The sequence below is a fragment of the Tachypleus tridentatus genome, chromosome 10 (genome assembly GCF_004210375.1).
Source record: "Tachypleus tridentatus isolate NWPU-2018 chromosome 10, ASM421037v1, whole genome shotgun sequence".
NCBI lineage: Eukaryota > Metazoa > Arthropoda > Merostomata > Xiphosura > Limulidae > Tachypleus > Tachypleus tridentatus.
The window spans coordinates 76,137,362-76,414,933 of record NC_134834.1 but is presented as its reverse complement, the minus strand read 5'-3'; the positions used below and the strand labels follow the sequence as shown (position 1 = coordinate 76,414,933).

The window sequence follows — 277,572 nt, the reverse complement described above, 5'->3', positions numbered from 1 at the left end:
TGTTCCTTTGGTTTTGGTTTTCACATCCATTCTTGGTTACCCAGTTTCTCGTGCATTGGGTTTTCACGTGACTTTCTTTTTTTTGCTTCAGTTCAGTTGTTTGTGAAAACTGCAGTGATTATTGTGGACAGTTTGTTCGTTCAAATTGAAATCGCAACAACAGTTATTTGCGTACTAACATACTTCGAAAGAAGTAAACTGCTCAATATTTGTGATTTTCTACTTTTACAGGCTGTGTCACTAAATAAGTAAAATGTTTTGGTGTTGTAACTAGCTTGACATTATTTTCTAAGTCATGAACAGCCTAAACATTGAATTTAGAGTATGTCTAAGAAAGATTCTTTCCTTCTATACACCAAACATGCTCGCCCTTTCAGCCGTGGGGGCGTCACAATGTAACAGTCAATCCCACTATTCGTTGGTAAAAGAGTAGCCCAAGAGTTAGCGGTGGGTAGTGATGACTAGCTGCCTTCCCTCTAGTCTTACACTACTAAATTAGGGACGGCTAGTGCAGATAGCCCTCGTGTAGCTTTGCGCGAAAATTCAAAAAACAAACCTTCTCCACACATTCCATACGTGCAGCTTATATTAACTTTTGTGCTCATTGTCTTATCAGTTTGCATGCACCAAATAAACGCACCATTTAAAAAGATCCAGTTTTGTCACAGGAAGCAGCAGACATTTTATTTAGGATTTAGCACATTACAACGAAGAAAGTTTAAGTACAATTGTTTATGCACCTCAGATGCGTCATTTCAGAAAAGGCTTGGATAGAGGGATGGATGGAAAATAGGAGGGCAAAGAAGAGTGACCTCACGTGGGCCCCAGATTCAGTTGGGAGCCCTATGCTAGAACATAAATTGCATATATATATGTTAATCCATCCTGAACAGAAATATTTAATGTTTCGCAAAAATTGCATTTTGAGGTCCCCTTCCAAGCTTTGTGGGTGCGATCCGTTCCCTGTTGGTCCCTTCAAGTGACCCTCTTATGCAACTGTAATGGTATTTTCTTACTCAAATATTAAAATCCTGAGGTAAAGGTATTGGCAATAAGAAAAGCGTATAACAACAGGGCAAATATAATTTTATTCCTGAAGTATCTATGTGCTGAAATTAATATATTTTCTACTTTTATCATAATAAAACTAAAATAGACTATAACATTTGTAACAAATATAGTTTCTCAAATAAAATAAAAATTACCCATACAAACCATAGTCAAAACAAAAGTATAAATGTTAGCGATAACTAAGTGCAGTTTGAACGCCCTAAATTGGAATTAATTATGAATATCTATGTTGTTAAGTGTATTTGGTGTGTTAATTATTCGTTACAATACATTTAACTATTAAATATTAACTGAAGCTCGAACAAACTGTTTTATTTTATTCTTTCCATATTTCGAGGCCCAACACGGCCAAGTGGGTTAAGGCGTTCAACTCGTAATCCGAGGGTTGCGGGTTCGAATCCTCGTCGTGCCAAACATGCTTGCCCTTTCAGCCGTGGGGGGTGTTATAATGTAATAATCAATCCCACTATTTATTGGTAAAAGAATAGCCCAGGATTTGGCGGTGGGCGGTGATGATTAGCTGCCTTCCCTCTAGTCTCACACTACAAAATTAGAGACGGTTAGCGCAGATAGCCCCCGAGTAGCTTTGCGCGAAATTCCAAAAAACAAACAAACATCCATTGACAAATACTGTGAGATTGGAATCACTTGATCAACCGTAACCTGGAAAATATTTGTACTTTAAAAAATGATATTATTCTATTAAAGTTACTTCGCAACCAACTTAAGTACTAGAGTAACAATATCTTTTTAAAAACTATTCGATGATTTTTTCACTTAAATATTCATAGAAAAACTTAACACAATATTGTATACAAAAGCATGACAACAACTAAAACACTTTGATTTTGACTAATTATCTCATAACAATGCAATTAAAATAATCGAAATCCACAGTAATTAATATAAATTATGTTTCAAACTAGATTCTCCTCCATTGAAAAAAATGTAGTAGCATTTTTCTGTCCTTGTGAAAGCCTTGTCGACTATAAAATAAATTATAAACTGAAAACCATTCATATATAAAGATTACTTGTTTGAGAAGTTTGCCCGTATTTGGAAAAAGTTTGAAGTGTACGGGTCAGAAGTATCTTACTTTACATATTTTTAAGTTGCATAATAAATGTTACTTAAAATAATGTTACTATATTGAAAACTGATTTCCTTCGATAATAAGAATGTGACATTTAACAGAATATCATTATAAACATTTTTAAATGTCTATAGAACTTCTCACACATAATTTGTTTTTTCAGAATAAAATGACACAAGTACTTATTGTATTAGACATGTATGCACCTTTTGCACCTCGTAATGACAAACTTATTTACAGTGTTACTGCTAATTTTGTTGTTTTTTATATTTCTTTGTCGACCGGCCTTTTGACTGTCCCTTGTGACCCGGGTCACCAGCTGAAGTGCCCTGTGATAAAGAGCAAACTTCATAGAATATTTTACCATTGTTTCAAATATCAGATGCGTGAAACTCGCTCAAATATCTGCTGTAATAAGTTAAAGTTGCAGTTATTACAAATATACCTTCTGTATTTATAAAATATATGAAAATTGTGACTATCGAGAAAATGGATAGAATGTTCTATAATGCAAAAAACACATTGATCTTTGAATAAAATAGATATCAGTTTTATTAAAAGCCCAAAATTACCCAAATAAAAACACGAGTTTACATATAAAAGCTAATGTTATGGATACAAAATACAAAAGGTCTTAGTAATTATGAACTTTGACTTAAGATTTCTAGTTTCTAACATACTTGTTATCCATTATTTAGTGTTCATTTTAGTTTTGCACAGAAAGTGTGAAGTAATTCAGTTTGAGTTCGAATGTTGTTTTTTTTGGTAAAGCCTTATGTATATAGATATACACGATATCAGTTCTTGGTATAACTTTCTAGTCACAATTTTTTTTCTTATCTTCATTTCATTACTCAATTTCTATGATTTTGAAGTTGATTTTCCAATATTTTTATTCACTTTTCGAATATAGCAAACACACCTCCTGGTTGAAATACAGGGCATTTTTAAATATTTCTTAGTATGTAAGAAGTTTCAATCAAAATAAAATCGCTATGTGTGAAAATAACTGGAACTGCGTCTTTTTTATACCTCGACCAAGCGTGACCTAGGCTATGGATCCAAGAGTCAATGGTTTAAGTCTCGTCATCGAAAGAAAAATCGTAAGGCTATGTGTGTGCTATCAGTGATGGTCAGATCCCACTTATCGATTAGTCAAAGAATTGGCGGTGGTTGCTGTTTAGTTTCTGCCTTCTCTCTAATCTATAACTTAAAATTAAAGATAGCTAGAGCAGATAATAGTGATTGTGTGGCTTTGCACACATATGTAAAACAAATGCTATATTGTTCTTCCTGTCCCATTGTGTAAAAATATTTTGCATAATTTATATTAAAATATTTTTAATATACAAATCATTAGTAATTATTTGAAGACAAAAATATCAATAGGCGAATTAGTTGGATAGTGCCATAAGGAAACTAAATACTTTCAAATAGACCGGATAAAAGACATCACTAGCTTAAAACACTGAACAGTTATTTCCCATTTGGCCCGTCATGGCCAAGCGTGTTAAGGCGTGCAACTCCTAATCTGAGGGTCGCGGGTTCGCATCCCCCTCCCACCAAACATGCTCGCCCTTTCAGCCGCGGGGGCGTTGTAATGTCACGGTCAAAGACGTTGGTAAAAGAGTAGCCCAAGAGTTGGCGGTGGGTGGTGATGACTAGCTGCCTTCCCTGTCTTACACTGCTAAATTAGGGACGGGTAACGCAGATAGCCCTCGTGTAGCTTTGTGTGAAATTCAAAACAAACGAACTATTTCCCATTTTATAGCTCGAGGCAGAATATTTTTCTCGAAACTATGAATTAATGACTCAGACATGTTTCAATACAATATTATCTTGATACCAACTTTATTAAATTAGAGTAATTCAAAGTATGTTCACTGCGTGGAGAGTTCATTGAAAGATTCTGAAGTTTGAAACTAGTAACCGTTTCTATAATTCCTAAATGGTGTTTACTTCAAGTTGAATGCAGGTTTTAAGTCACCCTAACAGAACAGGATTCTCATATTCCTTTAGCTGATAATAGGTAAGATCTGCAATGTTTCTGTTTTAAGAAACAATGAGCCCAGAAGCCAGTGACGTTAACTAACATCACGTGCAGTCCTCTACCACAAGGATATATACATTTGTGAGTATCATGTCATTTACTTGTGTATGTATTTAGGCATACTAGAAGCCATAAGTTTCCGAAAAAACACGGGAAGAGTTATATAAATAACAAGTCGGACACAAACAGCAAAGGAAAAACAAGTAAACAAGAGTGAACAAGTGCATATACATTTTTTTTCATTAAACTGTAGTATCATTCACTTACTTGCTTTCTTATTACTTTTCTGTCGTAACTACATTGACTACCAAGGTGCTAGAAGGATTTCCTGAATGTGTTTATGAGATAGAGAGACAGGAAGGATAATGTTGTAATGTAATTTCAAATTACACAAAGGGTTCTAGTGCAGTATCCAACAATCCATAGATTAACTAAGTCGATGAGTATTCTAAATTACATAATCAAGCAAGAAAGTACCAATACCTCTTATCAACTGGTGCAAGTGCTCGTGTCACTCTCTGAGATGAACTTACCCCAATCCAGGGAATAGGCACAGAGAGAGTCTGAATGGTATAAGCTTCTATGCGATAGTCATTGTTATACGTAATCTTTATCTAAGCAAAAGGATATCATTAATTACGTATTGAACATCAATAGAATAATTTGTAAGAAAAATCCCAAATGTAATATCCTGCAGGTATGAAATGGTGGTATTAATATTTATTTCAATTGCGGTACCATCATCTCTGCAACTAACTTTTTCAGGAAATTCTCTCACTTGTAAATTACTTTCCATAAATTTAAGCTCATTTGTACATCAGTTTGTTAAAGTTAGAAGTTTTACTTACATTCTCTTTAAAATTCATGGATACAAAACTACACAGATTGACATATATAAACTTATAAGGTTGTTGTTGTTAATTAAGCACAAAGCTACACAATGGGCTATCTGTGCTCTGCCCACCACAGGTATCGAAACCCGGTTTTTAGCGTTATAAGTCCGCAGACATACCGCTGAGCCACTGAGAGACAAACTTATAAGGAAAACATTACCTTTAGTGTAAACCAACGAGTTTAGGAAGAGTAGCCGACTACCACCTGATGGTTAACGTCAAGCTTCGATTTAACAACAATAGCCCAACATTTGGTAGTGAATCGAAAGCCAATAAATAAACAATGAAACACACTCAAGTCTTATGTTGTTGTTTTTAATTGGTCTATTTTGTTTCTGTAAAACCTTGTACAGATGTTTTATATGCCTGTAATCTAAGTGCTCAGGATAGTGTCTCGACCAGTTTCTGTTTCCATGCTGACACAAAAATTGTCCATTATATGCGTGTAGGGAAGAAAGCGCCTGCAGCAGGTGCAGTCGAACCTGCTAAATTATATCCACACACGAATGAGTCTCCTACTGCAATTAATTTATGCAAGTAAAAATTTAGTTGAAAAATTTTACCTACAAATGCATCACTTCTATTTCTACAATTTTGGCCACTGCGACCGTTATTTTTTTATCATAAAAATATCATTAAACTAAATACGTGACAAAATCCGGTGAAACATCACATGAAATGTATAAGGCGTTATCAGCATGTTGATATGATAAATTATTGTCTGATATAATCGATTATAAGTAATTTCTGATCCATCAAACTACTAATTCTGAATACAAGAACATAAATCAATGTCAACTTTAGCTCTTACTCTGCCTTATTTATAGATAAATATTTTTATCGTGCCAGGTTTATTTTAAAATTCACAACAAAAATTAATTAAAAAGACACTGTGTAGTTAGTTATTTGAAAGGTGAACCTGATAAACCTTGAGAAACTTTAAGAGTAATACTTTCTAAGAAGACCAGACCATATAGAAGGTGAAAGTTTACGTTACTTGCTGACCAAAGGGAGCTTTTATGATGCGTGATTTTGTCCCCGATTCACATGTAATAAGTGGAAAAAGCCAATATGCAACTAATATAACTAAGGATGGTAACTCAAAGAGTTATGACTATCATAAAGTTGGATGACGTTTTCGTTCTTTGCACAGGTAGAGAAAAATGTGGATTTAAATACTTCATGAATGATGGTATATGGAAACAAGCAGCACTTCTCTGTGTTTTATCAGCTGGCTACAATAATAAATAGTCTTTTGTCATCATTCTGATTCAAGTGATTCATGAATGATGGTGTATGGAACAAGCAGCACTAATATGTTTTATCAGCTGGCTACAATAATAAATAGTACTTTATCACCATTATGAGTTAAGTGTTTTGCTATCAGTTAATGGAAGAAGCACATTATGTAAGTATCTGTATTAAGATTTTCAGATATATGTTTGAAAACCGATTTTATTGTGAAAGTGTTTATGCTGCTTGAATGCTGTCATTGCCGAGAAGCTGAGTTTCTCCCTGGCAAGGAATGGTTAGATAAATGTGTAGAAACAGGACCAGTAAAAAGATGAGTTGATATAAACTTTACTTGTTATTAAACAAACAAGTATACAAGTACCAAAACGTCTGATGGATTATAGAAACTAAAGTTAACTCTGTGTGATTTAAGGTACAGTATTGTTTTTTCAGCTCTGTTGCAAATAAACTGAGAGGTTTATCTGACGACGGTTGTACTTTCAATAGTCAGGATAAAGAGTGGATAGTAGTGTGTGAAAATGCTGATACGGACTGCGCTCAGTGTAGGTGGTACAGTATAATCCCTAAGATAACTGCTATACCAGGCTAAATTACCTAGAAGTCGTAAAACTGTAGAAGAATGGATCATACTGAAGTGAATGTGAATGGCTTATGCCTTTCCTCTAAAGCTTAAGTCATATCGTTAGAGTGATGTAACAAGGCATTCAATTGAGTTACTTCTTTTCCTTTTATTTTTTGTAGTTACCATGTTTTTGTTACACCACGCCTGGCCAACGCCCTATATAGAAACTTGACATCTTGACCTATCTTTGTGGTAGTGACTGGTGCTTGCTCGTCATTTACTTAACATATTTAAAGTTAGTGCAAATAGCATTTGACTGTCTTATTTTCTAACGTGTGCCGCCTTTGCGTAAAAACAGAGACAACTAGAATAACAGAGTATATCTTAGTCCTACCAACAGACATGTGACCATAACCATTAGTGAAGTTGCACAACTACCATCTGGTGCTGTCCAGCAATAAGACCATAAAAGAATTGGTAAGTGACGCAACTGTGGACATTAGTCTGCTCTAATCCTTTTATTCGTGTTATACTAAACCTATAAATATTGGTCACTTCACAAGTAATCGTGATCATTTAACAAATTATATTTAAAGTAGTGAGTGTCTGTTTAACTTTCATTGAATTATTTTACCATAATTTAACATTATGTACACGTTCAATGTCTATTAGGTTCATTCTAAAGATAAGCTTATGCTTCAGCTGATTTTAATTAGTTTATCTTTTATCTAATAAAATTCTCCAGTGTTATTTAGTTTCCAGTGGATTTCATTCATAGTAGTTTGATTAATGCCATGTATGAATAAAACAGTGTCAGATTGCGAAATAAAGGTAATCGTAGATTCATAACTTCAACGTTCTACCCTGTGTTTAACACTTATTTATTGAGGTAACTTCAATCTGTTTTTGTACACAGTTTTTGCTCGTGTTATTCAAATCACCATTGCTTTGATCCTATCGTTTCTTGTTTCGTCATTACCTATTGACTCACACTTTGACAACTTTGAAGGTTGTTGATTTACTTACATTAAAATATTTGTGAACAAATAATACATACTTGAGATACTTTGAGACTTCTCGTGGTTTTATTGTGTTTGATGCTATCATCTTGATGTAATTCGATGAAGGCCTACTGGTATTGGCGCTCTAAGTCCAGCTGTGTCACCATAAGTCATGTTCGTACAAGTCAGAAAAAGACGTTGTAGTCGTAAGTACTGTGCTGTTTATGTGATTTATTCGTATGCCTGCTGTACATTAAATGCGTGAGCCCTAAGTCTGGTATTTTGTTTGAGTATAATTAATCGTGTTTTATTTTCATTTAGAGATGAGAGTAGGAGTAATTCAAACTGAATACAAGCTCAAGAAAAAAAAAAAAGAGATAGAGAAAAGGAAATTGTGGAATTTTTTCTTCCAATGCTTTACTCTCCTATAACTAGTGGATTTAAAAAAGAAAGATTTTCATTCCTATATTTGGTGTGGGAAGAGATTCTGGCCATTAACTGATAAAACATAGTCATAGAAAAGCAACCTGTAAAGCAAAGGCCGCTGCTTAGGGTAGTTGGATTTTTTTTCCTGCTTATGATTGGATATGGATTATTGACTCTCGGAAGAAAGCTTTCTAGATTATGTTTTTCACAACTCATTGTTGTAGCTGAATTTGCAAGTTATCACACAGAATGCTGTATTTGATCTTTTTTAACCACTCAGCCAGTTTTCCGTTTTCAATTCTATGCTTCTTTTATTCTATTATTCTTCAATAATATGCTTCTTTTCTGGTGGTTCATTCAGTTATATAATTTCTTATTTCATTCAGTTTAGTTGCTTGATTTTAAATCATTTGCAGTTTAGTTTACTGTATTTTTTTTGTAAGACTAGTTTAGTTTCATTTATTAATTTGTAAGTAACGTTCAGCTCATTTAATGTCAACAAAGCTTGCGCATGTTATGTAGTTCTTCAATATTAATCCTTCTGAAATGTGTGGTAACAGAAGGGTTAAATATACAGCATTTACATTAATATTCATAACACTTCTGTCCCTTCTCCTCTTCTTCTCACAACAAATTTTTATCCCTCCTTCAGTAGATAATTTTCCAACTATGCTCTATTCTATACATGTTGAGTATGTCAAAGCAAAACGATTTTGGAGCCGTATCATTCCATTTCAATCCATCTTACCAAATTCATTGATGCTCCACCTGACGGTAGACATCTTAACAATGGCTTTGCAGCGTAGTTTCCATTGTAAGAGGCTACATCGTAATAATGTAATGTACAATGGCACTACTACTTCAATACTTTTCACAGTTCATCAAGCGTACGTAAATAATAATCTTCCAGCATACATTTCAACAGTCGGATAACACGGATATCCACAGATATAGAGTCTGAGATCTTGAAATGTATATCTTCATGTGGAATAACACAAGAATACCTGTTTCATCCACCAGCTGCTTGAGGCATGAGATGGTTGAACAAATGCATGATGTAAACAACTTCTGTAAATGTTATTTATATCATTTTTCAAGATAGAGGTCTTATTGTGATTATATTGCTTTTATTACCAGTGGTACGTGATGTTACATTTCCTTACCACAGATGTTGGGCGACTTGTTGTATATCTCTTTCTTGAAGGTTCTTATCTCCCAGTGTCTTTAACTATTTCATGATCTGAGCATATGAATATTTTGCATCACAAAGGACTGTTACGAACCCTTCTCAATAGCTACCAGTTTCTGATGATGCCACAGTACCTACGAAACACCAATGCTGAAATGCAATTTTGATTCACGGTATAAAACAATAACTTTATGCTGCCTGGGTAAAAAAATTTCTTTTTTTTTTAGAAGGGACGTTTTAGATAACATATTCTTTGTCATCATTTAATTACTCATCACGTCACTTGCAGTTTCTAAGTAAGCACGTTGTACATTTGAGAAAATAATAAATGTGTTAATGTTCTTTGTTTCTCACTGACTAATACATCAGACTTACACAAATTACGAGAGGTTACTTGGGCGTAGGGTAGTAAACATGTGAAATAAACAGTCACAATTGTTCTTACATGTTCACAACCGTTCGTTTATTATCTGAGCATTTAAGGAAAACAAAAATAGGAGGTTAGAGCCTTATCTTGTGGTTAATAAGCCTTATTGCATGTATAAAACACACACACACATAAATTTTGCATTGCCTTTGTAGGAATGTATTCCTTTAGAATGATGGAAAATACTATCAGGAACAATATTTACATTGTTTAACCTTAGCATGAAGCACTTACCATCAGATGAAGAAACAATACTAAAAATCAGAACATTATCCTGTATGTACTGACTGCTTTATTTCTTTTACTTTTCGTGACTTTCCGTGTTCCTCCTGATCATTAACATGTACCGTACCATTTATACTCTGCAGGTGCTTTAGCAGGTACTTGTCTATTTTAATAGCTCTTCACACTATGCTCCTATAATATCTGTCATGGACTCAAGGTGTTAACATGGTAAATAAGAATTATAGGATGTGGAAAACAAAATGAAAAAAGCGCAACAATAAAAGTCTGAATTTCACCATAAATGAAACGAAATGCATGAAAAACATGGAAATTTTTGGATTACCCGAGCTAGACCACTACCTCGTCAAATTACAGATTATAGTAGGCCAGATGAACAGTATCGCCCAACCTAAAAACCAACAGCCTATAATGAAATTAATAAATCTTCCAATAGAAAGAAGTAACACATACCTGACATTTATGGTTGTCCTACCAGAGTTGGAGTGATACACCAGATGGAAATTTCTAAAGCAAAGTTTAAGAGCATCAGCTGACCACGTGAAAAGATTTGACTCATGATCTTATCAACAAATTCAATGTGAAACGATTGATTCGACGGAATGCAACAAATTCACAGATACTATAGTGAATGTGGAAATAAGGTGGAAACAACGTAGGTACACATATTTTGTAAAAGCTGGAACTTAAACTAATTAACGGTGCCGATAACTAAAGACGTCTTTCAGGAACTATAGAACTTTCAGGTCATATAATGTAGAAGCAGTAACTCCCTCTGACGAAGATCTAGGAAAAATACAAGAATCAATTAAGAAAGTGTTAGCTAAAAATGTAAAAAAATAATAATAAGAGTACAGTAGGTGTTCCAATTACAACTGGATGTAGTGTATTACCAGAAACTGTTGACAATGGGTAAAATAGACATTAAGACTGTGAAAAATCTACTGACTTAAGAAGCAAAATTCAGCCAAGGATATTCCACCTGTTGAGATAATACGTTCAAAGCAGTACACAAGTAGACTCATTAAAATATAGAACTTGACCTGGCAATGAGACTGGAAACTTATGTCCAGGATGAAACAAAAAGATAAGTGGTGAAAATACCAAATAATCATAACTGCTCACTACTATGGATAAGATTATGATGCAAAATTTGTGTTTGCATCCTCTTTTCTCTCTCTCCCATTCAAAGGAGCATAATTTTCTGTAGGAGAATATTACTATGGTTTGATTTTTAAATATGCATATCAATGAATTTGGAAGTAATGTCAGTGCATACATTTTTCTGTTTTCCAACGGTAACCTAACATAAAAGTATTAAAGCTAGGAATTACACCAAGCATCTAAAAAAGTTTCCTTCATCATTATTTTCTTCTTATTACAGTACCGTTAAACTCTGAGAATTAACTAAAATACTTCTAAATATAATTATCAACATTATAAGATACCTAAACCAACATGAATATTTATCGAAATGGTGTATATTTAAATATAAGCATACATGGTCTAGTTTATTTAGATTTAAGCACAAAGCTACACAATGGCTATCTGTGCTCTGCTCACCATGGGTATCAAAACCCAGTTTCTAGAAGTATGGGTATGGAGACATACTGCTGTGCCACTGAGGAACCACACAGTTTAGACCTTCAACATAATTTTATTTTTGAACAAGCATACCTTTTCAGAGTAAAAATTTATGTAGCTTTAACCATCTGTTCCTTTCATACCCTTAAAAATTACATTACAAATAACCAGGGGCGTATATTTTTTGCACCCGATTGGGGGGGGGGGATAATTTTTGCAACCACTTATGTGGACTGTTCAATTTGCAAATTGGTAATCTCTGATTACGTGAACCAGAAAACTGTAAACATGCAGTCCCAGAGTAATGTTGTTGCATGTATACTTAGGCCTACGGACTGATACACACAAACTATCGCTTAGATCGAAAAGCTTAGAAACACGTCTATATTAAAGATGTACATTTCAGTTACTGAAAAAGCCTACATCTAGGCCTAATTATGTAATTCGATTGGTAAGAACACGAGAATCACAAGAACAAACACACAATTTGTAGGCCTGTGATGCAATAAAACAATTCAACAGACCAAATTGTTGTATACCCTCCATCCCCCCAGGATGTACGCCCCTGCAAATAATTGAAAGTGTGATTTTTCTGCAAGTCAAGCGCCCTAACCAGCTGGCCATGCTGGGACTTACTGATTGTACCAAGTGGTTTTTGTAAAACGACTAACATTCTAACACAATTTATTGCAGTTTTTTTTGTTTTGTAATGTAATATATAAATTATAAACCCTTCCATTTTAACTGACTTGTTTCTAAGAGATATATCTGTGATTTATAACATCCAGAATTGTTGGTTTTGTTTCACATTTTGAGAGCAAATATTATAAAGTTTTTTAACAGTTTCTTTCACAAAACAAATCTACAATCACACGTTTCTTTGTAAAATCTAAATTCTCAGTTTGTCAAAAGAAGTGAATGTGAAAGTTGTCCAAAGCTCTCTTCTGAACAAAATATCAGACTTTTTAAAATCTCATACTAAATTTGTGTTTGCACATACACAAGTATTGTTTGAACTATGTATATAAAAGAAAACGTTAACAATTATGTACAAGAAATTGTGTGCAAGATAGTAAACCATTACTCTATATAAACCTGTTTCAACACAGTACCTAACATATATATATTTTGTTTTCATAAAATGAATACTATGGATGAAGTGACTGTAATTGAAAAATAGTGTCATATGTATAAGATGTGAAACTTAATGTGTAGGATTGAATTAGCAGTACTTTAATAAAATTTTAAACTATTTGTTACTTTTGTTAATAATGCCACTCACCAATGAATTTTAGTGTCATAAATGACAGAAATTAACATAATACTTTTCATTGAACAAGAAATAATAATTGGTAACATTATAAAATTCTGAAAATTTAGGATAAAAAAAATCAAATTTATAACGAATGAACTCAAATGGAGAAATAATTAAAAGGTCTATTAACAAACATCAATTCTTAAAAAAATGTAAATATATCTTAAACTGCAAGATGTGAAGTATTATATACCTAAACCTTACAAAGAAATGTACTTCAAATAGACAGATTTTGTAGTTAAAATATTAAATTACTGCAACACACATATATATATTCATGTTTATAATGGCGTTTAGTCTAATCATACTGGTAATCTTTTTCACTGTTATAGGAAACTAAAAATTTAAATGGTTTACTTCCCCATAAAAGTTATTAAGTCTATATGTACAAACTAATTACTTCTGAACAATGAGAAACTATATTGTATGTTTAAACTAATTAGAGTTTTCTTAATTTATCACACAGTTTATTCTGTAAGAGAGATACAAATTGAAAAAAACAAAAGTGGTATTTGCAGTGGAAATTGGTCAAAGTATTCATTTCATACACAATTCAACAGAATTTATACGAAAATGACTGACTGTGGTTAAAAACCTGTTCAAACAGTAAATAGAAAATTTACTAAAATAAATACTTGAACTGACCTTTAATATACTTTTAACACAAAAAATTTAACATATTTAAAACTATACTGATTTTTCTTTCCTTTAAAACATTTTCTTATTTCTTTAGTTTTAAATGTTTCTGTACATATGAACATGAAAGACATAGATGCAGTTTCTACAGTTCTTCTACACATAAAATTACCTTCTGTTATACATATCAGAGGTGTTTCTGTTAATTCACAATTTGTCTACACAATACTATAAGAGAATTTCATATCTTATGTTATATTTTAACCACATTTTTAATGCTTATTTGACTTTGATGATGTGTAAGTCATCAGATCATGGCACTTCAAATAAAAAACACAGCCTTTGAAATAAAATAATTCTATATAAAACAGAAGCTACAATCAATATTCTGATAAAATGTATCCACAATAATTCTAAGGTTTCATTCAGTATGTTTGACATAACATGTAGTAGTTTTGACAAAATATCTGAAATGAAAGCTTTACTTAGAGAATGCAATACAGTATACTTGCTTACACCAGTATCATAATTTCATTTCTACAACTCTACTTACTTAACTTCATGTACCTTTGAATCTCTCTCAGAATTAAAAATCAAATAAGAAATATACAAATTTCTAAAATTCTTAGTTTTACAACACAACTCAATAAAACTGTTAATAAATTATTCTCACCAAATGTATAACAATTACCTACAAGATGATACTGTAAGAATTTCTAGTAGATATCATGTCTTACAAAGTTTAGTAAACCAAACCATGCATATAAAAATAATCAAAAGTCTTTGCTTATGCTATCCAAAGAATGTTATTCACTGCACATGGCACAAAATTTGTTAAGTTTTCCATAATACCACATAAGAAAATGGAAATGCAACATAAATACGTTAGGTTTATTGTACTTAAATAATGTCTACACAAATTGGTTATTTTATCATCAACAAATACAAGCGAGTATTATTCCTCAAAATATAAATTTAAAGTTTTGGTGAAATCCATTACAAGAGATTGATTTCTCATATCTTGTAGTTTTAATATAAAATCATGAGTTTCAGGATTAAATTTGAAAATTTTTGTTAAGTGAAACAAGTATGTTAAATATTATAAGGCTTGTTATGATTTAATTCAAAATATACAAGTTTGTAATTTTATTAACTTTATATTTTAGTTAATCTTAAAATAAGAAAATAAAGCTACAACAATATTATATAGCACATCAACATATTCTGTTGCATAATAAAAACCAGCAAAGCTTAAATTATTAGCAAACAAACTTGTATGAAAAAAAACTAGAAATTTTTTCCGAAATATCCACATGCCAAGAATTATAACTAAAATAGAGAAAATCTCAAGTTCTAGTTTATCTTGTTTTATTTAGCAACTTTTAAATTAATTGTTCTGAAGATATTTCCCTCTCTAATGGTAGGGAAATTTATTAGTCAAAATTGTTAATTGGAGAAGAAATATAAGGATAGAGATCTGAAAACAGAATTAAAATATATTTAAAAAATAGACTAACTACCAAAGGAAGAAAAATTCAGTCTCTCTCACTAGACTTAATGCCTTATTTATTGTTTAATATAAAATTTATAAATTAAAATTAATATCATGTATAATGGCCAAAAAATAAATTCAAGGGCATTTGTGCGAGTTTGTACTCGGAAAACATTCATTTTATTTCAATGACACAAAAAGGCCACTTCTCAGAATATTGTTTTATACAAAAAACAAAATTTTTATAATTTATCCATTATAGTAACAGCTTCAGAAGAAATAGATATATTAATATGACACTTCATACTTTTGATGTAACTAATGATGTATAACTGTAATAAAAACATATCTTACACTTGATATCAGTTTATTCTTGAGCAATATAATGTTTTGGCTAACAGAACAGCACTACTGTTTCACAAGAATGCAGTAATTTATGTATCTTTCTTTATTTTGTACAAAATCCAAAGTTAATACACACTTAAAAAGTTTAATAGGTGTAAACAGTGAGCACCCCTTCAAGATAAGAACAGGACAGAGTTAGAAAGGTGAAGTCTTTTAAAACCAATCAAACTATTATTAAAGCTTATAATTTGTCTATCAGCATCATTCAAACACACGGTCAACAGTCAAGTCATCCAGATGGTCGTTTAGTGTTGTAGGAAAACCTGGAATGCTTTTATGGTTATGATTCAATACTTCTGTGAAATCATTCATTCATAAAGTATATCATAGTGCCCTGGTCTGTATAAGAGATGGATTCTAGGAGCTACGTCTTCAGGAAAGTTGTGGGCATTGACTTTCTCACTTTCACCCCTGTCCATATATTGAATTTTAACTCCAACCCCAAGGGAAAGGGTCAGGGCTATTACATGAATGTGGTCACTCTCCTTGTACATAGGTTCCACTTCCTTAAAAAGAAAAAAATAAGATTAAAGCTTCATAAATATTAGATAACTTCAATTCATCCTAACATAGTACTTATATAACATATGCTAGAGTTAGCTTCCTAATGCACCTACTCTACAAAGACTAGACTCCATCAAACACACACAACTGCACAACTTTTGGTAATTTCATTTAAATCACATGGGCACTGCAACTTAATTACATGCATTTGTTTCACTATTTTAAATGTACCTAGAACACATAGGCTTGTCTCACTTCTTCATGCACACTTCAAAACCACTTTTTATATATATATATATATATATATATATACACTCTTAGCCAAAACACCTACAGTACTCAAGTCAATCTCACTTCAAACCAATTTAAATCTTAGGTGACATATATTGGTTTAATTTCACCAAACAAAGTGCACACACACACACACACACACACACACACACACACACTGCTTCTCTTTATTAAACATAGTTTCTACATCACCCAAAGCTTTATTATATTTCATTACAGATACAACACCCATTATTCTCTACATATGGTGGTTTCACTTCATTCAAAACACAGCACATACATGATATATAGTTCATTTTATATCATAAACATACAATATGTACATTAAACATACTGATATTACTTTGTTACATCACATATGACTTCAATGTATTACAGACACAACACTTACATAACATATAAGTTGATTTTTTCACAGACACAATCAAAACAACCTTATATATAGTTTCACTCCATCTCAAACATAGCCCCCACTATTTATAGCTTAATTTCATTTGTTTGAGGAACATGGTGTCTAATACACATGGTGATTTTACTCTTGTATTCTATTTTACATACATCTACAATAGAATGAGTTTCATGAGACATGTAACATATTCAGATGCTTATTTTACTTTGTCACAACCACAGTAACTATATGCGAGACAATAACCATAAATACACAACAAAAATACCAGAAATGTGAGTAATCAGACATTTATTTACATAATAACAACAAACGTAATGTATCATTGTGTGAACTTCAGCATAATAACTTAGTAAAATGCAGGTAAGCTGTGTGATGATGTTTTCCATACTGTCTATTCTTGAAAGGACCAACGTAATAAAAGTAACGGGTATTAGGTTATGGCCACACGTGGGATAGTGAAGGGCAGCCAATATGAACTTTAACTTCTGCACTGCAAAACATGCAATATGAAACTTGCAATTATGATGCTTCAGAAAATTATCTTCCATTTTTATGATGGGATATACTGATGGTATCACTGAATAGCAAGCAGTCAATGAATACAGAATCCCAGTTATCATACCTTCATCAACAACTCGTCATGATCAGTTTCCTGCAGTCAATGAATACAGAATCCCAGTTATCATACCTTCATCAACAACTCTTCATGATCAGTTTCCTGCAGTCAATAAATACAGAATCCCAGTTATCATACCTTCATCAACAACTCTTCATGATCAGTTTCCTGCAGTCAATAAATACAGAATCCCAGTTATCATACCTTCATCAACAACTCTTCATGATCAGTTTCCTGCAGTCAATAAATACAGAATCCCAGTTATCATACCTTCATCAACAACTCATGATCAGTTTCCTGCAGTCAATGAATACAGAATCCCAGTTATCATACCTTCATCAATAACATGATTTCAGCACATTGCTCAAACCAACACTATTTATAGTTTCCACTTCGTTTTTTGCATTGAATGTCACCAATCATGAAAACATGACATTACTAACAGTAGATGGATATTGAGCTATTACCATAAGTTACTCATAGCCAGTATATTGGGAAGAGTTCCATTTCATTCTAAACACTTCTATACACACTGATTACATTTGTTTGATTCAGTACATTCTTATTTAATAGGTACATATGTGTTGGAATCAGTAGCCCAGATGTTAAAAAAAAAACAACAACACCTGGATGAATTCAGAAATATTTGAAGGTTCTGAGAAATATGATGATTTCATTTGAGTTTGAAAAAGACAGAAAAAAATCTGTTGATATAGAAATGAAATTTAATTACTAATATTGTTCTTACAGAAGAAAATTGAATCAAACTTTTTGTTTCTATTAACATAAGAGCACCATAACAAAAAGTGAGAAACAATACCTGTCAGCCACATTATGATTCAAGATTATATATATATAAAATGAACAAGATGCTTGAGAATTCTGACATTATTTATCATGATAAATTGGATGTAAAGGGTTAGCATGGTAAATTTATAGAAGTTTATTGTAGTTCAGTTGAAAATTTATTTATTGGTTGATATCAACTTCACTGACTTCCAAAATAATCTTTATCAACTTCATAATGTATACCTACCTGTACATAATAATAAAATTAAGGTTGATAAATCATGACAAATTGGTTTTTATTAGGAGAAAAAAAGCAAAATGTAATATATACAAAACATTTGATATAAAATTGTAAAAACTTACAGTTTAACTTAATATTTCAAGTTTGTTTGTTTTTTTGAAACTTCTAAGACCATTTTAACTATATAACTGCACATTACCTGGTGACAGAATTCCACTACTGTCCTGTCACCTTCAATAAAATTGGAAAAGAAAGCTTCTTCCTTGCGTAAATAGCCAGAGGTTAGAAGCCTGTTTAAAGAAGTAACTCAGATGAACAACTTGTGTAATTTACAAATTAATAATGTATACCAATATATTCATTTCAACTATCAAAATAACTGAACAGGAAACCAAAAAATGGTAAGATTACAATTACAATAATTTTAAATAAAATCATTGTACCATAAAAATTAGTTTTCCCACAATCAGTTTCCAAAGTTAAACTACTGGAATGTTCACTGATCCCAACAATATTTTACATACTGGCACACAGCTTATTCAATCCACAAATGTTGTAACATATTGTTGGAAAGGAGAGAAATACTGAAATTGAAACAAATGCTAATTTGTAAGATAAGCAATAATTTAGGTATGTAGTGTAATATAGTTTTGAAACACCTTGTATCATATCCAAACTTTCTTGAGTAAAACCTGCACTTATAAGTGTGTCTTTGTTGTAATGTCTTTCCCTTAGAACAAGAAGTTGTTAATATATAAGATATATATTGTTAAATTAAATTATTATATGCTACATTGATACAACAATCTAATTTTCAATAATTTCTATAATAAAAACAAAATAACGATATAAAATAAGTGTTTTGTCAATGAAATGTTAGAACTTTATTTCATCTTATAAAAAGCATTAGTAATTCACTTTTTTTTTTATCTAACAAATCAAATCAAAGAATGTTATTACACTAACTGAATATGCACATGTATATGTAACAAAGTGAAAATAATAACTACAATCACATATATTTTACAATGCAGAAAGACTGAAAATTTAGCATTACAAACTTTATAACTGCTTCTCACTTACCTCATATAAACCACAATGTAATCTGAATAACCTTGGTCATTTAATATACTCAGTAGTTCTTCTTCTGACATCTGGGACTCAATTTTATTTAGAACTTCCATGAACTGAGGGATTAAATAAATTTATTATTAAATCACAAGTGGTCAAATTCACTGCATTTTGTGATATCAGATGGTTAATCTAAATTATCAGCTTTAAAGATTTTACTGATCTGAAGAAAAAATATATATAAATCTTGAAGACAGACTGAATACAACAAAAGCAGAGTAAAGCATGATTATATCTGTTTACACAACCTTCTTGAGTCAAAACTTTTCGCAGTATCAAATGTTTAGACTTTTAACAATAATACTGGCAAGCATGAAAATCCCAAAAATAATTAAAGAGTGGTTTTCAAACCTTAATTTGTACTGTAAACTTGAATCATACTAATTAAAAAACAATGCATAATTGGAAACAACAGCATTGTTGTATTGTTGCTTTAACTAAAATTCCAACTTAACATTTGTTCAAGTTCAAATCTTTGTCAGTTATAGAATTCATATACATTTTTACTCACAATAAATATCTGAATTTCCTTAATTACACACTAATACTCACTACATGTATGTTAGAAAGCATTTAGTTTTTTCAATTGCTACAGCATACCAGTACTTCACCAATATAAAAATATAGCCATATGACTGGAAATTATTTATATTATGCCTTCACAGTGATTTAAAAAAATATTACTTTCAAAACAAATGAGCCTTAATGAGGTAAAATCCACTTCCTTTTCAACTCCTTATGTTTATCTCTTAGATTATGATTAATGTTGTAAAACTTTGACTAAAGATTAAATTTATGTGAACAAAATGTACCTAAAAACATAGATAGATGTCTTGGTGGTCTAAAGTTTTGGCTCTAAATACTTGTATAAACCTCCAAATTCTACTTTGAGATGCAACATTATTTACTGTACATAATCTGCCCCTTGGCCCCCCCTCAAAAAATGAAATGAAACTAAATATAATTATTTCTGCTTATTTTCCATGTGGACATTTTTTTAAGTTTATGATCTTAAATAAGAAAGTACTTCAAAATTGGATTATTATATTTCCATTTGTATATGTTTTGCAAATATGTTGACTGTTCTTGATTCTTTATAAGCCTAAATATAACAGCTTTTCATTTATACATGACTCTCATATCTTCATGTTCCATTATAAACTAGTAGGTAATAGTGACAATCACAAAAAACTTGTTCTTACTCTTAATCATAGCATCTAAATTACATATGAATACCATACACAAAGATCTTTACAAATTTGCTAAGAAACCATTTTCACAAGCTTAAAAGCACCAATATTTTAAACTGATGTATAACCCATCACAGTTTTCTCAGATCTAAGTAATCATTGTAAATGATGCAATATCTAGTAAGCTAATATTCTGATGCCAAGTTTTTTTGTTCTGTTTTTACAAATATTCAAGAATGCAATAAATTCCACAAAGAAAATTAATTTTTGTAAACACATTTCTTTCAGTAGTTGAAGGAAAGAAACTTGTTGTTTTAACATAAAAAAAGTTTTATATCAACCCTTTCGCAATGGGACAGAGTTCAAAGACCATGTCTTCACATTTATTAACTTGTATTTACATTTTATTGAACTACTATTTTATGAATTTATTTCAGTAGGTTTGGAATCAAATTGTAGTTATTTATGATTTTTTGGTCATTCAACTGTATTTTTTTATAAAACCTTAAAAAATTTTTTTGATATCCTCCATGTGCAAAATTTTAAAAGGCTTAGCAATCTTTGTCCACCACTAACTGAGTATAAAGGTTATAGCAAAAAAAAAAAAGAGATAATTGTTTACTTTACTTCTTGACTTATTGTTGTATATTTTAAGAAAAATAAGTTTAATAATTCATTCTAAACAGTGATAATCTACATACATATATATAACGTATAATAATTGAAATGTGCCTGTATATTACAAAATAACAGTCCATTAAAACACAGCCAAGACAGGGAAGACTAAAGGTCAGTTTAATATTACTGGATACATGACCTGAGTGCATGAAAGCTCCCCAAAATACCCTTTGATACTCACATGGATAATCATACTTGAGTTTGAAACTTTTGGTAAGATAAAATATTAAATCTTTTAATACTAAAACTAAACATGTCTACATCTTAATTTGAATAACCAGTTACAAATTCATGAAAATTTTTGACTAATGAGATCTCCCAAAAACACCCTTTGATACTGCACATGGATTATCATATTTTAAAATTTCCAAAATCCTAAAATATATTATTATTTTGAACATATATTGTTTAGATACCACATTTCAAATAAATCACTTTATCCAAACCAGAGGGCAAAATACCTTGTCTGTGAGTATCTGTTAAAATTTAGTTCATTTATGACAATAGTTTTCTTTTTAAATGTAATAATTTTGAACAAGTTGTTTCTTTATAATCACCCTAATATCTATGCTGTTTTTTTTAAAAAACACAATGTAAATTCAATTTTTTTAATCACAAGTACTAAATAAACATTTTTAAACCTACTTACAGTATCATGAAAGTCTTTTATTGTAAACTGGGGAAATCCTAAGGCAACTAAATCTTCTTTACTTCTGAAAGCAACACTTTTGAACCTGGCAAGCATAAAAAAAAACTTAAAAATTCTTTGACAGGTTCAAATCATAATTTATTCAGTGTTTATAACTATGCAATTTAAATACCTGGAAATATTACTAATTCACAGTACAATATAAAAATCCAGTTAACTCAATTTTTATTTTCACCTTATACTTCATGCATAGGATGTTAACTGTCACTTGTATACACTGCATAGGAACACTAATATACAGAAGTAAATAATTTTGCTACTACCAAGAAACTGTTATACAAATCTTTTTTTAATACTAAAATACTCTTTCCAAACTAAGCCCTATAAAGTAGATTCAGTATGATACACAATAATAAAAAGAAACAGTATTCTGAAGTTTCTTTCTACATTTACAAACAGTAACAATCTCTGAAGAAAATATCAGAAAACTACTTTCCAATAAAATGATTAGCTAAAAAATTGAGCTTCATCAACATAACTTACTGTCAAAATTTCATAGAAGTTCCAACTCTTTACATATATATAAAATCTATTACGTTTTAATCAAAAGACAAGAAAGCAAATTCACCACTTTCATAACTACCTGAGATATTCTTGTTTATCACGTCGTAGACTTTCTAAATAAGCAAAGCTGAAGGCTCTGTAAAAACAGTTACCATCTGGCCTCGTCCTCCTCATGAACTGGTATTTGTTTCTTAAATCCTACAAAAATGAGCTAATATTTACTTAAAGAAAGATCATATTTGTCAAAATCTCAAACATTATATATGTAAAAATGGCTGGTATGGGTAGAGTAAGCACTATGTAAAAAAGCGAACGTTTCAACCTTCTTCGGTCAACATCACGTTCACAAAGAAAGAAAAGGTTACTGACCGATAACTAACCACATGTTCAAAGACATTTGTGTAATTGAGTGTAGGAATGCAGAGGGCATGCCTTGATGTTAAATATATTTATTGATATAAAGAAACAAATATACACAAACACAAAATTAAAGAAGCCTTACTTATACAACAACTCAAGCCCAAAATAAAGCAATACAAAAGAACACCTTTATACCTATATTAATAAATATATCCAACATCTAAGCATGCCCTCTGTATTCCTACACTTAATTACACAACCACCTTCAAACATGTTATCAGCTATCGGTCAGTAACCCTTTCTTTCTTTGTGAACCTGACAATGACCGAAGAAGGTCGAAACATTGTTCGCTCCTCTACATAATGCTTTCTCTATCCATACCAGCTGTTTTACATATATAATTTTTTTCTACAAGTGGGTTTTATCATCATCACAAAATCTCAAACAATGTTGCACTAAAGGTTGTGATCAGAGTACAAAGTAAATATTTTCCTTACTTGAAAGTGTATTACAGAAAAATACTTTTGTGCACCACAAAAAAGGTATTATCTTGCCCATGTAATTTCTAAGCATGCCATAAGCCTTGAACAAAGTTCCCACCCTTACATGTGTCAACATGTACTGCATCAGCCTATAATGTAATAATTATTAACCCTTCACTATCAGGAGAGTGAAACATCTTCCATAGGCAGCGAATCCCTTTAATGCACTAACATAGAGCAACCTAAGTACAACAGAAATGAGAAGAAAGAATGGGAAGTGTTGCACAAACATATGTATCAACCTCAAATACAGTTTCAAGTCGGAAAATGAAAAATACAGAAACCCTACTCACCTCTCTGCACCACAAAGAGTTAGAATACCATTCTAAAAATGATAGAAGATCCAGTGCACTGAAATAAAAAAATAAAAAGGGGGTTACATTGGGCAGTATGTGATGAAAGACTACATACATCCCAAGTAGGGAATATCCTTTGCCTAACAGAAGTAGTAAAGCCAAACATATTATAAGAATTTGTTGCTGGGTGCTAATGCATTGCTAAGATAAACAAAATGGTAGATTGCTCAACTATTTCATTATTTCACAGGTACACAGCTGATAATAAGTATGATGTGTAGCTGCAGTTATGAGCCAGAACATTCCCTACACCATTCTAGAGAAATACTTCCATGAAATATTCACCAAAAAAATCAGGTGCAGCAAGCAGCTATCCAGACTTGTCTTGAGGTGAACCAAAGATCCATTTAGCTGAATCTAAGTACTAGAAATGGTTTGGTTCATGGTGAGATGTCCTGTGTTATACTACCAGCTCTAATTCTCAAATGAATGATCTTTCCAGTTGGACCCATAACAGTGGAATTGCACTTCCTTACAAACAACTCTCCATACCATTTTCCCCAGCAACTTGGAATTAGAGAACCAATGATTCTGCCAAGTTTCATTAGAAGAAGGTGGAAGAATGCACATGGGGAAGACATGCATGGACTATTATTATCAGGCACAATCATCCAGAATTAAGTCCCACATTAAAAGGAAGTGCAATGGGTTAACACTACTAACAAAATCAGGTTTCAAGGAATACACACACCTGGTCTCTTTTTCTTCTTCTTCTCTTTATGTTGCAAAAACTCCATCTCAACAGCAGGAACTGAGCATAGAAGAATTGCTTTAACTCTTTCCATATTTCCATGCTTGCTGTGGATTACAGGTAAGTATTCCCTATGAAGCAACATTGGCTACTCAGAGGGAAGACATGACAAAAAAGAAGAAAATTAAATAACTCCTATCAGAGCCATTGTGAAAAATGGAAAATGCCAAATAGAGAGAGAGGAAAGCTGAGGTATGTGAAATCTCCCTCTGGTGCAAGTAATGGGACACTTATGTGTCACGGGTCATCGACATCCCTACCTGCAAGATGTAAGATGTCATACAGAATATGTCAATGGCTACAGGAAGAGAAGCAATGAGATGACAAACATGATAAGAGGAGGCATGAAAAATAAGAGAAGTCATCACTCATAAAAGAATAAACTAGGTGGAAGAGGTGTATAATCTAAACAAAAAAGTGGAAGGAGACAAGTGACTAGCAGAAGAGGAATACCACAGCAAGAAATGCATTGGCAGATGTCCTAAAAAGGGACAACCCAAGACAAATAATAATAACTAGACCATGCAGAGCAAAGAAGACAAGCTGGAACAGAATGACTGTATAGAGAAAACTGGCAAGGGGAAAATATCCAAACACCCTACTAAGCTATCCAAAATTTGAGGAAGTCAGGGAAGAAAATGAACCTGTTTCTGTGGCAAATATAGCAGGAGAAAGCCAGTACAATACCATGAGTGGAAGTGAGGAGAGGTAGAAAGGCAATGATAATATGACATCCATTGTGGGAACCAATCCACTGAAAAAAATAACCATTCAGTTGGAAGTATTCAAGCCTTCATATGAAAGTGAATTCACCACCAAGACCTGAGCATTTGAGGCATGACAGATAAACAAGTGAATATGATGGTTATGGATACAAAAGAAAAAGTGCAAATCAAAGAAAACAGAGTGATTCCCTGCCAGGAGTAGGAAGAAACAAAGGTATCTGAATGGATCATGATAAAAAGGATAAGACAGAAGATGATGCAAGCCTTTGGAGTAGCCACTAGCTCAAAGATATGGAAACAGAGAAACTTCACCCATGGAGACTAGATACTGTAAATAATTCAAGCATCTGGAACTGCAACCAACTGGAACAGAGATGATAAAAAAAAAAGTGTGGTTTTAGGAATGGTTGACAATGAGCACAAAGCCAAAACAAATTTCCACCTGTGCTATGCTCACCATGGATAGGAAAATCCACAAGTAGAAGTGGAAGGAGCCTGCAGATTGACTTCAAAGTGTTGAATGGATCCAAACAGATGCAAGTCTGGGTAAGGTCAAATAAGAGGAACATCCAGGGTTATGCAAGATTGAGTTAGCCACCACAATCATATATCTCTGGAAATACCAGCATTGACAAGCCAGAAACAAATGAAAGGTCACATGTGGACACATCCAAGACAAATGAGAGACTCAAAGAGAAACATACCCCAAATGAAACTCCTGCAGGAAATGCAGAAGAAACAAGTGCCCTGGTAACAAAAACTCCAAGGCATATTAAACAGATCACTTGAAGAGTAAAAATACAGGAAGAACTCCAGTAAAAGGACCACAGAAATTAATTTGCGGTCCTGTGAAAGCTAAAGAATAGCTTCAGTAACAAATCACCTCCAAGATCAATGAGAGCCAGCCCTCAAAAAATGGGAGGGGGAATAGATAGTAACAAGAGAACAAGAAATAGAAAAGAGGATGAACACATGAGGTTGTGGACACAATGGCAAGAAATCAAAATGAGATGACTGTTGAAGAGCTGCATCAACTCAAGATGCTGTTTTGTAAGAAATACCCCCCTCCCTAAGAAAAAAAAAATGAAAAGATACAACACAAAGGTCCTGGAAAAGATACTGGGAAAGATGAAAATCAGAAAGTAAGACAACCTGACAAGTTATACCCCAAAAACAAAGACATCAATGTAACAGTCATTAAATATTAAAACAATAAATGTAAAAATTCCAGTAACTCTTATGAAAAAAAAAGCACGTCTGAAAACATGAAGTGCTGAGAAAATAATAAGCCTTTGTTCATGTGCTAATGCTTATAGGAATTATTATGCAATAAACACTGAAACATAAGGTGGAAACTTTATTCACAGCTTGTTCCATGTGCAAAATATTACACAGCCATGCACGAGATCTTCTTTGTGATGCAGAGGTAAGTAGCATTTCTGAATAAATAATTCCATGTTAAACATTATATTTTCTTAATACCATTTTAGTAGAAATCTTTTGCTGAAAAGCTAAAGGATATATATCATTTCTACTTAGCATGAATAATTCCCCAGACTTTCATGCAAACTTTCCAGGCAAGATCTTTTCATGTAAATCACTTAATATGCTTAATATCAACATTTATATAAAATCTTTTGTTCTCCCTATCTAATAGTTTAACATAATTTATCTCAGTATCAATATTGTCTTGTTCAAACTCCTTAATCCATAAATAATCCTCACTTTTAAAAAACAACCTAAATTTAAAAACATGATGAAAACATAGCAAATATATCAATACTTCAAGTAATGGATATATCAACAGCAACAAGTCAAATGCAACTCATTTGTAAATGGGCAACTAGCCAAGTACTGTCACTTTCTATTTACAACCAAATGATGAGGAGGTGTTTACTCAAACATCACATTTTAAGAAACCCTACAATCATGACACTCACATATTTCACATTTCAAAATGGGAAATTATGAAATTTTTTAAAAAATTAAATGCAAATAAAATAATCAATATATGAATGATATTGAAAAAATTCCTGTATGACTGGTCTAAAATGTCTATCAGATTGGTAATAGTAATCCTAACATAACTTATGGACAACAAGGAAACTTTTGCCATTTGGCCTTTCACATCCACCAGCTGAAAATAAGGGAGTAAAGATTTAAACCAACCCTCCATTTTTCAGGAATTACTGTAAAACACTGGTCTCCACAGTTGCTGACAGCAATTTATTCTGTAAGTTAATCACCATGTTAGAAGTAACATAAAACTGTCTTAGCTGGAATCTAGTCTGTCTTTTCTAAATCTGTTGTCTGCAAAATACAGCATACAGAAATCAAAGGCCTTTATCATACCAGTGCTCAGATAATCTTGAAAGATCACTTCTTAACCTTCTTTTTTTCCCCTCAAGAGAAAATATGTTCAGAGATAAGAAGACCCTTCCACTCCTGAAATATCCTGTCCTTTCCTCTGAGCCTATTTCAAAATGTCAACATCCTTTTACAGGTAAGGAGATCAGAACTGTATATAACATTCCAAGTGAGACCTAACTAGTGATTTGTACACAGACAAATCTGTATTTTAGCTTATAATGAATACCATCTATACTTCTTAAAATGTCATAACCTTAACTACTAGTAACAATACACTGCCCTGATGGCTAAGTGATTTATCTTACAACATACCAAGATTTTTTCTTTATAATGATATTACTGAGTACATTCCCATCTACATTAAACATGTGAAACAAATTAGAAACTATAGCTTTGTGATCACTAATGGAGTTTGTGTCTTCATAGTTCTTTTATACCTTTGGACAACATGGACTCTTCTATCTTGCTTCTTATAAAAAAAAAAAGAATAATACACTTACAAATACTGAAAACAATTCCTGCCATAAACTGTTTCAGATTTAATTTCTTTCAATTCAATTCTCAACAGTCTCAGGCATTTATACTCTGAATTATTTTCTTGAAAAACTGATAGATTTTTATCATTGCACCACTTCAAAATTGTTAACAAATAAAATACAAGTGAAACTGAAGTAATGATATTCAATACCAAAGATCATCTGGAAGAATATTAATGTTTTTGCTTACTGAGAAAAATAAAATTGAATTTCAACATAAACAAGAAAACCTGACTTTTTCAATAAAATTCCAACATACATCTATAAAACCATAATAAAATACATAATGCATTCTATAAGCATAATTTAAACAAAAATCAATTCACTGTAACAACTGTAACATAAATTTCCTAATGATTTAAAATCTTAAAGTAAAGTTTAAATCACATTTGAAAATCCTGTATTACCTTTATTTTATGGAGGTATACCTTATCATCCTCAGCATACTCATTCTGAAGACATGATAAATCACAAAGAGGTCCAATCAGAGGGACTGCATCTGCAATCTGAGTAAACATACTTGTAACTTAGCCCGATTTGTAAAATGTACATAAACTACAGAAGTGTTTGATGTAAAATTAACATTAACATTGAATCAAATCAAACTATCTACTTAGATCAAAACAAAAAACCAACATGATATTATATTCTTTAAAATCATCCTGAACTTAGCCACAGAAATGTTTTAAACTAACAACACTTATATGCTATAGGACTAATTGAACAAAATGTTTTAAACTAACAACACTTATATGCTATAGGACTAATTGAACAAAATGTTTCAACACTAACCCCACAACTAAATATAGGCCTAACTTCAAATATTTTAATATACACTTCAAAATCTATGCCTAAGTCTTTTAATTTAAAAAAACATCTTAATCAAATTATTTTCCTAACAGTAAAAATGTGTCACTGCAAAAAGAATGCAGTAATTTTCATATCAAGATAAATGCAGTGCTTTAAAAAATGTGTTTACAGCTTATAAAAAGAAAACACCATATAACAATTCTAGCTGAATTAAAAAGTGCATGTATGTTACTTCTACTATTTTTATTATTATAGTAGTTTAACACTTCAGTGCTACCAAATAATGAAAAAAATGTATTAAGAAACATGTTCACAAATTTTCAACATACTAATTTCTTCTGACTTTTGTTTATTAATATTATTATGACAGCTTACCTCTCTTTCAATTTCTTTTTCTTGTGCAAGAATAGCTTCATCTTGGTTATTATCAGAGTCTACAAATCCCAAGTGATAAAATAAAATCAAAATTTATCATATATGTAACTAATTTTGTTTTAAACAGTATCAACTGGCAAAAAATTCTTTAATAGTCAGAGATTCAAAAAGCCTTTAAAGAGTTGCAGGGGACACTCTTTGCTGCAACTTGCAGGCCACTATTAATTGTTAATTAAAGTTTACACCCTCACATATTATAATCAAGAGGTCTGCTTCTCTGATACTATAAAAGAAATGAGATCATTTTGAAAATATTGTTGTATAATGTACTATCACTAAGCAGGTGTTTTGGATTATTTCATGAAAATAATACAACGTCCAGTACAAATTTGCTTATTTATTATTTTTCAATGATGTTTCTACAGCCACATACACATGTATGCTATAGGCCTAAATGAACAAAATCTTTCAACACTAGCCCCACAACTAAATATAGGCCTAACTTCCAATATTTTAATATGCACTTCAAAATCTATGCTTAATTTAACTTGTTTGTTTGTTGTTTCAAATTTCACTCAAAGTTACACAAGAGCTATTTGTGCCAGCTCTTCCAAATTTAGTAGTGTAAGACAAGAGAGAAAGCAGCTAGTCATCACCACCCATAACCAATTCTTGGGATACTCTTTTACCAACAAATAGTAGGATTGACCTTCACATAATAATGTCCCCATGACTGAAAGGTCAAGGATGTGTGATGTGACAGATTTAAACCCACAAATTGCAAGTTTAGCACCTTAACCACATGTCCATCTCAAGCTTAATTTAATTTAATAATTAGTTTTGTCAGATAATCAGATACTGAATTCATCAACTAATTTAATAACAGAATAATTATAGTGATTCTCACTGAATACTCATTCACTGTTTACTATCTGAACTGTCTACCCATATTTATATCTGAATCCTTGTTTCTAGACATTCTGCACTTTCTTAATCATTATGTCATTATTACAAGCAGCACTTCCTCCTAACAAATAAATTACAACATTGAAAGTACAGCTTATGGTAATATCATCCTGAAAAATACTGTGAAAATTCCAAAAATACCAGAGAAAACTTGTTTTAATGTATTTTCTCCCATTTCAACTTCACAGTATGAAAGAGATACACTTGACTTAGAAGTTATTTTTTGATAAAAATTTGAATTACATAGACTGCCATAATAAACACTTAACATTATATCCTGATTTTTTTTTTGCTTCTGAAATTTCAAGTTTGGGTGTTTAATGTGTACTAACTTAATTTTTAACTACTAAATTTTCACTTGACTCTGCAATAACATACTTAATGAAATAAAACTTGTTTAAGACTATCCCAAATTATTTAAGAGTGGTTTTATGATAACATGAAAAATCACCACATAATCTTATTTCAAACTGCATATAAAAAAAATCATTCAATTTTATATTAACTTTATCTTATAACACAGGTCCACTTTATTGCCTTATAACTAAATAATAAATTGTAATGAACTAAGAACGCTTTAACAGAATGAGTTTTAAACTGTATATGAGATAAATAAAATGTATCAGTAATATAAACATATATATTGAAATACAGGTATTATGGATGATTTGCCTAACCTGTTTTATTATCAACAGATGTTCCTACTAATTTATCACACATACTACACTTTTTCAAAGTTAACCATTTCTCCAGGTGGACCTAAATTAAAGTGGTTAACCTATAGAAATATAGGTTATATGATAATCATGCCAGTAACGTTGGAAGCCATCTGGACCTTCCAGGTTAAATTTTTTCTCATCAGAGAACGAAACCTTCGTCCACTTTTCTATGTTCCATGTTTGGTGCTTCTCAGCAAAGTTTAACCGAGCTGTTTCATGGTGTGGAAGGAAGCATAGCCTTTGAAGACATTTACGGTTTTTAAAGCCTTTCTCTCGTAGATGCCGTCTTATTGTTCTTGAGCTGCATTCTGCATCTGTAAGGGCTTTAATCTGGTTTGACGATCGACTGGTATCTTGCCAGACAATCCATCAAATCCTCCTGCTCAACACCAGCAAAATTTTCTTGGGCCAACCACTTGAAATTCTCATTTCATATCCCTCAGGGTCTTTTAAGAAATTTGCAATAGCAGTTTTACTATACCAAATCTCACCAGCAATGGCACGTTGAGAGAGACCTTGCTTTTGCAGCTGGACAATTCTACCACGTTCAAACTCTGTCACCCTTTTAGCTTTTGCCCAATGTAACATAGGAGATATCAGTGGGAGATGTTGACAATGCCAATGCTTGAACACAAATGACTAAATTTTGTTATGTGTTTACCAATAGCACACTTCATTTCAGTGTGGTCTTAAACTTCTGACAAGCTAGTATTTAGGCTAATTTCATAGTGTTCATATTTTCCCTATTAAATGCTAAAAAAGGTTTTACTTTCATTTTCCCTTTTCCTATTTTCATCTTTCAAAGCTCTATTCAAATAAGTGGTTGAGTCTAACAACACAAAATGCATATTTTTTCTTTATGTTCATTGGCCTTATGATTTTGGCCAGCAGTGTATATGCACTAATATTTATTTTACACATTTGTTATTGACTTTTGCACAAAGCAACTCAAAGGATATCTGTGCTAGCTTGCTCCTCACTCTTCTCCAACATAAGGAAAATTTGACTGCCATTCTTATAACTCACCATGACCCCAAATTATGGAATACAATTTTTGTCAGTGGTCACAAGATGTAGACCATGGAACCTTGGATTCCTAGTTCAACACAAACTACTGGGGCAAATTCTGTTCTATTATGTGTGTATCTTTATATATGTGTGTGTGCGTGTGTGTGGCAAGATTTCTAGCAAGCAGACTTATTGATTCTATTACACTAGACTTTTATCTTTCAAAAATAAGTCTCCAGGAGACTGAAGATGGTGGTGTCATGTTAAATAATTTTAAGAGTTTTTGTTTTTTTTACCTTCAATTTCTGACTACAAGTTAAATTTAGAAAAATCATATGTTTGAACACACCAGAAAGTAGAATACATTAAAACACAAACACACAATTACTTTATTCAGTTTCTGTTCTATATCTTGTGAAAGTTACATTAAATAAGAATAAGATGTTCAAATTCAAGCACATAAATAATTTTTAGCAATGAAGTAAAACTGCTTTTCATTATTTGTCCCTAAAAGTAAAAGACTTTGTTTGTAATTAAGCATATAGCTACACAATGGGCTATCTATGCTCCACCCACCATAAGTATTAAACCCAGTTTCTAGTGGTGTAAATCTGCAAACATACCACTGAAGGACACAAAATATGAAATTTGAGTCATTTGCACACTGATATTTCAGTGCCATGAACCAGTTTGTTTCTTATCTTGTGTATATGGTAACACGGTAAATATAACATTGTCTTCATTTCATAACAGTAATAGTAACAATTTGGAATAATTGTTTCCTGAAAATGAAATTCTGTTTTTGAGTCTTACACAAATACAAATTTAATTGTTTGGAAATAAAACTTTGAACTTGAAAGTTGAAGTTTTGAGTTTTTCGTAACAGTTTGGTAACACACCAAACTGTTAGTCATATTACAAATATTTAAATTTAATTCCAGTTCATATAATATTGAAGTTTATAATTAACTACTTACATTTTTCATTCCAAGATCTTTTTTCATTTATTCTATTTTTCATTGCATTCTGTTCATCACTACTCTTAACAGTATCGTCTGCCATTTTCAATATCAAAAAGAATGCCCTCTGACAAGAAAATCAAAATGTATCTCCTTATATTTCTTTCATACGTTGTATGATTCTAAGCTTTGATTGTTTATCAGAACTCTAATAGTATAATTAAATTTAAATTTTAAATATTCAATGTTTTAGTATTAGTAAGATAATTTATGAATTTATGAACGCTTATCTAAAAAAAGAATGAACATTTTCCGATTCATATTGATCCATCTGTTACAAGACGGGTAAGGCCAGGTGGTTAAGGCACTCGACTCGTAATCCGAGGGTCGCGGGTTCGAATCCCCATCACACCAAACATGCTCGCCCTTTCAGCCGTGGGAGCGTTATAATGTTACGATCAACCCCACTATTCGTTGGTAAAAGAGTAGTCCAAGAATTGGAGGTGGGTGGTGATGAGAACTAGCTGCCTTCCCTCTTGTCTTACACTGCTTAATTAGGGACGGCTAGCGCAGATAGCCCTCGTGTAACTTTGCGCAAAATTCAAAACAAACCATTGCCTTTAACTACTGTAGTGGTTTCTATTGTTATGCTGGTTATTTTGGATTATTCGATTTAAAAATAACAGTAATTCAGAGTCAAGTTGAACTAAAGATAACAATAAAAAGCAGTTTACTTCTTCAATTTTAAATTCTCTTTTTATATTAATTAATCTTCACTGATGGACGTAATTTCACAAATAAAACACTTCTAACAGAAAATTCTCTTATTCGATAATTTTTTATATCTGTTTCTGCAAACAAATATGAAATCATTCCAGTGGGTATGATACATTATCAAGATCATGCAAGATACATTCTTGTGGTATGTAATATTTGTCTAAGTCAGAAAATTAGCACAAAATCATAAACTTTGTCGATCCTATTTACAAAAAAAAAAAAAAATCAATTACATGCAGGAAGCTGCTGAAATATTTGAAATCTTTAGTAGAAGACGCATGAATAAACATAGATATTATCAACTTGTTATCAAAAGGTGAAATATTTAAGACTATTTAACAGCGACAACATAAAAAAAACAAAGTGAACTGATATGATTAAAACTCCAACAGATATTAAATCACTGAAATTTACTGAACTATCATATCTATTAAAAATCACAATGAAGATGAAAGTAAGCTAAACTAGATTTGATTAAATATTAATTTAGTAAAGTATATTATGAATCAAAACCAACGTAAATGTTGAATAGTCCGATTAAATTAACGCAAAACTTGATTTAAATGTATATCGAAAGTTAATTGCAAGTAATCACGAACAGTATTCAGTGTCCCAAGACAAAAAAATAAGATTAAATTAAAACGACTATACGAAAAATATTTCGATTCCGCCAAAGTTGAAAACAAACTCGCTGAAAGGTCCAAAACTGCTTTAATAATTAACATATTATCTGTAGTTGATCAAGCATGAATAAAACAGTCGCATACAAAGAGTGATGTCACCTACGATACAGCCATCTCATAAGATGGTGCTTGTCATTTGTCACCGACTCCTGCCCAACTAAAGAATAACAACTATAGCTAATTTCGTACATGACTTAAAGAGCTCTCCCAGGCAGTTGAATTATAACTCAATCACAAATGTAGGCTTTTTAATTTTTAATATAAATATATATATATAGTAAAGTATAAAAGTGATTATTTAAATTCTCTAGTGCATATTGGTGTATAGAAGACAAATTAACACTAGAAATAAACGATTTTATGACATCAAAATGCTGTTTTTATTCACTTAGACACTCAACGTTTCGCTTTACAGCTTTTTCAGGGGAGTTTACTACAGTACAAACCAAAACTGATAGTATTAAGCTAAAAAAAGAAGAAGTTGTAAAGTGAAACGTTTACTGTATTAAAAACAACAATTTGGTGTAAGAAGGTCGTGTATCTCTATTGTTAAAATATAAAAGTGGTCACAATATGTGACAGCTTACCACCCAAATTCTACCAAATGAACCTGGTTATCCAGTTGGCAAGTTTTCCCCTGTTACAAATACTATCCGTTCTTGAAACCACCTAATAAATTATGTATCTTTCTTCTTCTTTTTTTAAGATGGTGATATTTTTCGCATCGTTCAAAGAGGTCACAATGCCTGCACCTTCAGATATTCGATAAATGGTTGTTATAATAAATTAAACAAAAACTGGAGCGAAAATTAAGAAAAAATAAAACTTCAACTTTGTGCTTTTCTTATAGCAAAGCCACATCGGGATATCTGCTGTGTCCACCGGGAGAATCGAACGGGGGTAAATCCGAAGACTTACCACTGTCGCAGTTGCGTACCTTCAACTTTGATAGAATCTAGAATAACCATTAACCATGAGTTGCGAAGAACGTTTGTTTGTTTTGTAGTAAACCCACATTAGTCTTACTACTGTGTCTACCTCAGGGAATCGAACTCCGGATTGTAACGTAAACTTTATATTGTCCTACCGAGGGACAGAAAAGAACGTATTAGTTGAGTAATTTCAGTAACTAAAGAGTTTCTTACTGGAAACACTTAATTAATTAAATTTAATTAAACTTTTAGTTAATTTAATAAGAATGTTCCTTCTTCGTTCCTTAGTTGTAAAAAAGAATGATTCGAAGAAGATGCAGGTGTTGGATTGGTTTGTTTTGAATTTCACGCAAAGCTACACGAGGGCTATCTGCACTAGCTGTCTCTAATTACGCAGTGTGAGACTAGAGAAAAAGCAGCTAGCCATCACCACCCACCGCCAATTCTTGGGCTACTCTTTTACCAACGAATAGTGGGATGGACTGCCACATTATAACTCCCCCAGGGCTGAAAGGGCGAACATATTTGGTGTGACGGGGATTCGAACCTTAACCAGGTGTTGGCATACTATATGCATATAACTTAACAATTATTTTATTTTTTTCTTTTGTAATATTTTCAAAGTTCAATATATCACAATGCTTCTTTTCTAATTCTGAAAATATTTAAGCATGTTTAAATATTAACATTGTCACATTATTGAGATTTGGATCAGAACGGAAATTCATTGTGATCACTGACTGAATTCATGATTATTACTATTCATTAATATAGGTAGAATAATGAAAATCAAGAAAACCACAGTCACACCAAACATGCTTGCTCTTTCATCCGTGGGGGTGTAATAATGTTACGATCAATTCATCTATTCGTTGATAAAAGAGTAACCCAAGAGTTGGCGGTGAGTGGTAACGACTAGTTGCTTTCCACTTTGTCTTACCTGGCTTAATTAAAGACGGCTAGCGCAGTTAGCCCTCGTGTAGCTTTGCGCTAAATTCAAAATAAACAAGAAAACCTGGAAAATTTTCTTCCATTTCTTTGCAAATGGGATTGTAAAACGATGCAACCACACGGTTCTATTGGAGATTAAAAAGACTCTATCGAAATATGAAGCAGTTGATGAACCTTGTTATACTATAAAAATTCAAGAGAGGAAGTTCCAAAATATCGATTGCAAAATCAGTAGTGCAACAGTTCTACATTAAGTCCAAATCATAAAACTTTCCAGAAATGTTTAACTCTAAACTTAAAAAGCTTCGTATTATGACTAACCAAAGAGTAATAAAAACCGACAGCAAGTTTATTATCTTTTACATTGGTAAAATCTCTTCGCTGCAGAATTACAAACAATTATCTAAAAATATACTACCTCCGGATAAGAGTTGTTCAAAAACCAGGTCACACCTTAAAACAGACTCTAACAAATTTTCTTTACAGCTCCAAAAGATGTAACAAAGAAACGTTGTCTAACTAACTCTGCTGGTACTGAAGGTCAATGTGTTCTTTTTAAAAGAGTTTATGATATATAGTATTAATTTTGTTGTTTGTTTTTCTTTAAGCAGGCGGTCAATTACACGCTCTTGTTGCAGAACATATTTATATAATCTACAAATTGTAGCAATACTGAAGAATCACCTCAACGCTTCTGTGATTGATAAACACGTTTTTGTTTTGTCTCAACCAATACGAATCTTTTCTCCCCAGTCAAATACTTGCCAAAACAATGGCTATCCTTTATCACAAGCACAAATAGAAGCTTGGTTAGTTTCTTTACTTCAGTTTACGATCAAAATAAAGAGAAATATTAGCATCTGTACTGCAATAAATATCCAATGTTTATTTTTAAACCTTTACAAATTCTTTTATTATCGATATGTATTAAGTGGAAGATGGTATGAAACAACTGTGCAATATGTGATAAAAGCATGAAGTCTGGCAGAATACTCGATGAACATGTTCAGAGAAGGAGCAAATGTGAATTAACAATAATATGGCAGTCATCTTGGATTTAAAAATAATCACCATTGTTAACCAGTACGTTTAGTATCAGGAAGTTGATTTCAATGGTAATTAATGCCCATATATTTGGTACCAAAAGAGCTTGGATATGACACTTTTAATGGATCAGTTACCTTGTATTTAAAGTTGGTTGTCACCTAAGCAAGATGACCGTCAATTTTAACTAGTATTGACCATTTCAAACTTTGTTGTGTATATCTTCTAAGCAAATAAAAATACACGTTTGTTTTCTTTCAGTTGCTGAAAGCGTTGCTTGAGGTGGGCCTTTAGCTTTTAACTGATAGACTGAAGCACGTCTTATAAAAGTGCATGTTATCATATCAGCAGTCTCAAAATAACAGTCTTCACCTTGACCTAAAGATTAGAGTGTGTGTATGATATTCCAAGAAAATAATCCAAGTGATGCACAACAAAGCTTTGCTGAGGAATGATAAGGCTTTTATAAATTATTGCCCAAGAACCTTATTCATTTTAATTGCTTAGGTTGTTTGCCTTTCAGTATAACTAGATTAAGAATATGGTGTTGTATAAATTTTCATACAGAGGAATGTTCAATATACAAGGCGTGTAAATTGAACTACAGTAAATACAGATTTCAGAGTGCACAGAAGCGAATATCTACAATGGAGAATCGTACCAGCTTGAGAGTGCATAAGAAAATATTCGCAAGAATGGCCCATTCGCCAAAAAATTAGACACTGAAATATAATGTTTCTTTTTTTTTTCATCAAAACCGACACATTCGTTGCCATGAAATTTGTGATTTTTGCGTGAAAAATCATATTTTCAAGTATGCTCTCGTTTAAGCGCCAGACTTGTAACTATTGTTTTATCATACAAGTAGTGAAGAGAATGTTGGTGTGTTTAGGAAGCATCTGTCTAATATAAAGGAAAAAGGTTTAAGATAATTCCTCTAGCACATGAAGGACTGCTGCAACACATAAAACGAAATTTCTACCAGGCCAGTCACATCTGGGATCAGTCATTCATCCGCATTCCCAAAGAAGCATATCTCAGTGAGTGGTGATAGGAAAGTAACAACAAAAGTAAATGGTAATCATTATGTTCTCTGCTTCTAGAAGACAGTAGTTCTTGTAAGGAACTGCTAAAAAGTAACTCTAAGAAGAGGGTTGTCAGGTTCTCATTGTGTCAGATTCTTTACAGTAGGTGGCTGTGATTTTTATCGATAAATTTTAATAATAAAAGGAACAACATACAATCCCCTTGTTTTAAATCAACATATTCAAAATAAGTCAAACTTATGTATACAAATTCGTTTCACCATTGATTACCACAGTTATATCTAGCGCTTTAGATAATTGTCTCTATTTTGTCAAAGTTCACACAGGCGGGTTCATTTACTTTAGAAGACCTTCTGACAAGACAACTTACTCTCTTCTGTTATTTTATCACTTTGTGTTCTTATTCTCTCTACTTGCACTCTCTCCTCTCTTTCTCTTTGTTTCTAGCCTTTCCTTTTCTTTTAGCACTTATTCCTTTCTTCTCTGCCTGTGCTCTTCCCTCTATAGATCTTATTGTTGTTTAACAAACTCTCATAGATTACCATCTTTTGCTTAAGTCACTCACCTCTTTCTATCCAGTTATCAAAATCAGTAGACACAGTTATACAGTATGAATGTAATCTCCACACTATTTTCATCACCATTATAATTGCGTATATATAGGCGCACTTCCCCATTTTTTACCATTGACCACCATTTTAGTATCCTAGCTCATTCATCAAATGTTGGGTTTTTACTGGGTTGATTTATTTGCAGAAGATGTGTATGATTTGTTGCTGATAAATTTCATCAATAAACAAACAGCACATAATCATTTGTTTTAAAATTATATATTCAAAACAAGTCAAATGTACCTTCAAAATTTCGTTTCGCTTTTGGTTAACACAGAGCTTTAAATAAATGTATCTTTTTCGTCAAAGTCCACATAGACGTATTCAATTACTTTAGAACGCCTTTGAGAGAACAATTTATTCTTCTGTACTTTGTTATCATAAGACAATCAGTAACGAATTCAATTACGTTAGCCCAGGAGTTAGCACAGTTGTATCCAGAGCTTTAAATAATACATCTTACGTCAGAAGTCTACATAGACTGGTTCAGTTACCTTCGAACGCAACTGAAAAGTTGAAATATTCTTTGATCTGCTATTACAATGCAACCTACAAGTCACCACTATACACACTTTATAAATAAACTCATGATCACCAGTCTAACATCACTTTTGCTTTCACTAACTTGATCGCATATATATATATATATCAGGTCATCTAATAAGTAATGTTTAAAAATTAAATACAAAAAGTGCATCATCATTTCTGTCTTGTAGAAGGCTTCAATGACTAAAATATGTTGTAGGACATGTATAAAATGTTCAGACAAATAAAAAAAACTAACTCAACTCCACTTTTTCAAATCATTAATCAAATAAACCCTTATGAAGATGAATGTGTCTGAGGAGCACATTTGGTATATTATGCTTCATGAGTTTAAAGACGGCAACAGTGCAGCAGAAACTACACAAAACATTCAAAGTGTTTACGGTGCGGAGTCTCTTAATGAAAGAAAATGTCGAAGGTGGTTTCAGAAGTTCAGATCAGGTGACTGCAGCTTGAGTGATGCTCCACGTTCAGGTCGTCTTACTGAGTTTAATGATGACTTGCTGTTGGCTGCACTTGATGAAGATTATGCTAAAACAGTTAAAGAACTAGTACAGAAGCTTAATTTAACCCATTCAACAGTTCGCCGTCATCTGCAACAGCTTGGAAAGGTGTCAAAACTTGGAAAGGGGTTCCCCATGATTTGACAGAAGCCAACCTTAGAGCAAGAGTGGACATTTGCAGTTCTCTGCACTCTCGTGAACGTAACTCACCTTTTTTTTGGACAAGTTAGTGACTGGAGATGAAAAATGGATATTTTATAAAAAAATTTAAGCGGCGCAGACGATGGCTCAGTGCAGGTAACCTGGCTAAAACACAGCCCAAAATGGACCTCCATCTTAAGAAAGTCTTGTTAGGCATTTGGTTGGATATTGTTGGTGTGATCCCATTTGTGTTGCTGCTACTCAATGTAACGATTACATCAAATAATAGTCAACAGTTAGAACACTTGAATGTTGAACTGCAAGAAAAGAGGCCTGCTTTGAACAATCGTAAAGGTGTTGTATTACACCAGGATAATGCACGGCCCCATACAGCAAGGATCACATCTGCAAAGATTGAAGAGCTAGACTGGAAAAAAACTTCCACATCCTCCTTATTCTCCAAACCTTACCCCATCTGATTATCATGTATTCCGAAGTTTGCAGAACTATCTTGATGGAAAAGAGCTTGAAACACAAGAAGATGTCAAAACTACCCTCTCTACTTTATTTTCCTACAAACCCCAAGAATTTTATAGAAGGGGCATTCAGAAGATTGTGAATCGTTGGAAGAAAGTAATTAATAATAATGGAACATACATTATTGATTAAATAATATTAAAAGCGTTTGAAACCCTTTCTGTTTTGCTGAACCTAAAATCGGACATTACTTAAGGGATGACCTGATATATATATATATTCTCCGACTGAGATCTAAAACTTTCTACAAACTATACGACGTTTTAATATAGCACAACACACTTAGAGCAATGAAAAAGTTCCGAAGGTTCGAGTAACATGATGTTAATTCACAATAATTAAACAACAAAGAAAATTATTTGTAACCAGTTTCATAAAGCAAACCTGCGATAATTATCGTTTCTAAAAACACTAAATCATAACTCTCGAATTTAATTTGAAGGAAACAGCCGTGTGTGTCTAACAGGATGCCAACGCAGCTGCAAATGCAGTAAAACTGGCGTGAAGTACAAGATGCTCTGTAATCCATACGATTATTAATCATGACAATGACATCGTATATGAATGTCAAGCACCACCTACTTCAAAGGAAAATAACTACAATCATACAGTCAATTATATAATATACATTGAAAGTATACCATTTCATTTGATAAATCCTTGCTCTTAACAACATTGGCACAGTATCTCAAGTTTAATACTGCGCTTCAGTTTATGAAAAAGTTTAGTTGTCGTCAAAAGTTATTATGATCACCAGATATGTTTATAAGTCACATACTGACTACACTGATAGTGCATTTTCCCTCAATAAGCAGGTTTAATCGTTGGTTTTGTGTTTCTGTTAGCCTATAAATCAAATATGGTCAAAATCAATTCCATTTCGCGTCCATTTTAAAGTCCAAAATGACTGACACATAACGAATACTCTAATCAAAATTACTGCATACAAAAATGTGGGAATTGGGCATAACTACTTATATGTGCCTCAGAAATACAGATTTTAGTTATATTGATTGCCAATTGTGGCCATTTTGAAATTCAAGATGGGGTCATGATAAGGCAGTTTCAGGCTGTATTCCTCTCTGAAAGGGTTTAGTGTGAATTTGTCTAGCATTTCACATTTTTGTCACAAGATGCATAATCATTTTATAAATTTGTCCTACTAATATTTATTTTATTGATAATATTTTGTAAGTATGGTTTTATAACAATGTTGTTTCTAAAATTTCTAGGATCATGTTTTGGCTAACATAAAGTTCAAAACAACGTTTTATCGGTAATTTAATTTAATTTTTATCATATTTTATAAAAACCTTGAAGAAGCTATAATGGTGAAACATATGTTGTTCGATTTGTTTGTTTGTTTGTTTTGGAATTTCGCACAAAGCTACTCGAGGGCTATCTGTGCTAGCCGTCCCTAATTTAGCAGTGTAAGACTAGAGGGAAGGCAGCTAGTCATCACCACCCACCGCCAACTCTTGGGCTACTCTTTTACCAACGAATAGTGGGATTGACCGTCACATTATAACGCCCCCACGGCTGGGAGGGCGAGCATGTTTGGCGCGACTCGGGCGTGTTGTTCGATTAAATAGATTTTGTTGTAATATTATGGCCGTTTGTTTCTAATGTTGCTCTAGTTATAGCTTATTGTGATAAATTTTATGAAATATTTAATCATAGTGTTTGATAAAATGTGTAAAATCTTCAATACAGATAAAAACAAATAGAAAACTTTTCTCCACTTTTTTCTTAATATAACGTTAAAGCGATATCAACCAGGTAGCGCTGTTGAAGCCTTTTATCATCTATGCTTTTCACGCAACTGTTGTAGGGATGAAAATCAAAACAAAACTAATTATTCGCTACGGATTATGTGTCGTACCGGTAATAACCAGTGCGGAGAAACCGCATCGATCTGTGTAGTTGTATGTAATAAAGGTAAAAATCGCCGTTATTTTTATTCTGTGGGAGGTCACTGATGCTGTTTTAACTTAGGGTAGTGATAATTACTTAATAAAAATAACCAAAGCATATTGTTTTATACATGTAATTAACACACGCCCTTACGATTGTTTTATAAGAGGAATAAATAACAAAGTTTTCGAAACATTGAGAATTTAATGATATAGTTCGGCTCCTTTATATTTAAGAGTTTAAAGTGAAATATTAGTTTTTGAATCAAACGAGCTTGTAAGTTGTAGTTGTATCACCATTTGTAGAGATCGAATAAGTAACGCGTTAGAGGATTTCACGAGAATTCTTACCTGAAGTCATAGGGGACCTACGTTTTCCACTTGTAAAGTGGTTGTGTTGAATTTTATAGGTTTTGCATAAGTCTGCTTGTCCTTCGGTTTATAGCGTGTGCTGTTGCAAATTTAGACGAATTGTTTTTCCGTTGAAAAGGTAAGCCTGAGTAATCCTAGTAGTGAGTTTGAGTACTTGCTGTTATCCCCTAGTAGCAAATTACAATTTACTTTTTACCAGTGGAACAACAATGACTAAGAGCTTAAATTTACTTGATAAATACAACTGTTACAGCCTAAAAGATTATTCTCACTCTCATCCATTTTGTATTTTAATTTATAAGTTGCAACATTGTCATTATCATCGGTCTTCTAGTCAACGTTGATACTGCCTTATGGATGTAAAGTTCAATGCACGAAATTTATATTAAAAATAAAAAAGTAGAGATGAAAGTTTATAAATATATTTCAACTTCAGTATCACTCGGTATTTAAATAATTACTTAATGTTTACGTAGCTCAACATTCAGCAAAAATTTCAGACTATCATTATTAGTATTAAGTAGGCACTTCTACTAAGTAGTTTCCTGTTTCTTTATTCCAAGTACATCTTAAATTTTGTAATAATAGAGTTCCAAAGTTTTTGTCCTATCACACTCAGTATTACTATTACTAGTAAAACTATATAAGCAAGTGTGATCAGGTTAAGATTAATCATCAACAGTTTTAGCAATACCCATTATTTTACTTGTGTAATAAGTTGATTTTGTCACTACATTTGGTTAGTGTTGTACAAGTAAGTTTCCAAATCATTTATTTTTGTAAGTTGTAAATATACATAACAACAGTTTATAAACATTTAACAAGTCTTTGACTCCATGAGGTACTCCACCTCATTATTAGACTTTTTGTTTAATAATCTGAAACATGCTTGTTTATACACAGTTGGAAAAATAAGTGTATTGCTTGCTGTTCAATTGTTTGTTATTATGAAACCAATTTGAGACTTTTTTTTTCAAACTATTTTACCAATTTTCTGAAAATATAGCTTTATAGTTGTTTTTTTGTGCATGTGTTTGGTCTTATAAAATGTTTATAAAACTCTACAATAACCTGCAAATTGAGGACTGGACCATTTTCTGATACAATGAATTGTGTGTACATACAGAGGAAATGCCAAACTTAAATGTTTGTTGCTGTTCCATGTAAAGGTTGAAAATGTATCTGTTATTTTTCTTTATCTTCAGTAACCTTACAGCCTCATTACTAACTAAGAGTGTCTTTTTCAAAACAAATGTGGCAACCAAAAACAACAAGAATACCATAGTACAAAAGCAGCCTCATTATACTTTGTCACTTCTTTTTTTCCCTCTTAAATTTGTAGTATTAAGGTACATTGATTTCTAACAGAAAAGTATCAAGTCTCTAAAATACAGCACATCCTGGAAGTTTTAAACAAAGTATGAAATAAACATAGATAGCAAAGGAATAACAAGCAAACATGGCAAAATCAAATCTTCATTCACAGTAAGAATATGCTCAGGTCTTTATTTGTACTGGCCAGCTTCTACATTCTGTACTGAACTCTGGTTGCTGTATCTTTGAATGATACCTATAGAAAAAAGTTGACAAAAACCAAGAATATTGATAGTATCACACTTCTAAATGTGATAACCTACAATCCTAAGTTACTTATATCAATCATTCCCATTATACATATTCATGGAAAATGACCCCCAACCTTTACTTACTTGAACCACCCTTTAAAATGCACATGGTCTCTTTATAGGAGATCATGGCACAGAAACAGGATCAAGTAAGTGTAATTTTTTATGGTGCACAACCATTGTCTGAACTTGACGGTTATTGTAAGTTTCTGATCCTTGCACATTTGTTTTACAAGGCTGTCATTAACTACATGGAGGACATTTGTATTGAAATTTACCTGAATGTATCTGGGTAAAGATGTATTCTTTACAAGGTGTGGATAGGTAAAATATTTTCCAAAATAATTACCATCTACTGACACTAAAGCTGTTCTTTGACATCAGTTTTGTTTATATAAGCATCAATCTTGCATGCTCCAATCTTTTATACCACATGTCAATGCTCTTGGCAATGTCTAATTTGCAAATTTCTCCACCCTCATCAGTGTTCCCTATATCCTGATATTATATATAGGTACCTCACTTAGATAATGTAATCACTTTTTTTTTTGACAGAGCTTTGACTATGGTATTCTCTGATGAAATGTTATGCATCTTCCCATTGTGGATTGTGATTTACATGCTGCCTTGTAGATTTCAGTATAATTATAATTTTCTTGAAAAAAACTAATATGGATGTGGCATGTGAGGATGAATTCTTTTATCACTGTTGTAAGCAAGTGGCTGATCCAACCTCCCCTTCTCCTTTGTTAGTTTGTGTCTCTACATTGTTGTGGGAGGATCACTTTCAGTTGAGGCTGCTTCTGTTTAGGTCAGTTGAGAAATGGAGATATTCATTTTACCTGGGATATTTTCTCCTAGGGTTTCTGAAGTTTTTTTATTTGTTTTTTCCTGGTGGGATTGGGACACAGTTTTCTGACACCTTTTTTATTAAATCAGATTTTCACAAGTCTGATTTGGATCAAACACCTACTCCTTTTCTTTAATTAATCATTTGGTTTTGTGTGCTTTGGGGCTTTACTTTGTCCACTTGAGTCTACTCCTCCTTTATTGTTTGAAAGATTGGGGTACTGTTTGATTTTTTTTCCTTCTTCACCTGACAATTCTGCTTCATACCAGAAGATTTATTGTTTTATTATGTGACCAGATAGATAGGCCTTGTACTTTTTTTTTTGTGAGCATGTTTTGGTTTTCTACATTCTAATGGAAGTATATTTTTGCTTGCTAACTTGTTGGTGTTATAAGTTGGAGGTGTCATATTTATCATTTTTTCTCTTTTTCCTTAGGTCCAACTAATACCTGATAGGCTCTTTCCCAGTCTTGGACAACTAGGAAATGGAGTACATTGATCTCCAGTTTTTGTTTTTTAAATTTCTGCAGTCAATTATAACCTTATCATTTGCTTTGGCCTGTCAGGCCTGGAAGTGTTAAGTGACTCATTTTACCTCCTTGTGGTGAATATCTTTACTTTGTATTCACTGGGGTCCTTCAATTTTTGTAATGTTTCCCATTTCCTTAGAAGTGGATACATAAATATCAATTTTGCATATTTTGCTTTTTACAGATGGAGTATCTTCTGAGTTACATCTTGTCAGACTCAGCACATTTGTTCTTTGATGCCTATTTCATTTATCCAGTGAGGGACTTTTTTGGGCCAGTATTTAGAGTTTTTTTAATAATTTTCTCTCACATTCTTTATGTGATCTGGCATCCTTCTTCTGGGAATTTCCCCTACGTAACCCCATGGTACTATTAACAACATATGCTAGATGATGAGGACGAGGGATACTTTTGTTGCCATCATGCAGCTCTCTCTTTTGCAGGGTCCTTTATATCTTGCTTTCGCTGAATCCCGCTTTGTGGCAAATGTTGCCCAGACAGGTGTGCTTTTGATAATCGAGATCCACACTGGCAACAAGTTGAGTATTCTTTCTACTAGTCATAACAGGCTCTGGTTTACAAGGCTGTCATTAACTATGTGCAGAAAATTTGTTCTGAAATTTACCTGAATACATCTTAAAATGTATTCTGCACAAGGTACGAACAGGTAAAATTGTATTTGTTTTTAATCATCACACTCCCTATTTCCCTATCTTAGAATTAAATTTTAAAAAGTTAAAGCTGTGATTTAACTGGCATGATTGTAAGACCCAGTCATAATCTCACACCACACACACAATCCCATGATAATCACTTAAATATAACATAGGATAACTTTGTTCAAATAGATAGGTTTTAACAACCTGATAATCTCAATCAGGTTTAAATGAAAAACTAAAAAGATAAAAATACAGATACCTACATATATTTATTGTACTAAGGAAAATGTTAAACTAAATAATAAGATAAAATTGGTTATAAAATTAAAGAGGATTGAAATAAATTATAAAATTGATAAAATTGAAACTTACAGAATATTTTAATCTACATAAATAAAATCATTAAATTGAAAGTTAATGTTAAATTGCATGAAACTAAAATAAAACTTCATATACTATTTAAATCAAAGTATGAAGAAATACCAAATTAGGGTGATGAAAGTAAATGAGAAACAATTTAAATAAAATTTAAAACATGTAATAACATGAAGAATAAAACTGAAAATACAAAAGTTTTTATCAATTATTCACCTAAAAACAAGTTTAAACATAATAGGAATGAAATTAAACCTTTGAAACAAAGTTGAACTCAAACACATGGAAATTATGAGTCATTTACTGAAGTTCTTGAACAAACTCAAAAAATTTAAAGTAGGGAGTAAATAATTTGATACAAAACTAAGCAAGATAACATAAAATGAATGAAAAAAGAAAAAGTATAGTCAATTAGTATTGTAAAAAAATACACCAAAAATGTGACAGTTACTTGAAATTAGATGCAAAATAAAACAAACAAAATATGAACTTAAATTTCAAATTAAATTAAGTTTGGCCCAGTCTAAACAACAACTAAAAAATTAAATAAGGAACACAACAAAATGCAGATCTGTTTATCCATACAAAATGTGCCAGTTCTTTTGCATCTACTAGTGTTCATCACTGGGAGTCTCTTTCATTGGTTAAGTTCATCCTGGCAGAGAGTTCATGTCTTAGTCCAACCTATACTATAGCCAAAAACTGGCTGTGGATTTACAATAACTTTTCTTTCTGTTTGCACTGAGTCTGATTGATCTGGACTAGCAAGTAATATGCTTCTCAAGGGTTGCTGGTTGGTTGAGACTGATGTGTGATGTTGATTGGATTGGATCAAGATATCTCTAATAGACTTCCTGGACTTAGAAGGGTACTGTATATTTGGAAACAAACTTTTAGATCCCAGATTGTGTAGACTTAGAGTTAGTTAATGGTAGAAATTGATCCAACATGCCATAGTGATTTAGCACCTTTATACCTCACATGGAGAACCAATGTTGTCTCTTTGGAGCAGTATCCATCATTGTGGTTGGCAACATCAGATTGTAGGTGGTAGTCACATCTTGGTACCAGGTTGCCAAGTCAGACTAGGCTCAGGTTGGGTTTTGCCACTGAATTTTGCAACATTCATGTCCAATCTGTATGTTAGTATAAGGAGCAGGCACTTGTGGTCCATTGCAGCAGTATGGCTATTTATTATGCTGTCTTGCTGGTAATGAAGTGATTTAACTAGTTGTGAAGAATCATGACTTTATATTGCAAATTAGACTTGAAATTCCTAGTCAAATCAACCTGGGGTAAATCAAAATATTAGCAAGCAATGGAAGGTTAAACATTATGATTGGACATTTTCTAGGAAAATTTTCCAAGCAGGATGAGATATGCATTATAATAGCCAGCAGCAAATTAGTTGATAAACTAGTTTTCAACATTTGGATCTTAATTAATTAAATTAACATATCAAAACTAAAAAGTATACTAGTTTTTAACAAGTTATTTAACTGATGGATAAGGTCATGATATTTTCCACTTTCACATTTAGCTTTTTAAATTAGCAGAGTGTTAAGTGGTATTTTTCCTTTTATCTATTACATAAGGAATATGTTTGTTGGCAAACACTATGGTGATGCTTTTTTGTATAAGTGTGAACTTTCAGAAGTTGACATAATAATATTTGAGCCCTTTTCTACACATTACTTGTATATTTTTTTTAGTTCTCTCACTGTTCCCTACCTAAACTCAGCCTCTGTATCACCTTCAGACAGCCCTATCTTATTAATGTTGCACATCAGATTTGTTGGAGTTTGGATAAAACTTGAAGTAAAAATGTAGCAATCACGTGACAATTTTTATTGTAATAAGGGTGGTAGAAAATAGGTACCTACCATGAAGTAATGAAAAACACTAGATGATGGTCAGATTTCTATGGAAAAAAATTATTGCATGAAATCTAGTAGAAAGTGCAAAAGAAACAGACAAGAAATGACATAGATATGTGATTCATCACAATAAGAAGAAACATAGAACTTGTAGTTTTAATAAAAATCAATGACTTGTCAAATCTTGTGTGCATGCATGTTACTCGTTATTAGTATTATTCATCCTTTGGTTTAATATTTTTAGTAATCGTGTACTTATTTTTACTGTAAGTTTAATTTAACTGAGTTAATGAACCTCCAAGTTACAAATTAAACATCTTTCATGATGTATTATGGGGTATGAATAATTCACACAAAATTAAAACTATTTCTAATGTTATAGCCATGGCACTAGTTTTAAAAAAAATTGATGAGAAATGGACTTGGTTATAGAAGGTGTGGATAATTGTAGGAAAAAAAATTCAAATTTGAGGGTAATAATAGTATTTTTCTAGGACTATTTGCTGCACAATGTGTTTTAATACTAATGTGTTTTTTTTTCAGTTAGGAAAAAAGTCCTAAGACATATCAGAAACTAATTACTATGTCTGTGCTACACAATGGTGCTGCTGGACCAAATGAACTAGAACAGCTTCAAATGAAAGCTAATAAGATCACGGATGAAGTAAGTTATAAGTTTATAACACACCTGCTACTCATTGCTGAATTTTGCAGATACCAGTCATCTACTGCATCTAGCCCTTTTGCTACCCTAGCCTGGCCTCATGGTGTATTCTGTGGCCTGATATCTGTGCCACAAATTGTGATACCCCATGACCTGTTGTACCTCAGTTTGGATGTAGCCCTCCTGAAACAGTGTGAATGGCTCTGCAAATTTCAGTTTCAGTTAGTTTCTAACAGATTGCACACTCTTTGAAAAAGTCAGTTCCAGTAAAAAAAAAATCTATAAACCAAGCATTGTTTCAACAGTAGATATCTTTCTAAAATTGAGTTTTTTTCCTTTACAGAATTTGTGTCCTTTCTCATAAAGATCTATTACATGAGAAATCACTGGTGCATACATTTAGAAATCCTAGATAGAATTCATATTCTACAGTAAGCATGCTGAATTTTTTAAAAATGATAATTTAAAAATATGCAAGTTTGAACAAGCCTCATTGTTTTCTAATTGTTGTCAGTGCATATTATCTGTAGGAAACAAAAAAGTTCTGGACATATCTTATATTTTCTACATTTTCCAGTTGTTACTCATCTCACTCCATGACCATCACAATTCAAGAGTCTGTCATTATATTTAAAAATTTGTTGTATAATCTAGAAACAAAATTGCAGGGGAAACTGTTTAACATTTTTAGTAGCACTTAATTGATAGCAACACATTCCATACTATTTGTACACTAAATGACATGAATAAAATTATTGTTATCAGAAGAAGCAATATTTATTTATTTTTGCTGCCCATTCATTAAAATATACCAGTATGTTGTTCTAGCACATTCTACCAGAAGAAAAGCACTGAATTTTATGAGTAGTGTAGTTTATTAAATTGAAGAGAATGAGTGTAGTGAAACATGTACAAAATGCATAAATATCAATATGTTAATGTGTAATGAAATGAAAAAAATATTGTTACACCTGTTTTTTGTTGTTTGTTTTTGGATATTACTGTCCTTGTTTTCAAAATGTATAGCTTTTATGGTAAAATCGGCTCTTCTTTGAAAACAAACCTGGATAATATTACAGCTAGGGTAGTTTTATAAGGTAAGTTTGGCACACTGACATGGTAATAGCTGTAAATTTATAATACATATATATGAAATTTTGTGGGAAACACCATTTGCAAAATGTTATTATTTAGAAATAAATAAACATTTTGTTATAATAAGTGGTCAGATGTGTAAGTGAATTATGGTTATTGTAAATGTCCCAGCGTACATATACAGTTTGATTAGTGTGTAAATCAATACTATTATCCCACAATATTTCTTACAGTATTACCAATTATTATTATTTATATCAAGCACACTTGTCATGAGCTAAGATAGATGCTATATAATTATCTTTAAATTTGATCTCGAATGTATTTGTAAATAATGTGTCACAGACAAAGGATGTTGCTTTTGTTGACCTTCTTGTATAATATGCAGCATCACAGGAATAATATCCTATGTAGGTCTTGGAACTGAACTATCTCTAAAGAACAGAGGCAGCTAGAAGGAAGCTTACTTAATGGTTTTCTCTAAAAAGTGCTTAAATTGAGAATAAACAAAAACTATGAAAAAATTCTTCATGAAAATAAGAAAATAGAAAAATATGATTACATACCATATCAGAAATTAGGACTGGGTTGTGTGAAGACTCATCAAAAATCACCAACAAACACATTTTAGATATAACAAACATAAAGATGATAAAAAATAAAGAAAATCATTCAATAGATGGCACTAGCATTCAACTAGACAACTGAAGGAAAATAAGTTGAGTTTTGTTCACCATAATAGTGTTATCTGTCTCTGATTTCATCTTTTCTTAATTATAAACTTTATTTTGAATTAGTTAAGGCTTACTTCTAAATCCAACATTGACTATTTTTTGAACTACAAAGCAGTGTTGCACATGTCTTCACTCTTCTTTCTGAAAACACATTGAATTCACCATCACCAGTATTGTTCCTTGACACTTAAACCAATAAACTAATGATGAACATGAAGCTTATTTAAGAGCTTTTTGCAATGTCCAACATTACAGTAACCTTTTCTGAGGAAGCATGCATGTGGTATTCAGGTACACAAATATCCTACAGCTAATCACAGGTTCTCACAAAAATGTAGTTTCAGAAAATGTTATGTAGATAATCAATTTATTATGAACAGCAAAGAAAACACAAAAACAAGTGAAGGAACTAAACAAGTCTTTAATCTTAATAGTTATTGGTTACCAACTGATTAACTTCTACTTGTTTCAGTTGTGATTGGGTGCTAAATTATGAAAAGCTTTCCAGATGCATCTCCATAGGGCAAACATGAGGAGAATAATGTTATACCACACTTTCAAGTCAGACAAAAGAGTCTTAATGTGGTTGGTATCCTCTAACTGTTAGATTATAATTATCTATGTTGCCAACAATTCAAAATGGAGAGTGTGATCAACTTATACAATTATCTGTGCCTCATGAAGTAGAAACAGGCACAAGGTCGAACTGTAATGATGTTCTATAGATTTAAAATATATGTATAAACTTTTAATGTCCATAACTAAAACAGAAAAGTTACCCAAATATATCTAAATGCAGATATGTGTTCCAAACTATATATATATAGAAGAATGATAAATTATTTCAACTGTCATAATTTTCTTTCTTTATCTTAGGATCTCCCAAGACCTGAATATTAAAATTAAACTTTAATGGATGAATACCAAGCTAATTATCACAATTGTTTCCCTCAGGTGACATGCAAGACATCATGACACATTCATGAAGACAAAGAATTCCCTATAAAGTCAAATAACCATTTAAAGCAAATAAATACAAAAACAAAAATAGAACTTCCCTCCAGTGGTATAGTTATAAGTCTGTGGACTTTTAATGATAGAAACCAGTTTCAAGTATCCATGGTGGGCACAGCATAGATAGCCCATTGTGTATCTTTGTACTTAAGTACAAACAAACAGAAAAATATCATCACAATGAAATTGAAGGCTTAGATAAATACAATGATTTTGCAGTATATTTTAATGTGAGGGAATAATCCAGACTTAATTATGAGCATTACCAGCACTTACATGCTAAAATGTGTCGTTAATGTGAGGGAATAATCCAGACTTAATTATGAGCATTACCAGCACTTACATGCTAAAATGTGTCGTTAATGTGAGGGAATAATCCAGACTTAATTATGAGCATTACCAGCACTTACATGCTAAAATGTGTCGTTAATGTGAGGGAATAATCCAGACTTAATTATGAGCATTACGGCACTTACATGCTAAAATGTGTCGTTAATGTGAGGGAATAATCCAGACTTAATTATGAGCATTACCAGCACTTACATGCTAAAATGTGTCATTAATGTGAGGGAATAATCCAGACTTAATTATGAGCATTACCAGCACTTACATGCTAAAATGTGTCGTTAATGTGAGGGAATAATCCAGACTTAATTATGAGCATTACCAGCACTTACATGCTAAAATGTGTCGTTAATGTGAGGGAATAATCCAGACTTAATTATGAGCATTACCAGCACTTACATGCTAAAATGTGTCGTTAATGTGAGGGAATAATCCAGACTTAATTATGAGCATTACCAGCACTTACATGCTAAAATGTGTCATCACACACAAAGTCATGGTTAACTCATTTGGAATATGCTTGAAGTTTGCAACATTCTTTTAAGCAAACGATCAGGCTTAGAACAATAGGGTGAATTGTGTATTTTCACCAAACCTACTGCTCAACACGCTTTGGCAAATAATTGGTAGTTGAAGTTATGTATTGTGCCTTTGGTCTGTTGGGATTTCTTCCAGGCATGTCAATATGTGATATCCATTATTGAGCCAGTGTATCTGCCAACATGTTAGGAATTGGATAAGCTAGAGCCCATTTCTTGAAGTATTTGGTACTGACCAGCACATATCAATTACTTCTTTCACTTTGGAGCAGAGGACCAGCAGCATCTAGGACCACTCTCTCCAGAGGGTATGCTATACCCAACAGAGCTTTCTTTGAGACAGCTAATTTTTCTTTGGAAAACTTCATGTGATACATTATCTGTGCCATCACTAAATATCTTGATAAATATGCAGCTAGAAAAACTACTCTTGCACATTTGCAATAGTTATTGGCACTCCCTAGTTCATCTTGTTCTTGCATTATACAAAGTCTGAAAAATTTCCTACCTTATAGATAGTGGGATCACTATCTGTATCACAGATTGCCTGTTATCTATTGGTGATTAAAAATTATGGTACAACACACCATCCTGCATGCATCAGTAATAATCTTGTCAGTTTGGACACACACATGAGGTACCTTGATACTTGACAAGTAACATCCATGCTGGGTCTGGGTTCAACAGTTGATCTTCCTGGGTGCCCACCCAAACACATTGCCATTGATCATACAGTTTGTTGACACTGCTGTTGCAGTAGCTTTAAAAGTTGCTTGGTGTCTAGGATCTGAGTATTCAGTGAATGAAAATTATTGTTGACTATCAAAATAATCTCTTGGCATTCCTGTGGGTCTGGCCTAGAATGTCAAGGATCTTAAGGACAAATAATTTGTGTTGGAATGTTTGGAAGGTTGGAGATATGACTCAGAAAAAAATCAGATATGTATGTATAGTCTATTTTGATATGATGAAAAGGTATCTGTGGGTCATTTTATCTGAAATAGGGAACTTTCAGGATCATCTTCATCTGTTGCAGCAACCAACTGATATTTCATTATGTAAAGTATATACTCTAGAAGGCACTTTTGTGCTCAATATTAAATAACTATTGAAAAATTGGTAGAAGTAAATACACCTGGAATACATTTTTCAGTATCCAATCCATTTTTGTGTATTGTGTCTACCAAATATTTCTTTAATGAGTGTTTTACATGAAATATAATTAAACAATGACTCTTAAAACCATTCTATTAATGAGCTTTGAACCTTGATTAATTTTATTTTAAGGAAAAGGGTGCATAAAACATAATTAAGAATGCATAAAGCATAATTTTCATACATATTAAGATCTCTGAAACATGTTATTATTCATTTATTTTTGTGATATCTAAATAATATTTACATGATGTGAAAATTTATCTTTTAACCATAATTAATATAACAGATAATATGCAGTTTGTTTAATAAAGGCACCATGATTCAAATTGTAAGGCTAAATAAAGTATATAAGTACATAAATAAGTTGATACTGTTCACATTATATGTTGTTTATGATAAGCAAAACCAATCATTTTATTTTTTAGGAGAATCAAGACAAATGTTACTGCATTGCCTTCTCGTTTCTTGTATTTATTTGTAATATTTTTTACATTTGCTGGGTATAATTTTGTTCTTGTTTTAAGAGTTTTGGAAGTTCTGCCATCTGTTGATTATTAGTTATAACTCTTCCTTACTATTTTAATAAAGCATGTTTTGTAATTAAGCTTTTTGTAATCAGATAGTTAAAGATCAATTAGAAAAAACTGAAAGGTATACAGAAGTTGAAGTGGAATAACCTTTTTTAATATTGGTGAATTGCATTTGAGTTTGCTTGGTAAAACAGTTTGTGAAGTGGGTAAGAAATCTGAGTATGTGTCGGGAAAATTTCTTTTGTAAATATGTTTTTATTAATCGTGCATACATACCGCCTCAAAGGAAATCCTTAGATATGCAGTTCTAATCTGCTTCTTATTCAAAACTTCAGAATTTCTTGGAAACACTTTTCATATTGAAACCAATCAACTTAATCTTTGTTGCATCTGCAGTTGCTTATCGATTTACCTTAGGTATTCATGTATAATGCTTTGTTTTAATAAAACCCATGAACAGTTAATTTTTTTTTTAACTGGTGCTTCCTTATAGTAATTTGTTTACTCGGCTTGTGTGTTTGGTTATAAAATTTAAAATGATGCAACGTGATAATACACAAGAAAATTATACATAAATACAAGTCAGGTTGTTTGTTATCTGAAACTTTCATTTAATTTCTCGTATGCTTAGAAACATTTTAATAATTTTGAAACTACCAGGATATATCTTTATGAAAAAAAAAACATTCATACACTTTAATAATTTTGAAACTACCAGGATATATCTTTATTAAAAAACATTCATATGTAAAACACTTACAGCATAATTCATGACACAATTTATGAGTTTCAAAGCTGGTATGTGAAGTATAAGTTAATTTGACCCTTTAATAACCAGATAAAATTTTATAATGTTTGTTATTGCACATATACTTCCTGTATTTTAATTTCTCAATATTACACTGTTGTTAACATATTTTTTTTTCATTTGTTTCAGAAATAAATTGAATGTTTTTCTGTCTGACTTTATGTGCTGTCTACAATACATTGCAAGCAAGAAGGAATGTATATTGAGAGCTAATCAAACGTTATATATATTACTTTAATCTATGGCCCATTCTGCCCGTTCTCATTGTTTTAACATTGTAACATGTTTCTTAAAAGATGGAGAGGACAGACGTGCTACAGACCCTCCATTATATGTGACTATCAGCTTCTAATGCTATGTCTAAGTAGACTAATGGTATACGTCTGGGACCTGCATCCAGAAACGTGATAACTATATAAACAGTTAAGATTTCTGTGATTCATCTTTCTTTGCTTCTCTTCCTCGTTAAAAGAGCTGTTGCTTTTTAGATGTGACTGAAAGGTTATGAGCCTCCCTTATCTTCAAATCCTTGTGTATTATCCTGCAGGCACCAAGTGATACACAACATTTTATCGAAATGGCCCTGTAGTTAAAAGATGACTTCTATAACTACAATTTCTTTCTTTGCGGTTGAGGACATTAGCCCTGATTGACTTGTGGTGTGATTTCCGAGCTGATTGACTTCTCACATGTCTTTGCTGTGCGAGTTTTTCTTCGTTCATTGACAATATTGAAACTTCCTGCTTAGATGTGTTTTATCATGTGGTTCTGCATCGTTTAACTGTCGTGCTTTACGAACCTCCTTTCTCGGAAATGGTTGTAACATTTTCTTCTAACCGTTCGTTGTTATTGCAAGTCGAGAGGTACGAATCGCCGTAAATCAAAAAGTAGATACCAAACACCCCGCGTGTGGCGCCACAATTTAGGTATGCAAATCGTTTTTATAAATCGTGTTGTGAAGGAAAACAGGAATTGCAAAATTATGATTTTTTTTTCCCCTGTTTAGACCGTATTTAAAAAAAAAAAATTTTGCATCCCATACTCCTTGGAGTTTGTTCCCTCTGCGTTATGTGAATGCCTACTAATTGAAAATGTCTGTTTTATTAGGTTTCTGTAATTGTAGCCTTACTACTACTGTGAAATCAAGGATGATTAAAACTTGGATGTTTTTTTAGTACAGATGCTAAATCGATTCATTGGAGTAAAAATATTTTGTGTTAAAGTTTGAATAACAATGTGGAAATCGTATATAAAAGCAATGAAATTCAATCACATGGTGCAACACGAGAAAACCCACGACACAGTTATTCAGTAATAAGTAATGTTTTTACTGGAAAATTTTACAGCAGTTGAAGTAAAAGGTGTAAGTTATAAGATTTAACTTGCTTCTTAAGTTTAAAAGATTACGTGGCTTTTTCACTATAAGTTCCCATTTGCCATTCTCTCATAATCCTATTATTTTTAAGTAACTTTTTCACAGTTAGAACTCCAAATATTTGTTCGTCTGATTTCGATCACATTTATATGCAAACAAGTTTCCCATCGTATTACAGTTTTAAGAGTTGCTAACGTTGTTATCAAGTAAACGCACAACAGCTCAGCTGCTTCGAATTCAGTTGACGCATTGAATTTAAAAGAACTCGTGCATATTAAGCATTTTGAGCTCGAGACCTCTTCAGCGTTATTGTGTTTGGTAAGAATATGTCAAAACTGTATATAATGGTGTGGTGGAGAGAAAAGCGAATGACAAAACTCTTGTCAACAGAACAAACTTAAGTTCCTTTATACCTTAACCTTTTAGCGCTTTAAGCTTTTTCCCTCAGATTATTTGTTGTCTTTGACGAACATGGGTAGCTTCCAATCAGATTTTGTTTCGGCTCGGCACGGCATCCAGTCGGAAAGACAGTCTTTTATTGATTGTTTTCATACATATATCAAGTACGTTCAAGACATTTTCGGGTTTTGTTTTTTGTAGTTTCTTTCAAGAATAAAGGACAACAGTGTCCATTAATTGAAGTATATTCGCAGTGATGGTAGTTATATTTATTCGTAAGTGTAATGTATGCACGTATCTTATACAAACAACCGTAGTTTGGCTTCCAGATAATATTATTTCGTTCATTTATTTTCCCTTATACGAAAGTTTTTTCCTTTTGATTGCAAAATATGTTTTTTTATATAAATTTAAGAGTTTTGTCATGCCTCTTTAAAGACGTGTTACATACACACACTTTATTACTTAGTACACAACTGTAACACATTGGCTGTAAACTATGTAATGTGCACGCCAAAAAGCATTTTCGCACTTGTCCTAAATATTCATGAAGAAAGTTTACTTTAGGTTTAGTTCGTGTGTTTGTTTTATGTTCAGCACAAAAGTACACAATACGCCTTCTGTGCTCTGTCCACTACGGGTATCGAAACCCGATTTCTAGCGTTATAAATCTGCAGACGTGCCAGTGGGGGCTGGTATAGTTCAAATGCGTTATGCGAACCTTTTGATGTCATTCTTAAACGGGGTTCACACTTCAGCAATTAAGGCGTTTGGTCAGTTTTATATATTCAATATTTTTAAACTTGTCATACTTTCTAAGAGATACACATTTTCACATTCGCATTCTTTTTCATGTGTGTTAAAGTGTAATAATTATACGTTGCTGCAAATTCTATGACAACTTTACAAAAATAAAAGTGTTAACAGCCATACCAGTCGTTCTGAGATACATTTTTATTTCAAGTTTCCTGTCATCAAACCCTTTCGACGCTTGCGCAAACTGAATACTATCTGATAACCTTTGAAAAACCCCTCTTAGTTAATGCAGTAGTTACTACAATTATCGTTCTTAGAGCACCACATACATTGCTACACGCTGCTACTGAGCGTTATTTGTAAATAAGGGGCATTGTTTCAAGAGCATCAGATATCTCTGCGAGAATTGTAGTTACATTAGAGATTGCAATTGCTAAATTAATTACGTCGACATTTGAGTTGATCTAATTAGCTACAACTAGACCCATGCACTATGTTATTAGTTTAAAATGTGTTCTGTATTTTGAATTGCTTTAAAATTACGAGGGAATCTAAACATTGACACGTAATAATATATGAACTCAATTAAAGAGCAGTCCAGTACAATGTATAAAAAAAAACACAAAACTTTCAGCCGTTGTTGTGCAGTACTAATTGGCTAACCCTTACATTCGTGACAAGCAAGGAGCTTCTTGAATCTCGCACGAGTGGTTCATAATTCTGGAACAATTAATTATTCTTTTATAAGTTCTTTAGTGTTCTTGATAGAATATTCAAAATCATTTTCATTGCACTGAGAAAGGGTGCACCGTATGTGTCAGTGTAAATTGTTTATAATTAAGGTTACATTTTTTGTTGGCCAGACGTTTTTATGTATAAGAACTAGTAAAGAAACTAGAAATGCAGATAATGTTAGCTCATCTACTTCAGAATATGCTGCACTATTCATTATAGTTTTCTTTCATTCTGTCAAAATACCTTTTGTTAGGCATGTTATTGCATATAAAATTTCTACTTTACATATCCGTTTAGTGTTGAAAATAGGCTAGAAATTGAACCTGGCAGTGGACTTCAAAATGGCCCATCTGCCAGTTGACACTTCAAAAACACTATACATATAAATCATTGTAAGAAAACCAAAATAAAAAAGTTTTGACAAGTAACATGAATTTTCAATATCACAAAGAATGGCAGACAGCCACAAGAAATGAAAAATGTCATTTTCTTTCATTTTAACAACCTAGATTACACATGTTGGCCTCATATTTTTTTTCGTTTATTGTACCCCTAACTCTAGCAATCTTCAAATATTCTATTTGGTAAGTCCTCAAGAAGTTCCTCCAATTGGTGGTGATATCTAGACTTAAATGGAGGGGGGGAGGCTATCATACATTGATTAGTATACTCAAACTGTGAATGCAAGGGTTCATGATTCTCATCCTCTTATGGCAAAACTTTTGTGAACTTTGGGGCTGTGGGTATGTTGTAAGCATAATGGCTAACCCTGCCATTGAATCAGATAAGAATAGCCCAAGAGTTGGTGATGGATTAGCTGCTTTCCTTCTTGTCTATCAGTTGAAAATTCAGAACACTACTCAGACAACTCTTCTGTAGTTTTGCACAAGAAGCATTAAAGAATTAAATTTTGCAATCACTTTTGTTTGATTCAATGAAAACAAATAATTTCAGGTGTGATTTATTAATTAAACACTGCTGTTTAATTTCATTACATTTTAAGATATGTCATCAACTGTATAATTCGTTTTTAACTTGAGTTATAATTCCTTCTGTGTCACATGCAAACTGCTTTTTTGTGAGATTCTGAAGATTTTTGATGCATCTTTTTCTTATCATCAAATAAATTACAAGAAAAACTAAATACTGACGATAATGTTGTAGATATTTTATATTGAATTCACCATATTTTTCATCTTAAATAAAACAATTGGAAATAATTGACAATAATGAAGTGCCCATTGTGCTCTGATGACCTGAGACACTTTCAAAGATTTGAGTTGTGTGCAGCCAAGTGTGTAGGAGTAGTGAAGATGTTCTTTATTAACAAAGGTTACTTGAGTGATGAAAAAAATAGAAACACTTTTAACTTGCTGAGTAAAGCTGTTCTGATCCTCTTCAGTTAATTTCAGTAAGGACGATAACCTGTATCAAAGTGTTTATTGTGTGCATATTTGTATGTTTGTTTCAAGTGCAGCCTTGTTCATCCATCCTGGACAGTAAATGCTATATAGTGGTGCATCTAATGCTAACCAAGCTACTGTATATTGTACAAGTATAATAAATTTGATAAAAGCAAGTAAGAATTACTATATAATTAAGCTAGTTGTAGTAATATAAAAATGCTACAAAATGTTAAACAAGCCAGGATTTGAACTTTATACGATAAATGGAACATTCTCAGTGCATTTCAGTGTTATGACTACAGAAATTACTTGTCATGACTTAGTGTTGATTGTTAGGGCTGATAATTGGGAAAAAATGTTTAATTTTAATTCTGTTGTAATGTTTATATATATTTGCTGGTATCCTTTTTGGTACAAAAAAGAAAAATAGTTGAAAACCCAGAGAGTTTTGTGAAAGAATTAGAGCACTAGGAGTAGTTATTTTTTTCTGTAAGTTTCTTAAGAAAATTCACTTATTTACTAACTTAGATGAAAATTCATTGAATAAACAAATATTACTAAACTCCATAAACACATATATAGTGATTTAGGTGGATTTATAAATACAATAATCTTTAATTTCGTTCAGCCAGTACTGTAAAATAGTCATTGCCAATACTGAGACATTTTAAATATAGTTATATATAGGTAGGTATATTTACATGCATCTAGCAGGTTTCCTTACACTTCTGTAATTGTGTATAGGTATATTTAAATACATGTGGCAGATTTGCAACTTATTCATTCGACGGAAATCGAAGTTGTTTGATGAACAACAGAACGACGACAGCAACAACGAACAAATGACGCGTGCTTGTGAACGTTAATAAACATAATAGTTGAACGTTTCGGTTTTTGGTTTGGTTTGTTTTGAATTTCACGCAAAGCTACAGGAAGGCTATCTACGCTAGCTGCCCCTAATTTTGCAGTGTAAGACTAGAGAGAAGGCAGCTAGTCATCACCACCCCCCGCCAACTCTTGGGCTACTCTTTTACCAACGATTAACCGTAACTTTATAACGCCCCACTATTGAAAGGGCTAGCATGCTTGGTATGACGGGAATTCGAACACTTGACCCTCAGATTACGTGTCGAATAACTTAACCACCTGACCATGTGAGGCCGGAACGTTTTGGAATATAAATATTCCATCTTTGATAAAAGGACTTAAAGTGCAGAATAAAAAAAAAAATTAAAGTAAATTCAAAGACCAAATAAACAAAGGATGGGAAAGTGGAACAATATTAAACAAGTATTCAGAACAGACTTTAATTGTAGTGAAGTTGAAGTATTATATAAAGTTGGGAGTTTATTTATTATGGATAAACTTTCTTTAATTAAAAGTTCAATGTTGGATGATCCACATTAGATTGCTTTGAAATTGGTAATCAAGACGGGGTAGTTTTCACTGTGTGTGGGAATCCTGGACTGTTGGATTTGATAGGTTTTACCAGGTCTGCTTGATATCAACTCTCACGTGCTCGAGAGCTTGCGAGTGTAATTGGCGTATGGCCTTTCTCAATGTTTGTGGCATCACAGTCACCACATGTATTTATATATCATCGTGGAACGTATAGGGTTAGGTAATACGTCTTTAGATCTGAATATGTTTTGTATTTTCATTGTTGATTTAAATCTCATGTGAAGTTGAACTTAGGGATAAAACGTTTCGATTATTTTTAAAATGTATTATTTCAGTATAAGGCTTTACTTACATGAGAAAGGAACGATCAGTCATAATGGGTATTTATCAGCAATGTGTGGTCTCTTTGGTGGCTCAAGCATATGAGAAAGGAACTTGGGTGTTAGGGGTTAAATAAAGTGCAGGAGATAGCTTTTATTACAAAATGTTCGTACCCTGCTGGTACAGCGGTAAGTCTACGAATTTACAACGCTATTATCAAGGGGGTTCGATTCGGTGGACTCAGCAGATAGCCCGATGTGGCTTTGCTATACGAAAATCGCACATATAAAATGTTCTATAAGTTGGTGATTTCGGTATGAAGAGAGAGGTAGTTAGAACAGATATTATACGTTGTATTGAGGAGACTAAATATAAGGTTGCGTTTAAACGAATTCGGAATAATTAGTGCTTATATTGTCCGAAAAAAATGTTTAATTGAAAATACAAGAAATGTATGAGACTCGGGTAAAGTATCTGCTATAGTCATAAGCAAGACAAATATTTTTACCCTCCGAAGTCTTTTGCTGGAATCGTACTAGAAGGTTTTATTATTTGTATATAGCTCTTATATACAGGCATTATAGTTATTTTTATTCTTTCAACAACAGTGATAAAAGTCCCGATATATTTATAAGTATAATTTTAAATCTACAGAGCGTAGATTAGCGTATTTGTAAATGTTATCAAAATTCATCCACGCCCGCTAATTCATTATTAACGACGGAATTTTTGTTTACTGGCGCGGCAGATACGTGAATATTTTACCGGTTTCAAATAACGTCGTGAAATTCCAGATGAACACAACATCCGACATGGCCAAGTGTGTTAAGGCATTCGACTCCTAATCCGAGGGTCGCGGGTTCGAATCCCAGTCGCACCAAATATGCTCGCCCTTTCAACCGTGAGAGCGTTATAATGTGACAGTCAATCCCACTAGTCGTTGGTAAAAGAGTAGCCCAAGAGTTGGCGGTGGGTGGTTATGACTAGCTGCCTTCCCTCTAGTCTTACGCTGCTAAATTAAGGACGGCTAGCGCAGATAGCCCTCGAGTAGCTTTGCACGAAATTCAAAAACAAACAATAGCCGACTTTTGTGATATGTTTTAATTCCCGGAGGGAGTGCATGTGCCCTTTTGAATTTTTGAACATTTTATAACTTTTTGTTTCCACCAAATTGCCTGCGTTCTTTATGATTTAGGTTACAGGATTCCTATTAACATACGAGACACGCGAAAAAAGTTAAAATAAGTGACAGTTAATCCCCTACATGCATGTTCCCCACCCCACACGTAATGTTTCTGTGGAATCTTCCAGTAGTGATGGTATTGTAACTAGTCAATAACTGTAAAGCAACTGAGGTTTCGATATGGTTACAAGGTTAACGATGTCGTACGAAAACCCCTGGTGATTCAACGGGAAAGCTTCAAAGGCTTACAATACGAAAATTCATGGTTTGATTTCTGCGGTTAGCACCATACAAGTAATTAGTTATGCACGTAACTTGTTTCTAGTTGCTTAATAGACACCATGTGGTCAGGACGTGGTGTTTTCTTTCAACGTGACGCGTTTCAATAGGCCTATCATATTCAGCCTAACCTTTGTCTGAATTTTTAAGTATAGTGTTTCTTGGAAAAGTAAAATTACATGTTGACACTGAAACCGCACAAAGCTGAGATGCAACATTTAGAGAAGTGTAGAACTGTTATTGTGTTTTAAGCTTTGCCAAAGACGTGTTTCTTCCCAGCAAGGTTAGAAGACACTGAATACTAAGTCACACCAGTACACCCTTGGGCAAATTAATTGAAGCAAATGGTCATTTTACAATATTTTCAGCATGGCGGCCGGTGTAAACTCGCTGGACCCGCTGATTTCCTTTAATAGTCATTTTGTCACACAGACGGCGTCATTAGCTGTGTTTTGCAGTACGGTCGATCTATTTTTTGGGATATGTAATTTTGAGAAATGTTATGTCATTCGAAATTGCGTTAGAAGGGCAAGGAGACCAGTCAAAAACAACTTCTTACCAACTCAATGAAGAAAAAAACGGTATCAATGGGGTCTGAAATACAAGAACTGGACGCAAGAACAATGGAGGAAGGTGTTATTCAGTGACGATACTCATTTCTTCGTACAGGGTAAAAGACGTCTGCGTGTTCGCAGATCTCCAGGTGAGAAACTTCGAGAATCTCACATCAATCAGTTCGTAAAACATCCCTTGAAGAAGATGTTTTGGGGCTTTTTCAGCTACTATGGCGTCGGAGGCTTACATATCGTAGAAGGTATGATGCGAGGACCACAGTACATCGAAGTTTTGCAGAGAATAGTCAATCCAGAATTGAAAAGGAGATTTCCAGATGGATCTGGCATTTTTCAGCAAGATCTGGCTTCGTGCCACACATCGAAACTTGTGAAGAATTTTATGACTACAACGCGAATAAAGGTGCTGGATTGGCCTGGAAACTCTCCGGACTTAAATCCTATTTGAAAAGAAAGACTTCGGGGAAAAGACTGTACTACGAAAGATAAGCTAATTGGGGCCATGATTGAGGTGTGGTACTGCGATCCAAAAAATTAATAAAGATTGCAGTCAACTCGTGGATTCGATGCTAAAGCGAATTAATGATTTTCTGAATAATAAAGTCGGTCATATCATATTAATTTGTGAGTAATTTTTGGATTCTCAGAAATAAAACCCAAAAAATTGAAAAGAATCGTAATTTTCCGTCTTGTTTCAATTAATTTGCGAAAGGGTGTATCTTAGTATTGTTGGTAATACGGTTGGTTGGTTGATTTGGTGTTTTCTGGCACAAAGCAGGTAGGCTATCTGTGCCATATACGGAATTCGATAATTGTCGCAAATTACATGTCTTGTTCATGTTTGTTTTTTCAGTAAAAAAGATCAAAAATATACATTTGAAGTTGGTGTGAAACATGAATAGTATTTATCACTTTGGAGATATGATCTGTAACGACAGATGTGCGTTGGAAAGAAATGTATGTTAATAATCGTAGTTACCAGTGAATATTTTGGCTAGTTGTAGCTATGAATTCAAGGTTTCATAATATGCAGCCATTGCCACAGTAAACATTGTCTGCACTTTGGAGCCGAGAGTACATTACAAGAATGAGATTCAAATCTCTTTTTGGATCAGAGAAGAGTAGTTCAAGTGTTAACAATGGGCTCATTTAGCTAGCTGCCTTCCGTCTGTAATACTTCAGTTCAAAATTGGAAACAGCTATGTGTTTGTAAACCTGTTGTAGTCTGCACAGAATTATACATCAAAACGAGCAGATAGTGTGTAATGACCCAAGCATCGACAGTTTATTGCTTGTGTGCTTCAGGGTATTACGTATTGGTGTAACAGGTTCGAAGGAGGCGTTAAGGCCAAGTCATGCCATGGTCTGACCACTTTTTCATGGCATTTACAGCTACAATATATGTAATAAAACTTGATTATTCTAATTCAATAAATTACGTTAGGTATATGCAGTATTTGTAGTTAAAATGGCTCAAGATTTAATCTCAGAGCATAAATTTTCCAAAAATTTCTATGAATTGGCCCATAAAACCCCTTTAGAAATAACATTGGCATGACTATCCTAAGATTGCTTCTTACGGCAGTATATAATTAATCTATTTTAATTTTATAAATGTCCGAAGCTCTGTTACTAAGTCATGTCTGATCAGTTGCATAGTTAAATGCTATGTGTACGTATGTGTGTGTTTTTGTTTTCAGTATAATTTTTTTTTTTACAAAGACCAAATTACGGATTTATATGGTCATATAAACCAACTTATAAGCCCGGCATGGCTAGATGGGCTAAGGCGTTCGACTCGTAATCCGAGGGTCGCGGGTTGGCAGTGGATGGTGATGACTAGCTGCCTTTCATCTAGTCTTACACTGCTAAATTAGAGACGGCTAGCGCAGATAGCCTTCGTGTAGCTTTGCGCGAAATTCAAAAACAAACTTGTAGCTGTATAATGTGAGAGTGGCGACCGACGAAGCAGAGGTTTGTGCGCATCTTTATAATGCAGTGTTAAAATCAATAGATACGTGTTGCTTTACTGTTAGATAGTACTATGTGCTTTTTCATTTCGACCTAAAATAGTTACTTGCAGTTGTGGTTCCAAATGAGGAAATACCTCGTACAGTGTTGCGCAAAGCAAGATTGGATAACGCCTTAGTGATCCGTATCTAGGAAATTTTTAGACTGTTTTATTCACCAGAGGCTTTGTCAGTCTACACCAAATACTATGTATATATGTCTGTGTGTTGGACAAACACAGATATTCCCGAGGTCATTGATAAAGGATTGCACTCATAACTTACATTTTAATACTGCATACTCATGCATAATCACTGTAAGAATAGTGAAAAAGTGTTTACCAAATTATTACCATTGATTTACTGTTTAGAGAAAGGTATTAGTGATAATTTAGGACGGAGTTTCTAAAGTGAAAATAACTCGAATAACATGAGGCGCGAAGACTGGGCGAATGTGATCAAAATATAGATTTATTACCTGTTATGATAATACGATTGTTTGTTTTATAATGTTCGCTCAAGATCTATTTGCATATATCATCCCTAATTTTTAGTTTGTAAACCATAAAGAAAGGTCAACATCACCCAACAGTTAACCCTTGGCCTACTCTGTCTGATCTAATAATGGAATTATAGAGGACCAAAAATGCGAAGAGTGAGTTAATGCGAAAATGAATTGCGATCCATAAATCCTTTGATTCACGGTCTGAGCAAAACTTACTTAAAATAATACGTGATTTTCAACATGCATTAATGTTGATAAACAACCTTTGTTTTTAGAGTAATTTATGAGAAGGTTAAAGGTGAACAATACTGCTAGTTAATACAGTATTTTCTCTTAAGTATTATATTGCTTTATTTTTGTATACAAATTAGACTTTCCTAAATGTTTGTGTTTATACTTAACAGGAAGAAAATAAGCCATTTATCATGTTTTTTACCGTCATAAGTAATAGCAATACTAATAGATCACTATGTATAAATCTTTAAGTTTCGCATGATGTAGTAACTATTGCTTAATTTTGAATGAAAGTTGTTTTTTTATTTTGTTTTAAGTTTCTGAGTGCGTAAACACACGTTGGTGCACCTATTTCTTTTATCTATTATTAGCTCAGATAACGTAGGCTGTCGTCGCATTGCTGCTTGTCATTGATTGGCTAGTTGCGTGAGATGACGTCGTTACTAAAAGTCTAAGAGGAGGATTTGTGCTACATGAGAAACATTTTATTCTGGATTTTTCTTGGTTTTTTTTTTTGCTCTCTATATATTTCTGTCTGCGTGTCGGAGAAGAACACCGACACTGACAAGTTCAGCTACTAGGAGCAGGTGGGAACCAGTTTAAGGAATTTTCTCCGCTTTGCTGATAACTTTGGGTTTGGTACTTCCTAACTGCTTAACATTTCGTGGCCTTCGCCGACTGTCTTCAAATAACTATTTTTTAAAAATAGTTTTAAATATCAAAGTTATTGCTGTGAATTTTATTTTATTATTACCTTGTCTTCAGGTAGTTTGTATTATCTCATAACCACACGGTAAGATTTGTAGTAAAGTTTCTTTCTTGACAGTACCTTTCATTGTATCCGCTACATTTATATCCTGATAAAATATAATTATGAGCGAGTCAAAACTGATACCTACTGCTAGCAGCACGGCAATTTATAACTACGTTCAACTTCCTGAAGACAGAGTGGCCACTCTTCACTCAAGGATTAATAACATGACTGCAGAGGTAAGTAGACATAATAGTGTTTTTAATAACGTTCTTGGAGCTTTTAAAAAATACTTGTCAGACTAGCGCAGTAAGTCAACAAAGATACTAATACGGTTATAACTCGGAGATTACAGACAAAAAAATTACTTGTTCATTCGGCTTTCAGTGAGGAAAATGATTTAATGCATATTGACGTATAGAAGGCAATACCAGAAACAACCAACCTTATAACACCACTCTGTTGTTTTTCTTTAATTGGATGCCCAGTGTTTCGCTTTACAACTCTGAAGTTTTGTATGCCAGTTACGGTTTGTGTTTTAGTGAAACATTGAAATAACATTTGTCTAGTGTGATAAGCAGAAACCCGCCGTTCAATACATGAACATTCTAAATAACACTTTCCAAAGAAACGTGGTACAGTAGATGAACCACGATTTTACGTTAAGTCTCGCTCTTGATTCAGTCATATAAACCTGAACTAAACAGAAATAATTCATGACTTTTGAGATTACTTTGTGCATGTATTCGATAATTTGTGAGTTTCTGTTGCCATAACATAGAACTTTACTACTGTCATGTCAGTTTTTCATTATTGTATGCATTATTTTCGGTTATCGGTTTTTATCTGTCGGGTTTGAATAAAATCATTTTTACTGGAATATGATTAATTGTTTTGTTTGTTTTTGCAACCATGATTTCAGTCCTCCATTCTGCTCTATCAAATTAAAGACTAAATATATGAACATATAATTTTAAGATTAATATTTGTTAACTTCAACTCTACGATTAATATTGTTTCTTGTTTTCTTAATGTAGGGCTATGCAATGGGGTGTCTGCACCCTGTACACACACATCGAGTCCCGGATATTTGCGTTTTAAGTCTATATATGTACCGCAGACCGTTTGGAGGTTGATAAAATATACTACGTGTTATAAGTGACAGTTTAAAACTTTAGTTTCAGTAATTGTTTTGTGATAGAGTGGAATCAGGTTTTTAGCATACCAAATACATCACGATGTCACAATGACGAAAAGTCAGCAAATAAAAACTAGATAATATCGTTCAAGATATTTATTATTATTGTTGTTATTATTATGGACTTGCGTTCGACCTACAAATATAATTTTGAATACAAAAGTATGTAGCGTTTATTAGATGTTGTACGTGTTTGTTTTCTTATAATATTTAATTTTCATTATGTGATATAACTCGTACAATTGGTTAACAAGTACAATAGTTACTTTATACACTCTAAAATTGTAGTTTTTAATAAAGAGAATTGAAAGCACCCGGAAACTAAAATTGAAGATATCCCCGGTATTTCGTCTGAATTTAATCATGCTATGAAAATAGATCCATCTCGGGATATTTTAATTATAAGTATGATGATATTATGATGCAATTATAAATTTTCTGAAGCATATTAATATTGGATATTAAAAATAAGATATTTTAACGAAAGTATTTCAAATTAGTAAGGCACTATTTATTTTTGATGAATATTAAATTCATAGATAGGTCCAAGACTACTTTGGTAGCTGCAAATTTTCAACATATGACCCTTACGTATTTTATTCTTAGGCGTAACTCAGGAATAAAAGTAGATAGATAATAAAATAAAGAACCCTATAACAGTATTTTTCTAAGGGATAATTATTACTATCCAGTAGCCTCCCAATAGCACTGTTATTTCTACAGACTTATAACGCTGGAAACTGGGTTTCGATACCCATGCTGAGCAGAGCATAAATAACCTTTTGTGCAGCTTTGTGCTTAACTTCAAATAAACAAACCACCTGGTCAAGCACTTCAATCGTAATCTGAGGGTCGCGGGTTCGAATCCCCGTCATACCAAACATGCCCACCCTTTTAGCCGTGAGAGCGTTATAAAGTTACGGTCAATCCCACTCTTCGTTGGTAAAAGAGTAGCCCAGGAGTTGGCGATAGATGGTGAGGACTAGCTGCATTCCCTCTAGTCTTACACTTCTAAATTAGGGATAACTCTCGTGTAGCCTTGCGCTAAATTCAGAAACAAACAAACACGTGGTGAACATATGAAGGTTATCGGGTTTCACGTACGTGTGTAACTATCAGTGATTGTCTGTGTTTCGGATGTGACCTAGTGGCTTGTATGTGGCTTGTGGAACGGGTGGTCCAGGAGTTGAACCTTGATATGGTTCTGACACACTTCCTAACTTCAGCTCTGTGTGTGCGTTGAAGGCATTTTAACAGTAATAGTTAATCCCTATACATTGACTGCTGTTGCTCTGGTCAGGAGTGTTTAAATGGCTGCACTTGAATTTTGGGGTATTTTACTAGACCGTTCCTTTTTAGTGTCACAAGAAGTACCTGCCATTCAAGTTGAAAATACACACCTACCCGTATTAAATTTACACTTGCTGGGTTCAGTAATAAATTCCCGAGTTTTTAATCAAGCTAGCCACAAGAAAGCCAGTTGGAATATCTACATTATAGTGTAAGCTGATGAAATGGTGTTGAGACAAACGCTGAATAATCTCACAGATACTGTTGAAGCATTTTGTGCTACTGAACTCTCTGAAAATGTATAACTGCTTATAAGAAAAGGTTTGCAAGATGATTAATGAGAAGCTATCTTCGATAGACACAGCTATCAAAACAAAACTGATTCGAAATTAAGTATATGGTAGTCCAAAAGTATCTTTCCTTTTTTAAAAACATAATCATTAAATAACTACGAAAATAGAATCATGCAATTTGCTAAAAGCCACTAATGGTGCGCATATAGAAGTCTACTGACATGTCAGTAAAAACTGTTTAAGTTGGAACAACAAGATGTTGAAACTCATGGTATTAGCTGACGAATCAGTTCAACGTCTCTCTCGAGGTGAATTCCTGTAATTTTACTACTCTCTTGGAACTTTTCCAGCCAAGGCATTTCTGTAGTGCATCAAATTTTCACTCACAAAGACAGAATTATGCTGCCTATTAATGTTCCGAGTTTAATGTTTACATCACCACGTTCACCTGCCACAATCAAGGCAGGTTATCTGAACTATAAGGTCCCCAACCCGCTCAGATGTTTCTAGTGTCAATAGTTCAGGTCACTTGAAGACATCATGTCGTAGTTTCTTTAACATGTGCTCACTGATTATGGTGGCAAAAGTCACGACTCCAATAAGTGCGAATTGGAAGTACATACTCTCTTTCTTGACTTAAGTGGGTGGAGGAGAAAGAGGTGTAATGTTTGAAGGCTGTGAACAAAATCTCCTACCTAGAGGTCTGGAGGATATTGTCCCCCACTCCATCTTGGACACATGCTGATGCACTTCTTTCCACTGCTACTACAGTGGGAGTTTAGAAAGATCTCTCCATGCCTCCATCATAGTCATTTGCGAAGCTTCTGAAGAGTCTTTTGCCTTCTGTGGTTAAAAGAGTTGACGAGTCTACATCTACTCTCATCTCTGTCTTCACCACTCCTTTTAGTGGCTTCTCAGAACCACTTCCTTTGGCTCTGTATTTGGGCATTTCTTTGAGTCCCTCTTCTCTGGCCTCGAGATGCATATCGGTTATTCATTCATACACCCAGTCACTGGAAGTTTCGTCGACAGACAGAGATCTGACCACCCGACAAAGGATAGGATCCATGGAGGTCAATAGACCTCCTTCCAGTGAAGAAAAAATGTCAAAAACAGAAGGGCTCTCTGCCCAATTTTCTTCCACTTAAATAAAAATGGCTACTGGTGGAACTGTCGATGGTTTTGTTCCAATATAGACAATGAAAGTTGTTAATGGTTTAATTGATTCTTATCATCGTGTATCTCCCCTTACAGGAAACGTTTCTGAAACTGGCCAATGAAGTCACCTTTTTGCAGTTTTCTTTGTAAAGAAATGACAGATTGGGTGATGAACGAGTACTGTATAGAGGGATGGCACTGCTGGTCGATCAGCATGTTTCTACCCTGTGTTTGCCATTCAATACACCTTGGAGGCCATAGCCATCCGTGTTTCCCTGGGTCATATGATCACTGTTTGTTCTCTCTACCTGTCTCCTGGAGAGACACCTGATCAATCAGACCTTGATTCCATCACTGAACAGTTGCTGTCTCCCTTTTTAATCCCGGGGGATTTTAATGAACATAATTCCCTTTGGGGTGATGCTCATATTGGTGAGAGGTCGTTCCATAGAGATTATGATCTCGGATCGCAACTTTTTTCTCTTCAGTACTGGTTCATATACTTATTTTTGTGCACTTTGTATTTTACTGCTATTGATCTCTGTGTGCTCCTCTTCACTTTTCTGCTACTTTTCTTGTAGGGTTGACAGTGATCATTTTCCTATCATTTTTAAAGAAACTAGCTGTGGTCAATGCCACCTGACCCTCGTGCCTCAATGAAAGTTGGACCAGGCCAATTGGCCATCTTTCACTATTCTCTTGGAACTTGATCTTGTCGTCGTCTGTTATGGCATCGATAGATGACTATATTGTCCAGGCAGCTGCTCAATGTATTCCTAAAACCTCGACACGTTTCACGCAGTGTCCTCGTCTATGGAGGAATCCTGCCAACCATATGGCATGGAAGATTCAAAAACGGGCCTTGGATACCTTTCATAGGTATGTCACACTATTACACTGGATAGCTTTTCATATGCTTGGCAGGTAAGACGTTAAAACCAGAAGGAATCTTGTAGTACGTACAGAACTAGCATCTTTTCTATCACCAATTTCAAAATCATATGGGACGAGATTCGGAAGGTCAGTGGGCAGTATACTTCTACCCCTTTTGATCTTGATCTTTGATGGCCAGGAAATTGCTGACGCCCAGAGCGTCATCGATACTCTTGGTAAAATTTTTCCCATGCATCTGGTATTTCTACTTCATTCCCACCTTCTTAGCCATCAAGACTCGGGAAGAACAATTGCCTTTTTCTTTTTGGGCTAATTATCTCTATGACTATAATCTCCCCTTGCTCTTCATTAATCTGGCAGTACAGCAGTTGGACCTAATGATATTCATTACGAGATGCTGTACCATCTCTCTCCTGCCTCTCTTGCTATTCTTCTGACTGTTTTAACCAGATCTGAGAAAGCTTATGATGCTTTGTGGGGGTGTAGCATTTTGCAAGACCTCTGCTCTTATGGGTTGTGTGACTATTTGTCTATTTTGATCAAAAATGTATAATGGACCAGCGATTCCAAGTCGTGTGGGTTCGACACTTTCCCGTTCTTTCCCACAGAAATTTAGAATCTCTCGAGGCTGTCTTGAGTGTGACACTTTTCATAAAAAAAATAATGCCATTACTAGACAACTCTCTCCTATTGTTGCAAGTGGACTCGATGTTGGTGGCTTTCACATTTCGGGTCATTCGTCGAGCATGAGGTTCATTGAGTGGCAGCTACAGACTGCCCTTAATTTCTACTGAAGTGGACCACACCAAAACGTTTTACCTTTTTCCTCTTAAAACCGTTAACTAGCACGTTTTTTACCAGTATTCACATCAATACCGAGCTCCATCTCGGTGAATTTGTGTTTCCTGTGATCCCCAAGGCAAAGTTCTTGGGGGTTATATTTCACCGTGAGTTGACTTTGATTCGACACATCAAGCAGCCACAGGTCAAATGTAAAAGGGCACTGAACATCTTCTGGGCCCTGTCGTCCACCTCTTGGAGAGTAGATCAATGTTCTGTGCTAAAGATCTATCGTTTCCCCATTTAATCGAAACTTGACTATAGGTCTCTGGTCTATGGCTTTGCCAGGACGACTGTTTTGAAGATGTTGGACCCTGTTCAGCATCTGGAGCTTTGGCTCTGCAAGGGGGTTTTCTGCAGTTCAGAGTTTGAGACTCGTGAACCTGCTCCACATCTCTTTAATTTGTTTTTACTGTATACTTCAAAACTTCCATTTTTACCACAACATCCCATCTGAGTTGTGTTTTCCTTTCTCAGTAGGCCGTATTTTTTTCGGAATAAATGATTTGTCACTGTTCCTTTTGGTCTTCATATTCTAGTGCAGCTGGCTGAATTGGGTCTATCTTTTGATGACGTGGCTACCTCCACTTGTCAGCCCATCCTACCATGAATTATTACTCTTCCCATGTGTGACCTTTCTTTGAATCGTCTGAAGAATGCAGATACTCCAGAATGGAAGTACAGTCCTCTATTTGCTGAACATCTTTCAAATCATCCTTCCATTCCTATTTATACAAAATCAGCTGACTCTTTGGGCTCTTCCACGGTTTGTCGTGATTCAGTGGTTGAACACAGGATCCCCTCTACAGTTTTTGTGTTCACTGCCTAATTGTACGCCATTTCTCTTGCCCTGGATCACTTAGTGGCTACATGAACTGTACTATTTATACCGACTCGTTTAAACAGTTCTCTACTGGACTTGGAATCGCTTCACGCTAGTTCTCATTAACTTATCTCGTGCGTTACTGAATAGCAAGAGTGAATTAATAAATATTTATAACTAGGATAAACGATTCAGAAATGAAAAAAGGGCTCATGCACATGTTTTATTTATTGAAAATAAAATATAAAAGGAGATTACAAATTAACGAACGTTTTTGAATAAATTTAAGATATCTGCTAACAAAGACGAGAATAATTCCTTTAACTACCTGTAGTTGTAGCTAAGCTTTTAATTGCGTCTAATATTCATACAACGATGTTTCACTTGAAATGAATAATTTCATTTCGGCCGTCCATAACTATTTTTAGACTATATTTGTAATAAGACGCATTCAGGTAATTTTTTCCAAATTTTTCTGTAGGTGTTATGCACGGATATATTAGCATCATCGTAAAGATGCATTAATCCGTTTGCTCAGGCTAAAAATTACATGAGCATTCCATCACGACCATTCAGTATAAGATTGTTCCAGTATGATATTGTATCTATTACGTGAGGTAGGGAAATCCAGTGTGAATAAATGAAACAAATTGATATGAGCTGACAACGCTGTCTCTTGTATTTGTTAAAATGTGACAAAGTCATTGAAAAGGTAAGATAATCTAAGGATTGTGGACTACTGCACTATAGAACCATTTTATCATCTTGAAGTTTAGTGTTATTCTTTTGCAAATGATTATTCTCAGCACACGTTATCGGAACCAGCTGTTAAGTTTTAATTCAAATAGGTGATAAACTAGCAGAGAGAAATAAACACTATGTTAAAACTGTGTTATTTGTTCACTTTTGCTTGCGTGCTTTCCTATGCTATCAAAATAACATTTACGGAATCTGCTATTTAAGAAACTTGTCTTTTAAGACATCGGTGTACCTGACAACTATAAGTACAAAGTTTAGCCTTAAGTGTGTGTGCCTGTTATTCCTTGTCACATATGTGAGGACATGACAGATAATAAGTTATCTTTCATTTAACATATATTTAACTAAACGTATCAGAATTCTGTGCTCTTAGTATTTTGATATTTCAGATATAAAATTTATCAATTTTTCATAATAAACTCTGTATCAGTTTACTGTATTACAGTAAAGAAACTGTAATTCATAATACTAACGCTTTTTATTGTATAGTGTAAATACACTTTAAGTTATTCCCAATATAGTGTTACACAAATCCGTATGTATTTAAAAGGGCAGTGCAAAATTTAGTATCATAACAATCTTTTTTCTTCATTCTTCCTAACCTCACAAAACACCTGTCAGTGACACAGCCGCATGTCTGCGAACTTAAACGCTAGAAATCTGGTTTCGATGCCCGTAGTGTGCAGAGCACAAATGGCTCCTTGTATAGCTTTGTGCTTAATCACAAACAAAGAAATAAGTCTTTCTCTTCATCAAACAAAAATATTTGTTTTCAGACACTTCATTATTTCATCATGGACGAACAATGATTGAATCGCTTATCTTGTTTCGGCTTATAAACAAAGTCCCTGGTAGGGCAACGGTAAGTCCACAAATTAAACTTCAGATTTGATCCCCGCGGTAGATAAAGGACAGACAGCCCACTATGTAACGGATTTAATCCCCGCAGTAGATAAAGGACAAACAGCCCACTATGTAACGTTTGGCTAAAAGCAAACATGTTATAAAAAAGTAGACTCAGTTACCTGTACAAAACAGTTCGAATTATTGTTACTAATCACTTAATACGAGCTGAAATTAATACCTTTGGTTTGTTTACGGTTCCTTAGTGCACGGGATTTGGTAAAGTGTTGCCATAAATACCCTAAATATAAATTTGTTGAATTTTTTTTTGTACCTTTGGTTTCTTTAAAGTTATATCAAACTAGTTTTCCTTATTTCCATGAGGTTTACCTAACATTATGCTTCTAATTATTTATTTTTTCTATTATAGAAGGTCTAGTATGAAAAGGCAAAAGTATCTTACCCAAATTGCTGTCAGGTTTATCAAATGACAGAAACTGTTAAACTAATCAACGTATTTATCAGAAATTGATGTGTTATGGCCACCAAGTTGCATTATATTGTTTTTACTATTTCACTCTTCCTTCATTTCGAGTTGTCTTTCTCTAACAGCAGTATTTTTTTAGCTTTTCTCTAACATCATTCTCCATTTTGTGTCAAATGTGGAGAATCGTGATCAACTGAAATATGTTTATTTTGTAGTTTGTTTTAGGATGATATGATAATAGGTCCATAAAGGTCCAGATCTGTTCAGTTTTGTTTTCTTGTTTAATAACATTAGTTATATCTTATGAATTTGAATGTCATTATAAACATAATACTAAAATACAACAGGTATGTAAATTAAGCCTTTGAAGCTATGTATTTATTATTGCAAACTTACAATTGTTCCATAAAAAGTGCTGGTACTTTGTAATTTCATGTGTTTGAATTTAATGTAATTGTAAACACCATGATAATGATAAACATTTTAGTAGATGAACTGTTTTAGGAATATGCATGTGTAACAGTTACTGAAAAGTCGAGGTGAAAATACAATAAATTATACTATCATATACAGTTTATCAGCATTACCACCAACTAGTTACTGTTGTAATGGGATGTTGTCCCATGGTGGACTTCCTGCTGGCCAATAGATGAAGCCGCAGTGAAGAAATTACGAGGAATGTGGAAAGAAAAACAGCTACGGTTAACTTGTTTTTGTAATAATTTTAGGCCTATTGGTTTTCTAATATTTTAATTTTCAAGGTGTGTACAGATTTGGCAACGTTAAAGGAAAGAGAATGGTTTATTTTTTGTTCGAACTTCAATTAAGGAACAGTTATTATGACGATTCTGTCCCAGTAAACATCAGTAAATAACTGACGAAATTGTTGGTATAATGTTTTCCCTTTCGTATTAAGTATAGCTATAATGAGCTTTATTCTTTTATTTCAGTCTCTGGAATCTACGAGGCGAATGTTAACGTTATGTGAGGAAGTAAGTTTTTCATTTTTTTAAATGTAAAATATATTTTCATCTCTTGTTGCAGAAATTTTAAAAGTTAATCTTTTTTAATGTACTTGTTTAATAATTTTATTGTGATGAAATGTCCGTGATAACTTTCCATTTTAACTGTATTACAGTGTTTCATTTTCAAAATATTAAAAGCTTAATGTTTCAAATATATTCCATGAAGCTAAGATTTTGTGTGTGTGGTTATATTGTGTGGTGATCAGTAATCGTAAAAATAAGTTATATGTATTAGTAACTGTTGTTAGCTGTATTTTTAATTTATTAATTTATGTATTAGCTAGATAGTGCATAATTTTAAAATCGAGTACGTTTATGAAAATATACCTAGTACTTTTGTGAATATCACTGATCGAGAGATTTTCAAAGTGTCTCGAAACATATCTACATTATAAATACGAGAATCGGTGAATTATCGAGTCAATTACATTTGGTAGAGTACCAGTCATTAAGCGAAGTAATTGGATTCAGTGTGAATTATCGCGTGTATTCAGTTATTTGACTGATTATTCGTAAAAATTTGTTTTACTTCTGCTGAAAGTGAAAACATTATTTGTGAACTTAGGCCTACAGTTGTGTACAAGTGGTACCGATAGAAGCCTGTAGCAAACATGAAGGAAGAAATAAACTAATCTGTTGTCGTTACGTGAACTGAATTTCACATTATTTTAATGCAATACTTTAAAAGAATCTGTTCCACCAAAGAACAACGTTATCACAATAATACTTTAGTTACTTCTAAGCTGACAGATTACGTATGACTATAGTTAACTTGTAAACGTACGGAGTTTTGAATCCGTTTTGCTTCACCATATGTTAACCTAAATTAGTTTGTTATGAGTAATTATGATTTTTCGTCGAATTTATTTTTCGACATTATACAGCGGATCAAACGTTTAACGATTCTGTGTCTGTTAAAAGTTTCTTTTATGTTTCACCAGAGGTGAAATTGAAAAAAGAATCTGTAATGTAGAGGCCTAATACATTCTTTAATTGGCCATACATATCCTCTGCTGTGGCTGCAGTTTCACCTATTCACAGCCTGGGTCAGAAAACCAAAGAAATACAGCTATGCCTCTTATGATGGTGAAATGTATATAATATCTATGGGATTTTGAGTCTATTTTACTTTATCATATAGGAACCTAAATTAACCTAGGTATGTAAATAATGTTATGCAATTTGGTCTAATTCATTATTCGACATCATACAGTAGACAAACTGTTTATGATTGTATAAGAGAACCTATTGTGCTGTTTAAAATGAAAGTATCGTTTCAGTAATATTTTCTTCATTGTTAAACATACTTGTATATTTGTACTTACTGCAACAGGAATATTTCTTTATTTTATTTCTTAGATAATTAGATATCGGGTTACAGAATATTTTTGAACTCGTGAACAAACCATAAACTTAATTAAAACTAGAAGCAAATGGTATTCAAGAATTGTTCCTTGGCCCTGCCTTTTTCACCATCTGTGATAGACCATAACCCTGCAAATAAACATGGGAGATTACGTTAACTTGAAGTATTAATATAATTGTCGAAGAACTCTCATGTTGGAGAAAATTTGCTTAAACTTTCTAATGCGTAAGTGACCAAAAAAAAAAAAAAAAACTAAATAGATAAGTAAATTTAGTAAAGAAAATATTTATCATTCCCTTTATGTAATAAAAATGCCTGTCAATTATATACACGATCAGGCCTAAAATTTGTAATAGAAATCACTTAAACTGTATGAGTTCCCTCTGTCGTCCTCGTTTGTCCATGTTGGATTCAGAATCAGAGGCGAAAGACACTTCTGATTTTGACTTCGAAACGGACAGTTGCGAATAACGTGTTGGGATTTACAGTTAAAGCTATTTGTAACATAAAATTTAGGTCTATTTGTTTCTAGTATACAAGAATAAAACATACCAATGTTCTATCGAAACATGTTGTATGTTCCACCATCAATAAAAGCATTTCTTTTGTTTATAAATCGTTTGCGTATTATTAGCCTGCACGCCGTAACTCTTACGTAGATCATTATTTATTATTTGATTTATTGACATCTTTCACTGTATTTTTTAGTTTTATGCTGAAATTATTAGGGATGAATACACTCTGTGGCCACTTTATTAGGTATACCTATCTAGTATCGGGTAGGACCCCCTTTTGACTCCAGAACAGCCTGAATTAGTCGCGGCATGAAATTCAACAAGGTTTTATAAACATTCCTTAGGGATTTTGGTCCATGCTGACTCGATAGCATCATGCAGTTCCTGCAGATTTGTCGGCCACACATTCATGCTGCAAATCTCCTGTTCTACCTCATCCTAAAGGGGCTCTGTTGGATTGAGATATGTGGACAATGCAGGCCATTGGAGTACACTGAAGTCATTGTCATGTTCGTGGAGCCAGCTTGAGATGATGCATGCTTTGTGACATGGCGTATTATTCTGCTGGAACTAGCCGTTAGAAACGAGTGGCGTATGGCTATAATGAGACGTACATGGTCAGCAACAATGCTTAATTGGTATTAAGAAGCTTAATGTGTGCCAAGAAAACATAACCCACACCATTACACCACCAGCAGCCTGTACCGTTAACACAAGGCAGGATAGATCCATGGATTTATGTTGTTTACACCAAATTATGACCCTACCATCTGTATGTCGAACAAAAATCGAAACTCATTTCTTCAGTTTCGGTAATCTCGTGCCAACTGCAGACTCATCTTCCTGTCCTTGGTTGACAGGAGTAGAATCCAGCATGGTCTTCTGCTGTTGTAATCCATCCGCTTCAAGGTTCGATACGTTGTGCGTTCTGCACACAACTGTTGTAAAGGGTGGTTATTTGTGTATTTGTGACCTTCCTCTCAGCTTGAATGAGACTGATCATTTTCCTCTGACCTCTCTCATTAACAAGGTGTTTTCGCCCACAGAATTGCAGCTCACTAGATGTTTTTTGTTCTTCGTACCATTCTATCTAAACTCAAGAAACTGTAGTACGTGAAATTCCAGGAGGTTAGCAGTTCCTGAGATGCTGGAACCACCACGTCTGGCATCATTCGACCGTCAAAGTCGCTTATATCACGTATCTTCCCCATACTAATGTTTGGTCGTACAACAACTGTACGTCTTGACCATGTCTGCATGCTTTATATATTGAGTTGCATCTGCAGGATTCGCTGTTTGGCTATTTGCGTTAAAGAGCAGGTGTACTTAAAAATTGGCCGCTGAGTGTGTGTCATAGTCGGGAAACATAATTCAGTAATGTCTGGGGCAAGTATCACCGCACTGTCTTTTGAATAAATGTATATGCCACTCTCTTGCGTTGTACCTACAGAAAACATTTGGAAATTTTCCTCAACTAAGGATATCTTCTAGTAGAAATTCCCCAATGATTTTCTAACGGCGGTTAAATACGTGAAGGGTTTATTTTCTTGTTTAATACCATGAACCCGGAGAACGCGGTGAACCACCCTTCGTTTTAGACTCTGTCTGCGGCTAAGTGGTTGGTCAGAGGAAAATTATAAGGAACATTTTATTTAACTGGTTTGAATTGAAAGCTTGCATTCAAACAATTACCGAAATAATTTATGTTTATTCTATCCGTTGTAAGGCAAGGTATGACCAGGTGGATTTAGGCGTTCGACTCGTAATCTTAGGGTCGCGGGTTTGAATCCCTGTCGCACCAAGCATGCTCGCCCTTTGAGCCGTGGGAGGATTATAATGTTACGGTCAATCCCACTATTCGTTGGTAAAAGATTAACCCAAGAGTTGGTAGTTAGGGGGGGTGATGACTAGCTACCTTTTCTCTAGACTTACACTGCAAAATTAGGAGCAACTAGCGCAGATAGTCCTTGAGTAGCTTTGCGCGAAATTCAAAACAAAACAAACAAATCTATCCGTTGTAGCTGCGTTTGAGACCGTGAATTCAATGTTTAAGGTAATATGCTAACTCAGCCGAAATGTACCAAATACTGTTCTTGATAAAAATTTGAAATCCAGTGTGTGATGTTTATAAATGTTATTCCCAGTTTCAAATATTGATTACGGTGCTAATTTCTAAGTGATTGCAATAGGCTCCGGAAGAAACATCTTGAAATAACTTATCTGTTATTAATGTCGTAAAATATTGTGACAAAAGTGTCATACAAGAAGTAGTTGAGTGTATGTGTGTTAATATTACAGCAAAGCCACATCGGGCTATCTGCTGAGCCCACCCAGGGGAATCGAACCCCTGATTTTAGCGTTGTAAATCCGGAGACTTACCACTGCACTAGTGGGGAACAGAAGTAGTTGAACAAGTGGGAAAAAAAAATTTGCCTGATGCAATAAAATATTTTGAAAAATACATATTACAACGTCCTGAAAAAGTTTTAAGTCAAGCTACTCGTTCTAATGTTATCGAACTACAATTTCGAAGCCTCGTTACTTATAATGTTGAAGAACAGCACAGAAAAGTATTTGATGTTGATTGGAGTGAAGAAAGTGCTTTTGAAGAAAAAATTCCAAATAATGCTGTCGAGTTCTGGACTGCAGTTTTGAAGTTCAAAATCAACAGAAGAGAACCCGTTTGTGCAGGGGCGTAGATTTTTTACACCCGATGGTGGTAATGATACTTGCAACCACTTATGTGGACTGTTCAATTTGCAAATTGGTAATCTCTGATTGCGTGAACCTGAAAACTGTAAACATGCAGTCCCAGGGTAATCTTGTTGCCAGGATACTTGCATGTATTCTTAGGCCTACTGACTGATACGAACTATCGCTTAGATCGAAAAAGTCAGAAGTACGCCTATGTTAAAGATGTACATTTCGGCTACTGAAAAGCCTACATCTAGGCCTAGTTATGTAATTCGATTGGTAAGAACACGAGAATCACAAGAACAAACACACAATTTGTAGGCCTGTGATGTAATAAAACAATTCAACAGACAAAACTGTAGGGGGGGGGATAATTGTATGCAACATACCCCCACCTAAAATGAAGGAGGGGATGTATACCCCCCCCCCCAGGATCTACGTCCCTGCGTTTGTGAAGAATTGGCAATTATGTATCATACTGTCTTGTCGTAACTTGTAACGACCTCAAGAAGTGCCATGTTGATGTACATTTTATTCTTAAGTTGCTGGTATAAAAACGAAAAGTCGTAATCGAATTAGTTCGACAATGCTAGAAATAATTTTAAGAGTCAGATCTAAATTGCAATTAAAGGGAATTTGCTGCAGTGATTTTAAAGCAACCAATACCATGTTTGCAAAGTTTACGTCTGAAATATAATGAAAATAGCAGATTGGGATTTGATGAAAATGCAACGTCAATTAACATTAGATGAATTTAAGGTAAGTTTTGTATAAATAAAACATAAAAGTTTACAAGTAATAACACACAGTATTTTCTCAATTTACGAATACGATGAGGACGCTCAAATAGAATTTCGTTTGGGAAGTGCGTAATTCAGCAGTTCGTGAAGCGAGGAATGTCTGTATTTGTTTATTAATTGAAATAAACATTATCCATCATATCATAATATAACTCATTTATTCTTTTAGTGATGTAGTTCTATGGCGTTCCTACAATCGATTTTCGCCACTTTTCTACTAAACAGCTAGTAACGCAACACTAATTTGTATACTTACAGTCGTAATTAATTACAGTACTCGCACATTCAGTATTGTAAGGTTTTAAATTTTGCAGCCAGTTAGGCTTTATCAGAAATTTGTTTGACTATGTTGGCCGTATCTAACAGAAAAACGACCGAATTGGAGAAATATTATCTGGGAACACTGAAAGTTTGTAGTGTAATTTTGAAAGAGTAAGCTATCTGTACAGACATTTCTGAATGACTCTCTAAAACTCTGACATATTACACTATTTACTAAAATTATTGATAATTCTTTGACAAGTACTCGTAGTTTTAACATTTTATTAATTTAATTAAAACGTTTATTTAAATCGTAACGTGAAACAAAACCAGAAGTAACACGTACTCTTTCCAACTGCACCTAAAGTGTGATAGAATTGTTTGTTATTTAGTATCGCAGGGGACTAAAGTTCATTTTAAACCAACTTCATAGAGAACAGGCAGATAAGAGTAATTCAGTTGTACATTATTTGAAGAGTGGGAAAATAATCAATGTTTGAAAACAAAGTTGGAACTATTTCATTATATTTTGTTAGCATTAAACAGTACAAGTTTCGTTTTGATTTTGTCGTGCCAGAATTGAATATTATAAGGGTGGCACGTGACAGAGTTGATGCCTTAGAAAATTATTAAAAACCGGTTAATCTAATTAAAGAAGCATGATCTTCATAATATAAGTTTTGAACTTTACTGACAGGAAAACAAGCAAAACTTCTCTCTAAATTCTTGTTTAATTGTAAATACTTGATTAATTGAATTGATTATTATTTGCTAAAAACAAATTCGTGGTTGGAATTGGTGGGAAACGTATTTATTATGATACACTACATTTTCAGAAACTTTTAGAATTTTAAAATTTAGATGATCTTCATTAGTGTTGGACTTATTTATTTTTTGAGAAAAAATCTTTACATTTAAGCCCGTTTTCCATTCTTTTTTCAATGGAAAAATTATTTTGTTCTTTTAATGCTTCAAATCTCAGAGTAAAGAAGCAGGGATTCGAACTTTAGTGGCTCTTGATGACCAAGGAGGTAAGAAAAACACTCAACATGTGTTCCTCTTATTACAAGAATCAACATTTTTCTAGAATTAGTTAACTCCAGCATTGTACTTATGGTTTTCATTTTAGAACATTTTTTCATATGACATGATAGATTCTGAAGACTATTAACACAATCTATCTAGATTATTGCAGTATTAACACATTGAGGACAAGTTGCGAGTTTACTCGTGTTTTGTACACAGCATCAAAGGAGTTGGACATGTTTTGTTTGTTTATTATTATGCACAGGTATCTAAACCCAGTTTCTAGCAGTACAAGTCAGCAGATATATCACTGTTTCACTTAGGAGCAACATGTTTTATTCTGTTTCAGACAATTATAATTTTTCTGATTCTTGCTTACAATACCCATATTTCTTTTTAAATAGCTATTTGTAGAAACAGTGTGTTGGGTGAAGGTGAGATAATTACTGAACTATTTGATGATAATTAGTCAGATCTTCCAAGTGATGATGAAGATTCTGATGTGAAGATATTTATGGATCATTTTGGCTTATTCTAGTCACAGTGAAGTTGTTTGACCCACAAATTGTTTTTGTGTTCTCAACTGATTCTGAATCAGAAAGTGATGATGATTCTACAGATGATCCTATTAGTGATTTGTTTTCCTCTTGTGATAATAATAATTGGTCAGAAATAGATATTCCATCAAACTTGGAAATGTTTGAAGAAAATCCAGGGGTCACTCTAATCCCATCCAAACCAGAGAGTATTGCAGCCTTGATAAGTCTAGTGTTTGGTGATGACTTTTTTTATATGTTTTGTCAGGAAATGTGTACTTGCCATAACCAAACTGCAGAGAAACATAAAATGTTATCTAAAGAACTTCAGTGGTGTGAAGTTACACCTACAGACACAAGGAAATTCCTAGGCCTTATGTTACTAATGGATAAGACAATGAAATATATCTGGAAAGATTATTGGTCAACAGATCTTTTTTTGATTAGCCCAGTATTTTTGCAGATAGTGAGGTGAAGCAGAAGTGATCAAATTTACACATTTAGGAATTTCAATTATAATCAGAAAATGGATAAGTCTTTAGGCAGGCTCTTCAAAATTCAACCTGTACTGGATTATTTCCTCAGTAAAATCAGGGGCTCTACAAACCAAAACAGTAGTTGTCATTGGATGAGGACATGATTCCTTGGAGAGGATGTCTAAAATTCTGAACCTACATCCCTGCAAAAAGTGTAAAATATGGCCTGCTGGTGAGAAATGACATTATAAATTCTATTGTTTTTATGTTTGCATATTAAAATATATTTGTGTTGAAAAAAGTAAAATTTTGTTTGTATCAATCTTGTGGCAAATAACATAAATTTAATACATATTAGCATTTAATTAATTACTAAATTCAATTTCCAGTTACTTGAAGTAGTATTAGAACTTACATAATATAATAAATTGGAGATTTGTCAAAAAAAAAAAAAAGAACGTAACAGTGTATACCAGAACAATTATTACAACAGAACTTTGATTGCAAACCTGTTCCTGGAACATGAAACAAGAGTCTGCAAAAGAATTAGAGTTAATAGAGAGTTGAGGCCAAACCTGAAGCTTTAACAATGAAAAAAAGATGAAACAGCTCTCTGTGAAAAAAGTGATATTCTCATTTTCATATGGAAAGACAAGAGAGAAGTGACAATTGTTTCAACCACCCATGACTCATCTGTTTCTACTACAGCAAAGAAAAATAAAATAACTGAAGAAGAAATAAAAAAAACCTGTGTATGTTCTCCAATACAGTGTCTAGATGAAAGGTGTTGATCATGCTAGTTAGTACCTCTCATACTATGTTACTCTCAGAAAAAAACTGAAATAAACACAAAAGGTAGTACATCATCTGACAAACAAATTGCAGTCTTTTCAATTTATATCTACTCTATAAAGTCCTGAGTTAACAGAAAAAATAAAATATAAGCAGTTCCTTCTCTTTGTGGCAAGAGAATGGATTACTGACAAAGAGAAAGAAGGCTCACTTGGAACTAGAAAGGAATGCACCTGGTCCATCATCTGAAGGTACAAGGAGAGACCCCTTTAAGGATCCTTCAAGAAGACTGTCTGGTGACATGAAAGAGCATGTTCATGTGTCATATTACCTAGTGGCAAAAATAAATTTTTCTCTCAGAGCGTGCAGAGTTTGTATTGCATATGGAAAAAGAAGTGAAATATGATACATATGCTAGTTTTGTTTGGTTCCATTCCACATTGGAAAATTTTTCAAGATACTTTGCTTGAAATATTTACTAGGTGTCCTCATATGCATATTCTGCTAGTTTCTATTAAATAGAAAGTATAATAGAATTATGAACAAAATAAAACACATCTGGCTCAACATTTTAATAAATGACACCCGAAGATGCTCTGCACAAAACATGAGTAAACTTATGACCTGTGGTATGATCATTTTTATATAAAATTTCGTTATTTCATCTCTGTAATTTGATTTTATTAACTACTTCAAAATGGTATGGTTAGTTGAATTGTGTTGCTTGAACTTTTTATCTTGACAGAAAATACACTGTCATACACTGGATGATATGAGCAAACATGATCTTTGTATTGAATAAAAAAAATCTCTTCTTTGTTGGAGGTACTGCATAAGAATGTTTAAGCATACTTTTGGCTTTCTATTTTTTTGCCTAATTACTGCATGGCAAAATGCATTTTTATCTTTGGTTGATCATATTTTGCTTATTTCTTTTTTCATTATGAAGAGTGAAGATCTAGGAATAAAAACTATGGTTATGTTGGATAAACAAGGGGGTAAGGCTTTGTTTTTAACACAGACACCCTTTATACATGCTTAATATATGTATATGTAGAAGAAACCTCAGAAAAGTAGTTACCCTAATAACAAGTTAAGCAATAAAATAATAAAGCAAATAATAAAAGTTTCTTATAACATGCTTTAGTTTGAAAATAAATTTTTGTCCTTTGTTCTTTTTGTTGTTTTTTTACCATGTTTTAATTTTTTTCCTTACAATATTATATGTCACTCAATTTTAGGACTATCTACCAATGGATTCAGTATTCCAAGTTCATTCATTCCTCTATTCAAAGCAAAACTTGTGTTTAAAAAAAAGGAAAGAGATAAAGATATAATTTATACTTATTAGATTTCCAGGATATGGAATTATTATATGTAATATTTAATAATAGTTTTGTAAGTGTGAAAATAAAAAACAGGGATTCAGGGATTTATTATTGGACATTAAATGTTTCTTTATAACAAAGAAATTATACCATTGTCAGTTATCTGTTTTCATATATACTGTGTGTGGCATTTTATATAAACTGTATATATTTTATCAGGACTTTAAAATACTTGTGAAACATTGAATGTTTTATAAACCAGCTGTCTAAAATGTGCATTGAAACTGTGTTTCACTAAACCATTAAAGAAATTCAATGATTTGTCACCTTGAAGATTGATGCTAAGTGAAATAGGAACTTTCAGAAAAACTTGGTTTTAATAGATATATGATAAAGCACAGAAAATACACAAGTTTGTGTTTTTTAATTATAACAGATTTTAGTAAGTGGATTGTTCTGTATTAAATATGAAACAATTATTATTTTATGATAAAATATTTGTTTCTCATTCATTGGTGTTCTATTAGTTTTCAAAATATACACTTTATCTTTGATGAGATAATAAGGCATTGAAAGTTAACTAAAGTGTATATACTTAGATAACTTTAACCACTGAAAAAAAATTCAACTCTTATACTTAGCCCAGAATTAATATTTATGGGAGTTTGTTTGTTAGTAAACATCTATGATTTATATCTGATATAATTATATCCATCTAGAACAAATAGATAGGGTTGAGGAAGACATGGACAAAATCAATGCAGATATGAAAGAAGCTGAAAAGAATTTAACAGGAATGGATAAATGTTGTGGTTTATGTGTTTGCCCCTGTAACAAGTAAGTGGTGTCAATACTAGGGTCAGTCACTTGTTTTCTTAAGTATTAATAGTGTAAAACTTTAAAATGTAGTCACTAATGTGCAGTTTATGCTAGTGTCATTTAAGCTTTTCTCTTTTAAGCAGGAGAAGAATATAGTTAACATTAAAGTGCTTAATTTTTTATTTATATATTTTTTAGACATTGTTTATTTACTTCTGTATGCCTTGGTCCAGGTATTAAAGAAGGCATGATTCTACAGACTTCCAAAAAAGAAATAATCAAAAGTAATATTGTGAAACAGAGCAGTTGTAAACAGTATTAAATAAATACACTAAGGTGATAAGTTTATGACAACTTCAGGAAAGATTTCTTTTCCAAATGTTTTGCAGTTGTCATTGACCAACAGGATTGTTTCTGGCATGAAATGTTGGCAAGTAAATAAATTACAACCACAGTTTTAACAGCAATTTTTCTCTTAGTTTTTCTTTTATATATATAAACAGTATAATGTACACATGGTTGTAATACAGAGGTAATATTTTTGTTTATTCTAAAATTTTGATCATAGAAAAACAATTTATCCACATATTTCATGAGAATAAGGTTCAGCTTCATGGAACATTCTTTGCAAAAGGTGCCAATTGTTAAGTTTATTTTGTTTTTTTTGGTCATTTTATCCCAACTTTCTGTCAAGTGGTTTATATATTATAAAATAGGATCAAAATGTTTCAAGAAGACTGTGGTACATGGAAAGGTAATGAAGATGGACAGGTGATGAGCAGCCAACCAGCAAGAGTTGTTGTGGACAACAGGAATGGTTCAGGTCCCACAGGAGGTTATATAACAAAGTAATACAAACCTTTTCTTTATACTGTGTTGTTGAGTACAGTAATAAAAGATCAAGATATTTATATCTAGAATGAAGATTTTTAGTGTTATGGACTTTTCTATTTGTGCAAAATTAAACATTTTTCCTAGTTGTTAGGACAAAATGTATCAGTAAATTGTAGAATATGTATTTTTAATTGTAGTTCTGTTGTATTTATCTAATATCTTAAACTAACAGTTGTCTATGCACTTATATTATAAGGAATTAATACATCAGAAAGAGCAGACTGTTTTTTACCATACCTATAGAAATTCTACTTATATTACATAGTCCTTTATAGTTATTTCAACTACCTACAGCAATTTGAGCATTTGTGTCGATACTGAAAACAGATCCTGTGAGAGGTGCCTTTTAATACAAAATTTAATATAATATAAGGATCCAAAGTCATAATAATACTTAACTTTTTTTTTCCAGGATAACTAATGATGCTCATGAAGAAGAGATGGAGGAAAACATGCAGCAGGTGGGCACAATTGTTGGAAACCTTCGAAATATGGCAATTGACATGGGAAATGAAATTGAATCTCAGAACCGTCAGTTAACGAGGATCAACCAAAAGGTAAGTTAATCTTGATCAAGTAAGTTTTCTTGGGAAGTTATTGTGGTATATAAAGAGATGATAACTCGTAAAGTGTGTTATTTATTGTTTTAAAGAAGTGATTTTCTCATTAATATTTCATTACCATGCAGTGGTAATTTAGCTTTGTTGCTTTTTTACACTCTTGTTTTGTGAACTACTTGGATGTAGAATGTAAATATTAGAGTAAAGAATACACAATAATACTATTTATTATTTGAATCAAGTCTTTCTGAAATACAAGTACGTCCTTTCTGTTTCAGGTGTTTTTACCTTTAAAAAAGAAAACTAATATTTTTAATTGACTGTATTTATTCAAAATATGTTACATAAATGTAGAAAAATAGGTATTTTTTATTTTCCAAATTAAATGACTTTTTTCCCCCATTAAGTGCAGTATTTTCTATGCCTAAAAGTATTTCTTTCAAGCTAACTGTGTATTTAATTTGGAATAGTTACGCTTTATTTTTGAAAATTAAACTCCTCTGATTTCACGTATTTCTTGTTACACACATTACATATCTCTTGAAACTATGTTTTGTTTTTTTTCACTTTATATCCACTCCCTCAATGGCACAGCATCTGCAGACCTGTGAAGGGGAGAGGGGATCCTGGTGGTTGAGGGGTCCAACCCTAACACAACACTTTGGCCTTGAATTCCTGTAGACAGGCGGCTTTGGAGTTGGCCCCCTTTGGATCAGTCGGCTGGTCCACTTGGGCTAGGGTCAACCAAGAACCAGTGTTGGATGTTCTTAACAGGTGTTGTGGACATTGTATCTGATGCTGGTGTTTGGGTATAGTGCTCATGAAACCATGGAGTTGCTGCAGTGTCCTTGTTTGGCATTGTAGTGAGTCCTCTTGTAGGGCTCCATGGTGGGTGGGGTCAGTGGGCACTGAAATATTCTTTTTTTTATTATTGATCTTCCAAATAAAAATTTAAATAAAATAGTGAAAAAAAAGTTCATAGGAAAACGACCATGTCTTGAAGATTCTGAGCAGCAATCTTCAACATCTGTAACACCTGTTGTACCTCATTTTCTTATACTTTATTCTCTTTCAGACAAACACTTAGGGCAAATGATCCCTTTTTCATTGAGAAGGAACTAGAGGGACTTGATGGCTCTCCAAAGTTAGTAAAGAAGCTTCGACTCAACTCACAAAGATGGAATTATGTTGCCGACCAGTGTCCTTTTTCTGACATTTATATGTGAACGTCCACTTCCCACCATTAAGGCAGAATATCTTAATTGCAGGTTATGGCCATACATACCAAACCCTCTCGGATGTTTCCAGTGTCAACTGTTAGGTCACTCAAAGACGTCATGTCTTGGTTCCTTGACGTATCCTCATTGTGGTGGCAAGGACCATGATGCCTATGAGTGTGAAATGGACCCTCATTGAGTCAGTTGCAATGGGTCTTACCCTTCCTACTTTTGTTCTTGCCCTAAATGATTGGAAGAAAAGGAGGTACAGCATTTGAAAATGATTCATAACATTGCTTACCCTGAGGATCAAAAGTTGCTGTTCACCACTTCATCTTGGACATATACTGCTGCACTTCATTGGGAGTGCAGATGGATTTCTCTGTGCTTCCAAAAGAATTTTTTTCAAAACAAATGAAAAGTCTTTTGAACTCCATGGTTAAAAAAGTTGATGAATCAATTTCAACACCCATCTCTGTCCATCACATACATTCCAGCAAATCCCAAGATCCACTTCCTTTGGTTCCGCATATGGGCATTTCCTTGGGTACATCTTCCCCCACATCAAGATGGAAAACGATCATTCATTCATGTCCTCAGTTGCTGGAATTATCTTCCAACAGTAAATACCTATTAAATCAACCCAGGGCAGATCCATGGAGGTTGATAGACCCTCCTCAAGTAAAGACAGTAAAGAAGAAAGATGGTGTCATAAACAGAGAGGTTCTCCACCCAGTTTGCCAACACACAAGTAAAAATGGCCACCTTAGTACAATGGAACTGTTGACTTTTACATTCTAATTTGGATAGCATCAAAACACTGATTGCTTTCTACCATCCTGTATGTCTTTCCTTACAGGAAACATTTCTGAAACCTGCCGATACAGTCACCTTCCAGCAGTTTTCTTTGTACAGAAATGGCAGGCTGTGTGACAGATGAGTGCATGGAGGGGTGGCAGTGTTGGTTGATCAGCACGTGCCCACCCTGTCTTTGCCACACGACACACCCTTGGAAGCTGTAGCCATCCGTGTTTTCTTGGGTTGTACTATCACTGTTTGTTCTCTCTACCTATTGCCTGGAGAGAGCTATGATCAATCAGACCTTGATGTTCTCACTGAGCAGCTGCTGTCTTCCTTTTTAATGCTGGGGAACTTTAATGGACATCATTTCCCCTCTGGGGAAGTGCTGATATTGATAGGAGGGGTTGCTCCATAGAGCGTATGCTCTCAGATCATGATCTTTCTCTTTTCAGTAGCAGTTATTCTACTTATTTTCATGCATCAAGTCAGTCCTTTACTGCTATTGATGTCTCACTTTGCTCCCCTTCACTATTTTCTCATTTTTCATGGAGGGTTGACAATAATCCATGAGGCAGTGATCATTTTCCTATAATTTGGAGAGAGACTGGCTGTGGTTGATGCCACCCAACCTGTGTGCCCTGGTGGAAGCTGTATCAAGGAAACTGGCCCTCTTTCAGTTCTCTCGCAGAAGTTAATCCTGCCATTGTCTGTAAGCCATCAATAGACAACTGTGCAGCAGTATTGACTGACTGTATTGTACAAGCAGCTGCTCAATGTATTCCTAAAACCTCAGCACGTTTTCCACAATATCCTCGTCCATGGTGGAATCCTGCCTGCCATGTGGTACGGAAGGCTCAAACACGGACCTGGGATACTTTTTGTAGGTATCTCACACTCTCACACTGCATCGCTTTCCAGCAGGTCCATGCACATGCTTGGTGGGTAAGACATCAAAGCCAGAAAGAATCTTGGATTAAGTTCACCAACAGCATATCTTCTTCCACCATTTCCAAAGTCATATGGGACAAGATTCGAAAGGTCAGGGCAATATAATTCTGTCCCTTTCCCAATCTTGCTCTCTGATGGCCAGTAAGTAGCTGATACCCGGATAATCGTCGATACACCAGGTGAAAACTTTTGCCGGGTATCTAGTACTTCTGCCTCTTCCTACATCTTCTTGGACATCAAGACTCATGTAGAGTAATCACCTCTTTCCTTTTGAGTTGATTGTCTCTATAACTGTAATTGTCTCTTTACACTGGTGGAACTCATACTGGCCCTTCATTGGTCTGGCAGTACATCGGTTGGACCTGATGATGTACACTATGAAATGCTGCACCATCTATCTCCCACTTCTTTTGCTATTCTTCTGATTTTTTTTAACCAGATCTGGCAGGAGAATGTTTTTCCTGGTGCCTGGTACCAGACTATTGACCTACCTTTCTCTAAGCCTGGGAAGGATCCCAAGATTCCTTCAAACTACCGTCCAATTGCTTTGACAAGCTGTCTCTTCAACGATGGTTAATGCTTATCTTGTTTGGTTCCTCAGATCAAACAACCTCCTCTTGCCCAGGCAGTGTGGGTTCTGATGACAGCACTCCACCATGGATCACTTGATTCGACTTGAAACGTCAATCAGAGAAGCCTTTCTCTAATTACAACATCTTGTATCAATATTCTTTGACATTGAGAAGGCTTATGATACAACCTGGAGGTATGGGATTTTGCAAGACCACCATATATATGGGTTATGTAGCTATTTGCCCATTTTTATTAAAAAGTTTTTAATGGACAGGAGATTCCAAGTTCATGTGGGTTCGACACTTTCCCGTTCTTTTCCACAGGAACTTGGAGTCTCTCAGGGATGTGTTTTGAGTGTGACACTTTTCAGTATAAAGATTAATGTCATCACTAAACAACTCCCTCTTACTGTTGCAAAGAGGCTTTATATTGACGATTTTCAAGATCTCGTGTTAGTCGTCGAACATAAAGTATATTGAGCAGCAGATACAGACTGGTTTCAATCGTTTACTGAAGTGGACCACAACAAACGACTTTAACTGTTCTCTCTCTAAAACTGTATGCGTGCACTTTTGCCACCAACAGGGTATTTATCCCAATTCTGAACTCCATATCAGTGAAGTTGTTCTGCCTGTGGTCCCTGAGACAGAGTTCTTGGGACTTATCATTGATCGTAAGCTGACCTTTATACCACACATCAAGCAGCTACAGGTCAAATGTACAAGAGCACTGAACATCCTCTGTGTCTTCTCTTGCACCACTTGGGAAGAGGATTGATGTTCTATACTAAAGATATATTGTGCTCTTATTCGATTGAAACTCGACTATGTTTCACTGGTCTATGGCTCTGCCAGGACCTCAGCTTTAAAGATGCTGGACCCCATTCGTCATCAAGGACTTTGGCTCTGCACTTCGGCTTTCCACACTTCAACAGTTCAGAGCTTATACACAGAGTCTCATGAATCTTCTTTGCACCTCTGCCATTTGCAACTGTCTTTTATATATGCTTTGAAACTTACCAGAGCATCCCAACTGGGGTTGTGTTTTCCTTCCTTGGTGGGCCATACTTTTTCAGAACAGACAACCTGCCATTACTCCTTTTGACTTTCGTATCCATGTGCAGTTGGATGAATTGGGTCTGTCCTTGGGTAACACTGCTGCATCCACTGGTCGGCCCATCCCTCTATGGCTTTTTACAGTCCCCAAATGTTACCTATCTTTAAGTCATCTGAGAAAAACATACACTCCTGATTGGCAATACTCACTGTTATTTGTTGAACATCTTTCAAACCATCCTTCCATTCCTATTTATACAGGTGATTCAAAATCAGGTGACTGTGTGGGCTCTGCCATGGTTGTCGTGGTTCAGTGGTTGCACACAGAATTCCCTCTACAGCTTCTGTGTTCACTGCTGAACTGTATGACATTTCTCTTGCCCTGGATCACATAGAAACTAAGCAGTACTCAAACTGCATTATTTATACTGTCTTGGTTAGTTCTGTACTGGCCCTGGAATTGCTTCACATTAGTTCACATCCTGTTCTTGACGATATTCAAACCCGACTGGCCCATTTCTCTTTAATATCTACTTCTATCCAGTTTTTCTGGATATCACGTTGGTATTCACAGGATCAAGCTTGCCAACACTGCAGCTAAATCTGTCTGCTCTGGTGCTATCACTACTGTGCCTATTCCATACATGGACTATGGTCCTGTATTCAAGGCTCGGCTCTGTGCCAGCTGACAGTCGACTTGGAGTGAGCAACGTGAAAACATGCTTTCCCAAATAAAACCCTATATTGGACTTTGGCCATCTTGGTTCCGTAAGGATTGGAAAGAGGAAGTTATTCTAACTAGACTATGCACAGTTTTTTGGTCACAGTTTTTTAACTCATTGTTTTCTTTTATCTGGAACTGATGTACCAGTGTGTAGTCTGTGTGACACTCAGGTCACAGTAAGTCATATTTTAGTCTTGCCATCATTATGACTCTCAACGACAGCACCATTTTAAACATGTTCTGTTCCAAGGTTTATCCATAACGTTAGTGTTATTGGTGATGGTGATGCTGGTGGACACCTTGGAAATGTTTTTAGTTTTTTAAAGGCCATTAATAATTTTAATGCCACTTAAGTTTTTTAATTTGTACATTAGGCCTTTTTCAATGTGAGTCCTTTTTAAGAATCACAGTCCATCTAGTTGGATTTGAAATTAGAAAATGGCTGTAACATCAAATAACTCGAAATCAATACTGGAAAAGCCAACTTCAGGTGACTAAAGCTGCTGTTTGAACTGTTTGTTAGTCATCCTTGTTAGTTATTATTAAAAATCTGCTACAAGTTTTTAAAACTTTTATTACTTTACTTTTGAAAATGGTCATAAAGTAAAATAACTCAGAACCAGGACTGGAAAGGCCAGCTTCAGGTGGCTGACAGTTATTTTTATGCTTACCTGTTTGTCTTCCTGGTGAGTTATGATAATTACATTTATGCTACAGAAAGTCCTTAACAACTTGTATCACTGTAGTTTTTCTCTTAACACTGTATACTAGATGTAAATATTGGTTTTCTGCTATTAGTTTTTTTTTAAACTTTGTTTTGTTTTACCTTAGAGCCCTTTTAGGAATTTTACTAAATTCACTTTAATTTTAACTTTTTACCGAATGTTTGGTGCAGATAGCCTAGCTGCATTGTGCCATAAAACACCAAATCAACCAATCAACTACAAAAACACACACACACACTTCACATCCAACTTGGAAATTGTTACTAAATTTTTAAACTTTTACTTTGTAGCACTTTTAGGTCTATTAAGTTTAAAAGACAATTTAATTATAACCATAGAATTTTGCCTTTGTTTTTTTAACTCTTCTAAGCAGAGTTAATTGTGAAAAGTGCAAACAAGAAGACCTATAATTTAATGAGTTAGTGGATTATTTCATCTTCTGTATCACATTCTAGGCAGAATCAAATGAATCTCGTATAGCTGCTGCCAACCAAAAAGCCACAAAACTCCTCAAGAGTTAAAAGAATGAGACTCAAAACTGTGGACATGACTACTTTCTTCTTGTGAACTTGTAACATTTTGTATTTTGTGTAACTACCAACATTTTTATTTTCCACAAAGAAAATTTAGAATCTATATATCTGTCAACATTTGGCTCTTTGATGGTGGTTTGTCTGTTTTTGTCTCTTACATCAGCTGGTTATGTACAACTTGCATTTTGTTTTCAGCTAGTTAGATGACTTCTTATTTCCTCTCTATCCTAATCAATCTAGTTTTTAAATTTCCTGAAAGTAAATTATTACCTAATAACACAAACTATTTTCTCATCTAGAAGCTGTGAATATAAAATGGTTTCATTTATGAATGTAAGTTAAGAACAGAAATTTATCTTAGCCTTTTTGGTGCCTCATTTTGTAATCAAGAAATATTTTTCCTTTTTCAAAACTTTTGTTTCTCTATTAATTTTATAATAGAAAATTAAAACAGTGCTAATTGTAGTAATTGATATAATTCAGTGGTGTTTTCTGTCCTTTTATTTATATTAGTGTATCTGTGTTCAATTTATTATATACTGTTAAAATGTCACTGCAGTCATTACATAATACTTAGTTGGTGAATCCAAACATTAGTTTATTTCTAACTTGTATTTATGCTTATATGTATATAAGTAATGTGTCTGTATTAGAAAGAGTTTGTGTCATGCAAGTCATGTTATTAATGTCATTTGTAGCCATTTTAGTTCATAATCGTAAAGTTTATAGTTAATATTTACAATGTATTAATTCAGAACTGAGTTATGTTTTGTAATATTCTCTTATGTAAAGAGGGAGCAGCTATCACTCATGGAACAAAACAGATTAACATGAGTTAAAAAAAACGTCATTAGTTTTCTTGTATATTTTTTGTAACTTCAACTCCCAAACTGGTATTAGTTTGAAACAAAGTACTTTATATTTTTTCTCTTAGTGATTTGTTTGCAGCTCAACAGTAAAGGTGTTAAAATTCTGTAGCTTTGAATTACTTACCAACTAAGTTTTAAAAATATTTTAAACTACACATAAGTTAGTTTTGTTGTGTGACTTTCATTTTTCAATTATATTAGTAATAGTACTTGTTTGTAAATTGGTTGCACTAATACACTAGTGAATTTTAATATGAAAGAAACTACACCAATGATAGTTAGACTGAGCATTTATAGAATCTTTATGGTAAGTCTAACACTCGGTATTTCTAGGGTGACCAGATTTTCAGACTAAAAAACTGGGACAGACTAACTCTTACCCTTAATTTCAAAATAGCTATTACAAATTTGAAATAATTAAACTTTTATTGAACACACTTTAAATTTATTGAATTTTTCCAAAGTGTAACATCGTCATTGTTTTTTAAATAATTTCAACTACTTTTTTTATGTGAGACAAAACAAATGAGCAAAAATAATCCAATTATGCATCCAAGAAATCTTTACTTATTTTCTTTACCTAATTCATCTTAAAATAAAAATAGGCTACTTCATACATGAATTTACTTATGAATCCATAACATTTACATAAATGCTACTTTTAGGTTTTGACATTACTTTGAAAATTTTTAGTCATATTTTTATAAAAAATGAACAGACCTTAGAAGTTCAGTTTTGAAAGATGAGAGAACAGTATGTGTTACAACAACGAACAAGTCAAGAAAGCCTATTACAGTTGTGATTTAATCTCACAGACAGTTTTATACCTATTATAAAACTGGGATGTTTTGTGCATTCCAAGAATTATCCTTTGGACTGTCCTGGCAAAACTGGGACATTTGGTCACTCTAGGTATGTAAAAATAAAACAAGAAGATGCTTTTAATTATCATTCATGCATGGTTAAAATTGAATTCCTGTGATTTAAAAGTTTTTAAGTTAGATTTAGTAACTAATCCCTCTACTATTTTCTTGCTTCATTTCATGAGAATATCATATTGTAGATACAGTAATTTAGCAGGGTCAGTAGTTGTTTTTTTGTAAATACTAATTTTGATTTGAGGAGCAGAGTGAATACATTTTTTTTTTCTGGATGTTCACTAATGTTTAACAGTTTATAACTTCTTGGGAGTAAATCATTTTATGCTGTTTTGCATAAAAAGTATTTAAATCCCAGAAAGAACCATTTTGGTTCATGTATTATTTTCTCAGATGTGATGACTTTTATTATATGAAAGATTAACACATTCCATAAACCAAAACAGGAACAAACACTAGTCCTCTGTTAATTTATCAAATTGGTTATGTTCGTACCGTGTTTTGCTAGTTATGTAATAAATAACATAGGTCACTAGTTTTAATGAAATCACAACCTTTGCTATAGGTATCACAATTCAGAACTACTTATATTATTCATTACTTTCAACAAAATATCCCACCTTCATGTCTCAGCAGTGAATCTGAGGACTCGCAGTGCTTAAAATTGGGCCTTCATACTTGCAAATAGTATTGTATATATACCTCATTGTTTAGCTTGGGGCTTAACAAGAAATCAAATCTATAAACTTAAAAATGGAGATTAAAGATAATATTCTGTAAAAGTTAAAATAATCTAACAATATTGTTATGTGGATACATTCACCCAATGTGTAGGTCTTGCAAATTAAATAATTTGGTTTTCTTTTATTTTTAGTTAATAATTAAACCATATTTTTGTAAATCTGTCACTTCTAACACAACCTTCGTTTGTATTGAAATCCTAAATAAAAACCAGTAAGATGAAAAGTTGGCTTTTATAGGACTATCTTGAATTCCAGTAAATGTTTTCTGCAACCATTTCCCATACCTAGTTTGGTTCTTGTATATTCTTTAGTGGTATATAGTTAAATATTAGAGCTGAAACAAAATGTTCTTTTACTTATCTCTAATGAAAAAGTTTAAGTGATTAGACAATAGAAAAACTACAACTTCTTGAGTTGTGAGTACAAATCAACTAATTTGTAAGATCTTTGTAGTTTTCTGGAGTGTTTTAGTGTACAATGCCTTAGTAGTATTTTATCGTGATTCCATTGTAAAATCATTCCCATGACGCCTTGTCATTTCAACCTTAATTCACTTCTCAAGTATGTACTTAAGTTTTAAAAGACCTAGTCATAATTATTTAAAGACTGTTTCTTAATGAGTATGTGATTATTAAGGAGAACATATTGATTTTAACAGATACCCATCTTACAGGTCTTAAACATTTTTAAAGGGATAACTATTACAAATAACTAATATGTTTAAGGAAACTACATTGTATCACATTCCTTGTGTGAAGTTATTGTGGTATTGTTAACATAATTATCACACAGATTTAAGTACATGAATAGGCCAGCTTTTTTAATTTTTTGGTAAAACTTTTACATTTTATGCCACAATAAGATGTTGTTTTTTTATCCTTTGTGAGATTGGAATCATTTTGTCCAAGTTTTTTGTACAGGTCTCATACTTGATTGGGCTTTGGTAGTTTGCTGTGGAACAGTGTGACTGTTTTTAGGATAGGTTATATTCTCTTTAAGATAAAGTTTAAAAAGTTTTGTAGTATGACTTGTGAAGCCAATTTTTAATAATACAACTTTGAACCTCATTATTCTTATGATAGTCTTGACTTATTTCTGTTAGTTAAAACCATTTTTTTTGGTATTTTGAAAAATAGAATAGTATGATTTCATCATTTTCAAGGGGATTCTTATGGTTGAATTTGTTCTAAGCTTTTCTAACTGCTCTATTTGGATTTCAGTGATCAACTTTTTCATATTAGTTCTCAAAATGAAGTTTACTTCAATTTTCACCACCATGAAATTATTTTCAGTAACTGAAATTTGACGTACTGTAATAGTTAACAAATATATTTTTATATATATTAAAAATACTTAGTTTTTCTGAAGTAAAACATAAATTGGATGTGGCATATCTATGGGTCACTTTACAAACCTGTAGAAAGTATACGGGAATTAGGTTTTACTCAAGAATTTCATATAAATCCACCAAAATATCGTTTTTCTAACTGATAAGCTATATATTTTATTAAAAAAAATCATTAAGTAGATTAAAATTCAACAACAAGTGTTCTTGTCTTTCTTACTATTTATTGTAGTTCCAAACAAAAATTCATGGTACTGTTTAATGTTGTTTGATGAAAATAAATAAACCTCTGCATTTCTTAGCAAATGTTTTTGATAGAAGATATAGAGATCTTGGTAAAATTGTCAGAATATAACATACAACCATGTGTGACATCTAGAATAGTTTAAAAGAAAGAAAAAAATAATTTATTGCTTAAATATTTAGGCATCCTTCAGAATATTATAAGGCCTTGCATTGAGTCTCCAGAGTGTATTAATCTGTAATAATAATTGTTTTTTTCCGTTGTTTGTTTGTATATCTATGTATGTATGTGTGTGTGTGTGTGTGTTTTAGGAATTTGTAGCCATAATTTATTCACATACTTGTTTTATATTTAAAATGGATATATAATCGTTATTTCATTCATTTGTACTGAATGTAGACTGTAGCTTAAATGATTCCTGTATTTCTGTTTTTCATCTACACTTACTAAGTTATTGATATACTATTATTGTTGTATTTACTTTTAAATTTGAATTATTATTAGCACAGTTTATTTTCCAAACTAAAGTTTAAAACTACTCCTTTATTACTGAGAGACATAGTAGAAGTTTGAAGGTTGAAAAAGGTGAACTGTAGAACTGACAATCAACTACATTGATAGACAGTAGTTAACTGAAAACAAAAAATAATTAACTGGTGGCAAAATAAAAAGCAGGTTTAGCTTATTTCACCAAATCATGAAAATCAAATCTATAAATTTTATTTAATACAGTGACTGACCTTGAAAGTCAGCACTTACAGCGTAACAAACAATACATCCATGTTTGAACTTGATTTAATAATTTGTCCTAAGAAAATAACACATAGCATATAATGAACAGTGAAACTATGTTTTCTTACACCCCAAATACTCAGTAGTAAGTCTGCATACTTACACTGCAAAAATTCTGGTTCAGTACCCATGGTGAGCAGAGCACAGATAGCCCATTGTACTGCTTTGTGCTTAACAAACCAACTTACCAACAAGTGTTTACTCTTGAATATCTAATGATAAAAACACAAATACACAATTTATAACAGAAAATGGAATAATTATTGATTTTTTAATGACTTCTATGACTAATCAAGAAAATACAGCAAATGACCAATAATTCCTTTCTGATAAAATGAGTGTTATTATATGTGTTTTGTTCTGTGTAGAACTGTAATTTAGGTGTCAGTTCTCACCATGAAATATTCACCAGAAACAACCAGATTCTCTAAAAAAATACAGTTGTAGTTAAGTATCCCTTTCTAATTGTATTTTAAAGCATAATACAAAACTTTGCCAAATACAAATTCAGCAATGTATCTTCTATGTAGAAAGGACTCAGTGAATCTCACTGATAACAAATTTACTGACTGGAATATTTTTTATCTGAACTATGTATGATACTAAATATTACTGTAATATTTGTGTATGTATTTTTAAATTTATCTTTTTAAAATGCTCTTTTGTCAGACAAATGTGGAAATATTTTGCTAATTTGTCTTAAATAAATTAGCTAATATGTATATATATTTATAAAAACATATTTGCTGTACTTTTTCAATGGATGTTTTTGACAGCTTAATAAAGAAAAATGTTTTGTGGGTGCATTTTTCAATTTGCTGTTTATCACATTCTCAGTCATTTGTGGTGTGGGAAGAATATTTATTAGTTTTTTGCTGTAACCCTTATATGTATATACATGAGAGCTAGCAAAGCTGTCCAGTTAGTGTAGTTGAATTAAAAAAAATGTGTGTTTTTGTATTCCTATTTTATGTAACTTTCTAATTTGAAAAAAAAACTATAGAACCAATTATAACGGACAGTGTAAGTTTTTACCGTGTTTATGACGAACTTCAACTGGAAGCAAGCAGTCAGTACTTAGTTTTAATTGTTTTTAAATGGTTAGGTTTAAAAAGTATTAGAACTGGACTTCATCTAAAATATTACAAGTTTATGTATAAAAGAATAAGTCCAGTGGTGGGACAAAGTTTTGTATACTGTAGTGTTTGGTCATTACTCGGTCACATTTTTTTAGTGTCATTTCTTTGCTAAAGTAAAGCATTATGGCCATTATTACTAACCTTAAAATTGATCATAGCACTTAGGTGTAACTTAGCCATGTGGTATTGTGTTAAAATGTTTTATGGATTTGTACTGTTCTGAACTTAAGATGCAAGATGAGGTTCCACCTTTACAACATTGATACCATGGATATATCTTACGTTATTTCGTGCTATTGAAATATTAGTAATTGAATAAATTAAGTGAATAATTATTCCAACTTGATTGTGTTTGTTGATTAATTCATTTAGTATAATGGTTATTAAATTAGTTATAAGATATGACCGTTTTATAACTGGTACTTTCTGCAGTTGAATGTTTCTCATTTTTATTTTTAAATTCATGTGTAAGTGTTAAATTTAAACTAATCTTATGCCTAAATTTATATTTTTCGGATATTTGCTATAGATTGAACGTGTGAAATCAAATTGGTAGATCTAATATTAGAATTAACAACCTCCTAGAAAAAAAAAAACAGTGAGATAAATAACGATGCAACTTATTTATTGTTTTTTTTTTAATTTTATATTTGAATTAGCTATTTGACCAGATATGTCAGAAAACTGAATGTTGTTACGGTGGTGTTAAGACAGTATACGATGTCAAATGTGACCTTTTGAAACTCCTCTTAGACTCAGCATTTTTAATGATTGAATTTATCAAAGAATTATTTTTAATCTCGTGTATATATATGTGTGTGTGTTTTGAAAGCAAGAATACAATGCTCATAAAAATTGAATTTAGAAATTCTATGCGTGTGCATCAGAAAGTAGGCGTACGTATTTGTTCTAATATTCAAGTGTGTATTATTTCCATAACCTCTACTTCTTCAAAGCATTGTATGTGAAGTTTTAACAGATAAACTTCGGTGAGACGCAAAACGTCTTTCATAACTCATAACCCGTCCCCGGGGTTTTCAATCTTTTAAACATGTTCACATGACAGTTCATGTACCGCACAATAAAATTACTGCAATTAATTAATACGGTTGAAATGAATTATCATCGGTTTCATCTGAAACGTATAACTAAGACATTGTGTAAACAATGGTTCTATGTCGTCAGCACAAATAACACGGGTAAATCTTTCAAATTTTATGTTCATTAAACTGCAGGTTTACTGTGCCATGTTTGGCAAACTGGTAATTTCTTAGATTCATGTTCCTTTCATCACACCTAAAATCCACAGACTCTCTTGTAAAGTAATCAAAGCATTTACAAACTTAAAGATGTTTCGATAAACATGCTGTGTTGTGAGAATAATTGGTGCAGCGGTAAATGGAAGAAAAATGGTATACATCTCTTAGAATCAGAATTAGTGCGAAATATTCTTCGATTAAATGTTTACAGTTTAAGTATGTTGAGTATTATTGGGATGGTAAAAAAGTAAACGTTTTTTTACTCAAGAAAATGTTTAGACAGTGAATGGATCTTAAAAGAAGAATTATGTTGTGAAGTCAAACATTTCGTCCTAATGATTTTTTTATCTTCCACGTAATGTAGATAATTAAAATACAACTACTTTGGCCAGTTATTCTGTCCATTTTTATCCTACCTAACTATTGAATGCAGGGAGTTGTAAAGTGGAGTCTGTTGTTCGTTATAATAACTAACAGTCATTATCAAAAATTGATTTTAACAGATAATGTTGAGTGTACGGTAGAGTCAGGAAGTTCGTCCATATAAATGTAGGTTATATCCATGCTTAATCCAACCGGGTAGATGGATTTAGTAAGATGTGTGTTGAAGTCTTGTTAGTGTTTTACGTAATGAGCAGATGTTATATCCATGTTTTTTCCTACCAGACAACTTGTTACCGTTTATCTTTCACACATACGCACATGTCTGTGTGTGTATGACAACAGTTTCTAATGTATTTGCTATTTTAGTATGATTTAGTGAAAGTCGAAATTTTGAACCCCCATTTTTCCTGTTCCTGCATTACATTTTAAGGTTTGTTGGTTTGAATTTTTCTTATAAATAATAGTTCAAATAAGTTATATCTTAAGTATAGATACAGAAATTTGTTGAAAGTGTTAGTAGTTTAAAAACTAAATATCCTGCATGATGTAAAATGTAGAAGATATTTAATTTAGAAATAACCAATTGTAGAAAAGAAAAAACAAGTGACGTGCCAGAAGTGTTATTAGTACAAGTTACTGCTTTTGAATATGATATGACAAAAGTCAGTGTTAATATCTTCAGTTTCTTTCGCCTTATGAGAAATTACGTTTAGGAAGTTTTACACTGAATGTATGTAATTCTTAACTGTGATTTTTAAACATCATTCGTGAATGTACGCTTCAATGTAAATTTTATGTGTGTGTGTGTATATATATGAGGATGTGTGTTTGTGATTATATATATATATATATATATATGCGTGTGGTATATTTAAAGTGTTTATATTGGATGAATTGCATAAAACTTGTCATGCTGGTAGACTTGCCTTTGGTAAATCATGTGTCCACATTACAAAGATTTATCTTGCTGAAAGTTGAGTTGTAAGAAATTTGAAAGTGTGAAATAAATCTGTATGATTTGATGTTGCTCTACTTTTGTATTAGCACGAATCGTTTATTCTACACATGAACTTCGAGAATTTCAGTTTTATCGAACCTGATTTACTAAGTACAACTTGTTTTCTTTTTGAAATGTAGTATCCATGATAGGTAACATTAGTCATAAACCTTTATGTTATTACATAGTTCAGATGGCTACCGGTCTCAAAAATTAAACTTCGAGTTTCTGATGTGTTATCTTTAAGAAGATAATCGTAGAAGACCTTTCAGGAAATATTAATTATTTAGGGTCCCAACCTAACAATATTAGGGTACTGTGACCTTTTTACCACATTTACAACGGTGGGACACAAGATGTTGAGAAATGTTGTGGTTCGGTTACAGTCCATTTATCAAGATTACAGTCTTAACTAAATTCATTCATACATTAATTTACAATAGGAAAATGAAATCCGGTGATTGTACTGGCCAAGAAAAATGACGTATATGTGCCATTTTCTTTCAACCGACTTTCAAAAAGTATAAACACTGTACACTGTTGCATAATTATCTTGAAATAGCCATTATCCTCAATGGTGGTTATGCAGTATTATAGGGTGAAAATAGTTGACAAGTGTCAAAACACACTGGGTGTTATTTGCTTTTCCGCAATAATCAAAGAACCGAACACCCGTCGGAAGAACTTTCCATTCACTAATGATTTCTTTCAAATTGTTTTAATTGAAAAAAATACAATCAAAATCAAGAACCTTTTGTATTATTACATATTTTAACTTTTTTTATATTAATATAGAAAAGGGTTGAAAAGTAACATACAAGAATACATTGCACATACAAGTCATTCATTGTTGAGTTTACAATATAATAACCCGTCGTTTTAAATAAAGAAGTTTTATGTAAAGGTGGCACGCTTTGAAGTTAGAATCCTTCCAAAGAAATGGAAAGAGAAATTATTTTCGAATCTAAGATACGTGGTTGTCAGCCGTCATGGGCATGTGAAAGACTAATATTCTTGGCATCAACTGTAGAAAGAATAATCCAATTTAGGACGCTGTCCGACGACTTTTGCTGCTTACAATTCTGTTCAGCCGTCTTTTCTCTCGATCTTTTATCATCGAAATTACCAACAACAGTTTTTGCTGATATAAATGAATAACTACTCTAAGAAACGGCATGTGATAATGGTGTTCCTTTTATCTTGTTCCTTTGTAATTAGATATTTGCTGATAGTCATTATTGCAGGCCAGCAATGTGATTACAAATCATACATTTATAAAGTACAATTTTACTTTGCGTTTAGAAATAAATGGAATGTTATTAAAAATCTGAACGTTTGTAAGTAGGGCTATTGATCTGTAGCGCCAGACCTGGGCTGACAAAAGACCATTTACGAGATTTAGCATTTTTTTGTTTTGCTTCAAGTTTTTAGTCGTGATCATGGTAGATCCGGTAGAAAAGTTTTAACTCCAGGCCTGCTTGACTTTTAATCCGCCCATGATGGCAAGTGTACAATACTCTGATAACATATAAAAAAGTTATTGAGACTAGCAAATTTTAATCTGATGCATTTATTGTCTTTGGTTGAATGTCATGAATATAAGTTAAGGAGTTATGCAATATTATTTTAAAATCGTGTTTGCACAATCTTATTGAAGAAAATTATCGTAAAACCTTAAGGCCAAATGTGATTTTTACATTTGATTTATTCGTACATAATTATTTTAAAACTTGCAACTAAAATAAATTTTCATTGAAATTTGAGTTTTTTCAACGGCACCTATATGTTAAGGTGTGCGACTTGTAATCTGAGGGTCGCGGGTTCGCATCCCCATCGCGTCAAACATGCTCGCCCTTTCAGCCGTGGGGGCGACATAATGTTACGGTCAATCCCACTATTCGTTGGTAAAAGAGTTGGCGGTGGGTGGTGATGACTAGCTGTCTTCCCTCTAGTCTTACACTGCTAAATTAGGGACGGCTAGCACAGATAGTTCTCGAGTAGCTTTGTGCGAAATTCAAAAAACAAACAAACAATTCACTTAGTTGTGCTAGAAAACGTTAGATGAAGAATTTGGCGAAAATTGAATTGCACACAAAATATTTCATACAGCAAAATCGTGATTATATTCAGTATAGCAAGTATAACGAATATTCTTGATAAATTAACATACCTAATTATCGTCATATGATTCCATATTGATATTTTCACCGAAAACTGAACATCTTTTCTGGTATGGATATCTGAGATTATGGCGCTCAAATCGCAGGTTATAGAATTGAAACATGCTCGCCCTTTTAGTCACCGAGGCGTGTAATATGATGGTTCATCCAAGTCCACGGAAGGTGTTTTTGATTAGATGCATTTCTTCTTCTTCTCTCTCTCTCTTATTTTTTTTAATTTCGCAGGACTGTCTGCGCTAGCGGTCCCTAATTTATTACCAGAAGACTAGAGGGAAGGCAGCTAGACATTGTCATAAACCGCAAACTCTTGGGCCACTCTTTTACCAACGAATAGTAGGATTTACCGTCACATTATAATGGCTTGAAAGACGAGCATATTGAGGATGGGGTTTGAACCCGGGACTTTTTAGATTGCGAGTCGAGCGCCCTATCTACCCGGGTTTTAGAGAGGCCATTAAATATACGATTAGTACAAATTTGAGCTATAATAGTGCCATCAGAGGACACCGCAATAAACGAAGTGATAAAATGTGTCACAAATGTAATACCAATTTAGATTTTAAATTGCGAAAGCTTTAATTATGATATCGTTCAAATAAAATTATGATTTGCAATCGGTTGAGTTATCAGTACAAAAAAATATATATATATGTTTCTATATCTTTGAATATATACAATGTATTCTTAATTTATTTATTATTCAAAGTGCATGCCATTAACAGCCATTCATATAACAATTATTAGTATGCTGTGCCATTTGGACAATTTTTTTTCTGAAATATGTAAAACTTACAATGTGTTTGTTGAAGAATATTGTGTCTATTTTTCTTCTGATTCGAGACTTCTGGGCAGGGGCGTAGATGTTTTACACCCGATGGGGGTAATGATTTTTGCAACAACTTATGTGGACTGTTCAATTTGCAAATTGGTAATCTCTGATTACGTGAACCTGAAAGCTGTAAAGGTGCAGTCACAGAATAATCTTGTTGCCACGATACTTGCATGTATACTTAGGCCTACTGACTGATACTTACGAACTATCGCTTAGATCGAAAAGCTTAAAAGTACGCCTTTATTAAAGATGTACATTTCGGCTACTGAAAAAGCCTACATCTAGGCCTAATTATGTAATTCGATTGGTAAGAACACGAGAATCACAAGAACAAACACACAATTTGTGATGCAATAAAACAATTCAACAGACCAAACTGTATGCACCATACCCCCAAACTAAAATGAAGGGGGAGATGTATACGCCCCTGCTTCTGGGACACCTCGTATATTACAAAAGCTTTCTTTTCTACATTGGAAATACAGTAAGTTGAATTATACAGGCCTGCGATGGTTTTATTATCTTAAAATTTTACATGTTCTGCAGCAATTCTCATACACTGAATCCATAAATGCTATCCATTGTTCTCCACCATGCACAGATTTTTCTCAAACCGTCATAAGTACTTTTACTTTAGTAAATCATTTTCAATTAAATGGGGTCACATTTTGTTGTGCTTAAAATCTTGACAACCACTGGCTATACATTTCTTTAGACCAATTGCGACGTGAGAGTCTTATTGATCGTTCTAGAACTTAAACATACTAATAAAGAAAGTGGTCATTGTGGTAAACGAAACAATAATTTGATTAAAGTAAGTGTTTATCTCTAATTTATATAAAAATTCCTTACGTGATAGAAAAAAATATATTATTTTCGAAATCTGCGTAGCTGAGTTAGGAAAAATCCGTTATTAAAGCCAAAACAAATTTATGAAGTTTAAAATCGCAAGCCTGTGTTATGAGCGTTGTAAGTAGTGGATCGTTTGAATCTGCTGAATGTATCTAGGTTTTGTTTGTTAAAATTTCCAGCAGAAATACCAGACCTGTATCTAGTTTAGCCATTCCGAGACCTACGTATGTGTTCATCAACATTAATAAGCAATTTCTAACATTTAGCGTAGGAGAAGATTCATGCAGCCACCATTTACTGATATGTAGTGTCTTCGATCTTTCACCACATCAAAATCAATCAAACCACGTAGAAGAATTTAGAGTTCCTCTAACGTGTATTGATCACAACGTCGCTAGCAGTTTGGATATAGACAAGTACTGCTCAGTAATCTCGGAAAGCCTCATAAAAGCAGCTGACAGATGCATTTCAAAAGTATCAATAAACAATACCCGAACCAACTGGTAACCAAACACTGACATGAACAACCAAATAAAGGAACAAATAATATTAATAAGGGAGTATATGACAACCAGTGACCACAGATACACTCATAAATAAAATTATAAGCAACAATAAGATACTAAAATAACAAAAATGGGACACCTGTACACTAGCTCAAAACAGATCCCCAAATTTCTAGTCCTATAAAAAAAAAGCTACAAGGTTAAACAAATCAAATATACTACCATCTACCCTGCATGATAATAAATGGACCTAAATAAATAAGCAGAAAGTAAAACTAAAACATTCAAAACACAAGACAAACTTGGACAACCACTTCATGAACATAGTAAATAATTATATCACATCCAGTCGTAACATGTATACCACATTCACTAAGGACACTCAACGCAACAACAGAAACGAAACATGACTACGCAGTGTAACAACTTCTCAAACCCATCGCAGTATAACAGAAATACAACTAAACATGAAGCGTTTGGGAAAAAAAGTACTATCGCAAAACAAAATTAAAAACATATTACTCAAAAAACACCTCTCAGATTACTAGAACATTATCTCTAAAAATATGATACAAGCAATATAATAAATCTAACAGAACAAATTATAAATAATAGACTCATAAGTTCCTTTGAAACTAAATCATTACTCCCGGAAATACAAAACGGCTTCCAAAAAGCGAAACAAACAAGAATAAATGAGGAAATAATATGCGACTTTAACAATATACAACAGTGCACAGTCTTGTGCTTCCTGATTGTTGAATAAAGATTAGATAAAGTATCGCACAATGGATCCAGATACAAACTGTCTAAACTGAGACTCTCCATATAAATTATTCGTCGAATTTCTAAGTTTTTAGAAAATAGAAGCAGCATGAGGTTTAATATTCAGGAAGAGTACTTAGCTCTATCGTGTTTATCGTGCATGTCAGAGAAATGCTTCTCAAAGATCCAAACATTTTGTTCACAGTTCGCAGATGATGTTTCATTTTAGAAGAGTGCTCCAAATCCATTAACAGCAAGATAATATACAACCACTACTGGTATGTGTTTTTTTACAGCAAAGCTACATCGGGCTATCTGCTGAGTCCACCAAAGGAAATCGAACCCCTGACTTTAGCGTTGTAAATCCGTAGACAACTACTACTAAATGAAATAGTATAGTGCTGCAATAAATGGGTAATTAAAATTAATTTTCACAAAAGACAGGCCATATTATTTACAAAATCGTACAAAATAGCCAAATACTACCATAATTATATCTCTACGGAACTGTCTTACGAGGTAGTAACATCAGCAAAATTATAAGTGATTACATTTGATTCAAAATTAACTTAGATGCCAACATTAATAGCAGAATTTGAAGAAAAACAAATTACACTAGCGACAACCAAGGAGTTTTGATAGAAAACATTAAAATTTATAGAACATACATGAAACTAGTCGTTGAATATATGTCTGTATAACATAAATGAATGTATCAAAAACACACATCAACAAACTACAGCAGATTCAAAACTATATTTGAAAGAAAGAGAATAGAGACCCACGATCAACAAGCTTGATACTTCTACACAACTATTCAAACACGCCAACTCATCAGATAGACTCCTGAATAACTTGTGAACACAGGCTGGTAGTGCGATCATGCATAAATAAAGCTAGTGAAAATATATGTGTTAATACTACCACATGAATTGAACAAGGCATAAAATAGGTATATTAAATATAAACTGTGGAAAATAGATAAAATGTAACATACTGTGAGTAATGTAAAAAAAATGGCATAAATTCCTGGAAGGGAGAAGGAAATCAAAGCTGAACTGTTCCTGTTCCAAAATAAACTGACCGAATCCCAATGAAGAAGATTATATATATCAAGTTATGTCCCTAAAAAGTTACATGTCGAAATTCCTCAATTTTAATAAAGAATTTATGAGTAAACATCAAAACCGTAAGCGAGATGAAGAGTACCTAAATCTCGCAGGTCGAGCACAAAGCAACCCAATACCAACCACGATAAGGCACATGCCAACTTGAATTTCAAATCGTCCTTAGCGGTGAATTAGCATAATATTGTTTTAGCCAATAATTATATATGTGTATATGTGTGTGTGTGTGTATAATTTATTTTCCTTCTCGCCAACTATAAAACAGAAAATATAAACTGTGATCGTATATATATTTTAGCCTATTTTTTAATCTAGATATTTTCTAGGGGTTTATGAGGATAATTGGCATCTGAATTTTCCCTTTAAAACTCAGAACAATGTGAAAGGGATAAAACACAAGTTAGAAAGAATTCTTATGGATATTTAGGCCTGTTAGTAAGTTAATGGAATATTAAGTAGTAAGTCATTATTTACTATAATTTATTAACGAATTATTAGATCAATATTGGAATATTGGGTTTGTGTTCTTGATGAAGTGATGAGAGATACTCTATATCCGGCGAAAAATTATGAAGTAGAAGAAATTCTATTGGTGTCTATCGTGAACTTAAGCCCATCAGTGAACATTAGTTAACTTGTAGATTTTTTTTATCGAATAAATAACATATTTTCGTTATTATTAGGTGGACTGGACTTTGCATTCATATTTTTGGTGAATAATTGATTGAAAAAGTTAGAAATAATATCACTGTTTTAGTGTTATATTGAAAGACGAAAAATGTCATCAGTAGTTTCTGGAAATATGTACAAAAGACAAAAGTTATTAGAGTAGACTATCTGATTACTATTACTTATTAACTAGATTTGTATGTAATTTTCCTTTCCTCATGTATAGTATAGCATGAATAAATAATTTAGAAAACTAAAACTTATTAGAGTACGTGTGACGAAAATTAACAGATAAGATGTATAATATTGTTACAAGTAATTTACATGGTTTTGTTTTGAAGAGTTGAATAATTTTACCGGAAACAAGATATTGCTTTACTACGACATTAACCAATTAACATTGTCAAGAAAATGAATGATTCCAGAAAAAAGGGATAAATAACGCAAACTGTGATAGCTTATGCAAATTTCAATATTATATTGCATTGTGTTGCGCAATTAGGAGTAACTTATCGACATTCTTATTTAGGCTATTGTAGAAGTCTAAGAATTAGTCATTATGTCTCCAGTGGCTCAAGGAGTAAATCAGAAAATCGGGTTTAGATACCAGCCGTCGGCAAAGCTCCGATACCTCTTTATATATGTTTGTGTTTAACAACAAAAAAAAAACAACAAGTCTTTAATTCAAATATTATATACAAATGGACCAGATGTTGTATTTTTATCAATACTTTCAAGTCGCAACCATGTTTTTGTTCTGAACCTTACTATGAAATACCCTGTTTGTTTAATTGTAGCCTCATACAGGTTTAAAATACTTGATTATCATATTTTTGTTTAGTTTAACTAACGAATGTACAGTATCGTTAAATAGGTAATGTTTAAAGTTTTGACAATTATATTTTACTTATTGAAATTACAGTGAACTAGGAAATACAAAAGGTCATTACAAACTGATTCGAATGAAGCTAAATTTAGCCTCGAAGCGCACTTCAACATTCGTATATGAATTAACGTGCTGTAATTAAAAACAGCATGATCAGACAGGCTACGATTATTAGGTGAAGAAAGAATGAACTATGACATTTAAAAAATAAGTTATAAAGGAAAAATATTATTTTTGTCATTCGAGTGTAGGAAGCTTTCACTGATAAATGAATACCAAATTTATTTCAAGCAAGTTGATGATCGGGAATAAACTAATCACAGTTGATGAAGCTTTGTAAAAAGGTAAATTGATATTGATTAATATCGAAATACGAGTAATGACGCAATTGCGTATTCGGACGTGATCAACTGCACTCATAAAAACAAACATTTTTTGACGTTATTTGTAGCCTTTGGTCTTAGGTTATGTTAAAGTTAAACAAATACGAGTGTGTAATTTCATCTGCAGAATGACACCATTAGGAGTATATCCACTTATAACATTCGTCGTTGTTGGAGCACAAAGAAACAGACGCATTGTAATTTTTTATATCGAACAATTATTTTAACTCTCATCCTACAAAATAGTTTTAGATGTATTAACCACGTATAATGAATATCAGTGTATATCGCACAAAGCCATTTAAACTATGCTGAAAAAAGTTTGTTGAATAATTTAAAAAAAATAACTTATCTAAGTAGGTTTGTTTTTGAATTTCGCGCAAAGCTACACTAGAGCTATCTCTAATTTAGCAGTGTAAGATTAGAGGGAAGGCAGTTAGTCATTACCACCCACCGCCAGCTCTTGGGCTACTCTTTTACCAACGAATAGTGGGAATGACCGTCACATTATAACGCCCCCACGGCTGAAAAGACGAGCATGTTTGGTGCGACGGGGATGCGGACCCGCGACCCTCAGATTACGAGTCGCATGCCTTAACCCACCTGGCCATGCAGGGCCCTAAGTAGGTTATCAGATGTAATTAAGATGTATGCTGTTAGTATCATTCTACAGGGTGGCTCGTAAGTCCCTACCCATCCATATATTTTATGTATCCAGTGTATCTGTGTGCTGTCCCTCATTCTCGCTGCATAATATTATGTGATGCCATGTTCTGTAAGACATTTTCTTCAACATAGCAGGTGTTATTGTTCCAAATGCCGCGGTAACAGCTGCCTTCAACTCATCATTAGTATTATTGAATATAACATAATAATGGGTAGGGACTTACGAGCCACCCTGTATACAAAGGGAAATGGCAATGCACTACCCAGTGGCTCAGCTAATCCCTCCCCCATCAATGTAACAGCTGTATGTTTGTGAACCTACGAAACTGGAAATTGGGTTTCGATTCCCATGTTCTACATAGCAGAGTTAACTCATTGTGTAGATTTGTGCTTTAAAAAGCAAGCAAAGCATACAGTGTATAAAACAATATTTGTCAGAGAAATTATGAAGATTTTGGTACTCATATTGACTTCAGAGTTAAAGAAGAGAGGAAAACTATTCCGTAAATACACAAAGATGTAAGTTTTATACTTATCACAATCACTTTTATTACGTAACGTATTATAATTCCAAATAATGGACAATATAGAAATTTCACAAACACTTTATTCCTACCTACGTAAAACCGACTCACGCACACCATAAATATACGGCATCCCCAAACCTCATAAACCAGATTGTCCATTACGACCAATAATGTCCACATATGAATCGTTTAATTACAATCTTGCTAAATACATAGCACGGGCATTCTCCAAATATGTATCATCAGCCAGCTCATTCATCAAAGACTCTTTTAATTTCAAGTCTAATCTAAATCAACTTAATCATAAAGCCTTAATGGCCAGTTTCGATGTTATATCCCTCTTTACAGAAGTTCCAACCACTGAAGCCTGCAAGATAGCCTTAGAACTCTATATTCGAGACCCTAACCCAACTATAGACATTCCCAGTAACCAATTAGCAAGCCTCATAGAATTCACTACGATAAAGACAAACTTCATGTTCAACAACCAAAACTATATACAAACAAATGGCCTAAGCATGGGAAACCCAGTATCACCAATTTTAGCCAATATTTTTATGACACAAGTTGAAACACAAGCAATTAACACAGCATTACGTCCACCACTACACTGGTACAGATATGTAGATGACACGGTTGCGGGATTCAAATCTACAGAACACATACTTAATTTTTTCAATCACATTAACGCTATACATCCCAACATTAACTTCACATGTGAACAGGAAGAAAGCTATCAAATATCATTTCTTAACCTCAAAATTACAAGAACCGACACACAATTCAAAACAGAAATCCACCGAAAAATCACCCATACTGGACTATACATTCCTTGGGACTCAGCACATGAAACAAAAGAAAAACTCAACATACTAAGAAACCAAATAAACACAGCCATAAAACTATGCTCACCAGATAAAATTAAGGATGAATTAGACAAAATAAAACAATACTTCATCAACATCAATAAGTTTTCCCCACAAACCGTAGAAAACATTATACGCACACACCTAAACAGAAAGCAAAATCAACCAACAAAAGTAGATATATCTCACGAATCAAAAAATCACGAAACCATATACTGCTGTATACCATATATTCCTAACATCAGCAAACAAATAACCAACATTTGGCAAAAACTAGTAACAAAATATGACATTCCAGTTAATACCAAATTTATTCAAAAACCAGGCACAAAACTGAGGTCTATACTGTGTAAAAACTACACTGACAAACACCACACCAACATTATTTATAAAATACAATGTGATAACTGCCACGACTTCTATATTGGAAAAACAAGTATAAAAATGGAATTTGTTTGTTTGTTTTGGAATTTCGCACAAAGCTACTCGAGAGCTATATGTGCTAGCCGTCCCTAAATTTAGCAGTGTAAAACTAGAGGGAAGGCAGCTAGTCATCACTACCCACCGCCAACTCTTGGGCTACTCTTTTACCAACGAATAGTGGGATTGACCGAACATTATAACGCCCCCACGGCTGAAAGGGCGAGCATGTTTGGCGCGACGCGGGCGCGAACCCGCGACCCTCGGAATACGAGTCACAAAAATGGAAACCAGATTCAAAGAACATAAAAAGTCACCTTCACACGTTTTCGGACACTGCAAGTCAAATAAACACAACATAACCATAGAAAACACTCAAATACTAAATAAAGAAACAAACATAAACAAACGCAAAATTAAAGAAGCCTTACTTATACAACAACTTAAACCCAAAATAAACTAATATAAAGGAACGCCTTTATACCTATATTAATATAATAAAATAAATAAAATTATATATTCAAACATCTAACACCGCCCTCTACATTCCGACACTCAGTTACACAACCCCTTTCAAATATGTGGTCAGCTTCCGGTCAATTACCTCTTTCTTTGTGAACCTGACGATGACCGAAGAAGGTCGAAACGTTGTTCGCTCTTCTATGTAAAATATTTTCTCAACCCAAACGAGCCATTTTTGCATATATAATCCAAATATATTTAATATGCAAACAATTTTCAATAATCATTATTATAATTAATCATCTACGTACAAATGTTTCTACAAACTTACAAATAATATTGAAGCTTTTATCTGGTCTCGAACTTCCTTGATATCTTAACGAATTAATTTAGAGTTGGTGCAGATACAATTCTCAGTAGGGATCAAGCTAACTCTGTGTTCTTTGCAGCCACACGCCAAGTTCTTCACCGTTGAAGTTACATTTTAATAAAAGTACTAACGTCCTATGACCTATGTTAATCCACTAAAGTAAAATGGTTCTTAATGTTCGAAATCTCTAAAGTTGGTGTTACAGTTCATGGATAGGCTACAAGTAAAGTTGCCTCTACAGATATACTAAGCATTGCTGGCTTCTTGGCCATAGCTAATACACCACTAAACAACCTTCTTGTAGAAGTTTAGTTGATGGTCACCTGGTTCTGCAAAAACCTATGGAAAACTCGTTGTAAACTTGTCTTTTACTTTTTTCAGAGTGTACATGCCAATTATTTTAACTTTATCCATTTACTTTCTGAGGTAGCTTCTTACATATTGACAGAGATAAAGTATGGATGGTCCCACAAACTGAAGAATGAAAGTACATCTACATAATTGAGTGGAAAAGATAGCTATAAGGGTTGATGCCTTATATAGAAAATGACAATTGAAATGGATGGGTTACTGGATTATGATTGCTCAAAAGTTAAGCTAGAAATTAAAGTTTCAAAGTTGTAAAGACCTGATTACATCAACTGTTTGTTTAAGACTTATTTTTATGCATAGGTTTTTTTAAAGTATTGCTCTAATCAAATATAATTTCCATATGTTTCCTGCAGTGAATGAAACCTTTACACTAGTGAATGTCCTGGCACTTTCAACTGTTTTCAAAATACTCTTGATCTTTTTCATTCTTACAACTTGGTGATATTCTAGGCATTATATCTATTGACATATGTAGTAATTGAGCAGTTATCACCAAATATCATATACATATTTCTCAATTAAACTTTGCTTCATAGTTTTGGATAGTAAGGGTTACTCTTTCATTCAACAAACCATTCTAACTTTTTATTAAACAAATTGCAATCATATAATGTAGTGCATACATTTTGCCATGAAACACCTTTTGATAACTCGGAAAATATATATACTTCCTTTTTAAGTTTTTGATCTTACAATAAAGTGACTGACATAACAGCCATTTTGGCATTTAATCTCAGTTATACCGACCAGGATGCTAGGAGAGGCATATCGGCCAATCTTCCTACCTGCCACAAGTGTTCTATAATTAACCTATCTGATTCCTATAAAAACTGAAAGATAAGTGCTCTTGTTACTTGACTCAATGTGATACAAAACAATACTTTCTCTATCCTCTAACTCCTCAGTCTCAATCTTGGACTCCTGGTGTAACTGGTGCATGAAAGGTTAATTAGTAAAATACTGCATTAGCTTGTTATGTTCGATATGATTACTTGAAGAAGCATCCCAGCCAATTGTCAAAGTTTTCACAATCCTACTCTGTTAGTAGTTTCTCAACCAATTCTTCTCAAACTGTCAGATAAGTAATTCCAGCATGTTTCTTATCATCAGCTGAGTTAAAAGAATACCAAACAATACTCTCATTATCTCCTGAATCATCAGTTTTAGTCTAATTTCTGGTCCAACTAGTGCATGAGAGGTTAATTAGTAATGTATGGCATTAATTTGTTTTAAGATATATTTACAGTATGACAGCCTTCTCAACTGTGATGTCTGAATAGAGATATCATTTGTATCTACTTAAATTAAACTAATGTGGTAATTGTTATTTTTCACAGTTTCTTGTTTTACCTATTTGGAATATTGAGTCTGGAAATTAAACTTGTAAGTGTTCCAAAGTTATAATGTTCTCATCAAGATGTGTTATAGTTTTTTGGTTTTTTTTGAAGGGCTGCATGTGAATTTCATAATTTTGAGGTAGGACTGAGGAATTTACTTTCACTTTGAAAAAAACATTGACTTTTGTACTTGGTCTTTGAAAGCCTATGATCAATTAGTGGAAAACTTGTCAAGATGTGTGAAATAAGAATTATTTTGCCACCTTTTGCAGAAGCACTTTATGATGGAATTTGCAGTACTGTATAAAGAATGCAGAAACATGACCATCAGTGCAATAAAATGTCTGAAGTAATTTCAGCAAAAACTCTGAACATTAATTGGTAAACTGTCATTAATATTCACTTCAAAAGTCCTGAAGAAGGACAAACACCTGAAAAATTGACCATTAAATATACACGTCACATCTGTGTTAAAAAAATTCACATACTTATGTTTGATTTTTTTTTGCTAAACTACAAACTTTTTTCTTGTAATATAAATATCAATATTATAGTTTAAAGGGTATCCATGTTTATATCCTTAAAAAATAACTATGTACTAGACTCAATATAATATTACGTTTCTTTCTATAATTCTGGGTAGTAAGAAAACAAGAGAATAAAGGAAACTACTACTTTGTGAATGTAGTTTAAAAGTTTCTATATTTAGTAGATCAATGCAGGTTAACACTTAACATTAAACTTATAAACAGCATGGTTCTTAAAACATCCAAACTCCAAAGTTAAAATCATAATTAAAATTAAGATATTAAAAAAAATATTTGATTGTAGAAACACACCTGAATGAATGAACAATGTTTGGAACCTGGACTGGCTGATAAAAATATACAAAGAGGGTGACCCTCATAAAAAAGAGAGAAAGAGGCTGCTAGAAAGTTGCATATAATTTAGATTTCTTATTTTGAATGATTGTATTTTCAACCTGCCTGTTGCTGCATTAACCTGTAATGCTTCTCATAACAACTAAAGGAATTGAAGAGTGAGAAAGGTGATGAATATGTGAGAACACAGCACAACAGAAGATGAGAGTTGAGGTATGTGAGAGGTTAGCCTGAGAAACAGATTAGAGATTAATAAGAGAAAACTATACAATGCCACATTTATAACCTTGAAATAAAAGATACCAATGTATGTGAACGTACATGCTTAGTTACTTCTGCTTTGACTTACTGGTATTATATTTTAATATTACATGTTATATATGATAAGGCACCAAAGAAAGAAGTATAGCCCAAAGAATAGATTACATAATTAGAAATAACACTACATACAGAGGAACATTATGAACCAAGAAAGAGAGAACATCAAGTTACGTAAAATGCACAAGTATTTTAATTACAAATGTACAGTATGTAGTGCAACCTTTTCAGTATGAACATGCAAGAGTATTTCTTGTATGAAAGGGTAAAACTAACATTACCATCATGATACTTCAAAAGTTCATAAAACATTTTAAATAAATAAATATACACAAGTGAGAATCCTATCTCTGCTGAAAAGGGACAGATATATAAAACTGGAATTAAAGTACAATCCAGTAATACATCTCAAAAATACTGAGAAATACACATACAGTACAATCTAGAAATTATTACTGGTAATGGGACCATAAAAACATCAAAGACAGTCAAAGAATACTAACAAATTCAGTCAGGTAATTTAGCTTATAAAAATCTTTATATGAAAAAAAAACACATTAAAACACATTTGTTTTAAGATATATTTTCAGGTTATGTTGGGGCAACAACAATAAAATTAACAATTAGCCACAAAATTCTGTATAAAATAAATTTAATAAACGTATTATTCTGACCATACTTTACAAAAACATTAATGCTTATTTACATATGATAACAGATGAAAAAAATTATGAAAATATTCATGTGTTTAATATTTGATAATTAAAAGTATCTTTTATTATATTCTTGGCTTCCAAATGTATGACTGTTCACTTTAGATGCAGGCTATAAAGAATGTCAAAAGAAACTATGTATATACTTCTGAAGAATCATTTAATGCTATCATATTGAACAAACTGGCTCTTATTTATTCTTCCATAATATTCAAGTCACCAACTTAGTTTCATTTAATACTTTACATGTATCAATTTCACATTTTTAATTACAAATCCAAATAAAAATAAGTTGAAACTATTCAGTGTTGATGTACTTCACAACACACAATCTCAATATGTAGCTAACAATAATATTTCCCAGTTCATGTGAGTGTAATCTTTAACTTATGAAAATGTTTCCCTATAAACTATGACCTGCAAACTCAAAAAGTGTTTCAAAAACTGGTAAAAACACCAAAACTAAATTATGGAAGAAAAATGAAGTTTGTTTGATAAACATCAATATCATACATACATAAGCTAACTGAAAAACCTTCTTTACTTTGTACTTCATGGAAAATGTTAAAATTACAACTTTTTACAGGTATAATTAACTTCATACTTGTTAATACACACTTCCAAATTTGCCACAACATAATTTACTTCAACATGTATGGAAGATAGTAACTCTTTTTTTTTTACAAATTAGATATTTTTGCATTATTGTTACTGTACTATTTTAAGTGAACATTTTCATATAGCAGCAACCATAAATACGGTAATAACATTATTTTGTGGATTGATAAAATCTATATTTTATCAGTAAGGAATATTAACAAAGTTTGACACCAAGTTAATTTACAACTTAAGATCTTTTGCTGGATCATAAACGCACTTATTCACACAGATAACTTGTATAAAATACAATGGCAAGTTACTTGCCGATATTCAAAATTTAAAATAATTTACTGTAAGAAAATAAATAAGTGAAGTTTAAACACAGAAACATATTTTATAATTTTCAAAGAAAAAGAAAAACAGTGCATTAGTCTACAGTTTCTTTTTGGTTTCTTTTTACACTGGTGCCCAGTATTTCATTTGATGATTTCATAAGGAACAACCTACACATGACATACACAGTTAAGTTTAGTTACATTAAAAATTAGAATAAATAATCCATGTAGATACTGTTGTTTGATCATGCACAAAACAGTAGTTTAACATTACTTTGTTCTTTTTACGGTTCAGAAGTTACATCTATTTGTTTTGTTGAACTTTATGTAAACCTGCTCAGGGACTACTATCTTTACTAGTCATCCCTGATCTAGTGATAATATACTAGTGGGAATGCAGCCAATCAACACTACCCACCATTGACTCTTGGGCTACTCTTTATTAAGAAATAGTGGGATTGACTACTACATTTAATGCCCCCACAACTAAAAGGATAATCATGTTCGTTGATGGGATTCAAATATCTATGACATGCTGATCGTGAGTTCATAATCCTAATCACCAGGTCAAGCCAGACCTGTTTAGAAGATGCAGGTCAAAATCTGAAAGTGCTAACTATAAACATAAATATCCTAAAAGCTAATATACACCAAAGGCTGATAATTTATTAATAAAAAAATAAAAACAGTAACTTATTAATGTAAAATGGCTTAAAATAAAAAAACATTTAATTCCTAAATGCCTACTTCTATTTCAATTTAATTAACATTTCATACTTTCTATTCATAAGGCTTCTTTGTATTTCCTATCTGGAATAATTCAACCAGTACTGAATATTTGTATATTAAACCAATCTTCTGGTCTAGTTTGTTCTTTTTGGAAATATTCTGCACTTAGTGGTAGCCATACAAATATCGAAGAAGTTGGAAGCAGGTTATAACTTTATTTTAAACTGCTTCTTAATATATAGAGCTAATTCTATAAAAAAAACAAACCTGGATCAAAAAAGGAAAACAATTTAAGATGCCAAAACTGTAAGCAGTTGTTTCCCTTTGATTCCAATTATAGATGTAGTTTGTAAATGTCATATACATCTGGATTAATTAAAAAACAAAGTGCAACTGGAAACTCTTGTACAGTTACCCAAACATTTAGTGACATATTTAACTTTGTACTTACTTTTAAGTAAAGGTCTGAATGTTGTTATACCAACTGAACATTATCAGTAAGTCTATTTGTGATTTCATCACCACAACATTTCTTTACTGTCTCAGCATGAAGGAAAACAAGTGCAAAAAAACCTCACAGAATAACACAAAAAATATTAATGCAATGTAAAACACTTAATACAAATACTTCTGGCATACAAAATAATACTTAAAGCATCAAAGATCTTTAAATATGAGATAAAAAAATATTCTTAATGACTGAATAATACAGAAGTAACCAACAATGTTTCCTACAATGAGAAAAAGGCCTTGAAAAAACTAGAAAACGATCCAAACATAATTATAGAACATTATGACAAAGAGGTTTCACTGATCTTAAAATTAAGAACCATACAGGTTGAAAGTCAATGGAGAACTGACATCCATATAAATTAACATCTCAATATCAATATTGCTAAAACAACTTCAGAAAAATGTAAGAATGTATTGAATCAAGTAAACTTAAGCCAAACCACAATCTCGCACCATAATTTTATGGATTACTCAAAGATCATAAAGATAGTTTAACACTTAGACTGTTTGATCAGCTTATGATGATCCAGTATATAATTTATCCTGGATTAATGAAAGAATTTTATATTCTTTACTTATTAAAGCCCTGCTCACCTTCATATTACAAAACTGAATACTGATAGTGAAAAATTAACCATGGTACCATACTTTTAACTAGATGTAGTTTAGCTCTATCCCTCTACTGAGAAAAAGGAACATTTAGAGTGATTGAACTTCCAATGCATGCACTGAAGCTAAAAAAATGACAATTTACACTTTTAAACAAGCGAGAGGCATTCTGAGGAGAAACACAATCACTTGTTTTTGCTGTAATGTTAGTGGATGTCCTTGAAAAGAAATACCCAGAAAAGAGGGAAGAAAATACAGCTTCAACACCAGAACTATGGTACAGGTGCATGAATAACATCTTTGGCCTTAAGAATTGTAAAATATAGCCTCAGTCAATTCATCTTAGAATGTTCATACTGAATCCAAAAGTTTTATTTTTAGTTGGTTCTATTTCTATCCAGTAATGAATAGTTGAAAACTAACAACTATAGCATGCCTGTTGCCAAATCAATTTACTGAAACTTGTCTTGTTATCCACTTCAAATGAAATGAAGCTTAAACCATATATACTGCTTACATTCAACAACTAAGTGCAAAAATCTTGCCACTCAAACTGTAAAATACAAACTTCAAGTTCAATGACTATTCTGTCACCTTCATCCATAAAAATCATTTCAGAATGTGAATAGAAACAAAGTAATAATATCTCACTGAAATTAGAAAAAGAACTAAAAACATGGATTGTTCTACACATTAGCTATATTATAACCAACAGGACAAAGAAAGACATAAATTAGAATGATCTCTCAGAGCTGGACACATCTTTTAATTCTATTCTTTAAAAATCTGCATTTAATCCAAATTTCTGTGTAATATGCAAAACTGGATTAAATAGAAAATGTTATTTACTTGCTAACTTGCAAAATTTGTAATAAGATGTACATTGTTGAATCATCCAGACCTACTGATGTGTGCATTAAAGAACACCTAATTTAGAATTACAGTAGTAGCACTTAGAAAAGTGCAGTAGTAGAAAATTTCCAGAAACAAAATAACCAAGAAATTACATCAGAAGATGGGTTGAAAAAGTATAACTCTTCATTCCTTCTCAAAATGTTTGAAGGAAGCACAGAGAATATTTATTGAAAAAAAACCCTCCAGAATTAGATCATTTTATATCAGTACACAAGTATTATTATTATTTTATATTTTTATTAGTAAACTTTCAGTCTCTGGTGCATATAGCTTTTGAACATAAGCCAAAGAAGCCACCACCAGTAAACACTATAATATATGAAAAATTGCAGGATTTTACGTCTCCCATGTAACACAGACAAGCCCAAAAATTAATTCTAAATAGCTGAAACAACATATCTTTTAACAAGTATTTCACATTTTGTCAGTAGTTTTCATGTAAATGAAAAAAAGAAGTTTAAGAATATATTACAGAAAAAAATCACATTCAGTCACCTTTTACATTTCAATGTACAAATGATCAATGTAAGTGCTGTAAATCAGGTTAGTACAAAGTATGTATCGTTAGACTCAGTTTTATTTTTATAATTCTTTACTATATGAGATAGGACACTATTGCATTTATTTTTACTAATACAGAAGCATTTGTTCTAATACTTCAGATAACATTACCATTCGTGACTGCATTTTATTTCTTGATCTAATAAAACATCTTGCACAAAATTCAATCATAACAAAAGACACTGACTACATCATAGTCAAGTGCATTCACTGTCATGCAGAGAACAGACATATTAGTTAACAGTGCAGTCGTAACTTGAGAACTACATACCAGAACTTGCTATAGAGCACTCTTCAGGTACAGTTACTTTTAACTGTTCTCAAAATTTTAGGTAACATTGTTTCTATGCCGATCAGTTCTTTAGTTTCATTTACGATTGTTTGTAGCTTCAGATTCTAGTGCGTGTTCGTCAGAGCAGAGTTGTTTTAAAACATTTTCAGACATCTGTCTTTATGATGTTTATCAATTGAACTCAGGTTTTCTTAAGAGATATTTCTTTCCTTAAATTTTATAACTGGTATTAGAACTTAAATGTCATTAGTTATGTTTTGTTTTCTATGGCTTTCTAAGATTCATGTCATTTATTTGATTCATCAAATATTACCAAATTGCAAAAGGTCAATTTACAAATGTTTATGTTGCCTTTTTATATTTACCATCTTTTTACCTTAATCAGTATAAATTAAGGTACCCAAATAAAAATATTTCTTTAGATTTCTTATCCACTTAGTAAGGTATTAGCTTCTATGCTTGAAACAAATACTCATATTTTTCCCCAAACAATGCCATTACACATACACATCTTACTGAAAAATTTTCTCAGGTGGACCACCCAACATCGTTCAGTCCACTATCAGTCAAGCAGTTGAGCACTAAGTGTAGCAATCTTTCATTACAACACAAAGTGCAGAATAATATTAGTCAAAATATTTGAACATAGGGCCTTTAAAATTCTCATTGAAACATGAGTTTTACTCCAACCACTAAATTCCTAAATACGGATTTCTGCACACTGTGTAGAACAATTTCCATTACTATCAAGCCACTGGTTTGAGTTTTCTACTACACTGGTAATACTGTTACTCATAATATTCATCTATTTCGTCCCCATAGTCATCAAGATCTTCTCCTGTTCCAAAAATAAAATAAAAATATTTATGAGTAGTAAATACCTGAAGTTATAAAGTTTTTTTGTTTACTTTAGATCAAATAATGCACTTTGATTACACATTATACTAATAACTAGAACTATGGATACTAAAGAGTCACATTATTCACCAACAACAGCTTTGTATTAAGTTTTCATAAGAATTTTATTCTATTTAAACATTCATAAAACAAGAACTTTAGATTTTGGTGTTGATATAAATGATAAAAAAAAATTCACTGTTTATTCTTGAATAATGGATACTTTATCCAATTAAAACTATGATTGTTTAGCTCAATCTCAACCAAGAGAAATTATAATTTTGTGATTTGGGTAGGTCAAAATTATCAAAGACTGAATTGAAATGTTACTTCAACATTTGTGCATATTGTGCTTAAAGATACTGCAATTCCTGAAATACATTTTGTCTTATACCAAAACATAAGCAGCTGTCTCACTTTTCTGTTTCATTGTTTGCTTATTGGTATTTTAAATTTTGAGCAAAATGATTTGCACATATACCAAAATATCATTTTATTTTGATCTTCAATAATTTGACAAATGCAAAAATAATTTCTTTTGGTCAGTGAATGAATCCCAAGATTGAATATAATATGTATACATGTATATCTTTGTATTGGCTAACACTATGTGTTGGTTCTTTACTATAAAAGATTTGTGTCCAAATATGGAAAAAGTTTGTTCTAAAAATTTGCTGATTTTCCCATATATTCTCTCAGAACTGAACCAATGAAGAAATACGTTTTTTCTCTAATTTAAATTTTGAAGTTTTTTTTTTTTTGTATAGTGGGGTTTAATGTTTAAAGAAGTATAACCCTAAGGGCTTAATGAGTGCAAGACAGTATTTGAAAATATAGCATAATCAGCTACAGAGTAGAAGCAAATTCAAACACTTACAAGAAAAAAAAAAAATTTTTAATAAAGGGGATAAAAGATAATTGATTCAATCGTTAAGAAATAATTCTTCTGTATAATAAACACATGATGATTAAAATACAAAATTATCCCACCTCTGTAATGACCTAAAAGTTGTGCAACACTCAAATGAGCATCAGTCTCATCCTCAATCTCTTCTTCCAAATCTTCATCCTCTGTTTAAGAAAAGAGAGACAAAAACTATTTTATTTAGAACAGAAACTCAAGATAAACATCAGACACTGTGAACACTTAAGTGCATTTCTTTCTCAACACTTATTTAAAGCTGAATACAAAGTTTATAAATTGAGATTCATACTTAAAGATATTTTGTTTTTTTACTAATAATCAGTATACACAAGTTTTAACAGCAACAGTAATTTGTACATGCTCTTTATGCTTTTTAAAAATTGATAGATCTAAAATTTATCACACCTTTGCTGAAAACTAGAACATATTTTATTACACTGAGAACTACTAAACAAAAGATGTATTTTCAATGATAATGGGAGCTAAGCCACATTTTCCTGTGTAATTACAACCAGTGAACTGGAAACTTACAATGTTTAACACATCATTGTTTTTTTGTCTACTAATAATCAACACAATAGAAATTTATCATTAATTATGATAAACACTCTTGACATAGCAATAAATAGTATGCCTAACACTTACAGCTGAGCAAATATTAAAATATGGTAATTTATTAATAAAGTTACTCATCCAGTTCTACTACAATCTGTCATTAGTTATGATGAGTATCACAAGTTTTGTTTGTACATTAAAAAACCATCACACCAAGCTCATCACTGTCTGTAATGAATGCTACCACTTCTGATAACAATCTACTAATAATCAGTCCAGGTCAGACATGGCCTACTGGTAAGCATATCAACAGTGAATCTGTTGATTCATGGTTCATATCCCATTACCTCAACAATATGCCCACTTTGTTTACTGACCCAAGTGTATTTTACAATAATATACTCTATGCACTGAAGAAAGCAATGAGAAATTACCTCAACAATTACTTATGATATACAATGGATTGAGAGGCCATTGTATCCACCTAATGTCTGTTTTAAAGAAGATTAAACAAATAAACAAACGGTATTATGATGACGAGAAACCGACACAGAGTAAAAATGTTGTTCTCTAATTTATTTTAATAAAAGTTTTAATAATCAGCTATCTTGAGATACATTCAAACAGTCTGTCAAAGTTACTGTTAGCTGAGATGTAAACTACTAGTTACATTCACCAATAAACAGCACACCTGAAGTTTGTTATCTACTAAGATAAGTAATGCAGTATCTACTGATAAGCTAATAGCCTGTATATTAAGTTTATCATTATCTACCCTCCTCTACTTGATCTACATATAACAGACTTCTAGTTTGTTTTTACATGTCATGAGTAGGTGCAAAAATGTATGTGAGGAACTTGTTTGTATAATCTTACATTTTTACTTGTGTTAAGAGTAACACATAACTTTATGGATAACTTAAAGTTTCTCATAGTGATATTTGTTTTTTGTTATCTTTTATTATTATAAAATAAAAAAAATCACTTACCATGTTCAGGATCTTCAACTGGAATATCATCCAATATTTTATCTTCTTCATCTACAATATTGGTGACAATGGAATTATCTACTAAGACTTCAGATTCAGCCACTGTTTCTACTTCTGCATTCCTGGTTGATTGGTTCTATTAAAACAAACCTAAACTTACTTATTTTTTTCTCAGAACACCATAAGAACTATTTTTAAGGAAAGTACACTGAAGTTATTCACATATATTTCATAATTTGTTAATGCAACAAGTGAAATATTAGTCCACTGAACACAGACAAAAAACAACAACATATCATTCTGTCTGTTGACTTATATTTACAATTATATTGAACTACTATTTAATAAATGTACCTCAATAAATTTGGTACCAAACTCTACACTTGTAGTAGGAAAACTATGGCCTGTGTGTCACTTGGTGACCCACAAAAACATTAAGATGACTCGCTAAAAAAAATTATGATTTCTTGGGTAAAATCAGGCATTTGGAAATTTGTTTCCATTATAAATAAGTGCCATTTTATTTACTTACCATTTACACTGAAAGAAAGAAGTGCAGTTTAATGTGGTATGTCTTGTGCAAAATTTAAAAAGGAATAATATTTCAATGTAATAAGGCAAGTCGATAAACAATGTTTTAGTTATAAGGAGCCCTTAGTGAAACAAGTACATGCACAGCTGATACACGGTTTAGCTTGGCATATGTCTTCCAATCGAGTCTTCTTGATTATTCTAGAATATATAAAACCAGATAAACCAGAAATAATGCACTAACTGATGAATGCACTATTGGAAAAGAAACTGTTCTGGAAACAAATATGGATATGAAAAGGGGGAGACAAGGCATAGTGACACAGCCATTGAACAAAAAGAATTACTTGCCTGCCTAGCAAGAGTAAGTAGCATTTAAATTTTTTATACACATTTTCTGTATCATCCTACCTCAGGATTCCACATAGTCAATCAAATCTTATGTCTTCAATTAAAAACAGCCATTTTTCAAATATTTTGCTCTCTCACTACTGGATATATAATGAAAAATTAACATACTTAATAATATCTTGCAATGTCATTTCAAGTTGTATATTTATATGATATATACATAATTTTACGTTTTTTAATGTTTTGTTGAACTTTTAATTTTTTATCTGAAAACAATTATTATGATAGTTATCTAAATTCTAACTCAGGAATTCATCACCTAAATTTTTTTTTTTCTGGCTTTTCATATTATAATCCATGTCTGAGCTAAAATAAAAATGGATAAGACTGTTTCAGCTGGTCTGGGAGAAAAACTACAGACGTTTTCAGCACAACAACCATGTTTGATGCATTCTCTATTCAGAAATTATTATTGCTTACACTTACTATATAGAGTGCTGTTATTCAACACATGAAGCCTCTCTTACTAAAATAGGATCAGAAGAAAAAATTGCAATACACTCAGAAATGTATACAGAATTCTAGCAAGCAGAAAAGAAGCATCCTTAAGTTCTTTAGTTCAAAGGAGATCTTAACACAAGTTAGTTTTGTTGCATCACTTGGACTAGTCAGATATATTAAACCTTTCACTGAAGGTGAATTCTTGAAGAACATTTTCATTGACTGTTCAGAAGAGTTGTTTGCTGATTCTCATAAAAATAGAAATTGTAAGTAAAATAAAAGAAATACTGTTATCTGCTAGGACTGTTTAACACTATGTCGATGATATATCTAAGAACGTTAACAAGCAGATTAAGACTGATTTACTTTAGAGTGATGTTATTAGCTTAGTTGTTGACAAAAGTACTGATATAAATAACATTGCTAGGTTGGCAGTAGTTGTTTGCTATGCAGCAATAAATACTCCTTCTATTCATCTGCATTCTCTTCACTGTTAGGTACTACAAAAGGTGTTAACACCTTGAACACAATCCAAGAATTCTTCAAATTTGAAAATGGAAGTAGCCTAGATTTGAACAAAAAGTATTTTAAGAAACAATGTTAGCATTTTAAGCTATTAGAAGAAGGAGCTGGAAGACCTGTACTTTCATTTCATTGTTCACAAAGAAATGTGTGTGCAAAAGCATTCTCAAAACAGTTAAATGAAGTATTGAGTGTTGTAGTTGAGATTACTAACATAATTATCAGACATTCATCCTTGATTCACAGAAAGTTTAAAAACATTTTAGAGGAAATAGAATGTGGAGATGAGGTTTTAGTGATGTACACTGAAGTTTGCTAGATAAGCAGAGGGAAAGTTTTGAACAGATTTTTGGCCTGCATCAATGCTATACAAATATTTAAAAATGAAATTGGCAAAGGTTTCTCTCAGCTTAAGGACAGAGATCAGATATTAAAATTAAAGTTCTTTACAGATATTATGAATCATTTCAATGATTTTAATTTATGACTGCAAGATAAAGAACATGCTATCCTCAAACTTCACAAGAAATAGCAAAGTTTTTGTTTCAAAATTGTCGTATTTTGTGATGACATATATGAAAGGACATTCAAATACTTTCCTTCACTAAAGATGCACAAAGAAATAACTATGTCAATTTATACATGCTTATAAGCTACACTCATGTCACCAAAATGGAGTTAGAATCAAGATTTAAAAATCTTAAGGCCTACAGTCCAATGTTTGGCTCTTTTTCATAAAGCCAGATGAAATATATGATAATTTGCTGGAATTAAAATATTTCAACTTTCTTGGAATTGAAGATATGAAGATGAAGCTGATTAATCTTAGAAGTTTGTCTTTACAGACAGATAAATTCCAAAACTTAAGAACAAGCCTTGAGAAAACAGAAGAAAATCATGTACATATATCTACATGTTTGGCATCTCTTTTGTCCAAGTTTTCTTCTCTTATGAAAATGGCCTTTGGTACATCTTTCGACATTTGGATCAAATTATACAAATAAACAGGAATTTTCACAAATGAAATTCATTATAAATTCATCAAGGAACAGAATCATTGTAAAAAAACTCAACTTCATGAGTCTTATTAAAAACATCAAACTATTCTCTGAATATTTCAAAGCTTTCAAAGGAAATGAAGCAGTATCATAAAAGCCATTGATTTAGTTCAGTTTTTACATTGACATTTTATTAAATGTTTATTCAAGTTTATTTGACTTTAATTGATATAACTATACAGAAAAAAAACATTAAAACTTATTAGAACATATAAAAGTAAGTAACAACAGTAAAAAAAATTGAGCACTGACCCATGACTTGATTATGCGAATGATACGAGACACAAGTGACCCACTATAAAAGAAGTTTGTTGACCACTACTCTACACTATAATTTAAATTACTGTATTACAAATAATTCAATGTCTTAAGTTTAAAGTAAGTATTAAAAAACCTACCTAAACATCAATTTTTGTGTATAATGTGGTGTGATGAATGAATCAGTGGTTCAAATTAGATGTTTCTGATGTCAAAATACAAAGTCTATAGTTTCATATGAATTAAAAACTCAAATTACCAACACGGACAAACTATCTATCCTATTTGCTGAGATATTGCTCATGTACCGAATCAAGCATAGCGGCCCCACTCATCTCTTTCCATTTTTGGAAACACTCTCTTATATATATACTAATTTCTGTTCATGACATGTGAATAACCAATTGAAAGCTCAGAATTTTTTCCTTATTGATTTTTCAGCCATTTTCAAGTATTACAATATCATTTCATTCTTTTAGTACAAAACTTCACGCAGGTAACTTGAGTCTTTAGTCTGTTCGAAAGTTCATATTTTTGAGATCCAAATACAGCTTTGTTGCCAAGCTCGATAAATTATAGTAGGATTCTATGGTTTTGATATAGTAATTTATTACATTTTTGTTATTTTAAATGTATATATAAAATCTAAAAAAATTATTTTGTTTCATACACTACATGTGAAATTTTATGCAGCTTAGCAACCTACAACAAGCAACAAATAAGTATAAAGGTCATAACTAAAATTGTTTGCTTTACTTTTATTTGTAAATAGTAATAATGTATATACATATATAATGTATGATAATTTAAATGTGACTGTATTTTACAAAACATTTGCCCACTAAAACACAGCCAAGACAGGTCACTTTGTAAAGTTTAAACGTCAGTCTGGATACAGTAACATGAGTGCACATGCATTGCTTCTTTGTAGCTTCTGTACTGTTAGCCACACAAAGTAGAGGTCAATATAATAAAAATAATAAATATATATATAAATGCATAATGTTATGAGATGTAAGCTATTTTAGTCTAAACATTTGTGTTTTTGTGTTATAATATGTAGTCATTCTAGAACAAAAAAGCATCATTTATATTTATTTCTTAATTTTGTATAATGGTTACAAGATCAGTCAAATTGACCACTAACCTGTACAAATATTCATTAGGGAAAATATTCTTAAGAATCATTTTATACTTATCTGGATGTTATAAAGATTTTGCATGTGTTTGTTTTTTTGAATTTCACAATGTAACGATAGTGTTGCCATCTATAATAAAATTTTAGTCAGAGGTGTATACAAACATTTTTATATTTGGAACTTTGCACAAAGCTACACAAGGGACATCTACACTAGCCATCCCTAAGGGAAAGCAGCTAGTCATCATCACCCACTGCCAACTCTTTTACAAACAGTGAGATTGGCCATCACATTATAATGCTTTCATGGCTGATAGGGCAATCATGTTTTATGCGATGGGGATTCAAACCCGCAACCTTCAGATTACAATTTGAGTGCCTGAACCACCTGGCCATGATGAGCCTTTTGCATGTGAAATTTGAAAATTTTATGATGCATAAAAGTTATTTTTTCATCTCAAAATGGAAATTACTTTTCATGTTGTATAGGAAACATGCAAAAGGAAACAAAGCACAAAAATAAAACTGCTCAACAAAACTTAAGACTTACTTTTAAAAAAAATCCGATATTCTTGCCTATGAAAGAATTGTAATGTTTATTGATAATATGTCAACTTTTATTAAATTATAATTTAAAAGTTATAGCACAAAAACTATAACAAGTACAAAATGGTTGCCAGGTCTGTCCCAGGAATGAGCCTGTGATAAAAGAGTTGAGAGGGATATTTTCACCAAATTTTACTTTCTGCTTTATGAATTTTAGAAATGTGTTACAACAAAAACAACACCTATATACACAAAACAATAAAAACATATAACTCATTTATCCTTAAAGAACAGTGTTTAAGATTTACTTTTTACTTACACATTCCATCCTTTCAGGGCTTCTTTCTGATGATTCTGATGTTAATCTGGAAAGAAAATAAATCTTCAGAAATATGCCTGGTATTATAACTCTAATGTAGTAATTATCATCAAATAGTTAAAGACTGCTTTATATTTTTACTCACTTAACATAAAGAGACAACTGACATTGTTTATGTTAACAGTTAAAGTAGGATCTGGTTTAAGGAGTAATAGTTTTATCTTTTCTAACCAGCTTTTTAAAAAAAGAAGTTAAGTCTAACTTGTGTAGTTTTGCTAAATAAAAAGTATTTCTATATTAATCAATTACTTCTTGATTGTAAAATAAATAGAATACACTCCTCTGAGGAAGATAATTTTTACTAAAATTAACGTTATGTAAATCATACTATGCAAACTAAAACAAGTGTTGGTTTAGTGCAGTTAACTGTGAATTTCATTGTCTGATAAGAAAATAACTGACCTATGATAAATGATTTTGTTTTCAAAGTCTATGTTTTAAAAATTAGATTAAGTACTTAAAACAGCTGTCACACACAATCATTTAATTAAAAAAACTGTTAAAAAACTAAACAATGTTTTGTATATAAAATGTATATGTGTTACACAAATATGGAAATGTTTCACGAGAAATTTCTTAAGACCACCTCTCTCTTGGGGAAAACATTTTAATTCTTTTATAGTTCATGTAATTAACTAGTTTAAGTTGGGTACCTCTTGGTGCTAATAATGGAAGTTATCAGATTTGAAATCCCTGATGGGGGTACTCCTCCATTTGTTACTTTGCTACCATATGGCTTGGAGTCTCTTCTTATGGGTGAGTCTAAAGAAGGTTGAACACCTTCGTTTTTGGCAAGAGATGATGATGATTTTAAATCTTGGTCTTTCAAGCTCTTTAGAACATCATAGTTTATCTTAGTGGAAATCTTTTTCTCTTGGAGCATTTTTTCTATGGCTTCACCAGCTGTGTTAGCTTGTGACTGAGCTTTCTTTTTTGTACGTCTTTTTCTCTGTCAAATGCAAAAATGTTTCAAAACCTTGTAAATGTAACTAAATACAACACATTGTTTGTTCAAGTGAAGAATTATTATACAGAAAGTCAAATTTACATTAAGAAAGAAATTTCTCCAACTCAAATGTAAAACCATATTTTTTTCACATTTTAAACTATTACTGAGTACTTCCAATTATTACTTACCTATGAAATACGAAAGACTTTCCTTGTTGAGTTTGCTATCATATTGTCAACAGTCATGTAACCTAACATTTTCAAAGATCATGTATGAACTTACTAAGATTTCTCCATTTTCCCACGTGAACTCTTGTACAAGCTTTAAAGGAACAAACAAACTTTACAATCTCCAATACAGAAATACCTGGTAAGTAACAGATTAGATGAAGAATAATTGTTACCTCCTCTCACAACTCAGCTTTTTAGGAAAGAATATCTTATGTGGATATAAGCATAAGACCTTCCAAGAAAAAAACAAACAAAAATACGTATATGAGCATCAAGGGTATGAGTGTCACACATCTTTTGTTCAGTGTAAGTAATAAAAGGAAATGTGTTTTGAAAGTGAGATGACAGAATGGGTAAGTCATTAAGGATTCAGAAAGAGGGAGCAGCCAAGAAATTCAAGACTTAGCTTACATCTAATTTTAAGACAGTCTAAGAACTTGATGTCATTGAAGATGAAAAACTTGGGAAACAATGAAATTGAAAATGACTTATAGATTACTTGACATTTGAAGGTGGTAGTTTTGGAAGCAGATAACTCATGATTACATACCAAATTCATTAGGAAAGAACACTGTTGGAAATAAGACTTATTTCTTGCACCAATGCCTGAAGATAGATTATCAAGACTCACAAACAGTTAGGGAAGTATTGGCAAGAATGAGCTATCAACTGAGCCACCTAGGAAGAGAATCTGGCTTCTTGGACAAAAAAAAAAACAAATGGCTAGTCATGAAGCTGTAGATATTGAATACCATCATGAAAAAGGATATATGATAAAAGTTGACATAGGATAAACAACAGTTAAGCTACCAAAAGGTGAAGCAATAAGGAGAAGTCTGAACTACGAGTAATTGATCTTGAGAAGTACTCAAGGGAGAATATGAAGAGAAGGGTACCATTGAGAAAGAGGTTCTTCCACAATTGATTCAGAATGAGGATTTTGATGTGGAACTAAAGACCAGTAAAAAGGAAGAAGATGACTGGCCTATGTAATAAAGGTATCACTCATTGGATGACCATATGAATGGCTAATAAAACAAATCAAATGGTGGATGGTAGACTCTGGAGGGAGAAACTGATGAACTAGTCTGCCGAAATGTTCATCTTTCCAAAAATGTGAGAGGCTTGAATATGAACAAGATGAGAAAGAAAAGTCAAGAAAGAAGTGAAACTACAGCTAAACATAAGAGCCACCATAATTGTTTATATAAGCTACCACTTTAGAAATATTTGTCTGATCTAACACAAAATGATAGGCACTAGAAATAAACAGATAAAACAGCTCAAGGATCTAATATGATGAAGTGATCTGTTGTTTCCTAAAGAGTACAAGAACTAGATGGATGTTGATTTTCCAAAACAAGACCTCAACCGTCAGATATTTGTGAAATAAATTAAATTCTATAGGAGGAAAAAGAAAAGGAGATTTTTGCCATTCTAAACTTTTCAGTCAATCAAAACTATAAATACAGTAGAATTTTGGGAAAACAAGATATATTGCATGATGGTCTAAAGTCAGGTCACTGAGTAGCAAGATTCCACTCTGGATGTTGCATTCAGGTGCACCCCAAATAAATCACTTCATAATATGAAGTCATTACTCCAAAAGTAAAAAGGATGTTGTTGACACTAAATGTGGAAGACATAAGTATGTATATGAAACACCAAAGCTTGCTGTGCCAAAAGAACACAGCTCAAGTGCCTTGAATTGTATTGGTACTTTAAAGTGGAAACCAGAGTTATGAATAATCCATACAAGAGTTGTAACCAGCTGTACGGTCAATTAAATTTGTGCTAGAGGCTGAATGGAATAAAGAATCAGAATAAGCCAACTGTCCATGAAAAAAGTAAAAATTATCGTCCAAGGAATGGAAAAGGTCACCAAAATTAGATTACTTTACTGTAAAAGTAAGAAGCAAATATAAAAAGATGAGAAATAAACTGATAAACTAAACCTCAATGGCAAAAAATGGGGTGATGGATGAACAAGAATACAAAGATGAATGTACATTTTATTTATGCATATGTAATAAGTAATACAATCAATTGGAGAGTAGAAAATTCTGTGTAATTTGACATATATGCTGGATTTTACAAAGAACATCTGGGAACTTAAGCAAATGAGCACAAATTCAACATAGAGTTTTGTTTCAGTTTAACACAAAGCTACAGTACAGGCTACTGTCTACCACGAGGAAATGAACCCCAGATTTTAGAATTGTAAGTCCAAAAATTTACCATTGACTCATTGGGGGACCTCAACAAAAAAAGGCTTTTAGTATTTCTAAGATAAGTCTACTTGATTTAAATACCATTTTTAGTTATCAGTTTCAAAAACCAAGCTTCTTAAAGAAATATCAGCATTACTTAGAAGAGGTTATAATAATTAAAATGTCACAGGCCTGCTGTTTTCTTATAGCAACATATACACAAGTAATGAAAAAACTTTTCAAAATAGGAAGTAAATGTATGAATGCTTGCTATAAGTCCTTCAAAATCAATGGAAACAAAACAGCTGAGATGGCATTTGCATCATCAGTTACTTCCTTTCCAAAAAGTTTTTCTTTACTTGTTTGCTTATTTCTTTAATGCAGTGTTTTAACAAATATAGAAACATTATATTTATAATGAAGTTCTAAATATAATGAAGTTCCAGCTGGAGTTTTTATTGTTCATCTATTATTGACCTGTTTCACCCAATACTTGAGTTTTTTAAAGGAACACCACATTTCTTAGAAAAAGCTAAATCAAATGGGTAACATCTTTTACTTCAAATAATAATTTTTTTAATTACTACTAGTAGTTATTAATAATACTTAAAAAAATGGATACTTCACTGTAAACTGTATCAACTCAGTGACATAGGTTGACAACATTGCTTTGGTTTCCGAATTATCATGTAATTAAAAAAAAAGCAAAAGAAACAACAAGAAACTGAAATTCTTTCCTATGATAATTACAGACATTCCCAGAACTTGTGACTCAGTCAACATATAAATATTACTATGAAAAAAAACTGTACAGTATTGTAAATTTCTAACAACCGATTAAGGAGATACTTGTGGTACCATTTCAATGGCAATTCAAGCCATTTCTCCATAGGCAGTACTACCACTTGCCAAATTAAAAACCCTAGCAACTGTTGTAGTTAAACTTAAAGTACAAATAGTACTTTTAGCTGAGAATATTGGATTTGAAATTACAGTGGAACCCCTCTAAGCAACCACCCCTCAGATTCGGTCACACCTTGAAAGCGGTCATTCAGTCACAGTTCCTTTTTTTGTTTACATAATCCCTAATAATGTACAGTGGAACCCCTCTAATCAGGCCAGTTTGTCTCAGTCCCGAAGGTGGCTGCTTTAGTGGGGTTACAATGTACTTAAAAAAAGGAAGGTTTGTGCTAATTTCTGAAATGAACAGACTCAAAGGAAAAAATAATGTTTAAGTAAGAAAATGGTATTTTCAGTTGAAAATATTGTATTTAAAATTACATAAAAAATGTTCATAAAGAAAGTGGCTAAAATATTTCTTAAGTAAATTATACATGGACTAAACAAATAAAAAACAAATTATACAGTTGTTCTTACTTTCTTTTGATCAGATTTGGAACTCTCCTCTTTTTCTCTTTCCTTCCTCTCTTGTTTTTCTGGAGAAATTATATCATTAAAAAAACATAATGCTACAATACTTTTTGTATTTCATTGGTGGTACAATAATGTTAAAATAAAATCAATTCAGTGATTGTAACAATAGCTCTCACTTGTATTCTTTAACTTTTTATTACTGTAAAAGAGAATAAATACAAACTTTCGAGGGACAGTTCTTAACTTGATAAACAATAAATGCTTAGGAAGATACATTTAACTGAATGTATACATGTAAATATTTAAAATTAAATGCACTATTCAAATCTCTGTGTTTAAATAATAACCTTAATAAGATTTATTCATAAAACATGTTATAAAAATTAAGCCAGCAAGTTAAAGCACTATTTTCATATCCTGAAGAATGCATAAAATATATTTAACCTAAAAACTTGAAAAAATTTAAGTTTAAAAGTATGATCACAAGTTACAGTAAGTATTGTTTTTCCTTAAACTGAAACAGCATATTAAAACTGAATATCAATGGGAAGCAACAGTGTTAAATTTTGAATGTTATCGATCACATTTTTGAAACATCAGTTACAACAAACAGTAATAATAGTACCAGCATTTTACTGTACCTGGAACAAATATGTTAACAACCAGTTTGACACTGTAAAAATGTATAGAAAGTAACACAGAAATGCAGTGTTTACCTTTCTGTTCTTGAAGGTAATCTGCATGAACTTTCATCCATAGATCAGATTTCAGTTTTGCTTCTTCTGCAGTCATTATGTACTAAAATAAAAAAATTATACAGGTCTTTAATAACATGCTTTACATAATAGTTAACTGTTTCTCCCTGTAAAATATGGTAATTAATAAACAAATGTCATTACTCTGATTTTGCATAAAGCTAATTTGAGATAATAAATGGTACATAATATGTTATAGTGAAACAATACAGTATTAGTACATAATTAAACTGCTCAAAAAAAATAAAGGAACAAGTACATATTTCAGTAAATTTATGTATGAAAAACACATCCTTTCATCTACAAGCATATTTTTTAAGCTTGCGGGTGAAGTTTCAAGCAACTCAAATGAAACTCACCTCACTCAAGAAGAATACAACTCAAGGTACCCTATATAAGAATGTTACGTGAAACTATGTATTCCTTATTAATTCTCAAAATAAATGCCAATGTGGATCTTTTGTGGCTTGTTTTGTCAGTGTGTACCTTCATCTTGTGTATCCAAGCAGTCAGGCACCATCTGACAGGGAATGAGGTGGCCAGGGCGATCCAGATGCTAGAGGATGGCCAGACCAAAAAGGAGGGTGGCACAGCACGTCAGTGTGTCACCAAGTGTCATCAATTGACTTTGGCAATGCTACAAAGAGACAAACTCTTACGGCAGGAAGCTAGGTCAGGTCCATCATCACTGCACAACAGCCAGAGAGGACCACTACATCGTGACTACCATTCTGTGGGACAGGTTAGCTACGGCTAGGTCACTGCAAAATGATCTTCAGCATCCCACTGGAACCCGTGTGTTGACCCAAACAGTTTGCAATCATCTGCATGAAGGATGCCTTAGGGCCAAACAGCCTGCAAGAGGCGATATTCTGACAGTGCAACACTGTCCAGCCAGGTTAGAATTTGTTCATCAGCACCTGGACTGGAAACTTTGTCAATGGGCCACCGTGCTGTGGATAGACAAGAGCAGGTTCACTATGACTTGTGATGATGGTCATGTGTGGAGATGCTGAGAAGAGCAATTTTCCACCTATAACTTTGTGCAAGTTGACGCTTATGGAGGAGGTTCTGTAATGGTCTTGACAGGCATATACTTGGATGGCTGCATGGACTTACTCATACTTGACAGGGGTGCTCTGAGCACACAGCAATATAATATAGAAATGAAATTCTGGAACCCATTGTGAGGCCTTTTGCTGGTGCTGTCAGCAATGGGTTCATTCTCATGCAAGATAACGAGCGAGCCCATGTCGCCAAACTGTGTATGGACTTCCCTGACGAGGAAGGAATAGAGACTTTTGAGTGCCTCTTCAGATTTCCAGATTCAAATCTGATTGAGCATTATTGGGATATGTTGTTGAAGCATGTTAGTGAATGCCAGCACCCTCCTCAGAATGTACAGGAACTCCGACAAGCCCTGGTAGATGAGTTGGCTGCCATACCCCAAGATAACATCGACAGACAGACTCAAAGTGTGCCAAATTGGTGTCACAGCCCATGAAGGTCACACTAGATATTGAATGATTCAAACATTTCTTGAATAAACACATATAAACTATTGAAAGTGTTGTTTCATATGGGATATCAGTTTTGGTGATAGTGGTCATTTTTAAAAAATTTATTTCTCCATGTTTTACAGTTCATCACACATTAATAAATGGATACAGATGAAACTGATATGAGGCAAATTACCTAAAAAAAAAAAAATATTACCACATTTGGAACACTGAAATAAATTATATAAGAAAATGTACTTGCTCCTTTAATTTTTTGAGCAGTTTATTATGAATTCTAAGTCAATGTATTTTCTGTAAAACATTTTTAGCAACATAAATTTCAAACAATAATTTATTAATTTAACAATATATTAAAGTTTACCATAAGAAACAAGTAAAGAATAAAGATAAATTAAAAACATACCTAAAACTTATAAGACATTATATCCAAGTTAATGGTTTGATCATAAATTCAAATTACAATAAAAGAATAAGGTCCAAGATTAAAAGCTTCATACAAAAGCTGCAAAGAAAAACAAAAAGACTTGCTCATGTTTACCTTATAAAAGTAGTGACTGACAAAACTGTTTCCATTAAAATTAACTAGATAAATGTTCTAAGCATAACCAGAAGCACTTTCCAAAAATGTAATTTTAAATAAAAAAAATATCCCTTGTATCTTGAACTATATTATGAAGAAAACCTAAAAATAATTCATAATAGATTAAAGTAGTAGTTTCTGTTTTGACGGGGAAGACATTTAATTTGACTAAGTGGAATGGTAGGAAAACATTAATCCTCTCACACAAAGTTTTAGTGTCTTAACTTAAAAAAAATCGTGACACATTACACATTTTATCTAGGCATCGTGTCTTCAAAAAGTACAAAGTTAAATGTAAATTGCTCGCTTTAAGATTGTTATTGCTCAGATCTCCCAAATGACATACTGCATAACACTGTGTTAAGAACAGATAACTGTAAATTTCACTCAGAGTACTTTGAGAAACTTAAAGACCAGCTTAGATGAATTTGTAATAGCTCTTGTTGCATAGTTAAAAAGTCAGAAATAGTGTGAAAAATAGGAGAATTTGGCTATTTTTTGCATGTTATTAGTATATGTTCTATAGTGTATTATTTAATTAAATAAAAATTATTTAGTGTATTACTACCATCAGTAAAAACATTAGGTTTAAGTATCCTCAACAATCGACTGCAAGAAAAAAGAAGAGAGGTTCAGTACTTTATTTCTCGTTTTTCATGTTTACTCTTTATTAATTATTATAAAAGTAATTAAAATGTAAAAAGAGGGATCTCTTAATTAGGGAAAATACATCATCATAATAATAATGTTCCACAAGACACTCATGCAAACAGCTCACAGTAGTTCATAGGTAATGATGTAATTTGATAACATAACATGAACCACATGTTCCAAGTGATTTACAATGGCAAGAATAGCAGTTATACATAGTTCAAAAGGTAATAAAACAATAACATTTAATCATAAATAGATATATACTGTTATGAGCTTAAAGATCCTTAGAATAAATTAATGTAGTTTCATGTTATCATTTGATGTCATTCTAGAAATAAAAGGTAATTTAGATATTTTTCAATTTTTTTTATGGTTATGAGGTTGGTCAACTTGACTGATTCCATTTTTGAGATAAGGTAAAAAAATACACAAAATATAAAGTTTTGCTGAAAAAAACGTTTGAAACGTATTCAGGAGCTTTCAGGAAATGTATAAAGAAAATATGAAATTTTTGAGATAAAGAAAAGTATTTTTAATCTCAACTTGAAAAATTACTTTGGACATGGACTACTGAAAACAAATTCTCAATACAAATCATGGACAAATCTTCATACTAGTTTATTAGATACTTCACTAAAAAATATGATTTTTTTTTTATATAGAAGACTTATAATGTTAACTGAAATAATGTCAATTTTGTGAAGATATACACACTATACTGAAAGTTAGAAGCATTAAATACATAAAGGCTTTAAATGAGGTCACAATTTTGGTCAAATTTACCAAGCCTATGTTGAGAAGGTTTAGCTTATTTGTATTAAAAGCATCAGACCATGTATCTCCTTAAGCACTGAAGTTTAAAATCACTAGAGGAAGGTCATCCTTGTCTGAAACATTTTAAACATTAAAACATCTATTTAAAATTAGCAATTTTTCATAGTACAAGTTTTTTACTTTTTTGTTTTTGATTTCATGTACCTTTTAAAGTCATTATACTCCTGCAAAACATAACAAGAAATACACTACTAAAGAATATTTTCTATTAAGTCTCCTAAAGTGCTAACAGTATGTTTTCTGTTGTTCGTGTCATGAACTAAGATTTAAAACATAAAAATATTCTTTTGGAATAATAACTGCAGACAAACTTAACACATTGTAATTTGTATTCTACAACATAAAAGATCTTCATTTTTGGTATTTACACACGACTTTAATTTTTTCTTTAATGTACTTTTACATTTATGATCTATGTAGTAAAACACCTATTTTGACATAACACAGAAAACCTTGAATTGTATGTTCTACAGATAAAAATTGTCTTCAAAAACTAAAACTGAATCCCACCATTGGAATATATTAATTAATGTAATGAAAATAAGTAGTTTCACTGAAGAGGAATGGCTGTCTCAGCTGTAAAAATGTATCAAACATATTTCATGTTATTTATAATCTTTTGTTTGAATAATACCAATTCTGAAAACAATCTCCTGATAAATATCAAGAAACTACTAGCAATAGTTTCATTCAAAAAGGGTAGTTCTTGATCTCGAGTCTACACTAATTACTACATATCACAGAATAGCTAATATAAACTGTTAAAATTTTATAACAAAACACTTAACATCTAATTCCATAATTTTCAAAACCTAGACACAATAACAAGAAAAACATTAGCTTGTGAGCTAATAACAAGTACTTAGAGTACTCAATGGAACTAAAGATTTTGTGACTTAACAGAAATTGCTTGTACACTAGAATTGTGAGGTGTCAGACTCTAAAAATCTTTTCCTCACTATAAACATATACTGGGTTTTATTTTTTAAAAGTTTATTTTTTGTATGTTTGAAATTTACTTAGAGAAATGTCTGTCCTGAAACAACAAGAAATGAAATAATAAAAACTGTTTTTATAATACTGCATTAATACTTTTAATTTACTAAATATTAATCATTATCAAAACAGTTAACTTTGCAATGATACAGTTATTCTTCAGAAGTTTTGTGACAAGCATATTTTCATGTTTCACCTGATATTTCATTTTATTAAAACACATTACCTACAAGAGAGAAGACATAACTATTGGAAAATAAATAAATAAATGTACAAGATATCATTAAATGTCTCTATTTTCAATTGTTTTGCTAAATTGTGTTTGACTTTTTGTATCCAAGTGTTACATTATGACTGCTGGGCTTTACAGAAATGAAAAATAAAATTAATTAATTTTTAGAAAATAAGAAATCCAGAAATAATGTCACTTGTCGCATGATAACTTCATATTGCCACAACAGAGGTTTAACCATGAGATTACAAATATAAGTTCAAAATAAGCTGCTTTTCTAGCCTGTGAAAGGATCACAACATAGCCTTTTTAATCATAAACAATTAACCAAGCTTAACTTATGAAAAACACAAAACCTTCTAAACAATCAGTATTTTCTAATTTTTTTAATTGCTACAAAAAATAACTTTGTATCAGATTTTGTAGATGAAACACCAAAGTTAGAAATAAATTATTAATTACTCACATGTAATGCTGTAAAAACCAACAATTTACCAGAAAAGTTTTTGTTGTTTTTTTTTAATTACAACTGTCTCTCTGCTGCTCAAGTATAGAAAAAAGTAAGCATCACCTCAAAACAAATTCAAAATCTAAGTTAATTGCATCAAAATGAAATGACTGTGGTAAAGAAAATATCAAACCTGACTTGATAATATTAATTATAAAACTAATGCATCAAATTTGCTCTTACCCTTCAATACACCTAGAACAAAGAACTCATTTCAAGCTAATGAAAAACAATAACAACAAAAAATTCAACAGAAAGGCATAATAAGCTTAGAAGCTTTATGAATGTGGTTAGAATAAAAACTACTTTTACACAGCAAAATATTTATAGAAAGTGTAAATGTATTTTAATAAGGTTGCACTTGATCATAAATAGAAACTTACCCCATCAAGTTCTTCATCATCAATTCCTGTTAAATCAAGATCGCCTTTTCCTTCAGTGGTTTCTATGGTAAAAACATTTGAGTTTTTATAAAAAAGGCATAAGCAGTCATTCAAAAACAATTTTCCATGTCAAAAAAAATCACAAATTTTTAAGCAAATATCTTAACTTAGTTGAGAAAAGAAATACACAATATTTTACAATGTCTTATCACTGAATATTTATATCTTTTGAAAACACTTTGACAGCAAATTAGACATTATTTGAAAATTATCAATTTGAACCAGTGTCATGAGTGCTACATTTTGTTTGAGTAAAATAAAATGCATGTCACATTAGATTTTAAAAACTTTCATATTCATTTCTTAATTTGAAAAGCTTTATGCTTTTCATAATTTAGTTACAAATTATAAAACTAACTTAATGACTTTTACACAACTAGCCTAAATATGGTCTCTTATGACTCTACAACTTTTGCTAGAGAGACTTGAAAGCAACACTTCCAACAACCTTTAATAACGAATACATTGTAAAAATGTTGTTCCTGCATCCTTCTTGCTGGAAATATACAGTATGCTAAGAAAGAAGTGTTAATTAACAGTCTTTATGTAGTGTTTCAGCATATTTTAAGCCTAAAATGTATCATATTTTTCCTTCAAACAAAGAACACTGAATTTCTAAATCTTAAAATATTCATTGTTAATTTATTCAGAAAATTTCTATAAATATATAATTTGGAATTCAACCTTGTGAATTTGTATTGATTTCCAACACAGGTAACACAGCTTTAGTATAAGACAGATAAAACAAAAGACTAACTGCTCTTTCTAGCCTGTCCTTACACACCCACCCTAATAAAAGTGAAAATTTAACCCTATCCTTTATTTTTCAGGAAATTTTCAATTCCTTTCTTTAAAGTCCTGTAAAAATGATGGCTTACACTACTACCAACAGCACCTCATTGCATGGGTCAACCATTCTGTTCCAAACATAAAACTCTCTTAACTAGTCTAGAATATCTTCTTCCAAATCCTGAATTTGTGGTTCCTATCCTGTTAATTTTGAAATATAGGACGAATAGAGCAAATATCTTTATCTTATCTATCATCTGATAATTTTGTAAATTTCTTACCCTTCTTTTCTCAAGACATAAGTTTCCGTAACTTATCCCTAGGGTCATTTTAAGAGCCTCCTTTGAACCCTTACCAATAAATCAAAACCCTTTTAGATAAAAAAAAAAAAAGACCAAAACTATGTACAATATTCCAAGCAAGATCTAACTAGTGGTTTGTATACAGACAACTACAAGAATTACTTCTTTTAACTTGTAATATACATTCATAAAACACCTTAAAATTTTATTGGCTTTACTACTAACAATAAACAATTACAACACAATAAAATCTGAAAACATAAAGGAACAGTTAAAATAATTGAAAAAGAAGAAAAGATGATATTTAAACTAACAGATAAACTGGGTCTTTATTGATGTACTTGGAGGAAATATTATCCAAATATTTCCTTTTTCTTAAGGGCAGTTTCAATCATACAATCACAAAAAATAAGAATATACTTATTACAGCTTAATCATTATTGTGTATGCTATGGCAAGAACCAAAGATAAAAAACCCAACACTGAAATATATTCTCATTTCCATAACTTGTGATACAGTATCACAAACAAACTTATTTACACAAAGAACAGAAAACCTAACTTTTTTTCTGAAAATCAAAATATTATTACTGGATTCAAAATAACACCTACATAAACCATACTGCATACTCATGTTTGTTTTGGTTTTCTTCACTCACTGGTCATTTGTAACACAAAAACTGATTATGATTATAAAACAATGGAGAGAAAAATTTTCATCACATAATAGAACTAAAAGTTACTTTTATTTGATGGTTAGAAAACAAAACTGTCCTTGAATGTATATGTAAGCTGTGTCAACTACAGGCCTCCCAGCAGAATATGAAAAAAACAAGGACAAAAATAAGGTTGTATCTTAAAAAAATGATAATAAAGCACAATCTGTAATCAAAGCCCAAGTTGTTTTTTTTTATGAGTAAATGAATGTTACTTTAAGCTATATCATAACACAGAAAATTTCTTTTTCCCATCAGTTACCCAAACAACTGACCAACTACAAAATATTTCAATTTCAGTCAGTATTGATAACCAAATTAAGATTTTGAATATTTATTCTGTTCATATGTCACTATATTTAATTTACCTGAAGTCAAATTAATGTTAAGATGCATTTTGAATAAATAGTTCATGCCACTTCTATTGGAACATAGAAAAAAAATTTTAAATTTCCTGTTATTCTACATAAACATTAATGATATACATAAAGTAAAATATATCATAAAACTTGAATGGCAAGAATTCATCTAATTTAATTTGGATGATAGAGTGTAATTAATAAGGAGTATTTACCTTCAATCTAAAAGTTAATGAACTGCTTGCAATGATGATCAATCAAAACAGATGTACTTTGAAATCTGCTTATCTACCTATGACAACATTACTTTACTCTGAACACCATCAATAGAACTACTTTTAAAATGCAGGAAAATGTATGGAAATAAAAAGATATAATCACATGGCAACAGGGAGGACTACCATTGCAAAAACATTATATCATTCAGTACTAGTTTTTAATTTTCATAAAATAAAAATTCACATGTTATACAAGTTATAGGTAATTACAAAGCTGGAAATTATGTTGAGTTAAGCAATTTTGTGCAGCATATATTATTTATACAACACATAAAATTGGCACACAAATACTAATATGAAATATTGATATTAACATACATCCTTTTATTTACCTGGGCTATCTTTTATCTTCATACATTCTTCAATGGATTCTTTCAAACCAATACTGGCTGCTGTAGGCCTTAAAGATTTTTTGACAGATGACAAACTCTCTTTTTGATCATTCAAAGTTTCTGAGGTGTTTGTTGTGTAATTTGTTTCTATGCCTTGAAGTTCCATCAATTTTGCTTCTTCCTGACTTGCAGTATCTGACTGTAATAGTTTACTAGCAGGGTCTTCTTCTACTCCATTTACAAATTCTTTGATTGATTCAATAGTCTCTTCTAAAACAAACTGAGAGGCAATTTGACTTTCAGAACTGGGAGAGTCAACTTCTTCCTCTTCCTCTTCTGAAACAAAACCAAATGTTCCTAAGCCTAATAGAGTAAAAATTTAAAACATTTATAGCTTCATTAGTTCATTTTGATAACACACAACACCCATGGCTTGAAAAAAAAAAGAGAAAAACAAAGAATTTGTTCAAATTTAGTTTGTTTTTCTCAACTGATAAGAGACTCCAATGTAATTAAACAGGAAAGAAAAATAATTGTCATAAGCTTTAATACACTAAACATAAAAACAACTAAGCCAGTTTAAAATAGAACACACAAACCTGGCTTAACACAAAGTATAGTATAAATGAGGCTAACCTGAAGATGACCTAAAAAGGTTGAAACTTTGTTCTGTACTTTATTTTAATTAAAATGCTAATATTCATACCAACCATCTTGAGAATACAGTTTTACTTCAAGTGGGTTTTTCATCACCATGAAAGTGTACACACACACACAGGTTATTTTATAGACCATGTGATATCATTTCTCAACAATTACAATAATATTGTTAATTTGTTCATAAGAGTGACATATGCATAATGAATTGTTCCCTGTTGTATCAGCAGTAAATTCATAGAATTGCAAGGCTCAAATCAAGGGTTTGATTCCCCACAGAAGACAGAGAACAAATAACCCATTGTGTGGCATTGTACTAGACAAACAGTAGGCTAAATGACCATGAGAGATCCCTATGATAAGGTATAGCAACCCTTACAGTATGAACTATGGCCCACAGGAAAGCTAGTCAGAAGTACCTGTTAACTTAAGCAGCTAATACATCTACTTCCTTTGTCACAAGCATAATTAAATAAAAAAATAATGTACATAAGATGTTTCTCCTTCCAAAAAACCCACAGATATAATGTGTCAACATTAATTTAGATATATGTTTAAACTGGTTATAGAGGTTGATTGTTTGTTTGTTTTTGAATTTCGCACAAAGCTACTCGAGGGCTATCTGTGCTAGCCGTCCCTAATTTAGCAGTGTAAGGCAAGAGGGAAGGCAGCTAGTCATCACCACCCACCACCAACACTTGGGCTACTCTTTTATCAACGAATAGTGGGATTGACCGTCACATTATAATGCCCCCACGGCTGAAAGAGCGAGCATGTTTGGCGCGACAGGGATGCGAACCCGTGACACTCAGGTTACGAGTCGTATGCCTTAATGAGCTTGGCCATGCCGGGCCGTGTATAGAGGTTGATACAAAGTACTTTCATTCATTAATACCACAGAGAATAAACAATAAACTTAATATCATATTTACTTCAGTAATGTATATATTTCATTTAACCTTACTGACATTGGTCTTCCTATGGCCAACTAGTCAAAGGTCATAAACTCATTTGTAGACTCACATTCAAATTTTTATTGAACTACTATTTTATAAATGTGTCACAATACATTTGTTGTTCATTTCTTAATGAGCCCAGCAAGGCCAGGTGGGTTAAGGCATGCGACTCGTAATCCAAGGGTCGTGGATTCGCATTTCCGTCGCACCCCACATGCTTGCCCTTTCAGCCGTGGAGGTGTTATAATGAGACAGTCAATCCCACTATTCATTGGTAAAAGAGTAGCCCAAGAGTTGGCAGTGAGTGGTGATGACTAGCTGCCTTCCCTCTAGTCTTACACTGCTAAATTAGGGAGAGCTAGTGCAGATAGCCCTCCAGTAGCTTTGCACGAAATTCAAAAAACAAACAAACATTTCTTAATTTAAAAGTAAACATTAGAGCAACACTTAAATGTCAATTTTTTTTGTGTGCCACCTGGTATGTTGATTGCAGCATTTGTTCAGATTATATTTTTGTGATGTCCAAAGACTATAGTTTCTTACAAATTAGATATTCAGATTACCAATATTAACAAGCTAGAATACAAGATAACATCCACTTATCTTTTCCATTTTTCAGATATTAATATATATATTGAATCAACCAAGGTGGTCCCACCCACCCACCTCTTTCATTTTTGAAAATGCTTGCTTACATACATCTACTTTGCCCAGGCATGTGTGTATAACCAATTGAAAGCTCAGAATGTCCTCCTTGTGGTTTTCTTAATCTCTGCATAGTATTTGCATAAGAAACTCTTTCTTTTCATGCTAGGCTCCAAGTGTTAAGATAAGACATTGACAAGCTCAAAAATACAACTTAGTTACTAAGCTTGATAAATTATAGTAGAATTTTGTGGTGTTGACACAGTAATTTCTAATTTTCTGTTATTTTAAAATGTGTATACAAAACCTAAAATAAAATTATTCTGTCTTACATCCTCTACATGCAAATATTAATAAAGCTTAGCAACTTATGGCAAGCAGCAAATGAGTACAAAGTTTGTAACTAGAAGAGATAACAGTTTGCTATACTTCTTTATTTACTATTCTATGTTTTAAGAAAAAGAATTGAAATTGAAGAACTTATTTGTAAATAATAATAATGCATATACTTATATATATATAATGCATTGTAACTGAAGTGTGACAGATCACTTTGTAATGGCCAGTTTTATATTCTTGGATATGGCAAAATGAGTGCACATGTGCTACATCATTGCAACTTCTGTATTGTTAATAAGGAAAAGCTGAAAGGTCAATACAATAAGAATAATATATACATACATATATAAATGTATAATGTCGTTGAATTTAAAATAAACATTTATAGTTTGTAGTACTTCTAGGATAACTACAAATTTTTTTATGGTTTTTACAAGCTGAATCAAACCAACCAAACCCATACAGAGATACAAAAATAAAAATAAAAGATAAAGTATAAAAATTTTCCAGAAAAATATTTGACAGTAGACAGTTACCTGGAGGTTATAAAGATTTTCTGATCTAAAAAAGTACTTAAATTATAAAATCAAAACTACTTTGCTTGTTGGATAGTCAATACTCGAAAAAAAAATGCATGACCTAATCATTACTTAATCTTAAAACTGATACAAAAATCTGATATTTTATACACAAAATACTTGTAAATATTCAATGATAATTTGTAAACCTTTGTGATGATATACTCACTGTAGTAAAAGTTACATCATGAAAACTATAACAAGCACAAAATAGTTAATGAGGTCAGTTACTGGGACTGAGGCAATAGTAAAAAGTTATTTAATAACTCTATTTTTGACAATTATCTCTGTAATGTAACATACTGAATTTACAGTAATATGAATAAGGTTGGTTAAATCAAAAATAACTGAAGAGAAAGAAGCAAACTACTAAAAGAGAATGTGAAACTTATGCTGACCTGACAAATTGGATGAAATACCCTGAAAAAGGACATCACAATTAGATCAACATTCTACATGTATATATAAACAAACCATCACATGGTTGATCCTTTTCATGAGGTAACAAGACCCGTATACTGAAAACAAAACAATGAATAAATAACATCAAATTAAAATGGAGTTTTACTGACAAACCTTTTTAAAGTAAACTCAGACCTAAAAATTAATCACAATTCAAGACACCAGATTAAATGATAGTTCAAGAAAGAAATTTCTCAGATGCAGCCAAATTTGGAAAGGAAGATGAAAAGCTTTTACCTCCATCAGAAACTCCTTACCAACATCAAAGAATAGGTCAGTTAAATTAATTTTGTACAACTCACCTGGAGTAGTAGCTTCAGAAATTTTAGCATATTTGGAGTATGGTCCTTTAAGTATCCGCTGTCTCTCTTCTAGGGCCCTTTCTATGGTCCTCTGGAGCAGTGAAATCTTATTGGACATTTCTTCTTTACTTTGGTCATCCAACTGTTATAAAAAAACATTTTATTTGGGTGTTTTACATTACTCATATATATAAGATTTTTATAGATTTTATGCCCATTTTAACCTTTCAAACTGTAATGATATGCCTCTGAAACCTAATCTTAGTTTACTTTTTATGACTTTCATTCAAAACAGAACAATATTACCCATAAAACATAGACACTGAAGGTATGTGTCACAAATTTGTTTATGTTCAAAGTTTACAAAGCTAACTTCATCACTAAGAATTTGTAGCAGCCAGTTAAGTAATGTACTGCATACAGTACTTTCACTATAAACACATGTATCTTTCACAATTAAAAGCTATACCCCTAGTTGAAAACCATTACTCATTTTAAATTCACTTATTATTTATCTTAAAACCTGGTGAACTTTTAAATATTTTGATTTCATAAACTGAGCTTATACACTGAAGTAAGAAATTATCAAAGTATCAACTTCTTGTAGCTAGTTTACCAAAATGTATACTGTTATTTGACTACATAAAGTCTAGATATGTGATATTATTTCTAAGTGATTTTTTTCATTTTGTACTATAATATTATTAACAAGTTTAGACACTTTGGCAAACACTTAAAATCTAAAAGTACTTGCAACTTATAGTAATAGTGGATAAAGAAAATTCACCTGTTGCAATTTCTGTTTTTTGCGAGCAGCTTTGAAACTAGGAGGATCCTGTTCTTCTTCTAAGTCAATAGTCATAAACTCTTCTATTGTTAACCTACTTGATGGTGTATCTCCGAATTCTGTTAACCTTATAAAGCAAATCATGCAAGCCTGTATAATTTTAATAACTAAATGCCAAATATTAACAAGTAAAAACCCAAAAACATATTACAAAATTACCAAGAGAAGTCAACTAGATGATCATACTCTATTAATGAAGTGTGAATCTCTTTAATCATACCTTATGTAATAATGTTTTTAAAGACAGGGCCAGAGAGAAATAAACATTTCAGTTAATGTATTACAGAATAGTTTTTACAAAAACTTCAAAAAGTATGGCACTATCTAGAGAAAAACTACTAAAATAATTCATTAAAAAATTACTTACAACTCAGTACTGGACCAAAATAAGTTCTCATACTCAAACTATAAGTTGTGTCTAACATGTTTTTCTTTAACTCTTAAACACTGGGAATGTTGTAAGTAGCATCATCAACTGATGATAGCTGCTGTTTAAGGGTTAAGTAAAGTAGTCTGAGAGAAATAAACTAATATTTTGGATATAAACATATTTTAATCATCACTGAGAGCCATATTATTTTATCAACAGATTTACTCCAGGGCAAATAATTATAGCCAGTTAATAACAAGTACAGAAAATGAACTAAATTACCTCTTTTTGAGAGTAGCTTGACAAACTTTCACAACTTTTATAATATCTTTCACAGTTCGATTAAAATTGTGAAGGTGAGCTGCAACTAGAAGGGCTGAAAAAAATATGTACACTTATCAAACAACTAATAACAAACATTTGTGACACTTAATTATTTTTATAAATTTATTTTTAGTCTTAAATGAAAATAGCAAAGAGTTAGTGGGGCCACACTATTAATGAATGTCTATGCACTAAACAACACTAATTTCTAACAGAAACATCTGGAATGAACTTTAAACTACAAACAATGTTTATTAAATTTGTTATTTAAAATAAAACTGTAAGTAACTTCATAAAATTTAGCTAAGATTTCAAGGACAGCCCAATTTAAATTACAGACATAAGAACCATATTAGTCTTAACATGTGGATTGCATTACAAACAAATTGTATATTCTTTAGCACATATGGGTATTAGGTTTTAATTTTTCACATTTACTGTGAGCCCTGAGGTGGCATGGCACTCAAAAATATTTCAAGCAAAGCACAATTAAGCACACATTTTCTAATTTTAAATCCTGTACTTCTTAGGGTTTAAATGAAATCTCACAGAAAAAACAGGTATATAACCAAGTATATACTGAAATACACTTTAACAAATTCACATTATATATTTAAAGTTTACCATTATTAGAAATATAAAAACACATTTTACAAACAAACCTGCACCACATAATCCAGAGGGTCTCCTACCGGTATGCATCCAATCTCGTTTCATTCTTTGTACTAATCTTAGTGCCGTCATGGAGACTTCATGAGTGCGCTCACCAAATTCTAATCTATGTGCAAATCTAACAATATAAAGGCAAGGATCTAGGAAAGATAATAAGACAACAAAACATATGTAAAAAAGTATCTTTCTAAATTTCATAAATTAACAAAATACATCAGATACAAGGAATAAATTCAGTGTGAGACAACAAAACAATTTTTTTTTATAACAGTTAACTATCTACAAATAAACAATGTCATTCTTTACCTATATCTGTCAATTAGTTATAACTGTTTTGAACAACTTACAAAGCTAAACACTTATGAAACATTCAAACATATGATAAAAATATGATCATTCAATATGTAAAGCACAGAATATAATGAAGTAAGCTCATATGTGAAAAACAAAGTTCAATAATTTATCTGCTCAAAAAAAGGAATTTATCAAGTATACACAGGAACTGAACAAAAAAATTACAAATATTTGCCTAAAATGTACTCATTCTTACTCAAATGTTAAATATACATCCTAAATTGGCCCAGTGCCTGATATGTATGTTATTGAAAGAGCCTTTAACCATTTACTTGATTTAAACCTGTTGTTAAATGTCTTTCTCATCAAATTCACATTTTCTGATTATTAACTAATACATAATCCCACAGAAGTTAAGCAGTTTTCATAATGCATTTGTGGTTCTTTAAAACTTATTGTTAACTATTTTATTAATTGTTACAAATTACCTCACTAACTAGTATATTACTACACATCAAACAACTTTACAATTATCCCAAGCACCACCAATTACACATAAACAAACTAAACTAGTATTTCTTCTGAAATAAAATTTTAAAATAATCAGATAATTATTCAAAAGAATAGATTTTTTTTATGGTTTATCAAAGAAAAATACAACATATGATACACTTAAATACAAGGTGGAAAACAAAAACTAAACATTTGTATGTTAAGAAATTCAATATTTGCTTGTTCCCTTAACTTCCAGTAAGTATTACATGCTCCAGTCACTAGAAAATAGCTCAGCAAACAGATCAAATATACATGTACGAGTTTAGCTATGCCTTATTTGTTATAGTATGAAACACTTGGCAAGTTAATTATGCTTAAACTTTTGTGAACTTAAGAACAAGTTATTGAGTAATTCAAATTTAACCACCAAAATGTCTAACTCTTTACTCTAAATATTACTTTCAAATTGCAGGGTAGATGGCGCAACAAAACCAATTACATTCACAAGAGTAAGAGAGGGGGAGAGAAACAACAAAATGGCAGACATGTTGATGTACAAATAGGTCAACGATAAAGTATGATATCATAAAACTAAATGAAATAAGACATGAATTTAGTTATTAGTTAACTAGTATAGGATATTATTTTTATTTGAAGCTGTTGATGTATATGAACTTTGAAATGTCTGGAAAAACTACGAGGAGGAGGGATGATTCTGCTAACAACCAGGGAAAACTGTGGATAAATTTGGGTAAGCTGCTCCACTTATAAACACTAACACAGTTTGATAGCCTGTTGTTGGATTTTGAAGTTAAATAAATATTCAACTTATGAACATGTATTAATAAAATATACATCAGCACAACTGGATACAAAATTTAGTCCTATACTTATTTAACTTTTAAAGTATATTTAAAGTTTTTAAAGTAAGCCATGTTTCATAACTTGTGAATTTGTGTTGTTCGCTTATTAAGCCTGAAATTCAACAGTTTCTCGTTTATATTACAAATATATTTTGTCAGTCGTTTTTTTGCTATTTTACCTTTTTTAATACTTTCATACAGACAAGATTTAATATAAATTTTCGTTAATAACACGCCAAAATTGTTTATTATTTGAATTAAATAAATCTCAATAATATTCCAAAAATACGATATGATACGTAAAGCATATTAGTCAGTCTATTGTGATAGTCCTATATGCAGCTAAGGCATTACTTTACTGGAGTCCGCGAGTCATGTCCAAAATTTCATAACAAATATTTAAAAAATGATGTATAACATATTTAATTGTAGGATACAAATTTTTATGTTAACAGAATATATACATACATACACACGTATTTGGAAAAAAAATTACACGTTACTTGACAAACTAAACATACGTTTTAATCTCTTTCGCTAATATCTTTGAAAGTATATTTAAATACAGTATATTTACACGTCAAGTACCTGAATAGCATATTGTTATTTTATTAACGTTTGACTTTTACTTAGATATCGTGAATATTCAACAAATTGGTATAAGAAAATGTATCAAACAACATAAACAGGTTTTCTGCACTGCTGATGACGTATGTGATGGTGAAGACATTTCCGTTCAGGTCTTAAAGATTACCTCATATTAAAGCAGCTGTATTTGAAACACTGTTTAAAGAATGAATCAAGATAAAGATTATATATTAATAATAGATGAATCAGGTATACGTGCAATTCAAAAAGAAAAACTACAACGGTTACGTTATACAGCTGGTTTAACAATTTGTTTTAAAAACAAAACAGTTACTGATATAAAGTGTTACACACATCTTCATCATTTAATATACTTGATTGTTTGTTTTTTAATTTCGCGCAAAGCTACTCGAGAGCTATCTGTGCTTGCCATCCTTAATTTAGCAGCGTAAAACTAGAGGGAAGGCTGCTAGTCATCACCAGCCACCGCCAGCTTTTGAGCTACTCTTTTACCAACAAATAGTGGGATTGACCGTAACATTATAACGTCTCCACGGCTGAAAGGGCGAGCATGTTTGGTGCGATGGAGATTCGAGCCGACGACCCTCAGATTACGACTTGAACGCCTTAACCCACCTGGCCATGCCGGGCCACCAATTTTATGAGACACTGTTTATACGAACAGAGTTGTGACTTCCTTTCTTCAGTGTAGAAAAGAACTCGTACTACCTAGCACCATAAATATCAAGGATCTTCAAATCATGCATTAGGTTCCCCTCGGTGGGCTTAGCAGGTAGCCCGACGTGGCTTTGCTATAAGAAAACATACACAAACACACAAATCGTGCAAGGGAAAAATTTCCATTTGAAACTCGTCGGATATGGCTGGAATCCTAGCAACAGAAACATAGTGCGCTTTATGATCAACGAACCAATTGAATCTGAAAATAAACCGTGAGATGAGCTGCAGTTTACTGCTAGTTTACGTAATCATTTTGTATGTGCAAGCTTCTGCGTGAACATTACTGTACAATTTAAACACAACTGTTTTCTTCCTGTAAACAATCGTATACTTCATATTGTCAATAAAAGTAACTTGCATTTGAAGCGTGAAAATGCAAAATTTCATGTTACTTTAGTGTTTGGGGAGAAATTATAGCATTGTGGCAACAGTTGAGTTAGAATTAAAGTCATGTTGAGAGAACAGATCTTTAACAGACGTTTAAGACCACAGTACTATAATTATACACTTTACAATGTTTTAAGTGGATTTCTAATCAAAACCTTTATAAAAATATATTGTTTTGAAGTGTTCTATTATAAATGATCGCACACTAATATATTTCAATAATACCACACTCCATCTTATAAAATGTCATACCTGTCGTCATCAGAAATTCTTTTCCATTTCCTGAAGGGCTAAACGCTCATCTGTTGTCTGTGTGTGGTAAAATATCTACAAATTACAGTATCAATGGCATACATAATGGGATGGTTTACGCATGTTCCAGTAGTGTATATGTGTGTGAGTTTGCGTGTGCGTATTTTCTTTCTCCAAAAGACCTTCCATGTGAATCTGCATTTCACACTTAAAAACACCTCTAAATATAAAACGTTTAAAAAGCAATAACATTTTTTGCTTGTTTAATATTGCATTGAAGGACTCCCTCTCACCATTGATTTAAAACAAACACGCACTATATTATTAGAAGGATTTACTGTCGTTTAAACAATAAATGAAACCCAAACTTAGTATGCGTTATATAATTTTTATGTAAGCAAGGCAGTAATGCACAACAATGAATATATTAGGTCGCTTAGTTGAACAGTGACTGCTATCAGGATAAATTGGACGCAGTATTTTGATTGTATGCTATTCAGTATTGACGAGAGTGCTGTACTTTTCATTAGTCTGTTATTCCGAGTTGTATTATTATTGTTTGCGTGGTTTTTTGGCACCCTATACAACATAATGTCTTCTAAAGAATTAAAACTATTTTTGTACGAGTTCAAATTGGGGAAAAAAAGTGAAGCTGAGGTCGCTAAAAACATCAGTTTGGCGTTTGGACAAGGGAATAATCTCAACGGACTATTCGGTGTTGGTTCCAGAACTTTCGTTCTGGGGATATTGAACCTCGAGAATGAACCCTGAAGAAGGCCTCAATCTGTTGTGAATGAAGAAAGATTAAGAGGTATTGTGGAAGCTAACCTAAAACGACAGTTCTGGCACTTGCAGCAGACTTAGAAGGTTCCAGTGCAACTGTTTCCCGTCATCTGGCTGCAGTTGGAAAAGTTAATTGACGGAAGTGCAGAAACTGATTAGGAACAAGAGAGAGTCGTTCTTGGAGCGAATCGTTACCTGAGACAAGAAGTGGATACTGCGAGAAAACTGGAAGAAATCAGGACAATGGTTAGGTGAGATGTAGGTGAATCTCCAAAACATGCACCGAAACCGTCTTTCACTCAAAAAAAAGGTTATGGCGGTCTGCAGAGGGAATTATCCATTACTCCTTTCTGCGACAGGCTGAAATAATTACATCACGATCTTAACCAATAAACTGATAACATGTATCGAAAATTAACCACCAAACAGCCAACACTGGTAAACCGACATGGACCTATTCTGCTGCTAGATAACTCCAGACCCCACATTTCGCAAATCACCATTTCAAAACTGAGAGAATTGAAATACAGTGGAACCCCTCTAAGCGGCCACCCCTTGAAAGCGGTCATTCAATCACAGTCCCTTTTTTGTTTACATAATACCTAATTATGTACAGTGGAACCCCTCTAATCAGGCCAGTTTGTCTCAGTCCCGAAGATGGCTGCTTTAGAGGGGTTCCACTGTATAAAATTGTGGAGCACACATTATACTCACCTTACCTATCTCCAGCTGATTATCACCTTTTCCGGCACTTGGATCTGTCTTTCCGGAACAGAACACTTAGGAATCAGGAGACTGTTGTTGAAATCTTTGAAGAGTTTACTGTCTCCAGTACAACGGGGTTTAATAGAGACAGCATATTTTCGTTAGTATCCCGTTGAGAGGAAACCCTTACAACAAATGGAGTATATTCGATTAAAAAAATTGGTGTTTGTTAAAAATATGGCGTTTTAATTTTTATCAGTACAATTGACCATTTCATATGAAATGAACTAATACTTGGCAATGACCCACATAATCCCTCCCTGTTCTACCCACCTATCTCTCCACTTAAACACGAATCATCTCACGTGTTGTTTTCAGACGAGTCTTAAGGTGCAAGCTTTTTAAAATCCGGGTTTCTGTTTCAAATCATTCTCTCATGTAATCTGAGTGATACGCAGTAACTTCAAAAACTACAGTATGTCGTATTACTAAACTATTATTACTGAAACGTTCGATGAAAAACAGTTTTCACTCAAACAAACAAAACTTTATAGTTAGCGAGTTAACTTTCTGGTATCAGTTTCGCCACATCTGTATTTAGAGTACTAGAAGACCAGATTTCTGTTTGTTAGAAGTTATTTATTCCATATACAATCCACTTGCCATAAATTCCGAATTGTAAGTAGATAAGTACCTACTACTGCTCGGCAAATTAGTATTATATATGTCCTTCACGAATGTAACATCTAAAATATTTCACATTGAAATATCGAATAAAGAATCCTATTGTACGAGATAAAATACTTCTAACGACTACATGGAATTATTATAACTTTTCACCACGTTCAACTACGTACTTCAAGTTTTCCTATGCCGGAAGTAAGTCCTGCGCTAGCCTTTTCCGAGGAAGGTACGCACATCACTAGTAGGTTTGACAAACTGCCTGGGATGCTATAGCGCCCCCACCCCATCCCGTAGCACCACCCCGAGCTGATCATACAGTTGTCGCGGAAGGTCATTGTAGAGGAGTTTGTTTTTTACGTCCTACTTCGTGAAAAGCTTACACGTGTCACCCCAGACAAAACCAGAATACTTTTGCTGTTATATTATTCCGCCCGTCTCTGATCTCTGTTTTGCCGCCTGAATGCATTCCGTGTAGAAACGCATCAAACTGGAACAAATAAACTCGGTGCATTCTGGAGAAAACGAACGTAAATATATGTATATGTAAATACATATATACTTGAAGCGATTGTCTATTTTTCTTTTAAACTAAAGAAATCTGTATTTGTTTCCAACTGAATAAATTAGTCAACCCCAACTTTGTAAACAAAAATACCGGAAATTAACACTGGGTACTGCGATTGCGCAAAAATCTGTAGTTCTGTGGTTTTACACTGGTCACCCACCTGTTAAAATGGACAGCTGACTTTTTTTATTAAGCTATTAGGCATGTGCAAAGCTTCCATAATCGATCGTAGTGAGACAGATAGCACTGGACTATTGTATAAATGACTGAAAGAGGTCTGTTTTATTGAATAATTAAAATAGGCTTGTAATTTACTACAACACGCATTTATATTAACAAGCTAATGTTTGTTACTGGTCATAGTATTTGTTTTATAAAGTTTTGTAATTTTTAATGAAACGCTGTCTATCACGTTTATAGTAGTAAAAATCCTCCAGTTAAGAGGTTGAAGGTGGAAAGCTGACAGCAAGTAACGGTTTCAAAAGCTGCTGTTTTTTAATATAATTTATAACTGGCATGTTGTGAGTTTTAAACAATAACGATGAAAATAATCTTAGTGTTCTACAGGCATATATTCGATTAACTAAAATTACAGAATATATGAAAGCTAAAAACAAATAAAGAGAACGTAACTTCCATCCTTGGTTTTGTAAGAACCATATGCATGACACATGATATATTATTTGTGTGTGGAGATACGTTGCTTCTAACATTTTCGAAGAAACATTTACAAGTAAACTTTGTCTACTATATATTAAACGAATAACAATTATATAGTAGTTTTGTACGCCGTATTAAAGATCAATGTCTATTATCTATTTAGTAATAATTAAAATATGCAATGCCTACCACGATGTATGTCTAAACTCTTTAAAAGCCAGTGTGTGTTACGTCACGCTTGATTTCTCGAAACAAGAAGAGTCATAAAAGACAAAATACATTCATCCAGATAGAATAGTTCGATTATTGTTTGCCTATTACGATTTTAATTAAGGGAGTGCTGTGAAACCTTATAAGTGCTCCAAGTGTTGATATAATAAGCCGAAAGACGTAGTGTGGGATCACATAGCCTAGAATCAAGTGCATAAATTTTATCATAAAAGTAAAAATATCTATTCAATTTTAAAGTTGTTTTCAGCTAAGGTATTTTATGCTATATCACCAACGTTTTTAATATATAAAACTTTAATTAACAGAAACTAATTTTTTAAAAAATCCAGTTTTGTCGTCTATGCATTTCATTTGCATAGATTAACAATATCAGGTTATACTTGTCGCTATGCAACTTCACATAAAAGCCACTCTTGGAACGTAGTGTTACCAAAACGCACTGGCTATTTATTGTATATATTAAAAGTTGTTAATCTAACAGATGTTTTATCCAATCATTATTCTATAAATACACTACAAATTAATTACGTAAATGCTTTTAGTTTTAATTGGCTCACAACGAAACTTATCGATGTTTGACTGCTTCGACTACACTTTTCTGCCTCTCTCTTGGTCAAGCTTGATTTCGCAAAATTTATTTCATTTAGCTCCAAAATGTTAGGTTAGGTTATACTGTGGGGTGGGGGCGGTAATCCTTGCTTCGTAATTTTTGAAGAGTTATAAATTAGTTATAAATAATACATATTAAAAGTGTAGCATTTATCGTAAAGCTGTGACAAGATTGGTTAATATATCGACCAATGCGATACAATCTATGCATCTTCACGAATTTTGGTAAGCTTTCAGTAAACATTACACTATGTAACAAAATGTTTTCTTTTTCTTGTTCCTGGGCAGAAAGTGTTAATTCCCGATTGCTTATGCCTAAAGTAAATGGAAAAGACCTATTTTTCTCTTCAAACTTTGTTTTTGTGACCTGGGTAATGAAATTTTCAAATTTACCCATTTTCCAGAATATTCCAGATAGATTCAGTGCTGAGTAGCTGAGAGAAAAATTTTCTCGTACTTATAAGAATTTTCAAGTACTTTCTAGAATGTTGTTCCCACCATTGGACATAAAATTGGGTCTTATGAAGCAGTTTGTCACAGCTTTTGATAAGGAATCTGCAGCCTTCAAGTACCTTCGAGACTTCTTCCCTAAGATGTCTGAGGCAAAGGTCAAAGCTGGTGTCTTCGTTGGACCACAAATAAAGAAGATTCTAGAGTGCACACAGTTCACCAAGAAGCTCAGTAGGAAGGGAAAAAAAAAGCTTGGGGCAGCTTTGTCGCAGTGGTTCGGGGCTTCTTGGGCAATCACAATGCCGAAAATTATGTGGAACTGGATGAAGCTCTGGCGAAGAACAATGGCAAAATGGGCTGCAGGACGTTCCTGAAAGTCCATATCCTTGATGCTCATCTTGATAAATTCAAAGAGAGCATGGGAGCATACTCAGAGGAGCAAGGCGAGCGCTTCCACAAAGATATACTGGACTTTGAACGCCGCTGTCAAGGAGCGTATAACGAAAACATGATGGGAGACTATATTTGGGGGCTGATACGTTAAAGTAATGTACATTGCAATCGCAAACCTCGAAAAACTACTCACTTCTAAACATTTTTGTTCATAATTGTATAACTTTAGTATAGATACATGTAAATGAAAATGTGCAAATTTGCCTGTTTTTTTGTTTTTTTTAGAAAATAGGTTAATTTCTAAATTTCATTATCCATGTCACCAAAGCAAAGTTTGAAGGGAATAATGGCCATTTTCTGTACTTTTACATAAACAATTAAGAAATAACACATACTATCCAGGAACAAAATTTATGTTACATAGTGTTATGTCTTTTGTACAGAAATAATCAGAATTTTTAATAAAGCATCTTTATTCTAAAAGTTAATGATTCAATAAAGTCAGATGAATATTGAAGTACAACATGTCTTTACATATGTTATCAAAAACATTAATGAAAAGTAACAAAACAAGTTAATAACAAAACAGACATGTATTAACTTTTGTTACTTCTCTTGTCAGCTTCCATTTAGTTGAACAAACCTCAGAATTCAAGTGTGAAGTACTTAAATAAGACAATGTTAGTTTATAACATCAATCTAAAATTAACATTTCCCGCTATTGACCAAGTTGGACTAGTAAGAACAGATACTAGCCAGAACAACAGATCAAGGTATGGGATTTATTCTCTGTTATGAATTAATACGTATCATATTAAACTTTACTGGATCACATGTGGAAAAGGGTAAAACAATTTTATTGGTTAGTAAATTTCATTTTTAAGATTACGTACCATAATTATGCTTCCCTCTTCTCTGTGGGTTGGGGGTAAGTTTACTGACTTACAACACTAAAAATGTATGGTTAGTTACCCCACAGTGGACAGAATGCAAATAACCCATTGTATTGCTTCGAGGTAAAACAAGTTAAAAACACGCATTGACGGGAAATATGAAAATGTGTTTCTGTAATCAACACATCATACACCAAAGTAGTAACATAGAGAAATATGTGCTAAAAGGTCTCACACTGTTATTTTCAAACCCAAAATAAAAGTATCTACAACTATAAATCTGAATACCCTGAAACGTAAGTCACGATTGCAGTTTTTATTGTCCTTGAATTTCTTGCAAAGCTACAGGAAAACTATTTGCGTTAGCCGTCCTTAAGTCTTTAAAGTGATGGAGAAGAGAGAAGGCAACTAATGAACACCATCTGTCGTTAACTTGTGATATACCATTATCTCGAACAGTGGGAGTTAATCTTTTTTTTTTTATAACGCACCCACGGCCCCAAAGTATTATTGTAAAATTTCGATAACGGGACGGAAACCACGAAACTCCACTCCAGACCACAGGCATAGTCAGATGGTTAGGGTATTTGATTCGCAATCTGAGATCTGCTGGATCGAATTCCCGTCCCACAAAACATGCTCGTCCCTTCAGCCATGGGGGCATTATGACGTAACAATCAATCCCATTATTCGTTGGCCCAAGCTGTGTCGGTGGGTGGTGATGACTAGCTGCCGAGGTCTTTAGTCTTTCACTGCTAAATTAAGAATGGCTAGCGCAGATAGCCCTCATATAGCTTTACGCTAAATTCAAACCAAAACATTTAAGTCCTACCCTTGGGCCGTGCTCAGTCTTTCGACTGCAAGACCATGATGAACCGTGTGGGGCAAAAACAGTTCGTGTAGAAATAGTTCTTTGAGTATAATTACTTGAAAACCTGCACCACAACGATCAAACTGTTTGTGAGAGGGTCGTATCTTAACTTAAAGCAAGAGAATAACTACTCTTTCCGAGTCAAATGTACTAAAGCGATGTTAATGCACGACTTTTTAACCGCAATTATACGGCGCTTACACAACTTTAAAACAGTGGCGAATTAGGTGTATTTTCATTAACAAGTAAAAGAAATATATACCTTCCGGTTTGTCGCCGGTATATAAAATATAATAAACTGTAATATTCAAGATATAACTGTAGTAAAAAGACAGCAAACTAGCGTGGACCACGAACAGCAGTGGTATTACTAAAGTCAGTAAAGACCTACAATAATACACTGTGCTAATAAGTATTTTTCTGTTATTACTGTAAGTGTTGTATAAATGTTTGCACTTTTGCTGTTTTACATTGTGTTCAAAATCGGATGTCAAATATCAGCTTTCATGTGTTCACGTCAGAGGTTTTTATTTTACTGTCGGTAGTTATTCAATAGAATTTTCTATACGAAATGTTGTCATTGACCCCATTTTTTTAATAGTTTAAAAACTGTCGAAAAAATGCAGGAAGGTTGTTGCTACACAACAAGTTCCGCAGCAGTCAGTCGACTTGCGGTCACGGTCTAACGTCCGCGTTCAACGAAAGCTGTAAACTAGCAGAAACATTGTACGAGTTAATACATTGTGTAGGAAGTCACCGGCTTGCGTCTAGGGCACACATGATCGGTGTTCTTTTAATTGTTGTCGTTAAATTAGTGTTGAAAAATGCTGGAAGACGTCTTAGACCTCTTAATCACTGGTAAGAAACGTGTTTCTGTAGATTCATTGTGGCATTTATTTTTAAGTTAATGTTACGTTAATACAAAATAAATACCCATGTTAACAACACAAACATCCATGAACTAATAGTACCGCTTTCTCAGCACATTGAAGCTACAGTACTTGTTCCAGCTCATGCGGGCCATTGTACCCTCAATGGCTCAGCTTTTACCTTGTGGACTTACGATGCACACTATTGAAACACGCAGATAATCCATTGTGTAGCTTTGCAGTTAAACACAAGACCGAGAAAGAAGTAAAATACGCGCACCCAATTCAGCGTATGCATTGGTTAAAAGGTAAAACCTTCAGAATTTAGACATCACAAATCTATATCACCATGTAACCGATTTAGTGTTGAATTTTTGTACTGCACTACTGTAACCAGAGTTCCATTTTTGTCAAATCATGTATTTTCTCAATACAAAATGCATACAGAATTTTGTGTTTAGCCACACACTTTTAAAATACACAAGCAGTTCCCCCTTCGTAATATATTACAGTTATTGCCATGGATATAATAATACAAAATATAACTACATATTCTTTTTCAGTTGAAAACAAAACAGGAAAAATAATTTTTAAATCACTAAATAATTTAGCATACACACATTTCACGAATAAATAAAAACTATATTCACTTTTCTACGGACTAGAACGAGAAAATACTTACATATTATACCACTAGGCTTTTATCAAACAGTGCAACTTCCCTTTACACGATTTGTTTGTTTTTAACCGTATTAACACTAGTGTAGGACTGTATGTTACACAAAACATACCTGCCACTTGGCCCGGCATGGCCAGGTGGTTAAGGCAGTCGACTCGTTATCCAGGGTCGCGGATTCGAATCCTCGTCGCACCAAACATGCTCGCCTTTTCAGCCGTGGGGACGTTATAATTCGACGGTCAATCCAAGGGTTGGTGGTGGGTGTTGATAATGACTAGCTGCCTTACCTCTAGTCTTACACTGCTAAATTAGGGACGGCTAGCGCAGATAGCCCTCAAGTAGCTTTGCGCAAAATTCAAAACAAAACAAACCCTTCCAATTTTAAGTTATAAACGAAGTTTCAAATGGTAGTTTTATTTAAAATACAATCAACGTAACTCAAACATATAAAAAATAGGTTGCAATTTCAAATGGATGACAAACTCATAAAATCCACAATTTATAGTTCAACTTATTTTACGTAAGTACTATATATATACTAATTAATAATCTAATGAGCTTCTTCAAAGGGTTAGTAACGGAGTTTAAAACAAATATTTATGATATATTTGTTACAACTGTTATGGGTAGCTTTAGTATCAATTAAGGATAACAACAGCTCCATATTATTGGTTATGAGTATAGCTTTCAACTAAGGCTTTTCTAATCAGTCATAAAAATAGTAGCGTAAATAAAATTGCTCACAGCCTTGGTGGTATATTACGTAACCGACACAAATTATTGTAAAAAAAGTAAAGAAATGCTATTCAAATTTGTAAAGCATAAATAAAAAGTCTATAATAATCTTGTACACATATAAAACTGTGTTTGGCCATACACATAAGTAATAAACAAACTTAATCAACACATACAGAGCCTTACATCTTATAAACTAAACTTTATAATAATCAAGCCTACTTGCACATCACATACTAATGTTTAAAGTGACTAAACTTTGGTTCATATAATATGCTGAACATTATGCTTAACCAAACTTACTTCCTTACAATATACTAAACTGTACGTTTAACTATAACATACTTTCACAAATACCTGACGAAACATAATTACACACCACAGGCTAGTAATTTTATGCTTCATCATTATGTACTGAATTTTATGTCTGTTTAGAAACGCTTTCATAGTAAGTACTAGTTGCTTAGCTAAGCATGCTAGCTTAGTATATTCAGTGACATGAAAAGTTTTGTTACATTTACTCACTGTGTTATTGATGCTAGTCATTAATTAAATATTCTTCCACAATACAGACTTTTGTATTACATAAAAATATGCTATTCATGATGTCAGAAAAATACGTAGATTCATTAAGTCTTGATATAAAATGATAAAAACTCTATATTCTGAGCATTTGTGAAAGGTAGACCTTTCTTTTTCACGGGCAAACAGTTTGCCCATGAAGAAAAAAGGTTCACCTTTCAAAAGTTTGTTTTGAATTTTGCCCAAAGCTGCTCGAGGACCAGCTGCGCTAGCTGTCCTTTATTTAGCAGTGTAAGACTAGAGAGAAGGCAGCTAGCCATCACCACCTACTGCCAACTCTTGGGCTACTCTTTTACCAACCAATAGTGGGATTGACCGTCACATATTAACGCCTACACGGCTGAAAGGGTGAGAATGTTTGAAGTGATCGAACTCGCGACTCTCAGATTACGAGTCGAGTGCCCTCACCACCTGACCATGCCAGACCCACCAACAGAGTAGTTCTTATGGAGTTTTCTACATACCTTACTTAATGCGTTATTTTTTTCTGATAAATGTAATGCAATATATATATAATACAAAGAAAAAGCATTTAAGTATTAAAATACATATTGTTGATAAGATAATATCACTAAACTAATTCTTCACCTAACCTTATTGCGGTATGAAACAAGTTACTGTTCATTATTCGTAAACTAGTAAAAATAATGAAAAAAACAACACCCAATTCACAACAAAAACGTTACAACTTTGTAGGAACAAGGAAAAAACAAGATGTGATCCTCCGTACTGATGAGAAAACTCACTTGTGGAGAAAAATATATGTAAAAACGGCTGGTATGGGTAGAGAAAGTTCTACGTAGAGGAGCGAACAACGTTTCGACCTTCTTCGGTCATCATATTACTTGTCAGGATCTCCACTAGTCGTACCCTTAAATTGAAGTTATTTTAGGAACGATTAGAGCAAATTAAAATATGAAAACCTGGACGTGGTCAAATACTCAACTGTTTGACCTGCCGATTCCAAAACTATAATAGATACCAAATCGGTCAAGAGATGACGGAGATATGAGCTAAAATTTCTTACTTGAAGAAGCAAAACAAAACAAAAATGTAACGGGTTATTCTATGAGCCACAACTAAATAGAATAAACAATAATAGGAAATTTTGGACAGAAAAAAAAGTTTTTATCTCAGGTGAATAACCGAGTGAATCATTTCATGCTAATTTCTTCTAAGTGACGGAGACATTATATTACATCCCGAGCTTGTTAGTTTTTAATTATTGATTTAAATAGTAAAACAGGTGCTGCATGGTAGATAATTATTCAGAAGATAATTTTGTTTTCAAATGTCTCCAGCCCTTTTCGAAAGTTTGCTAGCAGAATTTTTGTAGTATTAGTGTTGTTGAAGACGAAACTAACATTTTTTCCTCATAAACTACATACTTTATATTGAGAAGTATTCTTAGCATTCTTTTCAGTTGCATTATTTATATATTTTTTATTTCTATATATTTTTTAAATTTTGCTCTTAAAATGAAGAGTTATTTTATACTAATATTTTTTATCTTACACTGTTCTTTAAGTCTCGAGACAGTGAGGCTAGTTTGTGAAGAACAGAGTGTGAAACATGTCTATCAAAATTTGTGTCCCCCGCTGGTACAGGAGTAAGTCTACGGATTTACAACACTTAAATCAGTGGTTCGATTCTCCTCGGTGGACTCAACAAATAGCCTGATGTGGCTTTGCTATAAGAAAACACACACCTCAAAATTTATAGTGCTTCTTGGAAGAATTTACAGATTTTCATAGATGGTTAAGAAAAAACTACCTTTACACTCCTGATAAACATAAAAGAATATTTGTAGTTAAACCAACGTTTCGACTTTGGACCTTTTTCAGGGTTAGTATACTATTACATTCACAGGTTCTGGTACTAAACAGACGTAACTGTAGGCGAGAATGACACTTGGAGGAATCATTAAACATTTTTTTATTTTTAGTGCATCTACGATAATCACCACAAAAGTGGTTTAAATAAATTATATATATATTAACCCTGAAGAAGCCGCAAATGCAAAACGTTGGTATAAGAACAAACATGTTCTTTTATATTTATCTGGAGAGTAAAGATCGTTTTTTTTCTTAACTTTTATCAAAGTATGATACATATGGGTATTTCGAGTTTATATAAGGAATCAATGTATTAGCAATGTCCTTGTGAAACATTTTGCTTGAATTACACATATATTATAAAAGAAATTCTCATCTAGTTAATAACTGGAAATCATATAGGGTGGATCTATATTAGTATGTATGTAAAATGAGAGCAAACACGCGTACGTCCTCAAGCGAGTGCCTGACTGTCTATTTCTCGACCTGCACTAGCATGGATAAAAATTTTATTTTTTTTAACAGAAATATTGTTTGTACGACACCGAATACATAGTGTTGGCCTAAAGTGTGTATTTTAGGATGTCTTCCTGAGGGTTTGATTTGTTTTGAATTGAATTTCGCACAAAGCTGTATGAGGGCTATCAGCACTAGCCGTCCCTAATTTAGCAGTTTTAAGACTAGAGCAGCTAGTCATCACCACCCACCGTCAACGTTTGGACTACTCTTTTACCAACGAATAGCGGGATTGCTCGCACATTGTAACGCCCCCACGACTGAAAAGGCGAGCATGTTTGGTGAGACAGGGATTCGAACCCGCGACTCTCAAATTACAAGTCGAGTGCCTTAACCACCTGGCCATGCCGAGCCTCTTCCTCAGGAAATGGATATGATGAAACTAGAAGATAAGTGCACGTAAGCAATACAACAAACTTGTAAAAAAAAACAGGAACTGTTCAAATCAGTTAAACATAATAATAACAACTTGTAAGCGTTCTTGTTATTACGTATTTAAGGTGAAGCTCCTTATAAATAATTGGTCTATGAATAAATAAAAAGGTACTAAAATAAATATAAAAAAATACCAAAATTAACGTGTATCAAAAGTTATTTACTGAGACGACCATTCTAAATCGGTTTAATTGGAAACATATTAAAGGAGCACACACGTTGTTTCTGTGAAAGTATTACATTTCGATATATTTTCATTTTTCGAAATAAATTTCCGGATTTCTTTTGTTCATTTCTTTATAGAAACGCACGGTCGAAATTTTGTTGCTTTCGCCAACTGACCTTTAGTGTTAGCATGTTGTTTCTGGGTGAATGTTTTGAAGTAGGTTACGGTTTCTCTCCCCGCGCATGAACTGAACGACCACATTGTTTTCCGCTCTGAGGTAACTAGTGTAACATGCTCGAAGATAAATACCATCTTAAATTACTTTACTTTTACTAAAGCTTTGTACGTGTTCAGCACACAGATTTTAAAAGTTAATACAAAGTCAACTTTTAAAAATTTAATTTTGAGTTTACTTACTGATTGTAAGTAATGTTTTATTACAAGTTTCAACTTTTACAGCAAGGAAGAAAATTGTTAAAAGCGTTTCGATTTTACAGTCTGACGTACGATTCACACTTGATCCCTAAAAATAGGCTCAGTGTACGTGCACATTACTTATTTGTTATTAAACCCGTACTGTTACTTAAACATCAGACAAGCATGCGGTACTTAGAGTTTGTGTAGCGCTGATAACCGAGCTCGGGTGTTTATCATCTGATGTAGAATATTACGTTCTTATCAGGTTCAATGACAAAAACTTCCTTCTTTAAGAAAGCTTATATCATCACTTAGTCATAAAACGCAACGTTCATTGCAAGTTCGAATTAAGCCGAGTTCAGAATTACATTAATCCACACACACTGAATGTTTATTATTATTTTAGTAACACATTTTGTCAAAAAGAATTTTGAAACTACGAGATCAGATCAGAAGTAATTTTTAAATATTTTATTTGTATTCATGTTTCAGTCCAGTGTGTTTAGAAATCACGAAGTCATAGAAATTACGATGGAGTCGCACAGCTTAGTTCGATCCTACCCGTGTTTCTCCACGGCACTTGCAAGATGTTTTCCATCATAAAACTGTCAGAATGTTTCAGAGAACCTTTGTCCTTAGATCCTGTAGTGACCACGTGCACTAGCAATACAAAATGCCATTTAAAACAAGAGTATGTGAACATTTAGGAGTATATAATAAAGACAACCGTCCACTACTAAAAAAACCAGTAAACCATCCATTTGCTCACATTTTTGAAACTACAGGTAGCAATATCTCTTTTGTTACTACAGGACCTTTAGACCTTGAATTCTATATTAAAGTCTACTCACAGTTTAAGACTTTCCTACTTTTTGGCTTGCAAACCTCATTAGATACAAGTTATTATAAACTTACACCCTTAAAACTCAGCTGTTTCGTAGTATGTCTATATTATTTTGTTTGGTCCTTCTGTTTACTATTTTACTCAATAACTAAGTTAACTAGTAATTAATGATACTATACAGGGTAGCCCGAAAGTCCCTACCCATCCATATATCTTATTGTATCCAGGGTGTCACCAGTATTCTTGCGCTCATGTACCCACGTACTTGTCACAATACGCTCTTCAAGTGTAAATGGGCTTACATCGGCCATATTTCTCTAAAAAAACGAAACAAATTTATAATATATGCGTAATTGAATATAACATAATAACATGTGAATGGGTAGAGACTTACGGGCCACCCTGTAGATACTGAAATACAGCAGCAATATTACTGTGCAGTAACGAAAGACTGACATACATTTATGATACTATTCTTCCTGAAAACACGTACTGGTTCAGTTCAAAATAAGTCAAAATCTTTATACGCCTTGTGTTTTTTGCAACATCATTTAGTACATATTAGGACTGTGTGATAATACACAACAAACCAACATTAAAACTTTTTAAGCAGGAAAAACATTTAGCCGGAAAAAACATTGGTTAACTTGCTAAACATGAAAAAAACTCCAAAACAAGTCGAAGTAAAAGTGGAACGCAATTTTTATAGCACTACGGGTACGCGTAAATACATGACGTTTCAGGTTATTTTTGTACGTTTGTTGTAATATTACTGCATACTTTACAAGAGGAAAAATTGTAAATGTAAAACGATGTATGAATGAGAGTTCTGAAGAGAATAAAAACATGTTGATACAACTATACATAAATAATCCTAACTGAACTTTCAATGTTAAAATTTATGTTACACTAAAATGCACTAGTAAAGAATAATTAATAAATAAGTCAATTCAACTGTAATAATCAAGATATCTTTCGACTTAGTTTTTTATCTATACAAGTCCTAAATTGTAAGTAACGCAACGTTTATTCCTACTGTGCATATTAACAGTAAGAAATATATAGCTTCCAATTGAAATAACATTAAAGTCAAGTATACATTTCACAGAGTAACATTATACTTTAATATTGAAAGTCATCTGGGGATGGTTTATGTATATCTGTATCATCTATATATTCTTGTTTGGCACCGCTTTCTCTACGTCATTTCACATTTACAGAATGTTTTTTTATTACTTTTTGTAATGTTTTCTCCCTTCACTGAGAGTTAGTGTATTCTATAAATGTGTTCAATAAAATTTAATATGTCTATTGATATTTTTTACTGTTTCACATCATAGTAATACTAGGGTTGGCTCCCTAAATTTTGTTTGTTTGTTTTTTAATTTCGCGCAAAGCTACACGAAGACAATCTGTGCAAGGCTCCCTAGAGACATCGATTGTATAGTGTACAAATCATTGACTATTCTACATGTTACAGTCATGTTATTCACCTATTATTGGCTGGTATTTCTTGTTTCACCTTGTATTTAAGGTTTTTAAAGGAACCCCAAATTTCTGTAAAATAGCTAACTTCAAAGGGTAATTATAACATCGTTTACAATAGAATTATGTGTTTTTTTAATTACTACAAATTATTACAAATAAACGATGACATCGTGCACTCCTCCAAAAACACAGGATTTAGGTTTAAACTGACCTTAGTGGTAAAGTAGTTTTAGAATTATCTTGTCTGAAAAAGAAGAAAGAGGAACAATTTGATGGATTGGTCACTTTCTGATTTGGTATCTCGGGAATGGTTTCATGCATTGTTTGGGGCTTTGTCAGGGTTTTATACATATGAGCTGCGATTCTTCTACAATAGGTGTCTGTGAATGTTTGGCGATAAATTCGAATAATAAACGGACAGCACACAATCCACTTGCTTTAAAATAATATATTAAAAACAAGTAAAAAATATTTACACTGTGGAATATCACAGTTGTATCTAAAATTGTTTTCTTGTCAAAAGTCCACTTAGGCTGATTCAATTACTTTAGAATCCAACTTACGAAACAAACTATATATCTCTACTCTTATCACAATAGTGTCAGTAATTATTCACAACTGTAATAACCTACGCTATCCCGTAAGTCATCATCACCACACCATCCACACTAAGGGATTGGTTGTCAAAACTATGACGCACCCACATCTGAGAGAACGGATTTTATTTTATGGGATCGCACATTATTAGAATCCGGAACACCAGCTTTGAAATCCAAACTCAACTATAGGTTTAACACGTGTTAACTATATAATACAAAGTATGAAAAATCAAATTCTAGAAAACAGTGTTAATTAACAGACATTATATATAATGCATTCATATGTAACTTTTGGTAACTTTTTATTCAGATATCTTCATAAATTTGTAAGATATTCCCAAATAATGCGAGTACCTTCTCCCCTGGCAAGTATATGTATCAACTTGATAGTACATAAAATCGAGTATTAATCAAAAGAAATGTACTATCTATATTGGCTACTGCAGCGATCCGCAGTATTTCAAAAAAAAAAAAAAAAAAAATTCTAATCACAATTGATTTCCACGTAATTGAAAAATACTGAAGTACGGTCGTACAGATAAATAGATAGTATCATTTATTGAATCTTGCTGCTGTCATGTAAGATTTACAGTTCTTACTTTATCATGACCTTCGTTCCTTAACTGAAAAATACTGTTATTGTGTACAACGTACTGGTTCTTATTTTTTGAATTGTCGAAAGTATCACGTGATCCAATCTAAACTTCGCTGTTCGTTGCTTTAAAAGTATGAGAAGGTATTTTTACATTACACATTATAATGCTGCATACATTTTGTTTAAATAATTTAAACATTGAAAATTGGAAAGATTCTAAAGATCATGTAACTAATGGTTTAATGGAATAGAGAAACTGTCTCGCCAAAGCAGTGAATAATTTATAGTTCAATCCAACCACATATGAAATCAAAATATGAGTTATAAAGCAATAAAGAGACGAGTTGAGAAATGAACTTGCTTGTATATCTAGAGCAATTGAAATAGCAAACAATACATATGTTTTTCTCTGGGCTATAAAAGGTAATTATAATAAAAACTTTCATCTTTTATACAGGTCAGCTTGGAAACAATGTGGCCACTACCACCACCACAACCGTTATCCAACAACAGCTCCCTCTATTAACTACCGTTTCCAGTCCGCCTCCATACAAAAGTTCAAGAAGCAACCTCAACTCTCCGCCGACAGTCTTGCCACCCCTCTTCCCCAGTCCCGGCCAGACGATAGACCCAAACTGGCAAGCAGCCAAGGCAACTGTACGGGAGAGAAACGCTGCCATGTTTAATAATGAATTAATGAGTGACGTACAGTTTATTGTTGGTCCTAAAGGCTCATCTCAACGGATACCAGCGCACAAGTACATTCTAGCTACGGGAACTTCAGTGTTTTATGCTATGTTTTATGGGGGTCTCGCAGAACACACGAGTGAAATTGAAATACCCGATGTAGAACCCGCTGCCTTTTTAACTCTTCTCCGGTAATGATTAGTTTCTGGATAATTTATTTATTATTGTAAATTTATTTCAAATTTAAGCTTTAATAAATTTTAATATGTTGCACCAATAATAAATTTAATTATTTGTTGTCGGTTTCTGAAACTAGAATTTTCTATGAAAATGTATGGATATATATGGAATATATTTTACAACTGATGTAGTGTTGTAACTTGAAAAAATGAAAACTTAAGTCATAATAATAAATCTGATTCATTAGTGATCATTAACGGTTTTACTCGTTATTTTTCCCTCTTCATATTGTGTTGATACTAATAAACCTGTGCCCCCCACCCCACGGCTAACGGCAAGTCTAAGAGCTTACAAGGCTAAAAAAATCAAGTATCCTTTCTTTGACAGGCACAGCAGAAATATCATATTTGAAATTAGCTTTGCCCTTAACAAACAAACAAAATACGAAACTACTGAAATTGAACGTGTGAAACTATGTTATTCATTTACATCAATTGATGTATGTGGAAGATGAATAACATTTCCTAAAAAATAATATTATGAGTGTTTTGCCGTTTTTGTATTAACAAAGATGCATGACAGATTTTAAATGCAACATTTAAATTATAAATTGCACTACTGGCATATAATTGATGAATCCAAAAATTCATGGTTCTATAACAGTTGCTAGTTTTCCTTGATATAAATAAAATACAAGAGCATTTTAATAAAATGAAATACTGTAATATATTTCACGAGAACACCCACTGCACCTTCAGTGCTTGTCAGATCATAATTTTCATCTGTATTTCTAAATAGTTCATTTTCTTAGGTGCACCCATTATAAATTTGTTGAGTAATAGTTGATTTTCTCTTTCAACTTAAAGATTCCTGTACTATGACGACATCAACCTGGAGGCTGACACAGTTCTAGCCACTTTGTATGCTGCAAAGAAGTACCTAGTCCCCCATTTGGCCAGAGCTTGTGTTTCCTACCTAGAAACCAGCCTAACTGCCAAGAATGCATGTGTTTTACTAAGTCAGAGTCAGTTGTTTGAAGAGCCTGACCTGATGCAAAGGTGCTGGGAGGTGATTGATGCTCAAGCAGAACTAGCTGTAACTTCAGAAGGGTTTGCAGACATTGAGTACAGTACCCTGGAAACTATCCTTTCTAGGGAGACATTGAATGTAAAAGAAACAATTCTGTTTCAAGCAATATTGAAATGGGCCAATGCAGAGTGTTCAAGGAAAGAAATTGAACCAACTCCAGAAAACATGAGAAAAGTATTAGGTAGGGCCCTGTATTTAGTTTGCATACCAGGGATGGCTTTGGAAGAATTTGCCAATGGCCCTGCCCAATCTAAAATACTTACCTTACAGGAGACTACTGATATTTTCCTTCATTTTACAGCCAAGAACAAGCCAATCCTGAATTTTCCAACTCGACCTAGGACAGGACTCAAGTCACAGGTGTGTCATAGGTTCCAGTCTTCAGCTTACAGGAGTAACCAGTGGAGATATCGAGGCCGTTGTGACAGCATTCAATTTTGTGTTGACAAACGTATTTTCATTGTTGGCTTTGGATTGTATGGTTCAAGTAATGGTGCCTCTGACTACACAGCAAAAATTGAGCTAAAAAGGATGGGTAAAGTTCTAGCTGAAAATAATACCAAGTTTTTCTCTGATGGCTCCAGTAACACATTTCATGTTTATTTTCAACATCCAATCCAAATTGAATCAGACACCTTCTATACTGCATCTGTAATACTGGATGGAGCAGAGTTAAGCTATTTCGGTCAAGAAGGTTTAAGTGAGGTCACTGTTGGTAATGTTATATTTCAGTTTCAGTGTTCTTCAGACAGCACAAATGGAACTGGTGTACAAGGTGGTCAGATACCAGAACTAATATTTTATGGAACATCATCCCATTCTTGAGTTACAGTCTTGTAGTCAAATATGCATATAAAATGGTATACAGTTTAAAGGTATCTGGGTCACTCAAGCTATGCACATATTTTTATAAAGTGGATGTTGATGTAACTTACACCAGAAGGGACTGGAAGACTTTCTAAATTTATTAGCGTCTTTGTTTACTGCACTTGAAGAATTACTGATAGAGACTTACCACATGTCAAGAACTGCATAAATAGTCTATAGTCTACATAATCAGCAATCTCACAATTCAATTATTGGCTGCAGTCTTCACATTTTATCATCTCCTAATTGGTTCACACCACAAACTGGGAAGGTTAGATATGGTAATTGCCAATTTTGAAAGAGAACAATTACATCCAGTGGGTGTTTATATTCAGTATTGGGACTAAATTGGTGAAAGTCCCAACCAGAATCTTTTTTTTCTTAAATTAATTATTTTGTAGTGTAAACATTTTATGTAATAAACTTGTTATTATAATTATGTTTCAACCTCTCATTTCTCACTAAACCTAATGAAACATTTAAGGGACATATGCAAATTAGGAGAGTATATTACCAGCAATGAAACCTTAGTTTGTGTTTTAGTCACAAAGATTTGCCAGTAGAAACTAAAAAGAATAGCATGTTAAGCAAAATTATTCTACAAATCAATGAAACCCTGTAACAAAAAGCTCAAACAAAGGAATAAATAAAGAAATCTAACTCCCAAAATAACTATCATCAAGCTTTTCTCACAAGAACTGGTGATAAAAATACCAAAAAAAAGGCTTAATGTAATTTATAGTAGTCTGTTTACAGTAAATCTCTTTCAAAAATAACTGATATTAAGAAACACCTTTAAAGCTCCTTTTGCACCATATATCCGGAAAGGAAGAAATTCATAAAAACTTAAGTATACTGTAGTTGTATCTGAAATATTTTTAAACCAATTGCTCTAAAATATTCCAAATTTGAAATTTGTTTAAATTTTATAAAAGAAAAAATTCTTAGATTTGGTTTATTTTTTTATAACAATCAAGTTAAAGTGACAATTATAACATACTTTTATTGAAGAAAGTAATATTACTTGCTAATAATAGTGAAGGAGTATTTGAAGAACTAAACTTTTAAATAAAAAAAATTGTGAAAGGTTCCTTAAATACAGTTCAATACATAAAATAGTTTTGTTCTAAAGAATAGTATTAAATTACATAGAGTACACAAGCTTAGTCACACAAATAAATAGTGTTCAATAAATTCATATCCTATACCCCATGAATTTATATTCCATATGATAACAAGAAACACTTACATATTATTTGGGGGATGGAATTATGAGCAAATTGGCTTCTCATTTCAAGAGTTTGTCACATCAATTTCTATCAGTTATTTCACATTTTGTTTGCAAGGTTCTACTATCTTACCAGTCTAACAGAGTATAAGAAAATAACATTTTAATGAATTAAACATAATTACTTTAACTAAGATGAACAGAGTACATAAAAGATATGACACTGTGCAACTTTCACAGAGATTTTTTAGTTCAGTAAGTTTTAATTTCAGTAATAGCTAATTAAGAATAGTCTTAATGTTGAGAGGAAGGCAAATAGAATGAAGCAGAAAAATTCAGAACTGGGCACAAAATCATACAGTTTCAAATACTATTACTGAAATTGGAGTTTGTAAAATCATTGTGTTCACTCAAAGAGGGTTTTATTTTTGTATCCAAACATTTTTACCCTAGTATAATTACTTTCACAACTTCAGACCTGAAAGTATATATATATGAATTACATTACTTTATGAAAGCCAGAGAAGAAGCCCTATATTTTATTCAGTTATTGAACAAACAGCTATGAAAGTTATAAAGAACATGTAAATAAATATCTTCCATCTTGAAGTGAAAACAGACACTAAAAACTCTAAATCAATTGTATTGCTAGCAATCATTTAAAACTAAGTATTACTGTGCCTATTTTTGAGGTTTTCTACTTCAATGTATGGCCCATGAAGAATTCTAAATATTCCTTCTAAAGTTCTATCATTAACACTGGGAAACCTACAAAATGAATGTGCTATCATTGAAGTTAAAACTATGAGTGACCTAAAACTCGGAACTTGAAAGTTCAAGTTGTTTGTCATTATTGAATGTTCTCTACTAATTAATAAAATATTTTATCTTTAGAACAGATTACCTTGAGAACAAAAATCGTGGACAAATGTTAAGAAATAGAAGAGGAAGATCTACCTTTCGGAAGTGTTCAAGAAAAATCTTGGATAACATCTAAACAAACAGAAAAAGGAAGGTCTACCTTACAGAAGAACTAAGGCAAACTTAAATGTGCCTAAATACTGTGTTATTTCTTTTAAAGCAGAATACAAACTATAGACCAATGGTCTCTATCTGTCTGTACATGGATTCTACTGGCTTTTAAAACATTTATGCAGGAAATTGCTTCTATATCCATGGCCTTTACAGTATAGGACTGCTAGTAATATAGGAGTCATACAAAAAATGCTAACCATACCTACCGTCAATATTGCAATTAACCCCCTTTAATAATTGCTGAAGTTTTCTGTTTATTTTGTAGTAACAATGTTTATCCTTTTACCAAGACACACAAATAGCTATTATCTTACAAGTACATTTTAGCTTTAAAAAATATCAGAGCAGTAAAATGTACCTTACAATTTAATAACATCCTAATTTTGCCCTTAAGCTTACCTTAAAACTTTTCTTAAAGATACAAGTAAAAAGAAAATTATAAAGTAGGTATTGTAAAAAAATATATGCATTGGTCAAATTGGAGTTCAGATACTACTGATTCTATTGAACTTTAAGCAATATACAAATCACATCTTTATTTTCACAGTGATATTTTAAAAATTAACATCAGTGAGCTTCCGATTTATAAACCTCCTATAAAAGTCAGTTATCACTTTTATTGTACTGGCCCAAGTGCATGATTGATTAATATAAAAAATAAAACTATCATATATAATGGAATACATCATGTTGAAGTAAAACATATAAATTGTAATTCCTGAAAATAAATATTTAAAAAATTATTTACATATATTAATTAGAAATTTAGTTGCAGTTAGTTTCCAAATAACCATCTAGAGTTGTTCTGTTATTTTTTCATGAATTTAAGCAAGCACCAAAGTTACAGATTTGCAACAATTTTCTAGACTATTAAGTGTTTTTCATACAAGTTTTTCCTGTACAACATCTACAATGTATTTTGTACCTAGAAACATAAAACCTTTTTTTAAAATAAAAAAACCAATTAAACTTACAAATGATTCTTATCATTTTATGCTTTTCTACAGGGTGTTCAGAAAGTCACTGTGCACTTATATATTTATTAACAGACATGTTTCAATATAGAATACAGGAGGTAAGTAAGAATGACAGTTATAAACAATGTTGAAAGTGACCCCCGTTGGCATCAATATAGGCTTGGATCCTTCTTATTTTGTATTATATTATTATATTGTATTATGTTTGGATCAAAATCTGAAATATAATAACATATGATTTCAAATCTGCACAGTGACTTTCGAACACCCTGTATGTAGTCAAAGCAATAAATTTTACTATAAGAAATGTGTACAAGAATAAACTCACCGATGGCTGGAATATTGATACACAATGCTGAAGAAATTCTTAAGTAGGTTTTCCCCAGTTCGTAGACATTGACCTAAACAAAAAGAAACACATTAGTAATTCGAAACATTAAAAGCACACTACTCACATTACATAACACAATTCATGTTCAGCATAGAATAAACATAAATGTAGCTCTATACATAAATTTACAAAAAAGGGGTTATCCTAAATATTTAAAAACACACAACTTCCTTAAAATCAGGATAAACCACAACCTTTTATCTTATTATTTTCTCAAATTAAATGCATGTCTATCCAACCATTGACAGTTTCAGTTTTCAATTATTGGCAAAACAGAAATAATACTCACAATACAAATTGTCACATAAATTGTTTCTCTCACTAAGCAAAGTTAACCACTACTGAACACTAACTACACTGAAAAAACACAGTATACAAATATGTGTAGTTACAGATGTTGTACAAAATAGAAAGCACCCCATATTTTAAATATGGTAATAAAATTTTATCAATATATAAATATAACTTTAGTTTCTTACTTGCAGAACATCACTCAAATCCAGAAGCATATCTGTATTGTAAGTTAAGAATAATTCAACAACAGAAAAAAAAATCCAAGATGACAACGTTGTTAAATTTATACTTCATAAATACAACATTTTTATTCTCTCCATCTAGATCATTTTATGTAATGTATTATTCGTAACTCCTGTACTTCCGTCAGATGAAGTCTCTCATCAAGTTTAATTTCAAGTAACTTGTGACTCTTTCTCTATTGATGTGGTGCTGCAAGAAGTGAAATTAGTATTAAAAGTAAGAACATAGTATCACTATCATTCTTAAATATCTCTAACCATGAGTACTTTATACTGAAACAGTTCAACATCTTAGATTATACATTTTTAAAACTTAGCTAAAGTGGTTGGTTGAATGTTCTGTGTGTATGAAAGAGGACTTACTTAAACCTTGGATAGCCTTATTTAACAGCAATTAAATTAAGACTTTTTTAAAAATATAAAGCAAAAAACAATGAATCCATTAATTACAAAGTTAAAGAAACAATCAAACTTGTGAAAGAATAAACATAATATTTAATATAACTTTAATATGAACGGAAGTCTAATAAGTTGGAGGAAATTTTGTTTCAAGAAATAATAGCAAAAATGATTGAAATTTCCTTTTCTTACAAACACAATGAACAGACTGAATAATTCTAAAAAGCTATTTAAACCTCCATGATTTGTAATTCACTGTTGAGAAGAACAATCAATTTTATAGCAATTGAACAAATTAAGTTGGTATCTGTTTTTAAACATCTTTCCAATTTAATAGGACATTTTTAGGTAGTTGGTGCCTATAAGAGGTATATAATAATAAGATAATACGTTGCCTTCAATTTTAACCACACTGAAAATGACTTCTTACCAATTTAGACATTTTATATACAGTAGTAATGCAACAAAAGGATACGTGGAGTGCCTTCAATTCTGCAAACCATGTATACACATGCAGCAATTAAATGGGATTGTTTTCTTCCTCTTGTCATATGACGTGAAAGAGCCATCTTGTAGAAGTTGTAGGCAGTATCAATGCAATGTTGATTTAAACGCAGCTGTTCAGCAACTTGCACTATTTTTCTTCGAGCTAAGACAAAAAAGAACAATTATACAATCGAATAATGTGCTACAAGCTGTGTACTTTAAAGTTTTACCAAATGTAAACATATAATCATAAATATATATATTTCAAATACAAATAATGTTTAACCTGCTAATTTTGCATTCTCTGAAAAAAATCCAAATAACTTTAGACTATATTTTGCACAACCAACACTTGTGTTATTTCTATGATAGGCTTAAATGTAACTTTCACCTAATTTGTTTTTGACTTAAAAAAACAGAGTATAAAATTCATACATTTTAACATTCCAAAGTCATGAATTTTTATCATGCAAATAATAAAATATAACTAACTATATTAAGAGTATCTCCCAAAAGACTAGAACAAAATTCTAATTCTTAAGAAAATGAATTTTGGTTGTTTTAAATGTATTGTAATATCAGTGTTTAATATCAAGCAAGAATATTAATGTATGTACATTAATTTTCTTTCATGAGGCTGTAAGTTATTGAGCTGCAATATTCAGTTACCAGGCAACAGTTTTACTCTTCTTAACCTGTAATAGTGAAGAGAATATTTTGATAGACTTTTTTTTTTATGAACACCTGAGTAGTCTAGTCAAAACTCTATTACTAAAATCAAACCAAAATGTTTATCTTCCTACATTTCTTAAGTTTATAAACCTTTACATAATACATACACATACACACACATTCCCACAAGATTAATTACAACCATTGAGTAACTAATTCATTGACTAAACTTAATATAGCTGTTAAAAGTTTTGCATATTAACAACTTAAAACATTACAATAATAACAATTTACAGACCACAAAAGTTATGTTTAGAAGCACCATAACTTTGTGTTTTAGTTAAGACTTCAACAAACAATCTTGCAATTTGTAATTCAAGTCTACCTAGGTGCTAAAATTTTACTACTTGTATGTAGTTTTCTTGCTTATCCAGTAGTCCATTTAAATACTTGGTTTAGCTATTTCATGAAACAACATAATGATCTTGACACAAGCAAACTTTGCTTATTAAACAATAGCCTGATTTCTATTTCTAGGTAACCTGTGTGCATAGGTGGATATTAAAGTGTACATATCACAGCTTTTTACAGGCTACCATTCTATATGGTATCATGTATTTGATGTCAGAGTTATCAACTATTCATTTTTGCCTGCATTACTGATTTATCCATATCCCAGATATGATACACAAAGATGCAGAAAAATACATTGTAAATTTGCATTTCAGTCTCTAGAGATTAAGCTGATGCAACATTTAAACCATATTCATTCTTAACACAAACATCATCTTGTACTCCAACTTGTAAAGAGTCAGAGTGACATCACTGATTTACAAACATTTCTTGGATAGAAACACTTTTCTAAAGAATTTAATATTCTGTCAAAAACAGATTTCTACACTTTAGTCAAAGCTTACCACATTTTATGTAGAAAAATGTAGTAAATTCAGGATTACAGTCAACATTCGATATCGAATATGATTGAACTACAATTTTGAGACCCAGTTGCCATACTTTTGTTCCCATCTAAACTTTGACCTCAGTGTTAAAGCTTCTGTTCTCTTCTGATTGGCTGGTTTAAATTTCATTAATCTGCCTTCTCTTCCCTTTTCTTTTACATATTTTTCAGTCTCAAAATCTGCTTCCATCTAATATGTAAAAATCTCAACCCAAAAGCCCTGGTTCCATCCACATTTAAACTGCACACATCAACTTAGTAAATTAACTCATTTTTTACATAAGTAGCAAGTCATAACCCATTTGACCAAAGCCTTGTTCATGTCAGTTTATAAATTTTACTCTCAAAGACATAATTTATGCTACATTCTAGTTCATAAAATTCAAACTCACTCCCCTGATCTCTGTTGCCATCAAAATATGTTTCAATATAAGAAAACTGTTCTATTTTTCATGTCATCATTAAGTTTTAACTTCAGTGCCTTGGTTTCTATTCAAACAACAGCTTCAAGTTTGAATCCCAGTGTTCTGGCTTTTTTCCTCCTAATCTGAACCTCACAACACTAGGCATGTTTGTGCTCACATCTATGCTTATTAATGTTTAATGATACATACATAAGACCATGCACACAACTTTTAAAATTTACACACATGGCAATTACATATGCAGAAGCAAAAACTGTACTTGCCTGGTATTAAGACAAGATCAATTTAATTGTTCTGTCTTTAGAAAACAGATAAATGTATAACTGACAGTTGTTTAAATAATTCCTATTAAACATGGGTACAAAATGGAATAATTTTAGCTCTCATTTTTGGCCTAAAATCTTTTAATAGTGTCAAAACAAAAATCCTGGAATATTATACTCTTAAATTACATAGCACAAACATATTAGATTCTTTTTGAATACACTTTCTGAAACAATGTTAATATGAAGTTATGAACATATAATGTGCATGACTTTTGTTAAATCACACACTGTTCTTTTATTAATTGTCACTTCTTTGCTATTGTTATGTAAATCCACTCAATTTATCATTTGAGCCCAATATTCAAAATACAGTATTTTACTTTCTTATATTCTAAATTTAGAAAAGCTAAAAATTAAAGAAAAGAATACATAAAAAAGGACAGCTTAAATCTTATGCAGCATATCCAAACCTCAGATCAAATACAATTAAAAGTAAATTCATGAGAGAAAAAAAAAATCAGAGCCACATTACTTCTTAATGATTTTTTTTCTTTATTTATTTTTTCTTGTGAGCAACCACCTTCCCACATCTGGCTACTGACAGCAAAGGTGATAAAGATGTGGAAAATTGTGGGCTGGCAAAGTTTAGGTTAAACTAGATAGAGACACTGCAGTGTGTAAAATGGCAACTGGAGGTAAATAAAACCCAATGAATAAGAAACTGCCACAAGATGTAAGTAATATGTAAACAAAGATATGAGGCATAATCTAAATACCAGCCTCAATGGTGAGCTCCAAAATAAGACAGTAAGGAATAAAGAGAGGTGACAAATTTTATGAGAAGGTGCTCTAAAAAGGTAATACTTCTCAGGTGAAAAGAAAAAATGCACCTGCCTAATTAACTGGCAAATCCAACTTGTATGTGTAATGAGAAAGAGGTCCTGGGACATGAAAGAATTCCATTTCCATAAAATAAACAATATTGCATGAACATTGTACAACAAAATTATTTTTATTGCCTGTTATTAACTTACACAAAAACAGTGGAGTTGAGCTTTGGTCAAAAACGTTTTCTTAATCTAAGTCATTCAAAACCATTCTCTCCTTTTAACAACACATTTAATAATTATTATAATAACAAGTCTCTAGTCTATAAGAACCACATATAGAAGCAGCATGAGATAACATCAGAGGACCCAGACCATATATAGGAGGCAGTCAGAATCAGAAGAGTCATAAATGTGGGAAAGAGAAGACAATGAAATGGGAGAAAAAATTAAATTGCCCACCCAAGCAGCATAAGCCATACACAAAAACAAATGATCAGTGAAGAGGAGAACATGGGAACTGTGGAACAGCACATAAGAAGTGTGAATCACAAAGATCTAAGATCACTGCTAGTCACAAGCCAAAAATATCAGAAATAGGGATTTTTATGAAAGGTGATATAGGTGACAAAAGTTCAAAAAGAGCATGAGTGACAGCATGAAATCAACACTGAGATTTCAATCTGGGAGAAATACAGGGGAATAATATTGAGAAAAGTAAAATGAATGAAATAGCAAAGGCAACATGAGAGAGTGGAAAACAAACAAACTCAGTAACTCTGAATGTGCAAAATAATACAGCTCAATAATGTGCAATAGAGGAAACTGACAGTTCCTATCAAATATTCATGTGAAAAATACAATCAACTGCATCAGGGAAAATTATGAAGGATAATGTCCCTAGCAGAGTAACCAGCAGTGAAAAAACTACCATTTACACTGATAAAACCACCAAAGTATATACAGAACAAGCAAGCAAAGATGTAACATGCCTAGAAAGTCTGGTGAGAGACCAAACAAAAGTGATATGTGAACCTTGAAGGTGGGAATTTTAAGGATGACCCATGCCAGAAATTAACCTATCATATGAAAGTACAGATAAAGGAGCTTAAAATTTAGGACTATTGAGTTTCCAATCTTTGTCACTTTGTGAATTACAGATAAAACCAAAAATGTTTGAATTAGTTGTTTTTTTATCATTGTATTTTCTTTAAATCTGCAGCTAATTTGTCATATACCCAGTATTTTATTTGTACTTTAAAAACCATAGTACAAAGAGTAAAAAATATTGAGTAGTAATTTCCAATGCAATATTAAGAATACTACATTTAAAAATATTGAACATAATTAAATTGAATGTGCTCAGATGATTAATAGATATTTATATACAAGTGAATAGTTTTACAATTACACAATTCTATATTATATTCACTCAAATAAATTAAAAAGAGAAATTAGAAATAATCTTTATAAATTTTCAGTGTAGAATCAGTCTGACCAGATTTTATAATAAAGTTTGCTAAAATATGAGTTGCATTTAACATTAATATAAAGGTAGCTACTGTATATTGTAATATTCTCCTCTTACCACAGAGAAGTAAAAGAACTAGAAAATGCTAATCATACAACAAAATAAAATTACCTTCTTGCTAAATTTTATTAAAGCAAAATACTTCTTGTAACCTCTTAAGTAGATAAGACAACTCTATCCTTTGTGATTTTTTACACAACATGGTAGGAATTATGAATATTAAAACTATGAGAAGCATGTAGAAAAAGAGTTCATTGATCACATTGTAAAGAAACCAACAGATACATTCAGCAGTTCATCCTGAAGTAGAGAGCAACAGGAAGAAAAATGAATGTTCACAAATGGAAAGGCACTGATGCAAATAGATGAAGACCCTTCTTAGACTTTAGGGTATAGTGCAAAAGCATGAAAATAAAATGTATTTTACAAAGCATGAAAGCATTGCCATAGTTTTCTATAAAAATACAACTGAAAAGTGGTATTATCTTCTGCTAAGCTATCAACATTTCGTTGATAATGAAACTTTTAACATGAGGTCACCAAGTGCACAATCATTCAAGAGAAAGTCAGCTTTTGTGCATTTAATTATTTCTATATATGCCACAGAAGAATATTTATTTCTGTAGATGACTCACTTCTTGGCTGGACAGTCTGTATTCCTTCCAAGTGAAAGTGATTTGCAAGAAAAATGTTTGAACTATAAGCAAGTGTTTGAGGCTGTATGAGGAACTTCCTCATTTATATTGAAGCCATGGCTGAGTACCATGACAAATACCAAGATGAACCCAATTACATCAAGGATTATTTTGAAACTAATTCATCCTCTTCTAGAAAAAAGTACACTAACCCAGACCTGGAAAATTAGTTTGCCGGACAAAAACAAATTGTGTGAACGGAAAGGATGTGATCATTGTTAGTACACAATGATAGAATGTAGCCTGTCAAGAAGAGAACAGCACTGATGGTCCAAAAACAATTCGAGAAATATGATGTGAAACGTTTTTGCCATCTCATAAAAAGTTGTGCCCTGAATTTCTAGCATCTGCACAAAAAGGGCTTGGAGTAAGAAATCCAGATTGATGTTCCTTAATATGCCAGGAAAGGGATTTAATGAAAACTATGCCACAATAAGACCTGTAGCTACTCCAGGACAGTATTCAAATTCCTTTAAACTTCATGAAGTCATATCATAAAAAGAAAAGCATGAAACCCTTCAAATTATGTAAAATTTGTTACAAAAGAGGTTAGATATAGGAAACAACTTACTAGTACACTTATTGCAATGTTACTTTGTGTCCTGCATTCTGCTTCCATGTATATCATACAACATACAACTATTAGAATGTTGCAGGCCACAAACCAAGACATCTAAATGTATGTAAGCAAGAAGTTCCAACACTGTGTTAGTTTTTATGCAGGAACTGTTTACAGTGACATAAAATAATCATTGAAATTATGTGAAAATTTATAAAACTTCAAAAAATTGCAGGTTATATAACTCTGAAAATGTACCATTTTTAACTGTAATACTTATTTGAATTGGTAAGATTAAAATTAAATATCTGAAGACAATATACAAATATCAATTATGAGATGCTGAAACATAACATTTCAGATATTAACATACTTTAACTCAAAGATGTACAACTACAGTAAAGCAAACCTAGCCTGGTCTTTTGTAACTTCTATGTTAGGATTATTTTGTATATATAATGTGTTTAATTGCATTCTACAATTTTTTTCATCAAGGAAACAAGATTATCTACAAGTTCTACTTCAAATTTCAATAAGTTTAAATATAATTTTTATTTCTACATGGATATACAATAAATATATTTTTACATAATATAGTGCAGTCTAAACAATAATGTAACTGTAACACTACAATATGAAAGTTAACATTTTCCTAACTTGAAAATATTTTTTACATAATATTTAACTCCACTGACACTACAGCTATTTATCAATCTTCAAGATTTCCACTCTTTGCCCATCCAAGCATTGAGAACACTTGTTCCAGTCTTTTATGTCCCACTGGAATCCTGTAAGCAAATTCTAATTTGCAAATTTCCCCACTAACTTCAATGTGCCCTGTATCTTGGTAACGTATACAAATACCTCATCCCAACAATGTAATCACTTTTTTGAGACATAAACCAGCTTTTAGTGAGGAGGTAGAGCAATAGAGAGTCAGCAAAGGTAAGTGTTATTGGAAATACATTTTCAGTTTAGGAAAATGTTAACTTCCAAAATGTTGTAACCTCCACCAACACTATAGCAAGAACCCCACATTGAGAAGGTGGGGGAACCAGTGCAGACATGATCTATACAGAAAGTGTCTGTATAGAATAGGAGTGTACCAAGAAAAAAAATGGTAGAAGAGTGAGGGAACCACACTACATCCCGAAGAAGTATTCTCTTCACCTGGAATTGAGTTCTTGTATCAAACGTGGAATAGAATATGAGTAATTGTCAGTATAGGCCAGCTGCAACCAGACAGCCGAGGTTCCACACTTCAGGCTTGGAATTAAATGGGCATAGTACATATATCCTGGCATTGATGACTAGGGCTATTGTATTGCAATGTTGTTGTGTTTTTTTTTAATTGGATCCCAATCTGCAGCCATTTCACACCACTGGAATCACAAGAAACTATACAACACCTGAGTGGACAAACTTTCTTCTGCACCTGAAGAAGTCCAAAATACAGCACTCTAGGCTTAGAATAAATGGGATCATGTATGTTGTACTCAACTACAGGAATAGAATGCATCCAGTATGGAATTATGAACATTTACCCTCACTCCCCTACTAAGTGGACAAAGAGTATTCCACTTGCAACTGGAATTATGGAGAGAAAATGAAACCTGTGCTCAACCTAGGACTTATGGTGGGACCATTTCTTCTTCTGAATTATGGTGAGATAGTGGACCACCTTTCATGAACAATATATGAAAGCACATTGATCAAAGAGAAGGGTCATGCACTCCCCAATCAGATAGTTTTATGTGAAATCAAAATTGGAATTACAAGTAAGTTCCCAAAGAGGCTGGTGCCACTCCTATTAATACCTGGGAAAAACATCCATGGACCCAAGGTAGGAGAGCCCCAAACTTTGCCTTCATCTCCAAGAGTTGAGGAGCATGCTCAAATACTCTGAAGAAAAGCTTCTGTCCATCTCCCCCAGGGACCAGAAACTATGGGTGATAAGGACTCCCAAACTCCACTAGAACTGTCTATTGGGAAGACCTGAGGAACAGTGTCCTGGAAACTGTGCAATAGGTGAACCATGTTCCCCACATTTTTAAAAGCAAACCAATCTCAGTTTATTTAACTTGAAGATCAGCAAAGATGGTCAGGATCCCCTTTAGCTTTACTCACAGTTATCCATGAGTAGTAGTCTATAATAAGGTAATACCATCCAGTAGGTGCCTGGATGATCTTATGGAACACACTATTTCAACAAAGCCTGTTGCAACCTGTAGTGATTATAGTGATTGCTAGCATATAAGTGAGAAGAAAAAGCATACTTGTCTAGGCAACACTCGCCAGAGAGTGGGATCCAGTAAAAAATAAAGGGACCCTGTAAATAACAGATTATTTGATTGAAGAAAACATTCATCTCTGGTTAGTCTAATAGATAGGGTCAAAATAGCTACAGGGTAGTCAAAACCCTCAGAAGAGGAAACTGCTAGATCATTTAAGTAACAAGATAGGAAAGTATTAGTAGTAGTCTACATACTTGCCCTCACAATGTCTTTCAGAGGAGCATTCAACCAGGAAGCTAATGACATAGAGATATGAAAAATCTAGTGAGATGTGACAGGCAAAAGATTCCTCTCCTGTAATGATAATACATTATAGGCCATGTAAATCCTTCTGGGAAGCCACCTTGTTATAATAATGGATGATAAGTCACAGAAAATAGAAGGATTCCAATGAATAAACAAAAAAATTCCTAGTACCTCAAAATGAATTAGTATGAGTCACATAACACCTGAGAGCCCAGACAGGACATAACAAATGATCAGGATCAAAGCAGTTATAAAGGTGAGAAATGGCTGGCAGATGGGCTGGTGAAAAGGTTCTTTCCCTGGTTACCAATATCTTGGGAAGACAAGATCTATCAGAGTAAAGCATGTCAAAATAGAATGATAAAAGTATCTTATGCACTTCGAATGAAAACAATTCTGACCAATGACTTCCACAGGCCAACATTAAAAAAAAATACAATTTAAGAGAAATATAGATCAAAACTTGAAGCTAAGGGCTCAAAAAGAGTATACAATGCATGTAAAACAGTAAAATTCCAACTTGGTAATCAAAAGGATCATTTGGACAAAAGAATATGAAAGGATTTTAGCATATCCAAAAGAACTGAGGATTCAGAAATATCCTGATATTTAAAATATCTTAAAACTGTATATAAGGATGCCTTATATTAAGGTACCATAAACAAAGCAAAACCCCTCTTAAATACCCAAGTTAGAAAATGGTACTGATATATACTTTTGGAGAAAGAAAGTTTAACTTACTTTTATACACCATTGATGAAAGATGTACCATTGCCATTGATAAACAATCATACCCAGCCTACAAAGATATTTCATTAAATACAGAAAACCCTTAAAAATTAGACCCTTATTTTGGGCAAAGGGCTGCATAACTTCCAAGCATGAAAACTGAGTTTCTGAACATCTGGGGAGAGTATTTCTGATCAAGGTTGTCTCAAAAGAGACTGATATTTCTGCAAATAATGAAGAAGTGGAAACCACGCTTAAGCTGGACAATAAGGTGCAATCAAAAGATCTCAACAGGGAGTAAAATGAACTGTAGTCAGAACTCAAGGCAATAGTCAAATCGAGGGAAAGATACACATATATACCTATCCAATCCTGACTGAATGCATCTACTGCTAATGCTTGAGGATGAGGTATCAGAGACCAAAACAACTGCGGTTGAGAATTCCAATGAAATGCAAAGACAATGACCATTGAAGACATGATCTGAGAGCAAAACCACCGAAAAAAACCTCAAGATGTAGCATCCATTTTCACCAAAATGATCTAATTGGGTCAAAACAAGTGATATGTAGTTAAATACACTATGTCCGAAACATGACCAAATGGGAATGAGCCCAATAAAGAAAATCCAAGGAATGAAATAAAGGTCTCAGAGTTGTGTACCTCATTAATGAGAATTCTAAGATACCACCATGGAATTGTCAGGATGCATTATGGCAATTTTTCCTTTTGCCTAATGTAATGCAACAAGTTCAAAAATATTGATATGGAGGGTAGACTTGTCTTTTGTCCAAGTACCATAAAACTCCTGACCTTGAAGATAAGCTTCCCTTCCATGAAGAAATGTGTTTGTAAACACACAGATTTTGGGATGAGGTGGTGGAATGGGTAACTCAATAGTAGTGTTGCTCGATCCAATCACCATTTGCAATTGATAATGTTGCTCCTGAGTAATGAGACAGAAAGATCCAAAGGATTGTAATGTTTGATCCTTTGATTGCACAGTGACCACTGAAGGGATCCAACATCCTCAAAAGAGAGAGAACCATCCACACAATAGGAGAACACGACAGAAGTAAAAGCCTGACAGGGAGGTGATTGAATGCAACTTCAGTATTGAAAAATACACTCAAATTGATGAGATATTGCATCTATGATAAAATTGATTACTACAATCTGATAAGAAAGTCTGTTTTTGTGACTTCTGAAAGGAAAATCTAAGAGTGCTATTCTGCTAATTGACAAGAGAGAGACAGAAGGAGCCAGTGAACCATATAATGATGTGTGCACAAGCCCAAGGAATGCAGGTGGCAATTAGAAGCTCAAAAATCTCTGCAAAAAAATAAGGTGCTGATGCAAAATCAAAAGGTAGAGCTTGACCACTATCCACAAAACTGAAAAACCCTGAAGCCAGAACATGGAATACCCATGGATCCCTGGTGAAAGACCTCCAGATGTCCAGGAATTGTCCCACTGCTCCCCTACTCCCAGGATAGTCAGAGAAACTGTTGCCATTAGTCTGCCTGAGCCAAAGATCCTGAAAAATACAGACTGACCATATTATGGAAACCAACAGACCTGGCAACCAAAAGAGGAGACTGGAAAAACTATGGGTCAATACTCCGAAATTAGTGCCAAAAAGGCAAGAAGTCAATGATTGTAAAGAAAAATCTACTGTATCAATTTAGCATTCTAACATCTCTGAAAGTCCAGCAAATAACATGAGATGGAGAAAAGAAGCTTCCCATAACTCAATGAGGGATGAAAATGGTATGCAAACACTTTCTAACAAAGCATCTATACCCAATAAATCCCAACTGAGGTAGAAGTTTGAAAAATCCCCAACTCATCCTGAAATTGATGAGGGGAATGTTGATAAGATTCAGACAAAAGCTGAATTCAAGATAAATACCTCAGGACAGTTGTGAGAGTAAGATGAACCTGAAAAAACTGATCTGTTTAAGGTCATCACAGGGCCCAATCTAGACCTCTGCAGATTCAAAATGGGGTCTACCCATTGATAATTTACATTAGCCTCCTCCTGGTTGTGATAAGCCAAAATATTCTGATCCACTAAACATGGAGAACAAGGCATAATATAATGATCCTGTCATGTGAGTGAGTGGCAAATCAGGAGAAAGGGAAAAACCAAGTAGTCATTTGCCACCCTTTTTGCTAAAAAAGGAAGGAATAGAATCAAATGCAACATGAGAGATCCCCAAAAACCTCACAAATCTGAATAGCCAACTGAATGAAAAAGGTTGGAGGTGGCTGATCAAAATGATCCTCTGTTAAGGGTAATCTAGTAAAAGAAGGAGTTAGAAAAAACAAGTCTAAATTTTTTCCAGTCATTCCCAGGTCATTTGTAAAAGCTCCCTCGGAACCACTCAGCAAAACACCATTGGTCTCCATATACGTTTTCATCGTGCACAGCTTTGACTGAGAATGATCCCTCCTATGGGTGTTGACAAACACCAGATAACAGAAGTGGAAAAGATCTGTTAACCTCTGTAGTAGAAACAGTTACCCAGGAATTGATACCCATTTGCAAGGTTTTATTTAAAGAAATGTATAAATATAAACAAAAAGATAACTGCAGAAATGTCAACTGTGTTTAAAATCACAACATAAATGGTAATTAATCACAACACTCCCTTTGTTAGAAACCCTTGCCAAATGCTTTGTCGAGAAAAAGTGATTACATGAAGCACTTGTATATAGTACCAAGCTAGAGGGCTACAATGAAGTTCATGGAAAATTTGCAAATTAGAATTTGCCTCAGGCATTCAAGTGGGGCATAAAAGACTGGAGCAAGCATTCTCAATGGTTAGATGTTTAAGGAGCAGAAATACTGAAAACTGAGAAATAACCATATTGTCAGCAGATGGTATGTTTTGTAAAATTTGCAAAATTGGTACAATACACAGATTACAGAGAGAAAGAAAAAACTATTGCAAAAAATGTTCCAAATCAATCATTCACTAACTTTGGTCTGAAAACTCCTAATTATTTATTCTAAAGAATTAATTTCTCTGTGAAATATTACATAACAATAAAATAGCTAAGTACAATTTATACAATTGTATGATTACTAACCTTTCTGAAGTGTAATTGCCCTCGATTCTCTTCCCATTCCATGTTGATAACCAAGATTAAGACCACCCGAGGAATGCCCTATGATTCATTGTTAATAAAAATAAGTACAGAGATCTAATTAAAGTTAAACAAAATGTATAAAAGTTAATTCAAACTGAACATAAGTGTTGGAGCTTTCTGTGTTGTAAGTCATATCAATTGAATAACAATTTAATCAAATATATTATTGAAGTTTAGATAAAACAAAGCACATGCTACAACAAACCTGACTAAGCCATGTTAATGAAACAATAACATATAATCATATATTATTATACCTTTCAATAAAATTAAAAATTCATTCAATAAATATGATTATTATCTTAAATTGATTACATGGTGTAAAAAAACGACTATACATCAACAGATTGGTTTATCCAAGCAGTAAAATGACACTACAGAAACAATTCTGGTTCAAACTATTTAGTGAAATGCTGATTTATATTAACATATTTAAATAAATCATATCATAAGGCTAAAAACTTCATTAGCATATAATGTGAAACCATGAACGAAAATGATAAATTATACAAACATATATATGCTTCAATGATATTAATCATACTATAAACTACCTCAAAACATCACAACAATTTACTGATTGATTGATTTAGTGTTTTATGGCACAAAGCAGCTAGGCTATCTGCACCAAACATCCAGTAAAAAGGTAAAATTAAATTAAATGTAGTAAAACACATAAAAGAAAATGAAGGTAAAACAAAACATTATTGAAAAACAGAAAAAGCATAAAACCAATGTTGACACCTAGTCTACAATGTTAAGAGAGAAAGCAGAGCAAGAGAAGTTGTAAAGGACTTTCTCTAGCAAAATGGTAATGAACATAACCTGCCAGGAAGACTAACAAGAACCACTGTCAGTCACCTGAAGTTGGCCTTTCCAGTCTTGGTTCTGGGTTATGTGTCATAACAGCCAATAACAAAAGGTAAAATAATAAAAGTTTTTAAAAGACATGTAGCAAAATTGTAATAATAATTAGCCAAATGTCAGGTAAAAAGGTAAAAGTAAAGTAAATGTAGTAAAATTCATAAAAGGAAATGAAGGTAAAAACAAAACAGCAATTAAGAACAGAAAATGGTATAAAACCAATGTTGACATCCAGTCTACAAAGTTGTAAAGGACTTCCTGTAGCAGAATGGTAATGATCATAACCCGCCAGGAAGACTAACAGGTAAGTACTAGAACCACCGTCAATCACCTGAAGTTGGTCTTTCCAGTCCTAATTCTGGGTTATGTGTCATTATGGCCAGTACCAAAAGGTAAAGTAATAAAAGTGTTAAAAGATATGCAGCAAAATTGTAATAACAATTCACCAGGACGACTAACGGGTAGTTCAAACAGCAGCGTTAGTCACCTGAAGTTGGCCTTTCCAGTCCTGGTGTCGAGTTATTTAATGTTCTGGCCATTTTCCAATTTCAAATTGAACTAGAGAGACTGAGACTCTGAAAAGGGAACCAGAATTAAAAAGGTGTAATGAATAAATATCCAACACTTAAATGAGATTAAAAAGATTAATGGTCATTAAAAAACTAAAAACTTTATCAAGATGGACAGTGTCACCATCACCAATAACACTGTCCAATGTTATGGACAAACCCTGGGACAGAACATGTTTAAAATAGTGCCGCTGTTGAGAGTCGTAATGATGGCAAGAAAGTAAAATGTGGCTTACAGTGATTTGAGTGTTACACAAACTACACACTGGTGCAACAGTTCCAGATAAAAGAAAACGATGAGTTAAAAAACTGTGACCAATGCGTAGTCTAGTTAGAACAACTTCCTCCTTCCAAACCTTACGGAAGCTAGTCGGCCAAAGCCTAAAACAAGATTTTATTTGAAAAAGCTTGTTGTCGCGTTGCTCACTCCAAGTGGACTGACAGCTGGTATGGAGCAGAGCCTTGAATACAGGACCATAGTCCATGTATGGAATAGGCACAGTGGCGATAGTGCCAGAGCAGATAGATTTAACTGCACTGTCTGCAAGCTCATTCCTGTGAATACCAGCGTGGCCTGGTATCCAGAAAAACTGGATAGAAGTAGATGGTAATGAGAAATGAACCAGTCGGTTTCGAATATCAGCGAGAACAGGGTGTGAGCCAACATGAAGCGATTCCAGAGCCAGTAGAGAACTAAGCGAGTCAGTATAAATAGTGCAGTTGGAGTACTGTTCAGCTTCAATATGATCCAGGGCAAGAGAAATGGCATACAGTTCAGCAGTGAACACAGAAGTTGTAGAGGGGATTCTGCACGCAACCACCAAACCACAACAAACCATGGAAGAGCCCCAGAATTATCTGATTTGGAACCATCCATATAAATTGGAATGGAATGATTGTTTGAAAGATGTTCAGTAAATAAAAGACAATACTTCCAATCGGGAGTATTTGCCTTTTTCAGATGACTTAAAGAAAGGTCACATTTGGGGGCTGTAATAAGCCATGGTGGGATAGGCTGACCAGTGAATTCTACATTGTTATCCAAGGACAGACCCAATTCATCTAATTGTGCCTGGATGCGAAGGCCAAGAGGAGCAATGGCAGATTATCTGTTCTGAAAAAGTAAGGCCCACTGAGGAAGGAAAACACATCCCCAGGTGGGATGCTTTGGTAAGGAACAAAGTTTCGAAAAATATAGTAAAGACAGTTGCAAACGGCGAAGGTGCAGAGAAGGTTCACGAGATTCTATGTATAACCTTTGAACTGGGGAGGTGCGGAAAGCCCCAGTTCAGAGTTAAAGTCCTTGATGATGAATGGGGACCAGCATCTTTAAGGCCTAGGGTCTGGCAGAGCAATAGACCACTGATCCATAGTCGAGTTCTGATTGAATAAGAGCACAATATATCTTTAACATTGAGCATCGATCTGCTCCCCAACTGGCAGTAGAGAGGACACGGAGGATGGTCAGTGCTCTTGTGCATTTGACCCGTAGCTGCTTTAAGTGTGGTATAAAGGTCAGCTTACTGTCAAATATTAGCCCCAAGAACTTGGTCTCAGGGACCACTGGCAGCAAAACTTCACAGATATGGAGTTCAGGATCAGGGTGTATACCCCCGTTAGTGGCAAAAGTGCATGCAAACGGCTTTAGAGAGAGAAAAATTAAAGCCGTTCCCCGTAGTCCGCTTCAGTACACGATTGAGGGCAATCTGTAGTTGCCACTCAATATATCTCATGTTCGACGACTGACACAAGATGTGAAAGTCATCGACATAGAGCCAGTTCGCAACAGTAAGAGGGAGTTGTTCAGTGATGGCATTTATCTTTATACTGAAAAGTGTGACACTCAAAACACAGCCCTGAGGGACCCCAGAAAGAATGGGAAAGTGTCGAACCCACACGAACTTGGAATCTCCTGTCCATTAAAAATTTTTTAATAAACATGGGTAAATGGCCACGTAACCCACACATATGAAGGTCTCGCAAAATGCCATACTTCCATGTTGTGTCGTAAGCCTTCTCAATGTCAAAGAATATTGATACAAGATGTTGGCATTTGAGAAAGGCTTCTCTGATTGATGTTTCAAGTCAAATTAGGTGGTCCGTGGTGGAATGCTGTTGTCGGAACCCACACTGGGTGGGCGAGAGGAAGTTGTTTGATTGGAGGAACCAAACAAAACGAGCATTGACCATCCTCTCTTAGGTCTCACAGAGACAGCTCGTCAAAGCAATTGGACAGCAGTTTGAAGGAATCTTGGGATCTTTCCCAGGCTTAGAGAAAGGTAAGATAATAGCCTGGCACCAGGCATTAGGAAAAATATTCTCCTGGCAGATCCGGTTAAAAACAATTAGAAGAATATCAAGAGAAGCAGGATAGAGATAGCTCAGCATGTCATAGTGTACATCATCAAGTCCAACAGATGTACTGCCAGACCGATGAAGGGCCATTTTCAGTTCCACCAGTGTAAAGGGACAATTATAGTCAAAGAGACAGTCAGTTCGAAAAGAAAGAGGTGAATGCTCTGCCCGAGTCTTGATGGCCAAGAAGGTGGAGGAACAAACAGAAGTGCTAGATACCCGGCAAAAGCTTTCACCTCGAGTATCGGCAATGTTCCGGACATCAGCTACCTCTTGACCATCAGAGAGTAAGATCGAGAGGGGAACAGAATTGTAGTGCTCACTGACCTTTCAAATCCTGTCCCATATGACCTTGGAACTGGTGGTAGAAGATATGCTAGTTATGAACTTAATCCAAGATTCCTTCTGGCTTTGACGTCTTACCCACCTAGCACATAGATGGGCCCACTGGAAAGCAATGCAGTTCGAAAGTATGGGATATCTACGGAAAGTATCCCAGGCCCGTTTTTGAGCCTTTCATGCCAAGTGGCAAGCAGGATTCCACCACTGACGAGAATATCGTGGAAAACGTGTCGAGGTTTTAGGAATACACTGAGCAGCTGCATGTATAATACAGTCAGTAACTGCTGCCACACGGTCATCTATTGATGGCTGACTCACGACGGCAGGATCAAGTTCTGCGAGAGCAGTGAAAGTGAACCAGTCTGCCTGATCCATCTTCCACCAGGGCATGCAGGTAGGGTGACATTGACCACAGCCAGTCTCTCTCAAAAGTATAGGAAAATGATCACTACCTAGTGGATTATTGTCAACCCTCCAGGAAAAATGGGTGAATAATGAATGGGAGCAAACTGAGAGATCAATAGCAGTAAAGGACTGACTAGGTGCATGAAAATAAGTGGAAGAACCAGTATTGAAAAGAGAAAAATTGTGATCAGAGAGCATACGCTCTACAGAGCAACCCCTCCTATCAATAACAGCACTTCCCTAGAGGGGATGATGTCCATTAACGTTCCCCAGGATTAGAAAGGGTATCTGTTCAATGAGAGCATCAAGGTCTGATTGATCATATGTCTCTCCAAGGGACAGATAGAGAGGACAAACAGTGATGGTATGACCCAAGGAAACACGGATGGCTATGGCCTCCAAGGGTGTGTTGAGTGACAAAGACAGGGTGGGCACATGCTGATCAACCAATCGTGCCACCCCTCCATGTACTTATCCATCACACAGCCTGTCATTTCTATACAGAGAGAATTGCTGAATGGTGACTGTATCAGCAGGCCTTAGAAATGTTTCTTGTAAGGAAAGACATACAGGATGGTAGGAAGCAATCAATGTTTTGATATCATCCAGATTAGAATGTAAACCTCGACAGTTCCATTGTATCAAGGTGGCCATTTTTAATGACGGGTAGGCGAAGTGACTGGAGAACCCTTCTGTTTATGACCATGTCATTTTGCTTTACCGTTCTTATTCGGAGGAGGTCTATCGACCTCCATGGATCCTGCCCTGAGTCGATTGGGCAGGTCTTTGTTGTTGGAAGGGGATTCCAGTGACTGAGGACACAAACGAATGATTGTTTTGCATCTTGGGGTGGGAGAAAAAGATGTATCAGAAGAAATGCCTGTGTATGAAACCAAAGGATGTGGATCTTGAAGTTTGTTGGAATGTATGGGAGGAACAGAGGTGGGTGTAGAAGTCGATTCATCAACCTTTTTAACCATGGAGGTCAAAAGGCTTTTCATTTGTTTTGAAAACGATTCTCTTGAAGGCACAGAGAAATCTGTCTGCACTCCCACTGTAGTTGTAGAACAAAGTGCAGCAGCATATGTCCAAGATGGAGTGGCAAACAGCAATTTCCAAGCCTCAGAATAACTAATGTTATGAATCATTTTCAAACACTGCACCTCTTTTTTCTCCAACAATTTTGGGCAAGAACGAAAGTAGGAAGGATGAGAACCATTGCAGTTGACACAATGTGGGTCTATGTCACACTCATAGGCATCATGGGACTTGCCACTGCAACAAGCACATGTCAGGGAACCACGATATGACGACTTTGAGTGGCCAAACCTCTGACATTGAAAACATCGGAGAGGGTTTGGAATGTACGACCTTACCCTGCAATTTAGATAACCTGCCTTAATGGTGGCAGGTGCATGTGGTGATGTAAATGTCAAAATGAGGATATTTGTCGGCAGTGTAACTCCATCTTTGCGAGTGGAGATGCGCCTCACTGCAGAAACTCCTTGAGTAGAGAGACCAGCGAGAATCTCTGACTCGAGGACATTCTTCAAATCCCTCTCAACAATAACTCCTCATGATGAATTCAAGGTAGCATGAGGGGTAACCTCAATAGTACATCCCCAATTGCTTTTGAATTCAAGAGGTGTTCACTGTGTTGGGATGTGGATGTTTCAACCAATATGTCTCCAGATCTAAGCTTCTTTACTGACTTTGGAGAGCCAGCAAGACCCACTAGTCCCTTCTGAATAAAAAGGGAGACATTTACCCTAAAGGTTTTTCTGAAAGAGAATGTAATACAAGAAAATGAGGTACGTGTGTTACAGATGTTGAAGATTGCTGCTCAGAGTCTTCAAGACGTGGTCATTTACCTATTGACTCTTTTCTCACTATTTTATTTAACTTTTTTTGTAGGAGGATCCATAGGAAAAAAGGAAAATTTCGGTACCCACTGACCCCACCCACCATGGAGCCCTACGAGGGGATGCACTACAATGTCATGCAAGGACATTGCAGCAATGCCAGGGTTTTGTGAGCACAATACTCAAACACCAGCATCAGACACAATGTCCACAACACCCGTTGAGAATTTCCAACACTGGTACTTGGTTGACTCTAGCCAAAGTGGACCAGCTGATTGACCCAAGGGGGCCACCCAAAGGCTACCTGTCTACAGGAATTCAAGGCCAAAGTGATGTGTTAGGGTTGGACCCCTCAACCACCAGGATCCTCTCCTCCCCTTCACGGGTCGCCACGCACGGCAAACACGTGGGTGGATGTTTAGATCCCAAAGGAGGTAAACTGAAAGAACATAACCTTCCCTTGGAGGTCTCCTCACCACGTACAGGAATCCACACCAAGGGGCATCACAACAAATGCTTCAAATCAAATACACAAACTAATCTTGATTAAATTATGTATCTGATTTAAACTATACTCTCAAAATGAGAACAAAATTGACATATATAATTAAAATGAGTAAAGTGAATGGCCAATTATCTCAATAAATTGGTTACATATGAACAAGTGCATTGATTAGTGTCACATAAAATAACCGATTAATCATAATTACAATCAAATCGATTGGTGTCATGAAAATAATCAGTTGACAAAAACTGGTGTTTCCAAGTATTACCATTTTTAATCATTGAAATATTGGCAAAATGATTTTCAATTATTCTTTTTTATTAATTCAAGCTTCTATAGGTTAATCAAAAATGTCAATATATTAAAAAAAATAACTAACTAACCAAAATGAAGGTTTTCCTGTTATTATAACTTTTAACTATCCCAACCAACCAAGTAATCACAATTATGCATTATCTGCTCTGTCCACTGCAAGTATTAAAAACAATTTTTTGTGTTATAAATTTATTTTTTAGCCATCTCATGACAATAATTGATTAGATGAACATAACTGATTAATGAGCTAACAACTAACTGATTTGCAAATTCAACTAATTTTCCAGCTCTGATGCTAAGAAATATGATAATATTACATGAAGAGTAACTACATTAAGTGTTCATGTAAATAAAATTAGCTAAATTTTCCAAACCCATGGAAAGGAAGAAACATGTTGATAAGAAAATAGTGAAACAATAGTACATGATACTAAACTGTTTGTAGTACAGATTCTCTAATGGCTTGAAGCTCAATCAATTAGTTAAAACTGATAAAATTTAAAAAATATTATACCTTCTGATGAAACAAGCTGACCAATAGCTCTCGATGCCCCATGAGTACCTTCTTCAAATTGAACTTCAGCAACAATTATATTATCCTCAAGCACAGAGCCACAATTAGTACAAACAGCATCTCCTCTTGCTGGATCAGTATCAATCTCACTACAGCCACAATGCTGGCAAGTTCCACCTGACATTGTCAATTTCTCAAAACTCTGCAAACAACAAAAGTCATAAATAAAAGTTTACTTACAAGCTCACTGCACACATAAATATTACCTGTGTTAATTAATTTGCATAAAATCAAAAAATATTTAAACAAATTAGAAAACTTATACAAGCCAGACAGATTGTTGTGCTTGTATTCATGCACACTGTGCCTTATGAATCGAAATGTTTTTGACATATCTATTAAACTCTTTTTACTTTTATGACATAATTCTGAGCAAACATTTTTTGTTTTTGAGAAACAGAATATTTCTCTTTGACTTACAGTTATGTCAGTATTATAAGATGCCAACTGATACATCAGGTTTGCACTGTATTACAATACTATTGCATTTCTTTCATTTTGCTATTTTTTATGCATTTGATTTGTGTTAATTTTTAATATGAATACTGATTGTTGTTTATTTTCTTTTACTGATTTATTCATGACACTTGCATAATTCTTTGTATCTTCATACAACTGAAAGTTAAATTTTTCTTATCTGAAATGCATTTCTGATAGATACTCATCTTTTCACACAGAAAAGCTTGATCCCTTGTGCATCTACATGTGAGATTTGTATGCCAATAACCTTGAGCTAACACCCACCTAAAAATTGCATTTATCATGAAATGCTGTAATGCATGGTGACATCATTATGCAATGATATTCATCCGCCAATAACCTCTTTGCACAGTAACTACCCCTAAGCATTTGCACTTTAAATAGCTTCATTCTTAGGTAGGGCAAGAAAATAACACATCAAAAGTGGGGAGGACAGATGTGGAAGTGTATGGAGGTGTCTACCACAAATACGTTTAAATGTTTACTTCTGAGATAATAGCTCACCTATTCACACAAAATAACTGGAATTCACATTGAATTAGCAGAGGAGTGGGTATACAGATTAAATCCAGATAAGATTCCTTTAAAAAGTACCTAAAGATAAAGCCTATGGAGTTTATCATGACCAAGCAACAACCCACATACAACTGATCAGAGAGCCAAGAAGCATATTGTGATTAAGGCTTGATTAGACCATACAATATGTATCTTATCTTAACATTACTTGACAGATAGAGGTGGGGTGATACTCTTTCCATTGCAAAAGGAGAGCTCACTATCTGTTTTAAGAGTAACCTGTACTACACATACAGTGATGACACAACCCACTTCCACTTACATTGCACTGTACAAATTAGTGAGAAAGATTTCAAGGTTTATCACTCTAATGACTAGAAACTGCTAAGTGGAAAGGATCTCCCATGCTCTACTTGAAGGATGGAAGAAGATTTTATACCAAGGAGATCCAGGGAAATGCCCAAATCTCCATAACTTGCTTGCCAGAAAAGTCTTTTAAAGGAAAGAGTACAAAGGATGACTGCAAAACCCAAAGAAATGGTAATAATTTCCCCAGGATCAATTTTTTCTTGATACTCTACAGAAGTATATGATATGAATTCAATAAATGAGTAATTCTAATACCTACAGTAGTCTTGCAGAAAACTGAATCTCAACAGTGGTTACTGGTAGAACCAGGGCTGATAGGTTGAGCACTTTCCATTCCTCCTGGGTAAATGCAGGTTTTAGCAAATAAGCAGCATATCCTGGTACATAACACTAGTCAAGTGGCAGAATCATATAATAGAAAAAAGGGTGAGGAAAAAAATGCAGTTACCCTTCTCATAGATGGTATAAAGTTTTAATGACAAACAGCAAATGGAAATAGTCAAAATTCTGCAGGAAATGAAACAGCTGGATGATGAAAATAATGGGAGAGGAACATGCCACCCTGAAGAATCTTATCTATGGATCAAAGAAAATGATAATCAAAAGTAAGAAACAACTGAAAAATTTGATGAGAAAAAATATGAAAGAAAGATCACCATTTTCATCAACTAGTTTCAGGAAAAAATCCCCAGTCTAGCAAGAGAAGTAAAAACGTATGGTAAAAGAGAATGCAGAAAGCATCAATATATCTTAATGACAGTGACCACAGAAAAAAGAAAACAAGTCTTTAGAGAAAAAAGTTATAATGAATTTGAAATCAAGAGCTCAAACAGAACACACAAAACCATGTCAAAGTCAAAATAAGATATGGAAGGATGATGATGGGGTAATGAAGAAGAAAGAACTGGAATAAAGTGGCAAAGAAATACCTGACAGTAATGGGAAGCAAAATGTATTAAATAAAAACCACCTACGAAACAGCAGTCTATGACTTAACAACCCAGAGAAAAACACCAAAAAGTGGGCTACTGCAGGATGGTTTGAAGGAAGGGAATGATTGATGGACCAATATTTAAAAAATCCATTATTCCTGCTAATAAAGACTAAGCTGAATGGCAATAAAAAAGGGATAAGAAAAGAGATTTTTTTATAATCAAAGAGTCCAGCCCTGCAAGCAAAGGAATGGATAACTCCAACTCATAAAGATGAAGAGATATTATCCTTAGATGAAAGAGACAAGTGATTTAAGCAATTCAGTGAAGAAATGGAACAAAGAAAGATGGGCATTAGATGTTAATTGATGAAACAGAAGAAATCAGAGTTGTGCTGATCAAAGAGGTGCCACCAACAGCACTCAACAAGTGTTGCTTATCAAAATGAGGACACATGGAAGAAGAGCAATAGGACAACAGACATACAGAAAAAGGTAACACCCATCCTTGCTGAGAGCATCAACAACCAGGGCTGAAGGATAAGGAACTGAAGACATAAAGAAGGGAAGTTTGGTGATGAGAGTGGTGAAGCAATTGATGAGGCATAAACAACTGAGAACAAACCCACATACAAACCTGTCATGCCACCAAAACAAATCCTTGAGAAGAGGAAAAGGGAAGGTTTAACAACTTCCTCTTGAAGAGATGTGTGTGTGTGTGTGTCAGTCCTAAATGACAGAATGATTTAATGAAAGCCAGAATTTTCAAAAGCAATAAAACCTCATACACAGATTGTAAAAAAGAAAAAAAGCACAATCTTTGGTGACAAAATATTCCATTGCTCATAAGTGAAGTGAGCAAGGCTGAGCACATCTGAGGCAAGAGTTGAAAAACACATCCAGATGTACCAACTATAGGGCAGGAGTAAAAAAAAAAAGGCTTGGATTACATGAAAAGTTAGCTAAGCTAAGGCTGAACTACTTCCTGCAGAAGAATCCTGGTGTGAGAGAAGTCCTATGTAATAATGGAACCTCATCCCCAATCTATGAACAAGGTAAGCAAGTGCCCTCACAACTTGACTTAACTTGAAAGGTAATCAACAGCAATAATGCCAAAAGGAAAATCATGGTACTGGAAGACCCAATTCCAATGGATGATGTTTTGTGGAATGACTGGCACAAGGTTAGTATTACTAATGATATAATTATTTGGACTGTTATTCTTTTTTTATTGTGTCTATTATTGCCATAATGTTTTGAATACTGAATTCTCCAGCTGTCATTAGATGTTATATTAAACATTTTTTGTATGCATCACAACCAGAAATGACCTCGGTCATCCAGTGATCAGGTGAAAAGAACCACTGGAGAGAAAAGAATCCTTACACATGAAACTTGAGATTGATAAAAAGCAAGCTGAGAGATGACAGGTCAATAACTGGGCATTAGTTTCCAGTCTTCTTGAGTACCACAAAAAGATTAAAGGAATAACCAACTGTAGAGAATAAACATACTCTCAATGGCATTCTTACCCAACAGATATGAGAACACATTAACAAGACAACGAAGATAAAAGGAAACAGAAGAAAGAAGAAACAAAAAGGGTGTAGGTGAGAACCAAAATAACCTGTCTACTGAATTAAAATGGAGACCAATGGCTGGCAAAAAGACAACTGAGCCCCTACAGGGATAGACCTGACAAGGTTGTCGCTGAGAAGACAAGTGATGATCTTATCATCAGGAAGTGAAAGGACTAGCAGTAGAAGGCCAGGAAGCTGGGATAAAAAGGAGAGACAGATTCAACAAGTCTAAGAAAAGTGATAAGATAGAGAAAACAGAGAAATAGTAGACAATGAGAAATGATGCTGGGCTACCCTCATCTGGTGCTCCAGAAACCCCTCTGAAGTCTCTGGGTGAAAAAAAATGATTCCCAACAAGAAACAGAGAGGGCAACAAGAAGGAAGCATGTATTAGCTAGGAGAACATCCCATCCCAACAAAAGAGAAATGAAGTAAGTAGAGATAGAGCAGAAGTAGTAGCATGGACCAAAGTGGTGAAGAGAAGAGAACAAACATCTCCAGAACCCACACACACACACATAGCACCATAAAGTGAAAAGAGATAATGCAGGATGGTAGCAAGAAAAAAAAAGTCTCAAAAATTGGGCATTAAAAACAGGATTTGATTTTAAGGGATCCACACAGCCACAGGAAGGTAAAATAGATTCTAAAGACTGGGAATTGAGGAAAGAAAAGAACGAACACTGTAATCTAAAACAAAAAAGTCAAGTGCACAAGGAAGACAAGGCATAGTAGTATGGGTGTGCAGTTGTTCAAAAAACAAGTCTGCATGGAACTATTAATGTCAGGTGAAAGAGTAGTACTGAGTAAGAGTTTAATGTCGTAAAGTATGAGGGATCAAAAGACAGGAAAAAAGAACATACCTGCAAAAGCATGTTAAGGAAGAGATTAGAAGAATGAAGATCTTCCTAGAACACACCCTGATGGGGAGGGAGCCAGAAAAATCATCATCATCATTCTGATCATGTTCTATCTGGAGAAAAGGAACATCAGCCTAATGGACAGAAAGGGAAGACCCTGTGTACATAAAAGAACCCACAACATGTTGAGCAGGCAGCAAGCCATCAGTAATCCCAATATACACAGATCCTGTGTTAGGAGTATCATCAATACAATGAAACATAAGTTACCATCTCCCAAAAATCTATAATGAATAAACAGGAGGATTTTTTTTTCCTTTTCATTGGTAATGAAAGAATACAGCAAAAGTATTTTAAAATGTAAGCTTCAAACACAATCATAAATTTCAAGTAACTGGTTAGTAATTTATAAAACATCCATTCTAGACAATGCCAAGGGAAAAAATGAAGTTATTTTCAGTACAAGTGATTAAAGATAGGGGGTTACTATGAAAGAAGATTGTGCTGCCCTCCTATTTGTAGATGGCTATTGTTGCATGATGACAGCTTGCAAAAAGTTAATAATGATGGATCTAAATTGCTTTATTATTTATAAGCATGTTAACCTCACACATCTAATAAACCTTACAATTTTATAAATAGTTGATAACATCATTTTTTAAAGAAATGCATTGTAAGTAGTTGTACAAAAGCATCTTGAAATTTAAAGAGATCAGCTCATTGTGCTGCTCCTTGAAAAAACAATTTTTTATAGTTCTAGATACAGAATAAAGAAATAGAAAATAAATTCAGTTTTTTTTCTGTTTTAATGTAATTGTAAAATTATAGGCAGCTTTCCAAGTTAAGCCTGAGCCAAACTTTGTAACATTCTGACCATATAATATTCAATTTTCATAAAATGTTAAAATCAAACAATAACTATTAAAAAAGAAAAGAAAGAAGATCATACTGGTGGCAAGTCAACTACAATCCAAAACCTAACCATCTTGTAAAAAAGAATTGTGTTATCTTCACTTCAAGTTTGTGAGAATGGAGGGAATCTAGTATTCATCAACTTATGGATGGGACACGTGAATTATAAATTGATAGAACAATCCAGGAACCAGAATAAAACTACAAACAATCTTGTGGAACACATCATCTCTGCAGTGTGTGTTGCATGGCCATGGTATTATAATATGCAAGATGACATGGCTTGACAGTGGAGATTTGAACATTTAAAGAATAGCTGGTCAGGCAATGCTCACCACAGAGTAGGATAAGAAAACATTTACCCAGTCAAAGTCTCACTGAATTACAATATCACAGAATGTCTACAGGCAGAAGGTGATAACCCAAAGAAAAAGAAAATCAAGATTTGATGTAAATAGTAAGAAAAAACATATCATGGGTAATCCACGTATCTGATTGAGGAAGTACTTCCAAATGATGATAAATATTAAACAGCAATGAAAAGATAAACTGTTAGACTGGTTGAGAAGTCATTCAGAATAAAGATCAAAAGGAAGATAATAAAGTATAAAAAAAACAATTGAAGGAGGAAGGAGAAAGAACCTGAACAAAGGAATGTTGCCAATGAAGAAAGATATAGAAAGGTCACTACAGTACGAAGCCATACAGGCAATATAACAGGAAAGACAACATACAGGACATAGAACTCTATATGGATCAGGACAAGAATAAGGTAAGGAAGAGAAAGCAGCTAAATGGAGGGGTTATCCTCACTTGCCACTGAAATGTTAAGGAGGAAAAACATTCTAGAGAAAGAAAAAGATATGTAGAAGGATAGAGTATCTGAAGCATGAATGGAAACTAAACAAACCATTAACATCCATGGGCAAAAAGAGAAGGAAGGATAACACAAGGTAAGGTGAACCAAGTAGCAGAGGGAGAATAGTTCAAATGTGGGCAAAGTACAGCATTGCAGGATTACACTAATATCCTCACCAAGAAGGGGAGTCCACCCTAGGAGACAACAATTCAGAAGGAACACATCCATAAATAAAATATAGGAATGGTAAGTACCATTGAGAAACACAAAGAGCATAGGAAAAAACATCTTGAAAATTTGAGACCAAGAAGAAAATCCCTAATTCAAAAGACAAGAGGAAGTATGCACAACTAAAAACAGTATGTTTATCAGGGGAAACCCCTAACCAGAAATCAACAATGGAAATATTTCATTTGCATTAAGAAACTTTGGGAAGATGAATAAAATAAGCCTGGAAAGAGGCTAACTGTCAGGATAAATCAGATCATCTTTTTAATGATGGGATGAAAATCAGGCATGAAAAAAAATAGGAAGGTCTGTCTGAAACACTGGTAATTGAAGATGGTGAAGAAAAACAGAGACAAAAGAAAAGATAATATATAGAGAAGAAAAGTGGAGCTGGAGAAGCCACAGAAATTGCAACTGAGATGACCAGGAAAAATTTATCAGGATGCCTAAATACAAAGTGTCAAGAATGATCAAAATTATCCAGAGAAGGAGAAACAAATGCGTAGATCCAATCCTGACTGAAAACATCAATAGCCAGAGCAAAAAAAGAGAAGGAAATGGAGACAAAACCAAGCAATTTATGTGATTAAGGGACATAGCAAAAGCCTCAATGTGAGAAAACTCCACTGAAGTCAAAGCCAATTGAAAACAAAAGGATCAAGAAACCATCAGTTGGATAAACTTTGTCTGGAGAAGAATCTAATCCCTGACAAGAGCACCTGTAACACATGCAACAATAGGAATAATGAACATATTGGCCCTAAAAGCAGATCCTACATATGAATACAGAAGAATCGAGAATGGGTGCCACCCTTATGATTGAGATAAGCAACCATCGAAGAAAAGTTAGAATATATCCTTACCAGATAATTTACAGTAAAAGGGAGAAAATGAATCAAAATATAGTGTCCTACGAGAAGTTTCAGGATGTTGACAGGATAAGATCTCTTAGCTGCACACAAAATCCCGAACCTTCCAGTTGATGAATTCAAGCCCCCATCCTCAGAGGGATGTGTCCATGAAATGTAGAAAACCAGAAGAGGAGAAGGAGGCAGAAACCCACTGATGTGAAAGTCACACCTAACCACCAATGCTGACTGACAATAAGGGTAAGAGAAAAGGTAATAAGAACTGACAAAAGATCCCTGCAAAATTCCACTAGTTGTGAATAGCCAACAAAACAGCCCACACATAAGCCCAATATGAGGGGATAAGGACAACTATAAAGGATCACATCCCTCAAAGTGATAGAACTTCACAAGCTTGAATTAAACTCAAATCCCATCAAACAAAGTCAAAGAGAACAAGAATGGGCCCAGTTGAGATTTAGTAGAAAAACACCAAAATGGGCAAGGTTATGGGATAGGTCGCAGTAAGAGCTTCTCATATTTCATTAGCAACCCATTCATTACAGCCACTACCAGGAGCAGCTGATAAGGGTAACAGATAGGCTTGTTCAGAATGAGCAAACAGTAACTAGTCGACCAGAGAAAGAAGAAAGTGCAACCCAAGGGCACATAAGTGACAAACAAATGTTGTGAACATAGTTCACATGAAGAACATGAAAAGATGAAACATCTGAACATAAGCACTGCCAAACAAGAGGTAACAGTTCTGTAGAACTGAACAGAGGATGTCACATGCATCATTAGAATATGTCCCACTCACACTGGTAGAGGATTGACACATGATAATTTATATGGGAGATACAATGAAATCAGTCAGTTCCAATGGAGGAAAGACAGGAAGCTTCTGGCATGCATATCATTTTTTAAATTTTTTTTGCATATAGATGGTAGCACTGAATAAGAATAGCTAATTATGTAAGTGGAAGTAATGTATCCTATTGGAAAGAAATTTATACCGGAATTTTTCCCTTTGTTTGTAGCCACTAGAATACTAGTACCATAACCCTGTTAAGTACAGATCTGGGAGAAACATTATAGTTTTAAAACTTGACCCCATGCCCAAGTTTTCAAAACACCAAAACATTGCAGGATAAGTTGATCGGTTTTGTTATTTTTGTTCAGGCCATTTGGTGGGTATCATGTTGTGGAGTAAGTTTAACCTCTCAATCACCGAAATTTTTAACATAGTCATTAGATTCATTCATATGTGAGTAGTCCAGGCAAGTCACTTGACTGTTGTAGTTACTTTAAATCCACAGCACTGCATTTGTGCATTCATCCTAATGTAAGATATTATAATAGGAAAGCTGCTGCTTTATACTTTATCCCTAATACAAAGAAGGATATAGTTAAAATTTTAACAGCACAAGGACACAAGAAGCTTAGCAATGATATTTTTATTGAAACCAGTTTCAGAGATTAAGAGTCATATCCAATAGTTCACAAAAGTTGACTTTCAAAAAATGAAGTGCTCTTGCAAGACAGAAAGAACAAGTAGCTATTAATAATGTAAAAAAATAAAAGTTAACAATGATGGGCAGTTTCTTTGTTTAACAAATGCAAGCTCCCAAATACTATTTTGAAGTCCAAAAATTGACATCTAATAAAGAAAAAAACTAGAGTCCATAAGAAACTGAAATCTTACATATATTGCAAAACATGGTGTCTGTCTTTCTGTCTCCCATTTACAGTGGCTGCTGTGATATCTTGTTTGGTCTGTATAGGGTGATGGCTTTGATTATGTCAGTATGCTGTTTATCTGTTGACTTTCAATACAAATCAGTGCCTTTCATGCTATGTTTACATCTACGAAACTCATTTTGGTAGTGGAATAATTTAGAATAAGTTTAATGGAACTGTAGATGTCAGCATGTCTATAAAGGTACTGTAATGAATCTTCATCTCCTACCCAAATGAAAATAATGTTATCAATCATCTGTACTAAAAAAAATATGCTCTGACAATAAGAACTATGATCATCACATTAATTCCATTATGCAAACTATACCTGAAAGAAGTTGTAAACAAAACACTATCACCCAACAAACTAACAAAGCTAATAATATATCATGGAAATATGACTTGAAATAATTACCTAAAACAAATTATTATTGTGTTCCACTGGTAATTATCGATCATCTAAAACTAAAAAACCTAACCCAAACTAAAAAAAAACTTTATCTTCAACTTAATGATTAACTAAAATCCATTTTTACACAAGTTCCTGTCATCTCTTTGAAAAAAATAAAAGTTTGCATTTATTCTTAGTTCTTGCTAAAGCAAACATCTGGTGAAAGTCATCCTAGTAATAGCAAGAGATGCCAAACTTGCAAGTTCATGCAGAAAATGATCACATTTTCTAATACACAACCAAAAAGCAGTTCAAAATAACCAAACCCATAACCTGATCTATAAAAAAACATTTACCTAATTCAATTCTGAAAATAAAATTTCCAAATATTGGTCAAACCAAAACAACTATACAAGAACTTTTCTAAGAACCACAAATCTACAATTAAAACAAATAAAACCCTTCTGGCTACAAAACACTTCAAGAACCAGAAAAGTTTTGTAGGGGGTTGAGGACTGGATATCTGACACACTTAACTACATTTTATGCAAGTCCTTGAGTAGTGGGCTAATGTCACTCCTCTTTTTAAGAGGCAACTAACATTCATGTAATTATAGGCTTGTTAGTCTTATATCAGTAGTAGGAAAATTTGAATGTTTGATAAAATGTGCTTTGCAAAAATCATTTAACAAATGTTTACAATTCTGTTGGAGAGTCAACATTTCATAAAGATGTTGCTGCTTACACAGATGAAAATAAGGTGTGAATATTATATATCTGGATTTTCAGAAAGCATTTCACAAAGTGCCACATAAAAGACTTCATAAAAACTTTTCTCTGCAAGATTAGCTGGCTCAAACAATTATCTAGAGAGAAGAATTTTTTGTTTGTTTTTGAATTTCGCACAAAGATACTCAAGGGCTATCTGTGCTAGCTGTCCCTAATTTAGCAGTGTAAGACTAGAGGGAAGGCAGCTAGTCATCACCATCCACCACCAACTCTTGGGCTACTCTTTTGTCAACAAATAGTGGGATTGACCGTCACATTATAATGCCCCCATGGCTAAAAGGGTGAGCATGTTTGGCGTAACGGGGATGTAAACCCGCGACCCTCAGATTATGAGTCACCCACCTTAACACACTTGGCCATGCCGAGCCAGAGAGAAGAAAACAGAGGGTTGCTATAAATGTTCTTTAGATTAATGTCACAAGTTTGGTATCTCAAATATTAGTCTTGAGGCCTTTTCTATTCACACAAGTGATATAAAAAAAATGATCAATGAATTCCTTATATTTGCTAACGATATTAATATCTTGAACATTGTTAGCATTTGCAAGTTGGGAAAATAACTGGCAGATGGCTTTTAACTATAATAAATGCAAAATAATACATATGAGTTATAATTTAAATTATAGTATAATTTTGATAGATATAACCTTAAGAGTGTTAAGGAAAAGGCCAATTGATATGTTGCAAGCAGTAAGATAAATAGGATTTGGGGTAATATTTATAGGAACAAAAATATGAAAAAGGTTATAATTTCATTGTGGTCACTGGTTAGGTTCCATTTAGAGTATGTTTCAGCCTTAAACTTCTTACCTCAAGAAGTAAAATTGTTGTAAAGTGTTAATACAAGTGTTACTATGATGATACCTGGTATGAAAAGGTTTTTATAAGAGGACTGGTGAGGATTTTTGAAATTTTCTCCAAGAAAGAAAAAGATTTAGGGTGTGAGATAATTAAATTTTTTATTTATTGTTTTGTTTACTATTCATTTGTTATCCCTTCAACTGTTTAGTTTTGCTCTGAAATTTTAGTTAAATTATAGCACTGACTCACCTTCTAAACAATTGTGTTAACTTTGAGTATGCATGTATCAATGCATCATGAAACTGACACCAGCTTTCTCTCGTGGTGACAAACAGCTATAATTAATGTTGTAAAAAATTATGTAAATTTATGGTCACACAAGATGTAATCCTGTGGTCTAATGACTAAATAAAAGCCCTACCATGAACAAGTTCATGAGATACAACTGAAAAGTATTATTGTTGTTCTTGTAGTTGTTTAAATATGGAATATCATATTGGAATCATGCTTTATCTTCATTTTTTTTCTGCATCACTTTATTCACTGATATTTATATTGTTTTGTTCATTAACATCAGTATCAAGTCCTGGCTAGGTATACATCTATTAATTAATCTATTAATAATAATTATTCCAATTGTTTGAAAGTTTCATATTAGATTTCTGAGATTCTTAAAGTTCAATAAATTATTTTTTGTGTTTTCAACCCCAGCTATCACAGCTGTTTGTGTTTTGGATCATTACAAAGAGGAATTGATTATATCACTATCTTTTTTTTCTTCATATAAGATGGTGTTAATGGAAGAACATAGAAACACAAAGATTTTGGCAAAGTAAGAATTATTTTCAGCTTAGACACCTCTACTTTTCTATTAAGGAGATTGTACTTTGGAAATGTGTCTGAAGAAAGCCTCAGCATAAGTGTTGAAATTTTATCCTTTCTTTCTACAGGCAATAGTAGTCCATCAAAATTCTCAAACCTATTATCACTAAATGTTCCATCACATAAAATAAGAAATATATAAACTTTATAAATTAAATCTACAATAATAAGCATGATGGTAAACAGTATAATATGTCACACTGGTATGATTTTCTGACATAATAAATAGCATATAATAGGCCTAACGTCATTGAACACTCACTTTAACTAACTGACTACCTTAAGACAGATTGTGTCTTACTTTGATCAGAGTCAACATTAATGTCATACATTATCCACTTTCAGTAAAACTTCCCAGTGGTGAATTTCCAACACTTTGTTATACATGGTAGACACACACATGTAAAATGCAAAGCCTTACAATCACAGTAATCCAAACTGAAGTTTTGTGTTATGACCATCCAGCAAAGTAAAAAGTACCACTAGCACATTTTATGATAATATTAAATTTAATGTGTTGCACAGTCTTTAACACAGGTACGTTTTTTCCATAAAAATTACATACTAATCTATCAATAATGATTTACAGCTTCTGCTAAACTAATTTTTTAATATGTAGATTCAATTGTTGATAAATCACCAAATATATAGAATTAGATATGAATGTATTTTAAAGTTTTATTCTAACACAACTTGTAACTCATTTATGCAACTTTTTTCAACAATTTAATCCTAAGTCTTCTATCATTCTCACCTGGCCATGCTGGCCCAGGTGGTCAAGGCACTCGACTCATAATCTGGTGGTCACGGGTTTAAATCCCTATCGCACCAAACATGCTCACCCTTTCAGCCATGGGAGTGTTATATGTGATGGTCAATCCCACTATTTGTTGGTAAAAGAGCAGTCCAAGAGTTGAAAGTGTGGTGATGACTAGCTGCCTTCCCTCTAGTCTTACACTGCTAGCTCAGATAGCCCTCGTGTAGCTTTGCACGAATTCAAAACAAACCAAACCAAAATCATTTTCACCCTGTATATTATATATTTCTCATCTTTCTACTTTTAATAACGAGAGTTTTGCTACATTAGTTATTAGTTATGCTTATTTTGTACCTGTTACCTATACGTTGTACTTTTATGCCTACAAGTCATAACTAAAAAGGTACAGGTCCAACACTATCCATACAGACTAATGAATGTGTTTAATAATTATATCAATGAAATGTTAATAAAATATACTATTTTAATTTTCGTCTGTTTCTGTACTGCAATCTATAACTAGCGGTTGTATAGCAACAGAACTTCAGTCAAAACAATAGAACTACTATTATTAGTATTAATAGTAATACTAATAATAGTATATACTATTACTAACACAAGTAACAGCAGTTATACTAATTACTGTACAAATACAATTAATAATTGAATTAAGATTTCTTATCCAGTTATTCTCAACTCCGAAAATCGACCACAAAATATAAATAATTCAAATTTCCAGGCTTAGTTTCTTGAATTTACTTACAACTCATGTTATTATGCACCAAACGTGTATTAAAATTTACTACACTTACACAATTTTCTGAATTATTCTCTGGGTGCAATAAGCTTTCCAAATTGAAATAGGCCTACACCATAACAACATGTGAAAAAGCCTTCGTTATTAATGTAACGATAGTGCTGCTATCTATCATAAAATAGAAAGTCAGAGGCGTATACAAATATTTTTACATTGGGAATTTTACGCATAACCTTCTCTGATTTAGCAGTATAAGATGGAAAGCCAGCTCTTGAGCTACTCTTTTACCAACAAATAGGGGATTATCTATATTATTGTAATGCCTCCATGACTGAAAGGGCAAGCATGTTTAAGAGAACGGGGGATTCGAACCCGTGACCCTCAGATTACGAGTCGAGTACCTTACCCATCTGGCTATGCCGGACTGTACAAATATAGTCTGTTCCTATACCTGACCTGTAATACATTAGAAACTACGAAGAAAGTGTTTAGTAGCATAAGTTTATTTTCCATTATAAAAATAAATATATTTTATTAATTATTTAAAGCTAAAAAATGCATTTTAAAATGTATATTTGAATTTTATGTATCTGTTGAAAACTGCTAGTTTTTGTATTCCGTAACTAAAATATCAATACGACTATATTCAGATATATTAAAGAAAATCTATCAACTCTTTCATTTAAGTACTCTATAGCTAGAAAACACTCTTGTGAAAAAACGTAGGTTGTCGTCAACGTTTTGAAAGTATCACCTTGTTTCTGGCCAAGGTAACGTACCCACAGAGATCTTCCAAAAAACCTTGTACTCAACTAGTCATGCGTCTGTATCAGTGCTTTTCTGAGGTGTGATACAGTGACACATTCCCTAATGAAAACGTGGTGAAGAGATATATAGGTTGTTGTGAGTTGTAAATTAATCTCCCTTTGAATATGCGAGAAAAATGCTTTTGACGTTGTTAAGCTAAGATCGTGCAATACTGCATCAAAACCTTGATTTGCTCTTACAACTTTTACCTATCTTCGTCTAGTGAATTACTTTTTATTTTCTCCTCTAGTAGAGAACATTTGAGGCCCGTCAATGTACTATGAAATCATGTGTTGATAAAAAATAATAAAATTTGGTGTATACTTCTCTCAGTTTTATTTTTCTTGTTGTTCGAGTTACTTTTACTCTTCCAGAGTTTGTTTTGTCAGTACTTAATAGTTGCTGGTGTGACGGATTTACTATTATACATGCATCTAAATATCTATGTTTGATTAAGTTAACTTTGTATTTAGATACGTACGTAACTTATACTGTTACATTTGTTTTGCGAAATTCGAGCTTAATCACTGAAATTCTAGAAAATTCTCGAGTGTAAGAATTAACAATATATGTGTGTACGAAAACAGTAGTATATTGGCAGTATTTTTGTGCAGGCTGAAATATATAGAAACTCTTCTCTCAAGCTTATAAAAGTAACAAACGTCGGTATACTATAAACTTCTGAAGCTATGGCTGTGATTAGCGCTTATTACTCAAGAACGTCCGATGTGTTGACCAGGAGTGTTTATAGATTCCGAACATTACAAATCGTTTAACCTCAGCGGACATTAGTATTTTTATGAAAATATTATATAAGTTCAGCTGTGAAAAACTCACGCGTGATCAATGAAGAGCCAACTAGCTCCATGTTAAGTGAATTGTACCAATGCATCTCAGAACAGCTGGTATGGGTATTAACACTTTTACTGATAAGCAGAGAAAAACATTGTTCTTTTATTTTTGTTTCAAGTGGGTTTCGCGTCATCATGAATTGTACTAATATTAACACTAAATTAATTAATTCATTGTGAACCTTCCATAGGATATCAAGGACGTTCTGGATCAAAGAAAACACCCAATATTCTTTGTAAGTTTATAAACTTAATATTTGTTATAACCATTATTATAAAATGTATTATAATATCATAAATATAATAATATCATAAATTTGGACGCTCGGCATAGCCAGGTGGTTAAAGCACTCGATTCTTAATCCGAGGATCGTGGGTTCGAATTCCCGTTACACCAAAAATGATTGTCCTTTCAGCCGTGGGGGCGTTTTTTATGTGACGGTCAACCCCACTATTCGTTAGTAAAATAGTAGCCGAAGAGTTGGCGGTGGGTGGTGATGACTAGCTGCCTTCCCTCTAGTCTTACACTGCTAAATTAGGGACGGCTAGCACAGATAGCCCTTGAGTAGCTTTGTGCGAAATTCAAAACAAACAAACAAATGTCGATATATATCAAATTTATGTTTAATTCACCTCTAAATTGAAGTTATTATTTAACTCAGTTTCAGGCTGTTTCAAACTGTAATATGTAATAAATGAAATCCATAACTTCTGTTGAAATAAACAATGGCACAGCAGCCTTGGAGAAAATGTCCTTTAGACGCCACAGGTTATATCCAGTCTTTGTTCACTGAAATATTCACAAGGTCCGATTGAATGGATATCAGGAAACCTGAGAGAAGGCTCCCCCTTATTACATTTTACTGCTTTCTAATGTATTATATTTTGTTTTTTTTTATATTTGATAAATATTTATGCTAAATTTCCCATTTGTGTCTCTTCTAATTCTTTGTGTAACATAAACTTCTGTAAATCTGTAAGAAACCAGATTTAAGCTCAATATTATAGAGATAACCGTTACAGAGCCTAACTACATATTATGAGGTTCATCCATGTGCTAGAAAATATCACAACAGATAGCAAAAGAAGTGAAGAAAGTAGATTTAAGTATTTATACAAAAAACTTGTACAAGTCTTTACAATGACTGACTGGCTTACAGTTTTAAGCTGTGACTTTGCAAAACTTTACTTGAATATTTCTGAATTTTGTTATATTGCAAACTATGATAGTTATGGAAGGACGGAATACATTATTTTGGGCTTCAGTTGTTGTATAAGTAAGGCTTCTATACAAAAGAACACCTTTATACCAACATTAATAAATATAATCCTACATCTAAGTACGCCCTCTACATTCCTACACTCAATAACACAACCGCCTTGAAACATGTGGTCAGCTATCGGTTGGTTACCTCTTTCTTTCTTTGTGAACCTGACGATGACCGAAGAAGGTCGAAACGTTGTTCGTTTCTTTATATAATGCTTTCTCTATCCATACCAGCCATTTTTTACATACGCTGCTGACCAAAATCTTAAGGCCAATGAACATAAAGAAAAAATATGCATTTTGCGTTGTTAGACTCAACCATTTATTTGAGTAGAGCTTTGAAAGATGAAAATAAGAAAAGGGAAAATAAAAATGAAAAAAAAAAAAGCATTTAATTGAGAAAATGTGAAAACTATGAAATTAGCCAAATACTAGCTGGTCAAAGGTTTAAGAACATACCAAAAGGAAATCCTAAACAGGGTAGGAAATGCCCAGCAAGAGGTCTCAGTAGCGAGTTGCCCAGCCGTCATTGCGAATAACTGCAAACAATCACTTTGGCATGGTCGATATAAGCATTTACAGAAGGCTAGTTAGAATGTCATTCCAAGTAGTAAAGATGGCTTCACGAAGATCATGCACTGTTTGGAATTGACGTCCATTTCTATAGACTTCCCTTGCCATCCACCCCCAAACATTTTCAATGGGGTTCAGTTCGGGCGAACACGCTGGATGATCCAAAAGAATCACATTATTTGCCATGAAAAAGTCCTTTGTCCTCCTGATGTTGCGAATTGCAGCATTGTCCTGCTCAAAGATCTAGTTATTTTCACACAAGTGAGTGCCTTCAGTCAATAAGAATGCTCTCTCCAACGTGCCAATGTAGTCAGCTGCTGTTTGACGCCCCTGTATATCCTGAAGCTCCATTGTTTCATGGAAGAAGAAAGCACCCCAGATCATGATGGAACCTCCTCCACTGTGTCGTGTAGCGAATGTCTCTGGTGGGATATCCTTATCGTGCCAATAACGTTGGAAGCCATCTGGATCATCCAGGTTAAGTTTTTTCTCATCAGAGAACAAAATCTTCTTCCACTTTTCTACGTCTCATGTTTGGTGCTTCTCAGAAAAGTTTAACCGAGCTGTTTCGTGGTGTGGAAGGAGACATGGCCTTTGAAGACGTTTTTAAAGCCTTTATCTCATAGATGCCGTCTTATTGTTCTTGAGCTGCATCCGTAAGGGTCTTAATCTGGTTCGACGATCGGCTGGTGTCTTGCCGGACAAGCTATAGAATTCTCCTGCTCAACGCCGGCGAAATTTTCCTACCCTTGATATCTCGTTCTGTATCCCTCAGGATCTTTTAAGAAATTTGCAACAGCAGGTTTACTACGCCCAATCTCACCAACGATGACACGTTGAGAGAGACCTTGCTTTTGCAGCTCGACAATTCTGCCACGTTCAAACTCTGTCAACTTTTTAGCTTTTGTCGTGTTTTTACCCAATGTAACACAGGAGATGCCAGTAAGAGATGTTGACAACGCTAATGCTTGAACACAAATGGCTAAATTTCGTCATGTGTTTATCGATTAACGCTTCGTTTCAGTATGGTATTAAACTTTTGACCACCTAGTATTTAGGCTAATTTCACAATGTTCACATGTTTCCTCTTAAACGCTAAAAGTTTGTGTTTTTTTTTATGTTCCCTTTTCTTATTTTCATCTTTCGAAGCTCTACTCAGATAACTGGTTGAACCTAACAACGCAAAATGGTTTTTTTTTCTTTATGTTCATTTGCCTTAAGATTTTGGCCAGCAGTGTATATAATTTTCTCTACAAGTGGGTTTTCTCGTCCTCACGGATTGCATTGATTTAGTTTATTTTTTCATTTTAACACTTGTACACCGTCAAAAATGTTGTAGGCCTACATTACAAATTTATGAAACTTTTCTAACAATGTTACAACTGATCATAAGATCAAATTAACTCACTTGAAGCAAGTAATTCTCAGTAATCAAGATAGCTAACACGCTGACTGATTTCACTCTACTCTTTCGAATAACATTTGAAACAACTTTTCCGAGTATATCATATTTATAACCTGAGGCTTGTTTAATATATTGGGCCCGGCATGGCCTAGCGCATTAAGGCGTGCGCTTCGTAATCTGAGGGTCGCGGGTTCGCGCCCGCGTCGCGCTAAACATGCTCGCCCTCCCAGCCGTGGGGGCGTTATAATGTGACGATCAATCCCACTATTCGTTGGTAAAAGAGTAGCCCAAGAGTTGGCGGTGGGTGGTGATGACTAGCTGCCTTCCCTCTAGTCTTACACTGCTAAATTAGGGACGGCTAGCACAGATAGCCCTCGAGTAGCTTTGTGCGAAATTCCAAAACAAACAAACGATATTAGCATAGGTTCAAGGCAAAATAACAATAATTCCACTTTTGATCTTTAATCGTGGTAACTTTACGATATTTTGCATGGTTCATTTGGTGGATTTTTTTCCTATTTCACCTAAATCAGCGCCGGCACTAGGAGGATGCTGGGGTGGTTCGTATATTTCCATAGTTCCCACCCAAGTTCATTCTCCCTTGTGGTTAAAATCATATTACTAATTTCAAAATATCGTATCACTCACTATATGGTGGGCACTCTAACAGTTCTACTGCTTATTCACCGAAGAGAAACAACAGGATCTGGGATTGACAGAATTGACGTAAGGACACACACATAATAGAAAAGAAGAAGGTTACGAATCAAACTTTCTTACCAAGGTAATAAAAAGCAACAACTTGTATTGCGTTTTTAACATTTTTATGATTTTAACATCTAGTCAAATATCGAAACTCGTATTGTTTAATCAGCAATGCTAATTTTTGTTTTAGGCTTCTAGCAAAGTTCAGTGAAATAATCTTAAGTTTATTAGCAATGTTATATTTAAATTTTATGACTATTGAATTGCCTATCAATATTATAACTCGGCCAAATTTAACTTAAAGACGTATGCTATAGTCTATAGTAAAGAAAGTTTAAGTAATCAAATAGCTTACTAATCAGTGCGATATTCTGATATTCTCTTACTTAGAGGTCATAATTGGTTTCATCATTAAATTGTCAGTTCGTCTTTGAGAAAGGGCACACATCTTTACATGTTACAGATCTTTACAAATAAGAACTTGTTAATTTATTTAAATAATTTGATTTAATTAATAACTTTAATTCTTATATGTTTATATTGTTTAAATTGGAGATGATAAAATGTCTATAGTAGGTATCCCCCCCAAAAAAAAGTGCCGAAACCATGTACAACATTCTTTTAAATTTAAATGCATTTTATGAATTTCCTTTATTGTTTACAAAGGGGATGGGGAAACTTTCCCCATAAACTCAGCCCTTACCCTCTAAATTGTTTTGCAAATATGAGCATTTTACCTCCTTATAATAACTTTTGGTGTGAAATGCTCATGCTATATCGTTTATGAGTCGTGAAATTATAAGCCTAAAATCCTAAAGCACATTCTAGAATATTTGTTTTCTCTTATTTAATTTAATTTTTTTATGAAATGGTGTTAGAAGCATGAATACATATTTAATTCTCCAGCTACTTGAATGCATTGTTAAACATGGAAGGAGTTTGTGTTCATGTAACTTGTGTTACTCTTCCATACAGAGATTCTTGATTATTTTGCATGATGTTGCCTAGGATAAGTGGATGATTTTTGCCACTAACCTTTGCATTGATTAATTACCATCTGTTAAAAGATCTATTACTTTTCCTACTACAGATAGGGTAGGACTTGTTGCAGATCTGAATGTATGAATATTTTGCATGAAAAAGGGCTATTGTATCATCCTTCTCAAAACAATGCATTTTGTGGTGACATTACACTAGTTACAAAATGCAAAGCAATGTTGTAATGTAAATTTTATAAAATTTTAAAAGGACATAAAAAAGCTTATTAGCCCATCAAGGATGTTCCTCCCAGCTCCTAACTATAATCATCCCTTAATACAAATGTATTCATACAATCTTTTCTTGAATTATAGTTGAATTTTCTGCCTCCACCACCCTTGAGAGCAGCTCATTTCAAAAGCCAAACCACTCTGTTTGAAAAGTAATACTGTCTAAACTTTAGATGACTACTGGATTGCCAAAATTGAAGTTCATGACCTCTTGCTCTATTATTTTTACTGCTAAACACAAAGTTTGATGAATTTGTAATATCAGTAGTCTTAATAATCTTAAATACCTCAATTAAATACCCTCTGATCCTCCTTTCCAGAGAAAACAAGTTTAGAGATTTTGGTCTCTCCTCATAGGACAATCCTACCATCCCAGGTATCATCCTAGTGGCTCTTCTCTGAACCTTCTCCAAAATTCAAACTATACTGAGCACTCTAAATGAGGTCTTTCAAGTAATCTATACAGTAAAACAATAATATATCTTGTCTTGTAATCAGTATTTATACAGATCCTACCCAAAATTCTATTAGTTCTATTGCTAGCTACAATACACTGTAGTTTTTATACATTCTGCTCCACCTTAACTTTATATTGGCTGTAGTTTTCATTAACTTTGCTGATTTGTATTTTCAAAGTTATGTACTTAAGACACTGTATTGCTGTGAATTTATTTAAAAAAACAATCACTGAATACTAAAGGATTGTTAAATTGATATTTAATACATTATATAATTTCAAGATTACATAATGAAATTTAAACATAAATATCATAATTTTAGTGTATGAGATATTATACACATTGAGTATTTTATATTAGTTATGTAATACCATTTAAGGTGTTTTAGTTGTGAAAACCTGTTGAAAAGAAACTGTAAGAAGGTATTTGTGACAGATTGTTGAGCATCAGAGTTGCTATACTTTTTACTTCAACAAAATATTAGAAATATAAAATATGTGTATTATTACAATTTAAATACATTTCTATCAACCTGAGGGTATTTGATTAAATAAAGGTTCAACTTTAGCCAGTTAAGATCTTGATTTTCAAAACACCTAAAATAGTTAGGCTTGCTAAATTAGAGTATGATAATTTTATGTTTATTTTTATTTTGTAGTTTTGCAAGTTAAAAGATACTGGTTGTTAGTGGTTAATTGAAAAAAATAATTAAAAATAAGCATTAATTTTAGTTTGTTAAGAAAAACTTGTGTAATATTTTAATCAATCCAGCAAAGCTTCTTGTGGATATAACTAGTAATGTTCAGAGAGGTCATTCATCATTAAATAGTATTTTGAATGATGTGGTTGCTACTTCTCTCTTAATAAGGCTTAACCAGTCACTTGAAACATCACAAGGTCAGCCTGTTTTTCGTGTACAATCATGTGGTGTATTCTGTGAAATGCATGTGGTGTGCTCTTATAAGGTGGTTGGTCATTACATGTGTGTATGTGTCCATTTACTTATGTATTATTGTACTGTTAGGTGATGTCCAATCTGATATTAATTTTGTAATGAAATGGATTATAATAATGTTTCTTTCAGTGAAGTATTTTAAAGATTACTCATGCATGATACTACTTGGATGTGCATCCATATTGCACATATCAACTAGCTCTGTGGTTCCAAAAGTTTTTCATTCTGAGGCTTCCTTGATGTGAATACAGTTTGAGGCCTTCTAAACTATAACTTTAGTATTGTGATTGAAAGACAGGACTGTAGTAAAACCAATAACATCTCCTTTCAACATGCTATATCACTTAAATAAATCAACATAATTTTTGAGCTTATGTTTATTTAGAATTAAAATTAATTCAATAAGTTTGTTTTCAGCCCATTTTTTGGCTGCCCCCCCAAAAAAAAAAGAAAGAACAGAAAAACACTTCACACACACTAAGGGGGCCTATTTTTGGAAACACTTATCTAGTCCATGGGAGCATTTACCTTGGTATTAAAGAGTAAAAGTCCTGGCAGTTGTAACAGTTATAATACAGGTGGTCATGATGTAGTTTAAGTAAATATGACTTCACTCATTGAGTTTCCATATGTAGCATTGGAAGTTTTGGTAGTGGTAGCAGCATTGAAACAACAGTATAAGGTGGAGGATTAGGATGTAAAACAGTTTCACACTATTACTTCTCACATTCTCTTTTAGGATATGCATGGAGTTAGTCCAATAGACTGATCCTTCATTGGACAAAAGTCTTGACTATAATTCTTGATGATGAGAAACCTACTTGAAATAAAAATGTGTCTCAGAATGGCTGGTATGGGTATTAACACTTTTATTGATAAGGAGAGAACAGTGTTTCAACTTTCCTAGGTCATCTTTCTTAACCTGAAGATGATCTAGGAAGGTCAAAACATTGATATGAACTGGGAAAAGTTCATTTTTTCTGGGTGAGTTGGCATGGAATGACCCTTTGCTTAAACTCTAAGTTGAATATCTATATAGTACTTTTCAGTATTCCTGTATATTTTACTTGCTAGTTACACTTCTTTACCAGAAACTGTTACCAAATCAGAAGTGTTGGATTTAGTGAATAGTTGATAAATCTGATATCAAATATGCTGTACAATGTCCAGTGGTACTCTGTAAAAGGTTATGACATGCACATTTTCACAACCACCCATGCAACTATGATTAAAAGTCCTGGATTGGACACTTACTCTTATAGAACTATACATCTTTACTATTTTAAAAACAATGAAGTAAAAACCTGAATAATATACTATAATTACGTGGTAGCTCATGTCTGTGGTGTATTTTCAATATGTATAATCACATCTACTGTCTATTCCAAAAAATATTTGTATCAGATTAAATGTCAAGAGACAAATATTTGATCTAAACTACTGTTTGTACTAGTGGACTCATTGTGTAACATATCATCGAATTGAACAAAGTGTGACATAAATAGTGGATAGTCATATTATCAGTTTTTTTAACACTACATGTGATAAATTACAACAAATGGGTTGCATTCTTCAATGAAATATATCTGCCAAGAATGAACAATGCTTGTTTTCATCAAATTAAAATTGCACATGAAAAGTTACTATGTGATAACTACTTATATTTCACATTAACATGAACCCAAGTTAAGACTTTTGTAGCTTTAGAATATGTTTTAACAGAACTTTGGCAAAAATAGAGAGTTGGTGTTTCAGGTTAAAATTCTTTTGCAGATGGACAGAGAGTTATGGCTAGTTATGGATTCTTCATCAATAAAATGCCTTTGGTTTGGATTTGAAAAAAACAGTTGTAAACCAGTTTTGAGTTTCTTGTTATTTGCATGCCTTTTGCTGTCTGAGTATTGTTGTTAGGATCTGAAAAAAGTTAATCAAATGGAGCAGAATCTGGCAAATAGGTTGGATGAGGCACAACTTCCCATTTCAAGCCCTGAAGTTTTTCTTTGGTCATTTTTGCAGTATGTGTGGTTGTGCATTGTCATGCAAAATCATTATGTACTTTTGGTTGACTATTGCAGCTCTTTTTCTTATCAGTGCTTGGTGTAAGAACTGCAGCTGATGACAGTATCTTTCAGCTGTGATTGTTTGATTTTGTGATAGACTACACTTCTCAAAGCCCACCAAAGACAAAGCAAAACCTTTGTTGGGTGTAAGCTACTCTTTAATGTTAGAACAGGTGTTTGACAGGGATTCAGTCATCTCTGACATTGAATATGTCTATATTCTTTTCATCATCTGTAACTATTCTTTTCAGAAATGGTTCATTAGCATGCCATATTCTCAAAGATGAACAAATGGTGACTGCTCGAGCATATTGATTGTCTGTCATATCATGCAGAATCTATTGTCCAAGCTTTAAAACTTATCCAAGCTTGTGGAGGTGGTTAATGATTGTTGTATGGGTAGTATGGAGCTGTTGAGCCATTTATCACATGGACAACTTTGGATTTGCTTCAGCTGTGGCATGCAGGGCATCTTTGTTGATTGATGTTGGCTGTACAGAACATGAGGAATTGGTGAGATCACATTCTCCGATTGGAACTTTGCAAACCATTATTGACACTTTCTGATGTTCAACACATTTTCTCCATAAACTATACATATGTTTCTTGTAGTCTCTGAAGCTTTCGACCTTTTTTTAAGTTCATATAGTGTAGAATGTTGTATGTGTGTAAAGTTTGTACTCATTTCTTAATACTTTACAGGTTACAATTTTGTTACAAATGTCTATCAGTTCTTCTGAAATAAGAGGTAAGGTTTATTATAATATACATTGATATAAAAAAAAAAGGTATGAATTTGCAAGTTCTTTTCTGTAAAACCAGTAATAATTTTTTAAATAAAAATGAAACTTTCTTCCCAACCCTATACAAAGAAATGAGATTAGTTTGCACAGAAGCTTACACAAAGTTATTGGAAAATATGTATGCATTTAAGTAATACGTAACTACTGGTTATAGAGATTTATGATTTTCCAAAAACAAAATTGTGTTTTATGTTGTTGAAAATATTTTACCCAGTCTGTTTGTACTGAAATGCTGTAGTTTCTTCTTGTTCTTACAGAGCCTAATTTTTTGCTGTCTTATGGTTGGTTACCAACAGACATGTAAAATTCAAAGAAGTTGTGACACTAATATAAACACTAGTCAATTGTATATATGAGTTTTAAATATTCTTAATGCTGTGGTAGATTAGAAATCACTGATATTATGCTATCTCGAAACTTTGGTTTTGTGGATTATAACTTAAAAATTATCTCTAAGATGAAAAAGAAAATTAGTTACATGTACTGGGTGGCCGTAAGTCCCTACCCATCCATATGTTATTATAAACAACGTTATAATACTAATGATGAGTTGAAGTCAGCTGTTACTGTGGCATTTGGAACAATAACCCCTGCTATGTTGAGGAAAATGTGTTACATAACATGGCGTTGCATAATATTATGCGGCGAGAATGAGGGACAGCACACAGATACACTGGATACATAAGATATATGGATGGGTAGGGACTTATGGGCCACCCTGTACATTCATTGACAAATGGATGTTATTTCCTTTGTATATTTGTACAAAACTAGTTATAGCTAAATTCAGGAGTACAGCCTGTTGGTAACACCCTAGTTTTTCTACTCCCATAGGCAGTAGATTAAACAGAAATGGCCTAAAAATACAGTTATCAGTTGGTCAAATAGAGAATAAGGTTTAGATACAAAAGTCACTTTGGTATAGTGTTAGAAATAAAGAATTTTTATATTTACACTGTTTACAATAGAATGTAATAGGTTTTTAAACCATTTCAGTATTTACATACATGCATAAAAAAATCTACAAAAATATCACAAAGAAAAACCTATCTTGTTCTCAAGAAGTTATAATACTGCTTTAAAATGTTTTCATTTACAGTAAAGTAGCATAACAAATTTACAGAAAAAATATGAAACATTTATTTTGGTATATGATTACATTAGACTAAATGGGAGTAGATGAAATGGGAATAAACTGGTCTGTTTGATAAGTTACTGGAAAAATTATTGGAATAATAGGTTGTGTTTGAGAAGCAATTGTAGCTCATATTCTAGATAAACTTAAAATTATCTGTCTTTATTTCATAATATTACATTATTTGTTAGCACATGAAAAAGATGCAAGAGAGTTTTAAATATTATTGTGTTTATTTAATTCTATGTCATTTAAGGTAAGAATGTATTTATAGAAAAAATCAAGAATTGAAACCTGTTGTTTTGGAGACAAAGTGAAAGTAATATAGGGATGTGACAAACAACGCAAGACATAAAGCAAAAGTAATAAAGAAAGAACTGCTTGTGGTGAAGCTTTCTTCTGTGTTCATGACACATGCTGGAATGAGAGGTGAATTTATAATTTATTTTAGTATTTATGTCAACTATTTCTTAAAGTCATTGGAGTATGTTCTTTGTAACCATAAAATGGTAATTTTTTTCATAATCTTAATATGAATTTGAGATTTAGATATAGAATTTAACTGACTTATTGCAAATAACTTGTAGACTTTATTGAAGCATAGAGTACCTTGACGTTTGGTTCAATAGGACCTTTTTTGTTTGTATATAAGTGGCTTAAAACCTGTGCCAGATTTTTATGTTAAAAAACAAACTTCACCAACAGACAAAGCATAAATATAATTTATACATAATAATAGTGTCATAAATTTACTGAAATAATTTGTCACATACATATAATTTGCTATTAATACTGTTTACCATGTGTTATGTACAGTATCAATTATCAACTGTTTCTGATTATATATGCAGTCTTGTATGAAGCCTTGTAATGTAAGCTCAAAAATTAGTTTGTTGAATATATACCAAAAAAAACTGACAGAGTTCATGTGGACTACTGTGCATGAAATTATTCTGTGGATAAAAGAACTCTTATAAACTATGCAAGATTACTCCATTTTCTTGTACTGATAGATAAATGAACTATCCATAACTGTGACTACTGTATGTTTTTGTATTGATAGAAAAATGTAAGTATTCTCAAGTGATTGACACTACTTTGTTTTCTTGTATTAGAAGATAAAGGGAACTGTTCTCAACTGTGTAAAGCATGTTATAGTTGTGAGTGTGTTTGTGTGTTGGTAGATAAGAGTTATTGCATACTGTGTAATGTGATTATTTCCTTGTGTTAGTGGATAAAGTTTGCAAGTTTACTTAGTTTTCTTGAACATCTGTGTTATTGAAGAGTGGTTTCTTAATTGATAAATTTATCCTCAATGAAAATGTATTTGAAAACACTATAGTTTGCCAGCATTAAGTGTGTGATGCTGTTTTAGAGATATGGAATTAGTTCCAAAAGACAGGAAGATACTGTACTTGGTAAAGTCAGATATTACAAAGAACAGTTGGAATTCAATTGTGGTGAAAAGGAGTGACAAAGTATAATAAAATGAACAGAATTTATTTGCTTGGATGAATCAAGAAACTGTGTTAGAAAATAAGCCTTATTTGAAGAATAATCATGTGAAGGAGTGAGACAGTTGCAGCAAAAAGTTATTTATATAAAAAAGGATAATTTATCATTATCATTTAGTTAAGCTCTAATTGAGCACTGATTTAGCTTTAGATGAGTGTCACATTTTAGTCCTTTGGGCAAAATATGTTTTTCAGCCTATTTTATAATTATTATACATATAGCAGAAAACTACAATTATAATCAGCATGTACAAGTGCAATGAGAAATTTATGGTTTGATCATTGAAATGATGAGGTAATCATTAGGGAAATTGACGAAATGGTTTTGCAAGGGACAAAAGGTTTGGTGGATTTAATTTGATTAGCAAATAGCACTTAGCATCTTTTTAACATTCATCATTTTAACACATTATAACAACTTTATCTAGGACTGAAAGTCTTAATTCTTTGTATGACATCCACTAATAATAATTTTATTCAACTTCAAACCTGTTATTTAATAGTTTCATACATGGCATTTTAGGAAGAAAGTATGATAGTTCCTGGTATATAAAACTTCAAAAATTGCAAGAAATACCAAACACCTCAGCTGTCACAGAAAAATGTAACAATCAATTAACCAAAAAATAAGTGTCTTGAGTATATTTCAATTGAAAAAATGTATTTCTTTTTATTATTTTTCTCTTCGAGAACTCATCACTCTCTTCATAGCAGCAATTACCTCTGTTGTCATTAGCATTTTTTACTGTGCATGTTATGAGGTTTTTAGTGAGTTATATTCAAAATTTAATGAAATTACTTTTTGTTCATGTTATATCAGTTAGTATACCATAAATTGTAGGTAATCATTTATATTTTAATAGTATGTAAGTTTAAGTTATTAATTACGTTAAGTCAGTATTTTAAAAATCACGAGTTTCCTTTAGTGTGAGAAATGTGACATTTTTTCTTTAAGCATTCCCTCTTTTCTAATTTATCACCCCTTCAAGAAGTATGAAATTCAATGTGAATTATTTATTATGATATTGCCATTACTCAGGCATAGCACAAGTTTCATAGCCTTCAATTATGTTTTGTTACAGAAAACGAAACCTCTTGTTACAACCATGTGTCACATATTCTCTTTCAGCATTTATCAATTCTCACATTTATTATATTATTTTTAACCAACCGAAAGCCAAAATTTTCATTTATCAACTAAAATGTTACATTATTTTCTTTACCGAAAATTGTTCTTTTCTCTTTCAGTACAAGCTTTGTTATCATTCGAAACACATCATCTAGCTTGGTTGAATTTGTAATGGTTCTTGTCAGGTGTTCAGAAAGCTAGAAAAAATTGTGATAGTTATGGAAAATATCCTGCTTTTTGCATATTATTATTCTATATTAATTTATATTGTCAATTCGTTGAAAAGTGTTTGGTGCATTGTTACTATTAGTATTAAAAAATAGGGTTAAATGTTATCAATAACTGACATAAAAAAGAAAATACCCAAGTTATTACTTGTTTTTTATGTGTATTCTTTACTTTGTATTATGAAAGTAACTAAAATACAAAAATAGGGAACCCTTCAGTTTAATTAAAGTTTGATTAGGTTAAATAAGTAATAATAATTTTCTGACATTATACAGTACCTCCTCTCATGTAAATAGCTTTTTTTGTTCACTGCTGCCCTATATGTGCAAAGTCTTCTGTCTCTTTTTCATTTGAGTTGGTTGTTTCCAGTGCATCTCTCATGCAAATCATCATTCTTCAACCCTCCACCAATATGAGTGTGACATACTCTAATGACAAGTGTCTCCCTCTGTTTGACCTTACAGAACAATCACTTCTAGTTTGGCAGTACTCAACCCTCCACCAATATGAGTGTGACATACTCTAATGACAAGTGTCTCCCTCTGTTTGACCCTACAGAACAATCACTTCTAGTTTGGCAGTACTCAACCCTCCACCAATATGAGTGTGACATACTCTAATGACAAGTGTCTCCCTCTGTTTGATCCTACAGAACAATCACTTCTAGTTTGGCAGTACTCAACCCTCCACCAATATGAGTGTGACATACTCTAATGACAAGTGTCTCCCTCTGTCTGATCCTACAGAACAATCACTTCTAGTTTGGCAGTACTCAACCCTCCACCAATATGAGTGTGACATACTCTAATGACAAGTGTCTCCCTCTGTTTGATCCTACAGAACAATCACTTCTAGTTTGGCAGTACTCAACCCTCCACCAATATGAGTGTGACATACTCTAATGACAAGTGTCTCCCTCTGTTTGATCCTACAGAACAATCACTTCTAGTTTGGCAGTACTCAACCCTCCACCAATATGAGTGTGACATACTCTAATGACAAGTGTCTCCCTCTGTTTGATCCTACAGAACAATCACTTCTAGTTTGGCAGTACTCAACCCTCCACCAATATGAGTGTGACATACTCTAATGACAAGTGTCTCCCTCTGTTTGATCCTACAGAACAATCACTTCTAGTTTGGCAGTACTCAACCCTCCACCAATATGAGTGTGACATACTCTAATGACAAGTGTCTCCCTCTGTTTGATCCTACAGAACAATCACTTCTAGTTTGGCAGTACTCAACCCTCCACCAATATGAGTGTGACATACTCTAATGACAAGTGTCTCCCTCTGTTTGATCCTACAGAACAATCACTTCTAGTTTGGCAGTACTCAACCCTCCACCAATATGAGTGTGACATACTCTAATGACAAGTGTCTCCCTCTGTTTGACCCTACAGAACAATCACTTCTAGTTTGGCAGTACTCAACCCTCCACCAATATGAGTGTGACATACTCTAATGACAAGTGTCTCCCTCTGTTTGACCCTACAGAACAATCACTTCTAGTTTGGCAGCACTCAACCCTCCACCAATATGAGTGTGACATACTCTAATGACAAGTGTCTCCCTCTGTTTGATCCTACAGAACAATCACTTCTAGTTTGGCAGTACTCAACCCTCCACCAATATGAGTGTGACATACTCTAATGACAAGTGTCTCCCTCTGTTTGATCCTACAGAACAATCACTTCTAGTTTGGCAGTACTCAACCCTCCACCAATATGAGTGTGACATACTCTAATGACAAGTGTCTCCCTCTGTTTGACCCTACAGAACAATCACTTCTAGTTTGGCAGTACTCAACCCTCCACCAATATGAGTGTGACATACTCTAATGACAAGTGTCTCCCTCTGTTTGACCCTACAGAACAATCACTTCTAGTTTGGCAGCACTCAACCCTCCACCAATATGAGTGTGACATACTCTAATGACAAGTGTCTCCCTCTGTTTGATCCTACAGAACAATCACTTCTAGTTTGGCAGTACTCAACCCTCCACCAATATGAGTGTGACATACTCTAATGACAAGTGTCTCCCTCTGTTTGACCCTACAGAACAATCACTTCTAGTTTGGCAGCACTCAACCCTCCACCAATATGAGTGTGACATACTCTAATGACAAGTGTCTCCCTCTGTTTGATCCTACAGAACAATCACTTCTAGTTTGGCAGTACTCAACCCTCCACCAATATGAGTGTGACATACTCTAATGACAAGTGTCCCTCCCTCTGTTTGATCCTACAGAACAATCACTTCTAGTTTGGCAGTACTCAACCCTCCACCAATATGAGTGTGACATACTCTAATGACAAGTGTCTCCCTCTGTTTGACCCTACAGAACAATCACTTCTAGTTTGGCAGTACTCAACCCTCCACCAATATGAGTGTGACATACTCTAATGACAAGTGTCTCCCTCTGTTTGACCCTACAGAACAATCACTTCTAGTTTGGCAGCACTCAACCCTCCACCAATATGAGTGTGACATACTCTAATGACAAGTGTCTCCCTCTGTTTGACCCTACAGAACAATCACTTCTAGTTTGGCAGTACTCAACCCTCCACCAATATGAGTGTGACATACTCTAATGACAAGTGTCTCCCTCTGTCTGATCCTACAGAACAATCACTTCTAGTTTGGCAGTACTCAACCCTCCACCAATATGAGTGTGACATACTCTAATGACAAGTGTCTCCCTCTGTTTGATCCTACAGAACAATCACTTCTAGTTTGGCAGTACTCAACCCTCCACCAATATGAGTGTGACATACTCTAATGACAAGTGTCTCCCTCTGTCTGATCCTACAGAACAATCACTTCTAGTTTGACAGTACTCAACCCTCCACCAATATGAGTGTGACATACTCTAATGACAAGTGTCTCCCTCTGTCTGACCCTACAGAACAATCACTTCTAGTTTGACAGTACTCAACCCTCCACCAATATGAGTGTGACATACTCTAATGACAAGTGTCTCCCTCTGTCTGATCCTACAGAACAATCACTTCTAGTTTGGCAGTACTCATGGTCAAACATGTTTTCTTTTGGTGCTTTTCTTTTGAATTGTGATTTTAATAGTTTAATTTCCAAAATGAGATTTTTTCATTATTGTTATTTTTCTTTACATTGAAGAAATATTTTAATTTGACTCAATGTCTCAGTCTTTATTATTTTCTCACACTTGCATATTTTATATCAAAATCTCTTGTTTGATTTATATATTTCTACAATGAAGTCTGGTGCTTATGTTCCCACTTGAGGTATTATACCTCTAGCACTATTTTCATAGGCTACAGGTGGGGGTAGACTTGTTATTTAATTCTTCTATTATCTATCATGAGATTGTTCATTATATGGTTCAGATCTCTTCTCTTGAACTTGTTCCACTAATCCTCCTGAATAAGCCAATGAAGATTTGAATTTTTTTTTTCACTGCTAGATTTTGCTATGTTTTTCCATACCTCTTGCAGAATCAGCTAGGCCTAATATGGCATTTTTGCCATATTTTGGCAAACACAATTTCTTATTTTTTTGTTTAATTCAATATTTATGAGCATTTTGCCAACAGTACCAGAGTCTAACCACAGGGGTCTGGTCCAGTGGAAGTTTAGTTATAGTGCTACCCTTTGGTGATCTTTTACTACAATTCTTTGGGTTCTTTAGGTTTTATCAGTAGGTCTTGCTCTACTATTCCTTTCCCTCCTCCTTTGTCACTGGTATCCTTTTCATTTCACACATCTTGGGTCATACAATTGCCAGTATTGGTTCTCAAAACATGCCAAAATTGTGAAAATACTGTGTGTGCCAATTCACTGGATTTTCTAAGAAATGAACATTAACTTTGGCTTTGTGGGTGGTCTTGAAGACAATGTACAAAAGAAAAGAATGATTCATATGTTATGTTAAGCATAGAGGGAAGTAATTTGCAAATGGGATTATTTTTATTTGCTAATTGTAATGTGAATCCAGATATTTTGTTCCATGTTTTGCTATGAATTTTATAAATATAATCATTGAATAAAGATACTATTTATAAATGTTGAGTTTTGATGTGGCACACACATTCAATGCAGGCTGAAATAGTGTAATTTGACCAGAGAGTGGCTATTCTGTCCATTCAATTCTGGTCTTGGCTCAATACCATAATGAATATGTTAGAAGAAATGTTCTTGGAACACAATTGAAAAGAGCTTTGTGTAAAATGGTATTAAGAGATTTAAATGTGTTTTGATGACAAATATTATGCTGGTTTATATAAATATTACAGAAGTATCATACTTTTGTTTAGCTTCAAGATATTATGTTGTAAAGCAGATTTCATTATATTGTTGAAGATCTAATATCTCCTTAAATTTATTTCCAGTTAATGATTTCAGTTAAGCTACGATATAAACATATATTTTATGAATCCTAACTGTTTTTATTCAGATTAAAAAACAGCTACACTGGATTATACTGAGTAAACACTATATAGCTGATATCTGTTGTTATTATTATTATTATTGTTATGCTTAATATTATAGGAGAAATTTTGTACTATACCCCAGTGATCTATTTGTTGAGTTCCATTGTAGTTAAACATGTTGTGTTATCCAGTGTTTACTGTTCTGTGCAGCCTTTAGGCCTCTCTTTGCCTTAATGATGTTGATTAAAGCTGGTTAGAATTGTTTTTCTTCTGAGCAGCAGATGTTAAAGTTTTTTATGTATTTTGTCTTTATATTTGCATTCTGTGCATAATGAATAAATGTCCAATTTGTTCTAACAATACATCTTCTTTTAACCTACTCATAATACCTACAGAGAGAATACCAGAACAGAATGAACAATAGAGAAGCTTTTTATTCAACTTTTATTATTTCAGGCTGTATTAATTTTAAATACACATTTCTTGTATTAAAAAAATATCATTTTCATGGGGAAGTTGACTAAATCCCAGTGCATGCAGTTAGATATTCTAAAAAGATTTTCTATCATGTGTATCTGTAATTAATCAAATACTTTTCTTAATGTACATGTATGCAACTTGAGTTGTGAGGGATAATACATTTAATTTATTCAAGGTATTTCATATAATTCTGAATGATTTTATACCTGGTAATGTATTTATGTGATCAAGTTGCAATATTCATTGACTTGTTTTTTATTCTTGTATAAAATTCAAAGTCTCATTTTTGTGTAGGTAAAAGACATGAAGACAAGGAAAAATATACAATGAAGCATACTAGGTTTTTGAAGAAGTTAGTAAATAAATTGGATACAAAGAGATTGACAAGATGAGAATGAAATAGTGTTGTACAATGAGCTGCTATTAGCAGACAGACCAGAACGGCACATTCACAGTAGGTTTGAAGTATTTAATCTTTTAATATTATGGAAAAATTAGTGTGTAGAAAAACACACGTCCACAAACTCTTTGTAGAGTTCATTCAAGATTTAATGAAACAACTTTATCATAAATGTATGTTGATAAATTTGGTATCAAAACAATTTATAATTCAAAGTTTGGTATTATATAACATTTAATTTCTTCATCTTTCCTCCCCAGGCTTGTACATTTTGCAAAAAAAAAAGTGTCATGAATTTTTCTCATGCAACAACATATACAGTAACTCTGAGTTTTCTTAACCTCTCAAAAACTGATAAGATTTTGTTAAAGATCATAAGTATTGTGTATACAAAGAATGACATTATTTTGAGTAAGTGTTTTAACCAAAAATGTTTTATCTATTGTAGTTACTTGCACTCAAAGTCTTAGCAAATCAGGTGCAAGGTGATTTTTCATTTTAAGTATAAAAATACATTTTTTCATCTTATAGTTTTCATATTTAATTTTCATAATTTCAAGAACCTCTTAAAAGAATGTCAAATGTTTTTGAGGTAAATGTTTATATTTTATTTCTACTTTTCTATGTCACTAAATTCAGCTGTTATCATACACATACAATGTAATGCAATTATTAAAATTAGAAGATAAATACAACTTTTAATTTTTTGTAAAATATCTGTAAAGAATTTTCTTTGTTTTAAATTCATAACTTCAAATCTTTTCATTTTCACACATTGTTAATTCTTAATGTTTTATTTTCTTTTTTACCACTTATAATTCGTTTCAAAAAACGTCAATGGTGCTGTGAAGGTATATTACAGTGTTTCTGGCAGATACATGTAACATTTTGAAAAACTTTTCATGCATCACATAATATAGTAAAACTCGTGTTTTAAAACTCTTCAGTTATGTATTTTAAAACAAAGCTAATAAATAACTAACTAAAATATAAAAGTAAGACCTAAGTACAATTTAAAGTGCTCCTCTAACTATACAATGTTTAGGTAGGAAACAACAGTAAGTGCTATAGTTAATGAAGCAGCCAAAAATACTGTAGTCTATTACATGTACTCCATGATGACATCTGTATGCCAATTTGAAAATCAGCATTGTTAAATTATATTGTAAGATGAGCTCTTTCTAATGACTATACACACACATTTGTAACATTTACATGTAGACTATAAAGCTCAAACAAATCTGTTGAAGATGTGTGTGGCACCTGTTAGAGGCTGAAAAAATTAATTACTTGTTTCAACTGCATTCCTTTAGAAAAGTGAAATGTACAAGTTAAACGATAATGTAAGCAAGTCAAAAGATAATGTAAAAAGAATTCTTTGTTGTGAACTGGGCAGCTGAGCTATATAGAGACTTTCCACATGTGGAAAGTTTTTAAATATTTCAGGTAAACATATTCCTTATTGGAAGAAAATGGTAGTTGCATGGAAAAAATAAAAACAGGTTGGCTCACAAAGAGTTTAAGAGAGAGAAAATTAAAGAAAAGAATAATAAATTTAAGAAATTTAAATTGACTGGTATGATAGGAGACTGATAATATTATAGAATATGAAGAAAGTTTGTGAAGGATGTGTGAGAAAAGGTTGGCAGAAAATGTAAAAATTAACAGTAAGGATTTCTTTAAATACATTGAAGGTAAACAAAATATTAGATTGGGGGTAGGGCTCTTGAGGAATGATAAAGGAAAGCTAGTACCTAATGATTATGAGCTGTCTGGGTAAATAAATTTTGCTTTTTATTTGCTTCTTAATGAAGGTTTAAACATTATTCCACATATTGAACAGTTTAAAAATGGAAATGAGATCAAACAAGATGACTGCATTAATTCTGAGCTGGTTAAAACAAAAATGGGAAGTTTAAAAAACTCTAAGGCTCCTGGGTCAAATAATATTTCCCCAAGGATTTTGAAGGAGGTTAAAAATTGGATAATGAGCCACTTACTATTATTTTTTGTCAATCATTGAATAGTTGTCAGGTACCAGAGGATTGGAAGTTAGCTATTGTAACTCTTCTTTCTAAGGGATCTGATTAAATTGTCTCAGCGGCTACAGACCCATTAGTCTTACGTCAGTTGTGGGAAAAGTTTTGGAATGTATGTTAAAAGATACTTTGCAAAATTGTTTAACAAAGTTTAGAATTTTATTGGATAGTCAACATGGTTTTATGAAAGGATTATCTTGCCTTACTAATCTTTTATCATTCTTTGAAAAGATTGCTGCTCATGTAGATGAGGTAAGAGTGCAGATTTGCTGTGTCTCAGTGGCTATAGACCAGTTAGACTTGCATCAGATGTGGGAAAAGTTTTGGAATGTATGTTGAAAGATACTTTGCAAAATTGTTTAACAAAGTTTAGAATTTTATTGGATAGTCAACATGGTTTCACTAAAGGGGATTATCTTGCATACTAATCTTTTGTCATTGTAAAGATTGCTGCTCATGTAGATGAGGTAAGAGTGTAGCTTTGGTGTATTTGGATTTTCAGAAAACATTTGAAAAGGTGTCACATAAAAGGTTCATAAAAATTATCTTTACAAATGTGGAAGATAACATGGCAAATTGGATAGAGGAGTGGCTGGATGGAAGAAAGCAAATGGCTGTTAGAAGTGGAGTTCAGTCAAACTGGATTAATGTCACAAGTGGTGTACCTCAGGGCTCAGTCTCTCTGGACCTTTGCTATTTTTGATTTACATCAATGACATAGAAGATGAAGGACTAGTCAATAAATTACTTAAATTTGCTGATGATATCAATATATTTGGTGTTGCTAGCTGTGAAGAGGATGCTGCTGCTTTTTTAAAGGATTTATTTATTAAGGTGGGCAAATGAATGGCAGATGGATTTTTAATTGTAATAAATGCAAGATAATGCATGTAGGTTATCATAATATAAATTATAATTTGGATGGGAATAACCTTAACAATGCCATGAAAGAAAAGGGGTCTTGGTGTAATAATTGATTAGTCTCTGAAGGCATCCAAGCAGTGTGCTGTTGCTAATTGTAGAACAAATAGGATTTCAGGTTGTATCTATAGAAATACTAACACAAGTATAAAGAGGTTATAATTTCATTGTGCATATCAGTGTAGTTAGGCCACATTTTGAATATTGTATTCAGTATTGGATTCCTTCCAAATTGTTGGAAAGGATATGGTACAGAGAAAGGTTATTTGAATGGTGCCTATGATGAAGGGGTTTTTATATGAGGAGAGGCTGAAATCTCAAATTGTTTTCACTTGAAAGAAAAGGGTAGTTAAGAGGGATCTGTTTGAGGTATTTAAGAATATAAAGGGAATTGACAGTGTTGATGCATTTTTTTCATATTTAACAGTGAAAATAGTAGGACTAGGAACATAAGTATAAATTTTGGCATGGTGTAGGAGTCATCTTAACCCAAGACTTTTATTTTTCTAACAGGTTGATTGGCCTTTGGAATGGGTTAACTTCAAGTGTTTATAGAGGTAGTAAATTTAAATGAGTTTAATAAAAAGTTTGATAAGTATGTGGATGATGAAAGCAGACTTTAAGTTTTTGTTTGTTTTTTAAACTTGTTTAGAGTGTGGAACAGCCGAGATGGGTTAGTAGGATAAATGTGTTTAATTACATTTTGAAAGTAACACAGTGACTTGTGCAGAAAAGTGTTTAAAGGGGTACGTGAAGTGAAAGTGTTATTTGAAAAGGAAATATTAAAACAAAACATTGCTCAGTATTCACTTGTATATCACCTGACATGTCCATGCTGTGAATATTCTGTTTATACCCTGTTACTTCCATGATACAACAATAGTGCCGATATTAAATAAGAAATTCAAATTTTACATATTGAGAAATTATACAATAAGGACCTCCCCCTACAAGATGTGTCAAAATATCAATAAATTCAGCAAATTTGGAAACCTACCAGAGAAGCCCTTTTCGTCCATTCATTCTTTTGAAGCCACTTATGAACTCATGATAATCCATCACAAGTACATACTTTTAAGGAATAGAAAGTGAAGATGTGGAACCATGTAAATCTGAGAGTTGACAGTAAATATTTTGTGAGGAATGCTGTAGTTTGTTGCATTGAAGGGAATTGACTTTTTTAATCTGTTTATACTTATTTAAAAAGCTAGATAAATCAGAGTAGTTTGGTGATGTCCTATTCTAGTGAGTGATGATCTTTTGTTTTCTAAAGTACGTGTTTAAAAGCTATGAAAATTAATTTGTGTTTCTCTCCTTATGAGAGAATAGGTGAGGGTTAGGGTCTGTCTTCCATTTCCAAAATACAAGTGGATTTTGTAACATAACAAGTGCTGGCAGTCAAAGTTTTTAAGTAATTATTTTTTTACTTATTGTTTTATGTATTAATAAGAATGACTAAATTGTATACATTAAATAGTAAATTTTAATATGTGTATATTATGTAATATATGGAAATCAAACTGTCATTGCATATGTAATAGTAAATTGCTTATAGATTTGTATTTTTTAGGCCAGTCTTACTGTAACTAAATTGGTTTACTAAATGTCTTATTATCCCACTCGTCTACTTTGAGGTAAAAGCAAATTATAGAACACTAGAAACTTCACAACTTAAAAGTTTATTCATAAAACTTCAAAAAAGATGTTCTAATCAATGAAATAAAATTATGGGCCAATGTTTACACATAAAATTGTAAAAAACTGTGATATGTCATACAAACTCTTCATAAAGATATACATATGTTTACTCATTGTGAGGAAGAACACATATACAAGTATTTAAACATCATGAATAAGGAACACCACTAGATACAAAACTGTATACATCAAAGATAAGCTGTACTAATTTTGACAAAAGAAAGATGGACAAATGTTGATACATGATAAAAAGATACACCAGAATGAAAGGATCCAAAATGAGAAGACCTTTTAGAAAACAAAAATGTGCATAGAAAATGTAACACAAAAGCCTTGTAGAAAACTTTAAAAAGTTCTTCGTACGACATCTATAAAATTATACAGTGATTTTGGCATGTTGTGGAAAGGAACATTACTACTATATATAAGTACTGGTCAGTAGAATGTTATTTGAGTAAAAGTATTTTAGTAAAAACTCTGTAAATCTCAAAAAATTCTACAGATCAAAAAATGTAAAATAATTTTAAAAAATATTGTTTTAGGCTTAAATAAAATAAAGCAAAATGGAGAGATATGTAGTATTAATGGTACATGTTAATTTGTAAAAAAGATAGAAAAAGAAAAGAACAGAGACTTTTACCTGTTACACAAACAAGACTTCTAAGTGGAATTCTCATAACCTGATTTATTTTGATATCTGTAGGCTGTACATGGAAATTTAATCAATTATGATTATTTCACCAATGTCAGTTATGTACCAGATAAAAGCTTTATTTCTTTAGAGATGAGGAATAGTGTGATAATCTTTAAAGTGTCTTGTACAGAAAATACTTGAGGTTTTACACAGCATTTGTATCTTATTTTCTTAAAGGTACAATTTGCATCTTTTCCTGTTATTCTTATCAACAGATGTTGAGGAATGTCTGCCAAGAATAAGTTGCAGAAGTGATGAGTCCTGCATTGTTTAAATGGTATACTAGAAAAATCTGGTATAAAGTAGAAGCTCAACACGAGTAGTAGCCAGGTCCTTCCTGAAGTCCTTTGAGATAATGCCACCTGTTTAATTTGCTGCTTTGAGTATGCAGGCATTCATAACTACTAAATACAGAAATGGGCAAGGTTTGTTATACTACTTTATTTTCTTTTATTTAAAAGAAAAATAACTCAGATGTTGTTATTTGTTATAGTCAACTGTTGTTGGAAATACAGGTTGTATTTTCTCCAATAAGACATACGTCCTTGCTTATGTCAAATAAAGGAAGTGTGATTTTGATGTCCACACATTTTAGTACCTTGATTATTAACTTCGAGCAAATAAAATGACCACAGTGTGTCATGGTTTTTTTAAAATGGCCAAAAACTGAAATAAGTCATATTTTGGCTGTCAAAGATGACCACAAATCATTTTTGCTATGTGTTTTGAGGCTACAAATCAAAATAGTACAAAGTAAATTAGAATTTGAAATTGTAACTCACCCCTCTTCACACCTAAGAGCTGCATGCAACTGTCATGGACTATTTTGTGCATCCCACACGCCTTGAACAATCTCACACCAATACTTATGTATGTGCATTGTACCAGTGTATGACATGTTTAATGTTCTAACCTTCCACCAATAGTAGAGTGACAGTCTTGTAGAATTATCCATGTGAGCACAAGCACATAGTCATAGGATTGTTCTTTCTAGGGCACTGCCTATGTGCAGACATGTTTCCTGTGACTTTTTGGTTTCTAGTCACTTTCATTATTTTTTCTACTTTAATTTTTGTCTTACAGATACTTTGGTTCCAACCACCTTATTGCAACTTCATTTTCTCTAGGCATCACAATTCATATTTTGTGCTACTTTAAACAACAATTACAAGAACAAAAGGTCTTAAGGCCCAGTTATTACTATTTAAGCACTTTTTTTTTAATTATATCAGTGATGACCAGAAGAACCTTATCTGCTCATGAAAATGAAGTTTAATAGTCATTCCTTTGTCTCACTTAATAGAGCAAACACCTAATATGTGAGGTGTCTGAGAAGTCCATAGTGAGGTACTATGATTTCCATGGACATGTTAAATTAGCACAATCTTACAGGGCTTTGATGAACCATGGTATGACATTGTAGGTGTCAGGTTCTCTTTAATCTTTTACCTTCTCCACTTCAGATCCTCTTCTGTTTCATTGCCTTGCAACACGTGGACAATTTTGGCCTGCTGTTCCACTCTCAGGCTTTACTTTTTTCTTTTATGAGGATCATGTACCTCCTTTTATATTTACTGTGCTCAATACTTGAGTGTGATTCTCCATCTCTTTTTGCATGTATATCATAATGACTCTTGGTTTGCTTTACTTTATGGGCTTTCTTTGGTTCCACCTCCACATTAGTGAAAGTTTTCTTTGTCCTCATAGTTTAAAGTCATGACCTTTATATGTTTTTGTACCCCAATCTCTTGTGTTTTTTTCTGTCTGTCTGTCAATACCTTTCATGTCTTACCCAGCATTATTCTTATTCTTTCATTTGTTTTTCTTTTACTTCTAATAGAAAACTTTGTTTGGACATTGACACCTGACCTCTTTCTCTCCCATACATTATGAGAGCCAAGTAATTTATCCCCTGATCATTCCTTTCTTCTAGAGCTTTCAATGCTGAGGAAGGGGATTAGTTGTTTTTCTCCATCAGTCTTCCTTCTGTTTCATCATTATGTGATCATTCCATTTCCAGTCATCTTTTATGGTTTTCTGTTGTTATCTCTCTCTGATTACCTTTGCTAAGGACTTATCCCATTCCATTTTTAACTGGTTGGGCTTGTCAGCTTATCCATCTGACTGATCTCTTCCTGATGTCATCTTCCATCAAATTAAGCATATCACAATCTCTCTTGCCTCCTTTACATGCTTTCTTTTATGGATATCTTGCAGGCTCGGGTATGGACTTTTAACACATTCATTATCTATTAGATACGTCACTGGGCAGTCTCATATGCCTCTGGTTTTGCAGTTTACTTACAGGTTCTGATTTTCCTTTTGATTTATTTTCTATCTCCTTCACATATTTAGTTTGATTTCCCTGCCTTTCATACATTTGAATGTGTATATTCAACTAAAAAAAAAAAAAAAGTTAAAAAAAAAGATAACATTGGATCCTGCCAAGAAGTTGCTGTTGCCTCACAGGTAATGCTTACGTAAAATTTGCTTCATTAGTGGTAAAGAGCATGTTAAACCCAGCCATCCATGCTCAGTGCTCACTGTTGATGGGGTTTTTTGCAAGAGTGCTTTGGCAGTATACCTATAGAACTGGCATGGCTATTTTTGCACTTTTTTACAAAAATTAAACTACCCCAGATGTAATCTTGCCATTATACTCGACTTGTGCTTGCTCTTTTTATTCGTAGTAACTCATTGCACTCTCTCTGTGTGGGGACTAGTTCCAGATGATTGTGCCCAATGGCAGTGTTCTCCCTTATGTGTACCCCCCCCCCATTCTTCTAGTGGAATGTGGAGGAATTCTTATTTCCTTGTTCTAAGCTGCTGGGAATGCTGACTTCAAGAACTTCTGTAAATAGTGTCAGGAACCTGTTGGTCCCATCCCTTGTTTGAGATGTGATGCTTTGGTGCTACTTGGAAGTATAGTACAGGAAACTACATTACACTATCTCCAAAACAGTTTTTGGTGGATATGTCCATCTGGATGGAGGTGTCTTGGAATGTGAGGCTCATTCCTTCAACTTTTGTTATAGCATCTCATGTAAATATTTACCCAAAGTAGGATGGCCTGAAGCTCTAGGCACATTACACATTCTATGCTCCACCCACCATAATGACACTCTGCTACCAACACTGGATTTTTCAATATTTTTTTGCTCTTTCTCAGCATAAATAAAATTTTTTTAAAAAATATTGAGCAAAGAGTATTCTGTATTTGAGAAGGATGTAGTCTTCCACAGGGTGTTGCTTCACTAGGTGGCCACCAGTCTTTTGGGATTGATACCCCACCTGGATTCCTCTTTCTATTGCTATTACAAAAAGGAGCTTATCTATTGTATTTGTTCAACACTATCTCTTTACCATCTTCATTGTGGGATTCTAACTTTCAGTAGTGCAGAGAGAAAAGAAAGTATTGTTTCTGAAAATGTATTTCAGATGCATAAATACCATTGTGGATCACATCCCACCTTTTCTCCCACTTCAAGTGAATTTCATTTGCCTCATCAAGAATGAGCCTCTGATCCGGTGCCAGTACTCACAAAAATTACTGTACATGGAAGTTGTGTTGCCGTCCTGTTGATGCAGGCTATAACATTATGGTAACTGATTCATAGCTTGGTACAGTACACATAGAAACATGTAAAGATAAGAGGAGTTTATTCAAAGCTTGTGGCATGCTCAGGAAATCCCACAGCAGTTGTGCTTGAGATAATTACTCTTAATGATGCTGAGAGTAAAGCATCTATCTGAAATTACTTTTTCATGTAAAGAAAATATGAATTTTTAGTCTAAATGCCACACCAGAAATTCATGAAAAGTCAAATGGCTTGCTATTAAAAAACGCAAACGCAAACTGACGTGGCAGGGGTTTAGTTTAGAGAGAGAGAAATCATAAGAATTCTCTCTCCAACTGGGGTGTTCAGGAGCATTGTGGTTCCTCTTCGTCCCCTTTCGTGAAAGGTTATTAGGTTTAGTTTTATTTATTTATTTATTAAATAATTTTTTACTCTTTTTTTTTTTTGGGTGAAGGAGGTCACTCTTAATGTTATCGTAGACCGAGGCAAAGGCAGCACCAGAGAGAAAGGCAGAAGTCAAAGTAAATATGAACGTGAACTCAAACGACCCGAATCAGGGTCTGGCAATAAAGTTGCCTGGGCTGGGATCTAAAAATCTAATGTCTAAGTTTTTGCTGTGGGGGGGAAACGGGAGTGCCCCGAGAAAACCCACTTTCACAGGACAGGCGCCGAAAGTTTTGCCTGTCCTGTGCCCAATATCTGAAAAAGAGAATACATATTATTAACATGAATTTAGTTTTTTAGATACTCTGTTGTGTAATTTGTGATTCTTGAAATATGTTGTAAGGTGAAATGTATTTTGTTGGTGCACTAGTTAATTTGTATAGGGATGTTGTTAGTTTGTTTCTGTTTTCTGCTTTTAGATAATATTTGTGTGATATTTCCGTTAGTCTGTTTCTTAGTGTTGGTAAGTTGCTGATTTGATGTATATAATTTACTGGCGTGAATGACGGTAGACTGAATGCAGATCTTAGTATTCTGTTCTGTTGGACTTGGATTTTCTCGAGTGTGTTGTTTGACATATTGTATGTTACTTGACATCTATACTCTATTAGTGGACGGATGTAAGCCTTGTATATTTGGATAATGGTGTTTGGTGAACATTTCGATTGTCTACTGGTTAGAGTCATTAGGTGTGAAATCCGTTTTCTAATTGATGAGTGTATATTGTTAACATCTTAGTTTCGTGTTGAAAGTGATGCCAAGGAATGTGATGTTTTTGCTCATGTTAATGGTCATATTTCCGAGTGATAATTTTATTTTTTCTAGATTTTTTCTTTGTTTTTTTAATTTCCTGTAGAAGGTGATTGCTTGTGTTTTGGTTGGATTTAACACGACTCTCCACTTGTTGCTCCATGTTGAGACGTTATTTAGTGATTCTTGTACGTGAGACATGGCCATCACTGGGTTTCTGTAGGTGCTCCAGATAGCGATGTCGTCTGCGTATTGTGAATTATGTGTGTATGTTAGATTTGGGAAAGGTATGTCACTGACGAAAATAATATATAAAAGTGGAGAGAGGACTGATCCTTGGGACACTCCTGCGGTTATATTAAATGATTTAGATATAGTTTTATTGACTTTTACTTGTGCTGTTCTATCTGTTAAGAAATTTGAAATCCATTTAACTATAGTGGGATTTATATTCAGGTGTTTTAGTTTGTATTTGATGGCATTGTGCCATACCCTGTCGAATGCTTTTTTGACATCTAGGAATACCCCAATGGTTACTTGGTTGTTGTTGAAAGCTTTATAGATTGATTCGGTGAGTCGTGTGAGGTGATCTGTTGTTTGCCTGTTTTTCCTGGAGGCATTTTGGGATTCTGGAAGGATGTTATTTGATTCACAAAAATGGAGAAGACTGTTGGAGATAATCCTCTCCATCAGTTTGCGAAGGCAGCTTAACAGATTGATGGGACGGAAATTATCTGGATTAGTTCTGTTGGTTTGTTTCTTTGGGATCGTGGTTATGATGGCTTTTTTCCAAGTGTCAGGGTAATATCAAGTTGCTAGTGAAATGTTCATGATGTTTGTGAGGTGTTGCAATAGGAGAGTAGAGCTTTTTTTCAGAATAATGTTTGGTATTTGGTCATGTCCAGGGGAAGTATTCTTCAAGTTTTTGATATTAATTTTTAGTTCAGTTATGGTTACTTTTCTATTGATTGAATTTGAGTATGCTTCTAGTGTCTCGCCAGGGAACCGTGGTGAGAATGAAGCTTGGTTTGTATTTATGAAGTTGTTGACATGATGTTGGTGTTGTGTGTCAAAGTCTACTGAATTTAGGTCGCTAAAGAAGGATTCGTAGTAGTCAGCTAATAGATCAGCTTTCTCTACATCCGTCCTTGCGATTTTATTGTTCTGTGTGATATGTTGTAGCATGTGATTTGTGTTTTTGTCAAAAGCAATACTCTTGAATTTTTTCCAAAATTCTTTTGGATTGTTCTTGATTTTTTCTAAGTTTTTACAGAAGTTTTGCCAATTAGTTTCTTTTGCTGTTTTAATTTCTTGTTTAATTTTTGCATTTGTTCTATTGATTTGTGTTTTGATAGATGGATCACGTGTAATATAGTGTGTTCGTCTTAATTGTCTGCGTTTGATTATTAATGCGTGAATTTCTGGTGTTAAAGTCCATTGATTATGTGATTGCTTTCTTCTTGTTTTAGGAATTGTGTTTTTTATGGCTTTTTGTATGGCTTCTGTAACTTGATTTACATAATTGTCTAGTTCTGTCTTGTTGTTAGCATGTTCAATTGGGTGGGGTAGGTATGAGTCCATTAAAAAACAAAAATAAATGTGTTTTAAATGTTATTGTTGTTGATGCAGCTTTAGATACTTTCACATAAATGTTTTTATAAAAATTTATATAAAATTAGATAACATGAACATAAGATCCATGTAATTCAAAATGACAAAGCAAGTAATTGTAGTAATGTTGGATATGTAATTTTGTAGTAGTTTATAGGCCTAATAACTTGTAGTGATGATTTGTGCCTTTATTGTTATGTATATGATCAATGGTGATTGTTTCAATGACATTATTATTTAAGGAAGTAATATCAATTTTAATTTTGATACTATTGGAGGATCCCATTAATGTATTAACACATTTCACTAACCTGAATTAGTTTAAAATCATTTTTTCATCCATGGGAAGAATTTTAAACACAGTGTTATGCTGAATATATCTGTTAAAACACATAGTATATCATATTTTCTGACAGATTGTATAGCTTTTGTTTTGAATCTGAGATATTTCTATGTAATAGAAATGAAATTGGTAATTAGAAACACAACTACTTATTACTTTGGAGATTCAAATGTTTCATTTTTAAATTAGTTTAAAATCATTTTTTTAACCACATCCATGGGAAGAATTTTAAACACAGTGTTATGCTTATATTTTGGGTCATTCAAGTGATGTAATTTTTTAAGGTTTAAAGCTTTTGAAAAACATTTTTCTTTTCACAGTTCCATGACTGTTGGAAGTATTAATGTTTCTTTAGTAGGAGAAAAGTGATAATTGTAAGAAAATATAAATTATTTATTTTATAAGATGTTGTGTAAAATATTAAGGAATAATCTATCATCAGTAATTTACTTATTAAGTTTGTTTTGGATGGAAGTTAGCCTTTTTTTTTAATTATTCAGAATGATAATTTTAATTTTTGTTCAAATTATTTTGCCTGTAATGGTTCTTGACTTTAAATGTGAAGGAGTGCCAATAAGCTTTTTAATTCAATCAGTTTTTTTATACCAAGTTGAAAGAACAATCAACGGAAATGTGTTTTAATATATTTTTACATTTGAAAATGCCCTCCAGTGGCTCAGCGGCATGTCTGCGGACTTACAATGCTAAAAACCGTGTTTCGATGATACTCGTGGTGGGCAGAGCACAGATAGCCCATTGTGTAGCTGTGTGCTTAATTCAAAACAACAACAACATTTAATAATTATTTCTTCAGTAAAATCATATTGTTGTACATGATATTTTATAAGTGAATACATATATTTGTTTGTGATAAGCAAATCCAGTTCAGTTTTGAGCAGGGGCTGACTTAATAATTCTGGGGCCTCGGGAAAATTTCAGTAAATGGAGCCCCATATTGATAAGAAAACTCAGAAGTAGATTAAAAGGCATGGCATCGGGGGCCCTGTGCAAATTTCCAGTTTACCAAATAGGTAATACATCTTATGCATATGGCTTTTTAAAAACTCGTGGCCATAGATTTAATTTTTACATCTAGTAATTTCAAATTTATTACACGAGAGCAATGTAAAGGACACGATAATTCCGGTTGAACACTTCTACCAAAAATGTTTTGTTGATCCATCAAAAATCGTAAGGGTAAACTATGCTACCAGTATGAAAATCTTGTTTGCTAAAAATGAACATCTTTGTGAAGATGTAATAGATTAGAAATCAAGTTGCGATTTTTCTCATTTTTTTAAGCAATGACAATTCAAATTTCGTTACTGTTTGCATCGCGTCACATTTTTGTATGTACAACTGAAATTACAGACAATGGAAAGTTTAAGAAACGAGTAAAATGTTGATTGTACTAACATTTTTGTTGTAAGCGGTTCGATTGAATGGACACGTACCACATTATTTTTACTGTTAGTCTTATGGTGTGTTCATATACAAGGGAGAAGTTTAAAATTAGTTGGGAACCAAATAAGAAATGGTGGTTTTAGAAATTGACAAAAAAGGCTTATATGTTTTCTTCTCCGTCATAAATCTTTTAAAGATATGATGTATATTACCTTAGTTATTTTAATTTACGTAGCACCTGGTACTAGTTTTCAAAACATACTTTCTAAAGGAAACGGTTTCGAATGGAACGTGGTTGGATAGAAAAATTATATTTTTGAAAATAATGTTAATGATGTATAGAAACTCTTTAGATATGTAATATTTTTTATTGAGTTTAAATAATTTGCGATAGACGTGTCTCGTCCCCCTATTATATATAATGGATATCTTTATAACGGGCTTTATCCTTGGGCGAATTCTTTAGCATTATTCGGTAAAAAAAAACTAATGTCAAGTACACTCCACGTAATGATAACGAATTACTTTACTTTATTTCTTCAGTATTTTTTGCTGCGACCTACTTTTCTTGGTAGTTTTAGGCCTAAGTGTACGAACGTTCCAACAGAAATTCTCAGGCAATTGATACGCGTAACTCACAAATAACCTTACAGAATGTTCACATTAATCTCACGAGCAGCTGAACAGTCGCGATCAGTCTAACATCTGTCACTCAACTCATAATCTCCCCGAAAACTCTGTAACTTCTTTATCTGGTTACTCGTATTTATGAGTAATGCCTCTCGGTAATTCACACCGCTGAAAAACAAGTTTCGATACTCGAGTGGGCACAGCACAGGTAGTCGAGATTCTTGATGACGATAAACCCACTTTAAATAAAATTGTATCTCAGAACGCCTGGTATGGGTATTAACACTTTTCAAGTTAACCTGAAGATGACCTAGGAAGGTCGAAACGTTGTTCTCTGCTTGACAATGAAAGTGTTAATACTCATAACAGCCGGTCTGAGAAGCGTCTAGATTATTATATTTTTATTATAATTAGTGCCCTCAAGTAAACAACTAAACTATGACATTGAAAATAAACTTCACAACACTGTTACTATATATACTGTTAAATGAAATTGATATTACTGTTATTATAAAATAAATTGTTATGCGAGTTTACATTTATTTATACAAACAATAATTGTGCTAATCGATTTTCCCTATTTTTATGCAAACTATCAAATATACGATAAAAGTGTCCACATCTTAGCAATTTAGTTTTTCCCACTAGAAAAGTGAACGGTTCAGTTTTGAAGGAGTTGGGTTTGTGGTATGACATTCAGACTTCAGCTTCGTTAAGCCTTTTTAAATATTGTTTGTGTTATTATACAGGCGGTAGAAAATTAGGAAGCTGTTACACAGTTTTGTCATTTGGGAAAATTCTAAACATCAGCGTCATTTCACAAAAGGCGCGTTTTTGTAGGAACATATGTTTGTTTGTTTTTTGAATTTCGCACAAAGCTACTCAAGAGCTATCTGTGGTAGCCGTCCCTAATTTAGCAGTGTAAGACTAGAGGGAAAGCAGCTAGTCATCACCACCCACCGCTAACTCTTGGGCTACTCTTTTACCAATGAATAGTGGGATTGACCGTCACATTATAATGCTCCCACGGCTGAAAGGGCGAGCATGTTTGGCGCGACGGGGATGCGAACCCGCGACCCTCAAATTACGAGTTGCACGCCTTAACACCCTTGGCCATGCCGGGCCCAGGAAAAAAAAATATGCACTCAAAATAAACTACCAGGACAAAAGGCTTGGGATGGGTTAATAAAACTGTTTTGTTTATTTGTAGTTAAGCTACATAAAGGGCTATCTGTGCCTTGCCCACAACTGGTATCAAAACCCAGTTTTTAGGGATGTAAGTCTCTCAGACGTACTGGTGTGCCACTTGAGGGGGGATTATGACTGACCTCGTATGACCCTCCAATTAAACTGGTGTCCTACGCTGTAGTGTAATTTGCACATATGTGTTAATCTGGCCTAACTGGAATTGTTACATCAAAACTGCTATCTAGATCCCCCTTCTGAGCTGAAGGGAGCGACTGGCCCTGTCGACCTCCGTACCCCCAAGTGACGCCTTTGGTACAAAATAAGTTAAGGTATGAAACATTCAGTAATAACATTTAAGTGTTCGTGTGTTTCTTATTACAGCAAAGTAATTGAGAGAAATTGTACTGGTTTTTCTCGTGTGTTTTTTTTTTATTCCAATACTTCCTGCAGTGTAAATTTGGGTTCATTATCATAGGTCGGGCTTTGAAGAGTTGTTGGCGTTCCGCACTGTGGATCTGCCTGTCGAAAGTTCATGTTTAGTAACTATAAAGAATAAAAAAACATGTTCCGAACTTAGAAGCCGTGGTGCATTGTAATAGTGACGGTCAAATTCCATCATTCGATCATACGAAAGTGCTTCAAGACTTTATTGTTGGTGTTGGGTAGATGCCTTTTTTCCAGTCCAGTGTTTCTCAAATGGTGGGTCGCGAGCAGGTCACGAAATCTCCACGTTGATTTTTTTTTTTTTTTGAGTCCTCGAGGTATTTGAGAAGTGCACATGTCGCCTTTCTTATGAACTGTGACCAGAAACATCAATACTTTTTTCATCCTTGTACATAATGGAGGTCGCGACGAACAAAGCCCAGACGACTCGGGGGTTGTTTGGGAAATTTGAATGAGAAACATTGCTCTAGTCTAAAAGTTAAATTAGAGATGGCTGGCGCAGGTAATCTTTGTGTACGTTTACATGAATATCCGAAAAAAAAAAACTATTGAAATATTTAGCGCAAGTCACCTCTAGATAAAATGAATTTTACATATATTAAAATAATACTTTACGTATATTGTAACTAACAACTGATTCTTATCTGCTACGAAGCTATAGAACGATTTTAAATTGTGTTTACAAGTATTTTATTCATCATAAACTATTAGAATGTTTATGAACATTGTTTCTAACCCTTGTTTCATATTATATATGTAAAAATAAAAACATTTGTAATATTAAAGTGTCAAATCTCAACGATAATCTACAATGAACTTATAAATACCCTAGAAGTATTTGTACGTATAGCAAAGCTACTGAAGCTGTCTTTACCGTCCCTAAGTTTGTACTATTTACTTGAGATAATGCGCCAATCGGCAGCACCTGACCACCTACCATTTACGTTATGGGATTGACTGTCACTATTATAACACACTCATAGCTTAAAATTGTAGTCAAGCTCCTGAATCCTGTGAACAGTAGACTCGGCATGGCCAGGTGGTTAAGGCGCTTGACTCGCAATCTGAGGGTCGCGGGTTCGAATCACCATCCCTTTTAGCCGGTCAATCTCACTATTCAATGTTAAAGGAGTAGCCTAAGAGTTGGCGGTGGGTGGGGATAACTAGCTGCCTTCCCTCTAGTCTAACATTGTTAAATTAGGGACGGATAACGCAGGTAACCCTCATATAATTTTTGCGCAAAATTTAAAATCAAATAAACAGAAAATCCTGTGAACAGTTGTTTGTTATATGGAACATTAAAGGTGCTTTGGTAATTAATTAAAAATTATACAGTGACACATTGTAACTGAAAAAAGACGCTTTATGTAACGTTGTTATATAAAATAAGATATATATATTTGTTGAAGCACTTGTATAATTGTACCGAATTTATGTAGTTGCAATTTGTTAATCGAATTTGTACTGATCCTTCCATCTGACCAATTAAAAGTAGTAGATTCTTTATGGCGTAATATGAGGGGTGAAAGCCAAACCCCAGTAAGTAAGTTAAAATCGATATGTCCAATCACGTTCTCATTTATCTTTTGTAGGATAGATTTATCATCTTGAAAAGCAGTATAATTCATTTATTTTGGTCACTTCCTAATTTTCGAGACCTGTCAACCAACCATGATCAATGGATGTGCAATAAGCATCTTGAAGATTTATTAATCACCAATCTACTTACTGTACGGTTCTCTGCTAGCTGCTTTTCTGTATTGTTTTTGTTGAACTATAAATATTGTAAACAAATTTAACAAACTCCTACGAAAGCTAACATATCGTAAGCATATATATTTATGCTGAACACTATAGTGGGTTCAGGCTGGACCAGTACGAGTTTTCTTTCTAAATTAAATTCAACCAGAATATGTCGGAAGTATTGACACGACCACAATTACTTTTTGCAAACCAGTAATTTGAGGTTACGTTTTGATGCAAGAACAGCAAAACGATGTTGTGATGTAATGCTGCCAGATAGAAACATCGGGTTGACGAAGTCAATGGCGTCTTTCTTGACGAAGAGCGCTGAGACAGTAAAGATTGAACACGGTTTAAATGGATAGTGTAAAAAGCAAACATCTAAATTAATATTTGGGTAATGCAATCGATACCAAAGTTTATCATTATTGAAATGGTTACGGCCATGTTGAACAGTGGTAGTGTTTTCTGATTAATGTTTCTGGTGCGTTGGATTAATGTTATGCATGTTCATTGGTTTATCAACCAAAAGTTATCGCTATCCGAGGAATAGTATTCATTTTAGTGGTGTTTGGACATTTTATAAAACTGTTTAAGAACGTTGTATATATTTGTTGTACCTTGTTCACCTTTATGTGCATATTGTTTAACACAAATTCAAAGAGTTCTCAGAAATATTAGTTCTCAGTTCTTAGAGAACTCTCTAAGAGTTCTTTAAATATATATCTTCGTGTGTGGTTATGTATAAACTATGGTTTGGACGGAAACTTTCACATGGTGTATGATGCAATTAAAATTTATGTGGCTTGATTAATTTAGATAAAAGCTAACCAGAATAATCTTTTAAAGAAAGACAGGCGTAACCGGTTGACAGTACATAATAAACAAATATTAAAGTTCAGAAGTTCTACATATTATAATCTTTGCTTCAGGCACACTCTTCTCATGGTGTTTTAAATACAATAATGTGCTTCTTTCTCTTTCTGTCTCTCTAATTTATTATTAAGCTATTTTTTTTCCATGTGTTAGGCTTGCGAGGTTAAATCTGCTAGATGGTGTATCCATGTCCCTATCACCTTGTAGGTTCGATTAGCCAGATACCTTTATATTTCTATAATACATAAAACCTCCCAACACAACAGATACAGCCCGTCTTTTTGTTTGACCGTCTTTTATACGCGAAGCCTTTTCTTTTTAGTTTCGTTGCCTGACTAAGTTACAATAGTATTTTTTTCTTCGAGTTATGGTTGTGAAATATATACATTCCACTTGACTGCACTGGAAATTTAATCATAAGTGGCGCCGGAATATAATACAGGTAAGAGGAAAAGGTCGTTTGTCTTGAAGGGATAATATTATTTCAAAACTTATGCATGTATAATTACACATATCTTGGTCTTGTAAATTACATGCGTATTTCATGCGTTTAAATTCGACCTCGCATGGCCAAGTGGTTAGGGCGCTCAACTCGCAATCTGAGGGTCACGGGTTTGAAACCCAGTCACACCGAACAGGCTCGCCCTTTTAGCCATAGGGCATTTTAATGTGATAGTAAATTTCACTATTCGTTGGTAAAAGAGTAGCCCAAAAGTTGGCGGTGGGTGGTGATGACTAGCTGCATTCCCTCAAGACTTACACTGCTAAATTAGGGATGGCTAATCCCCACGCAGTAGTGCGATGCTGGAGGCTTTCTTCCCAGAGTGATTCAAAATTGAGTTCCCTTTGGGGATTGAGACTCCAGGTGATTGCACGGGTTGCACCGCTACTAAATCTGGCTTTAATCTTATGTTTTAAGAAAAGTAAAATTATGGCACAAGTGTTCAAAAAGTGTGTAGTTTTATGTTTTCACTCCACTGTATAAGTGATATTTGACTACTACTAATAGAATTTAACCATTCTTCACAGACGGTATGTGTAAAGTTATTACTACAGTGTAGAACAAATTATCTAGTGCACGAACTTAATTGCGTTATTAACAGAAATATTCACACTTTGTTAGACAGATGTGAAGAAAATCTTGTAAAATTATATTATTTTTACAAGTTAAAACCAGAGCCGAGGTGTAACTAAATGTTTGCTTGTTTGTTTTGGACTTCACGCAAAGCTACACAAGGACTATCTGCGCTAGCCGTCCCTAATTTAGCAGTGTAAGACTAGAGGGAAGACAGCTAGTCATTACCGCCCACTTCCACCTCTTGGGCTACTCTTTTACTGACGAATGGTTGGATTGACCGTCACATTATAACCCTCACGGCTGAAAGGGCGAGCATATTTGGTGCGACGGTGATTGGAACCAGCGACCCTCAGATTACGAGTCGAGCTCTTTACCACCTGGCCATGCCGAGCCGTAGCTAAATGCAAAAATATTTCTATTAATGAAATAACTTCTCTCTTATATATATATATAAGTAACTGTGGTGTTTCTTTTCTTTTGGAAAATACCATTCGTATATACTTTGATAACTAGATATTTCTTGACAATATGTTTTATACGTAACAGACATAATGTTTTATTAATAACCCATTAGTAATTCTTTATCGAATAACCTATTGAATTGTTATTTTTGAATTACTTTTACTAAATTAAAATAAAATATCTATCCTTTATTTGTCCCATTCATCCAGTGTCCAAAAATGAGGCTTCACCTATCCTTCCTTTAATGCCTCATTTAGTCTTATTATATCTGCTTTAACTTGGGTTTCTGTAACATGCTTAGGTAGTGTGATGTTTGCAATGATAAATATTAGTTTCAGTTGAAATATTTCTTTCAATTTTATGACTCAGTAATATTTATTTTCCTAATTAATTCCAGTTTTTGTTGTTTTTGCACTTTATACTACCTTGTCGTGTGTATTTCAGCGTGTGTGTGTCCTGAGACCAATATGAGTTACTTGCAAAATGACATTACTTGGAAGTTAAATATTCTACTTGTTCCTGCTATGGAGTTGGTGTCGTTCTGTATGTTTTCTATGAACTTATCTATCATAAAATTTCCATGTTTACTTTGGTGTCATAGAATATTCCTTTAACTACAAACAGCTTAGATTATTTTCATAGTTGGCAAAACGTTTACTGTCCATAATTTTAACGTTGTGTGATGTATTATTTCTCTTAGGTCAAAGCAACATTGCAATTTAGCAATTATCTTGTGTCATTACCCTAATGCATGTAGAATTAAAGCTTCTACTGCATTTAGAGCTGGTCATTCCACTGGTCAGACTGGAGCAGCTACAATACCACTTGAGTTTGTTACTGTGTATTTTGTACAATCACTAGCACAATTTTCCATTAGCTAGCTCCTTGAAAGTCAAATGACTGTCTTGTTTAACTTTAATGAGTGATGTCCAGTTATTATTGGCTGTCTATAACTCATTAAAACAGTTTTATCAACTGAATTCAGGTCTCTACATAGGTAGGTACAGGTAAGTAAACGTGTGTAAAGTCATTGCTTTTGAAAGAATAATGGTCCATTTTGGACTTGCTTGTGTTTATATTGGAAGGTGCCAATCAACAGCAGTAATTTTCATGATACTGCTTAACGATGCCTTGGAGGGCATCAAAACCCGTTAGTAAAGGTCATGGATCACAAGGGCTCTTTTCTCACGTTATTATTTTACTGTTTGTTTTTTCAGAAAATCCGGTGACTGTAAATAATTCCTTAGTTTATTTCTAGTAGATTAAGGAAGCTGCCCGATATTCGATCAATTAACCCCCTTAGTATCTCTAACAATCTTTTTTTGTGCTCTTTCCCCTCGTTGTGGGATGGGTCATCTTTAAAAAAATTATTAATCAGTTTTTTTCCATACTTGTTAGTCTTTAACTTTGATGGGGTGGCTTGAACCCATTCTGTTGTTACGCATTATTTCTCCGTGAGTCAGCAGGTATGTAATGCGTGCGTGGAAATGCCCGTTAAGAGAAACTAAAATCAGCGTTTATTATCAAACTAGTAGCATGAGACGGCTATATAGGATGGAGATTGTAATAGTAATGGAATCGTATTATGGAAGATGGGATGTGAGACAACTTGTCTCACACTGTATCCTTGAATCTTCTTTCTAAGCACTTGAATGAGGTCCAAAAATATTTTTCTTCTGCAGGATAATATACATGTAAAAATTACACAATCTTACGTTTTTACACCGTTACATGTGTGAGATCCTGTATATCTTTTAACACTAGCATGGACAAACAGATGCAAGATGAACAACAACTGCCTAGTGCAGCTCATTCTTGTATATAGTCTTGAAGGACTAATCTGCAAAGTAGTGCAGATGGGAAAAGGATGATGTATCGGAAGACATCTGTCTTCGTCTTCAGATCAGCTTACATTCGTTTTGCAGGGGGTTATATACTACATAGGAGGGTTGAGGTAGGTGTGGCGTGGTTCTTGTAATGTGATTAATGGAACGAGGGATGACATGACCAACACTATCCACAAACTGATAATTTCCAGGCCCAAGTCTTTGATTAGGGATGGTTTCATATTATTGATGTAGAAATATTCTTTGTTTTTTCTCGTTCTACAGAATTTACTTAAGTCGACCTGGCTGTAACTGTTCCAGTCCATTTGATTTCTATTCTACATGAAATATTCTGGCAGTACAAAATTATGCATTTGCATCAGCCATTATGTTCTTTTATTCTTACCCCAAAGTGTCTTTCAGTTTCTCCAATGTAGGTCTGTTTACAGAACGTGATGTTACATAAGTAACATTTTTGTCTTTTTCATCAGATGTTCTTTATATAGTTTTGACACGAATAGACGCGAGTACTTTGTAAGATTTCCATCAGACATCAATGTTGAATGTTTTGGCCATGCGTTTGACCTTAGGAAGTAAACAGTTTATATATATTTTTTCTTGTCTGTGCCACTAGTTTGTATTTTTATGCTTTGCAAGTTATATTTGATAACTTGTCATTTGCAGGCTAAGTTTTCGCCAGTTTTTAAAAGCAAATTGATAAAATGAGCTCTCTTCACAGTGTCCACTGCAGGTATCGAACCCCGATTTTTAACGTTGTAAGCCCTTGGGCTTGCGGCTGCTTCACGGGGAGGCTAGAGCTTGAATAAAAATGGTTTCCATAAAGCAAAACGATCCAAAATAAATCCTGCCCATAAATCAGTCTCCCGTGTGTTTTGTGTTGTTTTTTTTTTTCAGCAAAGTGATTACAACAGAGCATAACGCTATAAATAGGAATAATTGAAATACATAACATCCTGAGCAGAATAATTCTTATTTTAAAACTTGTTGCCACAAAAAAATATTTGATACTGCATTTTTGTGATATTTTAGTATCAACAGATTTTATTTGAATAGCCGAATTGTAACTGTGTTTTTTCCCTCTTGATATGAAAGCAGTGACATATAATTAAAGTGAAAAAACTTTTGGTTGGAAAGTACATAAAGTTTATTAAAGTTTCAAGTAAGTTCCTGTTTCTCTTAAAATTATAGAATTTATGGAAAGTCTGAACTAATCTACATATGGTATGTAAGTGTCTGGTGCACCTTCATTTTTTGTACTTCATCAAAGTAATTTTGAAACTATTTAATCTAAAATTTTAAAATAGAACGTTTAATAAGAGTATAAATTCTGAGTAAATGTAGATTTGATTCATAAAGCTATTAATAACAATTAATAAATAAAAACATAATTAAATTGCGAAAACCGAAGAAATTATTAAAATACAGCGTGTTTGCTCATTTGAATCTATTATTATGGATGGCCGCGTAGAACGCGACATCTGTCACGAGCAGGAAAAATATGAAGACATTTCAGATTTGATTTTATTGTTTGGATTGTCGTGAGCAGTGTTGTGTTAAAATAGCACATATTAATTAGGGAGGTTGTATTTATTGTTCTTCAGAAAACGCCGACTGGTGAATAGTCTCCTAATTAAAATGAATGCGTCATTGACTTTTGAAAGAACCTGTAAAAGCAACAACAACAACAAGAGAGAACTAATTCAAGAATGAACAGGAAGGTTCCGCAACTCAGTTAATTTAAAAGTGCACTGAAGTGATTACGGTGCAAGTCTGATATAATTCCATATTTTAAAAATGTTACCATCTCGTGATTTGAAGTATAAGCTTCTAATTAATAATACATTCTGTGTATGCTAGTGCTATAGTTAAAAGCGTGACGAATTATTTGTTCAAGCACTGGTTTCACAAACAGTCACGTGTCTTGTTAAGTATACAACTGCGAGAATTGGCGATGTGTCGATTTCTTCTGTTCGTTTTTACAAGATTATTAGTGGAGAGGAAGTGGGGAAGTACAAGTGTTAGAAAAAAAATGAAATTGACAACATCGTCTAATTTGTATCCAACAAGATGATTACTGGAAAGAAAGCACTGAAGTGCATTTATTGAAAAAAAATAATAAATTGACAACATTCTCCATTTTGTAGACAGTCGGATGAACAGCGGTAAGGAAGCAGTGAAGTAGAAACTGTTAGGAAAAAAATGAAAGCTGGTTCGGCTAGCTTAGGAGATTTTGGTTAGTCCTAAGTGCATAAATTAACAATGAAAAGCCTTTATAATAATATAGTAATAATAATTCAAAGTAAAAGGTTTTTACTCCAGTGCATACTGGAGGAACTTATACATTTTGACAAAGGTTTAGAAAAACAACCCCTCTATTCCAGATATATGTAATTTCTTTTTTTTTTTTGTATTTTAACCAACGTTTATCAAAATATTAAATTCCTTCAGTATACACCACCACAAAAGGCAGCAAAAAAAACACAGCAATCGACCGAAAACATTGTATTGGTACAGCAGTTCACGGGTTCGCATCCCCGTCGCGCCAAACATGCTCGCCCTTTCAGCCGTGGAGGCGTTATAATGTGACGGTCAATCCCATTATTCGTTGGTAAAAGAGTAGCCCAAGAGTTGGCGGTGGGTGGTGATGACTAGCTGCCTTCCCTCTAGTCTTACACTGCTAAATTAGGGACGGCTAGCACAGATAGCCCTCGAGTAGCTTTGTGCGAAATTCAAAAACAAACAAACTGGTACAGCAGTATATCTCGTACATACAAACAAACTGGTAAGTATTGAAAACAAATAGGCTTTCTACAACAGTGCCGAAAAATAACGTTATACCCAACAGGAATTGTCCCTTCCAGTGACACAGCAGTGTGTCTGCGGACTACATCGCTATAAACTGAGTTCCGATACCTGTGGTGGGCAGATTACAGTTAGCTCATTGTTTAGCTTTCGCTTAATTTTAAACCATCGGGAATGTAACGTTTCAACAACTACCAATATGCCTACAAACCAAAACATTGAGTAATCAAAGTCATACCATTAAAACCATTCTGTGAGATGTCATAGATTCTAATTATCGAGGCCCGGCATGGCCAAGCGTGTTAAGGCGTGTGACTCGTAATCTGAGGGTCGCGGGTTCGCATCCCCGTCGCGCCAAACATGCTCGCCCTTTCAGCTGTGGGAGCGTTATAATGTGACGGTCAATTCCACCATTCGTTGGTAAAAGAGTAGCCCAAGAGTTGGCGGTGGGTGGTGATGACTAGCTGCCTTCCCTCTAGTCTTACACTGCTAAATTAGGGACGGCTTGCACAGATAGCCCTTGAGTAGCTTTGTGCGAAATTTAAAAACAAAAACAAACAAAACAATCTAATTATCGAAGAAAACAACATCACCAGAAATTAAAAGAAATAAAAACTTGTTGAAAATCGAAAAAAATAACAAACCTGCAAAGATACAGTTAGAGAGGAAATGAACGTCAAACATGTAATAAACGTAAAGTATTAATCAGCCACACTCCTGGCGAAAGGTCCAACTTTGCTTTAAGTAGAAGATTTATGGGTAGCACCTGTCTGGAGAATTTAACATCATTTGAAAAAGCTTTAAATTGTGCTTGCTGGAAAGAACATCATGAAACTAAAGAAAGAACAAACACTTAAAAAACCGTACAGAAACTAAAGAAAGAACAAACACTTAAAAAACCGTACAGAAACTAAAGAAAGAACAAACACTTAAAAAACCGTACAGAAACTACAGAAGATACAAGTGAAATATCCAGTAATACCCCAGACAACGTTTGTCTATCATCTATCAACCAACACCGAATAGGAGATACTAATTACCTATCAATCAGCAACCACTCTATTGACTCGAGGAAGTATCAGCCACCAAAACATCAACAGCCACAGAACGAACGATTCCCTTTCTGCGGCATCAGATAAAACATATCCTAGTTACACATGAAAATCAAGAAAAGATAACATCTCGCTAGCTATAAAAGAGTTCCTAACAACGACAAACTAATAATAAAAGAATCGGACAAAGAGAAATGTTTTGTAATCTTGAAGAAAAACAGTTATCAAAGTAAAACAGAGGTATATCTCCAAAACACTTCCATCTAGGCTGCATTGAACAAAAATCCAACCAAAACGATCACAGAAGTAGCCAAAAAATACTTAAATATGTGAAAATAGAAAGCTCTTTTCTAGAATAATTACTAAAGGACTAGGCCCGGCATGGTCAAGCGTGTTAAGGCGTGCGACTCGTAATCTGAGGGTCACGGGTTCGCATCCCCGTTGCGCCAAACATGCTCGACCTTTCAGCCGTGGGGACGTTATAATGTTACGGCCAATCCCACTATTCGTTGGTAAAAGAGTAGCCCAAGAGTTGGCGGTGGGTGGTGATGACTAGCTGCCTTCCCTCTAGTCTTACACTGCTAAATTAGGGACGGCTAGCATAGATAGTCCTTGAGTAGCTTTGTGCGAAATTCAAAAACAAACAAACCAATGGACTAAAAACTCTCCCATAGCTGTATATCTGAACTGTATGAAGTTTCTAACGTTCAAGAACAAAATTTACCTGTAAGACCCATAGTGTTAGCGTATGACTGCAACAAAAACCATATTCTGGTTAGCTGATCAATTGTTTGAACCATGTCTAAAGTATGTTCCATAAAGCGTAACCAATACTAAAGACTTATTACAAAAGATACAGTCTTTTGTCTCCCGATAGTACAGCGTCTACGGATTTACAACGCTAAAATCAGGGGTTCCATTCTATCGGTGGACTCAGCAGATAGCTCGTTGTTGCTTTGCTATATGAAAACACACACAATCTTTTACACAAACAACATGTGCTGACAACATTTTATTTTCCTCGGATTTAATATCCTTATACCAATAGTAGAAGATATATATGGTTTTATAGCTTCACATCTTCACTTGATCAACACATTTTTCCAACAAACATTATATTAAACACCATCCGCACAATGTTCAATTTCGTCCTACACAAGTTATTTTTAATTCGGCGACACTTTGTACAAACAAAAGAAAGGTGTAGCAATGAGTAACAGAGTAGCAGTCACATTTGTTATAATATTTATGCTTACACTCGAAACCAAAGCCTTTGACAAATACAAACAAAAAACAGGTCTAATACCAGAAGTGTGGTATAGATATAAATCAATGACATACCTGGTATATGGAATCATTGAAAAGAAATACACTACAGCAGATTTATTATTTCCTAAACAACTTCCATCCATCAGTCAAGTTCACACTCAAACTACCTTATGCAGAAGGATATTTAAAGTTCTTAGACGTAACTCTAAAAATCCAAGACACATAAATACAGAGCTGCTCCATATATAACAAAGAATGTAAGAATCTGATATTTTTCCATTACAAATCACTCCACCCAGAAGGAGTCACAGTGGGAACAATAATTGGAGAATGAAAAAGAATAGATCGAAACTGTTCCATGCAAACAACACAAAATGATTTCCCCGAATATTATGTCCAGAATGTTTTCAAATCACAAAAAACCTATTACAACAACAACAAAACAACTTGCACGAAAACGCCCACAATGAACATTCTTTTCATAAACAACACAGTTATAACCAGAAGTTGTAAAGCAGTTAAACAACCCACCTAACAATGAACATAACATAACAACTAGTTAAAACACTGGAAGAGCTATTAGTTTACTCTCCATTCTCACGAACAAAATGTGTCGATAAACAACGCTACGTCAGAGAAAATGAAGCAGAAGACAAATGTGCTGTCAGAAAATTTATATATCAAATTATTTGTAACATATGTGGAGACAACTATATAGGAGAAACCGGAATACCTTTGCATACGCGCATCTCGTAACACATCAGTGCGTTATATGCGTATGATCAACACAAAACCGTTTCAGCAGAACGCTTCCTATACAAACACAGAAAACCCAAACCCATCTAAAGTTTCTATATTACAGTCAACCAAAGATTTTAAACAGAGAAAATATATGGATGTCATACTCACTAATAGAAAAAAATTCAAAATTGAACAGAAACAATCAGTGGTACGTATAGCTAAACCGCCAATTAAAAAAAATAACCTATCGTACCAAAGAGTTGGCGGTGGGTGATGATAACTATCTGTTTTCCCTCTAGTCTTACATTGCAAAATTAGGGACGGCTAGCGCAGATAGCCCTGGTGTAGCTTTGCGCGAAATTCAAAACAAACCAAACAAAGAATCGTACCAACATACCTGACTACTTTTAGTCGTAACACTTGTATACTTTGCGGTATTATACAGTCTTATAATTTGTTTTGAACACTCATAGTAAGCTATGTATCATTTTCTCATGTTGTTGTTTCTTAGCAGTTTCCTTATTCTATATCTGTTTGTAGTTAATCATAAAATATATTGTGGTTCTCTCTTTTGTTTTTAATTTCATGCCATTTGAATGTTATATGTGAGTAAAGCCGTATAGTTAGTTAAGAAAAAAATACCTTTACAGTTCAGATAGATATAAAATAATATATTTTTTATTTAAACCAATTTTTCGCCTTCGCGGCTTCTTCATGTTTAGTAGTATAACTGTACTATAATATTAGAACAACAGTAATAATATATACCTTGTTAAACGCACGTTATGACAGACTGAATAAACAGAACGTTACAAAAAGTTTTATAATTTAATAACTATTACAATTTCAAACGTGTGTATTAACCTTGGAATATAAAGGTCATTTTTCTAAATTTTTTATCAGAGTAGAAAGTAGTATTGTTAATGAAAGTAACAATAAATAATGTATTTTACCTAAAGAACACAGGAACACTAGCTATCCGATGAAAATACTCTCGTAGAAGAGAATTGTTTTAAAAAAATGTACTTTTATGACTTATTTTCTATATTCTTCCCTGTCACAGCTTTCGACTAAAGAAAACTTAATAAATTATCCGTTAGAGGGCTGTGATATGTGTATTCGATACACGTTACTGTTTAATCCGTGTTGAATTTCAAGCAGTAGTTTTTTCACAGTACGATCACAAACTGATGTTTATGATAAACAAATAATAAATAAATAAATTCAATATTAAAAATTAATGAACTGTCTGTGAAAACGTAAAAGAATATTAAATGTAACAGAAAAAAAAGTTGCTAAACACAATACGTGTTGTGTCTAGTAAACCTTCCCATCCGTGATTACAAGAAAACCCGCTTATAGAGAAAAGTATATATGTATAAAAACTGGTGATAAGGGAAGAGAAAGCTTTATGTAGAGGAACGAACAACATTTCGACCTTCTTCGGTCATCGTCAGAATATACAGGGTGTTCGGAAAGTCACTGTGCAGTTTTGTAATCAGCATTCATTCAGTCTATTTCAAGCCAGCATCTGATAGCGGTGTTTAGAAACAAAATAAGAAGGATCCAGGCCTGTATTGATGCCAGCGGGGGTCACTTTCAACATTGTTTATAATTGTCATTCATATTTATCTCCTGTATTCTATATTGAAACATGTCTGTTAATAAATATATAAGTGCACAGTGACTTTCTGTACACCCTGTATAAACTTTACCATGTTAATTTTAACCATCTTCTGTAACAAACACGTAGAACTGAATACAGGATGTAGAAAATTGCATCAAGTCTTCTGTACAGGCTGAAAAGGAAACATTATAAACTTCTAAAAAGTCAAAAGTTCAATAAAACTAACAAGACTTAAGACAATGACACAGTAATAGTTGTTAATACGGAAAAGACAGTAATAATCAAAGGGTAATCTAAATAAACTAATTACATAATGTCACACTATATACCTAACTCACATGATCTAATATTTTTAACTATTCATAATAATACTTCAAACTAACGGGAAGTAAAACCACTGGAGGTAAATACGGTTCGCTGTTGCCCTAAACAATATTCCAAGGAATTAAAATATAGATGTCAAACCTTTTAAAAATCGCGCTAGTCTGTAAAACTTCTAATCCCATAATTCATAGCAAGGATATTGTTGAATTAATCACAGAAAAGAATGAATTTTGCTTTTAAATACGCAATAAGAACTTCGATTATAAAAAAATGAGCGTGAAATTGTAACCAGTTCTACCCACAAAATTTTTTAATGATGAACAAACTCTATTGTATCTAATAAGCTGAGAGTAATAAACTTTGTGATATATCTTGTTTGGAATATTTGTATTTGGGAATGGAAAGTTTATAACTTTAAAACTGAAATGTGCATTTTATTGAAAACTACACATTAATATTCGATTAATGGTGTCCATAACAAAATCCAGATATTATATTCTGTTCTTACCGGAATAGTTTTTTTTATTATTTTTAGAGTAAGTTCTGATGGATAAATGTGTGTCTAGAAAACTTTGATAATTCTCTATGATACCATAATTCACCTATCTACAAGTACAACTGATGTGCAAAGTTTTATTATAGTCTTTCTCAGTGAAGTTGATACGTATTATAATTTACATGGATTTAATATTACATACGTTACGTATTACGATTAAAACTAGCCAGAAAATTAATTGAATATCGATATGTATCAATTTTATGATATTTGCCAACAAGATTGATACACAGAATTTTCTTTCTTAACACAATTTTATTTTAATATACAAACAAAATACAATTCATAACAACGGTTATTACAAATAATTATTTATATACAACAGTTTCACAAACTTACAAACTATACTGAGTTTTATATCTAGTATAGAACTGAATATTTTATCGACGGTTCAGATCCACGACGAAGAAATTAATTCTGAGTTGATATTGTTATACCCCGTTTAAGTTGGCGCAGTTTCCCTCACTGGCTTCATACCCTTATAAGCTGACATTTTACCGATTAAAATATCTAATGTACTCGTAGAAATACAACCGTCCAAAGTTAATTCAGTAAAGTTCCACGGTTCGTAATGTTTATAATCCATAGATATTCCTGTTCAAATTCTGTAGTTTTCCGATTAATAAGCGTTGATCACAATTGTATTTTTCGAGGCTTCTAGTATACCTACCAATGATATTCTGTCTCTCGGTACGTCGGTTTATATACTTACGCAAGATTCTCGAATGTTCAACAATGTTCGAAAACACGGTAGCGTTTTCTTAAAACAAACATTCTTTATACTTACTCTCGATGATCTTTTACAAATTTAGGAAACAGGCTGGACTTGCGCAATACATACCCAAAGATATACGTCACATGCACAAAACTATTTAAACAAACGTAAGTATTAAAATAAATGCGTAACTGTAAATCCGTTAGAAAATATGGAATGACTACAAGTGTACACGTCTTCACAGATCCTGTTTTATAAAAAAAACCTTTACATCCTTATAAGCCAGACATTCTGTTTTATTGTTTTAGTACGCAGTTAAAAAAATGAATGTAAAATATATGCTAGTATAATAATTTACTGTAAATCATTTTTACGTATAATTGCTGTAAGGCCCAGCATGGCCAGGTGGTTAAGGCACTCGACTCGTAATCCGAGGGTCGCGAGTTCGAATCCCCGTCACAACAAATATGCTCGCCCTTTCAGCCGTGAGGGCGTTATAATGTTACAATCGATCCCACTATTCGTTGGTAAAAGAGTAGCCCAAGAGTTGGCGGTGGGTGGTAATGACTAGCTGCCTTCCCTCTAGTCTTACACTGCTAAATTAGGGACAGCTAGCGCAGATAGCCTTCGTGTAGCTTTGCGTGAAATTCAAAACAAACCATTGGTGTAAAGTTTACTGTAAAATTATTTACATCTACCTACTGTAGTTTTTACAGCAGGAATAACCTTTGGTGTAAAACAATAAAACCTTAATTATTAATCTTAATTAATTACTGTAATAATGTGTGTAGTAAGTTATTACGATTATTACAATTTAATTAATTTTCACCGTACATATATATAAATGCTTAACAATAAATATTTGTTATTCAAATGTACAAGAAGATTCTATAACTAATACATTTATTTTAATCATAAAATTATCATGTCAAGAGTTAACATTCAAACATTTGTTATCTCATTAGTATGACCACAAAACTAAATTTATCAACCGTGAGCATAAAAGCAAATGATTACATCAACTGTAAACAAATTCTCCATAAGCACTAAAACATCATTGGATGTTACCTTAAAAGCATAATCAACTCTGTTTAGTATGATCATATGAACAGGTACTTCCCTTAGAAAAAATAAAAAGTGTTACTTGCATCTCTCTAGAAAGTTAAATTATATACCTTTTCATATTTATAAAATTTGAAGAAATAACTATTCGTACAGTTCAGAATAAAGGTAAAAAAATACAATTATACCCTATGATCTGATAGAATCAATTGTTAAAATGGAAAAATTAATGGCCATACATTTGAGGTTACATGTAAAATATTTTAGAAACGTTACTACTCTCAACCCCAAAGGAGTATTTGAAAAAAAATGTTATTACATATAAGAACTTTAAATAACTGTAAAGTTTGATATTAAAAAAATATTCCAGTAATTACGAAATAAAAATTACGATGATTCACAAATGGTAAGAATTATTGCATGGAAAGTTTGCAACTTAACTGTAATTTTAGTACATGAAACAATAGCACAGTATTATACATTTTTTATTATAATAAATAATAACACGTTTATTACAGTAAATTATTTATCTACAACTATGTAGATGAATGTACACTAATAATTATAACACGGAATGTCATAAGTTCAACTCTTAAATACATATTTCTGGATCCAGATTAATAGGGGGCCAATCTTTTCATACCTTTTATTATCTCGAAAAGAAAAGAAAAAAAACTTTTGAAAGCTCTTAGATATTTTTCTTGAAACAAAATTAACGAATGTTGGTATACTAACTCTTGTGAATTACCGTAATTAGAATAGCAGGACATTTTACTCTAAAAATACATTAGCCAGCTATGTTAATCACAGTAAACCTGAAACACAGTGTAATACTTTATATATTACAGTAACACACTGTATACTTATACCCTTGTGCAAATTAATTGAAACAAGACGGAAAATTACGATTTCTTCAATTTTTTGCGTTTTATTTCCGAGAATCCAAATATTATTCACAAATTAATACATGATATGACCGCCTCTATTTTTCAGAAGATCATTAATCCGCTTTGGCATCGAATCCAGGAGTTGACTGCAATTTTTACTAATTTTTGGATCGCGGTACCACACCTCAGTTATGGCCATAGTTAGCTTCTCTTTCGTAGTACAGTCTTTTCCTCGAAGTCCAGAGAGTTTTCAGGCCAGTCCAGCACCGTTATTCGCGTTATAGTCATAAAATTCTTCACAAGTTTCGATGTGTGGCACGGAGCCAGATCCATCTGGAAATCTCTTTTTCAACTCTGGAACGACTCTTCTCTGCAAAACTTCGATGTACTGTGGTCCTCGCATCATACCTTCTACGATATGTTTGCCTCCGACGCCATAGTAGCTGAAAAAGCCCCAAAACATCTTCTTCAAGGGGTGTTTTACGAACTGATTGATGTGAGATTCTCGAAGTTTCTCACCTGGAGATCTGCGAACACGCAGACGTCTTTGACCCTGTACGAAGAAATGAGTCTTGTCACTGAATAACACCTTCCCCCATTGTTCTTGCGTCCAGTTCTTGTATTTCAGACCCCATTGATACCGTTTTTACTTCATTGAGTTGGTAAGAAGTTGTTTTTTGACTGGCCTCCTTGCCCTTCTAACGCAATTTCTGATGACGTAATATTCCTTAAAATTTCTTCATATATCCCAAAAATAGATCGACCGTACTGCAAAACACAGCTAATGACACCGTCTGTGTGAAAAAATGACTTAAAGGAAATCAGCAGGTCCAGCGAGCCTACACCGGCCGCCATGCTGAAAATATTATAAAATGACCATTTGTTTCAATTAATTTGCACAAGGGAGTAAATGCAGTCACTTGCTGTAACATTGACAGTAACATATAGTACAATTTATAGCAATTTTTGCAGTGTTTACAATTTGTGACGGCGAGTTATTTGAACTACTGATTCTGATATGTTGTTAATATCATGTGAAAAGTCAAACAGTCTTGACGTTACTGATATATTGATATAAACATAAGTTCTGACAAGGTTGTAGACGTAATATATGTAATATCTTCTGATTTCACATTCAAATACCAGGTTCTGTGTGTATAATTAAAAAAATCAAAAAATCCAGCAAACGTATCATATTGTCGACTTAGCCATTTAATAACTACAGGGATGTCGCTATAACTAACCAGAAATAACATCTAATTACAACCGATCATGTAAAGGAGCAACTAACTGATTTCATGATTTAAGCCATGGCGAATGATACACTGACGCTAAGTTCCTTGTTGTAATTTACGAAACTACGTTTTTAAAGATACCTGTAGGCTAGATCATTAAACCTATTATTAAGCTTCGACCCATTCAAATATATGGCTCACAAAGTTATCATTTTCTGACCTACATGGGGCTCAGGTTGCCAGTTTAAACCAGCAGATAATTAACTACTGACGTCAAAAGGACAAGTTAGCACTCCAGTAATGGTCTAATTCTTGTAGGTTCGAACATTTAGATGTACAAGCGGAACTTGACGAGCCTTGCTGATTGGATTTAAGATGTAGTAGGCCAAAAAATCAAAAGACCTCTGTTTAAAGTGAATATAAACCTGAACAAGTATACATTGTGCCTGAGGTTGTGCTCTAATGTAGCAAAGTTGTTAATTTGACGCAGTAACTTCAGCTTCTGGTAGGTCTAAAAATTGAACATCGTTTCTAACTGCTTGGCCTAGGAAAGCTAGTTTCAAAATTATTTCTGTTAAAATTCTGTGAAAGATATCGACCAATAGATATTTTTCTCATATGAATATCATAACTTCTTTCTTTCCACAAGCCTAGATGTACAGTAGAAAGTTTCTATCAGCTAGTTATATTGTCTTAAGTGTTCCTAATTAACCAATAATAATGAAACATTGATTACGCACGTTACAAATAATAATATTCCATTTCATTTCATACGACTAAAAGTGAACTAATAGAGAATGCTAAATATTGACGACTAAATTTTGGAAGCGTTGAATTCACAAGTATTATTGAAATCTCTATGGCAACACCACTTGTAGTTTAACTTACGTTTATGCACAAAATACGATTTTAAACCCACATCTTCCTCACTAGCATTGCACTGTACTAATATCGTTTACTTACAAGCTTGAAAATCGTATGAAGCCTAAAGTAACACCTTATGGATGAAGTGAAAAGATTTGTTTTTGGAGCAAAGTTACGCGAGGGCTATCTGCGCTAGCCATTTTAAATTAGCAGTGTTAAACTAGAGAGAAGGCACCTAGTTATCACCCCCACCGCAAACTCTTGGGTTATTTTTTTACCAACAAATGGTGGGATTGACCATTATATTAGAACGCCCCCTCGGCTGAAATGACGATAATACTTAGTATGACGTGGATTCGAAGTAAAAACATAAGTTCATCAAAAATAAGCCTCGATACTGAATATCAGTAAAATATTTTATGTAGTTAAGAAGTCGATAAAATAATACAGCACTGTCTTTAGTGACTCAGCGGTAAATCTAATAATACAGCACTGTCTTTAGTGACTCAGCGGTAAATCTAATAATACAACACTGTCTTTAGTGACTCAGTGGTAAATCTAATAATCCAGCACTTTCTTTAGTGACTCAGCGGTAAATCTAATAATACAGCACTGTCTTTAGTGACTCAGTGGTAAATTTAATAATACAGCACTGTCTTTAGTGACTCAGCGGTAAATCTAATAACGATAAAACTGAGTTTTGATATCTGAGGAAGGCATTGCACAGATAACCTATTGTGTAATTTTGCCCTGAAGAACAAACTAAAATTTATGAAAATGAACCTTTGTAGTTGTTCTTATGAGTTATTTAATAACATGACTGTTATTGTTTGTTATTAAGCACAAATCTACACAAATCTTGACTGTCTTGCTTATTTATAGACATGGTTTTTCAGAAGAAGAAATGTTCGAATGAACATACTTCACGTAAATATAGTCATAAGTTTCTCTTTGTTTGACGATAAAGAGGGCGAGAACATTTGAAATTAACATGAAATATAAGTGATGAAGAAATATGTTCTTAGAACTCTTTCGAGAAAGCCTTTGTGAAGTTTTACATTTGCTGTACTGCTTAATCGACAGTAGCACAGTGGACTGTTGGAGAGTGACAATCTAAGTTACTTAAGTTAGGTGACATGATTATACGGTCTTGACACAAGGGTTATGGTCTTGTATGGAAGTGGACCTTCGAAATATATATATATATACTTGAAGATGAGTAGAGGCTGAAAGCGGCCCAGTGTTTATGTGTCTTATTATCGGTCCGAGGCTCTGTTGTTCTCGTCTCGTTAACCCCCACCCCAAGAAAGAAACGCTCTGTGATTGGGCAATGAGTCAGTGGAGTAGATCCTGGGGGATGGGGTATAAATTCCCCCTTCATTTTAGGTGGGGTATGTTGCATACAATCATCTTCCCCTACAGTTTGGTCTGTTGAATTGTTTTATTGCATCACAGGCCTACAAATTGTGTGTTTGTTCTTGTGATTCTCGTGTTCTTACCAATCAAATTACATAATTAAGCCTAAATGTAGGCTTTTTCAGTAGCCGAAATGTACATCTTTAACATAGGCGTGCTTCTAAGCTTTTCGATTTAAGCGATAGTTCGTAAGTATCAGTCAGTGGGCCTAAGTATACATCCAAGTATCGTGGCAACAAGATTACTCTGTGACAGCATGTTTACAGCTTTCAGGTTCACGTAATCAGAGATTACCAATTTGCAAATTGAACAGTCCACATAAGTGGTTGCAAAAATCATCCCCCCCCCCCATCGTGTGTAAAAAATCTATGCACCTGAAATGGGGCAATTCTATAAAATAGAATGTCAAATATATTCAGTTACAGTCTCTTACGATAGTTTATTTATAAGCGTTAGTATTTGAAATATGTATTTAAAATATTGAGAATCAATTCAAAATGTTATTTTGCAGGAAACGAAAAAAAATGTTAAAAACTCTAGGATTACTGGTTGATGTTTCTGAAATTGGGAGTTTTTTACCTAATATTTAAAATAAAAATCTTACCAAACAAAAGAGAAATAATGAGATTATTTTAATAAATAATTAATAAATTGTTGCCATCATTGTAGTAAAAGTCTTTTTTGTTTATATGTTTTTCCAAGTTCTTGCAACAATTGTAGTAAAAGTCCTTGTTGTTTGTTCGTTTTTACAAATTGTTGCCATCATTCTCGTAAAAGTTTTTTGATGGACGGGATGATTTCAAAATCTTTAAATTATCAGGGCAACGAATCATACAGTAACTTGTATGAAATACGTAGGAAATAGAAAATGATAACCCCCAAAAAAACATAATCACAGACATACGGCGAATATGTGTGTGAATAAATAAATACTTTGAATGAAATAAATCCTTAATAATTTGATAGTAAATTATGCAAATCTGTCTACTGGATTCTGACGTTATATATATATACATTTATGTGTGATGTATGCAAACTATTAGATAAACGACTTTTAAGTGAATATTACGCTGCAAAAGAAAGAAAATATTTGCTGGACGCTTTCTTTTACATATATAATATTTCATTTTGGTTGGTTGTTTGTGAATTTTGCACAAAACTACTCGAGGGCTATCTTCGCTAGCCGTCCCTAATTTAGCAGTTTAAGACTAGAGGGAAGGCATCTAGTCATCACCACTCACCGCCAACTCTTGGGCTACTCTTTTACCAACGAATAGTGGGATTGACTGTAACATTATAACGCCCCCACAGCTGAAAGGGCGAACATGTTTGGCGCGACCCTCAGATTACGAGTCGCACGCCATAACACGCTTGGCCATGCCGGGCCCATTTCATTTTAGTCTTGAGTAAGTTATTGTTCACTGTTCCTTAATGATTTATTTGTGTAATATTACATTAGAAAGAAACTTACTTAACAATTCCAACAACGCATTTTTTACAAGTTGAGTTCAGATTTGTGCATAAATATATTTAAGAAGTGAAAGTCGAAAGCAGTGGGTTAAGTGGTTGGCCTCTAGAACGGGTTCAATGTGGCGGATGCAACTACTTTAACTGCTAAAACTTTGATAAAAAAAAGTAGATACAAAATTTAAATTCATCCGTTTGTTTTCAACATTATTAATTATATTAATCTTTTTCACAAGTCTGCAAAAAAGTCCATAAATACTCTATTTAAAACTGAGCAAACCTACTAAAAACTTTCGCTCAAATATAATGATTATTTTTATGTTGATTCTTCAAATAGGAAAGATTTTATCATTTTTTTCATCGCTACTCGCCAAGTTTTTATTTCTTTCGAAGCCTGCAGCAAAATTGGCTGGGTATACTGCACCAAAATATGAGCACAGCTAATAAACAAACTCTTGTGAAGGTTGAACTTTGAAAGTTGAGGTTGTTACCTTTCAAATGTTCTTCTTCACTACCAATATAAGTTCTTTGGAGCCATTTAAGCACCATTATATTAGTCGGAATTGCTTCGTTTTGTTAGAGTAAACAATGTGTATATTTGTAACAATTTCCAGCCTGTCTATTATAGTTTGACAAGCCGCTACAAAACATTCCTACGAATATTTTACTGAAAGCTGGATAGTATTAATGAATGCAGTATTGAGTACTTGTTAGGGTAGTTTTAGAATTAATTCAAGTCTTGTACTTTACGCCATTAGAAAAAATCCGGTGTTTTACTAATGTGAATTAATTGAAAAACAATTTGTGCAGCTTTATAGCTCATTAATTAGACTCTGGCATGTTGAGGATTTATCATTTCTCAAGTTCGCTGTTGTACTTTGTCTCTACGTGATTTTCTGTGACTATTTGAGGGGATTTTCTAACAATAGACGATTATCATAGTAAATTTCTCTACTCTTGTGAGTGATGCTGTATTTTACTGAGTTTCGTATCTCGCTGAAATTCTTAATGCATATTTCAATGTCTTATTACTATTACACTGTGTAACAAAATTTTTACTTTTTCTTGTTCCTGGGCAGAAAGTGTTATTTTCCAATTACCTATGCCTAAAGTAAATGAAAAAGACCTATTTTTCTCTTCAAACTTTGCTTTTGTGACCTGATGGGAGACTATATTTTGGGGCTGATACGTGAAAGTGATTTACATTAAGAGTCGCAAATCTCGAAAAACTACTCACTTCTAAACATTTTTGTATAACTTTAGTGTAAATACATGTAAATCTTGATTCATATGCTGTTTTATTCAGACTTTATCTAAATGAAAATGTGCAAATTTGCCCGTTTTTACTTAGAAAATAGATTAATTTTTAAATTTCATTATCCAGGTCACAAGAGCAAAGTTTGAAAGGAATAATGGCCATTTTCTGTACTTTTGCAACATAAGCATTTAAGAAATAACACATAATATCCAGGAACAAAATTTGTGTTACATAGTGTTATTTATATTTTTGTTTCACAAGCCTACAGAAAAATCGGCTGAGTATTTTGCACCAAAACCTAAACATATATTATGTAAAACATTGTGAATGCCCATGATCTATTTAAAAAGTTGATTATTGTTTCGCTGAGTTACATGGTTGTAAGTACATAATATACGAGTATGCGATGATGTTGTGAGCAGCTTCCTTTGTACTCGACGATTGTTAAACACGTGTTTATACAAAACTTCAGGTACCAAACCAACTCGCTCAATAAATAATGGTTATATGAAAACAAAACAAACTAATGCAGCTGTAAACTGTTGAAAAACATGTGACATTTAAGTGAATGTATTTGTACGTATGAAATTTAAATTTTATTCCCCATAGATGGATGTAGAAAAACTTAAGCAATATGATAATTTAAAAGAGATAGGGATCGTCAGAAAACTAAAGGGATAAATTTTAAAAAATGCAAAGGTTGTATTTTCAAGCCTACATATTGGCACTTTAAAAAAAGTAAACAATTTGTGCAGGAAAGAGCTAGAAATCCATGTTTTGTGTCCGCGTCTACAGTACTCAATTTTAGTGGTCAATAATAGTTGTGGCATGAGAAAATGATATAGACACTATTTCCAACTTGTTTCTGTAATTTCTTGACGATCACTATTACTCTTTTTAAATTAACAGTTTTTAATTATCTTGCTATTATAGTTGATGTATGAACTCCTAAACGTCATACGTCACCAACAGTTTATGTATTTTGTAGAAATTATGGTTCAGCTTTGCTCTCTCCACCTAAGAATTTGCTGAAATAGTGTCACTGGATAGTTATCGTAAAGTGTATGCCCATTTTGTTTCCAGAATTAAAGTTATCTTGAAAACATTTTTGTATCAAGCAACGTTTCATGAATTTAAGAAACATTTTTGACTAAAATCTTTCATATTGATTTGGTAAAACAACAGTTGAAAATCCCATCGCTTCTTATCATTTGATAATACATAATAAATTGTCAATTAAACAATATTCCTGAAAAGGTTCTACAAACAAATGTTTCTGTAGCATACCAAAGTGCGTATATCTCATGAGGCTCGGCCAACGTAAGCAATATAAGTTAGGCTTAAAACCATATCCTAAACTAAGAATTCAAAATGATCTCTATAATAAAAATATATTAATAAAAATTAAGAATAGTAAAAATTGACACATTAAAAGCATTCAAATAAATACCATTAATGAAAGTCACCTTTGTTTCAGTTTAATGCATTAGAAATATATGTAATTTACATTGTTAAATGTGTATTATGCAGGTCCCGCCTGTTTTATAACTTTGTAGAAGATTCTTCAAAGTAATAATAAACAATATGTGTTTCACGAAAGCGCCTGCGAATCTTCGAATAATGTTGAGCCAAGTGAACTTTCGAGAATTTCGCTTAACGATTATAAATTGACGCGCCAAGAGACAACTGAATATTGTTTGGCCTCTGTAGTTAGTATACTGTAAATCCCAGAAGCTATTGTTGTGATAAACGCTTATTAATCGGAAAACTACAGAATTGGACAAGGAAATTTTTATACATTTCGAACCGTTCAACTTAAGAGAATTAACTTTGGATGTTAGTATTTCTAGGGACCATTAGATACTGTCGTCAGTGAAAATCTTACGTGTGCTTCAAGCTGTCAAGAGAAGTATACCTACCTGTATACCAACATAGAATTAATTCGCTCTCTGTTAACGTCGATAAAAGTTCAGTTCCAGACCAAATAGAAGACTCAGAATTGTTCGTAAAACTCTTGTATATAAACCATTACTTGTAATAACCGTTATTATAAATTGTATCATTGTTTTTATATTAAAACATACTTGTTTTAAGAAAAAAACAGCGTGTGTTAATCTTGTTAGAAAATATCATAAATCTGATACATATCAACATTTAATTAACTTATAAATTCAAATCCAATTTCTAGGTTATTTGAAATCGTAGTACGTAACTTAATAAATCGGAGACTTGTCCGGGATGAATTATAATACCTATCAGTTTGTTACTGTTTTTTAACACTGAGAAGATCTAATATTAATCTGAAAGTCTTCACTAATATTATCTCAGATCCGTGATTTGCGTCCCGTTGATGCAAATAATGTTCTCAGGGCTTGGGGGCTATCTGCGATAAATAAATTTCTGTAGCAATTCAGCCATAAATAAAATAAAGCATTTTGGGATTCATTTAAAAGAAATCAAATTTCTGTAACGGTTTGGAGGCATGCGTCATAACGCTTTTACGAAATTGAAGCTTCTTCCTGATAAAGTTCTCTTTAACCGTTCCTTCCAGAGAAGTGAATTACAATTTGGAGATGAAAACAAGAAAAACAATGCATATTAATCAACCTATATTCACTGAAGAGAGAAACCTACGATGTCAAACTACGGTTGGTCAGTTATAAACAACGTTATCACAACGGAGTATCTTACAAACAAAATAAAGTGTTTAGCACTGTTTTGAAAGGCTAGT

The 277,572-nt window shown here is 33.2% G+C and overlaps 4 protein-coding genes and 1 long non-coding RNA gene across 18 annotated transcripts; 3 read left to right on the top strand and 2 right to left on the bottom strand.

Annotated features, from left to right (window-relative positions):
• Positions 1–13,553: 13,553 nt before the first annotated feature.
• On the bottom strand, positions 13,554–33,354 carry LOC143229626 (ubiquitin thioesterase OTUB1-like). Its single transcript, XM_076462215.1, has 8 exons — positions 33,199–33,354; positions 29,529–29,587; positions 28,751–28,849; positions 22,783–22,901; positions 22,140–22,224; positions 19,575–19,678; positions 18,691–18,781; positions 13,554–16,147 (listed from the first exon to the last, which is right to left on the bottom strand). Exons 1-8 carry the CDS (start codon positions 33,281–33,283, stop codon positions 15,950–15,952), a joined length of 840 nt encoding a protein of 279 aa, XP_076318330.1. The 5' UTR covers positions 33,284–33,354; the 3' UTR covers positions 13,554–15,949.
• Positions 33,355–42,738: 9,384 nt separating this feature from the next.
• Positions 42,739–100,913, top strand: LOC143229625 (synaptosomal-associated protein 25-like). Of its 10 annotated transcripts, XM_076462207.1 has the most exons (9): positions 42,748–42,889; positions 43,275–43,354; positions 49,696–49,816; positions 77,501–77,542; positions 84,194–84,242; positions 88,089–88,206; positions 88,905–89,036; positions 89,495–89,639; positions 96,141–100,913. In XM_076462207.1, exons 3-9 carry the CDS (start codon positions 49,736–49,738, stop codon positions 96,204–96,206), a joined length of 633 nt encoding a protein of 210 aa, XP_076318322.1. In that variant the 5' UTR covers positions 42,748–42,889; positions 43,275–43,354; positions 49,696–49,735; the 3' UTR covers positions 96,207–100,913. The 10 variants fall into 10 exon arrangements, with proteins under 10 accessions (XP_076318321.1, XP_076318322.1, XP_076318323.1 ...); XM_076462206.1 differs by lacking the exon at positions 43,275–43,354 and having other exon boundaries at positions 42,739–42,889; XM_076462208.1 differs by lacking the exons at positions 43,275–43,354; positions 84,194–84,242 and adding an exon at positions 86,991–87,039.
• Positions 100,914–119,922: 19,009 nt separating this feature from the next.
• Positions 119,923–215,527, bottom strand: Brf (Brf RNA polymerase III subunit). 3 transcript variants are annotated; one of them, XM_076462198.1, is made up of 19 exons: positions 215,421–215,527; positions 201,606–201,807; positions 193,815–193,892; positions 181,506–181,679; positions 180,575–180,606; positions 180,033–180,105; positions 153,408–153,557; positions 152,704–152,797; positions 151,992–152,118; positions 151,205–151,346; positions 147,266–147,601; positions 144,430–144,491; positions 138,684–138,765; positions 137,971–138,029; positions 133,858–134,153; positions 133,145–133,190; positions 127,921–128,056; positions 126,442–126,522; positions 119,923–125,392 (listed from the first exon to the last, which is right to left on the bottom strand). In XM_076462198.1, the coding sequence occupies exons 2-19, from the start codon at positions 201,787–201,789 to the stop codon at positions 125,343–125,345; spliced, it is 2,202 nt and encodes a 733-aa protein (XP_076318313.1). In that variant the 5' UTR covers positions 201,790–201,807; positions 215,421–215,527; the 3' UTR covers positions 119,923–125,342. The 3 variants fall into 3 exon arrangements, with proteins under 3 accessions (XP_076318313.1, XP_076318315.1, XP_076318316.1); XM_076462200.1 differs by having other exon boundaries at positions 215,372–215,426; XM_076462201.1 differs by lacking the exon at positions 215,421–215,527 and adding an exon at positions 210,954–211,207.
• On the top strand, positions 154,703–176,900 carry LOC143229624 (BTB/POZ domain-containing protein 6-B-like). 2 transcript variants are annotated; one of them, XM_076462202.1, is made up of 3 exons: positions 154,703–154,957; positions 174,099–174,519; positions 175,375–176,900. In XM_076462202.1, exons 1-3 carry the CDS (start codon positions 154,870–154,872, stop codon positions 176,420–176,422), a joined length of 1,557 nt encoding a protein of 518 aa, XP_076318317.1. In that variant the 5' UTR covers positions 154,703–154,869; the 3' UTR covers positions 176,423–176,900. The 2 variants fall into 2 exon arrangements, with proteins under 2 accessions (XP_076318317.1, XP_076318318.1); XM_076462203.1 differs by lacking the exon at positions 154,703–154,957 and adding an exon at positions 164,615–164,739.
• A 4,985-nt stretch (positions 215,528–220,512) lies between the features above and the next one.
• Positions 220,513–254,279, top strand: LOC143229620 (uncharacterized). Of its 2 annotated transcripts, XR_013015964.1 has the most exons (5): positions 220,513–221,052; positions 227,927–228,081; positions 235,711–235,870; positions 241,346–241,593; positions 253,153–254,279. It is a non-coding gene; the product is annotated as an uncharacterized LOC143229620 (long non-coding RNA). The 2 variants fall into 2 exon arrangements; XR_013015963.1 differs by lacking the exon at positions 253,153–254,279 and having other exon boundaries at positions 220,522–221,052; positions 241,346–247,860.
• The last annotated feature ends 23,293 nt before the right edge of the window (positions 254,280–277,572 follow it).

Excerpts from the sequence above, each read along its gene's own strand:
- LOC143229626 (XM_076462215.1), bottom strand. The coding sequence starts at position 33,283 with ATGGCAGACGATACTGTTAAGAGTAGTGATGAACAGAATGCAATGAAA. Across the intron at positions 28,850-29,528 it reads AAAAAGAAATTGAAAGAGAG|ATTGCAGATGCAGTCCCTCT; the intron begins GTAAGCTGTCAT and ends ATGTTTACTCAG. Across the intron at positions 16,148-18,690 it reads TAGTGGAATTCTGTCACCAG|GAAGTGGAACCTATGTACAA; the intron begins GTAATGTGCAGT and ends TTTCTTTTTAAG.
- LOC143229625 (XM_076462205.1), top strand. The coding sequence starts at position 68,088 with ATGAGCGAGTCAAAACTGATACCTACTGCTAGCAGCACGGCAATTTAT. Across the intron at positions 68,205-77,500 it reads TTAATAACATGACTGCAGAG|TCTCTGGAATCTACGAGGCG; the intron begins GTAAGTAGACAT and ends CTTTTATTTCAG. Across the intron at positions 77,543-86,990 it reads TGTTAACGTTATGTGAGGAA|AGTGAAGATCTAGGAATAAA; the intron begins GTAAGTTTTTCA and ends TTCATTATGAAG.
- LOC143229624 (XM_076462202.1), top strand. The coding sequence starts at position 154,870 with ATGTATATGAACTTTGAAATGTCTGGAAAAACTACGAGGAGGAGGGAT. Across the intron at positions 154,958-174,098 it reads AAAACTGTGGATAAATTTGG|GTCAGCTTGGAAACAATGTG; the intron begins GTAAGCTGCTCC and ends TCTTTTATACAG. Across the intron at positions 174,520-175,374 it reads GCCTTTTTAACTCTTCTCCG|ATTCCTGTACTATGACGACA; the intron begins GTAATGATTAGT and ends TTCAACTTAAAG.
- Brf (XM_076462198.1), bottom strand. The coding sequence starts at position 201,789 with ATGTCAGGTGGAACTTGCCAGCATTGTGGCTGTAGTGAGATTGATACT. Across the intron at positions 133,191-133,857 it reads TCCATTATTAGCACCAAGAG|ATTAACATCAGAATCATCAG; the intron begins GTACCCAACTTA and ends TTTTCTTTCCAG. Across the intron at positions 126,523-127,920 it reads AGTTGAAGATCCTGAACATG|AGGATGAAGATTTGGAAGAA; the intron begins GTAAGTGATTTT and ends TTTCTTAAACAG.